General features: G+C 39.3%; 1 long non-coding RNA gene across 3 annotated transcripts; it reads left to right on the forward strand.

Moving 5' to 3' along the window:
- The first annotated feature begins 52257 nt into the window (after positions 1 to 52257).
- On the forward strand, positions 52258 to 218453 carry LOC129561191 (uncharacterized). 3 transcript variants are annotated; one of them, XR_008686939.2, is made up of 3 exons: positions 52258 to 52356; positions 124910 to 124988; positions 218027 to 218453. It is a non-coding gene; the product is annotated as an uncharacterized LOC129561191 (long non-coding RNA). The 3 variants fall into 3 exon arrangements; XR_016038493.1 differs by lacking the exon at positions 52258 to 52356 and adding an exon at positions 67139 to 67312; XR_016038494.1 differs by lacking the exons at positions 52258 to 52356; positions 218027 to 218453 and adding exons at positions 67139 to 67312; positions 172414 to 172485.
- The last annotated feature ends 69905 nt before the right edge of the window (positions 218454 to 288358 follow it).

Below are 288358 nucleotides of genomic sequence, written 5' to 3' on the forward strand. Positions count from 1 at the left end.
TAAGATATCTCACAAATGCTGCAATCACTGCTGACTGGGATTGGGGGTTTTATCTGAGGCTTGATTGAGGAAGGAGCCAGTGCTATGCTCAGGGGATTACTGGCAGCATTTCAATCCTTGTGGGCTGTCAGATGGAAGGCCTTCATTCTTTGTTGGCAGTAATGCCCAGCTGTTTGTCTTGTGGACTTTCCAAACATGGCTGCTTGCTTCCTCAAGCCAGGAATGGAGGGAGAGTCTCCTAGTAGGAAGGACATTACAACTTTATGTGATGTAATCATGTACATGTAAACCTGTATAGGCTCCCTGGTGGCTCCGCGATAAAGAATCTGTCTGGCAATGCAGAAGACATGGGTTTGATTCCTAAGTCAGGAAGATCCCCTGGAGATGGAAATGACAACCTGATCCAGTTTGCTTGCCTGGGAAATCCCATGGACAGAGGAGCCAGGTGGGCTACAGTCCATGGGGTTGCAAAAGAGTTGGACATGACCTAGTGGCTAAGACAAAAAACAGCAACAGTCCTGTACACCATGTCACCTTTGCTATATTCAGTTCGTAAGGCACAAATTACAGATCCCATCTACACTCAAGGGGAAAGATTACACATGGGTGTAAATACAGGTGTAAATTACACAGGGCAATAATCCAGAGAGTCACTTGAAGGTCTTTTCACCACAAGGAACAAAGCAGAAAAGAAATCAGAAAATAAAAAAGGGTCCTTGTTTAATAAAGATATGAATAAATGTAAGTGATTATCTTCATTGTGAGTAAAAAAAAAAAATCTAATTTCTTATGTCTTACTGATTGAATTTCCAACTTTAACTTTCTATTGTGATATACAGGTTATTGACAATACCCTAAATTTAGGAATAGATTCTGTCCAACTCTGTGTAGGCTATTTGATAAGCAGTGTTGATAAATATTTTCCCCTCCCTGGTAGATTGTATGTGGTGCAGCCATGAGATGTTCAGCTTAATGAAGAGGAAATGTGGTGAGGTTTTTGGAGAGGATCTGGTTACTAGAGGGGAGAAGATCCATTTGGGGAAGAATTTACCACACTTGCATCTGAGCAGTTTGATAGAGAAAAGGCCATATTTGGGCAGAGAATAATGAACAAATTACAGAAATTAGAGCAGGGGAGTGGCAGAGCCAAGAGGTCAAATCAAACAGCTTGACCCCAGAGTCTGCAGACCCCATCTCCACCCTGGGTCTCTGTAGTGTCTGAATTCTTGGTGAAAGGGAAGTCTCAGAGGTCATTCGGTTCCAGCTCCTCAGCTTCAGATAAGGAAGTTGAGGGGTCCATGAAGATTAAGTATTAGCCTTAAGTCATGAAATGGTCCTCTGGCATAGCCAGCCCCAAAAGTTAAAGCAAAAATCAAAGTACTGCTTTGAAACTTTCTTGGATTTTAATTCTTATTTTATAGGAGGAGGGCCCTCAGAATAACACTGATTATCTCTTACGGTTTTTAAAGAAGAGTTTGAAAAGAACTGAATATCTGAAGAATTCCTTCAGTCCTCTTCTGCTTGGGGTCTTAGGATATAAAGTAATTCCATTAAATCAATGTTTTAATAGCAGGAGCAGCATGTCCCTGGAAAGAAGGGATACATATCAAGCATATCATTTCTCAGCCTTTTTTTTCCTTCTTCATTCCTCTACCTCTTCAGGACAAATCTAACGTGAGGCTTTTGAAAGTGACATGGGATGAGGGCTGGGGAGAAGCTTAACTAAATCTAATCAAACTTTATTGTCTGATAACTTCAAAGGGAAGCCAAATATGAAGGACATGTGTGAAGATTCAGCAGGGAAGAGGCTGTAAGATATCTTATGACAGTTTGCTTGAGTATGTTGCACTTTTAAGTGTTAGGAGCATTTAATCAAGCCAGAAGAAGCCTTGAGGGAAAAATAGGTACTACTACTAGAATCTAAAGAGGTTCAGGTATGTTAGTCGTAATCAAAGCAGGTTGATTGGTTATCTGAAAACTCTGTGCAGTGTTTGATATTCAAAACAACAATCTGTTTATGTCTTTCTTGGTTGGAACCAATCGATTACTGTCTCATTACTGTTCATGTCCAATCAATCAACAGGGTGACAGGTTTGGGAACAAAGACAAGATACAGAACAGAAGATGCAAAGCTAATGTGGAGGACATGGATTTGAATTTTCGTGCAGCTGTTTGCTATGTAATCTTCCTTTCATTCACAATTAGTTCACATCTGTGTCCCTAAAGATACTGTAACCATTAACCCCAGTGGTCTCAAGTTCTTTAAATGTACACACTGAAACCCAGGAAGGTGGCTGCACTTGGCCCCAGGTCTCAGTTCAGTTCAGTTCAGTCGCTCAGTCGTGTCCGACTCTCCGCAACGCCATGAATCACAGCACGCCAGGCCTCCCTGTCCATCACCAACTCCCGGAGTTCACTCAAACTCATGTCCACAGAGTCGGTGATGCCATTTCTCTGTCGTCCCCTTCTCCTCCCGCCCCCAACGTTTCCCAGCATCAGAGTCTTTTCCAGTGAGTCAACTCGTCGCATGAGGTGGCCAAAGTATTGCAGTTTCAGCTTTAGCATCAGTCCTTCCAATGAACACCCAGGATTGATCTCCTTTAGAATGGACTGGTTGGATCTCCTTGCAGTCCAAGGGACTCTCAAGAGTCTTCTCCAACACCACAGTTCAAAAGCATCAATTCTTCGGCGATCAGCTTTCTTCATAGTCCAACTCTCACATCCATACATGACCACTGGAAAAACCATAGCTAAAGCTGAAACTGCAATACTTTGTCCACCTCATGCGACGAGTTGACTCACTGGAAAAGACTCTGATGCTGCGAAAAGTTGGGGGCGGGAGGAGAAGGGGACGACAGAGAATGAGATGGCTGGATGGCATCACCGACTCTGTGGACATGAGTTTGAGTGAACTCTGGGAGTTGGTGATGGACAGGGAGGCCTGGCATGCTGTGATTCATGGGGTCGCGGAGAGTCGGACACGACTGAGCGACTGAACTGAACTGACTAGACGGACCTTAGTTGGCAAAGTAATATCTCTGCTTTTTAATATGCTACCTAGGTTGGTCATAACTTTCCTTCCAAGGAGTAAGTGTCTTTTAATTTCATGGCTGCAATCAGCATCTGCAGTGATTTTGGAGCCCAAAAACATAAAGTCTGACACTGTTTCCACTGTTTTTCCATCTATTTCCCATGAAGTGATGGGACCAGATGCCATGATCTTAGTTTTCTGAATGTTGAGCTTCAAGCCAACCTTTTCACTCTCCTCTTTCACTTTCATCAAGAGGCTTTTTAGTTCCTCTTCACTTTTTGCCATAAGGTCTGGGTGGCTACAAAGCCAGAGTGTTAGCCCAGATCTTCAGTACTTTGTACATTTTGTCAAGACTCAGTTTCCAATCTGGTTCATCGCTGTTGATTTAACCAAGAAAAAAAAAGTTAAAATGAGATTATCACATACACCTAAGGAGAGGAGTGAACTTTAGTGATTATTTCATTTCCATTGAGGCATTGATTTTTAGCTTTGAAAGTCTGCAACTTTTCTAAAATTTAGGAGGCTGACTAGATGCTGAAAGACTACTTATTGCCTAAAATCTATTTGGAAATCCCTAGATGAAAGGCGCTACATAAAATTATTCTTATGACAGAGTGACTGTGTGGAGCCGGGTTTGTGTTTGGCTAGGATGCGTCTCACCTGGTTAGCTGGCAGCCAGGTTCTTTGGGGAGATGATGTATGCTTGTTGCAATAACAGGACCAGAGAGAGGGAGGCACTGGCACCAAGGCTTCTTAGAAAAAGCCCCAGGGTAAGCCCAACCCAGCCTCTCCTCCCACTAATTGTAAGTTTTATTATTATTATTTTACCTTTTATGTTTTAAGGTCAACATCTTCATATTTAAAGGTTATAACAACTTATGGGGTCACAGCACTTTATAGTTAATGAAACGTTCATATAGGTTATTCCTTTGGAGAGTCTTAAAGTCTGTAAGATATGTAGGTATATATCACCATCCTGTTTGGATGTATAAGCACAGACAATTATTAGAATCACACTGCCAGAAAATGACATTCTGTACCATAAGAAGGCTGCTTCCCTAGCTGAGCTTCAACCTTAGTAGAGGTAACATTGATGTCATCTCTCCCAGGCGTGCTGGGGCATCACTGCTGAGTGGGAGGTTGGCAGCTCTGGCAGGATTACTGAGAGGGATTCAGGTTATCCTAGTCAGAAGTGCCAGGAAGGTAGAACTCTGCCTTTGGTTTTATCACTGTGTGTTAGGAGGTTTTGTGGAAGAATTGCCTCATTCCTCTGGGCTTCAGGTCCATGCCTTACCTCATCTAGGTGACTATGCACTGGAGTAGAGGGAGACAGACATCCAGGCTGCTTCCCAAGGCTGCTGTGGACAGTTGAGCAGGCTGTGTACTACACAACCTTAAGGGCACCATTCAAATCAAAGATGTTATAGATGTTCACACTGACTATGATACTGTTCCAACAGAGAGAAGGAAAGTGTTGCGGAAAAGGTGTTTTTCTAATTTATACAAAAGTTGAAGGCAACTAGGGCTCTGAATCAGGGCAAATTTATGGAAAAAGATGAGAATTAAGCAAAAAAAAAAACAAAACAGTTATTAGAATTCTTTATTCACAGGCAATTAATCTACAAGGCAATTTATGAGAATACAACCCAATTTATATTTAAGAGCAAAAAGAAAATCAGTAAATTCTACATATTATAGGTGTCTCATCAGATAACACTGTGAGTATAGAAACTTCAGACAGCAGGCCTAATTTTCAAAAAATTAGATTTAATTGGAAAATAAATCTACAAAGCTTCAAGTATCAAGCAATTTAGGAAAAGAGGAATTTTTTTCCACCTTATTTCACAGATGACTGAGAGATCTAAAGATTCTAGGTCATTTGAAGAACTTGCCCAAAGGATTATTCTCATTTTCCCTAGCTCTGTTTGAGACTACTCTCATACTCAGTACTTCCTCAATTTATGTCACAGTGAAAGATGAATCAGTTATAAGGAGTAAAGGTTTAAAATATTTTAGTTAGCTTGGATGGGATTTGATTGAACTGAAGCTCGACTAACAGGAGTTTGAAATTAAAAACTGAGTGCAGTTGTACGTCTTTAAACCAAGGAGAGCCCAAAGGAACCAGAAGTGAGAGATCAAAGAAATAAAATAATGAGTTCTGCATGTTGAAAGCAACAATAAATAAACGCAACAAAATAGCAGTCATTATACATTTCCCCAAAATTCTATAAAATTCCTATTTTCTAATTTTATTTCCCATCAGTTCCTTATATTGCATGGAAAGAATTGCAGATATTTCTCAAAGAACTTGTCATAGCTCTCTCTCTCTCTTTTTATAACCACATTAACAAAAATTAATCTCTGGCTTCAATTGATCAACAAAACCTCTTGGTGAGGTCCCTCAAGCAAAATCTATTATCTTTCTTTTCAGTCTTCATGTTGTTCTAACACTACTGGCCACCTCCTCTTGATTTCGAAGCTTATATGCACCTTTCACCATCCTCTCACTTATTTCTCCTTTTGTTCACACTTTTCTGGACTCTGCTATTTCCCCATCTTATATTCTGCAAAAATATGTGTACATCCACCATCCGGTCTTCTTTTTTTTTTTTTATTAGGGTTAGGGTGCTTTCTGAGCATCTTTATATTAACACTTCTCCAGGTTTCTTTTTTGAACTCTTTCCCATCCCTGAATTGTTGGTCATATCACTGTATTGTTTTGCTTGACTGGCCTACATCAGTTTACCATCCATCTTGTGTTTCTTTCCCTTAAATATTTCCAAAGTCCTCTCTTGACCCCTTTTCATTCTATAGTCACAGAGCCTCCAGCTTGCTGCCTTTAGCAACCTGTTTGCTAATTTCCTTGTCCTAAGTCTATCTTCATCTGAACAGCTTCATTCACACAAAGAATATAATTTTCTTTTCTTATAGTAACTTCCAGTAAACTGTCACATCAAATTTATGTATCCTCTCAAGCAATTCTGGTCTTTCCATGGCCCTCTCCTCTCCAATCTCACTGCCCTCTGCTCTCTGTGAGGAATTGTATATCATGGTTCACCCAAATAGTCTTCCTTTATTCCTGTTACTCTAGAGCAATTATTAATTGTGTCTTCTTACTCTCTGGTGATTGCAGCCATGAAATTAAAAGACTCTTACTCCTTGGAGGGAAAGTTATGACCAACCTAGACAGCATATTGAAAAGCAGAGACATTACTTTGCCAACAAAGGTCTGTCTAGTCAAGGCTATGGTTTTTCCAGTGGTCATGTATGGATGTGAGAGTTGGACTGTGAAGAAAGCTGAACGCTGAAGAATTGATGCTTTTGAACTGTGATTTGGAGAAGACTCTTGAGAGTCCCTTGGACTGCAAGGAGATCCAACCAGTCCATCCTAAAGGAGATCAGTCCTAGGTATTCATTGGAAGGACTGATGCTGAAGCTGAAACTCCAATACTTTGGCCACCTGATGCGAATAGCTGACTCATTGGAAAAGACCCTGATGCTGGGAAAGATTGAGGGCAGGAGGAGAAGGGGATGACAGAGGATGAGATGGTTGGATGGCATCACCGACTCAATGGACATGGGTTTGGGTGGACTCTGGGAGTTGGTGATGGACAGGGTGGACTGACATGCCGCAGTCCATGGGGTCACAAAGAGTCGGACATGACTGAGCGACTGAACTGAACTCTCAAAATTGTCCTATTTAGATATTAAATTATAAGGTCATCCTATCTTAACGGGACCTTGGTCATGACTGTATCTACAACACAAATATACTTTGCAATCTCTGTATTTGAGTTGTCCTTGTGCTTGTCAGTAATGATATATATGTCTTTGTGAAGTTTTTTTTCCCTCATGTTCTTATCATGACTCACGTTTATCAAATTGTGCTCAAGATTGCATGTGGTAAAGACTTTTCATTCTCTCTTTTAGATTCTCCCCAGAAACCCTAATATATTTCATCTCCTATTTGTTGTTATTGTTCAGTTGCTCAGTCATGTCTGGCTCTGCAATCCCATGGACTACAGCACACCAGGCTTCACTGTCCTTCACTATCTCCCAGAGTTTGCTCAAACTCATGTCCATTGAGTCAGTGGTGCCATCCAAACATCTCATCCTCTGTCATCCCCTTCTCCTGCTCTCAATCTTTCCCAGTATCAGGGGCTTTTCCAATGAGTTGGCTCTTTGGCCAAAGTATTGGAGCTTCAAGTCAGCATCAGTCCTATAGCCCAATTCATTAAGGCTTCATCCCTCACATTCACAGAGAATGCCTGGAAGTTCTACTTTCTCTGATTAATGTGGCTATGTACAACCAGGGTCCATTTGTTTGGTATCACCTTGGTGATGGACAGGGAGGCCTGGCGTGCTGTGATTCATGGGGTTGCAAAGAGTCGGACACGACTGAGCGACTGAACTGAACTGAACTGAATGGTACAAATATTTAGGGGTCATTTTTGATCCATGTGTTAATTTGTAATGTTACCTGGCATATTTCTATATGAAATAATACAGATTATATTTCTATAATTATTGTATTATAGATCTGAGCTCTCTTATTTCATTTCCTCTGGAAAAGAATTCTGTATCTTTTACCATTCAATAATATCCCAGCTGCTGCTGCTGCTGCTAAGTCACTTCAGTCATGTCCGACTCTGTGTGACCCCATAGACGGAAGCCCACCAGGCTCCCCTGTCCCTGGGATTCTCCAGGCAAGAACACTGGAGTGGGTTGCCATTTCCTTCTCCTAGAAAGATTTAAAAAAGAAAACTGCATTTTTTCCATTTCTAATAAATAATGTTAAAGTTTTTTCCTTATACAAGTGGTCCCTGACTTACTGTGGTCTGACTTTACAATGGTGTAAACGTGATTTGCATTCAGTAGAAATTATACTTCAAATTTTGAAATTTTGATCTTTTCCTGGTTTAGTGATATGCAGTAGATATTCTTACAATATTGGGCAATAACAGTGAGCTGTTGCTGCTGGTCCGCCACATAATCAAGAGGGTGAGCAAGCCACACACTTACAACCATTCTGAACCCACATAGTCTTTTTTTTTTTTTTTACTTTTAGTACAGTATTAAACAAATTACATGAGATATTTAACACTTTATTATAAAATAGGCTTTGTGTTAGATGATTTTTGCCCAGCTATAGGCTAATTAATGTAAGTGTTCTGAGCATGTTTAAGGTAGGCTAGGCTAAGCAATGATGTTGGGCTAATTAGATGGATTAAATGTATTTTTGATTTATGATATTTTCAACTTGTGATAAGTTTATCAGAACCTAACCTCTTTGTAAGTGGAGGAAGACCTGTACAAAATTTAGGCATTTTAGCACGTTTAATTTTTGCACATTGATCTAAAGTCAAAGATTATCTGGAAGTGTTCTTGCTTCCCACTTGGGTTCTTGTCTGTAAAAAACAGCATGTTGGCAAGTATTCAGGTAGGATCATACAGATTTATCATTATCTACAAAGTGTTTCAGTGGAATTCAGGACAAATCTTAGTCAGTATTAGGGAGAGACAGATGACTGAAATCAACAGTTTCTGTCTCTTTTCTTGTTCCTAAAGGAATTCTGTTGGGCTTTATCAGAGTTGCTGAAAGAAAACAGCTGAAAATTGAGCACAGTGAACGAGTTTCCCCACATCCTTCAATAAACAGTAGTTGGTGAAAAGGAATGTAAACATTCTTACAGTAAAAGGAGTTCAAAAAGAAGCCCTAAATCCTTAAAATTAATAAACCAGTAAACCAAAACATAAAATTGTGCAACTATTTGCATCGCAATAAGAAGAAAAGAATTTCAGGTATCTTTCTGAAGAACAATAAAACAGTGAATTAAAAACTAAAACAATATTAAGTACTATACAATAGAAAAAATATTGAAGGCACCAAATAAAAGAAAGTAAATATAAACTTCTATTGACAGAGAGTGATTTTAACAGTGATGATTCAAGTTGTTGACTTCCTTTCTTTCCTGATCCCTTATCCAGAACTTACGCATTTTTTCCTTAAGCTTATCTTATGCCTTTCACCTTTCCCTGTTCATCAGGGCATTTCAGAGAGCTTCCTTTACTGCTACTTATTCTTTACATGCTGCAGCTGTGGTCACATGTTTTTCAGTTGTTAGCACCTTGCACTGAACTCTTAGCATCCCACTTCTGGTTTTTGTTTATTTTTAAAATAAAGTTACCCTTCACTTTACTAAGATGATACTACTGATTAGCCAGCAATATTAGATAGGTTGTTTTCTGGAAGTGATGATGGATTTATATTGCCCACTCGTATTTTTCCAACGTGGTTCCCTGGCAACTGTGGGCATTCATGTAAGTGAGAGTTTTTCATGGTGGAGGTTGCAGTTTAGGGTCATGAATAGGACTGTGCCTCTTATATTTTGCTGTGTATCAAAATTATGTAGGGAACTTAAAATCTTGAATCTCGGTCATATCATATACCAATTAAATTCAAATTTTTGGGTGAAGGAACTTGAGATCTGGTTCTTGTTTAATCTATGTCCATGAGGGACTTGGGTGTGTAATTTTGTTTTCTTATCTTTTTTTTAAAAACAGCCCTTTTGGTTATCTTTAACAAACAAAGAGTTTTACCATATATGTTCACCTGTGAAAGCATCACTACAGTCAAGATAATGAATATAATCCTATGATTCCTCGTGCACCAGTGTAAACTCTTCCTTCTCCTGCCCCTTCCCTGCCATTCCCAGGCAACTGCCAGTCTGCTTTCTGTCACTATAGTCTGTATTTTCTGTAATTCTGTAGAAATAGAATCATACAGTACATACTCTGTAAGGTCTGGCTTTTTTATTTTTTACCAGAGAGAAATCGTATGTATCAATGGCTTATTTTCTTTTTTTAAATTGCTAATTAGTATTCCATCATGTGGAAAAACCATAATTTGCTTGTCAATTCATTTATTGATGGGCATCTGAGTTGTAGCTATTACAACAAAGCTCCTATGAGCACTCATGTACAAGTCCTTGTGTAGGAGTAGGCTTTCATTTTTCTTGTATAAATGTCTAAGAGTAAATTAATTGGGTCATATGATAGCAGATGTTTTTTAAGAATCTGACAAATTATTTTTCAAAATGGCTGTATCATTTTGCATTTTTACTAGCAGTATAAGATTTCTAGTTCCTTCACATCCTTGCTAACAATTGATATGGTCACTCTTTTTAAATTTTTAGTCATTTCTAATTGATCAATAGTGATGTCCCATTGTGGTTTTAATTTGTGCTTCCCTAGTGATGGTCCCTGGTGGCTCAGACAGTAAAGAATCTGCCTGCAATGCAGGAGACCAGGTTTGAGTCCTGGGTCAGAAAGATCCCTGGAGAAAGAAATGGCAATCCACTCCGTATTCTTGCCTGGAGAATCCCATGGACAGTGGAGCCTGGTCGACTATAGTTTGTGGTGTCACAAAGAGTCGGACACAACTGAGCGACTAAAAACACAGTGACTAATGATGTTGAGCATATTTTCATATGATTATTTGCTAATTATACATATATACTATTTCAACTTTTAAAAAATTAGGTAATTTTTCCTTTTATTATTGAGTAGTAAGGATTTTTAAATGTTTTATAGATAAAAGTCTACTCTGCGGACTTGCCTTTTCAATTTTTTAACAGTATATTTTGAAGAACAAAGTTTTTAATTTTTATGAAGTCCATTTTATTGACTTTTCCTTTTGTGGTTTGTGCTTTTGCCATATTCAAGGTCATTAAGATTTTCCTTGATATTCTAGTAGTTGCATAGCTTTAGCTCTTATATTTAGGTCTATAATTCATTTTTAATTAATTGTGAGAAAAGGGTCAAGTTTTATTTATTTTTCCATATGGACATCTAATTGTGCCAAAGCCATTTGCTGAGAAAATTACCCTTTCCCCAGTTGCATTATCTTGGCATCTTTATTGAAAACAAACTGACTATATATGTGTGCATCTATTTTTGGACTCTATTCTGTTACACTAATCTATTTGCCTATTTTTATGTCAATTCCACACTGTTTTGATTACTATACTGACTAAATCTGGTAGTATAATTCTTCTATATTTATTCTTTTTTCAAAGATTTTTGACTATTCTGGGTCTTTTGAATTTTCATTTAAATTTGAGACTCAGATTGTCAAATTTACCGGGGAGGGAGGGAGCCTATTTTGATAGCATTATGTTGAACATATAGATCAAATTAGGATTTATGTTAGCTCTATTTGTTTCTTGGTAGATTCCACAGGATTTTTTATACAGAAGTTGTGTTCTCTCTGAATAAAGATAGTTTTACTTATTTCCATATTCTCCCAATATTGTTGCCTTTGTCTCTTTTTTCTTATCTTGTTACACTAGCAAGAATCTTCAGGACAAGGTTAAGTGGAAATAATGGGAGTAGACATTCTGTCTTAGTCCTCATCTCAGAGGAAAAGCTTTCTGTCTTTTCCCATTTAAGCATGATATTAACTGTAATTCTTTTTGTAGATGAATTATCTACAGAAAAGGGAAGGTTTTCATTTCAAAATACTTTCCCTTTTGATATTTCCTTTGTATCATTGGTTATTTAGATGTATATTTGATTTCCAAATATTTGGGGATTTTCCAGATATTTTTGTTCTTAGTGGTTTCTCAGTTAATTACACTGTGGGCATAGAACAGATTTTATAGAGACTTAACTTTATATAATCTGTGTTAGTAAGTGGTCCATGGACACTTAACAAAAAGAGAAGAGAACATATTCAAGAATCTATGAGTGAGGGAACTAGGCATCAGTGTTTTTTCTTTAATGCTTTCCAGATGATTTTAATGTATAGCCAACTTTGAGAGCAGATTAGACCAGTGGCTCTCAAATTTAGTATGTGTCAAAAATCACTAAAATGACTGGATAAAACACAGATGCTGAGTAATACAGAATTTCTGATCCAGTAGTTCTGAAATAGCGTCCAAGAATTTGCATATCTAAAAATTTCCCAGGTGATACTGTTAATACTATTCTACAACAACATTTTAGGATTGACTGGATTAGATTCTTGATATTCAAAGTATAGACCAGAGACCAGCAGAATAAGCATCATCAGTGTGCTTATTAGCAATGTTGAATCTCTGGTCCACTCTGTATCTACTAATCGAAATCTGCATTTTGGTGAAATCCTCTGGTTATTCTTTTGCACAGTAAATTTATGACTCAGTGGACTAAAACACTGCTTCTTATTCTGATTCAGTAAGTTTCATCATGGGGCCTAAGATTCTATATTGCTAATAAGCACCCAGGAGATGTCAATTTTGTTGGTCTGTAAGTCACACTTTGTGTGTGTGTGTGTGTGTGTTAGTTGCTTAGTCATGTCTGACTCTTTGCAACCCCATAGACTGAGGCCACCAGGCCCCTCTGTCCATGGGATTCTCCAGGCAAGAACACTAGAGTGTGTTGCCATTTCCTTCTCCAAAAGGAACTATAGAAAGAAAGAAAGTGAAGTCACTTAGTCGTGTCTGACTCTTTGTGACCCCATGGACTGTAGCCTACCAGACTCCTCCATCCATGGAATTTTCCAGGCAAGAGTACTGGAGTGGGTTGCTATTTCCTTCTCCAAGTCATACTTTCAGTTCATACTTTCAGTTCAGTTCAGTCGCTCAGTCGTGTCCGACTCTCTGCGACCCCATGAATCACAGCACGCCAGGCTTCACTGTCCATCACCAACTCCCGGAGTTCACTCCAACTCATGTCCACAGAGTCGGTGATGCCATCCAGCCATCTCATTCTCTGTCATCCCCTTCTCCTCCCGCCCCCAACCTTTCCCAGAAACAGTCTTTTCCAGTGAGTCAACTCGTCGCATGAGGTGGCCAAAGTATTGCAGTTTCAGCTTCAGCATCAGTCCTTCCAATGAACACCCAGGATTGATCTCCTTTAGAATGGACTGGTTGGATCTCCTTGCAGTCCAAGGGACTCTCAAGAGTCTTCTTCAACACCACAGTTCAAAAGCATCAATTCTTTGGCGATCAGCTTTCTTCACAGTCCAACTCTCACTTTGAGTAGTGTTAAATAAAAATCCAACTGAGTGAATTTTAAAGATCTAATTGGCTTTGTTGAACAAGGTATGGATTGGTCGGCATCCCATCTAGTGAGTAGAAAAGAGTTCTGCCACACTGCAGAAAAGAAAAGTTTCTTAAAGGTGGAAAAAGGGGTGGCAAAAGGACATTATTAGCAAAGAACACATTGTTTCAGTGGCATTCTGGCAAAAATGAAAAACCTTAATCTAATAATCATAAAACAAAATGCTCCCAGATTGAGGAACATGCTACAAATCAACTGGTCAGTACTCTCTAGAAGTGTTAAGGTCATGAAAGACAAGGAAAGAATGGGAACTGCCACAGATCAGAGGAGGCTGAGGAGACACGACTGCTAAATGCAATGTGGGATCCTAGACTGGATCCTGGAACAAACAAAAATGGACATACTGTAAAATTACTGGTTAATCTGATTCATATCCGTAGTTGGGTTGAATGTTTTATACCAATATTCATTTCTTAGTTTTGAAAATTATACTACAGTCTTGTAAGATGCTAACATTAGGGAAGGCTGTCCTACTTTTGCAACTTTTATGTAAGTAATTTATAAGTTTAAAAAGTGTTTTAGGGACTTCCCTGTTGGTCCATATACAGGCCAAATGGGACAGGAAATGGGGTACGCTATTTTTCTGGGTGGAAAGTGAGTTTTTGAAATGCCTAGACTCTTAGATGAATTCATGATCTTTCCAGTGGAACTTCTAATCTAAGAGTTAGTCAAGTTCTTCTGGTCTCCCTGGGAAAAAGATAATGGAAGTCAAGATAACTTCAGAGCAATGGAAAAACAATAATGATTTATGTATTGCAAAAGAGATAGAAAAGCATTTAATTGACCTCTGCATTGTCAGGAGCCTGATGATTTATTATCTTATAGTTAACAGAATGGAACTCTTTTTGGAAAATTTCTTTGAATGAATGTGTCAAAATACTAATCAAGCCATACCTTAGAACCAAATTCATTAGTTGAATTATTCGTAGAGACATCTCAGTCTCAGTGAAATGGCATCAAAAAGATTTTAAAATCTTTAAATTTCATCTATGCCATTCAGGTGAAAATAGTCAAATTCTCTGTGGACAGCACCCCTCCCCTGCCCCCCACCAAACAAAACCTAAACCAAAAATGTTGGCTTTATACTAAATAACTAAATCTTGTATTTTCAAATGCTTTACAGGTTAGTCAAAAATTTTAAAGGGGAATGGAATTTCAGAAGTTTTCTTTTGCATGGTAGGCAGTTAGTATACAAAGAGGTAGATAGATTATTTCATTGTAATAGATGAACTGACTGTGGAAGTTTTAGACATGTCCTCAAATTTTTTGACATTCCTCCCATGGAGATGTAGGATCCATGTCCTCTGCTGTGGAATCTGGGTTATCCATAGTAACTAGCTTGTCAGCAACAGATTAGGGCTTCCCAGTGGTAAAGAACGCGCCTGCCAATGTAGGATATCCGTATTCTATTTCTGGGTTGTGAAGATCCTCTGGAGAAGGAAATGGCTACCCACTCTAGTATTCTTGCCTGGGAAATCACATGGACAGAGGAGCCTGGAGGGCCATAGTCCATGGAGATGCTAAGAGTTGGATACGACTGAGCATGCATGCAAACAGTTGATTGTGGTGGAGTTAACACTGGGGAACTTCTGAAGTTTGTTCAGGAAAAAGTCATGCAACTTCTTCCAGTTTTTCTTGGGAAACTCACTCCAGGGGAAGTAGCTGCCATATAATCCAACCCTGAGACTGTCATGTAGGAGAGGCTATGTTCTGGCACTCTGGTTGGTCCCAACTCAATGCCCAGCAGCAGCCAGCTTCAGTTGCCAGCCCTGTGAGGAAGACATGTTGGATGGCCAGCCCTGTAGAGACTTTCGTTGACCCCGTCCCAGCTCACACCTCACGGTCACCTCCTGAGAGACCTCAACATTCCAGACACACCCTTCCTACATCACTGATCCACAAAATACTACCCTCAATAGAGCAGTTATTTTAGGGTGCTAAGTTTTGTAATGATTTCTGACACAGCATATGTAACTAGAAAAGTACTATCAAATTTATATGAAATCACTAGTTTATTTATTCATTTATGTATTTCTGGAACAAATTTGTAAATTTGAAGGTCTTTACCAATTAGAATCACACACAGTCCAAAAAAATGATTTACAGTACTGTCCAGTTTTTGTCCAATTTTAATTGTGTATTCTAGATTTTTCCGTACATTTATCTGAAAACAGTCACTGATTAATTGTATTATTAGTGGGGAGGATTCATGGTTTATGCTCAGAAGGGCAGCTGTTGCCAGGAAGGAAACAGGTTTCAACAGGCTGGAGACATAGGCCCCACTTTTTCTGGCTCTAGCCACCTGTTTCAACTGAGCTAAAATAGCCTGTATGCAGAGATTTTGGAAGTAGTCATTAGGAAAGAAAATAAACTATACTCATTTTGAAAACTCAATTTTATGGAGAGGAAAAAAATTGAAGGCCCAATTTAGGGTATAGTTATGAAAGCAGTTTACAAATGATTTAAGATTTCTTAGTGGAGAATTTCTTATCCAAATGGCAAAATATTTGGCACTGCTGATTGCAGCAAGAATATGAAGCTGCTTTGAGCAAGGAGCTTGGTGAGGGCTTATGATGTTGCATTGTTGAAAGTGATGTAGTCTGAGTAAGTCAGTATGCATATACGGCTTATAAACCTTCTGTTCTCAGAGAGTCAGTCCTCTAAGCAAGGCACAGGATATATTGCTTCATACAAAATCAAATGAATTCACTGTTGTATGAAAATGTGTCCATAACTAAGTTATTATAACTGCTATATCCTATGAATTTAGGAACTGTACAAATTTCCTGAAATTTTCAAACTCCTGCCTTTGTTATTTGTCCTGTTTTTCCTTTAGTTAAACTATTAGAAGCAGTAAATTAAAAAGGAGAGAATCTGGGAAAGGAGAAAGAAGAGAGAAACTCAGTCATTTACCTAAGAAAGAGAAAAAAATAAGGTGTGAGATAATATCAGTTTAATTTTTAGTTAACACATAAGTGTTCTGAGGAGAATGTTAGTACTTTATATTACTAGTAGATTTCCTATCTTTTTTGTAATGTTTCAAGTGTTGTGTCTTTCGAATCAGCATTCTTAAAGTTATGTAAGTGATTTATTAAATGGGTGGGACCTGACAGGGTATAAATGAGGAAAACTTTTTCTCCTATCTTTGAGAGTTCCCTTCCCAGGAACCAGAGACCCCATTGCTTTTGTAGTTGCTTTTAGGTATTAAACTGTCTTTTTTTTTTTTTTTTTTCCCAGCTACAAACAAGACTAATTTAAAAAATTAAGCTGGCACTCAATTCAGAGGGATATCACTCACTTCTCCTGACTAAGGCCTAACTCAGGCGTGGCCTCTGCTTTCCCAGGCATCAGAGGAAAAAGAAGTGACGCGCTCCCCCGCCCAGTGATTCTTGTGCACTGGTCCAGTTGTCAGTCGTCTTTATGGCAGATGCCCAGTGCTTACGTTTCTGCTGATGCATTGGTGAATTCTTTGGGGAGGCCCCTCTGTGGATGTCCACTCAGCAATTCTCTCACAGGTGAGGCTTCTTCTGGTTCAGTTCTCTGAAGCTTCCTCCTCTCCTGTTTCAGAGGTACACTCTGTGGTGTCCTCCACCCTATGGCCTGCCCTCTCTACTGGGATCCTTTGGAGATGCCTGGAGCCTGGCTACCTTCTGCAACTTTCTCTTGGCCTAGAGGAAAACTCAGGGCAACCCCCACAGTTGCCCTCTCTCCTTGCCCTCTGTTCTGGTTTCCTCCAGACAGTCTCCCATCCTCAGTCTTCTCTAAGGGGAGGCAACCATTGGTATCTCTCTTCATGTTTAGCCCCAAAGTTCTGGAGACACTTGCCAACATGTCAGGTTTTCTCCAATCCTCTCTCAAGGATAAGCAGCCAAGATTCTGCAGCTGAGCACATACCTAGTTGGAGGCTGAGGTACCCAGTGCTTCTTAGAGAAGATAATTTCAATCTCTAAGAGAGTTTCCCTCAGGGCCTTTTTATTTGTGTGTGTGTGCGTGTGTGTACTTGATAGTGAAAGAAACCAGTTTGACCACCTCTTAGTTAAGTTGTGTGGGGATGTTTCTAGAACATCTTTTGTAAATGCAGAAGGGGATAGTAGTCAACTTTGGTCATTAGCTTTGAAGCCGACCTTCTGAAACAATAGGAAAAGCTTTATTTCATATCTTGTTACATTTGAATTCGGATGCACTCTCATAGATCATGAACAACACAGCTGGAGGGCATTACTCAGATTTTTGCAATGATATTATTTCTACATAGTTCAAGTCCATAGTAATCTGTGCTTCCTTTTCTACAACCCTTTCACTGTTGAACTCGATGAGTCTTCGGTTTACCACTATAAGAACAGGCACCTCCGCTTTCCTTGTCTTGCGCCCCCTGTTCCCCGTGAATTCCTCCCTCCCTTTTGTCCCTCTTCATCTTCTCCCTTCTACCCTAATCTGTGTCCCATCTCTTTTTTCTCCAGTCTCTCTTTTCCTGATATTTTCTTCCAACAGCCACTGCAGTATTTCACAGTGAGATATAAATTATAAGTAGTTCAGAAAAGGGAAAGCAAACTAGAGCAAAATATAATACAGAGCTAAGAACAAATCAAGTATAAAAACATGTTCCAAAAAAGCCTACATAGAACCTACAAAAGGACCATGAATCTGATCCTAATTGGCATCCTAGCAGCCAAGAAGAAAACACTGCTTGATCAATTATATAACTTAGAGAGTCCTTGACATAAAAAGAGACTAATTGGACTGAAAAAAACCTTAACTATTGCTGGTAATAAGGACAGACGGGAATTTCTCCTGAGGGTGTAAAGTTATGAACAAAAAAACCCAATAAACCACCTCTTAGTAGACACAAGAATATTTTTTGTGGGGCTATTTCATCCAGCAAATCTCGGTGTGAGCAGATGGCATCTTGCCAAAACTCTGGTTGGTAACAACAATTTGATGAGCGCTAGTCACTGCTTAGCCTCTTATAATGTGCTCCGTAGAAAAGTGTGCCTTACAAAGCTCAGGAGCGGAAGTGAAGGCCAACAATGTAGGCAGCCTAGTTTGAGCAGAGGCCAACACCTAGATCCCCATGTACATCGAATGTAAGCTAACTGAGTCATATTCCTCCCAGAGAGGAAGTGAATACTGCCTAGAAAATTGAGTTCCAGAGAAGATAAATTGTGCTAGCATGTTTTCATATACAATCTTTAATTAGCATTAGCACACTAGGGCAGTAAACAATTCCCGAGTCCAGCTTGTCTTCCTGTAGCGTGGAAAGGCCAGGTCCAGCCTAGAGCATACCACGTCGTAACATTCTAATTCTGGACCTGAAAGTGGTAGGAATAGAAAACTACTGTTGTCCTACATTTGAGTCTAAAGAATATACTTTAAATTTAATAACATCAAGAAGACTTTCCAAGAAGTATTTTTTTCAATGGCAGCTGTTTTACAAGAGTCAGTTTCTAAAATATTTTAGATGTTTTGTAAATCTCTGTAGGATGTCCCAGAGACCAGAATTCCTGAGGGCAGCATCTCCATCTGATATTTCAGATATGGTGGTGGTCTCTCTCTTCTTGATGTTCTTGACCTGTTTCTTAGTCTTGGTTGGAAAAGACATTCTGATACTTGGGCAGGATTTTTCAATACATCTGTGGAAAGGGACCAGGGTACCCCCCCACCCCACCCCAATCTGTCATGGACTCAAAGTTTTATAAAGTTCAATGCAAATGACTAGAAAAATGGTCATGCATTTGGATATTGTTGCCACAAAATGTCAAATTATTAAAAACATTTCTAATGTTTACTTTCATTTTCTGTGTTCAGCTCTTTGAGGGTTGGTCACAGTTTGCAGATGGGCTTACAGTAGCTGGGCTGTACTTGAAGAAGCATGGCTCCAAGGTATTAATAATACCTGATGCCATTCTAAGTTGAATTCTAGCTGGTGTATGATCAAGCTGAGATACTGTTTGGCTTAACATCTTCTGACAGTTTTAACTCACTTTCTGTTCCTTTGAAGGTATTTTGCTGACTTAGCAGATGAGAAGATGCCAAACAGCCACCTGGGCCAGTGCTGGCAATACAGTAGGTGGAGCTCAGTATTAAATGAAAATACAGGGCTCCTTATTCTGGAATTATTAAGAATTCCAAGACAGCAATGGCAGGGAATTAAATCAAGTTGCAGGGTCCTTCTGAGGGTAGCAAGTGCTCTGTGAAATTGCCAAGGTCACACACCTATGATGTTTGACTGGCATACTCAAATTGCTCCTACTGAACTTAATATCTTAGCAAGACACTGTGTGCTTGCACTGCTGGATGCTCTAGGAGAGATCCCTCTGAAGTTCATTCTAGGGTGTCCTCAGGCCCATGTGGCCTCAGTGTTCGAAGATATTGCTGCTGTTAACAGAGTTGTCCCTTGACATGTGTGTGTGACCTAAAAACACCATGAACAGCACTCCTTTTGACATTACATTCTGGTGAAGCCAGATGTGTGTTAGAGACTGTTGCTGCTGCTGCTGCTAAGTTGCTTCAGTCATGTCTGACTCTGTGCGACCCCACAGACAGCAGCCCACCAGGCTCCGCTGTTCCTGGGATTCTCCAGGCAAGAACACTGGAGTGGTTTGCCATTTCCTTCTCCAATGCATGAAAGTGAAGTCGCTCAGTCGTGTCCGACTCTTTGCGACCCCATGGACTGCAGCCCACCAGGCTCCTCCGTCCATGGGATTTTCCAGCCAAGAGTACTGGAGTGGTTTGCCATTGCCTTCTCCCGTGTTAAAAACTACTGTCAGTGTAATTCCAGCTTCTTAGCCCTTTCGAGGGTATTTACTTAAAACTGGCTTTTGGTTTTCTCTGATTTCTGAATGCTAGGGCAACAAAGGTAAATAAAAATAATCACCCTGATGGCAACTGACAGGATTATTCTTAGGGCACAAGCTGTTTGCTTTTTTTCTTTCTTTATAAACAAGGTTAAGTGGCCCAATAGAGTGTGAAAGGCCCTAGGTTCTTTTGGAAGGTTCAGTCTGGAAAGTGAGAACAGAAAAAAAAGGCCTTTTAGGTACACTGGTGTTTACAATTCAATTTTGTTTTAATAGCTGTAAGGCAGACTTGTTCTGTCCACTTCCTTAAACCTTTAATAAAGTCTGCTACATAAAGGCTTTGTGTGATCATTTTTTACTTTTCTTTCTCTGTCTCTCTCTTTTTTATTTTTTTTTTAAATCAAATAAAGAGTACATTCCTACTGTCCCACATCTGAAAGACAGGACAGTATTAGGTCAGCAAAACTTAATGGACGAAAACCTGGGCTTGGGAACCAAACTGCCTGGTGTTGGGTCTTAGCAACAACACTTACCAGCTTAATCTCAGGAAGTTATTATCTTTGTGCTTCAGTTTCCTCTGATAATAGTAATAGTTCCCCTAAGGTTGTTGTGAATATTAAACAAGGTATCTGTAAAGCTCAGAGAACAGAGTTTGGTTTGGTAAGTGTGTTAGCTATTATTATTAATCCATAAGATACATTAATTTGATGAGTACCATAAGAATATAAATCCACTGGAAAGGTGCAGAGATCTTAGGAGCACACTGGGTCACAGGAGTTTATATCAGTCTGATCTGGATCTTAAGAGTCCAGGTTACAGCAGTGGCCATTGTGATTGTTCTAGGTTGGACTCTTTCTTACTCTTTCCTTGTTGAGTTCTTAATGTCTTAGCAACACCATCTTGATGAGGCCATGCACCCTGTATTTGATCCCTGCCATTCATTCTGATATCCCTGGTCCTCCCTCCTTCATTTCAACATTACCCCTCCAGCTGTAGAAAATATCTTGTTTGGGTGTCCACAGTTAGGCTATATGGCTTAATTTTATTTATCTACATAGATTATTTTTTTAATGTGTTTTTTCCCCAGATATAAATTTTGTTCATTTATGTATTTTAATTTATTTTTGATTGAAGGATAATTGCTTTACAATTTTGTGTTGGCTTCTGCCATACATCAACATGAATCAGCTGTAGGTATACACATGTCCCCACCTTCTCAATCCTCTCTCCCACCTCCTACCCCATTATTTTTTAAATGTGTCTTTATCACACTTCCCTTAGCTGTTTGGCATCCATCTCCCCCTTCCCCAGTAATTGAGTGCCTGTTTAAGAGCTCTGACATTATTCACCTGCTCTCAACATCTTGTCCAGGAAGATTGGTTTGTCATCACTCTCATACTCGACCCTAAGGAGAGGACGTTATCAGTGGCCTATGGTGCTAGGCAGTAAGAAACCTGTGTGGAGCCTGCCTCAGGTCCACAGGTGTACTATCAGTGCAAAGTGTACAGACACTTCCTCTCAATAAAGAATTTAAGAGCAGATAACAGAATCAAAGTTCAGTTGTCCCAGCATAGTTTTTGAGTTATTCTCATGAGCTATTTCATGAATAATGCTACCATATAATGGTAGTGATGATGATAATAATCTAATATATGGGAACACATATGTGCCAAGCTTTGTTCTAAGTATTTTATATGTGTTCACTAATTATCATAGGAATCTTGTGAAGTGTTTTCCCATTTTTACAAATGATTAAACTCTTGATCTCTGAAACTGGGTTCTGTGTTTGTGAAAAGAAAATGCTGGATTTCTGTAGTCCTGTTTACTTCAGAAGATAAGAATGATCTGGCCAGGGAATGCAGTAATGTTGAGCTCTAAACCAATGGTCCTCAAACTTTGGCATGCATCAGAATTACCTGGAAGGTTTGTTTAAAAAAAAAAAAAAAAAGATTGCCAGACTCTACCACAAGAGTTTCAGATCTAGTGGGTCTGAGTAGTACCTAAGAATTTGTGTTTCTTTCAAGTTTTCAGGTCATGCTGATGCTATGTTGGGCTGAGCCCAATAATGTGAGGTTGTGGTGTCATTATTCAGGATTGGGGAGAACTAAGGCACAATTCTATGACTATAGGATCACCTCCCTTACAAATAATTAAACTGCTACAAGGCCAATTATATATGTACATTTTTATATACTTATATGTTCATTTCTGTTTATCCCACTGGAATGAGAAAAAATATCTTTTACTTCTCTTGAAATCTATAGAGTACATTTGTGTCATGCCTACTGACTTTAAAAAATATTAATAACTATTTTTAGGGCAATTTTAAGTTCACAGGAAATGGAATGCAAAGTACAGAGTTCTCATAAAATTATTGTCTCCAACATGCACAGCTTCCCCCACCATTAACATTTCCCACCGGAGTGGTATGTTTGTTACTATCAATGAACCTACACTGACACATCATTATCATCCATAGTTTGCATCAGGGTTCACTCTTGGTATTGTACATTCCATAGGTTTTGATAAATGTATAATAACATTATCCAAAATCCCAGTTTAAAAAAATAAGTTATCTTTAGCTATTACTAAGCAAATACATTTTCATATTTTCTTTGCTTTTATGTTGTAGTTTTCCTCAGAGGTAAAATAATATTCATTTTGCTGAGAGGATCCATCTGTTCCTTGTGTCCCACTTCCCCAGCCCTGCCCTCCCAACCACACACACACTCACATACTTTTATTTTTTTTTGAAAGGTAAGGAAGGGGCAATAAAAAGATCTTATGGTTAATTTAAATTTTTTTTCAATGTTAGGAAGTCCCAGTTAAAGAAGCTCTGCTTCAGATTTCAATGGCAAATCAGCCATGGGATTAAGTGGATTAATGTAAAAAGCTTTGACAAAAAGAAAAAGAAAATCCACTCATTTTCTTCTGAGCGAATGTGTCTGTGATTTCAGTGACCCTAACAATGTAGTATGAAACAGCCACCACACAAATGGATGGCAACAGCTGTACTCTAACACCAGGGAAGACAGTAATTGTACGTGCACTGCGCAGTTCTGAGAAGCTGGTCCTTATGTGATTCCCTTTATTGTAGGTGGTTGGGCTGTCCTTTCAACAATGCTTCACTTTATTATGTTAGCAATATTTAAAAGGCACTGTGTTATGGTGGAAAGAGCTGAATAGTTTTTAAATTCAGTCAAGAGTGAGTTTGAATCCTGGCTTGAGCAGGTTCTTCATGTCTCAGAGACCATCAAAATGGTGGCGATGGAGGACAAATTCTATCTTCTCAGGTTACTGGGAAGCTTAGCAAAGGGCTATTAAAAATGCCAGTGAGTACTCATCATTTTTTGCAAAAGCACTATGTTAAGGCAACCATTCAATATTCCACAAAAACAATTATTCATAAAAAAGTTCAGGCAATCATTCATTCATTCATTTTTACTGAGCACTTTTGTAAGTGCTCTGTATGAGGCATAGAGGATCAATAGTTCTTTTCTGTTACTGCTTTTTTCTTTGTAATAATCTCACTAAGCAAGATATCAACATGAACTATTTTAGATGGTTATAAAAATATAACATAGTATATTTTCTTTAAATGTTTAAAAGTTAGAGACAGAAATAAGAACCATCTCCAAATATTAAAAGTGATTTTCAGGGAAGTGAAATTATGTATGTCCTATGTTTTCTTCTTCACGTTTTATTTACATCTTCTAAACACTTTTTACAAATTTAAGTGATTTGGGGATAATAAAAAGGACAACAAATTTTATTAAAATTTTAACAGTGTTTGGCTAATTCTGATAATCATCATTGCAATAATCAGTAATTGGTTCCCACTGTACACTATTAGGGGGCTTCCCAGGTGGCTCAGTGGCAAAGAACATGCCTGCCAATGCAAGAGATGTAGTTTTGATCCCTGGCTTGGGAAGATCCCTTGGAGGAGAAAATGGCAACCCACTCCAGTAATCTTGCCTAGGAAGGGAAATGCCATGGACAGAGGAGCCTGGCAGGCCACAGTCCATGGGATCACAAAAAAGCTGGACACAACTCAGTGACTGAGCATGCACACATGTGCGTTATAAATTGGGGGGCAAAGGAGGAATAAGGGAAAAAAAAAAAACCTGTGCTTGAGTGTCTTTTAACAAGGTTATAAAGGGAGATGCTTCTTTTATATGTCAGTGGTATCCTGCTGTCTTTTTAATTTTCAAAAGGACAAAGGATAAAGCTTAAAGTTTAGAAATAAGGGACTATCGAAATCATGAGAAATAATAACATATATCTTTCTGAAGAAAAAATGAAATTCTCTTAAAAAAAGAAAAATTCTTAGAAATCTTCCTCAGGCTCCAAAGTTAAATATTACATATGTTTTCTCTCTTTGGATAAAGAGTTTTAAAAACTTAGTTTCATTTCAATTCTTTTCAATTCTAGTCTAATTATACTTCACACTGACTCTAATTACCCAGGTTAATGTGAACACTGATAGGCTTGTCCTTTCCAGAAATATTTACCATGTGAGAGTTGAACTGTGAAGAAGGCTGATCGCCGAAGAATGATGCTTTTGAACTGTGGTGCTGGAGAAGACTCTTGAGAGTCCCTTGGACTGCAAGGAGATCCAACCAGTCCATTCTAAAGGAGATCAATCTTGGGTGTTCATTGGAAGGACTGATGATAAGCTGAAACTCCAATACTTTGGCCACCTCATGTGATGATTTGACTCACTGGAAAAGAGTCTGATGCTGGTAAGGATTGGGGGCGGGAGGAGAAGGGGACGACAGAGAATGAGATGGCTGGATGGCATCACCGACTCGATGGATATGAGTTTGGGTGAACTCCGGGAGTTGGTGATGGACAGGGAGGCCTGGAGTGCTGTGATTCATGGGGTCGCAGAGAGTCGGACATGACTGAGTGACTGAACTGAACTGAACTTAACTGAAGGTCATTTCCCAGATCTGTGATTATGGGAATAATATCCAAAGTAGACTAAAGATGAAATTGTGTAGCGATCTCCACTGTTATGGAATCTGTGACAAATGGCAGGTTATCCTTTTATAAAGAGTTGTTGCTGTTTAGCTGTGAGATGTCAGATGTCAATTGCTCTGAATCACAAACATAGAAACATCCTGAACTTAACAGAAACATTTTCTTAAGTATAAACTAATTCAGCCATACTCACAGAATATTTCAGAATGTTGAGGTGTATCCAGGGTTTGAGAAGCTTCAGCAGAGTTGTGGGTTCTGAAGACAAAATATTAGAGTTATGGTATTCAGCCACAGTGGGGGTATTTCTACCTGTTAATGATATTGGACACCTGAATTGCCTTCTTTGTCCGTGTTGCAAAGGCCCCAGAATTTATATTTGTAGTTTGAGAACTGAGAAGGCTTGATGACAACTCGTACTTTTTTTTCCCAGCATGAAACCCAATTAAACTTCAAGGGCTTATACCAGCAAAAATAATTATTTCTTTTCCAAAGTTGATTCAAGTCATTATCATAGCTGTTGGGCCTGAAGTGGGGAGAAAATTACGTAAGGTATTATTGCATTTTTCAAAAAGAAAACAAAATGTAATGAATACTGTATATTCCCCAACTTCCTATCTTTGGAAGACAAATTTTATATAAAAGGTATGTTTCCTATCAAATTAAAGTGGTTTTTATAATGGATTTGATTAGTTAATTTTAAAAAGAGGAAATTATACTTCATGTAATGTGTATATGGTAAGAATGCAGTTTTATGTAAAATGATCAGCAGGCAGTCAGTTAGGTCATTTGTGGTGGTCAAACATGGGTGGTATGGTGGACATCCACACCCTGAGCTCAGGAATGCCATCGCAAGGGAGCAGTGGTGATTCTAACTCTGGATGCTGGAAAAATTTAAGGCCTACCTATTAAGTGGTGCTAGTGGTAAAGAACCCACCTGCCAGTTCAGGAGACGTAAGAGATGCATGTTCAATCCCTGGATCAGGAATATCCCCTGGAGGATGGCATGACAACCCACTCCAGTATTCTTGCCTGGAGAATCCCATGAACAGAGAGGAACCTAGTGGGCTACAGTCCATAATGTCTCAAAAGAGTCGGACACAATTGAATTAGCATGCATACATTGCAGTGCAGTTTATTCCACAAATATTTCTGAGACTATCTGGGCTAGGTGTCACACTTTACTGAGTACATACCACCACAGAGGCAAACTTCTACCATCAAGGGGTTTGCAGCACAGTGGGGACAGTCAGATATCAGCATCCTGATAGAGGCTACTGTAGGAGCCTTTAATAGGGGGTTCCCGATGTCCTTTGGGCAGTGGCAAGAGGTTTTGTTTTTAATAGAGAGGACACTGAGGCTTAGAAGATTCATACAAACAAGAAGAGACAAAGCTGGGACTTGGAGCCCATGTCCTTTGCCATACTATGCCAGCTCCTCTAGGGGTGGGAAGGTCTTGTTGAGGCATGAGATGGAAACAGTAGGACAGAGATAGGTTGAAAAGATTTATAAGAGGTAAGATGAGGTGGTAGTTCTAGAAGGTCTTGTAGGTCTTCATAGAACCATTCAACTTCAGCTTCTTCAGCATTGCTGATTGGGGCATGGACTTGGATTACTATAATATTGAATGGTTTGCCTTGTAAATGAACAGAGATCATTCTGTCATTTTTGAGATTGCACCCAAGTACTGCATTTCGGACTCTTGTTGACTATGAGGGCTACTCCATTTCTTCTAAGGGATTCTTGCCTACAGTAGTAGATATAATGGCCATCTGAGTTAAATTCGTCCATTCCAGTCCATTTTAGATCACTGATCCCTAAAATGTCGATGTTGAGTCTTGCCATCTCCTGTTTGACCACTTCCAATTTGCCTTGATTTATGAACCTAACATTCCAGGTTCCTATGCAATATTGCTCATTACAGCATTGGACTTTACTTCCATCACCAGTCACATCCACAGCTGGGTGTTGTTTTTGCTTTGGCTCCTTCTCTTCATTCTTTCTGGAGTTATTTCTCCGGTGATCTCCCATAGCATGTTGGGTAACTACTGACTTGTGGAGTTCATTTTCTGTGTCCTATCTTTTTGCCTTTTCGTGCTGTTCATGGGGTTCTCAAGGCAAGAATACTGAAGTGGTTTGCCATTCCCTTCTCCAGTGGACCACGTTTTGTCAGAACTCTCCACCATGACCCATCTGTCTTGGGTGGCTTACATGGCATGGCTCATAGTTTCATTGAGTTAGACAGGCTGTGGTCCTTGTGATCAGATTGGTTAGTTTTCTGTGATTTAGTTTTCATTCTGTCTGCCTTCTGATGGATAAGGATAAGAAACTTATGGAAGCTTCCTGATGGGAGACACTGACTAAGGGGGAAACTGGGTCTTGTTCTGATGGGCAGGGTCATGCTCAGTAAATCTTTAATCCAACTTTCTGTTGACGGGTGGGGCTGCATTCCCTCCCAGTTGTTGGATCTGAGGGCAAACTGTGGTGAAGAAAATGGCGACCTTCAAAAGGTCCTGTGCACGCAGTGTCACACTCAGTGCCCTGGACCCTGTTAAACAAGCAGAAGATGTTAAGAAGAGGTGGCAAGAATACACAGAAGAACTGTGCAAAGAGATCTTCATGACCCAGGTAACCACGATGGTGTGAGCAATCACCCAGAGCCAGACATCCTGGAATGGAAAGTCAAGTGGGCCTTAGGAAGTATCACTATGAAAAAAGCTAATGGAGGTGATGGAATTCCAGTTGAGCTATTTCAAATCCTAAAAGATGATGCTGTGAAAGTGCTGCACTCAATATGCCAGCAAATTTGGAAAACTCAGCAGTGGCCACAGGACTGGAAAATGTGTTTTCATTCCAATCCCAAAGAAAGACCCAAAGAATGTTCAAACTACCAGACAATTGTACTCATTGCACACGCTAGCAAAGTAGTGCTCAAAATTCTCCAAGCCAGGCTTCAACAGTACATGAACCGTGAACTTCCAGATGTTCAAGCTGGATTTAGAAAAGGCAGAGGAACTAGAAATCAAATTGCCAACATCTGTTGGATCATGGAAAAAGCAAGAGAGTTCCAGAAAAACATCTATTTCTGCTTTATTGACTACGCCAAAGCCTTTGACTGTGTGGATCACAACAAACTGAGGAAAATTCTTCATGAGATGGGAATACCAGACCACCTTACTTACCTCCTGAGAAATCTATTTGCAGGTCAAGAAGCAACAATTACAACTGGATGTAGAACAACAGATTGGTTCCAAATTGGGGAAGTGGTATGTCAAGTTTGTATATTGTCACTCTGCTTATTTAATGTACATGCAGAATACATCATGTAAAATGCTGGACTGGATGAAGCACAGCTGGAATGAAGATTGCTGGGAGAAATATCAATAACCTCAGATACGCAGATGATACCACCCTTATAGCAGACAGGGAAGAAGAACTAAAGAGCCTCTTGATGAAAGTGAAAGAGGAGAGTGGAAAAGTTGGCTTAAAGCTCAACATTCAGAAAACTAAGATCATAGCAATCGGTTCCATCACTTCATGGGAAATAGATGGGGAAACAGTGAGATACTTTATTTTGGGGGGCTCCAAAATCACTGCAGATGGTGATTGCAGTCATGAAATTAAAAGATGCTTGCTCCTTGGAAGAAAAACTATGACCAACCTAGACAGCATCTTGAAAAGCAGAGACATTGCTTTGCCAACAAAGGTCTGTCTAGTCAAAGCTATGGTTTTTCCAGTAGTCATTTACAGATGTGAGAGTTGTACTATAAAGAAAGCTGGCCACCGAAGAATTGATGTTTCTGAACTGTGGTGTTGGAGAAGACTCTTGAGGGTCCCTTGGACTTTAAGGAGATCCAATCAGTCCATCCTAAAGGAAATCAGTCCTGAATATTCATTGGAAGGGCTGATGCTGAAGCTAAAATTCCAATATTTGGCCGCCTAATGTGAAGAACTGACTCATTGGAAAAAACCTGATGCTGGGAAAGGTTGAAGGTGGGAAGAGAAAGGGGTGACAGAGGATGAGATGGTTGGAGGACATCACCAATGGCATCATCAATGGGCATAAGTTAGAGCAAGCTCTGGGGGTTGGTGATAGACAGGGAAGCCTGGCGTGCTGCAGTCCATGGTGTCGCAAAGGGTTAGACACAACTGACCAACTGAATTGTGAAGATGAGGTGACCAATTGAATGCTGAGTATGACTGAAGGAATAAGTAGGGGTGACTCTTGTGTGGAACTCTGCCTGGGGCAAGTAGGAAGATAGTGACACCCACTACCAAGAAAGGGAGATGAAGGGGTGAGCAGTGGAACAGAAAATGTAGTAATGTCAGCTTTAGATCTATTGTGTTCCAACGGCTTATACATCTAACTGATGTTTAAAGCTGACAGGAGAGGAGCATGAAGAGGCAAATGGATTTTGAAAGCCTTTGGCATGCAGTTGGTGGTTTCAACTGTGTGTGAATATGACATTTCCCAGGGAGAATGTGTAGGAAAAATGTGGTTTGAAGCAAGGAAGCTGACAAACACAGAGAGGGGAAGAGGAATGGCAGTCAAAATTGAGTTAGAGGAGAAAGGATCTGTAAAGAAGACAGAACTCAAAGCACAGTAGTATAGAAGTGAGGGACTTGGGCTTCTAGAATAGTGACGATTGGCAATAAAGGCTCACAGTTGTCTGTTGTGTGTCAAAAACTATTCTGGATACTCCACAATTAATTTGTTTTGCCTTCACAACAACTTCATGAGTTGGGTGCTGTTATTTATCACCATTAGAAAGCTGTGACTGGGCCAGAGTCATGCAGTTAGAAGATGGTAAGGATGGAATTTGAGCCCAGCCTATCCGGCATCTGAGCCCGTATATTCCATTGCATTGTACGGAGAATTTGGCCCTTAAATTTATGGAGAAGCTATAAAATATCATTGTCACTTTACCTTCACCTTTTATACTTACTTTTTCCTTTCCAGGTTAACCTTGAAATTCTTTTCAATCCAATTTCTCCAGTGTAAACTCCTGGGGGAATGACTTGTTAGAGGGCCCATTGCCTTGGGGACTGCTCTGCTGGCAATATTCTCCTGGCGTAAACTCAAGCAAGAGTGCTTAACATGGTATGGGGTCCCAGCAAGGACCTACTATATGGCACAGAGAACTCTGCTCAGTGTTATGTAGCAACCTGGATGGGAGAGGAGTTTGGGGGAGAATGGATACATGTACATGTATGGCTGAGTCCCTTCACTGGTCACCTGAAACTGTCATAACATTGTTAATTGGCTATCAGTTCAGTTCAGTTCAATTGCTCAGTTGTGTCCGACTCTTTGCGACCCCATGGATCACAGCACGCCAGGCCTCCCTGTCCATCACCAACTCCCGGAGTTCACTCAAACTCATGTCCATCGAGTCGGTGATGCCATCCAACCATCTCATTCTCTGTCGTCCCCTTCTCCTCCCACCCCCAATCCCTCCCATCATGAGTCTTTTCCAGTGAGTGAACTCTTCATATGAGGTGGCCAAAGTATTGGAGTTTCAGCTTTAGCATAAGTCCTTCCAATGAACACCCAGGATTGATATCCTTTAGAATGGACTGGTTGGATCTCCTTGCAGTCCAAGGGACTCTCAAGAGTCTTCTCCAGCACCACAGTTCGAAAGCATCAATTCTTTGGCAATCAGCTTTCTTCACAGTCCAACTCTCAAATCCCTACATGACCATGGGAAAAACCATAGCCTTGACTAGACAGACCTTGGTTGGCAAAGTAATGTCTCTGCTTTTTAATATGCTATCTAGGTTGGTCATAACTTTCCTTCCAAGGAGTAAGCGTCTTTTAATTTCATGGCTGAAATCAGCATCTGCAGTGATTTTGGAGCCCCCCAAAATAAAGTCTGACACGGTTTCCACTGTTTCCCCATCTATTTCCCATGAAGTGATGGGACCAGATGCCATGATCTTCGTTTTCTGAATGTTGAGCTTCAAGCCAACCTTTTCACTCTCCTCTTTCACTTTCATCAAAAGGCCTTTGAGTTCCTCTTCACTTTCTGCCATAAGGATGGTGTCATCTGCATATGTGAGGTTATTGATATTTCTCCTGGCAATCTTGATTCCAGCTTGTGCTTCTTCCAGCCCAGCGTTCCTCATGATGGACTCTGCATATAAGTTAAATAAGCAGGGTGACAATATACAACCTTGATGTACTCCTTTTCCTATTTGGAACCAGTCTGTTATTCCATGTCCAGTTCTAACTGTTGCTTCCTGACCTGAATACAGGTTTCTCAAGAGGCAGGTCAGGTGGTCTGGTATTCCCATCTCTTTCAGAATTTACCAGTTTCTTGTGATCCACACAGTCAAAGGCTTTGGCATAGTCAATGAAGCAGAAATAGATGTTTTTCTGGAACTCTCTTGCTTTCTCCATGATCCAGCGGATGTTGGCAATTTGATCTCTGGTTCCTCTACCTTTTCTAAAACCTGCTTGAACATCTGGGAGTTCACGGTTCACATATTGCTGAAGCCTGGTTTGGAGAATTTTGAGCATGACTTTACTAGCGTGTGAGATGAGTGCAATTGTGCAGTAGTTTGAACATTCTTGGCATTGCCTTTCTTTGGGATTGGAATGAAGACTAACCTTTTCCAGTCCTGTGGCCATTGCTGAGTTTTCCAAATTTGCTGGCATATTGAGTGCAGCACTTTCACAGCATCATCTTTAAGGATTTGAAATAGCTCAATTGGAATTCGATCACCTCCACTAGCTTTGTTCATAGTGATGCTCTCTAAGGCCCACTTGACTTCACATTTCAAGATGTCTGGTTCCAGGTGATTGATCATGCCGTCGTGATTATCTTCGTCATGAATCCCAATACAAAATTGAAATTAAAAAAAGTACAGATAGTTCTTTATCCTCATTTTTATCTTTTTAAAAAAATAAACTATAGGGCGTGGTGATCATCCAATAATACTATAGAGAGGACTTATTCATTCTCTTTTTTGTTTGTTTATTGGCAGAATATTCCTTTATATGGAGGTGCATAATAAGGTTATTTTAATTTCTTTGTTATTACAAATAAAACTGTAATAGATGACCTTGTGGATATGTTGTATTTTGTATGTTTTGGGATATATGCTGGACATCATCCTAGAAATAAAATTGCTGGGTTAGAAAAAAAAAGTGATATCTACTCTCTAGTAAATGTTTATTGAATGAATACATGAAAGAATTTTACCTGGACACCTACCTGTGGTGTTTTCAACACATTCCTTTAGTATCCAGATCATCATACCATACTGTTGTAGCCAGTCTCCAAGACAGACCTAATGATCCTTTTCTCCTGGTTTGTATACCCTTCTGCAATGTCCTACCCTTGAATGTGAGTTGAACTTAAATGACTTGCTTCTAATGAAGAGAGGAAGGCAGATGTGAGGTTGTATGATTCAGGGATTAGGCCATAAAAAACAGTATAGAATCCCTCTCTCTGAGGGAAGCCACATCGTGAACTTGTTCGATGGAGAGGTATACACAGCAGTGAGCAGCCAACAGTCACATGCGTGAAGGAAGTGGATCTTCCAGGCACAGTCAAGTCTTTAGAGATTGCAGCCCCAAATGACATGATTTTGTGTGTGTGGGTGGGACAACTGTCTAGGTTTTCCAGGGACTTTCCTGCTTTCGCACTAAAATTCTGTATCCAGGAAAACTCCTGGGTCACAGGCAAGCTGAGATAGTTGGTCATCCTAGCTTGGCTGCAATCTTCTGAGACACCCCACCCCCACCCCCCGATTCAAAACCTGTTAGTTAACCACTCTTAGACCCCTGACTTTCTGGTATTCCTGAGGTACTAAATATTGTTTTTTTTGTGTGTGTGGTAATTTGTGGGTAGTTTGTAACCACTGATGATAAGTAATTCACGTACAATATCAAATACACCAATAAGCCACAGTCCCAACCAAAATGATAGTGAAAAATGCAGAGGATTAGGTTGTAATTTTCTACACCTCTGCTTAGGAGATTTCTCCAGATCCTACTTTCCTGTATGACAGGGGACATTTTATTTTTCCTGGCATGTTAATTTTTACCTCAACTGCTGTAGAGAAATGTTAACAGAATACCTTCTCATTGGAATAATAAGAATGCCCTACATGAAAATTAATGGAATTACTACCTGTGACCAACCCCAAACAAAGAAATGCTGAAGCCAAGTAAAATATAAAGTGTTGATGCCTTTTATTCTTTACTTCTGCTTTGCTATAGTTGAGGGAAAAGTATAGCCTGGAATAAAGTTTCATAACTGAGTTAATTTTAGGCATCAATAAGATGTCTTATTTATAACATTTACAAGCATGTTTATAGTTGAGAAATGAAAAAAAATTACTCAATTTTTACTTAACAAGTAGATGAATTAGGATTCTACAACATAGTAATAAAATTTGACTTCTGAGTACATGTTGTTTTTTACTGCTAGGTCTAAAATACTGGATTATATGCTGTTTCATGTGGCGCTTAGGCTTCTGGTATATAAAAGGATTTGTTAATCCTAAACTTTAAAAATTTGTCCAAATAGTCTGAAGCGATAGCTTTTGTATTAGTGGTAACTATGTATTTGTTGCTATAAAATATTAATCAATACTATATAACTGAACTCAGACCAAACACATCTTTAATATAAAATAATATGTACATGTACTTTTCTATTACTTAATTTTACCAGAGGGACAAAAATAGACTCTCTTGTATGAACTTTATTCCATTTGAAATCCTGAGTCTTCAGAAAATGTTATAGTGTTCATAGTGGCTGAACTATTGGAGAAAGGGCTTGGGAAATATAGAATAAGCTTGAGTCCTTCTGGTAGCTGAAGGAACACAGGAGCCTGGAGAGTTTGGAGGTTGGGTTTCACTAAGGTACTTTGCATTTGATCTTAGGCAAAGATCAGAAAGGATTCTGAGGATACTTTGAATGGGAGAAATAAACTGGATAAGAGAATATGTCTCCGAATGCTAATTTTGTGAATTAGAAAAACCAGGATAAGTGGAACAGTCTAATGAGTTTCATCTTATCTAGAATCAAATATTTAAGGCAACCAAATTCTTTACTTTCAAAACTAAATGAAAATTAGTGATATTTAACATGAGATTTAACAAAGGAACATTATTCAGGTAAAGAATTAAATACTTTCTTATTTATAAAGCTGGGAAACTTTCTGATTTAAAAAAAATGCTCTTCCTCCTTCAAGTGTCCTTGTTCCCCACTGTTTCCCTGCAAAGAAATTTAGATTTGGTCATTTCTCATAGTACAGTGGTAAAGAAAGTGACCATCTGGTGATGTCCATTTGTAGAGTCTTCTCTTGTGTTGTTGGAAGAGGGTATTTATTATGTGTCCTCTTGGCAAAACTCCATTAGCCTTTGACCTGCTTTATTTTGTACTCCAAGGCAAAATTTGCCTGTTACTCCAGGTATCTCTTGACTTCCTACTTTTGCATTCCAGTCCTCTGTAATGAAAAGGACATCTTTTTTGGGTGTTAGTTGTAGAAGGTCTTGTAGGTGTTCATAGAAACGTTCAGCTTCAGCTTCTTCAGGGGCATAGACTTGGATTCCTGTGATATTGAATGGTTTGCCTTGGAAAGGAACAGAGATCATCCTGTCGTTTTTGAGACTTGTATCCATGCACTGCATTTTGGACTCTTTTGTTGACTATGAGGGCTATTCCATTTCTCCTAAGGTATTCATGCGAAGAGTTGACTCACTGGAAAAGACTCTGATGCTGGGAGGGATTGGGAGCAGGAGGAGAAGGGGACGACAGAGAATGAGATGGCTGGATGTCATCACCGACTCAATGGAGGTGAGTTTCAGTGAACTCCGAGAGTTGGTGATGGACAGGGAGGCCTGGTGTGCTGTGATTCATGGAGTCGCAAAGAGTCGGACACGACTGAACAACTGAACTGAACTGAAGGTATTCTAGCTCATGATATAATGGTCATCTAAGTTAAATTCACCCATTCCAGTCAATTTTAGTTCACTGATTCCTAAAATGTCAGTGTTCACTCTTGCCATCTCCTGTTTGACCACTTTCAATTTGTGTTGATTCATGGACCTAACATTCCAGGTTCCTGTGCAATACTGATCATTACAGCATTGGACTTTACTTCCATCACCAGTCACATCCACAACTGGGTGTTGTTTTTGTTTTGGCTCCTTCTCTTCATTCTTTCTGGAATTATTTGTTCACTGATCTCCCATAGCATGTTGGGCACCTTCTGACCTGGGGAGTTCATCTTTCAGTGTCCTATCTTTTTGCCTTTTCATGCTGCTCATGGGGTTCTCAGGGCATGAATACTGAAGCAATTTGCCATTCCCTTCTCCAATGGACCATGTTTTGTCAGAACTCTCCACCATGACCCATACATCTTGGGTGGCCCTACATGGCATGGCTCATAGTTTCATTGAGTTAGAAAAGGCTGTGGTTCATGTGATCAGTTTGGTTAGTTTTCTGTGATTGTGATTTTCATTCTGTCTGCCCTCTGATGGATAAGGATAAGAGGCTTATGGAAGCTTCCTGATGGGAGAGACTGACTGAGGGGGAAACTGGGTCTTGTTCTGATGGGCGGGGCCATGCTCAGGAAATCTTTAATCCAATTTTCTGTAGGTGGGCAGGACTGTGTTCCCTGCCGGTTGTTTTTCTCCGGAGACAAAACTATGATGGAGGCAATGAAGAAAATGGTGACCTCCTTCAAAAGGTCCTGGGCAGACACTGCAGTATTCAGCGCCCTAACTGTGCAACAGGCCACCATTGATGCATGCCTCCACGGGAGACTCCTGTACACTCTACACACGGACATCACCAGATGATCAACACCAAAATCAGATTGATTATATTCTTTGCAGCCAAAGATGGAGAAGTTCTATACAGTTAGCAAAAACAAGGCCAGGAGCTGACTGTGGCTCAGATCATGAGCTCCTTATTGCCAAATTCAGACTTAAATTGAAGAAAGTAGGGAAAACCACTAGACCATTCAGGTATGACCTAAATCAAATCCCTAATGAGTATACAGTGGAAGTGACAAATAGGTTCAAGGGGTTAGATCTGATAGAGTGACTGAAGAACTACGAACATGTAGTTCATGACATTATACAGGAGGCAGTGATCAAGACCATCCGCAAGAAAAAGAAATGCAAAAAGGCAAAATGGTTGTCTGAGGAGGCCTTACAAATAGCTGAGAAAAGAAAAAAAGTGAAAGGAAAAGGAGAAAAGGAAAGATATACCCATTTGAAGTCAGAGTTCCAAAGAATAGCAAGGAGAGATAAGAAGTTTTCCTCAGTGATCAATGCAAAGAAATAGAATAAAATAATAGAATGAGGAAAACTAGAGATCTCTTTAAGAAAATTAGAGATACCAAGGGAACATTTCATGCAAAGATGGGCACAATAAAAGACAGAAATGCTATGGACAGAAGCAAAAGAAATAAGAAGAGGTGGCAAGAATACGCAGAAGAACTATATAAAAAAGATCTTCATGACCCAGATAATCACGATGGTGTAATCACTCACCTAGAGCTAGACATCCTGGAATGCAAAGTCAAATGGGCCTTAGAAAGTATTCCTATGAACAAAACTAGTGGAGGTGATGGAATTCCAGGTGGGCTATTTCAAATCCTAAAAGATGACGCTGTGAAAGTGTTGCACTCAATATGCCAGCAAATTTGGAAAACTCCACAGTGGCCACAGGACTAGAAAACACCAATTTTCATTCCAATCCCAAAGAAAGGCAACGGCAAAGAATGTTTAGACTACCACACAATTGCACTCATTGCACATGCTAGCAAAGTAATGCTCAAAATTCTCCAAGCCAGGCTTCAACAGTACGTGAACCATGAACTTCCAGATGTTCAAGCAGGTTTTAGAAAAGGTAGAGGAACCAGAGATCAAATTGCCAACATCCGCTGGATCATGGAGAAAGCAAGAGAGTTCCAGAAAAACATCTATTTCTGCTTCATTAACTATGCCAAAGCCTTTGACTGTGTGGATCACAAGAAACTGTGGTAAATTCTGAAAGAGATGGGAATACCAGACCACCTGACCTGCCTCTTGAGAAACCTGTATTCAGGTCAGGAAGCAACAGTTAGAACTGGACATGGAATAACAGACTGGTTCCAAATAGGAAAAGGAGTACATCAAGGTTGTATATTGTCACCCTGCTTATTTAACTTATATGCAGAGTCCATCATGAGGAACGCTGGGCTGGAAGAAGCACAAGCTGGAATCAAGATTGCCAGGAGAAATATCAATAACCTCACATATGCAGATGACACCATCCTTATGGCAGAAAGTGAAGAGGAACTCAAAGGCCTTTTGATGAAAGTGAAAGAGGAGAGTGAAAAGGTTGGCTTGAAGCTCAACATTCAGAAAACGAAGATCATGGCATCTGGTCCCATCACTTCATGGGAAATAGATGGGGAAACGGTGGAAACAGGGAGAAACTTTATTTTGGGGGCTCCAAAATCACTGCAGTTGGGGATTGTAGCCATAAAATTAAAAGACACTTTCCCTTGGAAGAAAAGCTATGACTGGTCTAGACATCGCCTTAAAAAGCAGAGACATTACTTTGCCAACAAAGGTCTGTCTAGTCAAAGCTATGGTTTTTCCAGTAGTCATGTATGGATGTGAGAGTTGGACTATGAATAAAGTTGAGTGCTGAAGAATCGATGCTTTTGAACTGTGGTCTTAAAGAAGGCTCTTGAGATTCCCTTGGACTTTAAGAAGGTCCAAGGAGTCTATCCTAAAGGGAATCAGTCCTGAATATTCATTGGAAGGACTGATGCTGAAGCTGAAACTCCAATACTTTGGCCACCTGATATTTAGAACTGACTCACTGGAAAAGACCTGATGCTGGGAAAGACTGAAGTCAGGAGGAGAAGGGGATGAGACGATAGAGGATGGGATGGTTGGATGGCATCACCAACTCAATGGACATGAGTGAAAACAAGCTCTGGGAATTGGTGATAGAGAAGCCTGGTGTGCTGCAGTCCCTGGGGTCGCAAAGAGTTGGACATGACTGAGCGACTGAACTGAACAGAAGTGAAAGAAAGAGAAAGTCACTCAGTCATGTCTGACTCTTTGTGACCCAATAGACTGTATCCTTCCATTTTCCTCTGTCAATGGAATTTCCAGGCAAGAATACTGGAATAGGTTGCCATTTCTTTCTCCAGAGGATCTTCCCAACCCAGAGTTGAACCCAGGTCTCCTGCATTGTAGGTGAATTGTTTACCATCTGAACCACCAGGGAAGTCATGGTGATAAAGAATCCACCTGCAATACAGGAGATGCAGGCTTGACTCCTGGGTCAGGAAGATCCACTGGAGAAAGAAAGGACAACCCCTTCCAGTGTTCTTGCCTGCGAAATCCCATGTCCAGGGGAGCCTGCCAGGCTACAATCCATGGGGTCGCAAAGAGTTGGATATGACAGTGACTAAACAACATCTACAGATGCTGCTGCATTTCTTTTGTCACTTTTTTTTTAGTTAAGACCCCATTTTTTCAACTTTTCCGTTTCTATCATTTATACATTCTATGTAGTAATTATCTTATTTTGTTTGAACCTCTCAAAGCCTCTTTTTTGTATGTTGTTTTGTTTTTATTGCTGTTTTTGTAGGTCTCTCCAGATAGTTCTGTTGTCTGTGCCTCTTTGCTCATCTTAAAAAGCATTCACATCCTATTCCCTGAAATTTGCAGTTTCCGCACACTTAATCACTCCCTGTGAAACCTGCCCATTGTGACCTTCATCTCCTCTGACCGACAGCACCCAGATGCTTCCTGTGAGACAAAGCACAGGCACTGACTTGTGAGCTACAGGAAGCACTGTTCTTTTTTTTTCTAGTTGAAAATGCTAAAATAGTGTAAAAATGCACTGTGTTATCTCTTGATTATTGGAAGGGTGGTTCTCATGCTTTTACATTTTCCTTCTCTTTGGTGACGAACTTCCTAACCATTCACATCAATTGCCAGCCCCGTACCAGGGTCTGGATAGAAACCAGACACACAGGTGAACTTGGTCTTGCTTGTTGGTGTCTCCAATGAAAAATTTGGAATTTAAAGACATAAAAACTATGGACAAACTTTGATTGTGTCCTCTATCAGAGGAAACATTATCTGTTTTCAAACAACGAGACCTATTTTAAAATTATTATTTAGAAATATGATTTGATGGCCACACTTACATCTAAATGTGTCTGATATTCTGCAAGTCTTTAACACTTCCAGCACAATCATGAGGCTGAACAGTTAAGAGGAAATGGTGATAAAATCATTTGTCACACTCCCCTGCTTAGTCTCCTCTGCCCTGGAAAGACGTGACGTCACATCTTGGGCTGATACAATGCTGAAAGCACAGTCAGCAGGAAGCCAACCTGTTCTTTCAAACTCATTCATTCAATAAATATTTGTGAGAGCCAGTTTTTGTCAGGCACTCTGTTAAAGGCTGAGGATGAGTATAGTATGGCGGAGAGCTATGCAAGATATTGTGAGATCTTGGAGGAGAGAGATTCAACTCCACCTGGGCTATGGAGAGGGTTTCTGCTGTCAGAAAAGCTTTGGGAAATTACATTTAGCTCATTGTCAAGGTTGAGTAGAAGCTAGGCAGGGAGGCAGAGGTGAGGGGTTCATAAGAAGAGATAGGAATGAAGAGAGGCTGGGCAAAGTATGAGGACAAAGAATTGAATGCTGTATGGGAAACAACAGTCATTTCAAGCTTTCTGAAATGTGGAGTGTGAGATTGAATGGTGAAAAATTAAAGGTAAGAGATTGCGGGGCAGGAAATGAAGGCATAGAGGTGGGCAAGGGACCATGTTCCATGTCAAGAAAGTTGGACTTCATTCTGAGGAGCTAGGGCTCCATTGAAAAGGCAGATATTTTAGACATAACTCTAGGGCTAGAGAAAACAAAACAAATGTAAATGAGGTGAGAGAGGAGGTTGCCACCGTGTTTAAGCGGCAACAAGAGACCTAGTTTTAAAGTAGTAGTTGAAATAATATGGAGTTGGGTAATGCAAAGTGTTTAAGCAGAGACAAGAGACCTAGGAATAAAATAGTAGTTGCTGCTGCTGCTGCTAAGTCGCTTCAGTCATATCTGACTCTGTGCAGCCCCATAGACGGCAGCCCACCAGGCTCCGCCGTCCCTGGGATTCTCCAGGCAAGAAGACTGGAGTGGGTTGCCATTTCCTTCTCCAGTGCATGAAAGTGAAAAGTGAAAGTGAAGTCGTCAGTCGTGTCCGACTCTTAGCGACCCCATGGACTGCAGCCTACCAGGCTCCTCCGTCCATGGGATTTTCCAGGCAAGAGTGCTGAAGTGGGTTGCCATTGCCTTCTCTGAAAGTAGTAGTTGGGGTAATACAAAAGATTTTAAAAGTATTTTGCAGTAAAATCATCAGAGTTTTGTGATTTCACTGATTACATATGAAAATTAAGGTAGATAGCAACATCAAGAATAATACCTAGGTTTCTAGTTTAAATATTTGTTTGAACAGCAGTATCATACACTAAGTAGAGAATATAGAACAGGCACAAAATTAAGGGAAATCTGATGAATTGTTTTGGGTATGTTGAATTTGAAATTTTGTTGTTTATTCTTTGGACTTATCCAACCTATAGTTCATCATATATCTCCACTGGGAGATCAGAATCAAGAGTTTGAACTTGGAAGCCATTAGTAGACATATGATTGTTAAAGCACAGGTGTGGGTGAAACCACAGTAGGAAGAGAACATTGTAGAAGCAGAAAAGTGCAGTAAAGCTCTGGATCTGAGCAATATTGAATGCTTGTGCAGAGAAAACAGGCAAAAGGAAGACTCACAGAAATAAGGAAGATCAGGAAGATGGCTCAGAGGCCAAGGGGGTAGAGTTTTAAGAAGCAGGAGATGACCAACAGAATTAAAACAAAGTTGCCTTCCACAGGTAAAGACTGAAAAATAGCCCTTGGATGTGGGAACTCAGAAGTTGCTTGGGAACTTAGGGAAGCAATGAGAACAGTTTCAGTCTAGTCATGAAGCAGATTTAGATTTTGCTGAGTTTTCAAGCAAATGGGAGTGTAGGTTGTGCTTTTGAGATATTTGGAGAAGGGGTAAAAAAATTGAAGGGTATACCAGAAGATAGAAATTGGACCAAAGGAGATTAAAAAAAAAAAAGATTATGGAAGAGTCTTATACATGTTTGAAGAATATTGAAAGAGGAAGAAGCCAGAAACTCACCCAAGCCTTCAGTACCTTTGCTGTACCACCTGACCCTACAGTGCTTCACTGTGAACAGAAATTCAGAAACTAGGACCTCAATAGAGCAGAATCTGGTTGATCCAGTTTTGGCAACCAGAGATACTCACTAATGAAATATGTTGTCTTTCTGGTTAGCACATTGCTTGGGGGTGAGTTGGGTAATTAAATGAATTAGTTGAAGAGGTATGATCTAACTTCTTCATGTCTATAGAATGCTGCTGGGTTTTTTGAAAAAAAAAAAAAAAATTAGATGGAGATTGCTTCCTTTGTGGCTCAGCTGGTAAAGAATCCACCTGCAATTTGGGAGACCTGGGTTTGATCCCTGGGTTGGGAAGATCCCCTGGAGAAGGGAAAGGCTCCCTGCTCCAGTATTCTGGCCTGGAGAATTCCATGGACTACAGTCCCTGGGGTCACAAAGAGTTGGATACAGCTGAGTAACTTTCACTTTCACTTAGGAAGGAGAAGGTATTAATGAAAAAAATAAAAGCACTGTTTATCATGAATGAATGAATTCTAAAAACTGAATGTGTTGCCTAAAATGAAGATTTTTGGATTAAGCAATCTAGTTTTGCCCCTTATTAACATAGATGAATGAGGGTGACTTGCTTCTACTCTTTTTTTCCCTCTATTTTTGAAATAAAATCTCAAACTTAGGACTCCCTCTCAGAGTCTACTTTCTTTCATTTCTTTTATCTAAAAGAAAGGGGGTTTATCCTTAAAAAATATATAGTGATTCTAGATACTAGGTGTCAAGTCTAAGCAAAGAACTTTGAGTTATTCCTGCTTGAGCAGAGCCATAGAAGGACTTGGAGATGGTACAGGGAATGAGGACATTTCCTACTTTGTGAACAAGACTAGTAATAGTCACCAATTTTTATTATACTATCTAGGCAGGCCTTTAGGCTTTTAAGGATATTCTTATGCAGAAATATCACATTTTATCTGTGATAGACATATTCTTGAAAATTAGTAGGTAAAATCTTACTCAAATGAAGCGAAAGAGTTATTTAAAGAAATCCTATAACAAATCTTTTCTTAAACCCAAGGGGCATTTTTAAGTGGATCAATTGAGGACTGGACATGGAACAACAGACTGGTTCCAAATAGGAAAAGGAATAGGTCAAGGCTGTATATTGTCACCCTACTTATTTAACTTATATGCAGAGTACATCATGAGGAATGCTGGGCTGGAAGAAGCATAAGCTGGACTCAAGATTGCCGGGAGAAATATCAATAACCTCAGATATGCAGATGACAGCACCCTTATGGCGGAAAGTGAAGAGGAACTGAAAAGCCTCTTGATGAAAGTGAAAGAGGAGAGTGAAAAGGTTGGCTTGAAGCTCAACATTCAGAAAACAAAGATCATGGCATCTGGTCCCATCATTTCATGGGAAATAGATGGAAAAACAGTGGAAACAGTGTCAGACTTTATATTTTGAGCTCCAAAATCACTGCGGATGCTGATTGCAGCCATGAAATTAAAAGACGCTTACTCCTTGGAAGGAAGGTTATGACCAACCTGGATAGTATATTAAAAAGCAGAGACATTACTTTGCCAACAAAGGTCCGTCTAGTCAAGGCTATGGTTTTTCCCGTGGTCATGTATGGTTATGAGATTTGGACTGTGAAGAAAGCTGATTGCCAAAGAATTGATGCTTTGAACTGTGGTGCTGAAGAAGACTCTTGAGAGTCCCTTGGACTGCAAGGAGATCCAACCAGTCCATTCTAAAGGAGATCAGTCCTGGGTGTTCATTGGAAGGACTGATGCTGAAGCTGAAACTCCAATACTTTGGCCACCTCATGCAACGAGTTGACTCACTGGAAAAGACTCTGATGCTGGGAGGGATTGGGGGCGGGAGGAGAAGGGGACAACAGAGAATGAGGTGGCTGGATGGCATCACCAACTCAATGGACATGAGTTTGAGTGAACTCCGGGAGTTGGTGATGGACAAGGAGGTCTGGCATGCTGTGATTCATGGGGTCGCAAAGAGTTGGGCACGACTGAGCGACTGAACTGAACTGATTGAGGAGATAGGCATTTTTGTGAATTGGTCTTTGTCACATGGAGGTTGAAGGACATCTGCAGTAGACAAAGCCCCACCACATACAGAAATCAGAGAATTTTAATCAGAGTCACCTCTAAGTTCACTTCAGTGGGTCAAGCTCTGATTAGCAGTAATAAATTCTGAAGATCGGGGCCGAGGTCTCCTGCATCCAAGGGTAATTCCACTGAGCTACTGGAGGATAAAGAAAGTAGGATGCCCGCCAGAATGTTTGTAAGGGGACTGAACTGGGGCCATTATAGTCTAGAGCACAGATGATGTTCAGCTTGGATGCAGACAATAAACAACCATAGCACAGTACAGTCTGAAGCACAATCACTGAACAGCTCTTGGGTCAAAGCTTCAAGATGATTCCATAGCACAAGTGCTGAGTGTTAAGTAGGGACAGGTTTGCAAACATCAGATATACCTGTGAAGAGAACTGACATAGTTCTTTGATTTTATGATCGCTAAACATTGCTTTAATGTATATTTTAGTAGAATTAGTTATCATATACTCTATCAGCCTTATAGCTAAATTTTATGAATGTAATTACATTTCATTTGTTTGTGTTATCACTTTTGTATCACTCCTTTTTTTTTAGCTTTCCTAGTTGCCCTTCCTTTACTCTTATTCTTAGCATTAGTGTTAATGCCACCCTTTTCTGTCAGACATCGTCTTGGCATACCTTCTGTCAGCACCCTTTCTTTTGGACATTATTTATCTTATGTTTTTCATTGACATGAAATATAAAACACATAGAGAAAAATATCACACATTTTATTTCTACCTTCAAATGCAGACGTTTAGTTGATACTCTGTTCTAGGCATGTATTTTGGTTTTTCTGCTTTTAAAGAATGACAGGCAATATTTTGCTATGCCTTAAAGTTAATACAAGACTTTCATATTCACTAGTTTGCTTTTCACAACTATCCTAAAACAAAGTGTTATGAGTTTTGTTTTTGAGAGTAGGAAACTGATGCTCTTAAAGATCATGCAACTCTGCATGAGTGGACAAAGTACAATATTGTCAAAAGAATACTCTTGGGGAAATCGATAGGCAATTCCCTCAAATAGACTAAATGAATTTCCATTATTTGAAATAACCAGAAGGAGTGTTGGAAAGCAAGTGAGTTAAGGAAAAATAACAAAAAGCAGCAGGAGCAGTTACAGTCACATCTCAGGCCACCAAGAGTTCCCTGGGCAAGTGTCTTCTGACTGCAAGACATTACAGAACCCAGCCCCCCACCAATTCCCAGTTTTTATTGGAAGTTTTTTTTTTTTTCCAGAGTTCAAGATTGCAGAGAAGAGATGAACATTTTGTGTTCATTTAGATTGTGCAAGGACAAAGACGGTAGGGCTTGGCTTGCCACATCTGGCAGGCTGAGGGCTCCTGACTTCATTAACTATGAGGCTTTCACATGTGTACAAGCACACGCATATACAAACACATGTCTACAGATATACAAATCAAGTTAGCGAAAAGAAAAATTAGACGAAGTTGGTTAGTTTTGTGTGTGTTCAGTTGCTTAGTTGAGTCCACCTCTTTGTGACCCCGTAGACTACATGTAGCCCATCAGGCTTCTCTGTCCATGAGGATTCTCCAAGCAAGAATACTGGAGTTGGTTGCTATGACCTCCTCCAGGGGATCTTCCCAACCCAGGGATCGAACCCACATGTCCTGCATTGCAGGTGGATTCTTTACCTGCTGAGCCATCATTTTAATTCATTTTAAACTTAACTAATAATTACCTTACATGTATCTAATCCTCCTGTTCTGAATAATTTATTTAAAAATATATTACTGTTACAATGAAATATACCCAAGGAAATAATCCCTAGAAAATATTGGGCAATCATGCACTTCACATATTAATGAACCTTGAATGCCACCAAGATACAAAAGAGTAAAAGGAAACCTAAGATATACTTCCACAGAAGGCAATGGCACCCCACTCCAGTACTCTTGCCTGGAAAATCCCATGGGCGGAGGAGCCTGGTGGGCTGCAGTCCATGGGGTTGCTATGAGTTGGACACAACTGAGCGACTTCACTTTCACTTTTCACTTTCATGCATTGGAGAAGGAAATGGCAACCCAATCCAGTGTTCTTGCCTGGAAAATCCCAGGGATGGGAGATCCTGGTGGGCTGCTGTCTATGGGGTCGCACAGAGTTGGACACGACTGAAGCGATGCAGCAGCAGCAGTAGGGTGTACTTCCTTGCATATGAAGAATTCCAGTGAAGAAGGTGTGTATGGAGGGCATCTGTTTAGTTAATTATAAAAACAAATTCTCAAGAAATTATCACCTCCTTAAGTTCCTTCACTTTGTAACTGTTGATTTGGGCCCTAGCTGAGCTGGTTATGAAATAACTAGCCCAGAAATAAACAGCACATGGCAGCTGCAGATTCATTGGTAAACATTGCCGCATATTTGAGATGTACTGGGGAACACAGAGCTCAGTGATTGCATCTCCAGGTGGGAAATATCTTTCGCTGTGATTTTCGTGCTGAACTGGAACGTAGTTCAGGCAGAACAGTGAACTTCACATCTAGGCACCTCCTTTGGGAAAACTCATAATCATGGTAGCTATTTTTGCTCAGCACCCATCAACGACTATGGAGTTCCATGCAGGATGATAGCACTTTTATCTCCTTAACTTAGAAAGGGTGCCATGTGAATGCCAATGGATATATGAAATCACAAAATACCCTTCAAGGGTGAGGAATTCTGAAAATGATCAATCAGGAGATACATACATCAAGACAAGATTAATAACTTCTCCTAAAGGCATGCACAGCAGTAGTAACCTATAGAAAGAAATTTTATTTGGATGAAAGATTTAAGGCTTTCATTGTGATGTTTTTTTCCCCTGAATTCAGAAAATTAAAATCTATATCGAGCTTCCAGTGTTTAGAAATCTTTAAGCCTATAGGAATCATCATTGTTTAATTCAAACACAGGAACTGTGTTATGTTTGCCATAGACTAGGTTGGATTTGCTCACAGACTTTCAGGAACAAATAGGAAAGACAATGAAACATCACTACACATCCTTCTGTATATAAGCACCTGGATTTCTCATCATTACTAGTGGGAACATAAAGTGGTCTACCACTTTGTAAAACTGGCACTTTCTAATAAAGAAACACCCTTCTTTCTTTATAAAGTGTGTTTATAAAGGTATATGACTTTGTAAAACTGGCAATTTCTAATAAAGAAAAGTAAAGTAAAGTCGCTCAGTCGTGTCCGACTCTTTGCGACCCCGTGGACAGTAGCCTACCAGGCTTCTCCGTCCATGGGATTCTCCAGGCAAGAATACTGGAGTGGGTTACCATTTCCTTTTCCAGGGGATCTTCCCAACCCAGGGATCGAACCCAGGTCTCCCATATAGAGGCAGACGCTCTAACCTCTGAGCCACCAGAAACACCCTTCTTTTTCTTTATGAAGAAAAAGACCTTCATAAACATATGAATGGTGGCTTTGTTCATAATGGCCCCCCCAGTGGAAACAACCTAAATGACCATTACTATAATAGTGAATAAACCATCTGTAGCATATATATATTTATATATAAAATGTGACTACTACTCAGCAATGAAAAGGAATAAACTACTAATAAATTATTTGGGCATAAGAATCCTGATGTAAAAAGCAAATATAAAATTCAAGAATAGGTCAGACTCATTTACGGTGATAGAAATCTGGATAGTGATTATCTGCAGATGTGGGATGTTATGGATGGTGAAGGGACTGAAGAAATTTTCCAGAGTTGTGAAATACCATTTTAATCAGTTTACATTGCAGTATAATGCACACTGAAGTTCATCAAGCTGTGCAACTAAGGTGTTTCATTGTTCAATATATAAATTATACTTTAAAGTACTATAAATACAAATTTAGAAAAACTCAAGATATTGTAAAGAAAAGAGAGATTATAATGGCAGTTTGTGCTGAATCCTTAGGGAGGAAAACCTGAAGAAGTGGTAGAGGTGTTGAGGAAACAGTTTAATCTCCCTAGTCTTTTGGTTGAGGGGAGAGAACTTGTGCATCACTGCTGGGAAGAGTGGGAGGTTGGAAATAAAGGTAGCCGAGGGTGGCAGATGGATTCAGAGCTCTAGCTTAGAGAGAATGTGAGCATAGCTATGTTTCTATACCTTAAGGGCCATATGATTTCAATACATCAGGAGAAGTACCTTTAGCAAGACAGTGTCCTCTAGAAGTAATAGAAATAGTGGACACGGAGGATGCTTGTCCTATATAAGACTGGGAAAAGTCCAAGTTATGTACAAGTCAGACTTGATTCAGAATGCATCTTTGGGGAAGGGATGTTATTTTAAAAAGGACTAAAAATTCTATATGAAAGAATAATAGATGAGTCAGAGATATTGAGTATTAAAATTACTGTGGCTTCAACTTTCTTTGAAATTGGTGAGTCTAAGGCTTTTGGGTTACATTCCAAAGAAGATGGTATGTGTGTATTTGTTTTCATGTGAGTGCTCTTGGGCCCCAAAATCAGTGCTTAATGAGTTTGATGGGTTTAAGCATCAATTTTATTGCTATAATCTGTTAGAAGTTAGAACCTGACTTTGAATTTCCAGACTTTCAAAACAGTACAGGTGAGCTTGCCAGAAATTTTGTAAAATCCTATAGCCAGCCCAGCAGTACCTGTTGAATGATTGAATCTCCATGACAGCAAATGGCTATGCTTAGTAGGAGCTGATTCTACTGAGTAGAACAGGCCGTTTCTTTTGGAAAGGCTTTCTGATGGTCTCTGAGTCACCTTCAACAGTAGGACTGAGAGATTTCTACCCACAGAGTGGCCTATAGCACCTGGCCAAGTTAAAAGTGGAAACCTTAAAAAATCCTATTTCCTCATCTATAAGAATGGTTTGTTTCCAAATAAGAAGTAACAAGTACCCATTAACTCAATCAATCTTCCCAAAGCAAAGGGGCAGGGATTTTGCCCAAATGTGGGTGTTCTCTCTGGACACTCAGGTAATAAAGCTAACCCAATACATGAATTCTTAGCTCAGCATCAATCTGCAGGCATGAGTAACAATTTCCAGGGTGTTAGATTAAATGTGTAAAATTATTTATTGCATAATAGAAGATACAGAAGTCATGGGAACACAAAGGACTATAGCAATTTTATATTTGAGAAACACCTCTAAACCCTAAGGACTTCCCTGGTGGCTCAGATGGTAAAGAACCTGCCTGCAATACAGGAGACCTGGGTTCTATCCCTGGGTCAGGAAGATCCCCTGGAGAAGAGAATGGCTACCCACTCAAGTAGTCTTTCCTGGAGAATTCCATGGACAGAGGAGCCTGGTGGGCTACAGTCCATGCGGTCACAGAAGAGTCAGACATGAATGAGCAACTTTCACTTTCTGATCCACCACCAAGACTTGTTTTACTATAAAATTTTTCTCAGCATAAAAATAAATTTCATCAAAATAACCAAAAACTTAAGACAGTATGAAGTAGTGAAAAGAACACGGACTTTGGAGTCAACAGATCTGGATCTGAATTTTGTCCTCACCAGTTACTAGTGACTCTCAATTAGCATCAGTGCAGGTTACGGTACTGTGTACTGTGGTCAGATCCCCCAGTAGCTGATGGCAGCAAACATTATTACTCACTTGTGTTGCATGTTTTATTGGGTGGCTGTGCCTCTGCTCTATGGTTTCTTTATTTCAAAACCCAAATGAAGAAGAAGCCCATATCTTGAGAGCATTGTTGGCCTCATGGGAGAGGGGAAAAAAGAGAGCCCATGATAGACAATGTGAGATTTCTACTCACTGGCTTAAACAAGGCACAGGGCCAAGCCTGACTCATTGGGGATAGGATTGTATAATAGACTCATTGGAAGTAGCAGAAAATAGTCTGAGTCTAATCTACTACAGTGATCTTAGTGAAGTTACTTCTCTAAATCTGTCTCCTCAGACTGTCAAACAAGGCTAATGATCCCTGTCTTTGCTGTAGTTCTCAGTAAACAGTTGTAAATTAAATTCTCTGAACAAATATAGCTCTTTTTTTTTCTTCTTTTGTGATGTTTGTGGATGAGCACTGATTTGCATTACTGTGAATTTCAGAGTTTAGAAATTAATTAATCTTCACAAGCTGTGATTTAGCAAGTGTTTTCTTGGCCACATCTTACCATGTGCCCTGAAAATCATTAATTTGAAAGAAATATAGACCTTGCCATTTTTCTTTAAAAGTTTATTAACATAGCATTCGGAGAAGGCAATGGCAAGCCACTCCAGTACTCTTGCCTAGAAAATCCCATGGATGGAGGAGCTTGGTAGGCTACAGTCCATGGGGTCACTAAGGGTCGGACACAACTGAGTGACTTCACTTTCACTTTTCACTTTCACACATTGGAGAAGGAAATGGCAACCCTCACCAGTGTTCTTGCCTGGAGAATCCCAGGGATGGGGGAGCCTGGTGGGCTTTCGTCTATGGGGTCACACAGAGTCGGACACGACTGAAGTGACTTAGCAGCAGCAGCAACATAGCGTTAGTTGCTCAGTCATGTCTGACTCTTTGCGACCCCAAGGACTGTAGCCCACAGGCTCCTCTGTGCATGGGATTCTCCAGGCAAGAATACTGGAGTGGGTTGCCATTTCCTTCTCCAGGGGATCTTCCCGACCCAGGGATCCAACCTGGGTCTCCCATATTGCAGGCAGATACATTACCGTTTGAGCCACCAGGGAAAACCAAAACGAGCCCATGGTATTTCCCAGGCAAGAATATTGGGGTGGGTTACCATCCCCTTCTTCAGGGGATCTTCTTGCTCAGGGATCAAACCTGAGTCTCCTGGATTGCTGGCAGATTCTTTACCATCTGAGGTACCAATATTAATAATTTGAATACAAAGTATGATAGTGTTTCAATTATGCTTTGTTTATGAGAATATGGGAAAGTAAAAGTGTTCCCATTATGCTTCATATATGAGAATATGGAAAGGAGATTAGCATTATTAGTCTCAGTTTATAGTTAAATGAATTAGTACAATAATTTTTAAAAATTCATTAATTCATTAGCAACATTTTAAGTTTTTTCTTCTGATTATTAAACAATAATATGTATACATTATAGAACACTGAAAACACAAAAAAGGATTTAGAAAGAAAGTAATCCTGCATAGTATTCCAAGAATATCCTGACTAACATTTTGTTATACTTCAACTTCAGTTCAGTTACTCAGTCGTGTCCGACTCTTTGCGACCCCATGAATCACAGCACGCCAGGCCTCCCTGTCCATCACCAACTCCCGGAGTTCACTCAAACTCATGTCCATCGAGTCGGTGATGCCATCCAGCCATCTCATTCTCTGTCGTCCCCTTCTCCTCCCGCCCCCAAACCCTCCCAGCATCAGAGTCTTTTCCAGTGAGTCAACTCGTCGCATGAGGTGGCCAAAGTATTGGAGTTTCAGCTTTAGCATAAGTCCTTCCAATGAACACCCAGGATTGATCTCCTTTAGAATGGACTGGTTGGATCTCCTTGCAGTCCAAGGGACTCTCAAGAGCCTTCTCCAGCACCACAGTTCAAAAGCATCAATTCTTCAGTGATCAGCTTTCTTCACAGTCCAACTCTCACATCCATACATGACCACGGGAAAAACCATAGCCTTGACTAGACGGACCTTTGTTGGCAAAGTAATGTCTCTGCTTTTTAATATAATGTCTAGGTTGGTCATATCTTTCCTTCCAAGGAGTAAGCGTCTTTTAATTTCATGGCTGCAATCAGCATCTGCAGTGATTTTGGAGCCCCCCAAAATAAAGTCTGACACTGTTTCCACTGTTTTCCCATCTACTTAGATAATTGTTATCTCGTTATCTCCATGTGTATTATGTCTATACCATTGCACAACCAGAATCGTAAAGCATAGGTTCCTTTTTTTAATACTTGATTTCTTACTGTGTTTTACTTTTCTGTCCATTAAAACATCATTTTCAAGGATGTTTAATATTCTTCTGTTAGATACATAGCATACATATGATGCTTCCACCATTGGATATTTCATAAATTATTCAACTTTCTTCTCGATTATTTATCGTTGTTTTTTGTTCTGTTTTGTTGTGCAGTCTGTGCAGCACTGGATTGAACACCTTTGCATATATGTTTTTGTTTGCATTTGGAATTGTTTATTAAGTCTAAGGTTCTACAAAAATAATTATGTCAGAGAATGTTTGAAGTACTTGATATGTATCACTACTTTGTTTTCCAAAAATTTTTGACAAACGTTGACTTTTTACCACATGCATAATTCTAGTGGGATGAAGTTGGCAGTAGGTAGTGATGAGGAGTTGAATTGGAAGGTGGGATCCAAACATGAACAAGACCTCAAAGCAAATCTGGCCTAGGAAAGAAAATAAGGTTATAAATAAAAATGGGGCATTGTGGAAATAATTGAGTGTGGGTTAAAACTGAGAGCAGCCAAGGTCAAGTTACTAAATGAAAACAGTAGCATTTTAAAATCCTAGCCCAAAGGAATGGTGCAAGGTTTTGTGTCCTAACAGGTTTGGAAGACAGAGAACAGACTAGTCAGTGGGACTGGTCTTGTATGGGTCTTCCCCAAGGTCACAGAGTTTGTGAAGGACCCAGGATCTGGGCCTTCTGATCCTGTGGTCAGTGTACTTTTCACCACATCACGGTGACTCTCACGACAAGGCACACATGCGTGCGTTGAAGAGTCAGATTACCACACCAGACATGGTGAAACTGAGTGATGAAATGCATGACATAGACTCATGCTTCCTGAGTCAGTGGTTCTCGATCCAGGGACCATGAGCTGGGTCAGGTAAATTTCAAAACAGTTACCGAAAATGTGCTTTTGCTTTGTTCCCATGACCTTCTGCAGTTTGGCTCATTGTTTCCTGCTAACCCCACCTCTGACCCAGGTCATCCATGAGAGGATTCTAACAGGCTGTTGCATCCTCAAAACTGCTGTTTCTCTCCATGTTCTCTTCCCCTTGCTCTCCAACAAGTCTTCTCCATGTGCTTCCTCACGTGTTGTGGGAGGCTCAGCATTTATGAGTCAGTTTTAAAAACTGAGCGTTACTCTGCACCAGCTTCTGGAGGCAGAGCTGAGAACAAGAAAGGCATGTCTGCTCCACAGAGGGTGAACTCTAATGAAGGGAGACAGACAAAAACCGAGCAATTTAATAGACACAGTAAGTTCAGATGGTAAAAATATTTTAAAGAAAGTGACAACAAAGGGGATAGAAGGGTGGGGTGAGTTAGGAGATGCATACACACGCTATTGATAATGTGTGTAGAGCAGATAGCTAATGCAAACATCCTGTATAGCACAGGGAATCTTACTTAATGCTTGGTGGAGACCTAAACAGGAAGGAAATCCAAAAAAGAGGGGATAAATGTGTACATAAGGCTGACTCACTTTGCTGTACAGCAAAAAATTAACACAACGTTGTCAAGCAATTATACTTCAATAAAAATTTTAAAATGTAGATTAAAAGAAAGAAAATAAAGTAAACCAGATAATATGATAGAGGTGAAGCTTGAACCTTATCTAGGTCCATGGACAGGAAGGTCTCTTTGAGGAGATGCCTTTTAGGTAAGACCAGGATGGCAAGAAGGAGTTATCTTGTGAAGACTGGGGAAGAGCATTCTGTACAGGAAGGATGCCAGCTGCAAAGGCTCCAAATCAGGAACAGGCTTGGCATGTTCAAGAAATAGCAAAAATGTCTGTGTGCCTATAAGGTAGCGAGTGAGGGGGAGTAAAGGAAAAGACAGTCTTAGACTTGGGCCAAACCTGTGGGGTCTGGAAACCTGCCTGTCACCCAGGATTCCTCTCTCCCTGCAGTCATCCTCCACCTCCGATTGGTTACCTCAAATTAGCCCCCTCTTTATTCCTCAGAGCTCTCCCCTTTTGCTGGCTCATATCAAGTCTCTCTAGGGTAGTCTGAATCCTTCCTGCTAACATCAGATTTCCTCACCTTAGTTCACTCCCAGGTTAACACAGGAGGGATGTTTCTAAATGCAATCCCACTGTACCACTATAGATTTCAAGTAATATGCAAGAAAGCCTCCCCAGAGCAAACAAAACCTCTCCTCTTCTGGTCCAGCCTTGTTTCTTACCATCCTCTTCTCCTGTCTTCACATTCCTTCCCTCTTTATTCCCCCTTCTCATATTCACTTTTTCTCAAGCTGTCCAGAGCTTTTCCCCGCAAACAGATCATGCTTATTTTTGCACTTGTACCAGCATCCCCCTCTGCCATGCACACGTGGTCTTTTTTCCCTCCTCTTCATGTCCCTTAGTGCCCCTGATGCCATGAGGGATGGAGCCAGCTGCCCTCCTGGGTGCCTTAGCAACTCTTGTTGCTTCTTCTACACACATAGGCTTCTTACATCTCCCTCACTAGGGTGAAAGTTCTTGCAAGTAGGGTCTGAGTCTCATTTGCTCTTCTATTCCCACAATTAGAATGAGGGCAGTGCCAGGCACAGAGGAGGTGCTCCATGAACGTAGGTTAAGAGGTCCTCATCTACTGTGGGTCCCAATAAGAGAAGTATTTGGGCAGGAGGGGCTTTGAGGAACCCTTGTGCCTTCCTCTGATGTGGAGAGCTGTGGCAACTTCATGGTCCCAGGAAATCTACTCAAAAAATGATGATAGTGTCAGTCTTGGTTTATGAGGAAGATACTAAAAATCTCCCTTGTGCTCTGTCTAGACATGCGTGCATGCTCAGTCGCTTCCGTCATGTCTGACTCTTTGCGACCGCATGGACTGTAGCCTGCCAGTCTTCTTTGTCCATGGCATTCTCCAGGCAAGAATGCTGGAGTGGGTTGCCATATCCTCCTCCAAGAGATCTTCTCCATAATAGGGGCTAAATAAATATTTCATAAATTAATGAATGAACAAGTTAATGACTTCAAAGAGAAATTCTCCATATCCAAATAACCTTCGCAGAGAATACAACCTTGATCCTCCCATGAAAAGGAGAAGTATATTTCTTCAAGGTTTTTTTCTTATAGCAACATCAGAATTTATTTTGATATTTGGATTTTTCCCATTGAACCTGAGGCATTTGCTTGAACACTTCTCAGGGCACTTCACAAATGGATATTAAGTGTATTGTGTGTGTGTGTGTTTGTGTGCCTGTTTATTTTCTTATGTTTGTGAACAGGAAACATTGTATTTACATGTCACTTAAGCTTTCTCAGAACTCCCTTCCTACAGTCCCAGGAACCTGCCTCATGCTGGAATGAACTATTTCCCTACAAACCCAGAGAACGTACTGTCATGCTGACCCTCTTGTTTGTGTGAACAAGCTATTTAAGGTAAACGTATCAGCACGGAGATGTCATTTCCTCAAGACAGGCTTTTTGTGTGGTTGATGTGCTCATATCTCAGTGGATAGATTTTTAAAAATTAAAATAATGGCTAAACAAACCAAAGAAAAATATTTTGAGAAATATTAAGATTAAAGCTGATTGATTCATAAATGTAAGAGCTCGATCAAATATAATGTATCATTATACATTATGATCTATTAAAAAATTCATCACAAAAGAGCAAATGTAATAGATATGATTGATATTGAGTTACTTACCTTCATCACATTTTTAAAAGTTCTGGAGATGAATTGAAAAAAGTCAGTGACTGAAGAAATGTGAAGGATGCTTTTATTCTTATTGTGACTTGGATGTTATTTGAAAATTGCAAAGTTATGACTAGTTCTCTGAAACTGGCAGAATAAAGAGGATGTGTCTTGTATATATTATGAAAACCACAATTCTTGTCAAATGCATAAAACACTCAAATATGCAAGTGAATGTCATGTTTCTTTTTTCTCCCATATTTTAGTGTCAAACAATATAGACTCTATTTTTTTGGGTACATGTTCCCAAACTAAGATCTCTCTTGGTGTACAAATATACAAAATTATTTTTTTAGCATTAAATAATACTGATCAAACGAAAATTGCCACATCCATGACTGGAAAGTAGGAAGAATTAAAAACAAAAGAAAATCTAAAAATACAATTTAAAGAATCCAATTCAATACCATAGGGGTGTGCCCAGGAATTAACATTTTTGATGAGCTCCCCAGGTAATGCTGGAGCATAGTCAGGTTTGGGAGGCACTGGCAAAACCTACTTCTCTCTTCCTGGAATTAGATTTAACATCTGTCAGACTACCCCTGTACTAGGTAATAGTGCTAAATGGGGTCCTTAGTCCACAGCAAGAGAGAAGGGACCAGGTACTTCTTACTTCCCTCATATAATGATAGGGACGTCTATGGTACATGGACATCGACTGGCTGCAACATCTAGTTTTCCCAGTTGGAACTGTCAGCTGACAGAGCTGTTGAGAAATATGGAGATTATTTTAGTGTAATTTGTCTTTTCACAGTTGAGGATACCTATAGATAGTGAGTTACTTGGCAAGGTCACACAGATAGTCCTGGAAAGATTTGGGAGTAGAACTCAAGTTTCCTGAGACTTCAGTGCTTTTCTCATTAGGGAAAAAAAAAAAGCTCTTTATACTGAGACTTCAACCTAATTTTCCAGCCTCTTTTCCTATCACTTTACTCTCGATGTGCTGTTAGCTTTCTTCGGACCTCAGTATTTCCTAATACAGTAGACACCAGTAGTAATGCCAGCCTAATGCCCCTTCTTCCTTCTTTTCGTAAAAGCCCTTGACTAGTCATTGTGAAAATGCTTTCTTCACTCTCTTCTGGTTTGAGTGGATTCACCCTAGCCCCTGGCCTGAGGGACGGGGTGTGAGAGAGGGCATATCACCCAAATCAGAACACTTGGAGATTGAGTGTTTGGTTCCAGGAGGGTGGGACTTATCCAGGCCAGTGAGCATCAGTCAGGGAACTTGCTGGACCCACTGAGAGAGAGCTACTCTCTCCTCTGTGGTCCTTGTGGGCAAGAGTGGAGCTACTGCTGCTGGTGGCCAGATTGGCAGTGGTTGGGGACACCCTGCCTGAGAATGAAGACAACGTGGAAGGAGAAGTCATGTGGAGAAAGTGAGACTGATCCCTGGTGGCTCAGCCAGAGTACCTGGGTCCTGTCACACCATTTCCACATCTACTCCTGGAGTTTCCACTTAGGTGTCGATAAATCGACTTACAGTGTAAGTGGATTTGATTGGGTTTCTGTTAACCTGCACGTGAGAGAATTCTGCTGATATACTGGGTTCTGTCATTTTGCAGCTACTCTACCATTTCACTGTAATGCTCGTTCTTTATTTTTCCTTTTTAAGAGCTTTTTATTAGAAAAGTCATAAAGGATTAGTTAGCCATGGCTGTCCCGTTTATCATTCACACAGACCAGTCGCCTGGTTATCAGTAGCCCTGCCCCGAGATGCACTACATTAAGCGTGAAGGAAAGCGTTTTTCGTAACTGTTTAAACACCGGTCTAGGCCTGTGAAATGTCCTCAAACAAAGATTCTCGCTTTTGTGGAATTTAACTTTTTGTGCAGGGAGTGATAATTAATGAAGAGAACATAAAAAATTAAACACGTAAATTGTCCTGTGGGTTAGAAGGTGAGAAGAGTTACATTTAAAACACCATCAACAAGAAAAAAACAGAATAGGGGGTACTAGAAATCCTGAGGGTATGAGGATTGCAATTTAAAATAAAACTCATTACAAAAGTTACAACCTAGTAAAGACAGTGGTGAGGGAGTTGGGCAGGTGGCCACCTGGGAAAAAGGGTGTTTCAGGCTTTCAAGATAATCAGGGCCAAGACAAAAGTGGAGTGTAAAACCTGTAGTCTAGGAACAGCAAGGAAGCCAGGGTAGCTGCCAGAGCTAACTATGGAAAAATAAAGTCAGAAAGATAACAGAGGTTAGTTACATTTTACTTGCAGTTTGGTCATGTATGGATGTGAGAGTTGGACTGTGAAGAAAGCTGATCGCCGAAGAATTGATGCTTTTAAACTGTGGTGTTGGAGAAGACTCTTGAGAGTCCCTTGGACTGCAAGGAGATCCAACCAGTCCATTCTAAAGGAGATCAATCCTGGGTGTTCATTGGAAGGACTGATGCTAAAGCTGAAACTCCAATACTTTGGCCACCTCACGCGACGAGTTGACTCCCTGGAAAAGACTCTGATGCTGGGAAGGATTGGGGACGGGAGGAGAAGGGGACGACAGAGAATGAGATGGCTGGATGGCATCACCGACTCGATGGACATGAATTTGAGTGAACTCCGGGAGTTGGCGATGGACAGGGAGGCCTGGTGTGCTGTGATTCATGGGGTCGCAAAGAGTCGGACATGACTGAGCGACTGAACTGAACGGAACTGAACTGATGAACACTTTGTCTTTTACTCTCTGAAATGGAGAGCAAGTGAAGTTTATTTTACTTTATTTTTAAGTTTTTATTATCCTATCCTACCCTATTCTATTTGATTCTTTTGGAGGAGTGACATGGTGTATTTTGCATTAAAAAAAATGCCTGTGGGTGTAGAGTGGAGAATAGGCTGGGGGTAAGTGTGGAAACAGGGAGACTAGCTAGGAGGCTGTGGCAGAAAACATGCACAGATGCTCAGCTCCACACTCAGTCTTCTAAACATTCCTCAGTGCCATGTGTCTGGAAGCTCACAAACTATTTTTCTCGACTCCCGTGCCAGCTGGTTTCCATGTAGGAACTGCCAATGGAAAGCTCGGTGGTAAAATGAATGTAGGAGGAAGAGAGCACCATTTATTTTTCTGCTTCTGGTTGCACCTCCAGTCGAGACGGCAGTAGGAAACGTGGGTAACTGAGCACAGAGAGGAGGGAAAGGCCATCAGCTGATAAGGAGAGGAATGCAAATGGGGATGTTTGGGGCAGTAGTGGTGGGTGAATAGGAGTTCAAGTTTGGGTGTGTGAAGTTTGAGATGCTGTCCTAGTGGAGCTGTCAGTAAGTGACTGGATAGTATGGAATTCAGGGACGAGATCTAAGCTGCAGATGTTAATTTGGAAGTTAGTGATGTTATTTAAATCTGTGAGATGATGACAGAAAAGGAAGATCACCACTGGGATCCTGAGGCTCACTAACATTCAGAGCTCAAAGAGAAAAAGAGAAAGCAGAAAAAGAGATAGGAAAAAGAGTGAGTAATGATGATGAAAGCCTCAGAACTTGTCAAATCAGCTGATGAGTCAAAAAGATGAGGACCAAGAATGGAAGCTGGATTTAGCTATGTGGGGTGATTGGTGACCCTGATAAAAGTAGTTTTTAAAGAGTGTGGGGGTGAAAATCTTGGCACTGGTTTATTCATTCACTAATTCATTCAAAAGTACTTACTGAGCATCTTCTTTGAGCCAGTCACTGAGAATTTGAGGTGGACGTGAAAGACATTGCCCTGACCTCTCCAAGTTAAGAGGATTCTACTGTAATTACAGGCTATGATATCAGGCGAGGATCAATTTCAAAACAGACCTTTACTACATGTGTGCGTGCTCAGAGGCATACACACCCTTGAAGACTGAAGAGAGCAAGAAAGACACAGGTTAAGGGAAGTTTCCTGTAAGCCCATAGGATGTATGAGAACACTCCCTGCCTCTATGGGCTAGGACTTGTTAAATGCTGTTTATCTTGTGAGTGGCTGCATCTGGCATCTTTAAAAGGGGATTATCGACTCTCTTTTTGTTTTTATTTTGGGAAGTATTTGACCGGGTGCCATAATTTGATTTTAATCTGATTTTATCTCTGTAGTGCTTAGATAGTTTAATTGCTGGTTTGATCAGGCACCTAGAATGTGAATTGTTGGAAAAACAACACGCTGCATTCTTGTAGTCAGGACTGTTTCCATGGATTCTCTTTCCTGAATACAAGCAGTTATTCATGACTCTCCAGGAACTAAAACTTGCAAAATAGTGTTTTGTTCATCTAAATATTGTTTAATAGAAATCCTGTAAAGCAATATCTGAAATCCTAATATTTTCTTAGGTAAGTTTTGGCATGAGGTCCTATGCAATAAAATAATTGAAACTGAAACAAAACTTAAATGGTAGACATCCTAATATGTGTTTCATTATAATATGGCTCTTAAATATTAATCTCCTGTAATTTTTAATAACAAAGTAATCACTAGGATATAATAAAAATATGACTATAGCTTGAAAGTTATTTCTTTGTAGATAGGAGACCTCTGTAAAGTACAGAGAAATATTATTCTTGCAAATATAAAGCACATCAGTATTTTGGGTTTTCTGTTTGACTTCTATAAACACTACTAATAACCTATAAACAAATGCTCTTGGGCCATGACAATATCAAACTGTGATAAAATGTGTATATTTTGTTCATTTAGGCAATGAGATTGATCTCTGAAGAACTTGCCTTAACAAGCATGAATATGACCCATTTTAAACTCGTCCCTGGAGTCCTAACAAGCAGCTGAATACAACATACTCTTACATTCGGAAACCTGAAACACAAATGATTTGTATCTTAAACATATTTATTTCAAGAAAGGGATTCTTTCACTGGGAATTTTTATCAGGAAGTGGGTGAATAGATAAGAGATTATGGCACTGTTGTAAAAAAAAATCAGTTGCATATTTTTAAAAAACTGTCTATAATCAAATGATTTATTCTATTTTATAACATATCTAAAGTAAACTATAAGCTCCAAGTGATAAGAACACACACATGAAAAATCAGAAAGTTCATGGCCTGGTTTTGGCTCAAAGAACTTGAAATAGCCAAACACAGCCTTATATGGCCAGAGTGTTTGCTGTGTTTTCTTGGATTTCAGTAATAAAACCCCTGGATTTAGTGGCTAGAATGAAAACTTCTTAGTCCCCCCCCCACCAATTTATCCCTTTGCTCATCCCCCTTTCTCATTTGGTAACCGTAAGTTTTTTCCTATGTCTGTGAGTCTATTTCTGTATTGTAAATAAGTTCACTTTTTGGTATCTTTTTTTTTTTTTTAGACTCCATATATAAGCACTATTATATAATATTTGTCTTTCTTGGTCTGGCTGACTCAGTATGAAAATCTCTAGGTCCATCCTTGTTGCTGAGGTAGAAGAGGGAGAAATCAAACAATTCCTAATAGAAAAGTCAATGGGACTGAAGAAAAAAACTAAGATGTTTTTCTCTAGGTCCTCTATGGTGAGAAAACTTATTTTTTGGTCTTGCTTTCATTGTGTCGACTTTCCTATTGCTTCTTTCTGTCCTCTACTCTTGAAATGAAGATGAAAAATTGTTTCCAGGAGTATTAGGCATCATTTTAGCTTATTTCCACCCTTACATGCAACTCCAATCTGGACAGTTTATTAGTTGATGAGACATAATATTGCCTCATTTGTCAAGATTAGATTTGTGGGGAAGAATTACAGAAATAGCCTCCCCTTTTACTCTTTGCATCAATGTAATTTTTTAATTCATGTTTGGCAGTGTCTTCTGCAAGTTTAGAAGTGCTCTCAGAACACTCTGGGAAATAAATGGCTCAGTGTTCACTTCCATGGGTGTTCACTCAGCTGACAAAATTGATGTAAATCAGAATCAGAAGAGGACTTTTCATTGTTTAAATTGGAGAGAGTGATGTTCATTGGTTGTGCTTACTTCTGAGGAGGCTTGGCCCAGATGGTAAAGAATGTGGGAGATCTGGGTTCGATCCCTGGGTTTGGAAGACCTCCTGGAAGAGGGCATAGCAACCCACTCCAGTATTTGTGCCTGGAGAATCCCTGTGGACAGAGGAGTCTGATGGGTTATACTCCATGGGCTTACAGAAAGTCTGATATGACTGAGTGACTAAGCATACACACACACTGTGAGAGAAGTTTCCAAATTTTATTTCTTAGAATAAAAGGTCTCCCACAGAGTGGAGTAGGAGTCAGAGAAAACCCAGAGGCTCATTCTAGCCCTTTGCTTCCTAATTATAACCAAAGGAGCTCTCCCTTCTGCTCTTTTAATAGCAATGTGTTAAATTTGCAAACAGCACTACAAAATGGATTTGCTGCTTTAAAACTTAGCTTAGCTTTTGAAGAGATAGGTCTTGTTAAATGAGCATCATAGGAGTGGGGATCTGAACCCAGATGTGCTACAATCTGTTGATGATTCCCCCAAATCCATTCTCCTTTTTTTCTTTCCAGTGATAGAACCCTGAACTCCCTCGTCTCCTCCCATTCTAAAAGACTCGTACAAGGCCACCCAACTAGAAAGCTTTATTTTCCAGCCTCCTTTGAACCAGCCCTGTGTCATACGACTAAGTCCAGAGGAGTGAGGTGTGAGCAGAAGTGATGTGTGCACATTCTTTAAAATGTGTCAATTCTTTAAAAAAGGAAGTCCATTGCCAACTATTCTCTTCCCTTTCCAAGGGGACTGTCATAGCCACCTTAGTCTCTAAAATGGAAGCTATAAGTTGATGATGTCTGTGCCACCTCAGCAGATCTTAACTGCTTCTTTTGAACTGTAGCATGAGTGAAAAATAAAATTACATGTTGTCATGTGTGTGTGTGTGTGTGTGGGTGTGCGCTCAGTCGTTCAGTTGTGTCTGACTCTTTGAGACCCCCAGGGACTGTAGCCTGCCAGGCTTCTCTGTCCATGGGGATTTTCCAGGCAAGAATACTGGAGTGGGTTGCCATGCCCTCCTCCAGGGGATCTTCCCAAGGCAGGGATCAAACCAAGGTCTCCCACATTGCAAGTGGATTCCTTACTATCTGAGCCACCAGGGAAGTCCATCTATTTTGAAGACCATCAAGTTCCTCTATTTTGAAGATTTTGCTAAGCTGGTAGTTCAGCCTTTACCCAAAGTAAAGTAACAAAGGCCATGCAAGATTCGTGAGGTCAGTTTCTTTAGAAAGGCTGACTTTAAAGAATTTAATCTTCAATGTAATTGGGTTTTATCTCATGAAATAACATGGTACAGAGGAATATCACAGCAATCAGTGCTGTACAGGCCAAAATGGACAGATTCCGGTCATTACTGTCCTTATTATTTGACACAGCACAAAAATAGGGCAGGATGAAAGGCAGAGACACATCTAAACAAACAAACATGGGCAGGAATTAAGTGGAGGCAGTATTACGACACACATGCCTAGTGGTTAGTGGGAACTGAGAGGAAAGCCTGGAATGAAGAGAAATGTACACAAACGGCATCTGGGGGAATGCTCTCATTATTTATCATTTTGTACTTTTGCTGCATCTTTCCTGTAAGAAATGTCTGAGTCTTTACACAGTAATAACAGTTATCTTACTGACACCCTGGTGCTTCATATGCTCTCCTGCTGCACAGGCATCCTCCTGTGGTCTCTTATCCAAGGGCTCCTTAGGGGTTATATTAAACTCACCCTCAGAAGTCCTGCCATGGCCCTACACTGAACACATTAAAACCAGAATTCCCTTTCTCTTCATAGAGGTTGCTTCCCCTATCTACTCTCTGTTTGTTAATGTTACTTTTTTTTTGCCATTTTTTTCTGAAGTTTTTTTGACTGCACTGGGTCTCCATTGTTTTGCTGGACTGTCTCTTGCTGCAGGGTACACAGGCTTAGTTGCTCTGGGGCATGTGGAATTTTCCAGGACCAGGGATTGAACCCATGTCTCCTGAATTGGCAGGCAGATTCTCATCCACTGCACTACCAGGAAAGTCCTGAGATCTTTTTTTTTTTTTTACTTTTCTTTCTCTTTCATCTCTCCAGCCAATGTTAACACACCCTCCTCTTCTTTCTTTAAACCGGTTTTAGATTTATCCATTGGTTTCTGTTCTCACAGCCACCTACTTGGTCCAAGACCAGAACACATCAAACCCCACAGCCCCACAACCTTCTGCTTGGTCATAACCAGATTTTGTTTGTCCTCACATATTAAGATTGGAGAAATTGCTCTAGAAGCTGCTCTTAGCATTTACTTCCTTCCTCAACAACCCGTTACAGTTGGCTCCCATTTGTCTATTGCCTATAAGCCATATTTGCCTTCTTGCCAGGCCTTCCATAAATGGTGCTAATGAAACGTGTTCTAGGGTAATCAGTAAGCACAGGTTTTGGTGTCCTCCTGACCTAGCTTCAAATTCCAATGTCACCACTTAATTACAGGCTCTGTAGTATGGCCATTTAAGCCTCAATTTATTATCTGAAAAGCTATGATAATGCCCCCTTGATTGGGCCTCTTGAGACGTCTGAAATGGAGTGATATCTGTAAGGCGTGTAGAATAGTACACGGCACACAGCGGGCGCTCAGTTCGTGTACTTACTGTTACCTTCCAGCCAGCACTCCCTCCCCTGTGTCGTCTGCATTCGATTGCTCCTCTCCTAGACCACACCATCTCCATTCCTCCCTTGGCATTTCAGTGCCCTTCACCCTTAAGCCCCAGTTGAAGTCCTACTTTCCTCTCAGATTCTTGTCTGAATTCTCACTGCTTCTGTAATTGACTGACATCTGTCATGTATTTTCTTCAGCTACAGATCAAGTGCACCCCTTGAAAGGCAGGAATCATTCTTATGCTTTGCTACTCTCTCCAGCATCTGGCTAATGTTGATCACCTATTGTTCGCTCAACACTTAGCAATGGAGATATTAAAATAGAGGGATTTACAAATATCACAAAAATAACAAACTCATTTGATGTACTAGTTTATGAAAAATTTTGGAACACATGTGCTCAAGTAGCCTTGATGTTGTTGTGCCCTCACATACCTGTTTCTTTGCACTGTCTCCCACGTGACTTGACTAAACTTGAGAATAACTCATAATATGGTGAAGCGGTAATGGGAAGCCTATTTGGTAATATGGGCCAGAGAGAAAAGATGAAACCGAAGTGTTCATGGAAAAAAGGGGCAAAGGTAAGAAGAAAAGATGTGAAACTGAGAAAGGAATGAAGGTCATGGAAAGGGCAGTAAGGTGAATATATAAGGCTATCTCAGCATCATGCTGAATCCTGGATATCAACAGTTTCATCAAATTCCATTCATAAACCTGAAAAACTGGTGTTATCCTTGTATTAACAGATCTGTTATAGGTGCACTATTACACACATATGAAAGGTGGTACAAAAGTTTGCATTATGGATGAATGTGTATTGAGCCAATACTGACTCAGACACGTGGTACTCCCAGGAGCCTTAGAAGAACTCTCAATCCCAGTCCAAGGCTTGGGATAGCCTGGGATAACCAGAGCACTGCAGATCTGTGGGCAGACTGGGTGACTTCAGAGTTTGGGGAAGTCAGCCTGACGGTATGGAGTTCCAGGTTAAACTGGGAGTGACTTATCTGAGTCTCTAGCTTCAGTACCCTCTGGGCTTTACCTTTTCACTCTGTAATCTTTGAGGCTGTGAAAAGCTCAGCTCAGTTTTGTTGCTATTTTATTTTTTCTAGATCAGCAAATGACTTCAGAGCAACAGTAGCTTTGTGTTTTGGTCTTACCTCTCTGGAATCTTGTCTTTCAGATTTTGGTCTAGTAATTCCTCAGTATCTTGTTATCTTTTTTATTATGATTATAAATATTTTGTCTGACTATTTTGCTTGTTCCTAATAGGAATGTAAGTCTGAATTACTTACACTAATTATTAGAGGAAAACTTGTCATTGAATTTTTTTCGATGTGGAAATTGATATTTAAAGAGAGATATCTATCCAGTAGAAAGAACCAGGACTTGAATCCAGTTTGGTCTCATCCTAAACTTTTTGCTCATTCTGTTCTGTCATTCAGACTAATAGATGAATGTAGTATAATTGGCTGTAATTACTGTGTTGGGTAAAAATTATAAGAATTAATTTCTTATTTGCCTTTTTAGTTGTCTGCCTTTACTTCACCTTTAACCTGGGTTCACAACACTCTCTCCTCTAATAACATTAGTTACTAAAGTGATGAAAGAAAGAAGTTTATTAAAGACTGCTGGAAGTTACTGACTCTATGCATTGTGTATTAAAGAAAACTGGATTTTTTTTTTTTTTGGTTTGTTTTAATCATGTACCCAGGAGATCAAATGATAGACTCAATCTCCATGGGATTTCGAGCACTTAACCAATGTGGTCTTGTTAATCCTCACAACACTACCTTGATGTCTCTGTTTCATAACAAGTGTAATTTTCCAGGAGAAAGTAAATGACTTGAATCTTGATTTTTTTGGATCCCCTGGCTGTTATATACATGTCTGGGCTGCCTCTCTGTATTGACAGTTTTGCCATTTATCTAGTGTGGCTTTCAAAAGTAAGACTTTATAAGGCTCAAGGTAAAAAAAGGTGTGAAGCTAAAGGAATGTATTATAGGGATAGCATTAGGATGGTGGTTATGTGTGAGAGTTGGAATGGAAATTTCTCTTCATCTGATACAACGTGAATGTAGAACTGGAGGCAGCTTACCCTACACCTGTCTTTTGATAAATATAGAAAATTGTGATTATGGATTTTTGGTTTCTATTATGTAGATAATTCCCTTAATTTTAAGCTATCACTTTTCAGTAGTAAACAAATTGCAAGCTGTGTGTGTACTGTGCTTTGAAACTGAAGAATTAGATACTTTAATATTGTTTTTCATAATTAGGCAAGAAGAATAGACACTCCCAAGATTGAAAAAGCTCACCCAATGCCAGAGTTTTTCATAGTTCTAAAAAGGGTCAATAAGAGTATCTTTTTCAAACTTAAAAATCACACAAGCTCTTGTTCAAAGCTTGCCTGCGTGGCTTGTATCTAGATACCAGAACTGGTGCACACTGGAGACAAAAGTTTACCCCTGACCACCCCACCCCCCAACACCCAAAACTTTTGACAGGAAAAGTCCCATATCCAAACCATGAAGAAGCAGGAAGCTCAGATTGCTTTTTTGCCACATCCTGGTAGTTGTAGTGTGAATCTTTTGTTAGGAAAGCTGGAAGATCACAATGGGATAACACGTAATTTCATAATGCTTACACAGCAAGAAAAAAATGGCTGTTGCACTGGTTGAGGGCCTCTCTAACAAAGACAACCTGAATTAAATATAATAAAATGATTAGGACAGCATAAAACATATGAACCAAACATTTTCTACCACCGAGTCCAACAGAGTCTTGCTCCTCCTCAGTATTTGTGAGTGTGATGGACAATATCAGAGCAAGATCTCATGATGAGATGAGGATTGAAATAGCATGTTGTGGGGATTCAAGCTTGCATTGTCTTTTTACCGGGGAATTATTCTTTCTGTTTCTGTTGTCAGGGCTTTGAAACATTTGTATTTCTCAGAGATATCATAGTTGCTATGGGACATTTCAGAGTTTAGATAATGGACACTCAAAGAAGCACACTGAGAGAAAAGATGGCTTCATGTCAAGACAAGCCTTTGGGAATGAGCTGAGACCACTGTGTGTTTGCATATTAATGAGAGGGAGCAGGTGAACACTAACAAATGGAAGCACAGAGGGTGGTTGGTGAGATGGCTAAGGGGCTTTGAAGCCCAGATGACTTGCTATTAAATACAAGCTAATGGAGCGATCCTTTAAGATTCTAGCAGGCACCAGTGATCCACAGGAACCTAGGGGCTAGAAGTATTAATTTCCTTCCTTCTTTATGGTATAATATTTTAGCTGGCATTATAAAGTAATCAATGCTGAATTATTAAATAGAAATGTCATTAATTTCAACATAAAGCACTCTAAGAGTAAGAAGTTGCTAAAGAATATTTAGATTTCAATAAGGTTCAGTGTCAGAATATCATCAAGAGTGCAGCAGTAAAGTCATTGTGAGACAAACAGCATTGGTTCAAGTCAGCCTCTCTGAGCCCTGGAACTGCGGGAAGTGACTCATGCCCTTTCTGAGACTGTTTCCTCCGTTATAAAATGGGGGTAATGTATTTTTCCCCTCATTTTTATAGTATAATCTTATGTAGGTAATTTAGTGTTGTAAGCAAGACATTCTTCAGGCCCCCTGCTTCTCTTTTTTAATGTATTGCTTTTATTTGTTTATGGCTGTGCTGGGTCTTCGTTACTGTGCACAGGCTTTCTCTAGTTGCGATGCACTGGCTTCCTGTTGCGGTGGCTTCTCTCGTTGCAGAGCACAGGCTCCAGGCGCGGGCTTCATTAGTTGTGGCATGTGGGCTCAGCAATTGTGGTGCACGAGTTTAGTTGCTTCCCGGCATGTGGGATCTTTCCAGATCAGGGGTGGAACCTGTGTCCCCTGCATTGGCAGACAGATTCTTAACCACGGGACCATCAGGGAAGTCTAGCCTCTTTCTGTTGGATTGCTGCAACATGGGAAAGGTATGACTCCAAGGATATGTGTGCAGTCAGGAGGAGCAGATGAAGCTCTATGGGGAATTTTAGTAGCACTGTAGAAATTTAACCAATTGCCCATTCTCTGCTATGAAAATGATGTGGATATATTATAGGGCAGGATTCAAAATTCACATAAAGGCTTTAAAGAAAATTGGTATTTGAGGTTGGGATAATGTAAAATTCATAATGCAAAATATCGAAGTATTCTACCTTGACATTAAGAGAGATGAGATTTTTGCTTCCAATTGTGCTTTTTAAGATCTAACATGTCTTGCTGAATTGTCATTGCTATTCTTTATGCTTGCTAATTTAGTGCTTTATAATATTGTTTATTTTTGCTCATCCTCTTCCCCTTCTCCTCCCTTTTTATAACCAAACTGTGAATTAACACTCTCCTGGCACTTATAGGAAATATATAATTAGCCATCTCATGCTATATTAGGCAACCATTGTTTTTATTATGTATTCAAGGATTTTAGATAAGTAGATAAATTAAGGAAGAAAAATTTCCTACTTTTGAAGCTACACAATTTTAATTTGCCCCTACATTCATTTTCTCAAGTTTAAATATTTTTTAGATGGAGGAGGAAAATAAAAACCAACAAATAAGTAAGCCCCTTTGACTTGAGAGGTTTTAGCACATTTGAACCTTTATGTCATTGAGTTATTTTAAAACAACTAGGAATCTTGATTTAAACTTGTATTTAAAAAGAAAGGATTGATTTTAATTGCTGGGTATAAATTATTTAAAACATGGGTTGGCAAACTTCAGCCTGTGAGCTAAAGCTGGTATGTGTCTTGTTTATGTACAGTCCAAGAATTAAAAATGGCTTTTAAATTTTAAAGTGTTGTAAGAACAACCAAAGGACAATATTCTATCGAGACTGTATGTGGTCCACAAAGCCTAAAGTATTTATTATTTGGCTTTTTACAAGGAAAAGTTTGCTAACCACTGGTCTAACAGATTACATAATATATTTTCTTTTAATTCCTTTTAATGCTCTCTGTTCCTATTAATGTCCTCATCCTTTCTGGGACTCACTGCTGCTTGGTTGTCCAAACTTCGTGGAGTATGTTTTGAGTTAATAAACATAATGCATCATTACTCACAGAAAACCTGTGACTTCTGCTCCTTTCATGGCTTCTTACAGTAACATTTCAAACCCAATCTCTAACCTTTATGCTAACTGCAATGAATCTACACTGATCTTGAATACAGTCTTGTCTTCTGGCCATCATTAATCCAGAATGTTATTAAGCAACCATTCTCATTAGTGAGTGGTAAAGAAAAGCAGTAACACTAAAGTTTGGAATACTGGTTAGTCCTTAAAATATATACATTCATGATGAAAAGAAAATCTTTTTCATAGTGAGGAAGCAGGCATGAGAGAAGCTCAGGAATTAACCAGTTAAATAAAAAGAATTTTTGCTTTGAGAAAGGAGGGAAACAAGGGCAATCCAGTGGTTTGGGAAATTGTATTGCTTTCTTTCTTAAGCAGAAATGGACAGGTGAAAAACACAATCCTCTTTCTATGTGAAAACAGAAAACTGATTCTCAATTTCTCTTCCCCTCTCTCTCTTTTTCCTATAACTAGTGACTATTGTACCCCTCAGAGTCCAGAACATGGGCTCCTGTAGACATTCTGGCTCACAGATATCTGACTTTGATTTGTACCATTTCGTGCAGAATTTCTTTGTTAACTGAAGAAAGGCAAACGGTCCAGTGCCAAGGAAAAGCAGTAAACCTCAGAAAATAGATCTAAAGTAAGGTGATACTGAAGCAAATAATAATACTTTAAAAAGCCAGAATAGCATTATAAACTATTATCACATACTTTCCCCACCCATCCCCTGCCCTTGTTTGTTTAAAAAAAAAAACTTAGAATAGTTTTATGCATGTCTACTATTAGGTAATAAATTTTACTCAGGAATTGGTTAAGTTCCAGATCATTCCATTTGCAATTCTCCTGCCTAGTGATGTTCTCATTTTGACATTGATTATATGTGGAAATGAAGAAACAATGGGTCAGACTAATAGTTTTTACATAGATGGGCAAAGTTTGGGCAGGTTCCTTAAAAATTCCCTTCAGACTGTGGGATTAGTACAACCAACCACAAAGCCATTCCTGGAATATTTACTCTTGTCCAGCTCTGGAGAATTCTTGGTTGTTACATGGCCTTGGAGAAATGCTTGGCCTTGTTTCCTTGCTAAGGGGCCCCTTCTCATGGTACCGGCTACAGCTCTATGCTGACCTTTGATAGATGGTGACAGCCACTTCCTGACTGCCAGCTGACAACATCCTTGATTCTTCTTTGAAAGAAGCAAATCTTAGGGAGTAGATAATCAGCCAAAGGAAGTCAAGAGGAAAGGCAGAGATTGTAACAAAAGAAAAAAGTAAACTTGGTTACTTTGGGAAGAATACTGTAAAGCTGCAGATTCTGATGTATTCCATTTACTGCCAGATAAATGTTCAGAGATGGGTAGTGTTAGAGAATGTATGATTAGCAAGATCAGCCACTTATTTTCTTTAACACTCAATGCTACATTGCAACTGGCAATGTACTAGACTTGGAATCAAGAAATCTGGATCTGAGTCTTTGAATAGTTGTTCAAATAATAGTACATATGTCTGAAGATGAGCAGGATATTCTGTCCTCTCTAAGTTTCAAACTCACCTTGAAGGCATTGATAGGAGACTGGAAATCTGGAAATGGGGGAAAGGGAGAAGTTGCTTTGCTTCTATTTGTTCCCCAACCACACAAATGAACGTGTGTGTATTCATGCGTGCATGCAAACGCGCGCACGCACACACACACACACACACACACACACACACTGCTTCTGGCAGCCCCTCCAGCATCATTTGCTTATGAAGGTGTTTAGAATAATGCTTGCAGCACAGAATGTGCTCAATTGTTGTTAGCTATAATTTTTCTTGTTTTATGAACAAAAATGTTCTGGCATTAGATTAATTTGGAAAGGCTGCAACCTCCCTCTGTCTTTCACATGAGATTTATAATAAACGTGCTAAAGAGTTTTTTCATTTAAAAAATCAGTTCAACTTTAGTTATTCCAACATTCTCTAAACCTACTTGAACACCAAACATTCCCACCTCAAATACACCAAATATTATCTTGTAGAAGTGGGGTTCTACAGAAGCTATTTTAGAAAATGACAACCTAGTGAGACATCTGTGGAGAACTGCCTCTTTACTTTCTATACCACCTGAATGGACGTTTAAGCTTCAATGACCCCCTTTTGGGTTTCTTCATGGCACTGTCAGTTCCTGTGGCAGACACAGTTCAGGGCAACCCTCTATCATTCGTGCCCTTGTATGATCCCCTCCTCATGAGTATGACCAATAGAACATGGCAAAGGTGATGGATTGTCACTCCTGGGGTTATGTTTCAATATGAGACTCCATTTTAAGAGATTGGAGACTTCCCACTGACCTTAAAGAAGCAGTTGCTGTGAGCAGCTTAGAGGACCCAAGGGCCTCAATGATAGAGCAGATAGGAATCTAATTCTGCCAACAACTACATGAACTTGGAAGAGGATGTTGAGCTCCAGAAAGGAACATGGCCCATCTGACACCTACATTGTGAGACCCTAAGCAGAGGACCCAGTTATACCATACCCAAACTCCTGACCCATAGAAACTGAATTGTAATAAATGTATGTCACTTTGAGCTGCTAAATTCAGTAATTCTATAATTAGAGTAGCAATAGAAAACTAGTATAGTTGCCTACCAAAACCCATTCCCCCTGTTTTTTCATTAATAACAAAAACTAAATTTCCTTCAAAATGTCAAGCTGTCCAGAAAAATACTTTACACTCCTGAATCTCTTTGCTGAAAAGGGAACAAAGGGAACATATCTAACCTAGGAGTTCCAAGTGGAAGTCTGATAAGGATTCTTGAAGGCTTGCTTTTCTGATGAAAGGGAAAAATACCCTGGTGTCTCCTCAGTTTTCCCCTTTGAATATATATCCTATGTAGGGAGCTGTGGCAGTCATACTGGGGCCAAGAGATACATAGAGGTGACATCCTGGCCCTTGTTGAACCATTAATCAACACTAGCTTCCGCCTACTTCCATACATCTCATTATTTGAGAAAATGAATTTCATTTGTTAGTATGTTTAAGCTACGGTTTGTTGGGATTTCTGTTATGGTCGCATAAACACATTCTTTAATGGTTAATATACTATATGATTTAAAACAAAAACAAAAACCACAGACAAAACGTCTCCCACAGTGCCTGCCGGAGCTGCCCATTCTCCCTCATACATATGCATGCGTGTGCTTGCACTCCTGCTTCTCTGCACTTTTACCCTCTTTCAGTCCTCTCTCTCATCCTTGCTGTATCTCCATTCATTCATGCAGCAAACATTTACCGAGCACATGCTAATTTCTGGTACTATGCTAGGTCCTGAGGTTGCAAACGTAAATAAGACACACAGGTTTCCACGTTAACATTTCAGTCCTTGTCTCATTAGAATGAGAAGAGTTTAATGACTGATTGGCTGATTACATTTTAGTGTGATAGAGTTCCATTTGCAATCTCAATATATTTATGAATGAGTGATTCTTAATCCAAATTTCCATAATGCCTTTACTCTCAGATATAAAAATTCCAGGTATTAGTGAGCAAATGATGAAGTTTTTCTTGGTGTCGGGTTGGAGGAGATATGTGCAAGCAGATGACTGACCTTGGACGACTTGTTATTAGTAATTTCTGGAGCCTTCCATGTGTTTTCTGATAGCTCTTTCTTATTCTCCACTTAACTGGCCACAGGACATTCTCTTTCTTGTATAAAGTACTCAAACCCTGACTCTTTCACCTTTCTTTTGGCTTCAAAATTCTCGGAAATATATCCTGATTTCAAGTAGATTTTATGTTCTTTACTGCATAACAGTGTTGTTGTACTATGAACCTCTTTATCTGGAAACCCCACTATAGAGGTCTCTAACTTATTTCTACTTTTGGTGATAATGACTCAAACCAGTAGTGTAACAATGGAATGCACTCTCTTTGTTAAGATATTTCTTTGCCCTTAACTAATCATTTGCTTCTTGTTTCATTTTTATGTGCTTTATTGCCCTTTATGTATTGATTTGACCTATCTCAGACCACAAACTAATTGAAGAGAGAAAGTCTGATGCAATTCATGTCTTGTTGTATTCTGAAAGTCAATGAATTGTGATAATGGTGGTGATAGACTTTCTCTGAAGCTCTTGGTTCCTAGGCTTACCATCATTTAGGGTCTAACTAAAATATGCCCAATTCTTCTTTCAAGTACCAATTACAGAATGAAGCAGAAGTAAACTCAAAAGGACATAAACTGTGTTGGAGATTATTTTTAGTTTGTGAACTTAAGCTAATTACCATTTGGATGGCCCAACCCTGATCATCTTAAAGACAAATAAGCAGGAGAGACTGAGGCACACCATCTGGCTGCCAGGAGGCCACTGTTATCATGGTCAGAAGAATGCACACATAGGAGTTCTGATGTTCTGTTTGCATGTCAATGGAATCAGCACCAACCAGTCTTTTTCACCTGCATTCAGAATCTATTCAGAAAGACACTCACCCATAGAAATCAGGCAGTTGGAGCTGGAGAGCAAAATGTCACCCTTATCACCAAGGCTGCTGCTGGGGTACCTCATGCTTACTCTGCCAGTGAGGTGGCCTTGCTAATAACCTCAGAGCCTCTGTCACCTCTGCTTGACTGCAGCCCCTCCTTGCTGGGGCCCACCTGAGTAACACTTACACAGCAGAGCAGGGCAGGCTGACAGATTTTGAAGGAAGAGCACACTCAGATCCTTCTCTCAAACCCACCAACAGAACACTCAATCCTCTTCAGGTGGGAAGCTGAATGGGGCCATAGCTAGGGCGAAGGAAGTAAGGGCAGAGTTGTTTTTATGGAAGATTTTTATATTTTGTTCCTCTTGGATTTTTTGCATTTATTTTGATTTTTAAAAATATTACATTAAATGTTATTTTTCTCAATTATTGAGTTTTTGAGTGCATCCTTAAATTTCTTAATTGAGGTGAGTGCCTCAGTAGCCTCGTCTGAGTCCAAGCCTTGCAAGAAGATAAAAGGGTAAATGGATGGAGACCCTTCCAGATAGAAATATCAGGAGTAGGGACTGTATTTCTACCTGGTCGGATGTTTAGGAGCTTGATCAACTCTACAATCAACACTACTGTAATTGTGCAAAGATACTCATGTAGTCAGAGAAACTCTTTTTTCTTTAGTCAATGTGTTGGATCTCTGTTGTTATAAAAGGAGAAGCAAAGTAAGACAGGTGTCAGAGATACTAGAAGATGATTATAATGTTCAGTAAAGCTACCAAATAACACTGGTTCTAATGGGTTTCAGAACCATAGTTGCTCTTTGAAACAAATACTTGATATGCCTTGGTTTTTCTTTAATTAAGATTCAGAAAATATTTGAGTGTGTATCCAAACATTATGAAAAATGTAAACACAGATTTGGACTTGTGGAATTTAATGCGTGAATGTGTCCAACTAAGTCTTCAGGCTCTGACCATCAGAGGAACGGCCTGCTCTGTGACGAGCGTGTGCCTGCCTTTGGAATTCACAACACATTCCAGGAAAATTATATCCCAACTAGTTTGGTTGTTTACGCCAAAGAGGGCATTTTTGCACCTAATTTTTCAACTCTAGCTTGTTTATATTGAGACAAAACATTCTCACACAGAAAGATACTAGACACTCTTTCTCAGTGGACGGAACATTCTCTCTTCGGGGTCAGGAACTTTATGTCTGCAAAGTTAATTATCACGAGACTGTAAAGCAGGCCTTCAGGCTCCATGTCTGTGTCTCTGACCTTTGCCAAGGGCACAGTGCCACCAGACATACCACAAGATATGCAAAGGATGGAGTCTAAATTGAATAGCCTTGTTAGCTTGTTTTCTGGTGCTGATATGAAGAGTCTCATCATAAATCATTTTGATGCATTTGAGAGAGCTCAGTTCAAAAGGTGAAATCATCTAGTATCAAAAATATTACCTAATTAATGGCCACACCTTAAATTCTTTCACTGGGACCTGTAAACATTTAGCCTTTCATGTTTAGACAAGATCTAAGCAAGGCATTGGACCAGGTTCATCAGTTTTGTAGTCTTATAATTAAAAGATGCTTACTCCTTGGAAGGAAAGTTATGACCAACCTAGATAGTATATTAAAAAGCAGAGACATTACTTTGCCAACCAACATCCGTCTAGTCAAGGCTATGGTTTTTCCAGTGGTCATGTATGGATGTGAGAGTTGGACTGTGAAGAAGGCTGATCGCTGAAGAATTGATGCTTTTGAACTGTGGTGTTGGAGAAGACTTTTGAGAGTCCCTTGGACTGCAAGGAGATCCAACAAGTCCATCCCAAAGGAGAACAGTCCTGGGTGTCCATTGGAAGGACTGATGCTAAAGCTGAAACTGCAATACTTTGGCCACCTCATGCGACAAGTTGACTCACTGGAAAAGACTCTGATGCTGGGAAGGATTGGGGATGGGAGGAGAAGGGGACGACAGAGAATGAGATGGCTGGATGGCATCACCGACTTGATGGACATGAGTTTGAGTGAACTCCGGGAGTTGGTGATGGACAGGGAGGCCTGGCGTGCTGTGATTCATGGGGTCACAAAGAGTCGGACACGACTGAGCGACTGAACTGAACTGAACTGAACTGAAGCTTTGACAAATCAAAAATATTATTTCTGATTTATAGCTAACCTTTTGGTAATATCTAATGTCATGGCAATTGGATGGGTTTAATCAATTGCAAAAGTGTGATGATTCAAAAGAATTATTCTGAGTCTATAGCTTGGTTCTTGGTGGCTTTCACTAACTGACCACCTGGATCTTTGTTGTTCAATGTGGCAGCACTAGCCATGTGTGGGCTACAGAGCACTTGAAACATGGCTCATCAGAACTGAGATATAAAGTATAAAATACACAGGAGATTTTATAGACTTAGTTGATATTTTGATTTTGAACAGTTAAATAAAAATCTATCCTAATTTATAATACCTGTTAACTTAATATTCGTGGCCCATAGTCTAGGTCTGTTGGACAGTGCCATTCTTGATGTTTTGGAAGTAAACATCATGCAGAGAGACACTCATGTATTTTGTACAATTATACTTCCTTTGAAGTATTCCAGAAGCAGCACTAACATACAAACCCCCTGTGAAGAGGGGAGGAAGTACCTTTTAATAACGTTTCAAAAAAAAAAAGTTCAAAGAACGTTGTCATCATGACTATGATTCATAAATCAGAAAAAGTTTGAGTTCACGCTTCAGAGAGTAAAACATTCAGGGTCAACTGTTTCGTGTATTACTAACTCTTCTTTGGGTCCAGTTTGAAAACAAAAATCTTGGGGGAAGGGTGAAGAGTGCTGTGGACTTGGGAAGGTATGTATCGGTAATAATTTTTACAAAATACCTAACAGACAGTATTTTACAAAATACTTAACAAATGTTTGCTCAATCAAGAAAAAAGGGCTTGTGAAGTTAGAGTAAAAGCCTCCTGTTTCCAAATTACAATTGGCTGTACTGAGGGCCATGGCGGAATATGACAATTCAATGTCTCCTTGCAGTAACAGCGGTCCCCATTTTACCATGGCATGGCTAGGCTAGGTCCAATGGCAGCCACAGAGTATGGGTTCACTGGGAAAATGTCAAACATGAGGAGTCCAGGAAATAGTACTGGGGTGTAGAGTTCTGAGAGACTAGAAGAGATGAGAGATCAGAGATTGGATGACATCAAGAAAGCATTCAAAATGCATTCTGTGACAAGGATTCAAAAGGGCTGGAAAGAGAGGCTTCAAGCAGATGAGCTGCAGGTTAATGGAAGAGTCACTTGCAGAGGTCAATGTAGGCACAGCATCTTTGTTTTTTTTTTAATTTTTATTGGAGGCTAATTATTTTGGCAAGCCACTCCAGTACTCTTGCCTGGAAAATCCCATGGATGGAGGAGCCTGGTAGCCTGCAGTCCGTGGGGTCGCTAAGGGTCGGACACGACTGAGCGACTTCACTTTCACTTTTCACTTTCACACATTGGAGAAGGAAATGGCAACCCACTCCAGTGTTCTTGCCTAGAGAATCCCAGGGACGGGGGAACCTGGTGGGCTTCCATCTATGGGGTCACACAGAGTCGGACACGCCTGAAGTGACTTAGCAGCAGCAGCAATTATTTTACAATATTATATTGGTTGGTTTTGCCATACATTGACATGAATCCGCCCCGGGTGTACATGAGTTCCCCCTCCTGAACCCCCCTCCCACCTCCCTCCTCCCTTTATCCTCCCTCTGGGTCATCCCCGCATACCAGCCCCGAGCATCCTGTAACATGCATCGACCCTGAACTGGCGATTCGTTTCACATATGATAATATACATGTTTCTATGCCATTCTCCCAAACCATCCCACCCTCACCCTCTCCCACAGAGTCCCAAAGACTGTTTTATAGATCTGTGTCTCTTTTGCTGTCTCATATACAGGGTTATCATTTGCATCTTTCTAAATTCCATATATATGCATTAGTATATTGTATTGGTGTTTTTCTTTCTGGCTTACTTCACTCTGTATAATAGGCTCTAGTTTCAGGCACAGCATCTTGAACCTGATGGAAGAGTAGGTGCCACGAACTGAACTCTGGGAGGCAAAGCCTGGCTCAGCCAGGGTCCTCTGGTCCACTTCTTGCTGAACAGCTACTGGTTCTGGGTCATGTGCAGGTTTGAATGTCCCAGTGCCAATAGCAGCTGACATCACTTGATGGCAGATAGGATGAGAGAGAAGCTGAACTTAGGTTCTGACAAACTCTCTACTGGTTCAGAATTTTACCATCCAAGATGTAAGCCAGGCTGCTTTAGTTGCTCAGCTGTGGTTCTGGATTGGAGGGAAAAGACCAGAAGTGAGGGGCTTTGATACTCTCATGATTCTTTTTACCGCTGATTAAGAGAACAACATCCGCTGTATTATGGAGAAAGCAAGAGAGTTCCAGAAAAACATCTATTTCTGCTTCATTGACTATGCCAGGGACTTTGACTGTGTGGATCACAATAAACTGTGGAAAATTCTGAAAGAGATGGGAATACCAGACCACCTGACCTGCCTCTTGAGAAACCTGTATGCAGGTCAGGAAGCAACAGTTAGAACTCGACATGGAACAATAGACTGTTTCCAAATAGGAAAAGGAGTGCGTCAAGGTTGTATATTGTCACTCTGCTTGTTTAACTTATATGCAGAGTACATCATGAGAAACGCTGGGCTGGAAGAAGCACAAGCTGGAATCAAGACTGCCGGGAGAAATATCAATAACCTCAGATATGCAGATGACACCACCCTTATGGCAGAAAGTGAAGAGGAACTCAAAGGCCTCTTGATGAAAGTGAAGGAGGAGAGTGAAAAGGTTGGCTTGAAGCTCAACATTCAGAAAACGAAGATCATGGCATCTGGTCCCATCACTTCATGGGAAATAGATGGGGAAACAGTGGAAACCGTGTCAGACTTTATTTTTTGGGGCTGCAAAATCACTGCAGTTGCTGATTGCAGCCATGAAATTAAAAGATGCTTACTCCTTGGAAGGAAAGTTATGACCAGCCTAGATAGCATATTAAAAAGCAGAGACATTACTTTGCCAACAAAGGTCCGTCTAGTCAAGGCTATGGTTTTTCCCGTGGTCGTGTATGGATGTGAGAGTTGGACTGTGAAGAAAGCTGATCGCCGAAGAATTGATGCTTTTGAACTGTGGTGCTGGAGAAGACTCTTGAGAGTCCCTTGGACTGCAAGGAGATCCAACCAGTCCATTCTAAAGGAGATCAATCCTGGGTGTTCATTGGAAGGACTGATGCTAAAGCTGAAACTGCAATACTTTGGCCACCTCATGCGACGAGTTGACTCACTGGAAATGACTCTGATGCTGGGAGCGATTGAGGGTAGGAGGAGACGGGGACGATGGAGAATGAGATGGCTGGATGGCATCACTGACTCGATGGACATGAGTTTGAGTGAACTCTGGGAGTTGGTAATGGACAGGGAGGCCTGGCGTACTGTGGTTCATGGGGTCACTAAGAGTCGGACAGGACTGAGCGACTGAACTGAACTGAAGAGAACAAAATTCTCCTTTTTCCGTGTTATTAGATACTCAGCACAGGGTACTAAGTGATCCAGATGTGTAGTTGCATGGCAAGTATTGTCAGTCACTCAAGTCAAGTCTAACTCTTTTGTGACCCCATGGACTGTAGCCTGACAAGCTCCTCTGTCCATCGGATTTCCTAGGCAAGAATACTGGAGTGGGTTGCCATTTCCTCCTCCAGGGGATCTTCCCAACTCAGGGACTGAACTTTTGTCTCCTGCATTGGCAGTTGGTTTCTTTACCACTGATCCATCTGGGAAGCTCTAGATGTGTGGTTAAATGCTCCTTTTTTTCTCTTTGCTCTTGGCTACTTGGAGGAACAGAAACAAAAGAAGATATTTGGCTTGTTTTATCATATGCAAGGACTCTCCTTTTACTATAAACAGTTATCAAATAAGCTTAATTGAAATGATCTTGCCTCAAAATAACTGTAGGATAATAAACTTGAAAGCTATTTTATTTAACTTTGATACTGTAATATCTAGATAATATCCAACAGACCAATGTTTTTATGGATCTCATCCTGTGATCCTAAACTGGATTGAAATAATGACTTTGATGTCTTATTGATTTTTTCTTCCAGTTTTATTGAGATATAGTTGATAAAAAGCACTGTATAAGTTTAAGGTACGCTGTTGTTCAGTCACTCAGTTATGTCCAACACTTTACAATCCCATGGACTGGACTACAACACACCAGGCTTCTCTGTCCTTCACCATCTCCTGGAGCTTGCTCAAACTCATGTACATTGAGTCAGTCATGCTGTGTAACCATCTCGTCCTCTATCATTCTCTTCTCCTACCTTCAATCTTTCCCAGCATCAGGGTCTTATCTAATAAGTAGGCTCTTCACATCAGGTGGTCAGAGTAATGGAACTTCAGCCTCAGCATCAGTCCCTCCAATGAATATTCAGGATTGATTTCCTTTAGGTTGACTGGTTTGAACTCCTTGCAGTCCAAGGGACTCTCAAGAGTCTTCTCCAACAGCACAGTTCAGAAACATCAATTCTTTGGTGCTTAGCATTCTCTGTGGTCCAATTCTCACATCCATACATGGTTTGACTATATGGACCTTTGTCTGCAAAGTAATATCTCTTTTTCAATATACTATCTAGTTTTGTCATAGCTTTTCTTCCAAGAAGCAAACATTTTTTAATTTCATGGCTGCAGTCACTGTCCACAGTGATTTTGGAGCCCAAGAAAATAAAGTCTGTCATTGTTTCCATTGTTTCCCCCTCTATGTACCATGAAGTGATGGAACCAGATGCCATGATCTTAGCTTTTTGAATGTTTAGTTTTAAGCCAGTTTTTGCACTCCCTTCTTTCACTGTCATCAAGAGCTTCTTTAGTTCCTCTTCACTTTCTGCCTTAAGGGTGGTGTCATCCACTTATTTGAGGTTATTGATATGTCTCCCTGCAATCTTAATTCCAACTTGTGCTTCATCCAGCCTGGCATTTTGCATGATGTATTCTTCATAGAAGTTAAATAAGCAGGGTGACAATATACAGCCTTGATGTACTCCTTTCCCAATTTGGAACCAGTCCTTTGTTCCATGTCCAGTTCTAACTGTTGATTCTTGATATGCATACAGGTTTCACAGGAGGGAGGTAAGGTGGTCTGGTATTCCCATCTCTTTAGGAATTTTCCTCAGTTTGTTGTGATCCACACAAAGGCTTCTGGCATAGTCAATGAAGCAGAAGTAGATGTTTATATGGAATTCTCTTACTTTTTCTATGATGCAATGGATGTTGGCGATTTGATCTCTGGTTCCTCTACCTTTTCTAAATACAGCTTGAGCATCTGGAAGTTCTTTGTTCATGTACTTCTAAAGCCTGACTTGGAGAATTTTGAGCACTACATTGCTAGCATGTGAGATGAGTGCAAGTGTTCAATAGTTTGAGCATTCTTTGGCATTGACCTTCTTTGGGATTAGAATGAAAATCAACCTCTTCCTGTCCTGTGGCCACTGTTGAGTTTTCCAAATTTGTTGATATATTGAGTGCAGCACTTCAACAGCATCATCTTTTAGGATTTGAAATAACTCAGCTGGAATTCCATCACCTCCACTAGCTGTGTTCATAGTGATGCCTCCTAAGGCCCACTTGACTTCTCACTCCAAGATGTCTAGTTCTAGGTAAGTAGTCACACCATCATGGTTATCTGGGTCATTAAGATCTTTTTTTATATAGTTCTTCTGTGTATTCTTGCCACTTCTTCTTTATCTCTTCTGCTTCTGTTAGGTTCATACCATTTCTGTCCTTTATTGTGCTCATCTTTGCATGAAATGTTCCCTCGGTATCTCTAATTTTCTGGAAGAGATCTCTAGTCTTTCACATTCTATTTTTTTCCTCTATTTCTTTGCATTGTTCGCTTAGGAAAGCTTTCTTATCTCTCCTTGCTATTCTTTGGAACTCTGCATTCTGATGGGTATATCTTTTGCTTTTTGCTTCTCTTCTTTTCTCAGCTATATGTTAGGCCTCCTCAGACAACCAGTTTGCCTTTTTTTGCATTTCTTTTTTTGGGATCGTTTTGATCACTGCTTCCTGTATAATGTTACGAACCTCTGTCCAAAGTTCTTCAGGCTATCTGAAGAACTCTGTCTATCAGATCTAATCCCTTGAATCTATTTTTCACTTCCACTGTATAATCATAGGGTATTTGATTTAGGTCATACTTGAATGACCTAGTGGTTTTCCCTACTTTAAATATATATATCTTATAATCATGATGATTTACATACATCATGATTAAATCACAATAAGTTTAGTAAGCATACATCATCTCATATAGAAATAAAACTAAATAAGAAAAATATAATGAGAATTCTTAGGATATACTCTTAATAAGTTTTATATATAATGTATGTAATGTTAATTATATTCATCATGTTGTACATTATATCCCTGAACTTTCCCAGTGGCCCAGTGGTAAAGAATCTGCCTGCAATGCAGTGGTCGCAGGAGACGCAGGTTTGATCTGGGTCAGGAAGATTCCCTGGAGGAGGGCATGGTAGCCCATTCCATTATTCTTTCCTTCAGAATCCCATGGACAGAGGAGTCTGACAGGCTACAGTCCATAGGGTCACAAAGAGTCAGACACTATTGAAGCGACGTAGCACATGCATGCATGCATGCACGTTGTATCCCGAATACTTGTTTATCTTATAAATGGAAGTTTATACCCTTTGGTGCCTTACTGACTTTGACTAAATGGCAAAATTAACAGTTTAAGCGTATTTGTTTAAGAGATGTGACCACCTTGTTGCTCTGTGGGAACACATGGGATCTTTATGCCATTCTTATTGATTTGAAATTGAATTTGTGACTCATATTAGTCTAACAACTGCTCTGGGACCATCATTAATGACTTAGTAATGGAGTTCATATCAGAAACACTACTTTTGTTTTCTCCAAGAATCTGAATTATATCTTACTCCTAAATAATTTCCATGCAGACTTGGTCTTTGTTAAAAAGTTGGACTTGTCCTACTTCATTACTAGAAATGTGACAAATTATAAAAATAGATACAGATTTGAGATTCTGCCACAGTTTTCCTCAGTACTGGATTTATATCAAAAATGGGCATCTTCAAATTTTTGGTTATGGAACATCTGAACAAGCACAAATACTTCTACAACCCATAATTGCCAGTTTGGACCATAAAAAATGTATGGCTTTTTGTGGATTAAAGACTTAGATTTCAACACTGACTCTCCCCAACCTCCACTGCAAAATCCAGCAGTCTTATAAATACAACATAAATCCACATTCACTATAATTATTGTGGTCAATTATGCTAAACCAAGCACATAGTTTTTCCTCAAACATTTTCATAAGCAAGGAAAAAATTGCCTTCACAACTCATTTTTAGAGATGGGCTAACAAGTTCGGGTCATTTGAGAACTGACTCACTTTTTTTTTTTTTTGTCTCTACATTTAAGCCATGTTCATGTTTAAAGGAACCTAACTAAACTAGCTTTCTATTACCTTGATTGGGACCAGATGAAAAGAGACCGAAAACCATGTCAGGGTTTTTACATCCTAAGGACATCTTTTTAATAAGTAGACCCCTTGTAGTTTATGATCAGATACCTTCTAATGTAATGTAATTTTTTAAAAAACAGCTTTGAGGGAATATAATTTACATACCATAACACTCACCTATTGTAAGTATACAATCTAAATATTTTTAGTAAATATATACAACAGTATAAACATTACCATATTTCAGTTTTAGAACATTTCATTACTCCTAGAAGTTCCCTGTGTCTATTGACAGCTCACCTGTTTCTACTTCCAATTCCAGACAACCACTGACTTGTGTTCTCTCCATAGATTTGCTTTTTCTAGACATTTCACATAGGTAAATTGTATAGTAATTATGCCTCTTGTGTTTGACTTCTTCTGGGGGGACTTATATATGTTATAGCATGTATCAGTTGTCCATCCTTTGATTGCTGAATAGCATGCCACATTAAAAAAATCCATTTACTAGTTAATGGACACTTACATTTTTGTCTAGTTTTTGGTCATTCTGAATAGTGCTTCTATGAACATTCACTTATATGTATTTGAATGGACATATGTTTTCATTTCTCTTCCATGAATTCCAAAGAACTGACTCACTTTGCTCTATAGTAAGTTTGTATTTAAATTTTTAAGAAACTATCAAACATTTTCCAAGTATGTGACTTGTTACATCTCCACCAACAATACATCCTCACTTTATATTTTCTGTATTTTGATTATAGATTCTAATAGATGTAGAGTGGCATGTCATTGTAGTTTTCATTTGCATTTTCCAACAAACAGTGTTTAACATCTTTCATATGCTTAATCAACCATTTATATATCTTCTTTGGTAACATGACTTAACATTTTTGCCCATTTGTAAATTAGAGTACCTATCATTTTATTATTAAGATGTAAGTGTTCTTTATATATGTTGGATACAGGTCCTTTATTAGACCAGTTTTCTTCTGGTCTGTGGCTTGCCTTTTTATTTTCAAACTCATTCGAGACAGTGAAGACAAGAAAATTATAAATTCTGAACCATCCAGGCATGGAAATGCTGCTTTTATCCTTCATTTTTCCCCCCTGGATGGTAGCTAGCAAATAGGAACAGATAGTCATGTAGATGTGGCTTTGCAGACAGCTTAGAGACCATGACCTGGACGTGGAGTAGTCAACACTTTGGCCATGACATTTGTCAGGTTGTCTAAGCAATGTCTGTGTGTGCTACGGGATACTCAGGAAATAGTTGAGGGGAAGGAAAATTGAGAAGAGGCAAGAAGGGGGTAGGAAAATAGAAACTGCTATGGAGAAGAGACAACAAATATAGTCATTGGCAGAAGCGCAGCATGAGGAGCCTTCCTCTGTATCCTGACACTCATACAGAGTGTCAGCCCATACTGTTCACTGCTATAAGGCTTAGGACCTAACAGAATGCTTGTCATTTAGTTGGTATTCCCTAGTGTGTGTATCAGTCACTTAGTTGTGTCTGACTCTTTCCAACCCTGTGGACTGTAGCCCACCAGTCTCCTCTGTCCATGGAATTCTTTAGGCAAGAATACCGGAGTGGGTTGCCATTTTCTCCTCCAGGGGATGTTCTCAACCCTTTGATCAAACCAGGGTTTCCTGCATTGAAGACAAATTCCTTACTGTCTGAACCACTAGGGAAGCCCTGGCATTCCTTAAATGTTTTAGAAAGATGACTTAATGAAAGATGGCTATCCATTAATTCAAAAAATATCTTTGATTGATGTGTATCCTAGCCATGGTGTGAGGTCTTGACCTCTGCCCTCAAGAGATACATAGAATATTTGGGGAGAGAAACATAATCGAATTATTAAAAGGAAAGCATATTAAGTTTTCTAATAGACAGATGAACAAAATCCTATGAAACAGTAGAAGAAGCTACTTGTGTTGTTTCAGGGCTTGGTGAAGAGTTCATAGAGAGCATGGCACTTGAGTTGGGAAAGCTATTGAAAGCATGGTGTGAAGAGTCATTTGAGAAAGGATGAGAACGACACAGTAGCTGGAGATATGACACATGGACAGGAAACATTGGGCACATGTGTGGGACTTGCAGGTCAGGCTAGAGGTTTATATTATAGCCTGGGGCACATGAAAAGCAATAGGGGTCCTTTAAGTTCACCCTCTACCTTGCTATTAGAGCAATTTTCTTTAAAATGTAAGTTTTATGATGTTAATACCTCTTGTAAGCCATAAAGCCACCCAACCATCACATGGTATTATGAAATATGAACTTCCATAGACAGACACCAGCGTGAAAGTCCTATTGTGGAAGCATCAGTTCACACAGGTCATTGAATTTCTATGGTGGCCTAAGCCCCACCTCCTGATTTCCATGCCCTGATGTAATCCCCTCCTATACCATATTTGTGACCAATAGAACACAGAGAGAGTGATAATATGTCACTTCTAAGGCTATATCATAAAACACTTTGTGGTTCTGTCCTGGATGATTTGCTCTGGGAGAGCCAGTCACCATGTTGTAGGATACTCAAGTGGCCTATGGATTTCCCCAAGTAGTGAGGAATCTTAGTTGCCATCAATCATATGAGTGATTCAGCCTGGAGCCAGACTGTCCAACCCCAGTCACGTCTTCAGATGGTTGTGGCCCCAGCTGGCCTCTTGAGTGCAACCTTACGAGAGATTCTGAGGCAGAGCCACCAACTTCTAGACCCACAGAAATTTTGAGATAGTAAATGTTTAAGTCATTAAATTTTATGATAATTTTTTAGAGCAGTTGATAATAATACAGTCATCAATCATATAAAGTCAGAGTTAGAAGAAATACTAGAGATTAAGTAAGGCAGGTGCTGATAGTTGGGTTCAACATTTCCAATGAAGTTTGAAGAGATTTGTGGAGTCCTCCTCCACCTGCACTGAACACATTGAAACCTCCTTACTATCCCTGACTTTAAGAGATATGGTGCTTGGTCCAACCTTGCCTGTCTAATTAATGATAAGAACTCCATTTCCTGACCACAAGTCAGACTTTTATCAGTGTACTGTGCTAATATCCATGAAAATGAATTAATTTAGTTAGCCATTTAGTTTATAAGGGATACCCACCCATTTGCTGAAGATTAGTCATTGAGTTTGTTAAGAATTATTCATTTAGGAAGAAAATATTATATGGCTAAAGAAAGTGGGAGGCAATTTGAAAGCTGATTGTGGTAGCTGAATAATGGCCCCCAAAGATATGTAGGTTGTATCCCTGGAATCTAGGAAAGTTGCCTTATGTGGCAAAAGAGATTTTGAGATGGAATTAAATTCAGTTCAGTCACTCAGTCATGTCCAACTCTTTGTGACCCCATGGACTGCAGCATGCCAGGCCTCTCTGTCCATCCTGGAGCCTATTAAAACTCATGTCCATTGAGTTGGTGATGCCACCCAACCTTATCATCCTCTGTTGTCCACTTCTCTTCCAGCCTTCAATTTTTCCCAGCATCAGACTCTTTTCCAGTGAGTCAACTCATCGCCTGAGGTGGCCAGAGTATTGGAGTTTCAGCTTTAGCATCAGTCCTTCCAATGAACACCCAGGATTGATCTCCTTTAGAATGGACTGGCTGGATCTCCTTGCAGTCCGAGGGACTCTCAAGAGTCTTCTCCAGCACCACAGTTCAAAAGCATCAATTCTTCAACGATCAATTTCTTCACAGTCCAACTCTCACATCCATACATGACCACGGGAAAAACCATAGCCTTGACTCGATGGACATTTGTTGGCAAAGTAATGTCTCTGCTTTTTAATATGCTATCAAGGTTGGTCATAACTTTCCTTCCAAGGAGTAAGCGTCTTTTAATTTCCTGGCTGCAATCAGCATCCGCAGTGATTTTGGAGCCCAAAAAAATAAAGTCTGACACTGTTTCCACTGTTTCTCCATGTATTTGCCATGAAATGATGGGACCCGATGTCATGATCTTAATTTTCTGAATGTTGAGCTTTAAGCCAACTTTTTCACTCTCCTCTTTCACTTTGATCAAGAGGCTCTTTAGTTCTTCTTCACTTTCTGCCATAAGGGTGGTGTCATCTGTATATCTGAGGTTATTGATATTTCTCCTAGCAATCTTGATTCCAGCTTGTGCTTCCTCCAGCCCAGCATTTCTCATGGTGTACTCTGCCCAGAAGTTAAATAAGCAGGGTGACAATATGTAGCCTTGACGTACTCCTTTTCCTATTTGGAACCAGTCTGTTGTTCCATGTCCAGTTCTAAGTACTGCTTCCTGACCTGCATACAGGTTTCTCAAGAGGCAGGTCAGGTGGTCTGGTATTCCCATCTCTTTCAGAATGTTCCACAATTTGTGGTGATCCATACAGCCAAAGGCTTTGACATAGTCAATAAATCAGAAATAGATATTTTTTTGGAACTCTCTTTCTTTTTTGATGATCCCGCAGATGTTGGCAATTTGATCTCTGGTTCCTCTGCCTTTTCTAAAACCAGCTTGAACATCTGGAAGTTCAGGCTTCATGTTGAAGCCTGGCTTGGAGAATTTTGATCATTACTTTGCTAGCGTGTGAGATGAGAACTATTGTGCGGTAGTCTGAACATTCTTGGGCATTGCCTTTCTTTGGGATTTGAATGAAAACTGACATTTTCCAGTCCTATGGCCACTGCTGAGTTTTCCAAATTTGCTGGCGTATTGAGTGCAGCACTTTCACAGCATCATCTTTTAGGATTTGAAATAGCTTAACTGGAATTCTATCACCTCCATTAGCTTTGTTCGTAATGATGCTTCCTAAGGCCCACTTGACTTCACATTCCAGGATGTCTGGCTCTAGGTGAATGATCACACCATTGTGATTATCTGGGTCATGAAGATCTTTTTTGCATAGTTCTGTGTATTCTTGCCACCTCTGTTTAATATCTTCTGCTTCTGTAAGGTCCTTACCATTTCTGTCCTTTATTGAACCCATCTTTCCATGAAATTAGGAACTAAATTAGGGATGTAAACTGGGAGATTATCCTGGATTATCCAGGTAGGACCTAAATGTGTGCACAGTGTTCTCTTAAGAGGGAGTCAGAAAATGATTTGTTAAAGAAGAGAAGAAGGCAATGAGATGTGAAAGAGGGAGAAAAAAGATAACGTGATTCAGGGCCATGAGCTAACGGAATGAGGACAGCATCAATCCTAAAATAGATGATTTTCCCCCTGAACCTCCAGAAGGAACCAACCTTGCTGACCCTTTGATATTAGCCCACTGAGGCTGATTTTGTGATTCTGACCTCTGGAACTGTGAAAGAATAAATCTGTGTTATTTAACCCACCAGTTTGTTATAGTTTGTTGCAACTGCCATAGGAAACTAATACATTAATCTTAGCTTCATCATGTCCTATTTCTGTTAGTTTATGTAAGACAATCTTTCTAAGACTTTGTCTTCTCATCTGTAAAATGGGAACAATAAAATGTCTATTTCAAAGGTTTGTTGTTAGATTGAATGAGCTCATTCATGCAAAATGCTCAGCATTGGACTTGGTACCTGGAGAGTTTTTTATAAACCTGGCTATTGGTTTAATTTGGTCTAGACAGGAAAACTGCAACATTATAAAAAAAAATTATTGAAGTATAGTTCATTTGCAATTTTATTAATTTCTACTGTACAGCAAAGTAACTCAAGATATACGTATTGTTTTTCATATTCTTTCCTATTATGATTTGTCACAGGATATTGGATATAGTTCCTTGTGCCATACAGTGGGACCTTGTTGTTTATCTATCCTATGTATAACAGTTTGCCTCTGCTAATCCCAAACTTCCAATCCTTCCCTCTCCTCCTTGCCTCACTTGGAAACTACAAGTCTGTTCTCTGTATCTGTGAGTCCATTTCTGTTTCATAGATGAGTTCATTTGTGTCATTTTAGATTCCACATGTAAGTGATATTATATGATATTTATCTTTCTGACTTACTTCACTTAGTATGTTAATCTCTAGGTCCAGCCATATTGCTGCAAGCAGCATTATTTCATTCTTTTTTTATGGTCGAGTAATAGTCCATTGCATGTCACATTTTCTTTTTCCATTCATCTGTTAATGGACATTTAGGTTGCTTTCATGTCTGGGCTATTGTAAATAGTGATGCAGTGAACATTGGAATGCATTATCTTTTTGGTTTTCTCCACATATATTCCAGGAGTGGAACTGCCAAATCATATGGTAGTTCTGCTGCTTTTCAAATTATAAAAGCTGCAACATTTTTTGTCTCCTTTTGAAAACTCAAGAAGCATACTAAATAGTCTTGGAATATAGAAAAGGTTGAATATTTATTAACTATTCTGTTGTTACTGGCTTCCCTGGTGACTCAAATGGTAAAGAATCTGCCTGCAATATAGGAGACCCGGATTCAATCCCTTGGTGGGGAGATACCCTGAAGAAGGAAATGGCAACCCACTCCAGTATTCTTGCCTGGAGAATTTCATGGACAGAGTTACCTGGCAGGCTACAGTCCAAGGGATCACAAAGAGTCAACACAGTTGACAGACTAACTTTCACCTTCATTCTATTGTTACTATTATCTCAGGAACCCTAAAGTCTGTTTACTTCACCCTCTCCAATTGTTCTTTCTCAAGGGTGTTGACTGCAAGATGAGGAAAAAACACATAGATGGAATGAGTGGAAAATAAACCATGAATGAAAGATCTAACAAGGGTTTTGGAAAGGTTTCTCTGTTTATTACCTGTTTTCAGAGAACACACAGAACAGGTGAAAAGTTTTCCTATTTATAAAGATCTCCAGAGAGGGAGAGTCTGCAAGTTTTCTTAGTAATTTCCCTTGGTACATATGAAGACTGCTCTTGATTTTCAGTGACTGCACTGATGGCTGTACTTCTCCACAAAAATAAATTCTCCTCTACAAAAATAAAAAATAAAGAATGATTTTGTTTTTGAAAGCTGCTTTATATATAATGGTCCCTTAAAAAGTCTCCTATCAACGCAGCCATGCATTAGTTACCTCGTCATGTGTCTTATGCAGCTTCAGGACCACTGAAGTGCGGAGCAGCCTAGATGTATGAGCCTTTCCTCTACTTATTCTGGAATAAATTTTAAAATTTCAATGTTAAAAAAATGTGTAGTCATCATATTTGATTATATTATTAATCCCTACAACTCAGTTTTCTGGAGGTGCTTGTGTTTCAGAGTTCTACTGATTTAGTCTTTGTATTCTTTTGTTTCAATGTACCGATCACATTTGCATAGAAATGTGCTTTCTTTCTGTTTCTCTCTGAGCCCTGGCAGACGGGAATAAAATCTACATCATTCTCTTGGTAGAACTTCTTGTGCCTCGTGATAAAGATGACACTATAAAATGAAGCAAGAGGAACATTATCAGAATAGGGTCTGATCCGGTTAGACCTTCATTAGGTATCCCTCCATTTACAGAGTAATTAACTGAGGAATAAATTGTATCATCATGATAAACAACTGACATAGTTGAGGCCAGTGATTTTCTAAAGTTCCACAAAATCCTGGTCCTTTTAGTTGGAGATAACTATAAAAATAAATGAACTGGGCTCACTGACTGGGCTTCTGATGCCTGATTGAGGTTCACCAAAAGGGCTAAAGTTCAACTTCTCTTCTATCTCTGAACATGCCTCAGTACTGGACATTAGTCCTCAGTTACTGAACCCAAGGCTTGCCCACGAGTACTATGGTTAGCAGCACCTTAAAGGAGGGAGTGCCTTTTTCCTAATTTGACCTGGGTTGGTTAATACCTGTTGAGCTAGAAAGATGAACTACCTGGTGCAAGATGAAAGGCAGTCTGAAGTTAGTCAGGTAGTCATTCTCTCTAAATGCAAAACCCCGAATACCTAAATCAGTAATGAAAGCAGACAAGCTCCTAATTGAAGTGACCTTGTTTGGTCAACAGAGGTAGACAGCTGAGGCAGAGTTCATCTCTACTGTATGGGGTTTACTGCCTCCCAGGTGCCATCTAATGGTGGCTGTTTACCAGTAACCTTAGTAGGTCTTTTGTGACAACTTTAAAGTAACAGATTAAAAACCACGCAAAAATTACTTTCCCACCTGCAGATGCTCTCAGTCTAAGGTAGGCAGGGGATGAAAACAGCCACCTCCAAAAGGTGGTGTTTGACCTCCCTGCAAATAAGAGGCTCAGTATTGTATTGGTTTTGCCATACATTGACACGAATCTGCCCCAGGTGTACATGTGTTCCCCATCTTGAATCCCCCCCACCTCCCTCCCCATACCATCCCTCTGGTTCATCCCAGTACACCAGCCCCAAGCATCCTGTATCATGCATGGAACCTGGACTGGCGATTCATTTCACATATGATAATATACATGTTTCAATGCCATTCTCCCAAATCATCCCACCTTCGCCCTCTCCCACAGAGTCCAAAAGACTGTTCTATACATCTGTGTCTCTTTTGCTGTCTCGCATACAGGGTTATCGTTCCCATCTTTCTAAATTACACATATATGTGTTAGTATACTGTATTGGTGTTTTTCTTTCTGGCTTACTTCACTCTGTATAATAGGCTCCAGTTTCATCCACCTCATTAGAACTGATTCAAATGTATTCTTTTTAATGGCTGAGTAATACTCCATTGTGTATAGTACCACAGCTTTCTTATCCATTCGTCTGCAGATGGACATCTAGGTTGCTTCCATGTCCTGGCTATTATAAACAGTGCTGCGATGAACACTGGGGTACACATGTCTCTTTCAATTTTGGTTTCCTTGGTGTGTATGCCCAGAAGTGGGAATGCTGGACCATATGGCAATTCTATTTCCAGATTTTTAAGGAATCTCCACACTGTTCTCCATAGTGGCTATACTATGGTTGCATTCCCACCAACAGTGCAAGAGGGTTCCCTTTTCTCCACACCCTCTCTAGCGTTTATTGCTTGTAGACTTTTGGATAGCAGCCATTCTGACTGTCGTGAAATGGTACCCCATTGTGGTTTTGATTTGCATTTCTCTGATAATGAGTGATGTTGAGCATCTTTTCATGTGTTTGTTAGCCATCTGTATGTCTTCTTTGGAGAAATGTCTGTTCAGTTCTTTGACACATTTTTTGATTGGGTCGTTTATTTTTCTGGAATTGAGCTGCAGGAGTTGCTTGTATATTTTTGAGATTAATCCTTTACCAGTTGTTTCATTTGCTATTATTTTCTTCCATTCTGAAGGCTGTCTTTTCACCTTGCTTATCGTTTTTTTGTTGTGCAGAGGCTTTTAATTTTAATTAGGTCCCATTTGTTTATTTTTGCTTTTATTTCCAATATTCTGGGAGGTGGGTCATGGAGGATCCTGCTGTGATTTATGTCGGAGAGTGTTTTGCCTATGTTCTCCTCTAGGAGTTTTATAGTTTCTGGTCTTATGTTTAGATCTTTAATCCATTTTGAGTTTATTTTTGTGTATGGTATTAGATAGTGTTCTAGTTTCATTCTTTTACAAGTGGTTGACCAGTTTTCCCAGCACCACTTGTTAAAGAGATTGTCTTTTCTCCATTGAATATTCTTGCCTCCTTTGTCGAAGATAAGGTGACCATAGGTGCATGGATTTATCTCTGGGCTTTCTGTTTTGTTCGATTGATCTATATTTCTGTCTTTATGCCAGTACCATACTATCTTGATGACTGTGGCTTTGTAGTAGAGCCTGAAGTCCAGCATGTTGATTCTTCCTGTTCCATTCTTCTTTCTCAAGATTGCTTTGGCTATTCGAGGTTTTTTGTATTTCCATACAAATTGTGAAATTATTTGTTCTAACTGTGAAAAATTTCATTGGTAGCTTGATAGGGATTGCATTGATTTTATAGATTCTTTAGGGTAGTATACTTATTTTCACTATATTGATTCTTTCGATCCATGAACATGGTATATTTCTCTATCTATTAGTGTGCTCTTTGATTTCTTTCACCAGTGTTTTATAGTTTTCTATATATAGGTCTTTTGTTTCTTTAGGTAGATATATTCCTAAGTATTTTATTCTTTTCATTGCAATGGTGAATGAAATTGTTTCCTTAATTTCTCTTTCTATTTTCTCACTATTAGTGTATAGGAATGCAAGGGGTTTCTGTGTGTTGATTTTATATCCTGCAACTTTACTGTATTCATTGATTAGCTCTAGTAATTTTCTGGTGGAGTCTTTAGGGTTTTCTATGTAGAGGATCATGTCATCTGCAAATAATGAGAGTTTTACTTCTTTTCCAATTTGGATTCCTTTGATGTCTTTTTCTGCTCTGAATGCTGTGGCCAAAACTTCTAAAACTATGTTGAATAGTAGTGGTGAGAGTGGGCACCCTTGTCTTGTTCCTGACTTTAGGGGAAACGCTTTCAGTTTTTCACCATTGAATATAATGTTTGCTGTGGGTTTGTCATATATAGCTTTTATCATGTTGAGGTATGTTCCTTCTATTCCTGCTTTCTGGAGGGTTTTGATTATAAATGGATGTTGAATTTTGTCAAAGGCTTTCTCTGCATCTATTGAGATAATCATATGGCTTTATTTTTCAATTTGTTAATGTGGTGTATTACATTGATTGATTTGCAGATATTGAAGAATCCTTGCATCCCTGGGATAAAGCCCACTTGGTGATGATGTGTGATCTTTTTAATGTGTTGTTGGATTCTGATTGCTAGAATTTTGTTAAGGATTTTTGCATCTATGTTCATCAGTGATATTGGCCTGTAGTTTTCTTTTTTTGTGGCATCTTTGTCAGGTTTTGGGATTAGGGTGATGGTGGCCTCATAGAATGAGTTTGGAAGTTTACCTTCCTCTGCATTTTTCTGGAAGAGTTTGAGTAGGATAGGTGTTAGCTCTTCTCTAAATTTTTGGTAGAATTCAGCTGTGAGGCCGTCTGGACCCGGGCTTTTGTTTACTGGAAGATTTCTGATTACAGTTTCAATTTCTGTGCTTGTGATGGGTCTGTTAAGATTTTCTATTTCATCCTGGTTCAGTTTTGGAAAGTTGTACTTTTCTAAGAATTTGTTCATTTCTTGCAAGTTATCCATTTTATTGGTATATAATTGCTGATAGTAGTCTCTTATGATCCTTTGTATTTCTGTGTTGTCTGTTGTGATCTCTCCATTTTCATTTCTAATTTTATTGATTTGATTTTTCTCCCTTTGTTTCTTGATGAGTCTGGCTAGTGGTTTGTCAATTTTATTTATCCTCTCAAAGTCTTTGTTGGTTTTTGCTATGGTCTCTTTTGTTTCTTTTGCATTTATTTCTGCCCTAATTTTTTGGAAAAGGCAATGGCAAGCCACTCCAGTACTCTTGCCTGGAGAATCCCATGTATGGAGGAGCCTGGTGGACTGCAGTCCATGGGGTCGCTAGGGGTGGGACACGACTAAGCGACTTCACTTTCACTTTTCACTTTCACACATTGGAGGAGGAAATGGCAACCCACTCCAGTGTTCTTGCCTGGAGAATCCCAGGGACGGGGGAGCCTGGTGGGCTTCCGTCTATGGGGTCACACAGAGTCAGACACGACTGAAGTGACTTAGCAGCAGCAGCAGCTGCCCTAATTTTTAAGATTTCTTTCCTTCTACTAACCCTGGGGTTCTTCATTTCTTCCTTTTCTAGTTGCTTTAGGTGTACAGTTAGGTTATTTAGTTGACTTTTTCTTGTTTCTTAAGGTATGCCAGTATTGCTATAAGCTTTTGGGTTGTTATGCTTTCATTTTCATTTGTTTCTATGCATATTTTGATTTCTTTTTTAATTTCTTCTATGATTTGTTGGTGATTCAACAGTATGTTGTTCAGCCTCCATATTTTGGAATTTTTAATAGTTTTTCTCCTGTAATTGAGATCTAATCATACTGCATTGTGGTCAGAAAAGATGCTTGGAATGATTTCAATTTTTTTGAATTTACCAAGGCTAGATTTATGACCCCGGATGTGATCTATCCTGGAGAAGGTTCCGTGTGCACTTAAGAAAAAGGTGAAATTCATTGTTTTGGGGTGAAATGTCCTATAGAGATCTATTAGGTCTAACTGGTCTATTGTATCATTTAGAGTTTGTTTTTCCTTGTTAATTTTCTGTTTAGTTGATCTATCCATAGGTGTGAGTGGGGTATTAAAGTCTCCCACTGTTATTGTGTTATTGTTAATTTCCCCTTTCATACTTGTTAGCATTTGTCTTACATATTGCAGTGCTCCTATGTTGGGTGCATATATAGTTATAATTGTTATATCTTCTTCTTGGATTGATCCTTTGATCATTATGTAGTTTCCTTCTTTGTCTCTTTTCACAGCCTTTGTTTTAAAGTCTATTTTATCTGATATGAGTATTGCTACTCCTGCTTTCTTTTGGTCTCTATTTGCATGGAATATCTTTTTCCAGCCCTTCACATTCAGTCTGTATGTGTCCCTTGTTTCGAGGTGGGTCTCTTGTAGACAACAAATATAGGGGTCTTGTTTTTGTATCCATTCAGCCAGTCTTTGTGCTTTGGTTGGGGCATTCAACCCATTTACATTTAAGGTAATTATTGATAAGTATGATCCCGTTCCATTTACTTTATTGTTTTGGGTTCAAGTTTATATACCCTTTCTGTGTTTTCTATCTTGAGAAGGTCCTTTAGCATTTGTTGGAGAGCTGGTTTGGTAATGCTGAATTCACTCAGCCTTTGCTTGTCTGTAAAGCTTTTGATTTCTCCTTCATATTTGAATAAGATCCTTGCTGGGTATAGTAATCTGGGCTGTAGGTTATTTTCTTTCATCACTTTAAGTATGCCCTGCCATTCCCTCCTGACCTGAAGAGTTTCTGCTGAAAGATCAGCTGTTATCCTTATGGGAATCCCCTTGTGTGTTATTTGTTGTTTTTCCTTTGCTGCTTTTAATATTTGTTCTTTGTGTTTTATCTTTGTTAATTTGATTAATATGTGTCTTGGAGTATTTTGCTTTGGGTTTATCCTGTTTGGGACTCTCTGTGTTTCTTGGACTTGGGTGATAATTTCCTTCCCCATTTTAGGGCAGTTTTCAACTATTATCTCCTCAAGTATTTTCTCATTGTCTTTCTTTTTGTCTTCTTATTCTGGGACTCCTATGATTCGAGTGTTGGGACGTTTAACATTGTCCCAGAGTTCTCTGAGATTGTCCTCATTTCTTTTAATTCGTTTTTCTTTTTCCCTCTCTGTTTCATTTATTTCTACCATTCTATCTTCTATCTCACTTATCCTATCTTCTCCCTCTGTTATTCTACTATTGGTTCCTCCAGAGTGTTTTTGATATCATTTATTTCATTATTCATTATATATTGACTCTCTTTTATTTCTTCTTGGTCCTTGTTAAACCTTTCTTACATCTTCTCAATCCTTGTCTCCAGGCTATTTATCTGTAACTCCATTTTGTTTTCAAGATTTTGGATCATATTCACTATCGTTATTTGGAATTCTTTATCAGGTAGGTTCCCTATCTCTTCCTCTTTTGTTTGGGTAGGTGGGCATTTATCCTGTTCCTTTACCTGCTGGGTATTTCTCTGTCTCTTCGTCTTGCTTATATTGCTGTGTTTGGGGTGGCCTTTCCCTCTTCTGGCAGTTTGTGGAGTTCTCTTTATTGTGGAGTTTCCTCACTGTGGATGGGGTTGGACGGGTGGCTTGTCAAGGTTTCCTGGTTAGGGAAGCTTGTGTCAGTGTTCTGGTGGGTGGAGTTGGATTTCTTCTCTCTGGAGTGCAATGAAGTGTCCAGTTATGAGTTATGAGATGCCAGTGGGTTTGGAGTGACTTTGGGCAGCCTGTATATTGAAGCTCAGGGCTATTTTCCTGTGTTGCTGGAGAATTTGCATGGTATGTCTTGCTCTGGAACTTGTTGACTCTTGGGTGGTTCTTGGTTTCAGTGTAGGTATGGAGGTGTTTGATGAGCTCCTATCGATTAATGTTCCCTGGAGTCAGGAGTTCTCTGGTGTTCTCAGGATTTGGACTTAAGCCTCAGCCTCTGGTTTTCAGTCTTCTGACTTCTCCATCTGTCACTTCCAAGGCGGTTCCCTCTGTTTTAGCTTCTGTTTGCTGGTCTCTTCAGTGTCTAATTTCCCCCCTGACAGTAGGGGGCGGTGGTGGTCACTTTTTAAAGGCTCACTTGTTCAGTCGTACTGTGGGGAGGGAGGAATGCTGCAGACAAATGTCTCTGGCGTCTGTGGGGAGTGCTTGCAGTGCCGTGGCCACACTGGGTTTGCCCCCGCTCACGGTGCATGTGCTGTCTCAGTCTACACTGCACAGGCTCTAGGTTGCTCTGCCAGGAACTGACTGAGGCGGGCCCTGGGTTGTATCCACTTCCCAGGTCAAAGTCGCTCAGGTTCTGGTACTCGTGTACTCCACAAAGGCAAAGACTCTGTTGGGCTTGCGTTTTGTGCCCTTCCCCGGTCTGAGCAGCTCAGGTGACCAAGTGTTTGGTGAGCACGGTCGCTGCGACTTATTGCCTGCCCATTCCCTGCCACTCGGTTTTCTGGGTATACAGCTGGTGAACCTTCTCAGGTGGATGTCGACCATCCAGAATCCTGAGAAGTCTTGGTTAGCAATGAAGCCTGCTTGCAGTTTGGTAGATGAAGCCTCTCTGGGGCAGCAATTACCCCCTTCAGGCTCTGGCTCCCCTCCCCTGCCTGTCTCGGCGGGGAATGGGCCGGCCTGCAGCCGGCTAGCTCTGCTCAGTCCTTTGTTCTGTGAGCAGGTCTGGTGGTGTCTTAGGTTAGGGCTTTTCGCCTTTTCCCAGGATAGCTATCCCAAAGTCTGCTTTGTTATCTCAAGTTAGCTCCCTCAGATTGCACTCGGGGCATTCAGGCCTGGTCCTTACTCTGAGCAATGTAGCCCGCCCCTTCCTGCCCAGCCCCAGCTTGCTAATGGCTGATGTGGGCATCTGCGATGCTTCTCTGCTGCAAGTTTCCGTTTGGCGCGTAATCTGTGGGGTTTAATTATTTATTTATTTTCCCCCCCGGTTATGTTGCCCTCTGAGGTTCCAAGGATCAGTGAGAGTGTTTCCTGGTGTTTGGAAACTTCTCTCGTTTTTAAGACTCCCTTCCCTGGACGGATCTCCATCCCTACCTCTTTTGTCTCTCTTTTTATCTTTTATATTTTTTCCTACCTCCTTTCAAAGACAATGGGCTGCTTTTCTGGGTGCCTGACATCCTCTGCCGACATTCAGAAGTTGTTTTGTGGAATTTACTCAGCTTTCAAATGTTCTTTTGATGAATTTGTGGGGGATAAAGTGGTCTCCCCATCCTATTCCTCTGCCATCCTCATTTGTCTTCACTCTACACTTAGATATTGTGTACAACTGCCTCAGCCAAAATCTTGTACATTTTGATGCATTTTATCTGTTTACACAGATCAACAATGCTTGGCTACACTCAATGGTAAACACTAAATCCTGTTTATAGAGGAAGGGCAGTGTCTGCGGGAAGCATGTGCACAGTGCTCCAGGCTCCTCTTCTTTTTCCTTTTTCAGAGACTCCAGGGGAATATGGGCCTTTGCACCATTTTACCAGCAACCATAAATCATGATTAATTTAAAGCCCTTTCTCTCCTTGGTTAGGCCTGACACAAGCAACTGCTTTTCTGTCATATTGATTTTTCTGTCCTTGCAGATTCAAAGTCAGGGTTGAGTCTTCCTAACAGGGTGAATTCTCTAACAAGGAAGTTTTGCAACCTAATTTACCGCTGGAGTCAAGCTTGTCAGTGAGTGCCAGAGGGGAACTGTCGCAATCCACTGGTTAAGTATGCATTTAATAGTGTTTATCCAAGCAAGTTTGTGATTTCTTCACTCTCTCCAACAAATATGTTATTTGTAATACCTATCTTCTGAAATCTAGGTGTTTGAAAAATGTCTCTAACGTGTGTGGGCTAGAATACATTTTGTTTTTCTGTGAGTCTATTCATTGGACAAGGGCAGTCTCTGAGGAACCATCAGAAACTGCTTGCCATTTTTCCAAATTCTCTCTCTCTGCAGTGACCATGACTTAATCCTGAAGGAAAACAAGGTAATCTTTTCAAATAAACATTCTCAAGGATGTTTAGAGGGAACCCAATTGCTAATATGCAGAACCCTCCCAGTGATTGAAAATAGTTACATTGAGGGAGTACAATTACAGTAAGCTGGAGTGTTTGTAAGCATTCGGTATTTTCAGATAATTAACAATAATAAGTTGAATTGCAAGAAAAGATATGTGTGTGTATGTGTGTGAGTTCAAAGAGTCATCCAGGGTTTTTTTACTCAATGCTGTTGGTGGAAAATGAGGCAGAGGGAAATTAAAAGCTTTCACTAGGTAAGGAACATTGACAATGTTTGAACCTAAGCCTGTTAGGTTTCACTGGAGTAATCTGCTTCTTGTGAAAGTAAATAAGAGAAGAAACATTTGATCATTAAGTGGAAAGAGAGCACTGAAACAAATACACTTGGTTGCATGCAGTTTATTAATGCAAATTCCCAGTCTCAATGAGCTTGGCCAGCAACAGTGAAAACTTAGAGGAAGATTGAATAAACTCAAAATTACTTGGATGATAAAATCAACTAAATCAATGCAGACAACATTTGCTGGAGTCTATCATATTACTTAGAACATGATTTTGTATTTTTATAGTATTCAAAACATTTGTCAAATACTTTTCTCCTTCCCTCTTTGGTCTGTAGGCTTTTGAAAGATAGACATCATTTCTCATTTGGGCCTGAAGTCTCAAGATGGAATGCTCATCCTGGCACAAATGAAGGCAGAAATGATTAAAGGGAATGAATCTGGTCTTGATTTGACATTTTGATCCCCCATTGTTTGTGGCCTGATATTCTCTAATTTATTTATCTTTTGTTTAAGCTGTCTGTACAGTCAAAGCATCTTTTTTATGTCCCCACCTATGCATGACATAAATGCATCATTACCTTGTTAAAAATCTTACAGCAGTCTGTTTGTTTCTGTCCAGTAAAGTGCAGTATGGGCCACTTGTATAATGTAAAATTTTCTAATAGCCACATTAAAAAGTAAAAAAGACAATATATCACATTTAACTCAACATGTCTAGAACATTACTTTTTCGATATGTAAATATAAAATTATTAAGATATTTTACATTCCTTTTGCATACCAATTTTTTGGAATTGGGTATATATTTTAACTTATTAGGTATCTCAGTTCAGACCTACTTTCAATCTATAATGCTGATGATCACATTCCTAGTGATCAATGGATACACAAGACCATTGTGGTAAGAAGAGCTCTGTAGCCATATGTAAATGTAGGGTATGTTTCTCGCTGCTTAGCAAGCAACTGTGGTTTGGAAATAACACCATCCTCAGTGGTCTCTCTGAAAACTTGGATTGACCAACCATCCCAATCTGACCAGGGTTTCCTGGTACATAGGGCTTGCAGTGCAATAACCAGGACAGACCTAAGTAAACTAGAAAGGCTGATCATACCATATTTAACCCATGTTTGTCCAATCGACATATGTTATCATCCTGGCTACTGTGCTGCTTAGAATAGTGAGCACCTTTGAGCAAAAAGAGTTGGAGACAGTGAAGTTTCTGCCTCTTGGCAACAACTTATGAATTCATGGGGATTTTTTAAAATAGAAAGCAAAGAAGACCTACTATTTTTTCTTCTTCTCTTACTCTCAGACCTTTGTGCTTTGCTTGTGTTGTGGTTATTGTATTCCATTCTAAATGACTCTCCTGATGGAGTCATTCTAGGTATTGGAAAAATCTGAAGTTCACAAGATTTCCAACCTGTGGATTTAGGGACCCTTGGGAGATTGCAGAATTGCAAAATCAGATGTCTGAAAGTGCATCCATCCATTTATCTCTTCTTAATCAACAGATTCTAAAAGTGAAGTCATGGCATGTGGATTATAACACTTTTTGACAGTTCCAAGAGAAGGAATGAGTAAGCATTCAATACATGATATTGAACTGCTAATATGTAACTTGACAAGGTTAAGTGCCCTATGTGAAGCACTTAACATATTTTATTGTATAATATTTGGACTTCACAGCAATCTTACAAGATTGGCGTTATTATCCTTGTTTTGAAATAGAAAAATAAAAGTATATATATAAGTTTCTTTATTCACTATTCACCTAAAGTTCTTTTAAAAATTATGTTCTCAATGAATTTAGCATTTAGTGGAGAAAACAGGCTTCTGGGCATATGGCTGTTATGAGTATATAAAGAAATAAGAAATACCCCTGGAGAGGAGAGAAGAGCAAGAACACTTCAGAGCAGAGGTTGGGAGTGGGCATGAGGCATAGAGGTGATCAGCAAAACTCCCTGGAAGCATGATGCCTGATGCCTGACACACTAGTTTTTCTGCTGTATCGTAAATTTCTCTCCCTTTCTCGAGAGAGTTCCATTGTTTTACAATGACAAATTTTAGTTTATTTTTCTGCATCATAATGACATAAGTGACATAACTCTGAATTATGAAGCAAAAGAGTTGGGCTCTCCACTAGGTTCTCTGGATTTGCTACTTATGAGATCTTTAGGTGTAGTCTCTTAAATATTTGGGACTAGAGTTTCTTCACGTGAAGTAAGGCAGATCAGCCAGTTTATGCACAACACTCTCCGTTCCAAACTTAAGACACTACGAGGCCTTCAGATAGTGTCTTCCTTTTCCACTTTTACTGTTCTTCTATTAAGAATCATTATCTGGAAACCACAGTTCAGAGGCATCAAATTGCAGCTGAGTGTAAAGGGAACTTAGCTTACAAGGAAAATGTTTCATTTTGTTTTATTTTTGGCAAGGTCAAAAATTCCTTCCATCATACCTGCAGGGTTTCTTCACTTAAGTATGGCCTAGGATTGACTAGTGAAGATTTGGCAAATCAGAGTAATAATGGCAGAGGGACAAAATTTCACCAAATGCCTCAACCTAGCATTACCAGATTCACAGTTGAAGAATAATGAATTTAATCCACCATTTATTAATACCTGAATGTTTCCTATACAGAAGCCAAGACAAACAAACCTCACATTTTCTCATGAATGTGCTTTGGTGGCAGACCAAAATCTTAATCTTAGAATCTGGATTTTCTAAGAAATCAACTTTCTTCTTGTGTTTAGCTTTGTTGTGCCTGGGAATGCATTTAGGTATATAGCTGTGAAATCAGGAAAGAGGGAGAGGGAGGGAGAGAGAAAGAGAAACTGTTGTGTTGTTTTCCCAATTTTAGCATAAGTTTCCAGCTTGAAGATAGAAATCATTTATAAGATTACACTAAGAAATAAGAGGATGGAAATGGAGAAACTATTGAACATAATCCTATTTGTACACTTAGCCTTTCACACTGAATTTTTTTTTTGGAAGGTTTCAAAAAACTTAATATTAGTTTTATGTTTTGATTTAAATGAAAACATCCCATGTTTTATAAACAAACATGGTAATTAACTTCCACTGTGTATTAACATGGAGAAGGAAATGGCAACCCACTCCAGTGTTCTTGCCTGGAGAATCCCAGGGACAGGGGAGCCTGGTGGGCTGCCGTCTATGGGGTCGCACAGAGTCGGACACGACTGAAGTGACTTAGTCACTTAGTGACTTTGTACTTAACATACAAAGTAATATACATTAGTTTTAGAAGACTCTGCTTTCATAAAATGGGTGTTTTTCCTCACTAACTATTGAAGTTGATAGCTTTTTTCTCTGCAGCTAACTATGTGATAGATTTAGCCACATGTAACTCAGCAGAAAGGTCCATTTCCTGACGATATCATGATGCTCTTCCAGATCCAGCTGTTTCTTAAAAGGACACTACTACAGGCTTAAACCCTGATTATTTAATATGGCACACTTGGAAAGTCATCCAACTCCCCATGACAGAGTTACAGATACGGTGCACACTTATCCAGAGTTAGTATATTCAACATCTGTTTTCACCAGTTACTGGAAAACTCTAGCATGAAAGTCTCTGGCATTTTCCACCTGAACTTTGCTACTGTAAATGTGGCCAGCCCACCTTCACATGGCATTGTGATTAGCACATAGGAGCCAGTGGAAGATATCATCAAGCCTTAGCAACAATTGTCACCAACAACTTCCTGTTTAGTACGAGTACCACTCATGACTACCACATTTATAAAGAACTCCACGCTTTCACCATACCGGAAGCAAGTGTATCTCTAAGACTTGACTTCCTCTCTACATCTTGCCTTCCAACTTCTGTCCCTTCTCATCACCCTGCACCCCCACAGCTTAGGCTTGCTTCTCTTTGCTCAGGCTGCAAGCGGGCTCACTTTTATCTGCTTATAAAGCCAAGCATTAATTTTGTAAAACTGTTCTGCCACATATTTTAGCCTCTTCCTGTTTGAAATTAATCTGTATGTTAACAGCTTGCAAAGCCTTTGAAGCCAAGCTTTTGCACAAACTTACATCTGCTGTGTTGCTAAGTCACCATATCAGTGTTATCAGCCTTGTCACCTAACCCACAAAGCAATAAGCAACTTAAACTTAGAAATTTAGGGTTTTTTCTTCCTCTACCTAAAGTACCAGATTTGTATGCTTGGAGGCCTGGTAGTATGAACCATAGGATTATTAACTCTTGAGAGTTGCAAGAGTTATGTGCAGGTTGAGGATTACAATTTGCAATCTCATGCAAACTCCTGTTTGCATTTTATACCTTTTGTCTGTTCCCTCCTGAAACTTTCTGCCCTCCAGCATATCATTTTTACATACAGAAAGGATGGTATTTGACCTGTTGAAAGGCTGGCCATGATGTTTAGTTCACTCATCAGGAGGCTGGTACAAAGGAAAGGTCAAGCTTGCCCTTAGCTCTGCTGGGTCAGTCCCTGTCCCCGCTGCCCACTGTTCAACAACTTACCCTGACCCATTCCTTAAGGAACTTGGCAGAAAAGCCTCCCTTTCTTTGTCTTACGTTCATTCATTGGAGATAAACTGCAGACCTACTAGCTACATAGCACTGAGCTTCACCATGAGAATCATAGATAAGTATGACATCTGGTTCCCGTTCTTAGACGGTCACCTCTGTTCATGCCCTTCCTGCCCTCTGGGTTCACAGTCTAATTGGCAATCTGCAGAAAGAGCTTTCTCTTTCTGGAACCCTATACTGAATTATAAAAGTAGTTGGACTTTACCATCTTTTATAGATTTGCTTTCTTTCATTCCCCTAAGCTCACCTATGTGGCAGCCAGATTGTATTGTTTAGTATCCCCTGAACCCACTCTGCCTACAAAATTCATGGAAGAGCATGTCACTCTGTTGCCCATCACTAGGGATATAACCCTTCTGCTTAAAGGTCTATTTTAAATATATTTTCCTTTTGCCTGGATTAAATTATTTTTTGCCTTTTTTGACTCACAGTAAGTGATAGGAAAAAAAAAACACAATAAACTTTAGAGTCTAAAGGATCTCATTCTGCACTTGGGGTCTACTGCTTACTAACCATGCCCCATTGCAAAAGTTAAGGGGCCTCTCTCAGACTCAGTTTCATCATCTGCAAAATGGAGAGAATAATACTGCAAAAGAATTAAGGATTTTTGATGAGGTAGTTTGCATAAACGGCTTACCACAGTGTCTGGCTCTTCGTGGGTACTTCTTAAATGCTTGTCAGCATCCCTTCTTGGAAACCTCCACTATTAAATTTTGTTTTGGGTCTAAGTTTGCAGGATTATTTCTTGTCTTAGACTCCAAGTTGCTTAATAATCGGCACTACAATTTACTCACATGGGATTCCCTGTAACTTTGCACAGCAGCTTTGTACCCAGCAGATGCTCAGGCACATTAGATACATCACTGTTACTGTAAAAATACAGATAATCCTAGGTCTGTAAAGAGCAAACCTGTGCACAAAGCTCAAGTTCTTTAAAGCCTTTGCTGTGCTCAGCAAGGTTCCTGAGTGTAGGATAGTTACAGGGAGAAAGTGGCAGCTATATGTGCAGGCTCACGTAATTTAGGGCCCTGCGGTGACCTCTCCCTGAGGTCACACACAAAATGAATCAGGAGAAGAGAGAACAGAGGCACAACCAGCTGCTCTCAGATCCCTAGACATTCCAACAAGGGGGAGAGACTCAGTCTTTCCTGATTAATCTTTGATGATTTATTCTTTGGACATCATTTAAAAGGAACATTTTAAAGTAAATTAATTGAACTCCCATGACCTTTTACCCTACTTGTATCATCAAAAGAAACTAGATCTTGAATTTTTAAAAATACCCTGTTTTCTGTGACTTACAAGCTACTGAGGAATCTCAGTTGGGTTTTCTTTTTCTTTCTTTTTTTTTTTAAATTTATAAATACAAATCCAGCTTTCTTGGCTGTAAATTGAAACATCCCAAGTTTGAAAATCCCAATTTTTGTCAATAGGTGTTGAGTGAAGTGTGTCATAGGGATGAATAAATGATAAATATATAATCTAAGGCACACAAAATGGGAAAGTATTCAGTTCAGTTCAGTCACTCAGTCGTGTCCGACTCTTTGCGACCCCATGAATCACAGCACGCCAGGCCTCCCTGTCCATCACCAACTCCCAGAGTTCACTCAAACTCATGCCCATCGAGTCAGTGATGCCATCCAGCCATCTCATTCTCTGTCGTCCCCTTCTCCTCTTGCCCCCAATCCCTCCTAGCATCAGAGTCTTTTCCAGTGAGTCAACTCTTTGCATGAGGTGGCCAAAGTATTGCAGTTTCAGCTTTAGCATCAGTCCTTCCAGTGAACACACCCAGGATTGATCTCCTTTAGAATGGACTGGTTGGATCTTGCAAATGTAATTATGGTTTTGAACTGTGAATTGTAAATCATTATAACTAGGCTCAAACACACATTTTTGCCAATGAGAAAGAAGTTTTTGTTTATTCCGGTAACATAAAAATCCATGCTTTGGGCTTTAACGAACTCTTGGAAAGCATTTTATGCCTCATGCTGATTGTGGGAATGTTTTCTCTGCAAAAAGTTGTCAAGATGCTTGAATAAGTGGTAGTTGGTTGGCGAGAGGTCAGGTGCATATGGTGGATGAGGCAAAATTTCCTAGTCCAGTTTGTTCAACTTTTGAAGTGCTGGTTGTTCAAACTGCAGTCGGGCATTGTCGTGGAGAGTTGGGCCCCTTCTGTTGATCAATGCCAGCTGCAGGCATTGCAGTTTCCAGTGTATCTCATTAATTTACTGAGCATACTCCTCAGATATAATGGTTTCCCTGGGGATTCAGAAGACTGTAGTGGATCAGATGGCAGCAGACCACCAAACAGTGACCATGACCTTTTTTTTTTCGTTCAAGTTTGGCTTTGGAAAGTGCTTTGGAGATTCTTCTTGGCCCAACCACTGAGCTGGTCATCTCTGGTTGTCATATACAGTCCACTTTTCATCGCACATCACAATCCAATCGAGAAATGGTTTGTTGTCGTGCAGAATAAGAGAAGATAACACTTCAAATCCATGATTTTTTGATTTGCAGTCAGCTCATGTGTGCATGCGTGCCAAGTCACTTCAGTCGTGTCCAACTCTGCGACCTCGTGGACTGTAGCCCACCAGGCTCCTCTGTCAATGGGATTCTCCAAGCAAGAATACTGGAGTGGGTTGCCATGCTATCCTCCAGGGGATATTCCTGACCCAGGGGTTGAATCTGCATCTCTTATGTCTCCTGCATTGGCAGGTGTGTTCTTTACTGTTCGCGCCACCTGGGACCCACTTAAGAGCTTTCTCACCTTTCCAATTTTCTTCAAATGCCAAATGACCTCATCGAGTTCTTTGGCAACTTCTCATGTAGTTATAAGATTATCAGTTTCGATGATACACTCAATGGGTCATTGTTAACTTCCAGCCAGCCACTGTGCCCCTCATTCTCAAGGCTGTCATCTCCTTTGCAAAATTTCTTGAACTATCACAGCGCTGTATGTTCCTTAGCAGTTCCTGGGCCAAATGTGTTGTTGATGTTGCAAGTTGTCTTTGCTGCTTTATGACCCATTTTGAGCTCAAATAATAAGATTGCTTGAATTTGCTCTTTGTCTAACATCATTTCCATAGGCTAAAATAAATATAAAATAGCAAGCAATAAGTCATTAGCAAAATAAACATAAAGTGAGAAATGTGCATTAAAATATATAACCATTTATTTAAGAATATATTCCAATGTCAAATGGCAGATTTCAACAATGCAAAACTTTACTTTGGTGGCACCAGTCCAATATTTGTTGCCTTCAATACAGTCATTTCCCCTGTTGACCTGATAAATAGTTCTGAGTTCATCCCATTTCAATATAACTTGGGTAAATTCTTATTAGTATGAGCTGGCATTTTTCAAAGAACAGGAAGCCCTTCTACAAATGAATTATAAAATCAAGATTTCTTTAAATTAGTAGAATAGAGTCATATTGAGAGTAAAATAGAAAATATGTAACTGTATTACACAGTAAGGATCAATTGTGTTTTATGAAACTTTCATTTGCCTGTTATATATGTATTATGAAACATATTTACTCCTGTGCTGAGCTGGGGTGTATAATGTATTTTTCACTGTGATCATATCAAAAACTTTGGAAGCTGTTTGGCGTTGTGGTGCTTTGTTTACAAATTTCCCTGGGATGGTGATATAACTCTGGCCAATGAGATGTCAAGGGAATTCTGATGGGGAAGGTTGGATATGGTTAGGGATACAAGAGGAGATTCTTCTCCCAAAAGCACAATGCAGAGTCAAGCTACTGTCCTTTGTTTCATTGTTATGTCTGTACATGCTTCCTGAAACGGAGGCACCAACTTGCAAACACAAGAGGATCTCACATGAGATCATGTTGAGCATAGTGGAGTAAGAAGAGGAAGGAATCTGGGTCCTCGGTTTGGTCTTCAGCCACGATATTAAACATTTCTAGAACTATTCTGCTTCTGGGTTTGTTATATGAAATAATGTTGGGTTGGCCAAAAAGTTTATTTGAGCTTTCCATAACATCTTACAGACAAACTTGAATGAAATTTTTGGCCAACTCAATACATTCCCTTACATTTTAAGCCACCTTAGTTAGTTTCTTGTTACAGAAAAAATAACCCTGAGAGATAAAGGCAGGTTATTTTAGGAAGTAAAAGTAAATCAAACACTCATGTAAAAGTATGGTGGAAAGAAAGTCTGGAAAGGTACTCTCGGTCAGATCATGATGGATTTTGAATTCCAGGCCCAAACATTGGTACTGACTTGATATAGGCTTGTACCTGTGAGTATAGATTTAGAGTGGTCAGTCTAGGCTCAATCTTTGTTTTCTACTTATTAGCTGAATTACTTTGGGAAAATGATTATTTTAAGCAGTAATGTTAGAAGGTTAATGTGGCTTCATTGTGCAGGGTGGACTGAAAGTTGGAAGAAATTGGTGTCAGGGAGTCTGGTCAGAAGACTGATATGATGATCCAGTAATGAAGAATGAGCTATCTCTGGAGATGGTGAAGGAAATACATAGGAATGGAAGGGTGAAGGAAATACTAAGAAGCTGGACCTGGTGATAGACTGCATATGGGAGATGTGGCTGATGAAGGAGTCAAATCTCACCATATGATTTCAGCGCTGGCAGTCTGGAGTGCGGAAGGGATAGAGGGTCTAGTGCGGTAAGAATAGGGAGTGGGCAGGGGAAATGACTTCCCAAGATCCTCTTTGTGAGTTTGGCACTCTATTTGGTTATAACTCCTCATCTGAAATCTCATTTTATATATGATGTGCCAAAATTCTGAGAAGTTAAGGACCATCTCCTAAGCAACATAGTCAATGACAAAGCCAAAATTTAGTCCCAGGCCATTTTTACTTCAAATATCTTTTTTTATTTTTATTTTATTTTTTTATTGGAGGCTAATTACTTTACAATATTATATTGGTTGGTTTTGCCATACATTGACATGAATCTGCCCTAGGTGTACATGTGTTCCCCTTCTTGAACCTCCCTCCCACCTCCTTCCTCCCCTTATCCTCCCTCTGGGTCATCCCTGCATACCAGCCCCAAGCATCCTGTATCATGCGTCAAACCTGCACTGGTGATTCGTTTCACATATGATAATATACATGTTTCAGTGCCATTCTCCCAAATCATCCCACCCTCACCCTCTCCCACAGAGTCCCAAAGACTGTTCTATACACCTATGTCTCTTTGCTGTCTCGTATGCAGGGTTATCATTACCATCTTTCTAAATTTCATATATATGCGTTAGTATACTGTATTGGTGTTTTTCTTTCTGGCTTACTTCACTCTGTATAATAGGCTCTAGTTTCATCCACCTCATTAGAACTGGTTCAAAGGCATTCTTTTTAATGGCTGAGTAATACTTCATTGTGTATATGTACCAAAGCTTTCTTATCCATTTGTCTGCAGATGGACATCTAGGTTGCTTCCATGTCCTCGCTAATATAAACAGTGCTGCAATGAACATTGGAGTACATGTGTCTCTTTCAATTCTGGCTTCCTCGGTGTGTATGCCCAGGAGTGCGATTGCTGGATCATATGGAAGTTCTATTTCCAGTTTTTTGAGGAATCTCCACATTGTTCTCCATAGTGGCTGTACTAGTTTGCATTCCCACCAACAGTGTAAGAGGGTTCCCTTTTCTCCACACCCTCTCCAGCATTTATTGCATGAAGACTTTTGGATAGCAGCCATTCTGACTGGTGTGAAATGGTATTTCATTGTGGTTTTGATTTGCATTTCTCTGATTATGAGGGATGTTGAGCATTTTCTCATGTGTTTGTTAGCCATCTTTATGTCTTCTTTGGAGAAATGTCTGTTTAGTTCTTTGGCCCATTTTTTGATTGGGTCACTTATTTTCCTGGAATTGAGCTGCAGGAGCTGCTTGTATATTTTGGAGATTAATCCTTTATCAGTTGCTTCATTTGCTATTATTTTCTCCCATTCTGAAGTCTGTCTTTTCACCTTGCTTATAGTTTCCTTTGCTGTGCAGAAGCTTTTGATTTTAAATAGGTCCCATTTGTTTATTTTTGCTTTTATTTCCAATATTCTGGGAGGTGGGTCTTGGAGGATCCTGGGTCAGAAAGTGTTTTGCCTGCATTCTCCTCTAGGAGTTTTATAGTTTCTGGTCTTACATTTAGCTCTCTAATCCATTTTGAATTTTATTTTTGTGTATGGTGTTAGGAAGTGTTCTAGTTTCATTCTTTTACAAGTGGATGACCAGTTTTCCCAGCACCACTTGTTAAAGAGACTGTCTTTTGTCCATTTTATATTCTTGCCTCCTTTGTCGAAGATAAGGTGTCCATAGGTGCGTGGATTTATCTCTGGGCTTTCTATTTTGTTCCATTGATCTATATTTCTGTCTTTATGCCAGTACCATACTGTCTTGATGACTGTGGCTTTGTAGTAGAGCCTGAAGTCCGGCAGGTTAATTCCTCCAGTTCCATTCTTCTTCTTCAAGATTGCTTTGGCTATTCAAGGTTTTTTGTATTTCCATACAAATTGTGAGATTATTTGTTCTAGTTCTGTGAAAAATATCGTTGGTAGCTTGATAGGGATTGCATTGAATGTATAAATTACTTTAGGTAGTATACTCATTTTCACAATATTTATTCTTCCAATCCACGAACACAGTATATTTCTCCATCTGTTAGTGTCCTCTTTGATTACTTTCACTAGTGTTTTATAGTTTTCTATGTAGAAGTCTTTTGTTTCCTTAGGTAGATATATTCCTAAGTATTTAATTCTTTTCGTTGCAACAGTGAATGGAATAGTTTCCTTAATTTCTCTTTCTATTTTCTCATTATTAGTGTATAGGAATGCACGGGATTTCTGTGTGTTGATTTTATATCCTGCAACTCTACTGTATTCATTGATTAGCTCTAGTAGTTTTCTGGTGGAGTCTTTAGGGTTTTCTGTGTAGAGGATCATGTCATCAGCGAATAGTGAAAGTTTTACTTCTTCTTTTCCAATTTGTATTCCTTTTATGTCTTTTTCTGCTCTGATTTTTGTAGCCAAAACTTCCAGAACTATGTTGAAGAGTAGTGGTGAGAGTGGGCACCATTGTCTTATTCCTGACTTTAGGGGAAATGCTTTCAGTTTTTCACCATTGAGGATAATGTTTGCTGTGAGTTTGTCATATATAGCTTTTATTATGTTGAGGTATGTCCCTTCTATTCCCACTTTCTGGAGGGTTTTTATCATAAATGGATGTTGTATTTTGTCGAAGGCTTTCTCTGCATCTATTGAGATAATCATATGATTTTTATTTTTCAGTTTGTTAATGTGGTGTATTACATTGATTGATTTGCAGATATTGAAGAATCCTTGCATTACTGGGATAAAGCCCACTTGGTCATGATGTATGATCTTCTTAATGTATTGTTGGATTCTGATTGCTAGAATTTTGTTAAGGATTTTTGCATCTATGTTCATCAATGATATTGGCCTATAGTTTTCTTTTTTTTGTGGGATCTTTACCAGGTTTTGAATTAGGGTGATGGTGGCCACATAGAATGAGTTTGGAAGTTTCCCTTCATCAGCAATTTTCTGAAAGAGTTTGAGTAGAATAGGTGTTAGCTCTTCTCTAAATTTTTGGTAGAATTCAGCTGTGAAGCCATCTGGAACTGGACTTTTGTTTGCCAGAAGATTTCTGATTACTTCCTCTAGTTCCGTGCTTGTGATGGGTCTATTCAGATTTTCTATTTCTTCCTGGTTCAGTTTTGACAAGGTGTACTTTTCTAGGAATTTGTCCATTTCTTCCAAGTTATTCATTTTATTGCCATATAATTGCTGATAGTATTCTCTAATAATCCTTTGTATTTCTGTGTTGTCGGTTGTGATCTCTCCATTTTCATTTCTAATTTTATTGATTTGGTTCTTCTCCCTTTGTTTCTTGATGAGTCTGGCTAGTGGTTTGTCAATTTTATTTACCTTCTCAAAAAACCAGCTTTTGGCTTTGTTGATTTTTGCTATGGTCTCTTTTGTTTCTTTTGCATTTATCTCTGCCCTAATTTTTACAATTTCTTTCCTTCTACTACCGTTGGGGTTCTTCATTCTTCCTTTTCTAGTTTCTTTAGATGTAGAGTTAGGTTATTTAGTTGATTATTTTCTTGTTTCTTGAGGTGTGCCTGTATTGCTATAAACTCCTCCCCTAGCACTGCTTTTACTGTGTCCCAGAGGTTTTGGGTTGTGTTTTCATTTTCATTCATTTCTATGCATATTTTGATTCCTCCTATGATTTGTTCATTATTCAGCAGCGTGTTCTTTAGCCTCCATATGTTGGCATTTTTAATAGTTTTTCTCCTGTAATTGAGATCTAATCTTACTACATTGTGGTCAGAAAAGATGCTTGGAATGATTTCAATTTTTTTGAATTTACCAAGGCTAGATTTATGGCTCAGGATGTGATCTATCCTGGAAAAGATTCCGTGTGCGCTTGAGAAAAAGGTGAAATTCATTGTTTTGGGGTGAAATGTCCTATAGAGATCTATTAGGTCTCACTGTTCTATTGTCTCATTTAAAGTTTGTGTTTCCTTGTTAATTTTCTGTTTAGTTGATCTATCCATAGATGTAAGTGGGGTATTAAAGTCTCCCACTATTATTGTGTTATTGTTAATTTCCCCTTTCATATTTGTTAGTAATTGTCTTACATATTGCGGTGCTCCTATGTTGGGTGCATAAATATTTATAATTGTTATATCTTCTTCTTGGATTGATCCTTTGATCATTATGTAGTTTCCTTCTTTGTCTCTTTTCACAGCCTTTGTTTTAAAATCTATTTTATCTGATATGAGTATTGCTACTCCTGCTTTCTTTTGGTCTCTATTTGCGTGGAATATCTTTTTCCAGCCCTTCACTTTCAGTCTGTATGTGTCCCTCGTTTTGAGGTGGGTCTCTTGTAGACAACATATATGGGGGTCTTGTTTTTGTATCCATTCAGCCAGCCTTTGTCTTTTGGTTGGGGGCATTCAACCCATTTACGTTTAAGGTGATTATAGATAAGTATGATCCCCTTGCCTTTTTCTTTATTGTTTTGGGTTCGAGTTTATATATCCTTTCTGTGTTTCCTGTCTAGAGGAGATCTTTTAGTATTTGTTGGAAAGCTGGTTTGGTGATGCTGAATTCTCTCAGCTTTTGCTTGTCTGTAAAGCTTTTGATTTCTCCTTCATATTTGAATGAGATCCTTGCTGGGTATAGTAATCTGGGCTGTAGTTTACTTTCTTTCATCACTTTAAGTATGTCTTGCCATTCCCTCCTGGCCTGAAGAGCTCCTGCTGAAAGAGCAGCTGTTATCCTTATGGGGATCCCCTTGTGTGTTATTTGTTGTTTTTCCCTTGCTGCTTTTAATGTTTGTTCTTTGTGTTTGATCTTTGTTAATTTGATTAATATGTGTGTTGGAGTATTTCGCCTTGGGTTTATCCTGTTAGGGACTCTCTGTGTTTCTTGGACTTGGGTGATTATTTCCTTCCCCATTTTAGGGAAATTTTCAACTATTATCTCCTCAAGTATTCTCTCATGGTCTTTCTTTTTGTCTTCTTCTTCTGGGACTCCTATGATTTGAATGTTGGGGCATTTAATATTGTCCCATATGTCTCTAATATTGTCCTCATTTCTTTTAATTCTTTTTTCTTTTTTCATCTCTGTTTCATTTATTTCTACAATTCTATCTTCTAGCTCGCTTATCCTGTCTTCTGCCTCCGTTATTCTACTGTTTGTTCCCTAGAGAGTGTTTCTGATCTCATCTATTGCATTATTCATTGTATATTGACTCTTTTTTATTTCCTCTAACTCCTTATTAAACATTTCTTGCATCTTCTCAATCCTTTTCTCCAGGTTATGTATCTGTAACTCCATTTTGCTTTCCAGATTTTGAATCATTTTCACCATTAAAATTCAAAATTCTTTATCGGGTAGGTTCCCTATCTCTTCCTCTTTTGTTTGTGTTGGTGGTTATTTTTCCTGTTCCTTTACTTGCTGGGTATTTCTCTGCCTCTTCATCTTGCTTATATTGCTGTGTTCGGGGTGGCCTTTCCATCTTCTGGCAGTTTGTGGAGTTCTCTTTATTATGTAGTTACCTCGTTGTGTGTGGGGTTGGATGGGTGACTTGTCAAGGTTCCCTGGTTAGGGAAGCTTGTGTCGATGTTCTGGTGGGTGGAGCTGGATTTCTTCTCTCTGGAGTGCAGTGAAGTGTCCAGTAATGAGTTTGAGATGTCAGTGGGTTTGGAGTGGCTTTGGGCAGCCTGTATATTGAAGCTCAGTGCTATTCTCCTGTGTTGCTGGATAGTTTGCGTAGTATGTCTTTCACTGAAACTTGTTGACCCTTGGGTGGTGCCTGGTTTCAGTGTATGTATGGAGGCATTTGATGAGTACTTATCAATTAATGTTCTCTGGAACAGGAGATCTCTGGTGTTCCCAGTATTTGGCCTTAAGCCTCTGCCTCTGGTTTTCAGTCTTATTCTTGCAGTAGGCTCAAGGCTTCTCCCTCTGTTACTTCCAAGGCAGTTCCTTCTGTTGAAAAAGCTCTTCTGTTTTCTGGTCTCCTCAGTGTCTAATTCCCGTCCTGACACCAGCATGCGGTGGTGGACACTTTATTTTTTCCCGGCTCACCTGTTCAGTCCTGCTGTGGGGAGGGAGGAACGCAGCTAACAAATATCCCTGGCGTCTGTGGGGAGTGCTCGCAGTGTCTCGGCTACACTGGGAATGCTCCCACTCGAGGCGTGTGTGCTTTCCCTGTTTATGCTGCTTAGGCTCTAGGTTGCTCTGCTGGGAGCTGTCCGTGGCTGGCGCTGGGTTGCATGCACTTCCCAGGTCTGAGCGTCTCAGGTTCAGGTCCTCGGGTATTCCACAAAGGCGCAGACTTGGCTGGGCCTGCGTTTTGTGCTTTCCCCAGTCCAGGCAGCTCAGGTGACCAGGCATTTGGTGAGCGTGGTCGCTGTGACTTATCGCCTTCCTGGTCCCTGCCGCTCGGTTTTCTAGGAGTACAACCGGCGCACTTTCTCAGGCGGATATCGACCGGCCTGAACCCAAGAAGTCCTGGCCAGCAAGGAATCCTGCCTGAAGCTTGTCATGGGAAGCCTCTCTGGGGCCACGGCAGGCCCCGCCCCGGCGCTGGCTGCCCTCCCTGCCCCCGTCGGTGGGGGCTGGGGGATGGGCCGCCCTCTGCCTGCTCGCTCTGCTCAGTGCTTTGTTCTGTGGGTGGGGCTGGTGGAGTCCTGGGTTGGGGCTTTTCGCAGACTTTTCCTAGCCTTTTCTCCTTTTAGCTGCAGCTTCTGCTTTGCTATTTTAAATTCGTGCCCTCAGTTTGCCCTGGGACCTTCAAGCCCAGTTCTTCCTCTAAGTGCCACCGCCCGCGCCTCCCTGCCCAGCCCCTGCCTGCTAGCGGGGGGGCGTGGGTGTCTGCGCCGCTTCTCCACTGAGAGTTTCCTCTGGGCACTTAGTCTGTGAGTTTTAATTATTTATGTCTTTTGTCTCCCAGTTATGCAGCTCTCTGAGGTTCCCCTCGCCAGTGTTTCCAGGTGTTTGGAAACTTCTCTATTTTTTTTTTTTTTAAGCCTCCCTTCCCGGGACGGAACTCCATCCCTCCCTCTTTTGTCTCTCTTTTTATCTTTTATACTATTTCCTACCTCCTTTCGACGACTATGGGCTGCTTTTCTGAATGCCTGATGTCCTCTGCCAGTATTCAGAAGTTGTTTTGTGGGATTTACTCAGCGTTCAAATGTTCTTTTGCTGATTTTGTGGGGGAGAAAGTGGTCACCCCGTCCTATTCCTCCGCCATCTTCCTGTGCTCCTCTACTTCAAATATCTTGAGAGCCACTCATGACCAGGAAAAGAAATAGAAAAATCAGGAGGAAATGAAAAGGTTTTAGTGAGAAGACAAAGTTCAAACTATAGATGCTTAATGCTATGCCAAGTCGCTTCAGTCGTGTCTGACTCTGTGCGACCCCATGGACAGCAGCCCACCAGGCTCCTCTGTCCATGGGATTCTCTAGGCAGGAGTACTGGAGTGGGTTGCCATTTCCTTCTCCAGATGGATGCTTAATACAGATAGGGAATACAGGAGAGATTGTGGATAGGGCTTAAATAGAGATATTTTTAGAATGATGGCTTTTTAAATTGAAAATAAAATATGGAGTGATAAAGAATAGGTAAGTACTAAAGACAGAGAAGTATGAAAAATGACTAGGAGGACAATTAGGATGGTCCAGATATAATGAATTCCAAGGGAAAAGTGTATAGCAGAAGATGAGGTTCCATAATGATACTGCCTGAGAGATTAAGAGTGCTAGGGGCTGAGAAAAGAGTACAACAAGAAGTGGCTTGTTTTTGTTTGTTTTTTGGTGGCTTTCAGACAAGAGATCCCAATAAGCTTGGCAAACATATGTGCTAGATTATAAGATATATGAGTTAGTGGAGGAGGAATTGTGGACTATTAACAAAAGGTTTCAATGGTAAGAAAAGATTTCACAAGAAAGGGAAAACCTTTTCTTGCTTACAGTAGAAAGAAAAGAAAAGAATTTGAAGATAGTTTAGAAAATAGCTGAAGGTGTCTAGAGAAAGAGTTAAGGAGAGAGGAAAGAGGAAGGAGGAGGAGGAAGAAAACAAGAAAGAGGGATGAGTGTAAGAGAAGGAAGAAAAATAAGAGTGAGTATGGAGGTAATCTGTATGTAAACTGCTTTGTAGTCCAAAAGATATGAGTTCAAACATGAGTAAGTAGTTATCTACAGGACAAAGGAAATTGCAGACTGTGACTTTTTCCTGTAACACCTAATGCCTTCAGGAGAAAGTGAGGAGAAAACAGGCTTTGTAACTTGGAACCAGTGACTCAGGAAAATGGTGCAAGAGTATTAGTGAAAGCAGCACTGAAGTGATGCTGGAGTTCATGTCCCTACACAAGTCCCAAAGGGCACTCCCCATAGAAAGAGTTCCGAGTTCTAGCTGTGGCTCTGCTCTATTTAGCTGGGAGGTCTTAATATCCTTTTCTTTTTTTTTTTTTTTATCATAAGGACATCAGTTTCTTTTACCTATATAATGGAACACATTGGCTATGGCTCCTTATGGTTTGTTATAATTTCGTGTAGATATAGATAGATAGATGACAAGAAGATGACACTGATGATGATGGTGATAAATAACAATAATAATTATAGCAACAGCATATAAAAATTATTTGTCTCTTTCTATGGTGGGACAGACATATTTATAGTTTCTACATACATTATCTCATTTAACCCTCCCATCAGCCCTACGGAATTTCTATGTTTACACCCAGTTGACAGAAGAAACTCAGATATAGTGATTTAGTTGCCTAAATTTAATAGTCAATAAGTGACAAGGCCAGAATTCAACCTAGGTAACCTGACTTCAGATAAAGAATTTTGAAAATAGCCTTCTATTTTGCCATGTATTATTACAAGATAAGTTAAGTATTACATTCTTAAAAGCTGGTGTAAACAAATTTCAACAGAGGATATGTTTCAAGTTTATTTATTTTTATTACTAAGGCATCTGTTTTGCAGATCCCATTGACTCTTGACTCCATGGTGTTTCCATAGTTTTGTTTGTTTTCCCACTTAGAAAACAGCACCTCCCATCTTCCTGTAGCTTCTTAAGGAAGATAAATGTCTGAAGTTGTTTTATATTTGTTTCTGTGAGCAGCAGCATAGTTGATCTGGGAAGGATGTTTTCCTCTAATGAGCAGCGTTGGCAGCTGATGCCTCAAACTTGTTGACTGACCCTGAGCCGATGAGTATCAGGCAAAGATGATGAAATGGAAAGGAATCCAGATCTTCTTTGACTTACCATGGCATTACATCCCAATAAACCTATTGTAAGTTGAAAAGCATTTAATACAGCTAACTAACTAAAAATCCTTGCCTCACCTACCTTAAATATGCTCAGAACACTTACATTAGCCTATAGTTGGGTAAAATCATCTAACAAAAAAAGCCCATTTTATAATAAAGTATTGAATTTTTCATGTAATTTATTGAATAAGGTTCTGAAAGTGAAAAACAGAGTGTTTGTATGGTTAGGAAAGGATAGGAATATATGGGTTTTATTACACTTCATGACCACTGATTGACTGGGAGACACAGCTCATGGCTATAGATCAGCATCAGGAGACAGTATCTACTGCATATTGCTGGGCCCAAGAAAAGACCAAAATTCACAATTCCAAGTTCAGTTTCTACTGAAGGTATATTGCTTCTGTACCAGTGTGAGGTCAAGGAATTATAAGTTGAACCATCATAAAGTTGGAGACCGTCTGTATAACTCTTTACAGGCTAGAGAAAATTCTTCACTATTTCATAAAAATGAGCAATCAAACTTTGAATGGGTCTCTTCAGAGTGTCATTTTAACGACTCTGCCTGAAGTAGTCTTTGGGCTAAATTGCAAGCAAATTGTGTAGGGTAGGTGATATTTTACACTAAGAACTAGCTGCAGAACACCAACATAGGATTCCACACTGTTAATCAAAGTCTTAAAAGGCTGTTCCAAAGAGCCCGCCATGCTTGGTAGGCTATCAGTGCTTTCATTACTGCTGCAGTTCTAGAAGCTTATTTGTAGTGTCTTCAAACTCAATTGGCTGTGTCTTGGAATTACTGGAGCTACCTGAGAATTTGATCAAAAGAAAGGTTAAAGAAGTTAAGTCAGGTGACATCCTCTGTTAGCATCTTGAAGAAAGCAGCAGGAGCACAGCTTAATTACTGCATTGTATTTACCTCCCTGGAAGACAGTGCTAGCGACTACGAGACAGTGACATAAGACTTATACGGAACTGGCTATCATAGAGTTAACAGGTTATTATCCAGTGCTCTGGATTTGTGGGGTCTGTAACTCATGTAAGGTATTGTCAGAAGATTTTCTTTTCCATTTCCACATAGTCTCTCACACATAGACACAATCCCAGATCAATGTTCTCCAGGATGAACAATGGTGTTTTGAGACTCAGAAAAAATACACATTCTCTAACTTTGTTCATGTGTTTTTAAGAGCAGCTTCAAAAAAACAAAAGAAGCTATTGATTCAGAGCCACAGGTCTAGAGGATAAATAGCAAAAGTCATGTGGAACTCAGGCAGGAAGGCAAGTGACGTGGATATCAGCCCACACAGTGGTCTCAGAGAGGGTTAGGCACCCTCTCTGTGTCTTCAGTGATAGGACTGCTGCTGCTGCTAAGTTGCTTCAGTCGTGTCTGACTCTGTGTGACCCCATAGTAGGCAGCCCACCAGGCTCCCCTGTTCCTGGGATTCTCCAGGCAAGAACACTGGAGTGTGTTGCCATTTCCTTCTCCAATATATAAAAGTGAAGTCGCTCAGTTGTGTCTGACTCTTAGCTACCCCATGGACCGCAGCCTACCAGGCTCCTCCATCCATGGGATTTTCCGGGCAAGAGTACTGGAGTGGGGTGCCATTGCTTTCTCCATAGTGATAGGCCAATTCAGGTCTAACTGAAGGAAAGTCAATGGTAATCTCAAAGTACCTCAGTGATGTGGAAACATAGCCTGGCTTTTCCCATGGCAGTGCTGCTTCTTACTTCAATTTTTGCTTGCTCTTTTTTTTTTTTTTTTTGCTTGCTCTTAAAATATGTTTGTATTTTAACATATTTACATATGTTACACGGGGATCTTCCCACCCCAGGAACTGAACCAGGATCTCCTGCATTGCAGGATACTTTACCAACTGATCTATCAGGGAAACCCAGTTAAAATATGTTTGTTCAAAATCTATTTCCACACTTTTTTTCTAAGGGTCTACTCCCCATTTTTGTCAAAAAAAAAAAAAAAAGTACTCTCTTGTTAAAATCTCAAGAATTCCCTGGACAGCAAGAAGATGAAACCAGTCAGTCTCAAAGGAAATGAACATTCATTGGAAGGGATGATGCTGAGCTGAAGCTGTAATACTTTTGCCACCTGATGCAAAGAGCTGACTCATTGGAAAAGACCCTGATACTGGGAAAGTTTGAGGGTAAGAGAAGAAAGGGGTAACAGAGGATGAGATGATTGGATGGCATCACTGACTCAATGGACATGAGTTTGGGCAAACTCCAAGAGATGGTAAAGGACAGGGAAGCCAGGCGTGCTGTTGTCCATGGGTGGCAAAGTGTCAGACATGACTTAGCGATGAACAACAGCAACATTAGACGGGATGTAAATGTACAAAGGGCTTGATAGTAGCTCTTGAAGATCTCTCTCAGAATGAGTAGGAATGCTGTAGGCTTGCTTTTTTTTTTTTGACATTTCAGGTGTTCTTCTGACTTGTCTTACATATTAGATTTTCTTAGATGCTAGTTACTTTGATACTATATGGAATTTACTTGGGAATATCATGTTTTCATACTCTGAAATTTACGCTAAACTTGCTTTATAATGTATTAAATATTATAAAATCAATATTGTATTTCTTCCCCTACCCTCCTCACCTTCCCTGCCCCCCTCCCTGCCCCTCCCAAGACTCTTCCAATAGATTTGGGCCAAAAAAGTTGAAGTCATGACTGAATGCTCTTTCTCTCACCTTGTCTCCATAAGCGTCACCTCAGACCATAGACCCAAACTAGATAGACTCTAGATTGTTCCAGTCATAAGATGGGCCTTCTAAAATTTTCTAGTCTTATGTTAGCAGAAAGTCTCATATAAACACATATTTGTACAACATGTTTTAACTATTTTTTTCTAAATCTCAATACTTTTGCTTTTCAGTATTATTACTATTATAATTCCCCTGTGAAGACAGAGGCTTACTTTGGTTATGGATGTCTCCTTGATGTATTTTTAAAAATATTGATCACAATGTGATCAATATTTCACATAATATTTCACAATATTTCAAGCACTTCTTTGCTTAAAATTCTGTATCGGTTTCAAAACCCATTACATTGTGTAAAAATCCAAATTATTTCCATGGGTCTAAAGACCTGCCTGATGTGGACTCTGTCTCATTGGAGGCTAACATGATGGTCTCTCGTTCTTCAGTCAAAGAGGCCTCTTTCTGTTTTTGCAAGCTCTATCCCACCTCAGGGTCTTCATACCTATTGGTCCCTCAATCTGGAATGCTCCTTTGCAAAGGTGACTTCCTCGTATGTAAAGGTTACATCTTCAGCTATGTCTTCCCCAACCATGCTATTTAACTAGATTTCTTCCTCTCTTCCAGGAGCTCTATCCCCATTTTCTGTATTTCAGCAACAACTTTGTTTCCTTAAGAATAGTTATAAGAGTTCATTTATCATGTTTATTGTCTGTCTTCTCTGCTTAGCCATGAGATCTATGAGGTCAAGGGCCACATACCTGGGATATTCCTAGGGCTTAGCAAAGTACATGAAACACGGTAGATATTCAACAACTATTTGTTGAATGAATACATGAGGTTGGGTGGGATGTGATGATAAATGTATCACATATTTGTATCCTGAGTGTGGAATAATATAAAGAGACAAAAATTAAACAGTTGAGTTGAGTCTAGATGATAATAACCTTCAGTAGTATTCTTTTTTTATATATATTTATTTATTTGGCTGTGCTGGGTCTTAGTTGCAGCTTGAGGATCATTGATCTTTAGTTCCCTGACCAGGGATTGAACTCAGACTCCCTGCGTTGGGAGCACAGAGTCTTAGCTGCTGGTCCACCAGGGAAGTTCCTTCAGTAGTATTCTGTAGTAGGTCAGGAGGCTAATGTCACCTAGTGTGTATTTTAGAAAGATTGATCTGGCAAAAGTACAGCCAGCTTGATTGTAGTAGAAAAATAGCCCCAGAAAGACCAGTAATAGTAATAGATGGAAGAGACTGAAACTAAGAAAAGTGTTTTAGACAAGGAACAGTGTTGATTAAAAACTTTGATTTATTGAAGCAGGTAGGCAAGAAGAAGGAAAAAAAAACTTCTTTTGATGGGTATTTTATTCAGAATATAAGTTTTGGGAAGGTTGTTAGGGAAAATAGAAGGAAAAAAAAATTCCTTGTCTCAACTCTCCATCTTGAGGAATTACTTTCAAAGATATGATTTAATGTAGTTCAGCATCATTTCAGTACTTTTGTTCCATGGAAGATCTTCTGGTCACACCTGGGATAAAAATCTTGAACAGTTATTTAATTTTTAAAAAGAGATCCTTTAATGTCTCCCAATACAGAGTCATATTAACTGAAATGTACTGATATTTGATTTTGGAACCTTTTTTAATGGAGTGTTGTAGGAAAGGAAGGCTAGGCTGTGTTTCTTTGGGAAAGATGTTCTTGGTGGGATATAGGATTTTGAGTTGTGTCTCCTAGGATTGAGTTGTGGCTCTTTCCTATAATAATTGGGTAAATTTAGGCAAGTCATTTGACCACTCAGAACCCTATTTTCTGATCTATATAATGGAAATGGATCATACCCTAACTTACAGTAAATACTTTTAAGCTCAGAGTTACTTAACAAACTCTCATAACCAGAAATCACAGATACTCTGCAACTCCATCTTTCCACACAAATCTACATATCAGCATTCTAACTTCTGTTTATCCAGAAGTTAGTGGAAAGGGATTTACAGATATGAAGGATGGAGAGGAAGAAAATAAGAAATAGGAGAAAATATCAACTAGGCTAGTGTGACCAGGTAATGGTAGACTAGTAGTACAGAGTTTGTGAGCTGTACACTTACCTTTGTAAAATCATCAGGAAATTGTTAGCACCAAATAGTAAATGATCAAATATTGTAATTTGTAAAAAAAAAAAAAAATATGGTGGAGGCGGGGCAATTTTGTGAGGATATAATAATTAGGGAAGGAAAGAGAATCTTCCTGTCATGTTACTATGATTGACAACAATTCTATGGCTATGAGGCAATGGTTTCTGAAGTTTCCTGGGTCAGGGACTTTTGGAGTCTCTGATAAGAGGAATGGATCCTAGAAAAATTCCATGTATATGTGTGCGTGCTAAGTTGCTTCAGTCATGTCTGACTCTGTGCGACCCTGTAGACTGTAGCCTGCGAGTATCCTCTGTCCATGGGGTTCACCAGGCAATAATACTGGGGTGGGTTGACCTCCTCTAGGTGATCTTCCCAACTTAGGGATCGAACCAGCATTTCTTGCATCTCCTGCATCAGCAGCCAGTTTCTTTACCACTAGCACCACCTGGCAAACCCCTACCATGTATATATTCAACCCCATTTTTGTCTACAGATCATCTGAAATCTTTTTAGAGAGGTGGTGATCCATGGATACCAGGGTAAGAGATCTGGCCATAAGGCAGAAATTAAACTTTCTTTATATATCACTCTGTTTTCTATTTTGTTTTGTTTTCATTTAATTTTCAATGGGATTGTTTCCCTGGGTCATAAGCAATCATGAGGGGTCTGGCATTGTTCTAAGAACTTCCTTAACTGTTAACAGCAATCCTGCAGGCTAGTGGGCTTCCCAGGTGGTGCAGTTGATGAAAAGCCCACCTCCCAATGCAGGAGACAAAAGAGATGCAGGTTTGATCCCTGGGGATCCCCTGTAGTAGGAAATGGCAACCCACTCTAGTGTTCTTGCCCGAAAGATCCCATGGACAGAGAGCCTGGTGGGCTACAGTTATCAAGTTGGACACAACTGAGCATACACACACAGTAGGGTTTGTGGTGGTTTTTTTTATGAAACATTGACTAATAACCAAGTCAAGTGTTTTGAATTGTTCCTAGATGAGTCTGGAGAGCCTGATTATAGGTTCTAAAAGGAGACCATCCGCTACTTGATGCCTTTCACAACTGATTATAGTGTACCCCCTGGTCAAGGCTGCCCTTTTCTCTAACGTACACCCCTTAGTACCTGGGAGGGGACAACTGCACAGCACAGAGGAAGAAAGATCACTCTTAGAGTCCTCTCACATTCAGGGTGCCTTACAATATGTCAGACCACTATTAAGCTCAAGGTGTGTGGGTGTGTGTATATTTTTTTAAAAATACGAAGAGTTTTGCTGTTCAAGTTGAAAGAATGACAAAAAAAAAAAAAGCCAAAGTTTTATTGAGGTCAGAATAATGTCTCAAAGATTTGTTTTTCAAGGTCATTAGAATTTCAATTCCTGATCTGGAAAAGAGATACATAGATCTATATTTATTCTGCTACTTCTTACAATAATAGATATTTAACTTTGATAACACTAGTAATCAATTCCCAGGAAGCAAGCTGTTTCTAGAACATCAAAAATTGCACAAATATTCTTTAAATAGACTTCCCTGGTATCTCAGCTGGTAAAGAATCTACTTGCAATGCAGGAGACCCTGTCTGGAAGTCCTCTAGAGAAGGCATAGGCTACCCACTCCAGTATTCTTGGGCTTCCCTGATGGCTCAGTTGGTAGAGAATCTGCCTGCAATGTGGGAGACCTGGGTCCAATTCCTGGGTAGGGAAGGTCCCCTGGAGAAGGCAACAGCTACCCACTCCAGTATTCTGGCCTGGAGAATTCCATGGACTGTATAGTCCATGGGGTCGCAAAGAGTTGGACATGGCTGAGTGACTTTCACTTTCATTCCTTAAATAAGCTAAGTGTATAAATGGTTGAAATGCTAAAATTGAGGGATTCTGGGTTTATGATTAATGCTAATATTTGAAGCAGTTTTACAGAAGTGCATATAATTGAGAAAGCAGGTTTTTGGGGTAAAATCAAAGTATTTATTAGTAAAGTTCTCTACGATACTTAGATGAAAGACATTGTAGAGGTATAAAATACCATTATTATCATCATCATCATCATTAATAACCAGTCTAATACTCTAATGATTTTCTTGAAGTTGCTTTGTTGGTTTTTCATGCATTAACTTTTTGGACATGATTGCAATTAAGGCATTAGAAACTGATGATTTGGGTTAACTCTGGGAACAAGAAGAAAGCAAATTAAGCAAGCATCACCAAGCCTAAAAACTCTTTAAGATGAGCAAATTTTCCATGTCTTAAGAGTACTTTCATATTTACTTCTAAAGCTACCCTTTCATATAAGTTAACATACCAGAATGGAAGGTTGGTTATATCAGAGAAAAACAGAAATGATGCTAGATCTCATAATACAAGATAACTCCAGTATTTATGGATAATGATGATAGTTCAGCTTGCATTAAATTTGAATTTTAGCAAATCATGTCAAAAGAAATGACATTATCTCATCCAAAGTCAGAAAACCCAGTGACTCTGAAATTGGTTCTTGGGAACAGGTCCATATGGTTAGTTAATGTGTTTTGATGCTATCTGGGTGGTGTTCTGGAAAGCAAACTTGCTTTATTCTGCAAAGAAAAGCCAGATTCCAAATATTTTCATAGTTCTTTTACTGAACATTGATATTTTGCTCTACTTTCAATTTTTTTGTAGACATAGCCATTTTGAATGATGACATGTTCAGATAAAGTAATAGTTTTCCTGGAAGAATGATTATACCTGCAACTAAAAAATCAAACTTGGAAAAAAGAAATAGTCAGCAATATAAAGGCGCCAACATGGCTTTTAAAGGAAAGTTTTGAGTCACTAAAAAAGAACTAGATAATTCCTATTAGTTATAAAGTGATTTTTTAAAACTATGTTAGAAGAAGCATAAAAAAAACGGAAAAAAAACATTGCAAGCCATCTTTCATGAGCTTCCTTGTTATCAGGTCTTGGATGGATGATTTTACTACTCAAAAGCTGCATTATAAGTCTTGACAACTAAACTCCAGTAGAAAAAAGAAAAAGGTAAGTGGAGCATATTGATAAAATAAAATTTCAAATTAAACAATGTTTAAAGGAAAAACTCCATCTTCAGTTTAAAAGATTGTTTTAAAAAGACTTTCAAACATAAGTCAAAGCATTTTCCTACTTTAGAAAATAAAGTCTCTGTAGTCAAGAGTTTCTTTGATCATTGAAATGTCCAAAAGTATCTAAAGATCATTATTTTAAAAATAAATTTAATGTTCAAGATGGTAAATCGATTGCAATTTTTTTCAAATTGGATGTTCTGATGTGTTTTTCAGTGTGTGTAAGTTCTATGAGAACATTTTTTTTATGATTTTCTGTTTTCATTTCACTAAATTAAAAATGTATATGCAGCATATGCAAGACCACCTAAAGATTGCTGTATGAACTCAGGGTTTCTATTTGTGTTACAATTGTTTCAACGTTGAAAGATCACCTAAGTAGTCAGTATCTAACTCTTCATGTCCTGTGACCAGTCTCATGTCAAAACAGGAATTGTCCCCAGATAGCCATTGAGATGCTTTTTGCCAGTTGTAATGACAGAACTTCACTTTTACAATAATGAATTACAATAGAAAAACCTTTTTATTGACTAAGCTTTTTAACAAATCGTGGTTGTTTATTTGATATTATAAAGTTGGAGTCATGAAGAAACTAACAATAGTGAACTTACTACATAAATGAACTTTATGTTTTTTGCTATGTGGAGTGCTATGTCAAAGTTGATTTTACCATAATTGGTTACAGAGAAGTGGTGGCAGTTTGGGACCTTCCCTTTTCACACTGAGGAACAGACACACTCAAATGAATAGAGCCTGAGAGGACGCAGTCAGAATACTCACCGTATTCAGGCCAGGAGTAAATGTCAGGTGTGGATCTGTCTTGTCTTTGTATGTTGAGGTACTGGTTGTTGTTGCTGGGTCGCTAAGTTGTGTCCGACTGTCCCTCACCATCTCCCGGACTTTTCTCAAGTTCATGTCCATTGAATCGGTGATGCCATTCAAACATCTCATCCTCTGTTGCCTTCTTCTCCTTTTGTCTTCAGTCTTTCCCAGCATCAGGGTCTTTTCCAATGAGTCGACTTTTTGCATCAGGTGGCCAAAGTGTTGGAGCTTCAGCTTAAGCATCAGTTCTTCTGATGAGTATTCAAGATTGATTACCTATAAGATTGACTGGTTTGATCTTCTTGAGGCAACTTGTAAATGTTCAATATTAGTAAATGCAGAAGATAATATAAGAAAAATATTTTTAAAATTCAGTGAAAATTTATTTTTTTTTACATTATTATATTTTGGGATTTACGGTTGCATTTTGTCAGTAATGGATTGATGGTAAAGATAAGTTAATGATCAAAAATTTCCCTTTTGATTAGATAATACTGAAGGTTGAGAAAATTGATATAGAGGAATTCAATTTAATTTAGACTCACTGTTGAACAAACTGTCAAAGTTATTTTTGAAATAAACAGCAAAGCTTGATAACAGCATCTTCCCTCCTCCCTCCCTCCCTCTCTCCCTTCCTTCCATCCATCCTTCTTCCCACACTTTCTCCTTCCCTTCCGTCTTCTCTTTTGATCTGTCTCACCCTCTCTTTTCTCTTTCCTTCTCTCCTCCTTACCCCTTTCTCCTGAAAGTTGAGAAAAGCAAGATAACACCCAGCTATTAATTCTGGATAATTGAGATATTATTTATCAAACTAAAAGAATTTCTAAAGCAATGTCATGTACATTTTCTTTTTCCTTGAGTCTTTAAGTATTAAGAATGGTTTGAGTTTCAGGACATTTGGGCCATATTTTTTTCCCCTACTGATTTATTCAGATCATACTCATGTGAAGACTTAGCAAGCTGGTATGAAATTAGACTCTAATGCTGGGAAAGACTGAAGGCAGGAGGAGAAGGGAGCAACAGAGGATGAGATGGTTGGATGGCATCATTGGCTCGATGGACATGATGAATTTGAGCAAACTCTGGGAAATAGTGAAGGACAGGGAAGCCTGTCATGCTGCAGTTCATGGGGTCGCCAAGAGTTAGACATGACTTAGCGACTGAACAACAGAAATGAAATTAGAGTTCATTAGTCTTCAGAGACCCAGGTGTCCCTGGAAACAACTTCCACTGAATTCTTAATTCTTTAAAAAGAAATTTAAAAATCTTAAATCTTTAAAAAACTTAATTCTTTAAAAAGGTTCATTCAGCTCAGTTCAATAAATAATATTTGAGAATGTACTATATCCAAAACACTACACTAAGCCCTGGAGGTAAAAAGATAAGTTGGAAATTATTTCAGCTCTCAGGGAATTTAAAATCTGGTGTGGGATGTTAATATGGAGAATGGAAAGGTAAACATTAATTTTTTTTAAAAATTGTATATTTTATGTTAATCTACTAGTGCTTCTTAATACTTTTTATAAATACTTTCTGGCATTTATTTTTGAATTAGATTTCTGAACTTATGAACGAGTTACTTCTATTTTACTGGTTTCACAATGTGAGAGAAGAGGCATGATTATTACATATGATATTCTTTGCAATATGAAAATGCCCTCAGGCTGGGATTCATGGATAATAGTGAAAGTAAAATAAGTAAACAGTGAAACTGTGTTGAAAGGAGGCTGAGTCCCACATGGACACATTAGCTAGTGTTGAATGACAAATGATAGCAGTGTTTAGTCTTTTTCAGTCCTGGTGGCAGGAATGAGGAGCTCAGGTAGCCATAGGTGGTATGAGCCATTGAGGAGATGTTCCTGGAACAATCTCTGTGTTAAAAATAAAAATATAAGCCCAAACAGTACAAATTTAAGATAAAACTAAAAGTTAAACCTTAAATAACATGGCTTTTGATTATTTTGCTTTCATTTAAAAAAGTGCTCAATATTAATGGAAGGTGGAGTATTTAATCTGCACTTAGAGCAGGACACATAACTTAGTAAAACACTTATTCAGAACCAGAAAGCAAAACAACAGCAAAAACAACAAACAACCATTGTGCTGTCATTACTTACATAATCAGATGGGAATAAGGGCAAGAATATTTGCAGGGCGGGTGTTAGAATAAAAGTGATGAGCCCAGAATATCCTCTTTAGATCTGAGTTCATCAATTATGTCTTAGTGGGTGGTAGTATCATGGAGAAAGTCTGTGGTCAAATAAGTTTGAGGAGCATTGGGATAAATAAAGCTAAACAGACTTCTTTATTGTTGGACATTTTCTAGCCTTGCTCATGTGCCCTGTAACTCTCCAGGAGGGGAAAATTTTAGAGAGAATTCCCTAAATGCATTCAACTATGAATGCATTTAAAAGAACTCACAGGGGAAGTGAGTCCTTGGAACATAGTTTTAGAAATGCCTATACTAGTGTAGAGCATATGGAAAGCACTGTTATTATTATTTTTTATTTTGAAAGAAAAGAAATGAAGCCAGTTTAATTATCTCCTGGGTCCAACATGAAGTTAGGTAGGTGCTTGATATGTGTTATCTCATTTTATCCCAATCCCTGTGATATATTGCTACTTTTCCCCTGCCATGCCCCCTGACCATCCCCCAATTTCCAATTGCAGCTTAGGAAACTGAGGATCTAAGAGGTTTACCTGGTAAACCAGTAAGATTTAGGCTGGGATTAAAATTTACAGTTTTTTAAAAGCTTGAATTTTGAAATTTTGACTTGCAACTGAAATAAGTTGAGTCATGAATTGCATCACATGACTGATTCATTGCTGAGCTCAAGAAACACTATTATGTGAAACTCTGGTGGTACAGTGATGAAGATATAGCTCCTTCCTAAGAACTTAAAGTCTGGTGGGAAAAGCAGACCCATGAATAAATAATATCAATGCAGTATAGTAAGTGATCAAAACAGACTCACACACCTCTTTGCCTTTGTTCATAATATTTTCTCTCCACAAAGTACAGTGAACCTGAGCCCTCAACCCCACCGTTTTATAACCATGAGAAGTTGTAAGATTGAATTGCAATGTGTCTGATTATCTTTCCCTAGATTGGCAGTATTTTGAAGAGTGATATTATCTCAGATATTCCTAGAGCCACCAGTGCCCAAAGTAGTGCTTTTCTTGACTATAGCAGACCCAGAGTAAATAGTTTTGTTTGGTTGCTTGGCTGTTTTTGAAATAAAATAAATCCTTTTTTTTTGTTAAGTTAAATTTTACCATTGTTTAAAAATCATTAGCAATGTAAACTGTAGCATCAAGAAAATTCTTAGAGACAGAAAACTGTAGAATGTTCTTCCTGTTTTATTTTTTACTTCCCATCATTTTGTCATTAACACATAGACTATGAGGAAACATCAGAGGAAATACGGCATGGACTATGTTGCTCATTAGGAAACCCACAAGAGCCTTCTCATGAACTATTAATAACAATCTGGTTCGATTATGAGGCAATTTTAGCAATTATGGAGAGAACATGAAGACTAGAAGGAAGTCCCTCATAGAGCCTTAAGCATCAGTCTTTTTTGAAATCTTGAGTTATAAAGTCCCAGGGGGCATCTAAGGCAAGCCTGGGGAAAATGCAATTATTTTAACTAGTAATAATTAAATTAGCAAGAGTGTAGGCATTTACTTTTGTCAAATCTTGTTCAGACTTTAGAGACTTTGCAAGAGATTTAAATATATGAAAGGATCTTTCCTATCTGTTTGTAATCTGAAATTAATTGGTTATTAAAAAACAGTTGAAGTTGGGAATCATAAATGTAACATATGTGATTCTTGAACAGTCAGCATAATGGAAGCATAGTTATTTGTTTATAAATTATCAAATCTACATGGCAAGTTTAAAACATAAATATATTGCCTCATATGTTTTAGCCTTTAAAAAGAGGAGGTATAAACAACTAAGTGTCTCACAGTTAGTACAGGAATAAATACATAGAAATATAGCAAGGGGAAAGGTTTGTCAAATCTGTAACCATTTTGGTTTTACTTCAGCCATATTTTAACTCTAGATATTCCCTGAGAACATTATTTAAAGCAGGAGTCAGCCTATTTTTTTCTACAAAGAGCCAGATAGTAGATAAATGCTTTGCAGTCTCCTACAGTCTTTCAATAACTATTTAACTCTGCCATTGCAGGGGGGCAAACAGCCACAGATTACACATAAATGAATGGGCCTGCCTGTATCCAGTGAAACAGCATTTACAAAGCAGCCAGTGGCCTTGATTTAAAGCATTGACACTGCTGCACATCAGGGTTATCTGTGGGAAGTGACTGAATCTCTGAGGAGCCATCTCTAGCTTTGCAAGCTCAGAACAGGAACAGCAGTCCCCTTCTTTGGAGAAATGCTCACCCCACATTCCCATGCGATGATGTCAGAGTTTGTGCTTGCACATTCCCCTTTGACTGAGGGTCTTCTTTGGCTGATTCAACTCTTCCTCATTGAATGGCTACAATTGTCATTGGCCCATGCTAACGTGAGTTGTCCTTCTGTGTCTTGGTCCTGGGAGGGTCTTGCCAGTACAAGTGAGTAGGCACTTCGCTTCTGAAGATGAGGCTAGCAGGGAAGAGGGGCAGCTGCCACCTCTTTGGTTTCACCGGTGCCCCAAGCTGAAGACCCCATGCCTTCCTCAGCTGAGGCCTTCCTGAGCTCACACAGCTGGGAGAAGCTGAGATTCTCCCAAATGGACATGATTGTCGATGAGCAGTTATCTTCCCCTCCTTGTAAAATTCCCCCAAAGTGGGATCTCTCCAGCTAATGCCACTCTGGGGGAGATATTTGGCACGCTCGCCCTCGATCCAGCCCACAGGTTGTAAACTTGATCACTTCTCCATGCTGTGCTGGAATTTACTCCCACTTGGCTGTTCTCCAAGTGTTGTAAACATCCTAATCCCTCCAGGAAGCTTTTGTAAAAAATATTTTGTTTCCCAAAGAAGTCATTGGTCCCCTTTCACAATCCTGAGCAGCATGGTCTTTGGGGAAACTTTAGCAGAAATGAACAGAAAACACCCAGATGAGCCTGTTTCTTCTTGTCTCTTGAACCATTGTCCGCCCTTGCCCACTGTGAGAGCCCTCCTCATGCTCTCATGTGGCTGGTGGATTTTCTGGTTAATGTGAAGCTTTGAACAATCCGAATCCCTCCATGATTTCGGGGGATTGTTTGGACTGTGTTATGGCAACAGGGTGGGCCCCCAAAGAGGATGTTCTTGGTCAGCAGTCACCAATTCCTAAAGGAACACAGCTCAGCATGCTACATGTTTACTGAAACAACCCTGTGGTTTGTCAAACTGCAGTTGATGTTGACTATTTTCCTGGGCACTCCCACTAAAAACAAAAACTGGGCTGATGGCTCAGAAACAAGTGACTCATGTGCATCCAACGTGAAGGAAACTAAAGGCAAGTCAAAATGAAAGCTGGAAAGAGCTCTAATTATTTGTAAGTCCTACTGTATGATTATTAAACTTGTTCCCATTAATGAGATCTGTCAGTCCTGATTGAATTTGTGTTTTTATAAAAAGGGGATTATATATCTGCCTCATTGAAGCTGAATATGAATTGTGCCATATAATAACAAATGATGATTTATGAGGGAATTTCCAAGTATGAATACTAAGATAGGTGGTTTTCTTTGATCATTGTAACAAACTCTCAAGCAGGTATTGTCCCCATTTTATGATGAGAAAAACTGAGGCTTAGGTCAGATAACAAGCCCTTGGTCAAACTGGCAACAAATGATGGAGTCAGAACCAAAATCTGTGGAAGTACCACACAAAGCACTAAACATCTGAAAGAAACTGAAGAATCATGAATTTACTGGCTTTTTTAGTGGGGGCCAGGTTTATGTTTTCTTGGACTAATGGAGTTTGCACCCTTGGTGAATACATTTGCAAATATATAATGCACAATTTCTCTGAGAACCCTAAATTAATGTTTTATCTTCCAAAACAGTGGATCTCAGCCAGGGGCAATTATTTCAAATCCCCATCCCTTTACCCACAAATATATGGAAATGCCTGGAAACATTTTTGGTCCTCACAACTGGGTGGGAGCTGCTACTGGCATCAATACAGAGGCTGCAATTGCTGCTAAAATCCCACAGTGTATAAGATAGTCATTCTCTCAACAAAAAATTAACCTTCCAAATTGTCGATAGTGCCAGGTTTACGAAACTCTATTTTAGGGTGCTCTGGAAATTAATAGATTATTGGAAAGATCAAGAACTCGAATAAGCAGAGCTAAACAGCTCATATCCATAGAGAATTCTATCTCTAGCAGTTTTCACATATCAGCCCCTTTAGCACGTCTCCAGCAAGACTGGTCTGTGATGTCATTGAATTTTATAAAAATGCCAAAGTGATATCAAAATGGAGCTCCAGTGTTTCAGAGAAGATAACTTTGGCAGCCATGTTCCTTGTTTCTTGTTCTTTGGCAGCCATGTTTTTAAATCTTTTTTCATTCTTAAGCTGAACAGTTTTTCCAAAAAATGGCAATGTCTGAAACTGTGCCTTTTCTTTTGAAATACAGCATATGCTTGTTTAAACGCTCCATGTAGCCAGAGTTCCAAACATGGGGCTTTTCACATTTGTTTCTCATCATTTTTGACAATTAGCCTCCCTTATTTCAATAAACACCTCACTCTTAAAGAGTAGTTCTTGAGTACCATTTATCTTTTCCTGGGTGGAGTTAAGATTTCCCATGAACAATCATGTCACATTTTTCTTTGCAAAATGTTTTTCCAAGTGTTTAACTCTGTGGGCAAACCTACAGGGTAGACAAAAAGGGATATTTTGAGAATTGAAAGTCTTCTCTAAGCTCCTGATGCTAATCCTTTAGTTTCCACATTAAGGAAACGCGCCCCACCCCACACCGGCTCTGAAAGAAGTCAGGACTTAACATTAGGGATATAGTTTCACTTCAATACAGGTAAATAACATTCCTGTTGGCAACTATCCAGGAAATTTTAACCTAACATATATGTTGCTGAGTTTAATAATCTTTTACTATATCAACTTTGGAATTTGAAGAAAAACTAATAGAAAGTTAAAATAATTAAGTTATAAACTTGTTGCTGCTGCTGCTGCTGCTAAGTCGCTTCAGTTGTGTCTGACTCTGTGCAACCCCATAGACAGCAGCCCACCAGACTCCTCCGTCCATGGGATTTTCCAGGCAAGAGTACTGGAGTGGGGTGCCATTGCCTTCTCCGTAAACCTGTTCAGTTCAGTTCAGTTCAGTTCAGTCGCTCAGTCGTGTCTGACTCTTTGCGACCCCATGAATCACAGCCTGTTAGAAAAACATAAATACTGATTGATACACTGTTACTTTTATGGGACCAATCAGTTTAATTAAATAACATCATTTCTAAGAAAAAGTTTGAAAATGGCTGATTATTTTTTATTGAGTTTTAAAATTGGGTTCTAAAAGTCATATCTAGGATTACTCTTAGGTTATGAAAAAAAAATTTGAGGGGCACTTCTACATTGGTGTTTGAGAGACTGTTTTTAAGGCAGAAGGAGACTGGCTTCCAAGAGACATTTAAAGTGCCAAAGACTTGCATAGAAAAGATGAAACCATAGTCTCCCCACTTCCTCTTAACTTCATCAAAACCATACAAAACCATGAAATTGAGTTTTCCTCCTTCCTAGTTTTTTACTGTCACATATTAGAGTCATCGTTTGTGTCTACATTCCTTTTTAAGAGGAAAAAAAATCCAAAATTAAAAAAAATAATTGGAACTGATCTCATTATGAATGGGCATACAGAGCCATACTAGGGAAGTATTGCCCCCAGAGTTGACCGTGACAGTATCAGATGAAGGAAGGCCCTTTAGTTTATAAACATAGAACACTGGTTTAGACTGAGCAGTAATTGTTTTTTGCCCCACTTCTCTGACAGTTGAGAAACAAGAGTTCCTGAATTTGTTTTGTTTTCCTTGCTAAACCAAAATTGTGTGTGTGGGGGTGTCTATAAAATGCATAATCAATTATGTGGCATATAGACATATAGGCAAACTCAGACAACAGGTATAATATGTACCAGGATTGGACATTACCACTTATTTCCAAGGAATTTCTCAATTGGAAACTTAAGTTTCTCAGTCTGCCTTGTAAAGCTTCTTCCTCCTCTTCTTCCACTTCTTCCCCTCCATTTCCTCCTCCTCCTCCTGTTTGCTCTGCTGCTGCTGCTGCTAAGTCGCTTCAGTCGTGTCCGACTCTGTGCGACCCCATAGACGGCAGCCAACCAGACTCCGCTGTCCCTGGGATTCTCCAGGCAAGAACACTGGAGTGGGTTGCCATTTCCTTCTCCAACGTGTGAAAGTGAAAAGTGAAAGTGAAGTCGCTCAGTCGTGTCTGACTAGTAGCGACCCCATGGACTGCAGCCCACCAGGCTCCTCTGTCCACGCGATTTTCTAGGCAAGAGTACTGGAGTGGCTTGCCATTGCCTTCTCCACCTGTTTGCTCTACTGCAATCAAAATGAGAAGATTTAAGGATAGTCTTTTACCTCCATCAGAGTGTGAATTTTACAAAGAACTATTTTATAGTCTGGATTTCTTGGTTTGTGATTTTATTGGCTTGCCTAGCAGGCTGCTTCTCCCTGGAGAAATTAAGTCTTCAGACTTCTGGTTGGCAAAGTCTTTGAGTCCCTCTGCTGTGCTCCCCTTGGGGGATGGAAGTGTCTCAGGTTGGTCTACAGTGACTTTGCTCACTGAGCAGTGTGCTACTGTTCCATGGGAAAATGCCAATTGGCAGCCAGGCATGAGTGGTCTGGACAATTAGCAGGCTTCTGTTCAGTTGTTGGTCTTATTGACTACAGAGCAAGCATGTCACTTAGATGAGAGAGGAATTTGGGCATGTGAAGGAACTGGCCAGGATCCAGTGGCAGAGGACTGGTCCTACCCTAATCTCCATAAGCCCTCCAAATATACCAAATACATAAGACTCTGAATTAAAACAAACAGAGAGCTTGCTGTGCATGCAAATTCAAGACAAGAACAGCAATACTTCTATTCCAAATAGATTTTTGTCTGTAAGCCCCTTTTGATGTAGGAATGCTATAACTGTCCATGTCAATAAGTTAGGAGGGACTATTCCTAGATTTTAAAAAGTGAGTTATGGTTGGTGTTAAGCTCACTTGCTGATATTTCTTTAGCAATGTTGAGCCTCCTTGGATTATATAGCTCTTGAGCAAAAAAGTTTACAAAAGTTTCTGGGATTATAAGGAGTTGAGCAAACACTAACTAGAGGCATCTTGGATAACCAGAAGAGAGATTTAGGATTAAACTAGATTATTAACAGATGGTTGGGAAACATCTAGAAAAAGAAGCCGTGATAGCTCAGAAATTCCACAGATTAACCAAAAACAAATCATTCCAAAGAAACACCATTTCCTATTTAAATCAGCTTTGTTGAGTGGTAGATAAGAAAAATATTATAGGTACAGTGTTTCATTTTAGTAGGACATTTTATAGAGTCTCAGATGAGATTGTTTTGTCATGAAACAATCATTGGATTTGGAGTCAGAAAACTGACCTGACTCCCACTTATCAGTTCCATGAACAAGTATGTGGCTGTTCTGAAGCTAGATTTCTTCATCTCTTAAATTGGCGTATTTACTTATGTATTTTCAATCTCATTCCAAAATTACTGAATGCTTGAGAGCCAGGTTAATAACTGTGGCTTGGATGAAGCTCTACTTAGACGATGAGCTCACAGTGAGATAAAGAACTAGACTCATCAATTATACCTCAATTAAAAAAATTTTTTTTAAATCATTAAGAAAGAGAACTAGGTTTAAAGGCTATTGGTCTGTGGATCAATATTGGCTTTATATAAGGATCTTATTGAGGGTCCCACACAACTTTAACTTTTGTCTTGTTCAATGTATTACTGAAACATTTTGTAGAAATATAGAATTGATTATTAAAGTGTACATCAATATGGGAGGATAGCTTCCAATTATAGAAACAAATTATCAAAATATTTTATACCTGCCAAGCTGAACTAAAACACAATGCCAGGTTTATTGCACATAGACACGCTATGCATAGATATATTTTTAAATTATAAAATGTCAGTAACATAACTATAAGATGGGAACTGACTACAATAGGAAATCAAGAAAAAAAGCACTAAGGAATTAAAGTGAAAATAAGACAAACAGTAGAAAAATTCAGATGATTTCCTCCACTTGTGCAAAAATTTCACCTTATATCAATTAAACAAACATTCACTGAATTTTCCCAGTCCCTGCCTTTGTGGAACTCATACTAAGATAGGATTTGATACTGATTTGATCCATGTTGTGATAAAGGTATGTAAAAGGGACTGTTGGAGCTGAGAAGGTGACATAGGTGAGACATTTTACATGTGGTGTGCATATATACGTATAGGTGTGAGTGTACCTGTATGGGTCAGGGGAAGCTCAGCAGGTTGTGCTGAGTTGGGTTCTGAGGAATTGGAGTTACCTAGTTGGACAACATGGGGAAGAGCATCCTGTATTAAGGAGATCATGGCATGGAAATGCATGGTATGGTTTAGGAGTATTAACAGTTTTATATGGCCAAAGCTTGGATTTGTGTATGAGCCAAGTTATGAATGGCTTTTTTTCAGTCATATTTATATTCTTTCTCATATTCCTTTCTGGTATGATTTATTATAGGATATTGAGTATAATTCCCTATTTTAGACAATAGGACTTGTTGTTTATTTTATATAGAGAAGTTGTATCTGTTAATCCCAAGCTCCTAATTTATCCCTTTTCCATCCTCTCTTCCCTTTGTTAGCTATAAATTTATTTTCTGTGCCTGTGAGTCTATTTCTGTTTGTAAATAAGTTCATCTGAATCATATTTTAGATTCCATATATATATGCTATTCTGTGGCATTTGTCTTTTTCTGTGTGACTTCACTTAGTATGATAATCTCTAGGTTCATCCGTGTTGCTATAAACGGCATTATTTTATTCTTTTTTATGGCTGAGTAGTATTCCATAGTATACATATACCACATCTTCTTTTTCCATTCATTCATCATGGACATTTAGGTTGTTTTCATGGTTTGGCTATTGTAAATAGTGTTGTAATGAGCATTGGCATGCATGTGTATTTTCAAATTATGATTTTCTCTAGATATATGCCCAGGAGTGGGATTGTTAGATCATATGGCAACTCTATTTTGAGTTTTTTAAGGAACCTCCACACTGTTTTTCATAGTAGGTGCACCAATTTACATTTTAATATACTAAATTATTTGAACTTAATCTTACAGGTGATGGGGAAAGCCTCACTGATTGGTGATCACTTGGTGGCATCAGTGGATTTGTGTTTAAGAAAACAACTTTAAGGACTCAGTGCTGCATGGACAAGTCAGAAGAAGATGGAAGCAGGGAAATATTTTAAGCAATAGGTTAGTTAGGAGCTTTTGGTTGCAAAGGATAGAAATCTAAATTGACCTAGTTTGAGCAAAATAGAAAGTTGATTGGATCCTATAACCAAGTGTAGATGTAAAATAGGCTTTAAAAATGACTCTGTAAGAATCAGTGACCTGAGCCCCATTTGGATTTTCTTTTTCTATGTCTTGTCTTTAGTTCTTCCTATGTCAGCTTCCTTCTCTCATGTGAAATTCTTTATTAGGCTTGATTTGTGACTACAAGCAGCTCTCTTCAGGGAGTTTCAATAATCTTGTATAAAGGCAAAATTGGCTAGTTGGGTCATGTGCTCATCTATGGACAAATCACTAAGGCATGTGATGGGATATTTTGACAGGCTTGGAGCTTCCCTGCCTATCTAATGCCTACTTCTTATTGAAAACAGAACCCTGAGTTTGTTTTGGGGTATAGTGTGTCCAGCACCATGCAATTTATCATGATTAGTTTAAGCCAAGCATTACAATTTTATTCTATATTTTCTTCAATTTTTATGTTTGCATGTGTGTATTTTGCGACTGAAGATATCCTTGAAACCTACTTCATTCCAGTGAGATTTCAAGGAAAGTATGCTGCATAAGTTTCTGAAAATCCATTTACATTCTTGATAAAAATGATTGGAATTAATTGGGGCCCTCTTTCCTCCTCCTGCTTTTTTTTTCTTGACCTTAGAACACATATATAATTTGAGTTGCAGGAGCCAACTGGTGACCATGAGCTAACATGAGTGTGGGGAATGCCAAGAAAATTACAAAGGCATAGACCCAAGTTTTTTGAGCCATTAAAACTAATGTGAGCAACTTCCTACCTCCAGCATTATTATTAAGTCAGAAAAACAAATCCTTGTTTGCTTAAGCTACTGTTAAACAGTTTTAATTACTTGCAACCAATTACCTTTTAAGTGTTATAGTATTTTGAGTGAAATACTTTGGGCATGGAGTAAGGTCAAGCAAGAAATTGACAGCTACTATTCAGAACACACATCTAATAGGACGAGGGAGGAGAACCAGTTCTCCCCGAAGACAAGAGTGTGTGAAGGATAGAAATTGTCTCTGTAGGAATCATTTTTTAAGTGTGGCAGAAAGAATGAATGACAGGGTGAGCATGTCTCAAATATTCAAAGACATATGTATGGAAGAGGCATTCAGTTCAGTTCAGTTCAGTCGCTCAGTCGTGTCCGACTCTCCGCGACCCCATGAATCACAGCACGCCAGGCCTCCCTGTCCATCACCAACTCCCGGAGTTCACTCAAACTCATGTCCACAGAATCGGTGATGCCATCCAGCCATCTCATTCTCCGTCGTCCCCTTCTCCTCCCGCCCCCAACCTTTCCCAGCATCAGAGTCTTTTCCAGTGAGTCAACTCGTCTCATGAGGTGGCCAAAGTATTGGAGTTTCAGCTTTAGCATCAGTCCCTCCAATGAACATCCAGGATTGATCTCCTTTAGAATGGACTGGTTGGATCTCCTTGCAGTATAAGGGACTCTCAAGAGTCTTCTCCAACACCACAGTTCAAACGCATCGATTCTTCGGCGATCAGCTTTCTTCACAGTCCAACTCTCACATCCATACATGACCACGGGAAAAACCATTGCCTTGACTAGACGGACCTTGGTCGGCAAAGTAATGTCTCTGCTTTTTAATATACTATCAAGGTTGGTCATAACTTTCCTTCCAAGGAGCAAGCGTCTTTTAATTTCATGGCTGCAATCAGCATCTGCAGTGATTTTGGAGCCCAAAAAAACAAAGTCTGACACTGTTTCCACTGTTTTTCCATCTATTTCCCATGAAGTGATGGGACCAGATGCCATGATCGTGAAGTCAAGTGGGCCTTAGAAAGCATCACTACGAACAAAGCTAGTGGAGGTGATGGAATTCCAGTTGAGCTATTTCAAGTCTTGAAAGATGATGCTGTGAAAGTGCTGCACTCAATATGCCAGCAGATTTGGAAAACTCAGCAGTGGCCACAGGACTGGAAGAGGTCAGTCTTCATTCCAATCCCAAAGAAAGGGAATGCCAAAGAATGCTCAAACTACCGCACAATTGCACTCATCTCACACGCTAGTAAAGTCATGCTCAAAATTCTCCAAGCCAGGCTTCAGCAGTATGTAAACCGTGAACTCCCAGATGTTCAAGCAGGTTTTAGAAAAGGCAGAGGCACCAGAGATCAAATTGCCAACATCCGCTGGATCATGGAGAAAGCAAGAGAGTTTCAGAAAAACATCTATTTCTGCTTCATTGACTATGCCAAAGCCTTTGACTGTGTGTGTGGAAGAGGCATTAGACTGATCTATAATCTTGGTGTCATTTTTATCTCAGAGTAAGGCAGAAACATAAGGAGACCCTAAAATTTTGAGGTAGAATGTTTATAACTGAATAACCGCCAAGGAGAAACGTTTAGAGGTGAGTTTATCCTTAATTTTGTGGGATGTGGAGCTATGTTCTCTCGGGTATAGTGAAGAGAGCTTATAGCCTATATTTTATCACTGCCTTTTTGTTGTTTAGTGGCTCAGTCATGTCTGACTCTTTTGTGACCCCATGGACTGTAACACCAGTCTCCTTGGTCCATGGGATTTCCCAGGCAAGAATATTGGAGTGGGTTGCCAGTTCCTTCTCTAGGAGATCTTCCCAACACAGGGACCAAACCCGTGTTTCTGCGTCTCCTGCATTGCAGGCAGATTCTTTATCACTGAGCCACCAATGCCTCCATTTAATGCTATCTGCTTGTGTGCAAGGATTATTGTTTTTCAGTTGCTAAGTTGTGTACAACTTTTTGTGACCCCATGGATTGCAGCGTGTACACAGATGGAGGGTGCTTGTTTGGTGGCCATGCTAAAGAGGAAGAAACTCATTCAAATTCTTTGCCACCTTTGACTATCTGATCTTCCAGATAAAAAATTTTTAGAAAACATAGAGATAAAACCCAACATTTTCCAGGTCTTTCAACTTGTTTTCCATCTTTGGAAACAGCATATATTTGTGGTTGAGTCTAGGCACAGGAGCTAGATGATCTGAGTTCAAATTTGACTTCACTTACTTATTTTGTGACCCTGGGCCAATTAATTAACATTGTGTATCTCAGTTTTCTCATAAGTAAAGGGGAAATAATAATAACAACAACAACAAGAATACTATTTATATAAAAGGGCTTTGTGAGGATTAAATAAGTTAATTCAGGCAAAGTACTAAAAATAACATTAACTCACTGATGCTTTTCTTTCATTGACTTTTGCTATGTTTTATATAAAATAATTCATAGTTTAAAATAAAATTGGAAAATATTATTCATATCTAGTATGTTTCAGACATTATTAGACCATATACAGAATATTAACCTTGCCCACCAAAAGCTCATAGTCTACTTGTGGAGACGAAGTACAAAACTCACAAGAAAAAAGAACACATACAATTAGAAAGAGGAACATGTACAACAGTGCAAGCAATGTCACATGGTGGTAACATTGTAAGGCAAATTATTGGTGTGTGGGCTTTTTATGTTTGCTGAATGGATTCATGAAAAAACATTGGTAAAATTTAAGTGCTCATTTGATATCTCATTATAATCGATGCTGGGAGATGGCTTAAAAGAAAAACCAAATGTGAAAGGTAAAAGAGACAGATTAAGTTAGACCTAGCATCTCCTAAAGTATGAAAAATTACAGATTATGTGGGTCATTAATAAATAAGTAAAACATCAAGCAGCCTTCCAGCATTTGTGAAGAATTACTCTTGGAAACAGATAGGCTGGAAATATGGTCTGAGTTTATGAGAAGTTTATGTATATATCTGATCCCAGGCCAGGAACAGATTCCAAGCATGTCCACAGAGTTGGTCGCACATGTGAGTGTCCTGGGAAGCCCAGCCATAATTCTATTTCCCTGAGTTGTTCAGTCTCTGACTGAAATGTTCTTGGAAACGTAAATATGCCGAACACTGTAGAAATCAGAATGATTTATATGATTATTTTTCTGTAGAGCCATGTTTTAATCTTCGTAGCAAATTAGGCTTAGTATTCCTCAAGATTTATTCACTCAACTGATTAAAGTTCTAATAGTGTTAAGAATCATTTACCTTTCTTCTAAGGCATTTTAATATCTTTCACACTACTCAAAATCACAGTTTACTGTGCTTTTGCAAAAGGAAACAAAAAAATAAATGGAAAGAGCCAGGCATGAAGTGAGTTAAACTGGAGAGTCCAGCCCCTAAATTCCAAGTATTTTAATGGATATTCTTGTTTTTCTCTGTGTTTTTAGGAAAAACTTGCTATCTCAAAATCTGAAATCACATTAGTTTGTAAAGGCTATTCTGTTAGAACTGGAGGTTCAAAAAGTCTTGGGTGAGAGGAAGCTTTTGAAATTCCACCTGCACAGAAATCTTTTCCACAGGCTGGCTGACAGTTGCTCGTCTAATCTCTGGCTGAGTCTTTGCCATAACAAGTACCTTATTTCTATACAAGTCCATTCTACTGTTGAATATCTGGTATCAAATCTTCTACATACAATCCAAATGTCATTTGCCTCTTCAGTCTCTGAATATTTGTAAGGTTATGTTTCTATTAAAACCCAAATTATGATGACTTTGAGTATCTACGGGACTTTGTAAGAGTCCGAGTCTTTTTAGAAAACTTGGGTTTATTTTTCATTGCCCCCACCCAAAATGGTGTTGTTTCACATATGCTCTCATACAGATCCAGTCCAGTTCTTGACTCTGCCCCTTTAATCAATGGGCCATGTTACTGGCTCAAACCCAGATGGTCCTTATAAAGTATCCACTCGTTCAGGCCCAGCTGTCTATTACTAATAATCACTGCTTTGGAACTCCCATTTTTCCTTTGGCCATCCAACCTGAGTACAGGACAAATCTTCAGGTAGTTCTCTATAGCACAGGCTGTCATTTTCATGAAGATTTATCAACGATTTGGAATTATTTGCCATTAGATACAGTTACCCTTGTACCTGTAGGCCATGAAAGTCTCACACAACACACCCTGTGTAGTCCCTGGCTTTCTTCCTCCTGGCAAGATCAATTCATCTCCACCAGATAGAGCTTCCTCGGGTCCCCCAGTCACTAGGCCAAGAGAGAAAAAATTCACCTTTCACACCACTTTCAGTTCTGTTCAGTTCAGTTTAGTTCAGTCACTCAGTTGTGTCCGACTCCTTGCGACCCCATGAAGCACAGCACGCCAGGCCTCCCTGTCCATCACCAACTCCCGGAGTTTACTCAAACTCATGTCCATCGAGTCGGTGATGCCATCCAGCCATCTCATTCTCTGTCGTCCCCGTCTCCTCCCACCCCCAGTCCTTCCCAGCATCAGACTCTTTTCCAGTGAGTCAACTCGTCGCATGAGGTGGCCACTCTCAGATCTACATTATTCTGTCCTCACACCCGCTTTTTTCCCTAGGTAATTATCCTGTGAGATTCAAGGACGATTATGTTAATATGGAACAATCCAACATCAGTCATTTCCCAAAGTGTGAGTTTTTCAGTGTTATGAAAATGCTAAGTAAAGGACCTTCTATCAGGAAAGGTTCTTGTTGGAATTAACAGAATACAACTGTGGGTGACTTAAACAGGAAGGAAATTTGTCAGAGAGAAATCAGGTGACTCTCAGAATCAGGCTTAGATAACAGTGACCTGTGAGGTTAGACTGGAGGAAGCAGTTTGGGCCCAGGTACAGTTGGGGTCTGCTTAGAAAGTTTCCCCCAGCACAGCCATCTCTGGATACTTGTTTTAGCCATCAGCCTCAGACTCAGTCTTCTCCTACTTTTAGATGCTAAGCTAGTGCTATCGAATAGAAGTCCCCATCAGCGTGACAGTATGTCTTCACTGTTCAACAAGTAGACACTAGTCAGGTGTAGTTATTGAGCACTTGAGATGTGGCTAGTGTGTCTGGAGATCTAAACTTTTATTTGACTTTAACTAAAATGAATTTAAATAACCACATGTGGCTATTAGTTTACTATATTAGCTCAGTCCTAAAGTATCAGGGATTTGATTTAGGTCATATCTGAATGGTCTAGTGGTTTTCCCTACTTTCTTCAATTTAACTCTGAATTTGGCAATAAGGAGTTCATGATCTGAGCCACAGTCAGCTCCTGGTCTTGTTTTTGCTAACTGTATACAGCTTCTCCATCTTTGGCTGCAAAGAATATAATCAATCTGATTTCAGTGTTGACCATCTGGTGATGTCCATGTGTAGAGTCTTCTCTTGTGTTGTTGGAAGAGGGTGTTTGCTATGACCAGTGCGTTCTCTTGACAAAACTCTATTAGCCTTTGCCCTGCTTCATTCTGTGCTCCAAGGCCAAATTTGCCTGTTACTCCAGGTGTTTCTTGACTTCCTACTTTTGCATTCCAGTCCCCTATAATGAAAAGGACATCTCTTTTGGGTGTTAGTTCTAAAAGGTCTTGTAGGTCTTCATAGAACCATTCAACTTCGGCTTCTTCAGCATTACTGGTTGGGGCATAGGCCTGGGTTACTGTAATATTGAATGGTTTGCCTTGGAAACGAACAGAAATCATTCTGTCGTTTTTAAGATTGCATCCAAGTACTGCATTTCGGACTCGTTTGTTGACCATGATGGCTACTCCATTTCTTCTAAGGGATTCCTGCCCACAGTAGTAGATATAATGGTCATCTGAGTTAAATTCACCCATTCCAGTCCATTTAATTCACTGATTCCTAGAATGTCTATGTTCACTCTTGCCATCTCCTGTTTGACCACTTCCACTTTGCCTTGATTCATGGACCTAACATTCCAGGTTCCTATGCAATATTGCTCTTTACAGCAGCGGACCTTGCTTCTATCATCGGTCACATCCACAACTGGGTATTGGTTTTGCTTTTGCTCCATCCCTTCATTCCTTCTAGAGTTACTTCTCCACTGATCTCCAGTAGCATACTGGGCACCTACCGACCTGGGGAATTCCTCATTCAATATCCTATCATTTTGCCCTTTGATACTGTTCATGGGGTTCTCAAGGCAAGTATACTGAAGTGGTGTGCCATTCCCTTCTCTAGTGGACCACATTCGGCTGTGGTCCATGTGATCAGATCGACTAGTTTCCTGTGATTATGATTTCAGTGTGTCTGCCCTCTGATGCCCCCTCACAATACCTACCGTCTTATTTGGGTTTCTCTTACCTTGGGCATGGGATATCTCTTCACAGCTGCTCCAAGAGGGCGCAGCCACTGCACCTTACCTTGGATACAGTCGAAGTGAGAAATAGATTCAAAGGACTAGATCTGATAGATAGAGTACCTGATGAACTCTGGACGGAGGTTCATGACATTGTGCAGGAGACAGGGACCAAGACCATCCCCATGGAAAAGAAATGCAAAAAAGCAAAATGGCTATCTGAGGAGGCCTTACAAATAGCTGTGAAAAGAAGAGAAGTGAAAAGCAAAGGAGAAAAGGAAAGATATAAGCATCTGAATGCAGAGTTCCAAAGAATAGCAAGGAGAGATAAGAAAGCCTTCCTCAGTGATTAATGCAAAGAAATAGAGGAAAACACAGAATAGGAAAAATAAGAGATCTCTTCAAGAAAATTAGAGATTCCAAGGGAACATTTCATGCAAAGATGGGCTCGATAAGGGACAGAAATGGCATGGACCTCACAGAAGCAGAAGATATTAAAAAGAGGTGGCAAGAATACACAGAAGAACTGTACAAAAAAGATCTTCACGACCAGGATAGTCACGATAACGTGATCACTGACCTAGAGCCAGACATCTTGAAATGTGAAGTCAAGTGGGCCTTGGAAAGCATCACTACGAACAAAGCTAGTGGAGGTGATGGAATTCCAGTTGAGCTATTTCAAGTCTTGAAAGATGATGCTGTGAAAGTGCTGCACTCAATATGCCAGCAGATTTGGAACACTCAGCAGTGGCCACAGGACTGGAAAAGGTCAGTCTTCATTCCAATCCCAAAGAAAGGCAATGCCAAAGAATGCTCAAACTACCGCACAATTGCACTCATCTCACACACTAGTAAAGTCATGCTCAAAATTCTCCAAGCCAGGCTTCAGCAATATGTGAACTGTGAACTCCCAGATGTTCAAGCAGGTTTTAGAAAAGGCAGAGCCACCAGAGATCAGATTGCCAACATCCGCTGGATCATGGAGAAAACAAGAGAGTTCCAGAAAAATATCTATTTCTGCTTCATTGACTATGCCAAAACCTTTGACTGTGTGGATCACAATAAACTGTGGAAAATTCTGAAAGAGATGGGAATACTAGACCACCTGACCTGCCTCTTGAGAAACCTGTATGCAGATCAGGAAGCAACAGTCAGAACTGTACATGGAACAACAGACTGGTTCCAAATAGGAAAAGGAGTACATCAAGGCTGTATATTGTCACCCTGCTTATTTAACTTATATGCAGAGTACATCATGAGGAATGCTGGGCTGGAAGAAGCACAAGCTGGAATCAAGATTGCTGGGAGAAATATCAATAACCTCAGATATGCAGATGACACCACCCTTATGGCAGAAAGTGAAGAGGAACTCAAAAGCCTCTTGATGAAAGTGAAAGAGGAGAGTGAAAAGGTTGGCTTGAAGCTCAACATTCAGAAAACTAAGATCACGGCATCTGGTCCCATCACTTCATGCGAAATAGATGGAAAAACAGTGGAAACCATGTCAGACTTTATTTTTTTGGGCTCCAAAATCACTGCATATGGTGATTTACAGCCATGAAATTAAAAGACGCTTACTCCTTGGATGGAAAGTTATGACCAACCTTGATAGGATAGTAAAAAGCAGAGACATTACTTTGCCAACCAAGGTCCGTCTAGTCAAGGCAATGGTTTTTCCCGTGGTCATGTGTGGATGTGAGAGTTGGACTGTGAAGAAAGCTGATTGCCGAAGAATTGATGCTTTTGAACTGTGACATTGGAGAAGACTCTTGAGAGTCCCTTGTACTGCAAGGAGATCCAACCAGTCCATTCTAAAGGAGATCAATCCTGGGTGTTCATTGGAAGGACTGATGCTAAAGCTGAAACTGTAATACTTTGGCCACCTCATGCGACGAGTTGACTCCCTGGAAAGGACTCTGATGCTGGGAAGGATTGGGGGCGGGAGGAGAAGGGGACGACGGAGAATGAGATGGCTGGATGGCATCACCGACTCTGTGGACATGAGTCTGAGTGTACTCCGGGAGTTGGTGATGGACAGGGAGGCCTGGAGTGCTGTGATTCATGGGGTCCGGGAGAGTTGGACACGACTGAGCAACTGAACTGAACTGAACTGAACTAATCTATTAGAGCCTGTTATCTTGGGATTATCAGTCGATTTTTTCCCTGAAGCCACATTTCCAGGTGTAAAAGGAGCCACCCATATTTCTAATCCTTGACCCTTAGATCTCTATATTTGACCATCTCTGTTTTTGACCTATGTGAAAAATAAATAGCATCCTCCCATAAGCATTGTGCATCAGCCACTGCACAGGGATGGCGTTAATGGGCTCTTCCAGCATTTAACAAGGCCAGGTGCACCTAGTGATCAGATAATGAGAAGATCAGTAGATCTGTCCATGTTCATAGGTCTTAGTTAAACATTATAGCTCTGCAGTTAGACTTTCTAGATTAGAATTCTGGCTCAGCCACTTTCCCACTTGGTGACTTACGTGACTTCACTAAGGCGTTTGTGCCTCAGTTTCTTCATGTATATGATGAGAGTATCCAACTCAAAAAACACATAAATAAATTCATATAAAATACAGAAAAACATCTGATACACTATAAGCTGTCAGTGAATGTTGGCTATTATTGCTATTAATGCTATAGATACCAAAATGATTTGCAACACAAGTGGACACTAATCCACTGGAAACATGAATGGATATGTCTGTGCAACTACTGTGAATCAAAACAGACTGGCAAGTTAAAGGCAAAAGACATGGTTAACTCAATGGCCTGACCTCTAGAAGGTCAGTCTTTACCTTCTTAGTTGAGACACTATCTTGTATTATAAAATTATGCCTTCTAAAAACAAGTAGTAAATTGTTTGATGATGAAACTTCTATTCCGTATGTTGAGAGATTTAAAAAAAAAATTGACTGCTGATTTAGAGTACAGTGTGGAAACACACATCATGAAGGAAACAGTGTCAATAAGACTAATCTGTGCTGACTCTGAAATACACATTAATGGCTTTAGGAATTATTTCTGTTGTTACAGTGAAGGTTTTTATTTTTATAAAAACAGAAACCAAAAATGTAGAAAAGAACTCCAACATTCAGATTACTACACGGAGCTTTGCAGTGGTGAATGAAATTGTGCTTGTCCTATGTTTAAACATTTATTTCAGTCTTGAACTCTGCTTAAACCTCACCATGGGCCTTCAGCAGCCAGCGTTTAGAACCATGCAGTCCTGTCTTAGGCAAGCTTTTATCTTTTCCTTTGCAAAAAGAAAAGAAACACAATAATTCTAATCACTCAAAAATGGTTTCCTTTGTTTTTCTAAAAAATTTAAAAAAAATTGAAGGAAGTATCTTGCTGTATTTTTTTGTGTGTATCCCTAGAAGACATTGTCTTATCTAGCCAGCACAATTTTCCATCTGGTTTTAAAAACTAACAGAACTTACTTTAGAGAACTACAATATTAGAGGCAGCAAATGAAAGACTTATAATATGACTTATTCCACAGGAAAAAAAAACATGACCTGGAGATTCTACTTCCTCATATGAGATCAATAAAAGTGCCCCCACGTGCATGTGTATATAAATTTTGCAAGTCTTCCACACATGTGTTTTTCAAATGCCACTAGCTTGTAGAAAATAGCAAATCCCCTAGTTTTCTAGGAACCAAATCAATAAGATGTGGAATCTTCATCAGTCAAAAGCCAAGTACTTTGAAGTATTCATGCATACCAGCTGGAAGAAACATACCATTGCTATACTTAAACCTAAACACATGCACTGCATGATATTATTACTAAATTGGGTATATTAAGGTTCACAAATTCCTGGGTGCAACTATGTGTGTTTAGGCAATTTCTATGCTGACAGAAAGTAAAAAAAAAAAAGAGACAAGTGATATCTAAATTTATGCTTTAATTTTTTTTGTAGTGGATCTTCTAAATTAATATGATTTATCCTGAATACTTTAAAAATTGCTTTGAGTTGATTTCCTGATAATGAAGGTGAGTTTTTCTCAATCCATGTGCCTCATGGTTCCATGAATGATGGCACTCATTTGTGAGACAGGTGGCCAAGGTGAGAGGAACTTTCATTTATACAAAATTTTAGTTCTATCACACTAATATGTTCATATAACAATGAACCTTAAAAACGTTCACACTAATGCCATGTTTTACCCAACTGTATGCATAAACCTGAAGCTGGAATATTTATATTTACTCACATTTTTCACAACTGTCTTTTGAAAGAAAAATTAACCTTTACACACAGAATATTCTGTTTTGAAATAGTAACTGCTAGAGTCAACAAAGTGTGTTCTATTAGGAGATCAACTTGTCCTTGTCCAGGAGGATAAAGGGTCAAGGGAGCTAGTGGAGAAGAAACTAAGGAGACTTGATTTGTCTCTTCTCTTCCACTGAGTGGTAATGAGGTCCCTTTCCATCTCACTTTGTGGTAGAGACACAAGACTGTTGATCTCACTAGGGAATCTTCAAAAGACAAGGGGCTATTCTGGGAGAGCAGAGCAACTGATGGTCCTTTTTCCCTTAGATTTCTCTGGACATAAACTCCAAACATGAAACTTTCAAAAAAAAAAAAATCCTCTGAAACTGCCTCTTACTTACTTACAAATCTCTTCTTCCCTCCTCTATCCCATCACTCATGGCTAGAACAGCCTCTTAGTACTGAAGGAAGGGACTGGAATGTAATTCAAATGAGTTAATTCTCTGATGAATGAGAAACAGAGTCTCAGAGGTTAATGAAGGCTTCTGGGGTTATTTCTTCTTGTTTTGGAAATAAAATAATAAGGACACATCATCAAAGAGATTTATATAAACATATATTCTATTAAAACACAAGGGACCTGATAGAAATCCAACTGACCAAGAATCTTCCAAATAAATAGTAACCCTGGGAGCTGGGAGGAACCAAGTCTAAATAGCTTTTGTGAGTACACACTGAGACTCTCTTTATAAGACAGCTTTATACAGTTTTAGCTGTTAGGTGGCTCTTTTCTTTATAAAAATCACAAATCAAGTGTTTTGCTTGAATGTCTAATTGATTTATGCCTCTCCTTTCATAACCCATGTTTTTAAACACACATGCAAACACAGATACATGCCACACATAAGATTTGGTATGATGCTGGTGTCATGTTTGAATGTGAATAGCTAATTTTGGGAATCATTTAGCAAATCCATCATGAATAATGTCTTAATCCAGAGAGTTTGTTTTCTTTTTTAAATTTTATCTTTTCCTTTTTTTTTTTAAACACAAGCATTTAATTTCTGGTTTAAACATTACATATTCTTGAGTAGGAATGAAGTGCCATGTAGTCTTTCAACACAGTTCTGTGTTTGACTTACCTTAGGAATATCTCCCTACTCCAAAGGAAAGGGTGGTCAAGATATTAAATTTATTCTTTAGAAGGTTACTTGAGGTTTATTCTCTATCTTTTCCTCCCATGAAAATCTCTGGTGTCTGCTACCCCATGCTGGGGACCAGTAGACAAAAGCCTGGTGGTGAATCAAAAGTTGCAATTCAAGCCCTGAGAGAGAATTTCTATTAAAATGGACAACAGATGTGAACAAAGGAAAGAAACAGATCAAAGATGTGAACTCCATCCATGAGATTATTTGCAAACACAAAGAAAATAGGTTTTTTGTTATTTTTAACTTTTATCAATGTAAACTTCTGGGTGCAGGAGGAAATAACACCCCCCCCCAAAAAAAAAATAGTGAAGGGAATAAGCAACCATAGAATAGAAAGAATCATGTCTGTGGAAAAGAATGGAATTTAAAAGAAAGTATTTTTTGAGCACCTTGTTTATGGAGGCACTGGCAGGGATGCTGAGAGTAGAGACGCATGTAACTTGACATGATCTCTGCTTTGGAAAATCCAGAGTCCAGTGGAGAAGTCAAAGTTACAAAATAGCTGTAATGGAAGCGAAATGCAAGAATCCCAGAGGATGCAAAGTCAAATTATTCATTATATATGTTGATATAAAACTTTGGTATCCTTTTAAGAATTCTGAATGGTTTTTGTAATTAAAAACCTGAACCATGGTTAGCCCTTGCATTAAGAATTGAAACAATTTGGAAACAACTCAAGTAATTGTTGGCTTTTATGACTTACTCCTGTCCTGGAGAGTCTGAAGCAGTTCTGTAGAAGAAAACAGTGTAGGCAAAGGATATAAATTCAAAGCCAGTGACTTTCAGCACCTTACCAGATTGCTACTTACACTTAGTCATTTCCTATAACTTCAAACTTCACCTCATCTCTCATTACTTCCTGACCAATTAACATTCACACCACAAGTGACAATGCGTTTTATTTTGCTATTTGGCATTCCCAACCCCAAGTAAATAATCACAAATTAGTACCACTTAGTCCAGACTTCACAAGTCTTTGGATGAAATTTAGAAGTTTCTTTTGAAAAGTTATTGGGTACTTGTTGATGTAACTTTCATTTTTATAATGTTAAGGCTGGTGACAACTCTAATTATCTTAAAATAGCCCTATAGCAGTGATGAATGAAAAGGATGATGGTGCTTACTTCAAATGGCCATTATGAAGATATCAAAAATCTTGAGGGGAGAAACTACCTGAGTTAGTAGAAAATGGGAGAAAGTATTGGGCTTGTCCTTTCTTCAAAAATTTGTTTTCATTTTAAGAAGCATCAAATTTAAATACACTAACTGCTTATTTTAGGACCTTGAAAATGCTCTAAAATCTATGGAATAATTTTGGAAGTCTCTTTTTTTGGTAAGGATATTCACATAAGTGTTGACTAAAAACGATGCCCAACTTGAGAGTTGTTCATTAAGTTTTATTTGGGACAAAATGAGGACTGCAGCCCAGGAGACAGACCTCAGATACCTCTGAGAAACGGCTCCAAAGAGGCAGTCAGAGTAGGTCAATACATAAGATTTTGGCCAGGGGGGAGTTCAATGCAAGCGCTTACTATACAAAAGGTTTTCTGCTAGTCAGGAGAAGCTGATGTCACCGTGAGGGGACTTAGTGATTTTCTAGATATGAAGGGATGGAAGGATTGGAATCATGAAATCAGTTCCTGAAGATATCTAACTATCTAAAGATCTGTTTGACCAGAGTCCCTGGAGCACAGAATGCCTCACGCCACCCTGAACTCCTTCAAGGGGTGTTGAAGGTCAACTGCAGCAGCACAGAGTTCAGTCTCCACAGAGGCAGATGGCGAACACCATTGTTGTTCAGTCGCTGGCAAATGCTCTTGGCAAGTGCCAATTTGTAGTTGATAGGCAAGTGCCAATTTGTCATTGACATAAGGAAAAAGAAGTCTGTAGTTAAAACTTTCCTGAACAATGATCTCAAATGGCAGGGATCCCAAACCGAGTCAAAAAACTGTTTCAAATTCTAAATTAGAAAACAAATTAATTATTCTTCAATTTGTAACAAATTACAGTGAATCTATTGTAGCATTCAATTGTATTTTTATGTGCTCATTTCTTTTTTATGGTAGGCATTCACACCAATATTATTCATTAAAGAGCATTGCCCTAGGAGGTTAAATGATTGTAAAGGCTGCTTCTAAAATTTTATACATCCAAAGTTAATTCATAAAGTGGAAGATAAATTAATTTTTGATTTCTCTTATTCTGAGTAGCTAGGGTTAGTAAAAACAGAGATATTTAAACAAATGGAAGAAATAAATAAAAAGTATGATTTAAATTTATTTCTGTGTAAAAGTAGATTTTATTTAGAAATCATCTATTTTGTGACACAGTTTCCAAAAATATATTGTGGTAAAAGTACCTTTAAGTAATGTAACTTCATGGATAAACACCTTAATTAATTGGAAAGGGTAACATCCAGTTTCCCTACCCAGATAGAATGAAATAGAACATAAAGTAAAAAATCAATAGCACTTCAGAGTGAGCAAATTATTTTCACAGTGAGTGGCTGGATTCATGGGCAAAGTCAATTTTAAAAGAGATAGTCGCTACTTAAGGGGCACATGAAAGGAAGTTAGAATGGGAATCCAACCTAACGACACAGTGATTTTCATTATTTGTAATAATGAGGGATGGAGTGAGGAAGAGCCTGGGTAAAAGAAAATTATAGAAAAGAACTGCCCCCCCCCCAACCAACATTTCTTTTTCTAGTCACTTTCAACATACATCTTCCCACCATATTTTTTCAAAATTCCTATCTGCCTATAGGCAATGAAATTGTCCAAAGTCAGTGTAGCCTGTTCTTTTAATCCTCTTGATCTGATGAATATAGCAGTATAGCAAAGAGAAAGACCTGGTTTGTGGGAGAGAAGCAATGTTCTGAAATAACATCTAATATGGATGATCAGTCCTTGAGAAACTAAAGACTAATTATGCATAGTTATAAAGGGAAATGTGGAATGACAGGAATATCAGAAGAGTTTAAAGACCATTAAGAAAAGGCTGATGCACAATAGCTGAGTGTTCCGTAATAGACTGCACATCAGTGAAATGGGACGGTTTTATGCCTGACTCCCGTATGTTCATAAATGAAGTAAGTCACACAAAAGAAACAAATTGCTTTCCCTCCTAGTGGATATCATGGGTCCAAAGCCTGAGTTCCATAAACTGTATTTTCTTTTTCTCCAGTTCCACCTTCTCTCATGTCCTGCCTTGCACTTCACCCTTCAGAAGCACTGAAGTGTTCATTGTGTCCTTACTCTCTTCTCCCGTTTCCTCCAGTACACATTTATGCCATGCTGATCCTTAGGGAATTCTCACTCTATGAAAATCTTGCCTGTGTTTTATTGCCACCATTCATTTTTAATGTATGCAGTTCAGTCATTATATTGTATAGCAAAATTTTCCTGATCTCCTATTTGAACTTAGTTGCATCTTTGGGAACTCTTAAGTAAATCCTGTGCAATCGCATATATGAAAATATCATCCATTTCCTTGTCTGTCTTCTTAAGTAAACTTTTAGCATTTCTCATATAGGTATAACACATAGTACAAAATTGTGCTCAGCATATACATGGTGAAATAAACCAAATAGAATTGAAAGTTACACTGTATTAGAGTTTGTTAAAATGTTGTTCACTACCTGGTGGGTGTGTGCGTGCTGAGTCGCTTCAGTTGTGTCCAACTCTTTGCAACACTATGGACTGTATGTAGCCCACCAGGGTCCTCTGTCCATGGGATTCTCTATGCAAGAATATTGGAGTGGGTTGCCATGCCCTCTTCCAGGGGATCTTCCCAACCCAGGGATTGAACCCACGTCTCTTACGTCTCCTGCCTTGGCAAGTGGATTCTTTACTCCTAGCACCACCTGGGAAACTCCTACCACCTCAGTGTAAGTAAGTGTTAATTGATCCATCGAGTCAGACACTTTTTGGCTTCCCTGGTGGCTCAGGTGGTAAAAAAAAAAAAAAAATCTGCCTGCAATGCAGGAGACCTAGATTTGAACCCTGGGTTGGGAAGATCTCCTGGAGAAGGGAATGGCAACCCACTCCAGTATTCTTTGCAACCCCATGGACTTTATCTCTCCAGACTCCACTGTCCATGGGATTTCCCAGGCAAGAATACTGGAATGGGTTGCCAGTCCCTTCTCCTGTAAATAGTATCTGATACCCTACAGTGAAATATGTACAGAAATTGAGTAGGCATTTAGAAGCTTCAGCTATGATTTAATATTGTTGCAATATTTGAAGTCATGACTTGTTTCACTGAACAGGGTACAGTCCAGTTTGACTACTCTCAAACTTCTATGGTGTGTCATATATGGCATGATGTTCATAATAATCATGAGCTATAAGAATGTATGACAACATTCACATTAATCAACTGTAACCCCAAAAGTTAGAGAAATATGAGAGAACATAAACATGTATTTATTCTTATAACTTGTCATTTTCAACCATTATATTTTATTCAAGTTAAATTTCTAATATAATAACAGACAAAATATATTATTTATATGCATTTCTAGTTGATATATGGTAAAAATAACCTTCACTGGATAATTTTTGGTTAAAAAAGAAGCCTTTCTCTAAACATGGCTATAGAAATACATGAAATGATGATGCTGATGATGGCAGGGTTTCCACAGAAATAAAGATTGAAAGAGTTTCTGCTGCTTTTATTTGGAATTATGATTTGTCATATGCTGAGTCCCATTTTATAGCCATAAATGATTGTGGAATGCTGAAATCACAGTTGTTTATTAGCTAATATGTTTGGCTAAGGTAAAGAAATCATTCAAAGTCAAGTCAATAACATATGAATCATAAACTATAGGTTTAAAACCAAAAGGATTCTAGAAACAGACTATTAAATTCAAAAGCTTAGAGAAGCAGATGTTTAATATTTCACATCTGTGTATTACTGATTTTCAGTCTTTTTGTAAAGTAGCACTTTGATAAAAATAAGAAATCATATACAACTGCTCAAGTAGTAGTGAAGGCTGACTCAAAAATGCTTTCTTAGAAACACTGGGAAAAATCTGCAAAGTAAGATTATGCACATGTTTTTACTGACCTCTAAGTTTGATGTTTTCAGGAATTGTTTAATTCTATGGAAGGTCTAAGCATAGAATAAACAAAACTCTCAGGGTATTTTTTTTTTTATTTGCCCTGGACGAATGGACATATTATTAAAACAGCAATTCCTTTAGTATCTGTGCAATCTGAAAATGTTGGTAATGTGAAGGAAGAGTTTTTTACCTTCATTAATGACAGTTAAATGCTAGCTCTAGACTATATAACAATAAAACTACAATAGATTAAATTTTAAACAAATCTGGTTTGGGCTTCATTTGCATAGGAGCATTGATATGATGATGTGTCAGTTGTGACAGAAAAATCTTCCCGGGTCATTATGTAGATTAGGAGCTTCGGTTAGGATGTAGGTGATACACACAGAAGTCTTGCCATTAAAATAAAAAGACATCTAGTGTAGACTCTTAGTGTAACAGTACCCTAGCAATGGAGTAAGAATTGCCAGTTAAGTAAGTTTATTGTATTAAAGTAGAGACTATTCTCTTTATTATGATTATATGGAAACTGATTGTAAAGTCCTGTTAGTGTACCCCGAGGTGAGAGGATAAAAGGGAGGAAATTCTGCCGAGAGAGCTTAAACTATGAAATACATTCTTTGTGCATCTGCAAGATAAGAAACAATTTGGTCCCAAGTGTTTAAAGATGGGAATTGGACCACTGGAATTTCTTGTCTCTCTGTTTTTGTTTTTTCAAATGATCTTAATACTTGCATGCATGTGAGGAATGTATGCAACCTGCTTTTCAGTGGCTGATAAAATTGAAAAGCAAAAATAAAAAGAAGCTTGAAAAGAATAGAACTTCTATAATTATAATAGATTTTATGAAACAACAATTATTAATAAAGTGAACCATGATCTTGATATTGCACATCTGTGAAAAGTTATCACCAAACACCTTACAAATTTAATAGAATGGTGCATTGTCTGTGATTCTGATAATCAGTTCAGTTCATTTGCTCAGTCATGTCTGACTATGCAACTCCATGGACTGCAGCACGCCAGGCTTTCCTATCACCAACTCCCAGAGCTTGCTCAAACCATGTCCATCAAGTCAGTGACATCATCCAACCATCTCATCCTCTGTTGTCGCCTTCTCCTCCTGCCTTCAATTTTTCCCACATCAGAGTCTTTTCCAATGAGTCAGTTCCTTGCATCAGGTGGACAAAGTATTGAAATTTCAGCTTCGGCATCAGTCCTTCCAATGAATATTCGGACTGATTTCCTTTAGGATATACTGGTTGGATCTCCTTGCAGTCCAAGGGACTCTCAAAAGTCTTCAACACCACAGTTCAAAAGCATCAATTCTTTGACTGTCAGCTTTCTTTATGGTCCAACTCTCCCATCCATACATGACTCCTGGAAAAACCGAAGGTTTGACTAGACAGACCTTTGTTGGCAAAGTAATGTCTCTGCTTTTTAATATGTTGTCTATGTTGGTCATAGTTTTCTTCCAAAGAGCAAATGTCTTTTAATCTCATGGCTGCAGTCACCATCTGCAGTGATTTTGGAGCCCAAGAGAATAAAGTCTGTCACTGTTTCCATTGTTTTCCCATCTATTTGCCATGAAGTGATGGGACCAGATTCCATAATCTTAGTTTTCTGAACTTTGAGTTTTAAGCCAGCTTTCTCGCTCTTCTCTTTCACTCTCAACAAGAGGCTCTTTAGTTCTTCATTTTCTGCCGTAAGTGTTGTGTTATCTGCATGTCTGAGGTTATTAATATTTCTCCTGGCAATCTTGATTTCTGCTTGTGCTTCATCCAGCCTGGCATTTCACATGATGTACTCTGTATATAAGTTAAATAATCTAGGTGACAATATACAGCCTTGAGATACTCCTTTCCCAATTTGGAACCAGTCTGTTGTTCCATATCTGGTTCTAACTGTTCCATGTTGGTTCTAACTGATTCTAATAACAGAAAAGCCAAAATTATAGTTTATCTGTCTGTATTTCTTTCATTATCCTGGCAATTTATTTTTATTATATTGTTCGAGTATAGTTATAAATAAATCACTAATAGAAGCAGTTCATTCACCATGAATCCTATGAGAACTTCTCTAGATCTGTGATCCTGAAAGTTGAATGTGCATTTGAATCACCTCAGGACCTCCTAAAATCCAGTTTCTGATTCACAGATCTCAGGTAGGGCCAGGGAATCTGCGTTTCCAATAGCTCGCAGTGATACTGATGCCCTTCCTTGGTCTGGGGACTGCATTTCAAACTGCAACTTTCCAGATAATAGGTCTTGTCATTCTTCAGAGAACATTTTTAGCTATTAAAAGTCACTGCACACTCTTGTTTTATGGGAAAATGATATTCACTTTTTGATTAAGCATTTCAAGTATAACAGGAGTACATAGGGAGCTCCTAGGGACCAGGCAGTTTCTCTGCAGTTACCACAACACCTGGTGGGCAGTGTCTCTGGTCTGATGGTGAGTAAGCTCAAAGCTTGCTCAAGAGAAAAAGGAGACCAGGGGAACTTTGCAATTTATCAATAGCAGTTCCCTGGGAACTTAGCCACACTGTTTTTAAGTGAAGATATATCAAGCTCTTTAATAGCGTATTTTCCCTATTTTTTTGATCTGCCTCAAGTCATGCATGGGATAGGACTCCTTCCACCCTGAAATTTCACTGAAGGCAAACTGGGCATGGGTTTTTTTCCTATCGATTTATCAGTAAAAGTATCGGTGCAAAATGTAGAAATTTAAGGCTCTCATGTGTTACTCACTTTTAGAGATTAATATATGATAAAAGCCAGAAATATAATGATTTCTTCATGAATAGTTGCATCTTCTAATGAGAAGGAATGAGACTATGGTGTTCGACCAACGTAAATGTCCCTTTAGTTCTAGGTAGTTCGCAGGTTAATGATATCAGTATTAAATATGTTAAATATAAAAATACAACCAAGAACCTTTGACATGAAAAGAATTGAAAGTGTAAATCTACATAATCTGCAAATTGATAATTCAAAAAATAGTCTTTGTTGATTTGTAAACACAGCACAATGCACTTATGTGGAAAACTATGTGAAGAGCTCATGACTTTGAATATAAATAAAGAAATAAATGCAGACAGAAAAAAGTATCCTAGCATAGTATCATTATGATTCTTCCAAAGAAGTACAATTTCTCAGTGTTATGTCAATTTATGTAAGTTACCTTGTTCTGGAAAACACATTCTTATCATTCCACTCTTATACTGATATTTGGTACTGTTTATTATAGAAAAGGGGCTTCCCTGGTGGCTCACCTGGTAAAGAATCCACCTGCAATGCAGGAGACCAGGGTTCGATCCCTGGGTTGGGAAGATCCCCTGGAGAAGGGAATGACTGCCCACACCAGTATTCTGGCCTGGAGAATTCCATGGACTGTATAGTCCATGGGGTCGCAAAGAGTCGGACACGACTGAGCAACTTTCACACTAAAAGACACGCTGATGGCAGACCCCAGACAAATATTATACATGCAGAAAAAAGATCATTAAAATTTTAAAAATCTTGTTTAGAATATTTGAAGAACGTTTGATACTATGAATTTAAAAAGCTTTTCTTTTTACTTATCATTCCTAAAGAACTTTCTTTGTATACAAATGTGGTATACATCACAGAGTTAAACTTAAATAGTTATAAAAATGAATTGTGCCACCTTATAATACTTATCAACTCTGAAAGCAAATTTAAAATTAAATTATAACATGAAAATTCATAAAAGTATGCATGAATGTTAACAAATGTAGTTGATTTATAGAAATTATATGGTTTCATTTGAAGAGAAATTCTAAAATAATAATGATAATAATAAAGAACTTTTAGACCTTTCTTTGTTGGCTAGGACACCAAGAAATCCCCATTCAACAATGCAACACTTAATAAAATGTCCAAGATGGACACATGGCTTTATTTTTCCAGGTCTCTCAAAATGGCATTTGAAGTTTGCTATTTTTTTCCCAAAATGTTTAAGATGAAATCCCTTTTTAGTCCACATCATTTCCTATTTTTTCCAGGGACAGTAAAATCTGATTATTAGCAAAACGATAGAGTGCTTTCTGGCAACCAGCTGTCACAGAGTCATGCTGGGCACTAGAGTAAAGGAACAGTTACAAGAAAACAAAACAACCAATCTGTAACTCATTTCAGATATACTCATAGAAAGTTTTGAAATAGCAGAGGCTACACAAAATTGGATTGTAACAGGTGAAGAGAATATCTTTAAAAACTTTTACTTTCATAATGACCTTAAATGATATACAAAGCTAAATTTAGAAATATTACATGAACATTGATCTAGGATTGAAAAATCTCTGAAGAAAGGAATCATTTGTTGGACTGAGTCAATAATCATAAAATGTTACTTTCAAATAACTATCCACTTCCTTTGCATGTGTATATTTTTTCATATTGTTAAATAATCCACTGCTTGTTTTTAAATATCCTATAGTTATTATCATAATTTAATATTAAAATATGGCTTCCAGAGATCTCTGTTTTGTCAAAATTGATCCTTAACTTCTGAAAAGAATTGCTTTTTTTTTTTTGCAGTTATCCAATACAGGTTGTTGTACCTATGTGAATTTCTCTTGGGTTGACCAAAAAGTTCATTCAGAATAATTTTTTGGTCAACCCAATATCTGTTGGGATTCTCTCTTGGATTCTTATGTTGTTGCAAATGCAATCATTCTTAAAGGAAATGTTGGGATATCTTTGTAAGAATGATTCTCTATGGTGACAAAACTTGTTGATGTTTCCCTTTATTTCCAATCTGACCTTAAAGTCTCCAGCCTTATTAACCTAATGCTTTGGATGTTGTAATTGTTGTGAAAAAGACAGTAGAGGAAAAGACCACCATGCATAATTAAGGTAGATAATAATGGAGAAATAAGTGTCTGCTATGAACTTTGAATGTTCTAGCAGACATTTCATTCACCATTTAACTGATCCCTTGCAGAATAAGATTCTAAAAGTGGAACTGATGTTAACTGAAAATGGGTGTTTAGATACAGATTTTGTGAAAATGAGTCTTAAGCTCCAATTCTCTGCTAATTTCATGTTAATTCTGAGTAGTATTTGTGCCAAACTGGGGACAATTTAAGTCTACCATTTATGAGTGTATGCCATAAAGCAAATACTAAGTCAGTTGTTCCAAACATTATGTATTGTGATTTTTTTTCATGATTCATTTTTTAAAGCTACTGTGCTATGTACACATATTTTGAATGAAATAATAAACATGGATAGGCATTTCATTTACACAGGCTGCCTTAATTCAAGATGTGATATCCATCCATGGTAAACATTTACATTGTTAAACAGGACTCTTCCAACATTTGAGGGGCAAGGACAAGAATAAAATTGTATACTAGACATGTACCATGTGTCTAAATATTTAAAAGGTATAAACTGAGGTACCAACTTTTTAATTTGTTCAAACTTCATACTCTGTCAAATATACTTTCATATTAAAAGAATTTCTGCAAAGATATAATTTTTTTATATGCTGAAAGTTGAGATGATATCAAAGAAAATTGAATTAAATTATTACTGTACATATTTGAATATTATGTTTATGAACCAAGTATGTTTGATGGCTAATAATATAAATACATGTTATTTATTTTAGCACATTTGTGCTCTAATTATGTTGCTATTATCAACATTTTTACATTATTTTTGTGTATTTGCAGTCACGATCTAAAGCATTAAAAGTATACTCATTGAAAACAGTTTTATCAAGATGCAAATTAAATGTAAAATATTAAAAGTAGTTTTTATGTTTTCAAGAAAGTATATTTTTCCAAAGTATTAAATTTATCTACTAACATAAAGGCAAGTGCAAATTTTCATTTTCATATAGCAAATGTAATAATTATTAAAATATTTAAAAGTATTTAAAAATATTTTATTTTTTAAAATATATTTTTAAAAACTCATCTTTAAAAATTGAAATTTGTTAAATATTTTTGTTAAAATACTCTAACATTCAGTATTCATCTAGTTGTCCTTAAATAGTCCTGTAAATAGTCAGGATCATGCCTTAGGTACGTTAGTTGACCACAGATATATACATTCAAGGATGATAGGAATTGTTTAATACTGCAAAAAGTTCATTAGTCACCATATGCAACTTTTGTGTATCCAAGGTAATCTCTGAGTGCCTTCAGAGCCACAAATTGAGACACAAAGAGAATCCTAAAAATGGATGCTTTCAGTGCTACTGGAAAATCATTATGCAAGACTTATTGCATTCATACTATGTGAGAAGAAGGATTTGGTTAATTCATTTTTATTCTTTCTTCATGTGTTGGCCTCCCAAATCACTTTGAAGGAGCGTCCATCTCCAGTGTTGGCATTGACACATCTCATAGATATTTAAGCACTGTGGACTTCCATTTTGAGGGTATAGGGCAAACAGTGGGTTAAAGTGTTTCCCTGGAGCTTAAATGGTGCTGGTTGGGAAGACAGTTGTTCAGGGTTCCAGGTATAGCTCAGCGGCTGGAACTGAGCTCTGCCTTCTGAGTGACATAGTCTCTTATGTTCCCTTTAATCTAAGTTTTTTCTGTCTGTGATATGCAGAATTTTTTAAAGTATAGCTCCCAAGGCAGGGCCCTTCCTGCCTAGGTTCCCAGAGCAGAATTTCATTTTTTCCCAAGTATGATGCAGAGGGCCTAAGAAATCAGCTTGGGAACTCAGCATACAGTCATACCCAATCAAGACATTTTAATGATGGAGAAGTTCAAACTCACTTCAACTTGGATTTATTAACATTTAAAGGATGAAAAGATACTTTGTAGGGTACATATTCTATGATTTGCATTTGTGTAAAGTATAATTTGCATGTTTGGGAGTTAAATGGGCTGTGTGTAGAACATGGCCATTTACAGCTAATATTTGTAGTTCCATACCAGTCACCTTCCTGTTACAGATGACCTGACATGACCTTGAAAAAATTCTCCTGCAAGAATTCCATGTGCTTTGAAACTATTTTGTAGACTCATGTTTTAAACTAATTATTTATACTTAACATGATATTCATGGAGTTGCAAAGAGTCGGACACGACTGAGCGACTGAACTGAACTGAACTGAACATGATATTAATACCTCTATGAATTATAATTCTGTCAAGGGAAAACATATTTTTACATTTAAAACAAGTAGAAAGAGACAGAGATGTTATCCATCCAAATGGCAAAAGTCTGGCAACTGGTAACTTATAATATGAACCTGCCAAATATGTCCTGCTGCTTTACCATGTGGCCACCTGCCAAATAGCTCTGCATTGCATCCTCAATAGGTTTAACAAGAGGAAGTGGAAAGGGACTCAACTATAATGCTATGGTTCAATTAATAAGCACTTGTTCAGAAAATCTTAATGGCTTAAATTGAATATCCTGTCCAGCAGAATGTGCAGGCTTACAGCTTGACAAGAACGCAGCTAATTCTGTTTAGATATTTTAAAATACCTATTTTAAGGACGTCACTTATTTATTAATTACATGCTTAGGATTCATATTTTAGATAAAGGGCAGATAAAGTACACGTATTTGAGGGTTGAGTTAATAGTAAGTGGAGCATCAGCATAAATTCCTCCTGTGTTCCATTATTTATGATTTGGAGTTTAAACAAAGTGAATTTCTCAGAAGTAATGCTTCCATCAGAGTCTAGTGCTCCCATTCTTAAATCACTTACATGTAGGTATGTTTAAATGTCTGTAGTAAAACACATCACTCTTTTGTTTTTCCTATCCATAGGTTAAGAGAGTCCCTAAGTGAGGGGAATGAAAGCCTTTTAGAATTGGGCATTTGGAGGAAAGAAACAAGAGAAATCATATAAAATATCCAAGAGAAATACATAGGATGGGAGTGGGAGGGAGGCTTAAGAGGGGTGTGATATATGTATACTTGATTCATGTTGTTATGCAGCAGAAGCTAACACAGCATTGTAAAGTAATTATCCTCCAATTAAAAATTAAAGAAAAAGACATAGGACAATAGAAAAGTTTAACTTAGAATTATGGCATATTCATGGTGAAAGTTACCTGGTTGTTGTTCAGTCGCTAAGTTGTGTCCGACTCTTTGAGATCCCATGGACTGCAATATGCCAGGTGTCCCTGTCCTTCACTATCTCCCAAAGTTTGTTAAAACTCATGTTCACTGAGATGGTGATGCTATCCAACCATTTCATCCTCTGTTTCCCCCTTCTCCTTTTGCCTTCAAACTTTCCCAGCATCAGGATCTTTTCCAATGAGCTGGCTCTTCAAGTCAGGTGACCAAAGTATTAGAGCTTCAGCATAAGTGGCCAAGTATTTGAGCTTCAGGTTCAGCATCAGTCCTTTCAATAAAATATTCAGGACTGATTTCCTTTCAGATGATTGGTTTGATCTCCTTGTTGTCTAAGGGACTCTTAAGAGTCTCCTCCAACACCACAGTTCAAAAGCATCAAAGGAGAAAAGGAAAGATATACCTGTTTGAAAGCAGAGTTCCAAAGAATAGCAAAGAGAAATAAGAAAGCCTTCCTCAGTGATCAATGCAAAGAAATAGAGGAAAACAATAGAATAGGAAAGACTAGAGATCCCTTCAAGAAAAGTAGAGATACCAAGGGAACATATAATGCAAAGATGGGCATAATAAAGGACAGAATTGGTATGGTCCTAACAGAAGCAGAAGATATTAAGACGCAGTGGCAAGAATACACAGAAGAACCATACAAAAAAGATCTTCATGACCCAGATAACCATGATGGTGTGATCACTGGACTAGAGCCAGATATCCTGGAACACGAAGTCAAGTGGGCCTTAGGAAGCATCCCTACGAACAAAGCTAGTGGAGGTGATTGAATTCAATCACCAACTCCTGGAGCTTGCTCAAATTCATGTTCATTGAGTCAGTGATGCCATCCAACCATCTCATCCTCTGTCATCCCCTTCTCCTCCTCAATCTTTCCCAGAGCCAGGGTCTTTTCCAATGAGTCAGTTCTTTGCAGCAGGTGGCCGAAGAATTGGAGTTTCAGCTTTAGCATTAGTCCTTCCAATGAATATTCAGGACTGATTTCTTTCAGGATTGACTGGTTGGATCTCCTTGCAGTCCAAGGGACTCTCAAGAGTCTTCTCCAACACCACAGTTCAAAAACATCAATTCTTCTGTGCTCAGTTTTCTTTATGGTCCAAGTCTCCCATCCATACGTGACTACTGGAAAAAACTGTAGCTTTGACTAGAGAGATTTTTTTCAGTAATGTCTCTGCTTTTTAATATGTTGTCTATGTTGATAATAGCTTTTCTTCCAAGGAGCAAGCATCTTTTAATTTAATGGCTGCACTCAGCATCCGCAGTGATTTTGGATCCCAAGAAAATAAAGTCCATCACTGTTTCCATTGTTTCCCTATCTATTTGTCATAAAGTGATGGGACCAGATGCCATGATCTTAATTTTCTGAATGTTGACTTTTAAGCCAGCTTTTCCACTCTCCTCATTCAATTTCATCAAGAGGCTGTTCAGTTCCTTTTCACTTTCTGCCATAAAGGTGGTGTCATCTACATATCTGAAGCTACTGATATTTCTCTCAGCAATCCTGATTCCAACTTGTGTTCCATCCAGCCTGGAATTTCACATGATGTAGTCTGAATATAAGTTAAATAAGCTATACAGCCTTGAGGTACTCCTTTCCCAATTTGGAACCAGTCTGTTGCTCCATGTCTGGTTCTAACTGTTGCTTCCTGACCTGCATACAGATTTCTCAGGAGGTGGTCTGGTAGTCCCATCTCTTTCAGAATTTTCCACAGTTTGTGGTAATCCACACAGTCAAAGGCTTTGGCATAGTCAATAAAGCAAAAGTAGATGTTTTTCTGGAACTATCTTGCTTTTTTGATGATCCAGTGGATGTTGGCATTTGATATCTTGTTCCTCTGCCTTTTCTAAATTCAGCTCCAACATCTGGAAGTTCTCGGTTCATGTATTGTTGAGGCCTTGCTTGGAGAATTTTGAGCATTACTTTGCTAGCGTGTGAGATTAGTGCAATTGTGTGGTATTTTGAACAATTTTTGGCATTGCCTTTCTTTGAGATTGGAATGAAAACTATCCTTTTTCAGTCTTATGGCTACTGCTAAGTTTTCCAAATTTGATGGCATATTGAATACAGCACTTTCAAGCATCATCTTTTAGGATTTGAAATAGCTCAGTTGGAATTCCATCACATCCACTAGCTTTATTTGTATTGATGCTTCCTAAGGCCCACTTGACTTTGCATTCCAGGATGTCTGGCTCTTGGTGAGTGATCCCACTATCATGGTTTTCTGGGCCATGAAGATCTTTTTTGTATAGTTCTGAAGTATATTCTTGTCACCTCTTTCATATCTTCTGCTTCTGTTAGATCCATACCATTTATGTCCTTTATTGGGTCCATCTTTGTATGAAATGTTCCCTTAGTATCTCTGATTTTCTTGAAGAGATACTAGCTTTTCCCATTCTAATGTTTCCTCTGTTCCTTTGCAATAATCACTTAGGAGGTTTTCTTATCTCTCCTTGCTATTCTTTGGAACTCTGCATTCAGGTGGGGGTATCTTTCCTTTTCTCCTTTGCCTTTTACTTTTCTTCTTTCTCAGCTATTTGTAAGGCCTCCTCAGACAACTGTTTTGCCTTTTTGCATTTCTTTTTCTTGGGGATGACCTTGATCACTGCCTCCTATACAGTGTCATGAATCTCTGTCCGTAGTTCATCAGGCACTCTATCAGATCTAATCCCTTTAATCTATTTGTCACTTCTACTGTATACTCATTAGGGATTTGATTTAGGTCATATCTGAATGGTCTAGTGGTTTTCCCCACTTTCTTCAATTTCAGTCTGAATTTAGCAATAAGGAGTTCATGATCTGAGCCATAGTCAGCTCCTGGTCTTGTTTTCGCTGACTGTATAGAGCTTCTCCATCTTTGGCTGCAAAGAATATAATTGATCTGATTTCAGTGTTGACCATCTGGTGATGTCCATGAGTAGAGTTGTCTCTTGTGTTCCCAGAAGAGGGTGTTTGCTATGACCAGTGTGTTCTCTTGGCAAGACTCTGTTAGCCTTTGCTCTGCTTCATTTTGTACTCCAAGGCCAAACTTGCCTGTTAACTCCAGGTATCTCTTGACTTCCTACTTTTGCATTCCAGTCCCCTATGATGAAAAGGACGTTTTTTCTTGGTGTTAGTTCGATAAGGTCTTGTAGGTCCTCATAGAACTGTTCAACTTCAATATCTTCAGCATTATTGGTTGGGACATAGACTTGGGTTACTGTGATATTGAATAATTTGCTTTGGAAATAAACAGAGATCATTCTGTCATTTTTGAGAGTGCACCCAAGTACTGCATTTCAGACTCTTTTGGACTGTGAGAGTTACTCTATTTCTTCTAAGGGATTCTTGCCCACAGTTGTAGATATAATGGTCATGTTCATTGATTTCTAAAATGTTGATTTTCATCCTTGCCATCTCTTGTTTGACCACTTCCAATTTACCTTGATTCATGGACCTAATATTCCATGTTTCTATGCAACATTATTCTTTACAGCATTGAATTTTACTTCCATCACCAGTCACATATACAACTGGGCATTGTTTTCACTTTGGCTCAGCCTCTTCATTCTTTCTGGAACTATTTCTCCACTTTTCTCCAGTAGCATATTGGGCACCGATCTGGGGAGTTCCCCTTTCAGTGGCATATGTTTTTGCCTTTTCATACTATTTATGGCGTTCTCAAGCCAAGAATACTGAAGTGGTTTGCCATTCCCTTCTCCAGTGGACTACATTTGTCAGAACTCTCCACCATGACCTGTCCATCTTGGGTAGCCCTGAATGGCCTGGCTCATAGCTTCATTGAGTTAAAGCTGTGATCCAAGTGATCATTTTGGTTAGTTTTTCTGTGATTGTGGTTTCCATTCTGTCTGTCCTCTGAGGAAGCCTCTTGATGGCAGGGACTGGCTGTGGGCGAATCTGGGTCTTGCTCTGCTGGGCAGGGCCATGCTCAGTAAATCTTTAATCCAACTTTCTAGTGGTGGGTGGGGCTGTGTTCCCTGCCTATATTTTGGCCTCAGGTAGGCGTAATGGCAATCCTTCAAAAGGACTTATGTCAGGACTGTTGTATTCAGTACCCCTGACCCCAAGGCAGGCCACTGTTGAGCCACGCCTCTGCTGGAGACTCCTGGACCCTCACAGACACGTCTGGCTCAGCTCTTGTCATGTCACTGCTCCTTTTTCCTGAATTCTGGTGAACACAAGGTTTTGTTTGTGCCCTCCAAGAGTCTGTTTACCAAGTAGTTTGGAAGTTCTGTAATCATATCCCACTGGCCTTTAAAGTCAAATTCACTGGGCATTCTCAGTCCCTTTGTGGGATCCCCAGGTTGGGAAATCTGTTCTGGGCCCTAGAATTTGTGCAGCAGTGTAAGAACTTCTTAGTACAATTGCTCTTCAGTTTGTAGGTTGTCTGTTCAGTGACTCTAGACTAGGGCTTACACGCTGTGGCTCCCAGTTTGGCTGCAGTCAGAATCCCTGCTCCTGTGGCATGCCACTGTTGACCTGTGCCTCTGCAGGAGACACTCAGCTGCTCAAAGGCAGGTCTGGCTCAGTCTCTTATGGAGTCCCTGGTTACTGGTGTGCACATGGTTTTGTTTGAGGCCTCTGAGCATCTCTGGTGGGTATAGGGTTTTATTCTAAATGTGATTTTGCCCCTCCAACCATCTTGTTGGGGCATCTCCTTTTCCCTTGGATGTGGGGTATCTTTTTTTGGTGGGATCCACCATTCTCCTGTCGATGGTTGTTTAGTGGTTAGTTGCAATTTTGGAGTTCTCACAGGAGAAGATGAGTGCATTCCCTTCTACTCTGCCATCTTGGGAAGCCATGAATAAATGTTTTCTGAGGGTGATTGAATTTACCCAGTGTATAGAAGTTGGTATTAAATTCAACAGACTGGTAAATTCTTTTGATCCCATGCCAATAGCCTTAGGGAGTAAATGTCTCAAGATGGGAGAGAAGAGTAGGGCTTAGGTAGCATAGAGGAGTGGGTGTGCTGCCCCAGCACTTTTTTCTGCATGCATTTACCCAGTTAAGGATATAGATAAAGGGATGAAGTCAATTTGGGCTCATCTTATGTATATTATCTGTAGCAGAATGTCACACACACAGCAGGCACCTGCATGGTGCTTCCATGGCTTTTAGTAGGAGCCTTAGGTGAATGTAGTTAATGGGGAGGTTTGGTATTAATGAAAACAACTTTTAGATTCATTTAAATATTTTCTGCTATAATTTGTTTATAACAACACATCTCTAGATTAGCAGCTAGAGATTGGTATTAAGTTACTAGTATTTTTTTGTAGGGTAACAGAGAGGGGCAACAAGAGCAGCTATGTTTACATTTTCCTTTTTTTAAAAGTACTTCAATGATGAAATGACCAGATCTCAGTAAGTGATCTTTCTATACTGTTACCAACAAAAATTAATTCTTTGCATGTGAAATATGAGCAATGATGTAGCCTCATAGGGTCTTGAGGGAATTAAACTAGACAGTATCTAATATTAGCATAGTTCCTGGCTCAAAGTTGCAGAATAATTAATGATTCATTATGGTGGCAATATATATGTCTTGTTAAGAATAAACAATAGCAAGAGCAATAGTGGGTGCCCACATTCCCGTGATGCTTTATTGAGCTCTTTAGACAGTGAAGGAAACATGCTTAGGATTCTCTATATGATCAGAATCCTTAGGATTTTCAAATATGTGGGTAATTGAAATGTTTGAGTTTGAACCAAACAAAGAATAGAACAAACAAGGATTGTGTATTTTAATAAAGTGTTATCTAATTGATTCCATACCAAGAAAGTTGAAGACCAGACAATGAATTCAAATAGCCTAATCATATGATCATCTTGATAAATGCAGAAAGAGAAGTTGATAAAATTCAATGTCCATTTATGATAACAAAGTGGTTATGGGGCAACATGTGTCTGTGTGCTCAGTTGCTCAATCATGTCCGACCCTTTGCAACCCCATGGACTGTAGCTTGCCAGGATCCTCTGTCCATGGAATTTTTTTCAGGCAAGAATACTAGAGTGGCTTGCCGATTCCTCCTCCAGGGGACCTTTCTGACCCAGGGATCAAACCCGTATCTCCTGCATTGACAAGTGGATTATTTACCACTGTGCCACCTGGAGAGTCCACGGCAATGGGGGGAGTATACCTCTTTATAATAAAGGCCATGTTTGACAGACTCACACTAACACATTCAGCCATGAAAAGCTGAAAGCTTTTCCTCTAAGATCAGGAACAAGGCAAGTACACCCATCCTTGCTGTTTTCATTCAACATATAATGTGGAGTCCTAGCCACAGAAATCAGAAAAGAAAAAGTGATAACAGACATCCAAATAGGAAAAGAAGTAAAACCGTTGTCGTTTATCGATGACATTATTATACTATATATATTAAACCTTAAAGACTCCACAAAAGAACTATTAGAACTAATAAATGAGTTCAATAAGTTATAGGATATAAAATCATTAAATAGAAATCTGTTGCATTTATGTCCATGAAAAAATACATATGTATATCAGTTCAGTTCAGTTCAGTCACTCAGTCGTGTCCGACTCTTTGCGACCCCATGAATCACAGCACGCCAGGCCTCCCTGTCCATCACCAACTCCCGGAATTCACTCAAACTCATGTCCACAGAGTCAGTGATGCCATCCAGCCATCTCATTCTCTGTCGTCCCCTTCTCCTCCCGCCCCCAATCCCTCCCAGCATTAGAGTCTTTCCCAGTGAGTCAGCTCATCACATGAGGTGGCCAAAGTATTGGAGTTTCAGCTTTAGCATCAGTCCTTCCAATGAACACCCAGGATTGATCTCCTCTAGAATGGACTGGTTGGATCTCCTTGCAGTACAAGGGACTCTCAAGAGTCTTCTCCAACACCACAGTTCCAAAGCATCAATTCTTCGGCGATCAGCTTTCTTCACAGTCCAACTCTCACATCCATACATGACCACGGGAAAAACCATAGCCTTGACTAGACGGACCTTGGTTGGCAAAGTAATGTCTCTGCTTTTTAATATGCTATCTTGGTTGGTCATAACTTTCTTTCCAAGGAGTAAGCGTCTTTTAATTTCATGGCTGCAATCAGCATCCACAGTGATTTATATATACATATATAGTGGGGTATTTCTCGCAATGAAAAAGAAGGAAATCTTGTCATTTGTGACAGTGGGTAGTCCTAGAGGGTATTATGGTAAGTGAACTAAGAAAGTCAAATACAGTATGATTTCAGTTATATGTAGAATCTAAAAAACAAAGTAATGAACAAATAAAACAGACCAAGACTCAAGTACAGAAAACAAACTAGTGGTCACCAGATGGGTGATAGTTGGTGGGTCTGGCAAATTGGTGAATGGGATTCAGAGGTACTCCAGTTACAAATAATAGGAATGTAATGTGCAGCATAGGAAATATAAACAATAATATTGTAACAAACTTGCATGGTTACTGGACTTACAGCAATCAATTCTTAATCTACATAAGCATTAAACCACTATGTTGTACACTTGAAACTAACAATATTGTATGTCAACTATACCCCAATAAACTTTTTAAAGACTTTTTTAAAATGACTTTAAGGTGGAATTACATCTTTTTTTTTTTTACACTTTGGAATTTAAAAAAAATTATTGAAATATAGTTGATTTGCAATGTTGTGTTAGTTTCAGGTATACAGTAAAGTGATTGTTTTATATAAATATATGGATCTTCTGTTTTTACATTCTCTTCCATTATAAGTTATTAGAAGATACTGAATATAGTTCCCTGTTCTATACAGTGCATACTTGTTGGTTATCTATTTCATTTTTAGTAGTCTGTATGCTTTAATCTCAAATTCTTAGTCTATCCCTCCTCCCATCTTTGGTAACCATGTTTGTTTTCTGTGTCTGTGGATCAATTTCTGTTTTGCAAATAAGCTTATTTATATCATTTTTCTTAGATTCCACTTATATTCAATATCATGTTTGTCTTTGTCTGGTTTCACTTAGTGTGATAATCTCTAAGGTCCATCCATGTTGCTGAAAATGGCATTATTTCATTCTTTTCTATGGCTGAGTAGTATTATATATATGTACAATATATTTTTTCAGATTATTTTCCCTTATAGGGTATCACAAAATATTGACTATAGTTCCCTGTCCTTGTTTAAACTGGTTAAACCCATGTTTTTCAATTTACCTTTTGCTCATCTCCTATCTTCTAATTGCCCCAATATTCCCTTGCTTCTCTGTCTCCTATCAAAAGTTGTATACTGGATGAGATTTCAAATCCTGTAACATATCCTCACCAATAAAGAAATGCTATAGTGAGAAGGGCTCTGAGGTCAGCATCACAAGGCCTGTATTGTCATAATCATTCTACATCTAATACTCTTACCAAACCTGGTTCATTTGCTCCAAGCACAGCAAGGCAAACGTGGAGGTTTATAGCAGATAAAGCTGTCATTCACAAGGCAGCTAAGCTAGGAGACCAAAAAACATCTCACATCTACCTCTCCAAAGGCCAGGGACTCAGGATGCTTATGGGATAAAGCTGAGGTGTGGGGAGCAAGACTGGTGAAAGGTAACTGGAGACAAGAAAAAAGGTGGGCAAGGAGACTTCTGTGTAGACCCGCAACTGAGCTCTGGCTCCTTCAAGGTACACTTGCTTGGAAAATGGCAGCCTCTGAGGATGGGGTTTTGGCCCTCTGAGATCAAAAGTTCACCAAGTGGACAATTGCACATGGACGGTACCCAGTCTTAAACAGCTGGTGCTGCCGGCTCCAAGTTCCTAAAAAACAAGTTGGGCAAATGGCTTGGAGCTTGGATAGTATGCTTGGAGAGCAAGTTTTTTATAAAAACAACCGAAGTGTGAGTGAGTGAAGGCAAGTTATAGGTTTAATGGATTTAAATGATGATTAACCTGAGCTTCAATACCAGGTAAGTTTCTTACTCTTAGACTCAGTTTTTTTATGTTTAAAATGAAATCTGTGATTCCTTTGTACTTTACAGAATTAAATAAGATCATAGATGTGGAATGCTCCAAAAAAGGTGTCAAATGTGGTGAAAAGGGAAGTTTACATGAGTGTTGCTAAGCTCTTGTTCAGCTCCTGTTATGCCAACTACTGTTGCAATGAAACCTAACTAGGAAGCGTCATGGTTACCTAATTTTCAGGAACTGACTTCCGCAAACCTAACAAACATGACATGAAACACAATGCATATTGTGGCCCTCTTCTTTGCACCTCACTGAGAAGAGCATGATTTGGTCCACACACTAATTATTATCTTCCTCTTTACATATCACAATCTGGCCCAGCCTATGAAGCCTGAGTGTTCCAATGGAAATTACCTCATTTTTCTCTGTTCTTTTCACAGGTGTTAATGCAACTTGAGGACTAAATTGTTTATCCTTTGCTTTGTATCCAAGCAAACTTTGGATCCTTAAGGGTAAAGTGTGTATTCGATGTATAATTTTACACCTAACAGAGTCTAGCAGAGTGCTTGGCCCCAAGTAGGCAGTGATGAGCAGGCATTTCTTTATTGGTGAGGATATGTTACAGGATTTGAAATCTCATCCAGTATACAACTTTTGATAGGAGACAGAGAAGCAAGGGAATATTGGGGCAATTAGAAGATAGGAGATGAGCAAAAGGTAAATTGAAAAAAATGGGTTTAACCAGTTTAAACAAGGACAGGGAACTATAGTCAATATTTTGTAATACCCTGTAAGGGAAAATAATCTGAAAAAATATAGGCATGTGTAATTGAATCACTTTCCTGCATACCAGAAACTAACACAGGATTGTAAATGAGGTATATGTCAATATAAAAAAAAGATAAAGAAAAACTAGGTTTAGACATGACGAGTATGAAGAACTGAAATGAAGGATTAATTCAAACCCGCAGGTCAAATTCAAAGATCTGTAACAGGAGATTTTTTTAAAACCAGGAAAGAAACTGCTACAATTTAAATCAGTTGTCCAACAATCAAGTATCAAAGATGCAGTAAGATATGTGGAAAGAATGAAGAGACGGGAACTATTATTTCATGTGCATATTATGTGTCAGCATCTGGAAAAATGTTTTATATAAACAGTTTAAGGGAAAGGATGTGGTTTTCTGTTAAGCTACAGACAATGCAAGGGTGAAAGCAACTCTAGGGATGATATGTGGATTAAGGAAGATGGTGCATTTCTGTGATTTAAGTTCTGTGGTGTTTTTCCGCCCTCAATATTAGGAATTATAATGCAGGACAAAATATCTGCCAAAGCTTATTAAAAGAAAGCCTAAGAGTGCTGAAAAGAATAGCTAGTGACAGATAGCAGGAAATATTTTCTATATTATTGTAAGATTTGCAAGGCATGTGCATGATCTCTGCAATTCATAAGCAAACAGAGAAATCATGCTGGGTTCTTTGACTTCTATCAAGCTCATCAAAAAAAGTAGAACAAAATGAATTGCAAAGACATGTTTTTGAGGAGAGATGTTTGAACAATATATGAGACAACAAAATGAAAGATAAGTTAATAGCCATGATTTTTTTTTCCCTAGGAGGGGGCAGTCAAATAAATAGTCTTTTGTTTTTTTCCTAAGAGAAATGTGAATTCTAATGAATCTTAAACTATGTATCACCTTTGGGGAGCTATTAGTTTTTGTATGGAGTGGTTGATAGAATGGCATTTTCCTATTGAATCTAGATAAGAATAGGCCAACACTGTAATTGTTTTCAGAAGTTTGAAGTCACCAAAAACATATTTCAGTAGAGAATGTAAAAGAAAAATTGTGTTTAAACCGTGGGAAAAAATACAGAAGTGACATTTTGAAAGGGAATGGGGTGTCATTTAAAGTTATTTCAATGATAGAGGAAAATTCCACTGGCTTTGATTCTCACAGCAGATTCTCTTTCCTCCCCTAGTCTGTGTTATCATTGGGTTGGATAGTATGCAGGTAAATTCTTGCTGTTTTCATCCTTGACTTCCAATCAGTCTCAGGATTTGTTTTCACATGTACTATCAATCAATAGAGTAAAAGGCACACATTTATAAATAACTTGAACTTTCTTCTCCTCCTGGAGATTTAAGAAGCGAACTAGCTTAAAAAAATGCATAAGCCAGTCCAAACTTGGTCGATATCTGTTTTATTTCCTTAAGTCAATTTTGTCAACTGCCAAACAAAAAGAAATTGCGAATTTATTAACACTTGAATGCATAATTTACTCTCAGGCATGGAATGATCCAAAACAAACAAGCCAGTTTGTGTTTTTTAGTTATATGAATTTTTGAATATACTACCTCATAAATCTAATACTTTGCTGAACTTAAGGAAAAAAAGTGTTGACACTTAAGGGGTCCACCATTAATTATCTCCCACTGCAGACATCGTGACCTCCCTTTATTCTATAGTAGTTTTTCCCTCCTTATGGTGCTGTAAATATTTCATGTATTTCTTTCCCCTATTAGGTCTGCGGTGCTCCTCAGTGGGTATGGTCTCAGTAAATTTTCTAGGATACTCTGTCATTTCTATAAAGATGTTTGCTGTTACTTATTTTCTAATATAAATCTGTAGTTGGTATTAGTATATTCAACTCTGCTAATGAGGAAATAGAGCTTCAGGCAGGTTGATTTGTGGACATGGTCATCTCAGTTCCCAGTGACGTGCTTCTTTCGGGGGATTGGCTGTAAACCATGTTCTTTGCCTCTGCTTGTTCCTTTGTTGCAGGCTCATCTAGTAGGAATGATGCCATTTTCTGTGACTTCTGCCCTCATGATGCCTTGCCTGACTCTCCAGTCTGAATTGGGACCTCTAACCTCTCTTCTTCACCTTATACGTTCTCCTCAGCATTTGTAATAGTTTGGGGTTTTACCTTTGTGTGACTACTGATGTATGTGTCACAAACTCTCCTATAATCTCCATGAGGGAGGGAATTATGTTTCTAGCACCCACCACAGAAACAGATGCAGAGAGGGCACTCAGTAAATATTCTTGAAAGTATGAGTTAAGGTGAGATTCAAACCCAAGTCTGTACTACTCTAGAGTCATGGATTTACCCATTAAGGAGTGGTTGCAGGGCTCCCATGGTCAATCCTTGTATGTGGATTTTTGAGGGCTGCTGGCTACACATGCACTACCCTGCAGGCTGTATCCTGAATTGTTGTATTGAGACTAGATTCGAAGCTCTTTGAGCGCGTGTCCCATAGTTTACATTTATTGTAAGTAAAGCATACGGTTGGTTGGTCTTCAGTAAACACTGAATATCAAGAGCTGATCTTAAAGTGTACTCTATCACATAGCATTCTCTCTTTCATTAACAGCGTATTCCTACCACTGTTCCTTGGCATTCTCTGTTCTATTTTAATAGCTGATGATCATAATCATGATTGTGTCACCAGGCTGTGCATAGTGTAAATGTTTCCTTCTTTCTCCTTTATTTTAAGACATTTGAAGTGATTAAGCTTTCAAATCCTTGAAAAGGTGAACATCACTGTCTATGGCAAGCTGCATATTTTTATAATGTACCACACAACTCTGAAAGCAACACAGAAATTCAGAGTACTCAGACTGAAAAATGAACACTTTCTACATTTAAAAGTGAATGAGTTTTACATATTTTTGAAGTTACATACATTTTTCTTCCCATTTATAAGAACCAGAACCCAGAGCTGGGCACAAAGCAGGAGATTTAATACTATTCTGCTTTGGGTCTTTGTTGATTTTTCTTCCCACCCCCATCCCATCCCATCCCATCCACTCTATTCCTTTTGTTCTTCATAGTTTCGTGCTAACTTTGGAGCTGCAGACATGTCATAGATCACAGGTTTTTATATATGAGCTAAGAGCAAGAATGCTAAAATAATTTCTTTCTCAGGTCTTAAAGATAGATGGCAGGTCAAGACACTTGAGTTCATAGCCAAACATACTGAGGCACAGAGCAACATGGCAGTAATTTGAGTTGCAAGTGCCAAAAGTGCTTGTTCAGCACTAACAAGAAATAGGAGAACAGGATCAGTATAATCTCGTGGTCTTATTAAATTAAAAAAAAAAGCAGAATAATGCCAAGGTTATGACATGAACTGACAAGACCAAAAAAAAAAAAAAACAAAACAAAACTCAAAAAACAAAACACACACAACTCAGAGTTTTTCAGATGCTTCATCTTCTATTTGCAGGCATGCGAAAGAATAAAAATAAGCCCCATGGCATGAGTTATAGATGAAGTATCTGCCTTTAGCTTGGAATTTCCTGGCATTTTTCAGCTTGTGACACAGACTTGATGTGATTAAGCAAGGGCTTTTCTCCAAATGTAAAGTGTTTTTTTTTTGTTGTTGTTTCAAAGCTGAATCTAATATGCTCTAACTTTTTTTAAATGGGAGCAGATGCCTCTGTCTGTGAGCTGGCTACCAGACTCTCAGAAATAATTGGCGAGTGGAGGCCCGTTCTGGTAGAGGTTAGGGAAACAGTCCTCCATATTTGTCTTTTAGAACTACACGTTACCTCTGTGCTCCCAAGCAAAAGGGCCCATGTCCCTCCACAGGATGAGGCTGGGTAGGGGGTGGCTTCCCTTGGACTGGATTTTCTCTGGACTCCCTTGGAGAAGTCTCTGAAGAAGCACAGTCTTGGGGCCAAGCTCACCAGTGAGCAACAGCATCGCTGTCCCCAAGAGATGATAGAAAGAGGGTCAGGGGGCACCTCTAGCAGGGGAGTACAAGATTGTCAAAATTACTATTGTCATTTTCTTTTTCCTCAGCTGAAGGCATATTAAAAAGCAGAGACATTACTTTACCAACAAAGCTCCATCTAGCCAAAGCTCTGACTTTTCCAATAGTCATGTGTGGGTGTGAGAGTTGGACTATAAAGAAAGCTGAGCACCGAAGAATTGATGATTTTGACCTGTGGTGTTGAAGAAGACTCTTGAGAGTCCCTTGGACTGCAAGGAGATCCAACTAGTCCATCCTAAAGAAAATCAGTTTTGAATATTCATTGGAAGGACTGATGCTGAAGCTGAAACTCCAACACTTTGGCCACCTGATGCGAAGAACTGACTCATTGGAAAAGATCCTGATGCTGGGAAAGATTGAAGGTGGGAGGAGAAGCAGATGATGGAGGATGAGATGGTTGGATGGTATCACCGACGTGATGGACATGAGGTTGAGTAGGCTCGGGGAGTTGGTGATGGACAGGGAAGCCTGGTGTGCTGCAGTCCGTGGGGTCACAAAGAGTTGGACACGACTGAGCAACTGAACTGAACTGAACTGAAAGCTGAAGGCGTGCTAGAGAAATGGGGAGAGGTAGGCTGAGTGAAGTGGTGAACAGTCTGTCAATCTCCTGGATATGCCTGGGTCTGGTCCTGGGGCAGGGGCCGCCAGGATTCTCTGCATCCTTGGTATTTTGTGGGATGAGTCATGTAGGGATGGGAAATAGGGTTAGCTCCTGGTAAGTTCAGCCCCACCCCTGAGGTAGTGGCTGTCATCATCACTAAGGAGCACAGACTGGACTAGGAAACTCCATCCTGAGCAGCCAACAACAGATCATGGGGGGATGCAGAATAGGACCAGAGAGAAACCTTACGCTAGTCCTTCCTTCTGCAGGGAGAGTGGAGGGAGCTAAGGAATACGCCTTGCTTTCCTTTCAACTGCTGTGATCTTGAACATACTCAGTGAAGGTAAATATGTGCTTGAAACCATCTGGAAAAGGTCCCCTGCCCCTAAACTGTTCCAATGTCAAATGTCACCACTTAGTGATATATTTGCAATCATAAATAATGCTTTCATAATATTAATAATAATGATTATGCTTGAGTTTTCTTGGTTTTGGTTTTTGTGACTCTATTTTGTCACAAATCAAAAGATTTGTGGTTTCCCTGATTTTTGAGTATGTTAACCCATGATTATATCTACTTGCTTTTGGCTGGGAGTCATACAGACTCAAATACCATCCTTTTTACCATCTAGATCTCTCTCTCCAATAATAATCAAGCAATAATTCCATAAATCCAGTGAGGGTTGTAGGGAAGGAATCTATATCTCAGGTTAGATATAGATTGTGGTTTAATAAAATTATTTTTTCTACTTGTAGATCAGCTCTACAAAGGAAAGTAAGCTATTGACTGATGGAAGGGTTGCAAATTTATTTCAGTGGTCCATGACTAGGATCTCAAAGAATTCTTGTCCCGCTGATGTGACCATGCACACATCACCAAGCTTCTTGGGGCTGATTTGTTGTCCGTGTAAAAGAAGTGTGGACATGGTGGCCAACTGGGATAATTTCTAAGGTTCTTTCTGGGTCTGGGTCTGACACTCTATGGGGAAGTGATTCTTGAGGAGGAGGCAGGGGGCTTGAGAAGCACAGGATGTGGGGGCTGGCAAGGAGATTCGAAGTGGTGCAGAGTGTTTCAGATAAGTGGTTTTCTATTGATAAAGATCACATTTCTTTAAAAAGATTTGACTGGAATCTGTAATTCTTTGTTTTTGAGCCACGTTCTTTTGGGCTGACTATTTACAAAGAAACACCATCCATGGTCCTGGATAGTGTGTGTGTGTGTGTGTGTGTGTTATTTGGTCATTATCTTGTTTTGGCTCCTCTGAAGTCTAGCCACTCAAAATGTACATCTTTGCTAGTTTCTTGACTTTAGAGGTTATAATGGCTATGGTTAAATACATATTTAGGCACATTAAAACTTTACATTAAGGAAAGCAAAAGGACTTGAAAATTTGGGGGGCTAAAATAAAACTTATTTGGTAACTGGTTTTACCACCCACTCACTTTTCTGAATACTTATAAACCATCCATTCAATAAAGAATTTATACATGAAAATGTTACGTCAGAAGCTACAGGGTGCTTTGAGACTTTAAGCACCAACAATCACATGGTCCTTGACACTTACAGTTCAGACAGAATAGTATAAATGTCATGCAGAAATGTGCTAAAATTGATTTAAGGCCATGCTCTAGTATATGACCTGTAAAAACATTTGAAACCCCTAAAATATGAAACCTGAAAGTCCACAGAAGCAGCTCAATCTAACAACACCTTCACAGACAATATTTAACTTGGTAAAATGTTGATAACATTAAGGAATTAGTCATGGAAAAATCATTGCACTTTCCCTTAGAAACTTTAAAAAAATGATGGACCTAAAAGAGTTATAGACTCTGACACACAGGGACTGAGTGGGAAGGTAGGGAAATTTTCTGGAAGAGCAGAATCACTTAGCAGTGGGCTATCAAAGGTGACATACGGCAGAATTCCGTCCGTCCGTCCGTCCGGTCGCTCAGTCGTGTCCGACTCTTTGCGACCCCGTGTACTGTAGCCTATCAGGCTTCTCCGTCCATGGGATTCTCCAGGCAAGAATACTGGAGTGGGTTACCATTTCCTTCTCCAGGGGATCTTCCCGACCCAGGGATCGAACCCAGGTCTCCCGCATTGGAGGCAGATGCTTTAACCTCTGAGCCACCAGGGAAGCCTAGTCACTCCCTTTTAACGCTCCTAAAGTGTTTTCTTGGGGCCCGTTACAGCCGTAACCAAAGATCTCACCTGTAATACATTCAGCTGTGAACATGACTGTCTCTCCTATCCTCTGATGACTCCTCAAGGAAGGGAATAGGGTCATCTCCCCTCCAGAACTACTGTTCCAAAGACTAAAAGTCAGACCACTGAAACCACTCATTCCTGTTAGTCTCTGAACTAGCTTGCCCAACTACCTGAAATTTTCACTCAGAAGTATAATTATCATCTCTACTTGATGTCATAAACAGAGCTCTTGCTTTCCACCTCAACTTCCGAATTGGCTGTGTCTCCATTTCAGTAGTTGGCACAATTCTCCACCTAGTCGTTCAATCCAAACCCCCAAAACTATCCTTGATTCTTTTTGCTTTTTGCAGCCCATCCTCTGATTCTTCAGCACCATCAGCAAAACTTATCCTGAAACCACCCACTCTTCTTTCCTTCTTATGGCCACTTTGCTGCTGCTGCTGCTTAGTTGCTTCAGTCGTGTCTGACTCTGTGCGACCCCATAGATGGCAGCCGAACAGGCTCTGCCATCCCTGGGATTCTCCAGGCAAGAACACTGGAGTGGGTTGCCATTTCCTTCTCCAATGCATGAAAGTGAAAAGTGAAAGTGAAGTCACTCAGTCGTGTCCGACTCTTCGCGACCCCATGGACTGCAGCCTACCAGGCTCCTCCGTCTATGTCTATGGGATTTTCCAGGCAAGAGTACTAGAGTGGGGTGCCATTGCCTTCTCTGCATGCTATCATAGTAGTCTTCAATTTGGCTTGAATTAAAGTGGCCATACGGAGAAGGCAATGGCATATCACTCCAGTACTCTTGCCTAGAAAATCGCATGGACAGAGGAGCCTGGTGGGCTGCAGTCCATGGGGTCTCGAAGAGTCGGACACGACTGAGCGACTTCACTTTCACTTTTCACTTTCATGCATTGGAGAAGGAAATGGCAACCCACTCATGTTCTTGCCTGGAGAATCCCAGGGACGGCGGAGCCTGGTGGGCTGCCGTTTATGGGGTCGCAAATAGTCGGACACAACTGAAGTGACTTAGCAGCAGCAGCAGCAGCATGATAGCATGTTTCAGTTTCTATGCTCAAACCATTCTCCATGCAGTAGCCAGAGTGATCTTTTGAAAAGTTAGACCTGAGTAGGGCACTTTGGTAGTATACCCTTCACTGGATTCCTGTTGCATTTAGAATAAAATACGAAACTTATTCCAGAGGTGTGCTCTGGCATGTCTTGCTGTGTGCCCTGGCATGTCTTAGTTCTTTGACTTCCTCTTGAACTAGACCACCCATCACTCACTGTCCTTTAGTCACACAGGCCATCTCTGGTTGTGAACATAGGACTCCATCATTCACTTGTTTTCTTTAGCAGCAGATTCTCGGCTTCATGAACCTCAGGGGGCTGGCTCCTTCATATCAGTCTGCTGTCAGCCCAAATGTCTATTTTTTAGTGAGTTCTTAACTGACCGTCCAGCCTAAATTAGCATCCACCCCCATACCCTTTATCTCTATTACATCCACCTGTTTTGTTTTACTTGGAGCATTTATCACTAGTAAACATTATTATTTGTTCATTTTTTCTGTGGTTAATTATTATTTTCAGCTGTGTCCCTCACATGGAAGGCCTATATGAGCAGGAAAACTTGCCTGTTTTGTTCTTCACTGAAGTCAGTCCTAGAAGAGCACCCAGGTCATAGTTGTTCAGTTGCCAAGTCGTGTCCAACTCTTTGTGACTCCAAAGACTGTCACCCGCCAGGCTTCCCTATCCTTCACTGTCTCCCAGGATTTGGTTAAATTCATGTCCATCGAGTCAATGATGCTACCCACTGACATGGGGTGCCATGCCCTCCTCGAGAGGAACTTTCTAACCCAAGGATCAAATCAGCATCTCTTATGTTTCCTTCATTGGCAGGCAGATTCTTAATCACAAGAGCCACCTATGAAGATCTTAGGACATAGTTCAGTTCAGTTCAGTTCAGTTCAGTCACTCAGTCGTGTCCGACTCTTTGTGACCCCGTGAATCACAGCACGCCAGGCCTCCATGTCCATCACCAACTCCTGGAGCTCACTCAAATTCATATCCATCGAGTCGGTGATGCCATCCAGCCATCTCATTCTCTGTCATCCCCTTCTCCTCCCGCCCCCAATACTTCCCAGCATCAGAGTCTTTTCCAGTGAGTCAACTCTTTGCATGAGGTGGCCAAAGTATTGGAGTTTCAGCTTTAGTATCAGTCCTTCCAATGAACACCCAGGATTGATCTCCTTTAGAATGGACTGGTTGGATCTCCTTGCAGTCCAAGGGACTCTCAAAAGTCTTCTTCAGCACCACAGTTCAAAAGCATCAATTCTTCGGCAATCAGCTTTCTTCACAGTCCAACTCTCACATCCATACATGACCACGGGAAAAACCATTGCCTTGACTAGACGGACCTTGGTTGGCAAAGTAATGTCTCTGCTTTTTAATACACTATCTAGGTTGGTCATAACTTTCCTTCCAAGGAGTAAGCGTCTTTTAATTTCATGGCTGCAGTCAGCATCTGCAGTGATTTTGGAGTCCAAAAAAATAAAAGTCTGACACTGTTTCCACTGTTTCCCCATCTATTTCCCATGAAGTGATGGGACCAGATGCCATGATCTTTGTTTTCTGAATGTTGAGCTTCAAGCCAACCTTTTCACTCTCCTCTTTCACTTTCATCAAGAGGCTTTTTAGTTCCTCTTCACTTTCTACCATAAGGGTGGTATCATCTGCATATCTGAGGTTATTGATATTTCTCCCAGCAATCTTGATTCCAGCTTGTGCTTCTTCCAGCCCAGCATTCCTCATGATGTACTCTGCATATAAGTTAAATAAGAAGCAGGGTGACAATATACAGCCTTGACGTACTCCTTTTCCTCAGTTCAGTTCAGTTGCTCAGTCGTGTCTGACTCTCCACGACCCCATGAATCACAGCACGCCAGGCCTCCCTGTGCATTACCAACTCCCGGAGTTCACTCAAACTCATGTCCATCGAGTCGGTGATGCCATCCAGCCATCTCATTCTCTGTCGTCCCCTTCTCCTCCTGCCCCCAACCTTTCCCAGCATCAGAGTCTTTTCCAGTGAGTCAACTCGTCACATGAGGTGGCCAAAGTATTGCAGTTTCAGCTTTAGCATCAGTCCTTCCAATGAACACCCAGGATTGATCTCCTTTAGAATGGACTGCTTGGATCTCCTTGCAGTCCAAGGGACTCTCAAGCATCTTCTCTAACACCACAGTTCAAAAGCATCAGTTCTTTGGCGATCAGCTTTCTTCACAGTCCAACTCTCACATCCATACATGACCACGGGAAAAACCATATCGTGCTCCATAAATAAAGGATGCCTGAATAAATGAATCCATCCATATTTCCAGCTCCATTCCTGAACTCTGCCTTCAGTGAGAAGTGTATGATGACCCTTTGGGTATGGAAATTAGTGAGGGTGGTGAGAGAAGACAAGAAAGGTATAAAGTGTGGCCTTGTTTCCTTTACCTGTCTCACCCCTCCTCAAGACATCAGAGTGTGTGGGAGGTGAGCTACATGATATTGTTGGGAGGTCCGAGCAGCCCCTTCTCATCTCACTTTGGTTAGTATCATAGTTTGACCAATGAGATCAAAAGTGACAAATTAGGAGTAGAAAAGGAAGTTTAAAGTTCATATCCCGAACTTCTCAGGAGTTATTTTACTGGGCTCACCATTCTTATTGGTTTAGATGAAATTGAGGGTGTCTTGGAAGGCTGATCTTGTTCCTGGGCCTCTGGATACAGGGAAATTGCTTTGGTGCATTTAGATGAGTTTCTCTGATCTACACACATGCACATGCATATGCGTGTGCGTACACACACACACACACACACACACACACACACACACACAGTGGAAGGCCTTGACTTTCAGAGGGCACTTACATTTATATAATTTGGGACATACCAGGACTCTATCTCTGATATCTAAAAGCTTGAAATATATTTGGGAAGGTGACATATGCACAAGGAATATGAGATACTTATTTAAGGAAAAGACTTAAATACTACAAATTGTTACAATGTATGTGAACAGTGATGACTCAAAAAGCAAAGAGAAATAACTATGACTGGATGGCATCACTGACTCTGTGGACATGAGTTTGGGTGTACTCCGGGAGTTGGTGATGGATAGGGAGGCCTGGCGTGCTGTGATTCATGGGGTCGCGGAGAGTCGGACACGACTGAGCGACTGAACTGAACTGAAAAATTATTAGGTCTTCATCCACATTTTCCCAAGCTATGTAAAACCATAAGGGATTCAGTGAGGCTGCAGGAAATAGTTTTCTCAATACACTAGAATTAAATATTCACCAGTGTTTTTTTTGCTACTTGTTGCAAGATCTGAAGTTGAATCACATTCAATTAGTAACAGTTAACATAACTCATGTCCATCGAGTCAGTGATGCCCCAGCCATCTCATTCTCTGTCATCACCTTCTCCTCTTGCCCCCAATCCCTCCTAGCATCAGAGTCTTTTCCAGTGAGTCAACTCGTCGCGTGAGGTGGCCAAAGTATTGGAGTTTCAGCTTTAGCATCAGTCCTTCCAATGAACACCCAGGATTTGGATCTCCCTGCAGTCCAAGGAACTCTCAAGAGTCTTCTCCAGCACCGCAGTTCAAAAGCATCAATTCTTCGGCGAACAGCTTTCTTCACAGTCCAACTCTCACATCTATACATGACCACTGGAAAAACCATAGCCTTGACTAGACGAACCTTTGTTGGCAAAGTAATGTCTCTGCTTTTTAATACGCTATCTAGGTTGGTCATAACCTTCCTTCCAAGGAATATGCGTCTTTTAATTTCATGGCTGCAATCAGCATCCGCAGTGATTTTGGAGCCCCAAAAAATAAAGTCTGACACTGTTTCCACTGTTTTCCCATCTATTTCCCATGAAGTGATGGGACCAGATGCCATGATCTTTGTTTTCTGAATGTTGAGCTTCAAGCCAACCTTTTCACTCTCCTCTTTCACTTTCATCAAGAGGCTTTTTAGTTCCTCTTCACTTTCTGCCATAAGGGTGGAGTTTGAGTGAACTCCAGGAGTTGGTGATAGACAGGGAGGCCTGGTGTGCTGTGATTCATGGGGTCACAAAGAGTCGGACACGACTGAGCGACTGAACTGAACTGAACTGCATATAACCAATATGTCAATTAAATTTTAAAATAATGAACTAATGGATAGAGTGTTTTAATATTAAGATTTTTAGAAGAAAAAGTATTTGTCTTTCTGCAGACATATTTATCTCTTCACTTTTTAGAACCTATTTTCCAAATAGAGATCATATAATTCCTTTATTATTTTTCTCACATAACTTGCCCTTCTTTACCTATTAGAAAGAAAGAGAAATCAACATAAATTTATTTTCTTTTAGGTTCAGAGGCTCTAATGAAAATCTTGGAAAGAGAGAAATTTGAAACCAATTGTTTCATGGTAATTGTGGGTTTATCTGGTAACTTTCAGGGCTCTGTAGGTGGCTCAGTGGTAAAGAATCCACCTGCCAATGCAGGAGACACATGAGACACAGTTTTGATCCCTGGGTCAGGAAGATCTCCTTGAGGAGGAAATGTCAACCCACTCTGGTATTCATGCCAGGAAAATTCCTTGGAGAGAGGAGCCTGATGAGCTACGGTCCATGGGGTTGCAAAGAGTCAGACCAGGCACACACGCTGGTAACTCTGAGCTCTTGGTATCACCCAAGATCACTTTGCACATAAATGTACACTACTGTGGGTACATAATTGTGGATGAGATCCTGACTTGCTCTGGTTTATCAAACAAGCTTTTGCAATGTGCTATGCACTGTTCTCCACAGCTCTTCTGTAAGCTGGCTGGCCCTCCTTAAGAGCTTCCTTTCCAAGTTGCACAGGCTCTTTCAAATCATTACACAACATTGTTAGTCTTGTACAGACTTTGCCTTCATGCTCTTTAGGACTTTATTGCTCTAAAATGATCTAATTTTTAAAAGGAAAATCCCTGTGACTTGAGGAAAATGCAGGACAAAGTAACTTGGTTAATATAAACTCTTCTCCGAAAAAGATAAAGAAGACCTGCCATTTGATTATTTAGGCAAATTTGACATATTTCAGCCTTCATTCACTTACACTTCTTCAATAGGTAATTTTTTATCAAAGACTACTAGGTCAAGAATTTCTAGGGTCATCCCTGCATAAGATATTTGTGGGCTGAGTAGCTTTTATAATTGACTTCTTTATCAGAAAGACTTCATAGGCAGCTGCATATTTTATTGCCTTTCCCCATTCTAGTTAACAAGGGAGAATAATCCATTGAGAAATGCATAAATACATATTCAGCTTATACTGTGGCAATTTAAAAAGTGTTTCTGGAAATGCCATGAACATTTTATGGATTGTGAACTCTTTCAATTTTCAAATTTATAACATAACCGTAAAAGTTTTGAAGACCTTTAGGGAAAAAGAAAAAGCTCACTTCTTCCTTAAAACTTATGTCTGAAACTGATTAGTCTCATGAAATGTCCCTTTATGTAGGAGAAAACTTTAGAAAACCTAGGACTTAGGATTGAGTCAAGACCATTTATATCGTAAGTCATGTTTGTTTATACCTGGCATAGTCACCCTGGCTTAGACATCTTTTATGATCCCTGTTTTTAAGTGGTTAGTGTACAGAGCTGTGTGTATAGGAGAGCATTCAGTGTTTATGTTTGTCCTGGCAAGTCACTTCAGTGGATTCTCCCAGGGTAAGAGGGGAGAAGTACCTGAAGCCTTTACTGGATGTGTATCTAACCTGTTCCCAGAACAGACAGGGTGCCTTTTAAGGCAACTGCTGAGATGTATCCTGTCAACTCTTAGCATAGCTCAGTACTGTTTGCTAGTTTTCAGTATTATTCATTAGATATAATTAATTTTATTTATATATAATGCAATGATATTCCTATTTTTACTGCTTCCTGGAGCTATTCCCAGCAAAAGCTTAATTTGCATAACAAGTACACTGTTTCATCTTTATGTGACTTTCTTTCCCTTTGTGAGGTCCTTCATATACATAGTGTGCTTGCAGATTAAAAAACTCTTGGCATAGCAAAGCCATTGCTATTTATTTACTTTAAACAGAAACTCAAGAAAAATACTGATTAACTACAGTGGGACTTTCTTCCTATTTTAGCATGACTATGCTTTTGAACTGTGGTGCTGGAGAAGACTCTTGAGGGTCCCTTGGACTGCAAGGAGATCCAACCAGTCCATTCTAAAGGAGATCAATCCTGGGTGTTCATTGGAAGGACTGATGCTAAAGCTGAAACTCCAATACTTTGGCCACCTCACGCGACGAGCTGACTCACTGGAAAAGAGTCTGATGCTGGGAAGGATTGAGGCCAGGAGTAGAAGGGGACGACAGAGAATGAGATGGCTGGATGGCATCACCAACTCGATGGACATGAGTTTGAGTGAACTCTGGGATTTGGTGATGGACAGGGAGGCCTGGCATGCTGTGATTCATAGGGTCGCAAAGAGTTGGACATGACTGAGCGACTGAACTGAACTGAACTGATGACTATTAATGTAAATAGAGAGTTCCAGAAAAGCATCTACTTATGTTTAACTGACTATGCCAAAGCCTTTGACTGTGGATTGCAACAAACTGGGAAATTCTTAATGAGATGGGAACACCAGACCACCTTATCTACCTCCTGAGAAATCTGTATGCAGGTAAAGAAGCAACAGTTAGAACTGGACATGGAACAACAAACTGGTTCCAAATCAGGAAAGGAGTACGTTAAGGCTGTATATTGTCACCCTCCTTATTTAACTTATATTCAGAGTACATCATGTAAAATACCAGGCTGGATGAAGCACAAGCTGGAATCAAGATTGTCAGAAGAAAGATCAATAACCTCAGATATGCAGATGACACCACCCTTATGGCAGAAAGGGAAGAAGAACTAAAGAGCCTCTTGATGAAAGTGAAAGAGGAGAGTGAAGAAGTTGGCTTAAAACTCAACATTCAGATAACTAAGATCATGGCATCTGGTCCCATCACTTCATGGGAAATAAATGGAGAAACAATGGAAATAGTGACAGATTTTATTTTTTTGGGCTCCAAAAATCACTGCAGATGGTGACTGCAGCCATGAAATTAAAAGATGCTTGGTCCTTGGAAGAAAAGTTATGACCATCCTAGACAGCATGTTACAAAGCAGAGACATTACTTTCCCAGCAAAGGTCCGTCTAGTCAAAGCTATGGTTTTTCCAGTAGTCATGTATGGATGGGAGAGTTGGACCATAAGGAAAGCTGAGCTCCAAAGAACTGATTGTTTTGAACTGTGGTGTTGGAGAAGACTTTTGAGAGTCCCTTGGACTGCAAAGAGATCAAACCAGTCAATTCTAAAGGAGATCATCCTAAATATTCATTGGAAGGACTGATACTGAAGCTCCAGTACTTTGGCCACCTGATGTGAAGAACTGACTCATTTGAAAAGGCCCTGATGCTGGGAAAGATTGAGGGCAGGAGAAGAAGGGGACGACAGGATGAGACGGTTGGATGGCATGACTGACTTGATGGACATGAGTCTGAGCAGGCTCCGGGAGTTGGTGATGGACAGGGGAGCCTGACATGCTGCAGTCCATGGGGTCACAAAGAGTCAGACACGACTGAGTGACTGAACTGAGTGTGACTACAGATGTGTGTGTATAAGTTTTTTCTTTCTTTCTCTATCCTATAGTAGTAAAAATAATGTAGACTTCAGAATACAGAAAGAAATTCTTGGTAATTTAAATCTTTACTTGCTCATCTTAAATTGACTTTGCTTGCTAGTTTTAAATTGGTATATATAATTGTTAAAGTGCAGGATCATTATATAACTCCAATCCATGAACATGAGTTCACATCAGAAACAACTGAAAGGTAAAGAGAAGGAACGGTATGATAGAGCACAGCTGATGTGACCAGTCTTAATATTTCTATATTTCAAAATCCTAAGAGATCTTTGGTTCAAGGGTTCCTGCATGGTGGCGGGCTTATGTTTGAGGGAGGGTGGCACTCTTTCTATTATTTCTATAATGAAAAGTGTTTTAGTTCCCAGATTTCCCTATTCTTTGTGAGTGAAAAGAAACGGGACTTCTATTTTACACATTTATTCATTCCCATTGTGTTTCTGATGTTTTTGTTAACTGTGAGACAATGTAGATAGTCTATAAGGTACACGTAATTTCTATCTCTGAGGTGCAGAAACCGGGGTTCAAAGAAGATTAGCAAATGATCATGGCCACAGTTATTAAGAAAAAACTGGAACTTACATGTAGGTCTCTGATTATAAAATCCAGATTCTTTCTTTTGTGGGATGCTGTCAGTGAACCCAGGGCCTTTCGCCTTCTTTCATTATTCTTCGGGCTTTAAATACTTGATCATCCTTTAACATTTTTCTGAATGCACCCCCAAGTTTTCTAAGTTCCATTAAGGGTGAGACCGAGGTCTGTCAGAGCCCTCTAATAAAGGAAAAATTCATCTCTGAAAGAAGGTCCTACCTGGGGCATAGAACACCGTATAACATAGTTCTTCAAACATTTTCAGTGAAGCAGAGTTAATATAAATGCCAAGATCAGGCTTTTAAAGTGGAGCAGCGAGGGAATGAATGCCCCCATTGGCCATCTGAGGCCCAAGGACAGTGGTCAATTTGGCTTTAACCATTCAGTTTGTAGCTTTATATGGAGTCAGGGGCCTGGCCTGAGGAAACTCAAGGAAACTGAGACTTAACTGGATTTAAACTGAATTTATCTGATGAGTTTGGGGAATCAAAATGCCCAATTTGATTTGCCTGTGGGTTTATTTGGCTTTGGGGGTGGGTGAAGGTGTTAGTGCTAGAGCCTTTGTGTGATGGCAATTTCCCTGAACTTACCTGTTGTCCAGGGTGCGCAGACTGAGGGGCTGTGGTAAAACGGAAGAAGCTGGAAGGTCTCTATGAGCTCGTGAGAGGGAGGGGTGACAGGGTTTGCAGTGACTCCGTGCGGCATGGTGTGGGGGTAGAATGGTCTCCCATGTCTGTGGGGAGTGTAGCACACTCTGGCATAAGCAGCTGGCCGTGTCAGGGGCATCAGGGCCTCTTTCCAGGAGCATTGAAGGTACTGTCAGCGATGGTGGAGGCCTGGCATGTTGGTGAGGGATAGAGGAGCATTAGGAAGGAATGGCCTGAGGCCTATAGTCCATTTCAGTGGCATATCTGAGATGGCTTCCTGGACTCCCAGAAATATTCGGAGGAGACGTTGCAGGGACATCATCACCCTGTGTGTGGAAGTGGGTCAGGTTTGGCTTATTACTTTTATCTCCTAACCTGACCACAGCTGCATCCATGACACAGTAGGCCAGAGGGACATTTGGGTCATGATTAATGGAGAGTGTTAAGAATTCAAGGAAACCGGAGGGTAATAGGTCTCCACATTGCAAGGGAAGGACCCACTGTTTTCTGACCATGGCTTGTTGCTGGTGATACAGTACAATGACCTGTCACGTGGCTTCTGGGACTCTACCCTGAAAGCCTTAGTCAGCTCCAGGTTTCCTTCAGAAGGGAAAGAGTTTGTATTGTTTCTTTTGTACTTTTAAGACACTCAAACCAAAGTCTTTTCTGTTTTCTGTCTTGTGCTTTATGTAACCAGAAGTTACTACTGTGTCAGAATACATTAATGAAGAGAATACCTTCAAGACTGCAGTTTTTGCTATTGGTTGATTTTGTATGTGTGTGTCTCAATTCAAAATTCCTCCTGTGCAGTTTCTGTGTAGAAGAGTTGTGTGTGTGTGTTTTCTTTTTTTAAAGGTACAAAATGTTTTTGAGGTACAAAATGTTTTCAATTCAGTTCACTCGCTCAGTCGTGTCCGACTCTTTGCGACCCCATGAATCACAGCACGCCAGGCCTCCCTGACCATCACTAACTCCCAGAGTTCACTCAAACTCATGTCCATCAAGTCGGTGATGCTATCCAGCCATCTCATTCTCTGTCATCCCCATCTCCTCCTACCCCCAATCCCTCCTAGCATCAGAGTCTTTTCCAGTGAGTCAACTAGTTGCATGAGGTGGCCAAAGTATTGGAGTTTCAGCTTTAGCATCAGTCCTTCCAATGAACACCCAGGATTGATCTCCTTTAGAATGGACTGGTTGGATCTCCTTGCAGTCCAAGGGACTCTCAAGAGTCTTCTCCAGCACCACAGTTCAAAAGCATCAATTCTTCGGTGATAAGGTACCTTAAATGTTGAATATGGTGTAACTTCAATCATCTCATCAGAAATTCTGTTGATTGTTGGGGAAGAGTTAGTCCAGCTTATATCTTGTTGACCTATGATCAGGACATCAACTACCTCTGCAAAAGGTCCAGTATAATTACAGATTCAATAGAAAACCTAAAATAAAGAGGAAGAGGAAAAGCTGGAACAGGGCAAAATGTGTGTATGTGGAGACCCAAGTTGTATATCTCCCTTCTCAGCTCCAGGTGGTGCCTAGAATCCTCAGTCAGTTTTTTTTAACATGCATCCCTCCAAAATGGATTAAAAGAAATGATGTATAGTGAGAGTATCTAAGACCAGAGCTTTAGAAATATGAGTGAGAAACCTGTGGTTAGACAATGGCAGATGACTCTAGGATGAAAATATGACTGTTTATTTCAGTTATACTTCATGTAGGAAATAAAAAACTTTCTCTCTTATTTTGGTAAGGCAAGATATTTAACCCAGCACTTTCCAGAATGTGTTCTGAGAAGTATCAGTCTGGCCAGATGCCAACCAGAAACCAGTTTTTCAGAGTTTCATAAGTTTGGGAGGTACTGTTACAAAAAGCAAATCACATTTAGGCACCCCTAGAATTTGCAATGGAAAAGGCAATGGCACCCCACTCCAGTACTCTTGCCTGGAAAATCCCATGGATGGAGGAGCCTGGTTGGCTACAGTCCATGGGGTCGCTAACAGTCAGACACAACTGAGCGACTTCACTTTCACTTTTCACTTTCATGCATTGGAGAAGGAAATGGCAACCCGCTCCAGTGTTCTTGCCTGGAAAATCCCAGGGATGGGGAGCCTGGTGGGCTGCTGTCTATGGGGTCGCACAGAGTTGGACACGACTGAAGCGACTTAGCAGCAACAGCAGCAGAATTTGGAAGACTTTAATAAACCAATATATTCTATAACCCCCAATCAGGGGAAATAGCTCACACACACTCTGCTTTTCTCTGAGGTCATTTTTAGGGGCGCGAAACCACTCTGAGAAATGTGGGTTTGCTCAGCAAGAAGGAGTAACTCAACCAGGCAAATTAAGGATCAAGACAACTAACAGAAAAACTAACTTTCCTATTGAAATCATTAGCAAATGAAACAGTGATAGGATTCTTCATGGCTACATATTTTCATCTGAGTTAGTTTCCAAAAAGTTACCTAGAACAAGCTCCTCTTAAATGTAAGATACTGGTTTTGGTGCTCATAAAAACTTCCTAGAAAATCAAGCTTTTACACTAAAACTATAAAATTGACCTGAAGAAGTTACTGTTCCTCCTTCAAATGAAAGTTTTCACTTAGTCGTGTCCCGCTCTTTGTGATCTCATGGACTGTTGCCTGCCCAGCTCCTCTGTCCGTGAAATTTTCCAGGCAAGAGTACAGGAGTCAGTTGCCATTTCCTTCTCCAGGGAATCTTCCCAATCGAGGCATAGAACCCTGGTCTCCTGTATTGCAGGGAGATTCTTTACCAACTGAGCCTCCTTAGGAGATCTAAGAAACATAGAAGATGGCTGAGGATGTTTCTAGATGATAAGAGAAGAATTAGCAGGTGTCATGTGAGTGCTGACATTATCTCTTGATTGCTGAGACATCTATTTCAGAGACATCCATCTCAAATAAACATATTGCCAGCTATATGACACAGTGACCCATAAAACAACTAGGAAGAAACCAGGTTGCCCCACTCATTAAGTTCCCCTTTTAGAAAGCCCTGTATAACTTAGCTAGCTATCTGCTTGAGTGATCCTGCTTATCCCTTCTTGCATTCTAAATCCCCTTATTTTTACTTTTTTTTAATCTGCCAATAAAGAATGAACCTGTGAAACCGTGAAAGAAAATGAAAGTTGTTCATTTGTGTCCAACTTTTGTGACCCCCATTGACTATACAGTCCATGAAATTCTTTAGGTCAGAATACCAGGGTGGGTAGCTGTTCCCATCTCCAGGGGATCTTCCCACCCAGGGATCGAACCCAGGTCTCCCATATTTCAGGTGGATTCTTTACCAGCTGAGTCACCAGGGAAGCCCAAGAATACTGGAGTGGGTAGCCTATCCCTCCCTCAGGGGATCTTCCAGACCCAGGAATCGAACCAGGGTCACCTGCATTGCAGGCAGATTCTTTACCAGCTGAGCTCCCTGGGAAGCCCTTGTGAAACCCTAGGTGCCCCACTCTCCAACCCCAGTAAAGGCAGAGACTTAAGTCTCCACTGCCTCAGTTTCTCTCTGTGACCTCACTGTGTGCCTCATGGATGTTCTGGGTACTCCTCTGAATGAATCTTGTTCTTCAGTTTCCTAATGATTTTTTTGTGTGGGTGTGTCTTGTAGTCATAATGATCTCAGGGACTGGCCCAGCCACAACACTGGGAAAAACTGGGGGAAATGTCTGTTGGAGGCTCACCCCAACACGTATGGTCCAGGGGTTTACCCCAGCATTTTTAGTTGATAGCATTACTATCTATAGGCTGAAACTTCCCCCAGTAGCTCAGCAGTAAAGAATCCACCTGCAATGCAGGAGACGTGGGTTCAGTCCCTGCATTGGGAAGATCACCTGAAGGAGGAAACCCACTCCAGAATTCTTGCCTGGAGAATCTCATGGACAGAGGAACTTGGCAGTTTACGGTCCATGGTGTTGCAAGATTTGGACACAAACTGAAGCGATTGAGCATGCACAATGGTGGTAAGTAATGTGACTTAGGAATTCTCTCTCTACATAGAAGTCAGTCCCTCCCAACATTTTCAATCCCCAATATTGGGGCATATCCTTCAGGGCTGAGAACATGGAATTTCCAGGTTCTGCTTGGTGCTTGTCTAGATAGATTGCTACAGGTGTTGAATGCCAGGCTGGTTTCAAGATTTGTCTTCTGGGGAATCTGTAAATTGCTTTATGTACCAAAGGAACAGAACTTGATAATGTCCGAAGACAGCTGAAGTAGAAGTTTATTTTAAAAATCCATTATGCGAGAAATTCTAACTCAAAAGCAATAATTAAGACACATTTAGAAAATCAGGCAAATGTGCTCTATAAGACAATGCAGAAGGGAGACTACTAGAGGCATCTTCACCCCCTGGTTATGGGGATGGGACTTTGAGAGGTGTGAACATTGTCTAATTTTGAGAAAGTGTGGCAGTCCAAGCTAGGAGCACAAATACAGGCTATGGAGCCCTCCCCTGGGCCTTTAAGCAGGAAGCAGCAGAGACAGACCATGTTCTCCATCATTTTAAAGACCCTGAGTTCACCATCAGAAACTCACTGGAGGAAAAGCCAGGAAAATGCCTACATCTTCACCCTCTCTAATTTCTCATTATAGTTTTCTATTTTTTCCTCTCTCAGGTCATAAAATATAATGTAAAACCAAGATGGATTGTAACAAAGGATGATCCAGATATGTAACTAATTCCTGCAAGTTAAGATCTTTAGACTTCCTAGAAATAAGTTTTTCACTTTATTATGTGAAAATGAAGGTAATGTAAAATTTAGACTTTACAGACAATTCATAGTTAGCTGAAACTGTGACCTTTTCCAATACATCTGAATGACATCATTCTTAAAACTACTTAGGGTTTGTCTTAATGTTTTTCCAGAGGTTAGTGCTATAAAGCTTTGTAGGTCATGTGAAATTTTAATTTTGAATCATGAGAAAAAATATTTTGCCTATAATAGGATCATTACTTTTTTTCTTTTCTTTGAATATGAGGTACAAGGAGAATAAGAGAAGAAAAACATGTTCAATCTTTTGTTAGTGAAAATAATTTTGATAAATGTTATAGCTAAATATTAGAATTCTGTTTAATACCTTTAATACAAGTTGAGGGTGCTTTAATACTTTTGCATATCATTATTCATTGATATTTCTAAATGTAATGACGTGAAAGCCTATTGCCATCTAAGAATAAATAATGCAAGTATGTTTAAATTTCTGTACATTTCATACTTTACCAAGTAAGTATATTTCATATGATAACAACTCTGTCCTGGAATAAGGAATACTCAAATGGATGGAAATTTGATTTTAAATGTAAGCATAACATCAAGGAATATGGACACATTTTATAATTGCTTTATATCACTCAAGAAGTCCTGAATGAGTCTCTGGGAAAGTGTGCAAGAGACAAAGGAAGATAAGATTAATAGTGTTTTTCAAGAATCTTATGGCTCAGTTGAAAGAAGAAAATAAGTCTGTGGAAAGCTAAATGATTAACAAGAGTAAAGTAAAAGGTAAGATGAATAATTAAGACATGACATTAATGGAGTTCAGAGGAGAGAGAAAGAGGACCACACAGCAGTGGTAGTGTTTGAACCTGACATACAAGGATAGGGAAGATTGTATTAGAGAGGACACTTCCGCTCTTTGCATGTGTGAGTGAGAATATGGAAAGACTGCAGCAGCAACAGGACCCTGTGGTTCTAATGCAGGGGCTAGTGAATAACACAGTTTATCAGGAGTCAAGAATGTTTAGAGGTGGAGGGCTATATTTCTGAAAAGGAAAATGAGATTGGATTATGGAGAATCTTGAGTGCCAGACCAAATTTAAACTTTGTAATATAATGTGGGAGAAATATCAATAACCTCAGATATGCAGATGACACCACCCTTATGGCAGAAAGTGAAGAGGAACTCAAAAGCCTCTTGATGAACGTGAAAGAGGAGAGTGAAAAGGTTGGATTGAAGCTCAACATTCAGAAAACAAAGATCATGGCATCTGGTCCCATCACTTCATGGGAAACAGATGGGGAAACAGTGCAAACAGTGTCAGACTTTATTTTTTTGGGCTCTAAAATCACTGCGGATGCTGATTGCAGCCATGAAATTAAAAGACGCTTACTCCTTGGAAGGAAAGTTATGACCAACCTAGATAGTATATTAAAAAGCAGAGACGTGACTTTGCCAACCAAGGTCTGTCTAGTCAAGGCTATGGTTTTTCCCGTGGTCATGTATGGATGTGAGAGTTGGACTGTGAAGAAAGCTGATTGCCGAAGAATTGATGCTTTTGAACTGTGGTGTTGGAGAAGACTCTTGCGAGTCCCTTGGACTGCAAGGAGATCCAACCAGTCCATTCTAGAGGAGATCAATCCTGGATGCTCATTGGAAGGACTGATACTAAAGTTGAAACTCCAATACTTTGGCCACCTCATGAGACAAGTTGACTTACTGGAAAAGATTCTGATGCTGGGAAGGATAGGGGGTGGGAGGAGAAGGGGACGACGGAGAATGAGATGGCTGGATGGCATCACCGACTCTGTGGACATGAGTTTGAGTGAACTCCAGGAGTTGGTGATGGACAGGGAGGCCTGGCGTGCTGTGATTCATGGGGTCACAGAGTCGGACACGACTGAGCGACTGAATTGAACTGAATATAATGTGAGAACACGGGAATACAATGACATCAGTTGATTTTAGGAAGAGTGACTAATGTGTGGGAGAAGAAGAGAAACCTGCAGGCAAGGGATATAGCTATTTGTCTGCTGGTGTTGGCCGACCAACCTCTGGACCACTGAGTTAGATGTGGTCATGGAATAATGGGAGAGAAGCCGAGACTGCATGATTGTGATTGAAAGTGGGAAAGAGGGGCATCAGTGATTGTTTCTGAGGACACCATGAACTGGCTCTCTTTAAGTATCGTAGAAATGAAAATTGCAGTACATTTTAACCGTGAGTTGACACATTCACTGGCTCTTAGGGGTAAAAGTGAGATCAAGTAACTTTGGTCAAGTCTTCTGTTTTTAGTGAAGTTTGCGTATCCCTATTTTATAGACATGGTCATTCAAAATCAAGGAGACCGAGGAGTCACATTGGCAGCAACTAGTTGTCTGGGCTCTGAAAGCATGGCCCTGGGCCCTGCCATACTGCCTTTCCCCAGAAGAGGTGTTATTATAGGTGGGAGCAAAAATCTTAGGATGATAAATTAAATGTGTGACTATCAGTATCTGGAATTTTATTGCAATAACTTAAAATATAAAATGAAAATTGCAGCATTCTCAGCTGCATATTGCCAGTTGAATGCAATGCTTTTGCATACCCAAAGGATTCGAGGACAGTTTTCTATTTCAAAAAAATATTTTCTTAGCAATTTCATGAAAACTTAGTGTAGCGATATCTGTCTCTCTCTCTTTCCCTAAAAAATATCCTGATCATTTCTGAGTGAATTGTTTCTGAGAAGTGTAAAGCAGCTCAATCTTGTTTATGAAAAGAATGTGAGAGAAGTTCTGAATTTCTCCAAGGGTTCTGCATAACACTGTCGTATTATTACAACCTCAATATCCTGTGTTAGCAACACTTATTGAACTCGTCACATTTTAGTTTTATGGGAGAGCAATTAATGTAAAAGGCACATAAAACCCACAGCCAAATGGTTGACATCTGACCCTTAATCATCTCCTAGACTCTCCCTTAGTAACACACCGCCTCCTCTTCTCTCCATACACAGCAGGTATATGAACTGCTTCTTAACTTACTAAGCATCATGGTGTTGTTTTAAAAAAGAAATCACTGACTTTCTTGATCCTGGGGGCCTTCTGCATCCTCACCCCTCTTTTTTTGTTTTTTACCACTTATTTTCTGATGTTTGGCTCTTCAAATTGCCACTTCCTTTGTGATTAAAATTAAGATTTGGAACCTCAAGAAAAGGTATTAAAAATAACATATTGAACACTCACAAGATCAAGAAGAAATTAAGTAGTTTGTTTTGAATTTTGAAACTCTATCACCAATTATATAGTTCTTAATTTTTACTAATATATGGATAATTATATAACTTGAAATTTAAAAGTATATATATATATGTGTGTGTGTGTGTGTGTGTGTGTGTGGCAGAAAATTAAAGAATTCAAGATGGAATTTGCAGGAAGGGACCTCAGAAGAGGCCTGTACATCCATCACTTGACAGGGATGTAGGTTGAGAAGTTTGGAGGTTGTCACTAATGTCTCATGGCTACTTATGGTTGAACTGGGACCAGAACCCTCTTGAGCCCAAAACTGCTCCCATACAACTTTGCCCTCAGATATGACATCTCTGTCAGATAGACAATGCTCTGCCTTAAATATACAAAGACTGAACAGGAATGCCACACTCTTCAGAGTAAACCTGGAACTAGATCCCATCTATGAAGCAAATCTCTTGTTTGCTGTCTCAGTTTCATGAACTTTCATGAAGTATGGCTTGCAGACACTCCCACCTGCCTTAGTTTTGCCTTCATGGGATGAGAAGGGGTATAAAAAGTCTGGAAACCTGACCCACCTCAGTCCATAAAAAGACTTTTGTCTGGGAACCTAACCACAAGTGATTCATTAATAGGCTATTGAAAGATTTTTTTTTTTGTCAGGAACTCTCCTTTTCCCAACTTTTATAGAAATGAACAATTTGAAACACAACTAAAGTATAAGATGGTATCAAGCCCCACTTCAAAATAGTTCTATCTGCTATACATAAAGATATTTATTTCTTATGATAAAATATTTGTTAGCTCTTCCATAAGTATCTCCTTAATTAAATATACCATTTGTTTTGTCAAAAGTGCAGTACAAAAAGTTCTTTTTGTGCATCCAAAAATAGTAGTTCAGTTAGTTAAAAATATTTTTTTAAACTCCAATTTTGTGTTTCTAGTAGATGAATAATTATATGCTTCAGGTCAGACAGTGTTGTGATTTTATTTATTGATGTTCATAAGAAATTAGTAACTCAACTTGGGATTTTTATCATTTATTCTTTAATGCTTACTAAAGATAAGTACTAGCATTTCTTAAAAAGTGCTTACTTAAGTGTGGATTACATTTCACTTCTATAGTATTCTTCCCAAGGATCATATGTTATGTTTGACCTTTTAATAACTGACTTCAGTTCAAATAAGAAAAAGTAATGGCATTAAATTGCATTCAACATTTATTAATATAGCATTTAAACTCAAGGAAAATGCCAGACTCCAACATTCTGACAATGAAAATTCATCCTAATCAGCCTTTGTCTCTACCCTTTGTAAGAAAAGCAAGAAACTGGGACACCTTCTATGTTTATCTGAATCACAGCAAGTACCACCCACTTGTGAATTTAAGTCTTTTCATCACGTTTACTTTGTATTTAAAACAATAGGTACAGGTTCTCTCCAATTGCCTCTCCAAGTTGCGGTGTGAAGAATCAATAGACGAAAACACGAATCATCACAAAGGGCTTGAAATCCTAGGGACGGTCCCACTCAGAGGGAAACATAAGACAGATTATATTTAGTGGTGGTGGTGAGATTTATAACTGCTTCAAAACCACTCAGGTAGAATCCCCACAAACATTTTAATATTAATTTTCAACTCTCTTTATAATTGCTTCTATGCCTTTAAGACTCTACGTCACTTGGTAAAAACAAGACTTAAGCACTCAACCTTCTAAAAGTAGCCTGGGCAAGCGATTCAGATGAAGGTCTTGATTAACACTCTCTCCAGGTCTGCTCTAACAAATCAAGCATTTCCTGGAAACCCGCCCACAGATTGTGGGACTATTTTTAGTAGCTCACCTCCGGGTAAAGGCAGCTATTAGATATCCTGCCCCTTTCAGGTGCAGTAAAATAGAACATAAAAGAGTGTAATTGAATGATTACAGCTAAGGGCTGTAACCAGGAGCCTAGGGTCTCTCTCCTGCTGGGCACACTGGGACATGCCTCAGAGAGCCTTCCTCTGCCCCGCTGCCAGGTGAAACCTACCCAAGGCACCGCCTGTGCCCTGCAGAAGTGATGCCACCTCAAAAAAGGCACTGCTGGGCTTGTTCTCTGTTCACACACATAGCGTGGAGAAGAAGGGGAATTCGTTTCTTTAGAGAGATCCTGTGCATTCCTGTAGTTATCTTAACAGTCTCAGGAGGTAGATGGGTAGCATCATTCTCTCTGTACCGTTAGCAGAGCTTATCCATCAGTGGAGTTTGTGTACCGCTGAAGGACACATGGCTAACACCCAGCAAAGCTGGGTTTAAGCCCAATCCATGCTATTCCTCTCTACTTTTGCAGAGGAAACTGACAAACAAGCCCTAGAATAAGGTGGTTGAATCGTTTATTGTCCAAAGCAGAACAGGAGACGACATATGAAACATTTTCCCATGAAAAGCCGCATCGTTTAGGAGGAAAAGGAAGGTGGGACTTCCAGGGAAATATGTAGCTGAGTAGGAGGTAGAGAGTGTCCAAACATTCATGCAGAGCTGAATGTTCCGTCTCCCCCGACTGTGGACAGGTTGGACTTTAGTCACTGGAGTAGAGAGCTGTGATGGAAAATGAATTTTCAAGGGCTGTTTATCTCATTAAGCAATGTTTCTTCTGCCTCCTTGTACTCTAAATGTTTTGTTTATTTTAGGGGAGAATTTTTTTTAATTCAAGCTGAAAAAATTTGGCTTGCAAACCTTTGCATGTTTATGAGGGGCAAAGATTATATACATTTTGAACCCTGTAGCCTCTATGACATAAAAATAGTTAACCAAGTATGAGATGATCTCCCCAGTCACAGTGCAGGGAAAGCATTGTGGAGACCCGATAACTAGCCAACATTAGCAGTTAGTCGGAGAAGGCAATGGCAACCCACTCCAGTACTCTTGCTTGGAAAATCCCATGGATGGAGGAGCCTGGTGGGCTGCAGCCCATGGGGTCGCTGAGAGTCGGACATGACTGAGCGACTTCACTTTCACTTTTCACTTTCAGGCATGGGAAAAGGAAATGGCAACCCACTCCAGTGTTCTTGCCTGGAGAATCCCAGGAACAGGGGAGCCTGGTGGACTGCCGTTTATGGGGTTGCACAGAGTCGGACATGACTGAAGCAACTTAGCAGCAGCAGCAGCAGTTAGTAGCAATTAGGCGTGGTGGTGTGAAGTAAGTTTTAAGCATTTGGAATCAGTCTGGTGGTGGTACTCATAGGCCCTCAGATCTCTGAAGAGAAGGGACATCTACTTTGTGGTTACTTCCTGGAAAGGAATCATTGTAGAACCAAAGATATGTTGAACATTTTGCACATAGTTTTTTGTTTGCTTGTTTTTATACCAGTTTGTGTGTTGTTGCAATTGCTTCACCCATGCAGAAGACACCCTTTTATTTAAACCATGAAATCTGACTGTAGTTATGAAAGTGAGTGAAAATAATCTGCTAGCAGAAAAGAATTCTCAACAAAATCAAAGCTTATTTTTGTTTTGACCAGAGCCCTTTTCAGGATGCACTGTGTATGATAAGGCAGCAGTTAATGAAAGCCTGTGCTTTAAAAGGAGACATTTAGAGATGACAGAACTGGAAGGAATCAAGAAAATGTACCAGTCTAGTACCAAAGAAAAATGGATATCTACTTGTTAATGACTGTTGAGGGCATCAGTGTTGTTGGAGTCTAGATCAGTCAACATGGGCTACTTAATGCCACGGTGCCCAAATATTCGAGAATCTCATTGCCTTGAACAGGAAAACTTGACTGATAGTCACATTGCCTGTTATGATTGACTGGGCTTTACTCTGCAGAATCCTAGTCATTCCCGGCAGAGCAGCCTCTACCTGGAAACACTCTAGTGACCACAGCAGAGGGGAAAAGTGTGGCTCTGCGTGGGAGTGACCATGTTGCTTCTGGTTGCTATTGACTTTTGTAAATCATACGTCAAGCCTCATTTCCAAGAAGCAGGGAAGCATAACCCTTTCCCAGCGAGGGAATGCAGGCCTCAGTAACTGGTGATACAGTCTGTCACAGAGTCCAGTAAATAATTGACGCTTACAGAGTTAAGCAGTCTGAGTAATGAAGAAGTTAAATGAGTCTCTATACGCTTCATTCAACAAATATTTATTAGATTCTTTAAATATTAGGCAGTGTACTGAGTACTATTTTATAAGGCAAGTAGATGATAATATGTGTTCATCAAGCATTTGCACTTAAAGGAATACATTTTATCTATCTGCGAAGAAAGTTTGTGTGGGTTAGCTCATTTCCCTGAGACAAAGCAAAGGCAAAATATGAACTGTTTTGGTTCTGTAGTGAGGCATTGCAGATTACTATAGGTTATAAAAACTCAAGTTGCTTATAAAAACTCAAGGTTATTATGTCACAGTTTCTGTAGGTCAGTGTCTTAACACCGTGTGACTGGCTTCTCCACTCAGGGTCCCATCAGGCTGAAACAAGGTGTCAGCTGAGGTTCTCATGTAGCGCCTGGGGTCCTCACTGTGGTTAGCAGAAGCCATTTCCTGTGGTTGTAGAATTCAGGTTCTGGTTTTCTTGGTGGTCATTGGCTATGAGCCCCTTTCAGTCCTAGAGGCCACCCTGGGCCCCCTGCCCTGTGGCCTCCATAGGCCATTCACACTTGTTTACTTTCTGCCAGGCCAGCCGAAGTGTGTATCCCTGACTTCTGGTTTGACCAACTGGAGAAAAGGTTCTGCTTTTAAATGCTTGTGTGACTCATTCAGATCCATCTAGGTAACCTCTCTATTTTAAGGAGAGCTGATTTGGGATCTCAGTTGCATCTGCAGAAACCCTTCATGGATTAACCCTTCACTAGATGAGTATCTGATTGAATGACTGGGATCTGTGCCATGTGAACACTAGAATCTGGGCAGTAGGGCGCCTCCCAGAGTTCTGCCTAATACCTGGTCCCAGCGTGGGGATGCGGGGCTTGGTGTGACTTGCATGGGGCAGGACCAATGAGAGGCCTCTTCCAGTGTCATGTGGTTCTCCTGAGTAAGAACTAGACTTATTGAGGTGGGTATCTAATTGAGGGCATTTTGTGATTAGTAAAAGCCTGGCTCTGCGCTTCTGATGTGGTTTCTCTGAGTTGCCCTGAACATAATCCCTTAAATGCTAAGAGGGTTAGCATCTAAAGAAGTTAGCAACTGAAGTAGTCAAGAGTTCTGGCAGGAAATAGACAGTGTTCTCAAACTTGGTGATTGGGGAAAGTTTAATGAAAAAGGCTTCCCCCGCCCTTCTTCTTCCTTCCTTCCCTCTCTCTGAGCTGTAGGCAGAGTTTAGGAATCAACAAGCTATAGTGCAGTTCCTCCTCTGGGGCCAGGAATCTGGAGCGGTTGAGACAGGTGGAGAGGGACACATGACTGGAGCTGTGGCCTTTCGTGGAAAGATCCAATCTATCTGTGGAAATCGGGCAGGGTCTTGGTGGGGAGGAAGCAGCTTGACTGCATTCTCCTCCCACCCTCTTATATTTAGTCAACAGGGCCAAAGAGGCTGTCGGTTCAGTCCTCAGAGGCCAGCCGCCTGGGGCAAGAACATTGTGGAGAAAGGAGCAGATCTAGAAGGACGGACAAGAAATATGCAGCCCAGTTACTAAAGACATGCGTCTTGGCTGTGGTCAGGGTCATGGGCTCTGTTGTGACTTGCAGCTGTACTGCTTCTTTTTCATCTGTGCTTCCTAGAATGTTTTGGTGAGCTTGGTTATAACTCACATCCCATTAAACTCACTCATTCGTATGTATGGCTGTCTTTCTGCTATCTTGAACTTACTGAGTGCAAGGGTCATATCATATTCATCTTTATACCTACAGTACCTGTGTGCTTGCCCCAGAGCAGGTGATTAACAAATGCTTGTGGAATTATAATTATATGAAACCAGTGGTAAATTATTATCAAAGACCTATAAATCGATTTGGTATTAGAGGTCTAAACAAGTATACCCTGTTCCAATTGCTCTCTAAGATGTTCTAGTCCATGTGAGCTGAGAGAGAAGGTACACTTGTTGTAACAAGTCTTACCCTATGACAAGTTGATGTTCCACTTCATTCTCTATTAAAAGTTAGCAATCCCAGGCTGTCCTACATACTCCATTCAGTTCACTTCAGTTCAGTTGCTCAGTCGTGTCCAACTCTGCAACCCCGTGAATCGCAGCACGCCAGACTTCCCTGTCCATCACCAACTCCCGGAGTTCACCCAAACTCATGTGCATCGAGTTGGTGACGCCATCCAGCCATCTCATCCTCTGTCGTCCCCTTCTCCTCTTGCCCCCAATCCCTCCCAGCATCAGGGTCTTCTCCGTTCAGTAAGTATTAAAATCAAACAACACAGAAGGACAAGAAAAGGTAGGGTAAATGAGATGCTTGGAGCTACTTGTAATCAAACTGCAGTTGGCTGTCTATCTCTTGATGGCCTTAGAATGAGAGGGTTGGATGTCCTGTCTTCGTGCTGTTGTCACGTGTGATTCTGGCTGCCAGCAGCGAGGGACGTATGCTTAGTCTATGGAAAAACTGTTTTCCCCTGCTTTACTTTTTAACATTTTTTCAAAGTTAGGTAAAGATAAATGTGGTCAGCTTGATTTATGATCATTGTTTTGATTCCTGTAGAATCACATGCTGAAGAATCTCAGGGACTGACAGTCTGGAGAAAAATGTAAATGTCATAATTTTGTTAATTGTTTTAGCATGTGTTTCTTCCACATGTCTAAAAGCAACTGTAATTGAGGATTGCGGTTTCTGGGGCACAGCCAAAATTACAATGTGACTAACAACTGAGGAAAATATCGTGGGATGTCATGTGCTGTTGGATCTTTTATCTTTTTTTCTTTAAATTAACCTCTGCCAAAGTGAGTATTTTCCAGTATTTAAGTATGTTTCTGGAGTATGAAAAGAAGAATTGTATGAAATTCTTCTTTTGTATGAAAATACAAATTGAATTCTTGGATTGGTGTTTTTCATCAGATAAAAAATAACATATAAAACTCACTTTTAAATTCTGTGACTATCTATTCCATCCTGGAGTTTCCTATTTCAAAAATTGGATTTGTGGAAAAAAACCCAGCTCTCTCAATTCTTTAAACATTTCAATGATAAGAGTCTTTCTCAAGGAAACAAATATCAGGAAATTCAAATACAGGTAAGAAACCATGATCTGCCCTCACCTTCTTGCTCCAAAGCATAATAACTCTATTGAGAATGCCTGAAACCAGTGGGTGATCTGACCCTGAGGCTTCATATACAATTTCTTATTTTTATGACAGGAATTTCACAACTTCAAGGCAAAGTTGAAAAACAGTCTATTTCCCCACTTAAGCAAGTGATCAGGTTGCTGCAGGAACAAAGCAAAGGGCTGAGCTCACATGCTCAGCCAGGAGCTCTCTTGCAAGCTTCCTGGTTTGGGATAGACTGCAAATGCTATTAGTATATTTCCTGGTATTTCAGCCTTCTGCGAATTGCACAGTAACTAGATCTTTGAACAACCAGCATCTGGTAGCCAGAATCCCACAAAAAGTTTCCCATATTTTTCAGAACTGTCTGCTTGTTTGGGGGCTGTTCTCTCATTGTTTTATACTGTTCCTTCTGTTTCTCTCCCCACATGTCTGTAATTCACAAATATTTTTTGTCACATTTAAAACTGACTCTACATAAGTGACTAAGCTGATTGTTGGTGCGTCCAGCAGGCCATAGGAAGCTGTTGCTGACAGAGTCTCTTCATTTTCCTGACACACTCACACCCCTCCTTTATCCAGGCTGGCTTGCCCCACAGCTGCTGTGAGCTGCAGAAGCAAATGGAAAGTCTATCCTGCCAGTGCCTGGAGAAAAGGTTCCAAAGTATCATTTGGAGTAAAATCAGATAGAAAAAATGCAGAGAGCAGAGGAAGAAAGGACAGCTAAGATAAGCATTCTAGTTTCTTCGTGGAACTGTGTAAGGGCTTTGAAAAGCCTGAATTGTCATGCAAAAATCTGCCAAATGATCATGTACAATGTTTTTTTTTTTTTTCTAAAAAGAGCTCAGGTTAATATTAAATTTTATAATCAAGAGAGAAGGAAGATTAAAGGGCAGTAAGAAATAATAAAAGTAGGATACATAGAAGGAAATAAGGACAATAGAATAGCCCTTTACTCTTCTCATCAGTTACTTTAGACTTGACCTTGTGAGCTGGCATGTAAGGATACCATTTATACAGCAAACACACATCTAATTTAGAGATGAGAAAATGAAGATATAGAGAGGTTAGCCATGTGTGTGCAAGCTCAGTCACTTAGCTAATAAGTATCAACCATGGGCTCTGGGGGCTGCTCTTAATCACTAGTTTAAACCTAGAGGTTTTCTCTTTTTTCTTTTGATATGTGTTATAGCATTTTTTTTGAATAATCTGGAGGATAAAGTTATATACCACCAAACTGTTATTCTGGGTGTCGCAATTATGGGTGATTTAAAATTTTATCCTTACCTGCATTTTATATAAAATTATTTTCTTATTTCTAAGAAATTAAAGTTCGAGATTGTTAATCCCTTATCAACAAAGGGCACCAAGGCTATGAACAAGAAAGGAGAGCTTGGTATTAAGCTATGACGACTGCTATCATTACAGTGAACTGTGACTTGTTCACAGTAATTAGTAAGATGCTAATGAAATCAGTGAATTAAAAACAGCCCCACAAAGAGTAATTTTAATGTAAATTTACGATACTGGACTAAATAAATACCTTTTATTTCTGTAACATGTACACTGATGCCCCGTGACCGTGTGTCTTGGTTGTGTCTTCACAGGCACCAAGAAATGGGGACCTGGGCTAGTTATGTGGTAATTTCTGCTTTGAAAAATTCCAAGTAAAACCCATCTTGGTGGAGATCTTAAGGAGCTGATTCATCCATTACTTATTTGCTACAACAGACTAAACACAGGGACTTCTCCGATGGTCCAGTGGCTACAACTTCATCTCTAATTCAGGGGGTGTGGGTCTGATTCCTGGTTGGAGAGGTGAGATCCCACATGCCTCATGGCCAAAAATTCAAAACATAAGACAGAAGCAGTGTTGTAACAAATTCAATAAAGACTTTAAAAATGGTCCACATCAAAAAATATTAAAAAAAAAAAAAGACTTAGGACAGTTGCTTGAGGAAAATCCATACTTTTCTATCAATTATCTTTTTAGTGGAGGCAGTTGAACAGTTCTTCTTTGAGGCAGTAGTCCTGGTTAGGCTTATTTTCACAAAAGGATCTAAAACTAGATAGTTGCCTCTTCCCAGATCCAGACATGTAGGCTGCTCCTTCAACCAATCCACTCAGGATGTGGACCTTCTACTCTCCACTCAGACTTTGACTCTCCACAGAGGATGAAATTGGTTGCCTCCATCCCCTTTCTCCAAAGCCCTGCTGAGAAAGTGACGCTTCGGAGGGTGGTTTGAAGGTGATTCCCTGGGCCCTCAAATTTCTCTGCATTCATCAGGCCAGACCACTGAAAAGCAGTACCATTCAGACCACATTATTTTGAGCCCATTCAGAATTATTATCCCCTAAGCTTTCGTGGCACGTCCTCAGTTCTTATCAGTGTATACTATGAAACTGTCAGCCACCTGACTATGTTTCCAGATGTCATCTACTACTTAGGCAAGAGTACACGTCCAAAGTATTACCTGAAAAATTGTTCAGATTCGCACTAGGGATTTTTTTTTTTCTTTGGTGAAGTGAATATTTGTGGAAAGGGAGGATGAGGTTGAGTGTCTCCAGGAGAAGTCAAGATGACTTTCTACTGAAATTCTCACTGAGTTGTCAGTGTTCCAGGTGTGATCAGACTCAGTGAAGCCAATTCACTCTGCTCAGACTTCTAAAAGTCAGAATCCTAATGTGGAATGCCATTGTCCTTCAACTGAGGTCCGCTTTTCCTGCCATCTTTAAGTTCATTGAAAAAAACACAAGAAGCAGAACCAAGAGAGATGGACAATTTTAAGAGAAATTCTTTCAGGGCTTAGGGTCTAGTGCATTGTCCTGGTCAATAAAACACTCATTTCTCTGTAATTCAAAGCCAAATTTTTTCTCCTTCCAGAGTGATGCTGCATAATCCTGTACCATCTTCCATATCTTTAGCTTTCTCTTGAGTTGGTACAGGAGGAACATCCCCTTTCTAGTCATATAGTGGTTTTCCCAGGTGAACAAAATACATTGTTAGGATTCCTCTTAATATACCCTATAATATCATAGATTTGCCTTGTTATGTTACATTTCAGTTCAACCTTAGTTTGGATATTTCCAACTCTTGTGTGTGTGTATTTATATCTACGTAAATGTAAAATTTATATACATGTATCTCTCACAGCTGACAGATCACACTGATTGTTGTGAATTTTACTGAGCCCACTCAGAGGGCAAACTTCTTTAAAAATCGGGTGTTGGGGAGTGCGCATCAGTATTTTCTTCATTACTACCAAAAAGATTATGTAACTCATTTTATCTCCTATTGTTTCTACTCAAGAAAAGAAAAAAAAAAAACTTACAAGGAATTAATGTTAGAGCATGTAGAAATGTAAAAGGCCTTAGAACCCTTGTGATATTTATTGAAGTTTTGCCTTAAATAATCTATTCTCAGTTATATTTACTTTCATCTTTTTAATGTTTTTATTTTTGTACGTCTATTCACAGTCTTCTGTAAATAGAAGTGAGGCAAAGAACATAACAGACAAACAAATGAACAAATCACTTGTTTACCCAGCCCTTCTATTTAGGATGTGGCAGTTTTCTATGTTCTCTTGGGTAAAATCAGAAATCCTCACTAATATACAAATTTTCCATTGATAAAATGAGAAATACTATAAACTTTTATAGTAAAATATAATTTAAATATGAATAAAATATTAGAAGTCAAATTCTTCTCTTTAAAATGGTCAGTTTATGGAGTATTCTAGTAATTAAATGCATTATCTGTGAGTTATCTTTAATTTTAGGCATAAATCATACGTATATACCTATATATATATAGGGAGAGAGAGGGAGGGTATATATAGTGTCAGTAGTATGGGTATGTATTCATATATAATAGAAGTAGATTTTATACTAAGATCTGTTCAGACTTTTTACAGTCACTCTAAGCAATCAAGTATCATTGGTGAGAACTGGGTGGGAACTAATCCTCTGAACTTTTGTATTCTTGTTTCAATTCTAGATAATGAGAGGTTGAAAACTTTAAGAACAGATGCGTACCATGTGCTACGTTTTGTGCAAAAGTAGGCAAAAAAAAGTGTTACTGTGTGTGTCTACAGAGATAGAAATCGTACACAACATTTTGTTGCTAGTTAGACCTGAAAGAAGACGGCTTTCATATAAACATCAAGTTCTTCTTGTTGCATCTGTCTCCCTCAGTGTCAAGTTTCTGATTATTTCTAAGAGCTTCTTGAAGAAGGCATTAGGAATAGACAATTCATCACATTCCCAGTATTAATCTGTGAAACAGTGATGGGACTGATGATCTAATACAGTTAAGAAAAACACCACCATGCATTTTTATCTTTTTTATTTTTTTCCCCATCACAGGAAACGGGAAAGGGACTCTTTTTCCAGTAGTAAAGAACAAAGGCAGTTTGAGGGGTGGGTTGGATTTCATATATTACCCTCCACAAAGTTGTTTTTTTTTCCCTAGAAGACTGTAATCAACACACAAAAATGCACAGTGGGTATAATATTTGAGCAAATTTATGTCTTTAATTATATATTTCAATACAGTTTACTTTTAGGAATAGTTTTGTGAATGTTATAAATAAATTATAAATGGAAGAATTATACTGAGAATGAAAAGAACTTTGAAAATAAATATTGTCATGATCCAGCTATTATGAAAAAGGAATGGATCCAATTAAAAAATGATGTCAGGTCTCATCTTGATATCCTATTCTTTTTTTTTAATTATAGTTAATTCATAACGAGTTAGTTTCAAATATACAGCAAAATAATTTTTATGCATATGTTTTTCAGATTCTTCTACATTATAGATTATTACAAGATATTGAGTATAGTTCCCTGTGCTATAGAGTAGGTCCTTGTAGTTTATCTATTTTATATATGTGTGTGTGTGAGTTGCTCAGTTGTGTCTGACTCTTTGTGACCCCATGAACTGTAGCCTGCCAGGCCTCTCTGTCCATGGAATTCTCCAGACAAGAATACTGGAGTGGGTTGCCATTCGCTTCTCCAGGGGATCTTCCCAACCCAGAGACTGACCCTGGGTCTCTTGCATTGCAGGCAGATTCTTTACCATCTGAGCCACCAGGGTGTTACCCTTATATAGAGTAGTACATATGTGTTAATCTCAAATTCCTTATTTATCTCTCCTCACACCAATTCCCTTTGGTAACTGAAAGTTTGTTTCTATCTGTGAGTCTATTTCTGTTTTTAAAATAAGTTCATTTGTATCATTTTTTAATATTCCACATATAAATGATAGATATGATATTTATCTTTTTCTGTCTGACTTCACTTATTGTAATTCACTTAACATGATAATCTCTGGGTCCATCCATATTGCTGCAAATGGCATTATTTCATTCTTATGACTATTATTTTATATATATATCTACACACACACACACACACACACACACGTATATGTATTTATATACCACATCTTCCATTCATCTGTTGATTGACATTTAGGTCCATTTATATCAGTGAGTACCAGAGAACATTGATCCAGTGTCTAGAGATGATGCCTGACCCATTTTCCTGAAAAATTCATCCCATAATTTGACAATTAATAGACCAATAATATCAATGAAGAACATTGCATTTCTTCCTTTCCTCATATCTAAGACTAGTGGTTATAGCCATGTAGAGGATTTTCAGGGCTGATGACTATCTTTAGAAATTTGGGGCCCATTCATGTCCTTTGTGCTTTCCCCACTGACAAAGTATATACTTTTACGTCTGACCAACAAGGGAAGCCTTTTGGAGGAAAAGAATGACAGAGTGTGAGGACACTGGGAAAAGAGTGTTATGTGTGGACAGCGTGACCAAAGTTAACCATCTCTAAAATCAGATAGGTATTCCAGCTCTGCCAGTCCTAAACTGTGTGATTTCAAAAAGACTTTTTAAAGTGATGTTTTTTCCCCTAACTTAGCTTCAGACATTTTGAAAATCAGAAAGAAGTATTTCTTTCTTCTGAGTCATTGACCAACTACTCCAAACTGATTCAGCATGCAGAATGTGCTTGCTGTTTACTTGATCTGCTGCAGAAAAGCTTCCCTGGAAGGCTAGCCCCTTAACTGAAACTGGTTAGAAAAACTATCACTAATCAAAAGAACTCAAGAAGTTATTACCATACTGTCATCATCCATGCATTAAGGAGTCTATTAGTAATTGCTAAGGCATCTGTCTTTCCAGATTCAACACAAGCCACTCTGGCACTGGAAGAAATAGAAAACACCTGGATAACCAAGAGGGCATGGACCAGTGCAAGTACCTATCTTCCTGAGACACAGCCATTTCTATATTACTTTAGATAACTTTAGATAACCATAATAACATAACCAATAGTTTGTGATCATCACCACTTAGGAGAAAGCAACAGTTCATTAAGGACTCAAGCAAACTGCCATATTGACCCAGGGATCAAGATGTGACAAAAAGTATACTTTCCTTCCTAAAAAAACAGTGAAGGGTAATTTCTTTCAGTTGAAAAAACTGAGTATGTTCAAAATACTATGTTAGATCATCGGGGCTTACAGAATTCTGCAAAACAATTCTTTTTTTTCACAACTTAACTGGTAGTTGTGACTGCCCTAAATAATTTTAATTCCAAGTAAAGTGAAAGTAAGCATTACTGACTGATTAGATGTTCAAAGGGAAGGCTGACCTCTTAGATTACTCTCATGACTGTGGGGAAACTTGAAGAAGTGATGTTTGAACCAGGCCTTGAAAGATAAAATTTGGGAGGAGAAATGGAAGAGAGAATAAAAGAGTGAACTTGTTCTCAGATGGAGGGACCAACGTAAACAAAGGCAAGGAAATGTAAGAAATGATGAGGTTAGTTTTCTGAAACAAGAGGGTTATAAGATGGGACCCAAAAAGAACGCTAAAGGAGTGAATTGTTTTGAGAGCACAGGGAGCCTTGGATATTAGACTAATGAGTTTGTTATTTAATAAGGAATTGTCTGTAATAGGGAAACTTTGAGGGGTTTTAAACTGTGGAAAGATGTGATAGCAACCCTTATTGTAGTATTTGTAATTCGAGAGAGGCATATGTCAGTGTTCATCAGCTTTTCCTTCATTATCGCCCTTATAAGGCGCATTTGTAGACATAAGCCTGATATTTCACAGGTTTCCCATACAATCATGTTCATTGAGAGCTGATCTATTGCATCTTGTTTCCATCAATGGCCAGGATATTCTTTTTTTCTTATCTTTTTAAATTTCCTTTAGTGTGTTTGAGCCTTGACTAGCTGTTGAGATAGAGCAATCTAACATCATTAGGTTCTTGGTGAGTGTCATAGGAGTAAAATTGCAAAAATGAGACTTCCCTAGTTTTGAACACAATGAAGAGCTGTGTAATGTTTGAATCAGATTTTTTTAAAAAGAAGTTACCATTGTTATAAAAACATCATAACAAACAGCAGGTTGCAAGCATATTTAGATCATTCTTACTGAAGAAAATAAACATTTATTGCCAACTGTGTAAGGGCAGATTTGATGACTGATGGAAAAATCACACTGCTTTGTCAGTTCACATAAATAATAATTCATCAAAGGAACATGTGCTGATGAGTGTAGTCTGGTTTGGATTGAAACCACAGTGCATTCTTGGGCAACAGCTAAAGTACCTGAGCCTCATTAAAAAATCTGCAGCACATTATCCAAGCATATAAACAATCCTTCCTAAGCTATGTAATGAATCTCATCAGAAATGCTCAGGGATGACTAAGGTGGCCTCTATTTACCTTGAGAAAAACATATCTGGGTGCCCAAGAAAGTCTGATGAGTACTTAAGAAATATGATCTGAGTTCGCTTTTGCAATAGATGCTCAACAAATTGATCTGGGACCATATGAGTGTTTACCAGACACTAAGGAAAATAACAAGCATTGGCTGCTCAGCTATCTCTGATAATCATTGTTCAGCGAAAAAGGATAGAATGTGATATTTTCTCTGGTGAGCATTCCACTCTTGGGCCACCCCAATCCAAAGGCCCTCTGTGCTGTTGATGAACTGATGAGATTTGGCAAGCTGGTGTGTGAATCTGGCGGCCAGGTGTCTTGGTGTGGTTGAGACAGGAGCTAACAGATTCGACATGTAGGAATATTGCTCCCAGATGCTCCCCCAAGGGAAAGAACAACTTTCTTTCAGTGACCTGTCCTTTCAAGATGAGTCCTATGGTGCAGGCACTGCAATTAATTAACTCTGTGAGAGGAAGCAATGCATCATGGGTGCTTTCTGCTAGAAAAAATAAGCAGTTCCAGAGGGTGCTGCTGATTTCTTAGTAAAATCCAGTGGTCTGTGTCTGGAGGTTGTCCAAGGCAAATCAAATAAAGAAATCTTCAGATATTGAGGCGATAAGGAAGAAAGAACACAATGAGAATGAGTGGTGCTGATTTTGAACTGAAGAGAAACCTAACAGGCAAAGCCATGTCACAGATAGTCATGGCCCTTGCTGCCCAAGTCTGCGGAAAAATACAACCAGAATTTGATGCCCCTGATGTCAGTGCTCTGATGTCTAGAGCCCCATAGCCTGTCAGTTCTCAAATACTATTGTATCACTTAGAAACAAATGTCTGTCTGACAGTATTTTGACATTTATATGTTTAAGAGACTTTGTTACTCAATATGAACGGCATTAGCGAAGCTTTTTCAGCTTATCATTTCAGCAGAGTTCTCAGCGTTCTTCCTATCTTCCAAACTCTAGAATGAAATGCTTGCCTTGTCAACCACTTTCATGATTCCAGATTACACATCCTGAAAAATGAAACCATCTCTATGCATAACTGGATTGACAACATTTGAATCCATGTTGGTAATGAAACAATTTAGGTAAAGTAACACAGATACTGGGCAGGCATGGGCTATGTTTCCCAGATTTAAGGGAAATGAGCCCAAGTCATGGCTCTCTCATCCTCTAAGGGTCTCTGTCCTATACCCAGTGTCTAAGAGGAAAGTTTGACTGGTCCCTTCTTCGAATATAAATGTATTTTATTCATTCATTCTATTACATGAAATTATTATTGTTTACTTCCCCCAAATTAAATAGATTTCTGTGTTTCTATTTCTCATTGTTCATTTTTAGCCTGGAGAAGACCCTTGAGAATCCCTTGTACCACAAGGAGATCCAACCAGTCCATTCTAAGGGAGATCGATCCTGGGTGTTCATTGGAAGGACTGATGCTAAAGCTGAAACTGCAATACTTTGGCCACCTCATGCGACGAGCTGACTCACTGGAAAAGACTCTGATGCTGGGAAAGGTTGGGGGCGGGAGAAGAAGGGGACGACGGAGAATGAGATGGCTGGATGGCATCACCGACTCTGTGGACATGAGTTTGAGTGAATTCCGGGAGTTGGTGATGGACAGGGAGGCCTGGCGTGCTGTGATTCATGGGGTCGCGGAGAGTCGAACACGACTGAGCGACTGAACTGAACTGAACTGATAGCATCTCTTGGGGCTTCCCAGGTGGCTCAGTGGTAAAGAATCACCTGCCAAAGCAGGTGGACAGGGGTTCAATCCTTGGGTTGGGAACATGCCCTGGAGGAGAAAATGACAACCCAGTGTTCTTGCCTGGAGAATTCCATGGACAGAGGAACCTGGTGGGCTACAGTCCATGGGGTTGCAAGAGAGTTGGAAATGACTGAGAGACTGAGCCTGCACACATGCATCATCTCTTTATTACTCTGAAGAGCAGTAAAGAAGTAACTCTGTTTTGTGAAAAATATGTCCCATTGCAGGTTATGGTTAAGGTCATCTGGGACAATTCTGATAATATTTCATATATTCCATACTCCTCATTTCAGGTTACATAAACCTTCCTTTTTATTAGATTTCAAAGAGAATAAAGAAAAAGTAATGTGTTTAACTCCTGGGATTTAAAAACCTGTAATTAATTTGAACCAAGCTATATTACTTTTTGCAAGGCTCTCTTTTAAAATTTTTGTTGGTTTATTAAAAAAAAAATAAAAAAGACTTTTACAGTTTTCTTTTAGAAATAGGATGGATTAACTGGCCTTAGTACTTCTGTGGGGCTTTCCTGGTGGCTCAGACGGTAAAGAATTTGCCTGCAGTGTGGGAGACCTGGGTTCAGTGCCTGGGTTGGGAAGATCCCCTGGAGAAGAGAATGGCAGTCGGTTTCAGTATTCTTGCCTGGAGAATCCCCATGGAGATAGGAGCCTGGTGGGCTACAGTCCATAGGGTCGCAAAGAATCAGACATGACTGAGTGACTAAGCACAGTACTTCTGTATTATATTAATTTTATACTATTCTGTATATATTTGGAGAAGGAAATGGCAACCCACTCCAGTGTTCTTGCCTGGAGAATCCCAGGGACGGGGGAGCCGGGTGGGCTGCCGTCTATGAGGTCGCACAGAGTCGGACACGACTGAAGCGACTTAGCAGCAGCAGCAGCATACTGTATATGAATTTCCATTCTTTAATTTTGCTTTGAAGCTTGTGTCAGTGATCATTTTATTGTCTTTCAGCTCTGAATCCACCCTTCTCTGCCCTACTTTGGGAAAATGAACTGGACCCTGTAAATTTTTCCTTTGCTCTGGTGTGATGCTCAGCTTTGCCAATAGAGGGCACTAGAGGGATACTACAAGTTGATAGTGCCAGGTTGCTACTTCCCTCCTGGTTCCAGGCCTTCATTTGTTATTCAGCCTGGAAGTTTGGAAGTTTCAGCTACATTCTCAGGGTACACTTTCATCAACCAGGGGCTGCTTCTAAGCACCTCTTATGGACCATTTCTGTGGTAGCTTTGGTTGAACTCAGACCACACCCTCTTTGAAGAAATCTGAATCTCAGTTTGGGGTCCCTTTCCCTCAGCCAAGAAGTAGTAGCTGCCTTTTTGCACATCGAAACTCCAGACTCTTGGAGTTCTTTTTTAGTCCTTTTAGTAGTTCACCTCCTTTTATGAATTAATAATTACTTATATTACTTTATTTTCTACTCAAACTATTGATCTGATTTCTGTCTCCTGACAGGACCCTTACTGATGCAAGTTGTTTACAGGTATTCTTAATGTATACATATCCAATCCATCTAAATATTTTTTAAATTTTCCAAGAGAGGGGGAGACCCTTGCTTCTGTGTTTGTAATTTCTTTATCCCCTTCAAAACTTTGTATAATATTCCATATTAATTGGGCTTCCCTGGTAGCTCGGTTCGTAAAGAATCCACCTGCAATGCAGGAGAGCCCAGTTCGATTCCTGGATCAGGAAGATCTGCTGGAGAAGAGATAGAGTACCCACTCCAGTATTCTGATCTGGAGAATCCCCAAGGACAGAGGAGCCTGGTGGGCTACAGTCCACAGGGTCGCAAAGAGTCGGACATGACTGAGCATCTTTCATTTTACACACTAGCTTACACTTTCACCTCATTAATTAAACACTTCTGACAAACAATGATGAATAAGACATGGATGTCAGGAATCTCATTGTCCAGTAGGAGAGAGACACAAACAAGTAACTTTAGAATGAGATAGATACGCCATAGAAGAATGTGCGTGGGGTAGTGGTGCCACCCTGTGTTGGGTGGAGCTGGGGCTGGGGATGGGATGGACCTCACTGAGCAGTTGTCACTGAACTGAGTTTCTGAGATTGAAAAGACCGATGGTCCCATAGATTAGGGAGGAAAGGGCAATGCAGGCAGAGGGAAGATGTGAAGTTTCAGGAATCCATGAAGCAAGACAAGGCCAGCTTGAGCAATGTCAAGTAGTACAGTATTGTAACCTCAGGGAAGCGTGTGAGTGTGTGTTTGTGGGGCTATAATGTGAGTAGGGAAGGAGGCAGCGTCGAGAGTGGTGGGAAAATGAGGCTGAGAGAGAGGAGTGGGTTAGCTCCAGACCAGACTGGACTTTGCATGTCCTGCTAAGAAGTTTGGATTTTATCATGGACAACTACAAGCTCAAAGAACTCAAGGAATATAAAGAATATAGAGAAAAGTTAATTATTAGGTTTTTTTGTACCTAGTATATTTAATCCTTTACAATGTGGAATACATTTTTGAAGGATTCAAAGAAATTCGAATCCTTAGCCTCGCCTTGGAGTTAAAAGAGGGAGATTTAAGTGTTAGGAAGGAACAAGAAGCACTAAATTGACAGCTAAAGAGCAAAGTGTGCCCTGGGGTTTGAGGCAGGAGAAACTGGGTAATTAAGAAGAAGTAGAACTGTCTGGTAAGGCCCTTGGGCACCTTTCTTCCTCTGTCTGCATTGTCTTTTCCTCTACATCTGTAGGGACTGTTCCTCTCCTCTTTGAAAACTCAACTCACTGACAACTGTTCTGTGAAGTGTATTCAATCCCCATCCCAGCCCCACCCGACATGGGGCCCCAACACAAACATATCAAGTACATTCTTCTGCGGTGGTATCTTCATACTCGAATAGTAAAAGGTCACTTGTTGGTATGCAGAGTTACTTGTCTGTAGGTATGTAGAGGGACTGCACTGTAGAGAAAGAACAACCTTTTAGTAAAGGGAAGCATGATGTCGGAGTGATTTTGGTAGCAGGAGAGAAGCTTCTGAAGCTGAAGCTCCAATCCTTTGGCCACCTGATGCCGACTTATTGGAAATGATCCTGATGCAGGGAAAGAGTGAGGACTGGAGGAGAAGGTGGCAGCAGAGGATGAGACGGTTAGATAGCATCACTGACTCAGTGGACATGAATTTGAGCAGACTCCGGGAGATAGTGAAGGACAGGGAAGCTTGGTGTGCTGCAGTCCATGGGGATGCACAACTTAGCAACTGAATAAAAACAAGGTGGATTTTTATTGATAGATTGCTGATTATAAAAATTTTTCTATGTTGTTAGCAAATGAATGGAAGGGAAGAAACCACAGATGAAAACCAGATGCTGTTGAAATGTTCTTTTATATCGATTTGTAAAGTATATTTCAAGTGTTGAGATGCTGCACGTTTTGGCTGTTGGTTGGAAAGATTTAAATAGCGTTTGTATTTAATTTACATGGATGCTCTCTCCTTGGTAGCTCAGCTGGTAAAGAATCTGCCTGTAAGGCGGGAGGCCTGGGTTCGATTCCTGGGTCGAGAAGATCCCCTAAAGAAGGGATAGGCTACCCACGCCAGTATTCTTGGGCTTCCCTGGTGGCTCAGCTGGTAAAGAATCTGCCTGCAATGCGGGAGACCTGGGTTCGATCCCTGGATTGGGAAGATCCCCTGGAGAAGGGAACAGCTACCCACTCCAGTATTCTGGCCTAGAGAATTCCATGGACCGTATAGTCCATGGGGTTGCAAAGAGTTGGACATGACTGAGCAACTTTCACTTCACTATCTCCAAAAGAAACAAAGCCCCAACACACCAAATGTCATAAATCAGAAATGTCATGCTATAAAGTGTTTCACATTTCCATTTCTCCCTTAGGAAACGACTGACCTCAGAATAGGAATTCAGAAATCTCCCCGCCTGCTTCTTTGCCACTAAGAAAACCGACACTGGTTCCCCAAACGCCTGATTAAGAAAGAAGCTGGAAGAACAAGCAGAAGTGTTTTGAGACTGCGAGTACCCCTGCCAAAACCCAGTGGGAGTGTCTCTGGAGAAATGAAGGTCATAGAAGTTTAAAAGTTTGATTATTTTTCAAAGTTTTTGCTACCTTCCCAGTAAATAGTACCTTCCATTCTTCATTCTTACTAGCAAATTGTCATTTATCGCCCAATAATTCTCTTATTAAGGCCTAGAGGATTATTATTTTCAGGGATGGGTGAATTTAATGGCCTTGTCTCCCACAACTTTGCCAAAGTATCTCAGGGGTCAAAGTTCTTCTCATCTCCCACCTCCCAGAATATATTCTCTTTTATTATGAAGCATGAAACCTGGACTACCTTGAATCAAATGTATGAGAGGAGAAAAATTCGTCAGGGCAAAGTGATCACTCAGTTCTAGGCTTGTTTCTGTGAAGGCCTCACTAGTTCTGACCATTGGATACTTATTTAATCTCTGTCTTGTCTTTTTAATTAGCAAATGTGTATATTAACATTTTTCTCTGACTCCTTATAAGATTTTTGTCCAGATGAAATAATAGACATTGACAGTCATTTTGAAAAACTACGGTGTTACCAAAATGTAAGAAATCCTTCTGTTATCCTGATTACAGTAACCCTCATGATTAAGAAGTGTAGTGGTGGTGTTTGGAAAGATTTGCTGGGTATAATGAGATGGGGCTTCACAACATACACAGTGGCCTGTGTTCTCTTTGTGTGTGTACAGTGACCTACCAGCTAGTGTACCAATGATCTCCTGCATGGCTGCATCTTCATCTTTCCTAATTCATTAACAATTACTTATTAAATGCCTATTGTGTACAAGAAGGACTTCCCTGGGGGCTCAGGTGGTAAAGAATCCACCTGCAATGCCGGAGACCTGGGTTCGATCCCTGGGTTGAGAAGATCCCCTGAAGGAGGACATGGCAGTCCATTTTAGTATTCTTGCCTGAGAATTCCATGAACGGAGGAGACTGGTGGACTACAGTCCATGGGGTCACAACGAGTCAGACACGACTGAGCAACTAAGCACAGCTCAGCACAACACGTGACAAAAACGGTTTCTAGATACTGGACATACTGCTTAAAAGAAAGAGAGAATGTAGCTTATACCCGAATTAGAGGAGACATAAAATAAACAAGTAAATACACAGTATGGCAGATGGCATTAAGTGCTATGGAGGTAAATAAAGCAGGAAAGCAGAATGTTAGAAAATGGCAACCCACTCCGGTGTTCTTGCCTGGAGAATCCCAGGGACGGGGGAGCCAGGTTATCTGCCATCTATGGGGTCACACAGAGTCGGACACGACTGAAGTGACTTAGCAGCAGCAGCAGGGCATTATGGCCGACTAGCCAATCTCACCCATGGCTTGGTTTTGCAAATACTAACCATGACCATTCATTTGTATCTTGTCTACTGCTGCCTTGAGTAAGTAGTTGAGATAGAGAACAGTTTTGTTTTTTTTTTTTACCATGAAGCAAACAATATTTACTCTTTGACTTTGTGCAGAAACTGTTTGAAGCTCCTGATACAGGCCTTTGTAGGCCATCTCAAGGACTTGGATTTTTACCCTGAGTGAAATGGGATACCCATGGAAGGTTTGTGGAGTAACATAATCCAGATTATGTTTTAGAAAAGTTTGTCCTGGTGCCTCTTATGAGACTAGAGAGGGCAGTTGCAGGGATGCAGGGAGAGTGACTCACTTCAGGGTGGAAAGGATAGGAAGGGGGATGAGTATAAAGTTGGTTTCCAGATAAAATTTTAAGGTAATACAGTGAAGGATTTTGGCCCAAACAACTGGACGGGTGGGATTGCCATCAGCAGAAATGCAGATGCTGCAGGGGAGCAGGTCTGGGGACAGAGGTAAGGGGTTTGGTTTGTACATACTGAGTTTGCAGTATTGCATAGCCCTTGAAATAGTTGTGCCAGTGAGGCAGGTGACTGCATATTGCTGGGATTCTGAGGAGAGGGCAGTGTTGGAGATAAAAAATCTCACAGTTATCAATGTATAGTGGTTGATCAGTGCCATGGGACAAAACAAAATCACTTCCTTGGCTTTACTGCTCTGTTTTGTTCTGTCCATTAGTGCCCAGACAGACACTGTATTTGCTGGAAAGATAAGGGAAAACTTTGTTTGAGTACGGAGCGTGATGCCTGTGTATTTTTTGATAGCTCTACAAGTCATTGTAGGAAAGGGAAGTAGGAAAGGGAAACATTCAAAATTTAAAAATGATACATTGAGCTTAGTTTTGAAAAGCAAAAATCCTGCAAGGTGTATGTCTGCTTCAAGCGTGCATGCTGCTCAGTTTCTCAGTTGTGTCCAACTCTTTGTGACTCCATGGACTATAGCCCACCAGTCTCCTCTGTCCTTGGGATTTTCTGGGCAAGAATACTGGAGAGGGTTGCCCTTCCCTTCTCCAAAAGGGTAGGATAAAAGGTGCACCTTTTCTCAGAATAGGTAAACAAGAGTAGGAGAAGTTCCATTTAGTTAAAACCTACTGGATTCCAGGAGTTTTACAAACCATAGTTCATTCCACAGCTCTACTCTTCAATTTTGCAAAATTGGACTGGAATTATTCCAATATATCTATCATTTTATTCCTCCAGATGAATATTCAGTGAAGATAATTTCTGGCTGTTACCATTTCGTTCTCTCTTCTAACAGAGAGAAATTGAAAATAAAGTCCCAAATTAGTGCAAACACATTCCTGACTTTCAAAAAGGTTCACTTTTAGGTCACTTCTAAATTAACTTTCTATTTAATTAGAACAGGTTAGCCCAGCCCACTAACTGCTGTTCTAGTTCCAAGGCTAAATATAGTTCTGTAAAGCATCAACTTAAAAAGTATCCGTAGTGTAAATTCCCTGATACGGTAATGATTATTTTTATTTAAAATAGGCACATTTGTAACCATGGTCTGTGTAAGAGGAGGGGACAGAGTGTACATTCTTCAGCTCTCTAGATTAAAGTGCATAGCATAGATGCTACACAGAGCAGAGGACAGAAAGAGAGGTGATCCGCTGACTGAGTCACTGATCTGGAATTGCTCCCTATTACCTAGATCCGGCTTTCTCCACCATGGCACTATTGACACTTTGGGCTAGGTAGTTCTTTGCTTGGATGGTGGGCTGTGCTCTACAGGATACTGAGCAATATCTCTGGCCTCTACCCTCTTGTTACTGATTGCAGCCATTCATTTTCTAGTTGTGACAACCAAGTGTCTCTAGAGATTGCCAAATACTTCTGGGGGAGAGGGGCAGTGGGTGTTGAGAACCACTTACATAGAGGGTAAGTTCTGTGTCCTTAGTTTGGCAATGGAAACTTTCTGCGGTTTACCTTCAAGTGTTTTCAAACTTTCCTTCCATAAATCTACCTTAAAATGCCTGGTCTACTTATCATCCTCCTTAAAAGTTTTTTTTTCCTTTTGGAGTTGGTGCCTCTATAAATGCTCACCCACGTCCCACTGTGGAATTCTATCCCTTTCTTCTAGCCAAATACTATCAATGTGTATAAACATGATGTAGTCCTTTGTGTTTCATGAAACGATAACATCAAGTCATAGAAATTGAAGGAGACCAGCCTAGTTATTTTGCAGGTGAGGACAATGAGATCAGGGGAGCCACTGTAGACCGAGGTCGTGGGGGCTACACGGGGAGCAGGCAGTAGGTGCAGAGCCCTTCCTCTAAATCTACCATGCCTGCCATCCCATCTGCTTCCTGGATGTCTCTGGTCCCATTTTACTTTCACCCTGAAACTCTTAGGTTTTGTTCTTATGATTAATTTAAATAAACAGGGTGACAATATACAACCTTGATGTACTCCTTTTCCTATTTGGAATCAGTCTGTTGTTCCACGTCCCGTTCTAATTGTTGCTTCCTGACCTGCATGCAGGTTTCTCAAGAGGCAGGTCAGGTGGTCTGGGATTCCCATCTCTTTCAGAATGTTCCACAATTTATTGTGATCCACACAGTCAAAGGCTTTGGCATAGTCAATGAAGCAGAAATAGATGTTTTTTCTGGAACTCTCTTGCTTTCTCCATGATCCAGCAGATGTTGGCTATTTGATCTCTGGTGGCTCTGCCTTTTCTAAAACCTGCTTGAACATCTGGGAGTTCACGGTTTACATATTGCTGAAGCCTGGCTTGGAGAATTTTGAGCATGACTTTACTAGCGTGTGAGATGAGTGCAATTGTGTGGTAGTTTGAGCATTCTTTGGCATTGCCTTTCTTTGGGATTGGAATGAAGACTGACCTTTTCCAGTCATGAGGAACGCTGGGCTGGAAGAAGCACAAGCTGGAATCAAGATTGCCGGGAAAATATCAGTAACCTCAGATATGCAGATGACACCACCCTTATGGCAGAAAGTGAAGAGGAACTCAAAGGCCTCTTGATGAAAGTGAAAGAGGAGAGTGAAAAGTTTGGCTTGAAGCTCAACATTCAGGAAATGAAGATCATGGAATCTGGTCCCATCACTTCATGGGAAATAGATGGGGAAACAGTGGAAACAATGGCTGACTATATTTTTTTGGGCTCCAAAATCACTGCAGATGCTGATTGCAGCCAGGAAATTAAAAGACGCTACTCCTTGGAAGGAAAGTTATGAACAACCTAGATAGTATATTACAAAGCAGAGACATTACTTTGCCAAGGTCCGTCTAGTCAAGGCAATGGTTTTTCCCGTGGTCATGTATGGATGTGAGAGTTGGACTGTGAAGAAAGCTGATCGCCGAAGAATTGATGCTTTTGAACTGTGGTGCTGGAGAAGACTCTTGAGAGTCCCTTGGACTGCAAGGAGATCCAACCAGTCCATTCTAAAGGAAATCAATCCTGGGTGTTCATTGGAAGGACTGATGCTAAAGCTGAAACTCCAATACTTTGGCCACCTCATGCAATGAGTTGACTCATTGGAAAGAGTATGATGCTGGGAGGAATTGAGGGTGGGAGGAGAAGGGGACGACAGAGAATGAGGTGGCTGGATGGCATCACTCACTCTATTGACATGAGTTTGAGTGAGCTCCGGGAGTTGGTGATAAACAGGGAGGCCTGGCGTGCCGTGATTCATGGGGTGGCAAAGATTCGGACACGACTGAGCGACTGAACTGAACTGAACTGATGATTCATTTTCGTAATTAGAGTCCTTCCACACTGAAACATAAACATGCCATTTAATACATGAATGAGATACAAGTTACTTACATAGACATGATAGAAAGAAACAATTTCATCGTTTTATCATAATTCAGTAATAGAAATTATATTTATGGAGGAGAATTTTTTAAATAAATTTATTATTGCTCTTTTATTGTCCCACAGGACTCTGAGGCTCTATTCATTTCTTTCTTTTTTTTGTAACTTAAACTTTTTATTTTGTATTGGAGTATAGCCAATTCACAATGTTGTGGTAGTTTCAGGTGAACAGTGAAAGGACTCAACCATGCATATCCGTTTATCCATTCTTCCCCCAAACCTCCTGGAGGGGAATTTTTTTAAACTCAATATTTTATTAAAAGTTCCTCACATTAACACTGTCCAATAAAAATATGAGACAGATATGTAAAGGTAATAGTTTCTTGTAGTCACATTAAGCAAAAGTAAAAGGAAACAGGAATTTAATTTCATTAAAATATTTTAATTAACCCCATTATGTCCAAAATGGCAACTAGATGGGGAAACAGTGGAAACAGTGGCTGACTTTATTTTTCTGGGCTCCAAAATCACTGCAGATGGTGATTGCAGCCATGCAATTAAAAGACGTTTACTCCTTAGAAGGAAAGTGATGACCAACCTAGACAGCATATTGAAAAGCAGAGACATTACTTTGTCAACAAAGGTCCGTCTAGTCAAGGCTATGGTTTTTCCAGTGGTCATATATGGATGTGAGAGTTGGACTGTGAAGAAAGCTGATTGCCGAAGAATTGATGCTTTTGAACTGTGGTGTTGGAGAAGACTCTTGAGAGTCCCTTGGACTGCAAGGAGATCCAACCAGTCCATTCTAAAGGAGATCAGTCCTGAGTGTTCATTGGTGGGACTGATGTTGAAGCTGAAACTCCAATACTTTGGCCACCTGATGTGAAGAGCTGACTGATTTGAGAAGACCCTGATGCTGGGAAGGATTGAGGGCAGGAGGAGAAGGGGATGACAGAGAATGAGATGGTTGGATGGCATCACTGACTCAGTGGACATGGGTTTGTGTGGACTCTGGGAGTTGGTGATGACAAGAAGGCCTGGCATGCTGCGGTTCATGGGGTCGCAAAGGGTCGGACACGACTGAGCGACTGAACTGAACTGAATGTCCAAAATATTATTTCAACATGTAATCATCATCAAAATTTTTAATGAACTAATTTACATTCTTTTCTCTGTATAAAGTCTTTGAAATCTGGTGTGTATTTTATAGTTGCTGCTGCTGCTGCTGCTGCTGCTAAGTCACTTCAGTTGTGTCCGACTCTGTGTGACCCCATAGACGGAAGCCCACCAGGCTCCCCCGTCCCTGGGATTCTCCAGGCAAGAACACCATGGCACCCTACTCCAGTACTCTTGCTTGGAAAATCCCATGGAGGGAGGAGCCTGGTGGGCTACAGTCCATGGGGTCGCAAAGAATCAGACACAACTGAGCGACTTCACTTTCACTTTTCACTTTCATGCATTGGAGAAGGAAATGACAACCCACTCCAGTGTTCTTGCCTGGAGAATCCCAGGGATAGAGCAGTCTGGTGGGCTGCCGTCTATGGGGTCGCAGAGTCAAACACGACTGACTCGACTTGCAGCAGCAGCAGCATGCGTCAGTGCAGGGGAGATACATTTACGAGCTCAGTGCGCTGGTGGCCTGCAGCATGTCACAGTGTGCATGATACTCACACAGATCTCCTCACCTCGTGGATACTCTTGTGTATGAACCACTTGATCATCAAACCAAATGCAGTCTTTCCTCCGTATGCCCGCTCCTCAGAACTCTATCTGGACTAGTATCAGCCACCTCCATCTGAGCCAGACACCTCTATACCATCGTGGCTCACGGTCCCCATCTTGAGCCTTTTTTTTTTTTTAACACTCTCATCTGCTAGATCTCCAACTGCTGTCAGTGTTGACACAAAAGCTTCTCAACTCACTCTGTCTCTCTGGTTTCCACCCTGCCTGAGGTTATAAATGGCTTCCTAGTCCATTTCCCTTTGTGTAGCCTATCACCCTTTCCACCCGTCTCTACACTTATGTGATGTGTAATCATTGATCTGACCATCTCCTACCCCACGTTTCTCACAGATTTAAGGATTCAGTCCCAGGATTCAGTGAAGCAGTCAAGCACCATGCAGTCAGCCTTCTCATCCCCGGCTGCCCGTGTGGACCCTGTTCCAGCACCGCAGGTCCCGCTCTGTTCCCTGACAGCGCTGTGCTCTTGACTCACTTTTGCTCGTGACTTTGTTGCCCTGTCCTAGACACCCTTACCGTCTTCACGTTGACTTTGATGGTGGAGACCTTAACTTGTGTAACTAAAGTCAAATGTACCTTAAATATAAAAAGCTTCCAAACTGCCTGAGAACATGCCATCACAGATAAAAGCATGTCCATTTCTTTTCTTATCATTACATGTATATATGTCTGCTTTTGCCAGTACGTTATAAACACCAGAAGGCTGATTTTGTTTTATTCGCCTATATTACATAAGATGTAGAATCTGAAAGTGGGCTTGTCTCACAGTAGGAAGTCCCCCAGTTTCTTTTTAGTTGAGATGGCTATTTCTGTCTCGTGAGATTCAAAACGAGTCATGGGTCATGGTCCAAGGGGCTCCTCTTCATCCTTGAGTCCGTAGCATGTTGCCCATCCTACACACCCACTCGCACCTGCAGAGGGACAGACACCAGGACAAGATCCAGGCTCTTTCTCATGTGCGTGGACACAGATGACAGCACCTTGTTAAAACTAAACCTACCTTAACCAACCCTGTGGAACTCTGGCTAGGAAGAAACTACTCAGCTGCTCAATGCTTGGTTTTAGCTAGTGTTGTAAAATCAAATCTTTTGAACAAAGTTATTGATAATTTGAAATATTGACTCCTTAGGGTCTTACCATTTCTAAATTGCCAGGCCTAAATTTTGGTTCTAGCCCATGGACAGCAAAAAACAAAAAGTTCATAGAAAAATAGGGAGAGGGAAGTTGTTGAAAAATATCACACAGAATCATAAATACCTATTTAATATTAAATTGTAGTAACTATATCTATATTCCAGTAAAAATGATGATATTTTATTATTTAATTAAATGTAACGCTATTTTTAGGTATTGGTTTGAGGGTTGGCAGGGTCAGGTGGCATATATTTAAGGAGAAATAGGGTTAAGAGGGTTGTGACTTGCTTCCAGGTAATTTGGTGATGGGAGGAGGTATGGATGACATTTAGTTGTTTATGTCAACCAGAGTGAAAACCAAACCTAAAGGTAAATTGTTAACTGTAAAAGATATTTTCATTCTTTAGACATGTTCCTGTGGCTAAGGCTAAAATGAACCCATTTGAGATCTTCTTTAAATAGAAATTTTTAGTAATTTTAAGTAGCAGGGACAATAGATATTAAAGGATGTCATGACTTCATATTATCTTTAATGGCTGTAAGAAAAGGGTCTAATATTGAATTAATAGCATTCTATACTTTGACTTTTCTTTATTTAGAAATATTCTATATGCTAAATATCAACCTGTTGTGTTATACTTGAAATTAGTAGAAGTCAGAAATGGATTCATAAAAGATGTTCCAGTTTGAATTCTGGATTCTCTTTTGACATGTTAGCATTTTCAAGATTATTTTTTTCTAGTACACACCTATAACCCACATACAACCTTCTACTTGACCCAGATTCAAAACCCAGTCCTTTCAAAAGATTCAGGGAAATTTGATTTTTATCTGCACTTGATGTAAGGACTGCTTCGCTTGAAAAGTAATTGCTCCTGTGAAGCAACCAGCTCGAGGTAATTCTAGTTACTGCTCTTGTATGGAGAACAAAGACACAAAAATACACAAAGACACAATCTGGATGAAGTTACCTGGCTCAAGGGCTTTTCTGTATCACAACCAAAGGGGTTTTATTGCCTGTTCCCTTGGTTATTTTATTTTTCCTCTAAACATTGTAAAGACTAAAAAGGTTTAGGGAGAGAAGGAGGAAGATGGTACTAGTATTACAGAATTCATGTGTTGTGTTAGGCAGTGTTTCAGTTCTTTACATGAATTACTTCCATCTATAAAAATTTTGAGTTAGATATCATTTTTTTCCCCCAACCCTTAATTTAAAGATGAAGAAAATGATGTTTGGAAAAGTTAAGCCATTTGTCTAAAGTCTCAGAGCTAACATGCCACAGAGCTGGGATTCAGCCCATTTTCCCTACTGTAGCAGGTGACCTCCTGCCATGACAAGACTGTCTCCCAGAATGCAGCATGCTACTGATGTTTACTGAGGGTGAATTTTAGCAGACTTAAGTAGACATACCCAATATATGCTGCAGCTAGCTTGTGTCAGCTTACGAGAGCTGGTTGCTGAAGTTTCAAGCCCGGGTTGTTACACACAGACATGTTGTTGTTGTCACTAAGTGGTGTCCAGCTCTTTTGTGACCCCATGACTATATAGCCCACAAGCCTCTTCTGTCTGTTAATAAGCATTAAAATCCATAAACTCAAATTCTAATAAATTTTTAAAAAGATAGTAAAAACTAAAAACATCACTTCTAAGTTATTTTTCCACAGTTTGCCATTACCTCTGTTTGAGATTACTTGTATCTGTTGCATGTACATGGAGGAAATATAATACTATGTGATGACGTGCTGCTGCACTGTTGTCTCAACTCCACATCCAAGGACCTCATGTTGATTACTTGACATTAGCCATGGTAGGAGCAATTGGACCATGGAGTTAAGTCAACACTGCAGATCTGCACCTTCCACCCTGGGAAAGCCGTTTGTTACTATTCACCAGAATACTGCTGTGCACAGCACTGAGAGCTGATATGCACCCCTCAGTTCTTTGATGCTGTTTCTGTGAACTCGTGAGCATTCAGTGCATATTTACCTAGCATTCACTGTGTGTGTGTCGGGTGTTTACACACTTCTGCCACCCTTATTCCATGTATACCTCTTAAAGAAGCTATAAGGTAGATGTCATCACTCCCATTTTGTAGGTAAGAAACTGAGATTTAAAGTAAAATAACATTCCCAAGTTCATACAGTTAGTAAGTAGTGGAGCACAAGCTTGATTCTGTGATTTGTAAATCCACAAATTTCACAATTCCTCAGCTATTGTGGGGACAGTCCAGGAGGCAGTTGTAGTCAAGGAAAAGCATTTTATTAAAGCCATACATTTTCTTTCTATTTTACTACTACTGTATTCATTTGAAAGAGTAATCAGCACATCCGCTGGAATGCAACATGACAGTCTGTAATGTTGAATACAAAAGTGAAGGCTAGAATAGAGGATAAGAGGAACTTTAGAGGAAAAAGCACAAAGCACATGGCAATTCACACTAGCTGTCTCATACCAAAAAAAAAAAAATGTTTGTAATGTTCCGGCCCTACAAACTGGGCTACACAACACATCACCCCATTCTGAGGATAGTGTTCCAACAGCAACTTAATTAAGGACAGAAAGAGCTGAAGGCATCTATTCTTGAGTCGATTTTGCTATGAGATGCCCACCTGATACTTTGTAATACAGAGCCATGGCCTCTTTCCAAGAGGACATTTTAGAGGGACTTAGTGGGCAACCTTAGCTTTTATAATTTCAACAGGTAATTTTATAGATCAGTAGCACAAGCCCTAAAGTTTCAATAGTTTAATACAAGACTCCTGAGTGAACACAGTTTGCTTCTTGCTCCCATCATAATCTGATACACATCAGGTGTATTAGTGTCCCTCAGCAGCAGCAGCAGTTATGTCTCAGGGAGTCAGCTGCTTCCATTTGCAATGCCTCTATTTCAGAGTTCTTCACTTCCAGCCGAGGCGTCTATGGAGAATTCACATTTTTCTTAGCTTCATGAAGCTGAGCTTTCACTCACATTCTTCTCAGTGTGCCCTCATTCACATGGCCACAACCTATTTATAAGTGAAAGTCACTCAGTCGTGTCTGACCTTTAGCGACCCCATGGACTGTGTCCATGGAATTCTCCAGGCCAGAATACTGGAGTGGGTAGCCTTTCCCTTCTCCAGGGGATCTTTCCAACCCAGGGGTCAAATCCAGGTCTCCTGCATTGCAGGAGGATTCTTTAGCAGCTGAGCCACAAGATACAGTTAATTTCAGAGAGCACATGGATGGTTGGTACTAGGGACCATCTTCTCCATGTTCCCTAGAGTCTACAAAAGCTTTCTTTTATTCCATCCACTCTTACTTTGCTCTCCAGTCAAAGTAGATTTCTGTCTGCCAAACACACCAGAAGAAATAAAGCATGACATGAAGACTACTGTATTTCTGTTCCTCTTCATAATGGCAAGATTTTGACAATGTAGTCTGAAGTCAGTGTAGCTATTAAGCAGCTTCACTTGCAGAGCCTTCTCTAACACAAAGGCTAATCAGAGTTCTCTTTATATTTGTTCTTTGGCATTTAAGTTCAGGAGTTAAAGAAAAACATTGGAGAAATCTATCATACTGTTTTTATAGTTTAGCCACTGAACCACTCAGTTGCTCACACTTAACTTTGTTCTTTATGTGGTTTATGTAAATTCTCGTTTCTTTTAATTAGGAATGCTAAATATTTTATTGACATGTTTAACTTTTGCCCATTTTGGTGGGTTCTTGTACATTATCTTTTGGAACTCCTGAGGCCCAGGATAAAATTGGCCCTTGTAGATTAATGTACAATCATCAATGGTTACTGCTTCAGAGTAGCCAAATAATTGTTAAATATTAAGTATTAATGTGAGGTTTATGAAAAACTGTTTCTAATCTGTGCCTCAAATTTCACACAAAATACAAGGAAAAGATAGAGAATGGTTTGCTGAGAACTAAGGAAATTCCTGGGACACAGGGCTCTTTAAGCTAAAACTAGGAAAGTTCCAGGCAAACCACAACCAGTCAGTCACCTTATGAGGGTTCCTCCTTGAAACACAGATTTGGTTTCTTCTAACTGACTTTGTGTTTTTATCTTGGGCCCCAGCCCCTGTCCTACAAGTGGCAAAGAGACTTTATAAGATAGTATCCTAGGCATATAGAGGAGAAGAAAATCAAGCATTTCATCCAAGTAGATTCATGATGGATTTGTTTGGGTCACTGGAAATTTCATCTTGGCAGAGAAGATTCACCATAAATGTTTCAGGGTAGGAAGTTTCCAGTTTTCACAATTGGGTCTTTGTATCTAAAAAGTTTCTGTCTTGATTTTAAGATAATGTATGAAATTATTCTCCACTAGTTACTCCAACTTGGCTTTCAAACTAGTAATTTTTTTTTTTCACAGAAAAGAAGGAAAATAAATAACAACACAGAGAGAGGAACTTTTGACCTGACAATCAAAGCTTATGCCATTCAAACCTCTCTTCTCCATCCCTTTTGATGGTAGCTGGCATATTTCAATTTTCTTTTCCAGTGGCCTCAACAAATGAGAAGAAAGGTTGAAAGTGCTCATATGGCATTTAAAAACTATGACTTCAGCAAATTTGCTTAAGAAAAATGGACTTTGCTTTTAAAATGACCTCTTTCCCCCTGTTTTAGTAAAATTTTGTATTACCCTAAAATATTCTGTCCCTTATATGAAATGTAAGGCCTTGTTTTCATTTCATCAGCCCTCTCTGGCCCTGCTCTGCAGAAATTCACTGACAGGTTATTTTCTCTCCGCAAACATGTGGCTCCAAGTTATAAAGATAAAATTAAATGTCACGTAAAGTCATAGGAAAGTCTAATTCACCTTCAAACAGTGAACAGAGGAAAGAAAAGTTAGATTTTATAGAGTGCTTTGTGGTCCCTTAGGTATAGTTAAGTCAGATTGAGAATAAAGTGAACCTGGAAGAAAGCAGAGTTGAGACAGATGGAAACAGAGGGTGGATGAAAATAAAGTGGCTGGGAGAGCCAGAGAGCCTGTTGTGATGACATCATTTGTAAGCATGGATCTCACCATGTCTAATCCACCCCTTGAACTTTTCAGATAATGTCAACTCATATTTCCTTTTGTTCTTAGCCAGTTTGCTTCCAAACAAAAGATTTCTGACTGACAGGCGATCTCAGGAAAGGCTGCATTCTAATTGTTGACTTTTGTGCAGCTCTCCAGGACTGGAAGCATGATTGAGTGACACCCTCTCAATTTAGTGTCCTTGCAGTTCTACTTCTTATTTATTCATTTACTCAAACAGCAAATACACATGTTTTCTGAACCCATAGAAGAGGCAAGGATAAGGGGTAATGGGGGGGATGAAGGACACAAGCTCTTGGGTGGACTGATTGCCCAAATCTGCACAGTTTTTCCACTTATGTGACTGTGTGACTGGCTCGCCCCTCAGCCAATTGACTCATGACAAGATTGTTTTAAGAATTAAAAAGAATACTTGTAAGATATAAGATATTGAAAATAGCAAGTACCTTATAACTGACCTATCATTGTAATTGGTATTAATAATATTGATATTGTCATTTTGGATATGTACAAAGTATTCAGCTAGAGTCTCCATGATATAAGTAGAAAAGGAAAGGGCACAGGTTCACAACAAGAAGTTGTAAGTGCAGGCTGTAAAATAAACTCACTTAGTGGTTCAGTTCAGTTCAGTTGCTCAGTCGTGTCCGACTCTGTGACCCCATGAACCGCAGCACTCCAGGCCTCCCTGTCCATCACCAACTCCCGGAGTCCACCCAAACCCGTGTCCGTTGAATTGGTGATGCCATCCAACCATCTCATCCTCTGTCGTCCCCTTTTCCTCCTGCCCTCAATCATGATGCAATCATTTGCACATCTGAGGTTATTGATATTTCTCCCAGCAATCTTGATTCCAGCTTGTGCTTCCTCCAGCCCAGCTGGATCTCCTTGCAGTCCAAGGGACTTTCAAGAGTCTTCTCCAACACCACAATTCGAAAGCATAAATTCTTTGGTGCTCAGCCTTCTTTATGGTCCAACTCTAACATCCATACATGACTACTGTATGTGAGTTGTATAACTGAAAAAGGAAAACAACACATAATGTTTGCCATGTAAAAATAATCATATGCCCTTATTTCCCTCCTTATTTTATATAAAAGGTAGCAAGTTTTATCCATTGTTCTGTAGCTTTCATTTTTCACTTAATATCCACGATATGGCAAAAGACATGCATGTCAATTTGTATTTTACAGTGAATTGTATTTGATAAGTTACTTAGCTACTTAATTATAACTTGTGTGGTTTAGCTAGCCATTGGGATTGTAACTGAACTTAGGCTCTTACACACTCAGCAATAAGTCACTTTTGAAGCACAACATTTTCACTTAAATATAGCTCTTAAAGGTGATATTGCTATCTCTGCAAGCACACACATTTGTAATATGGATAATGATTGCCCACTTGTCCTTGTAGGGCATGCAGACAGTAATGTATGAGGTTGGTTGTTCGCTGATAGCATCTGCAAAAGTGCTAATCAAAATTTCAAATACTTCCCATTTTGATGGGTAAGAAAAAAGAGTAATACAATGTAGATTTGATCTTCAATTTTCTTTATGCAAGTGAAGTTGAGCAACTTTGATGTTTAAGGGCCATTGTCTTTCCTTTACTGTGAATTGTATTCTGACCATTTTCCTATTTGGTTATTGATCTTTTCCTTTATAAATTTTGGAGAATTAACATTTTGTCTATGATAGAATGGCATACTTTCTGTTCATTTGTCTTTTGAATCACTGTTCTCTTTTTTGCAAAGTAGTCATTTAAAACATTTTGTATCAAATTTATAAAGTGTTCCTTCTGTGGCTTAGGTATAATTTCAAGTAAATTAGAAGGTCCTTTTTATCATTTTTATGAAGGCATTTCCCCACGTTTTCTTCTAGTATTCTTGTGCTTTGATGTTTTTTATGTTCCAATCCTAATGAATTAGGAATTGAACCTAATATGCAGTGGGAAGGACAGATCCATTCCAATATCATGTACTGATTTGCTACATGTAGATGATAATGAATTATCATTTGTATTGAGTCTATTTCAGGACTCTATCTCAGTCTTTTTCCACATGTCAGTATGAAGCTGTTTTAAATATTAAATCTTTATAATCTACTTAAATAGTTGGTTTAATCTCTGCTGGTTGTTCTCTTTCAGAGCTTTGCTGGAAACTCTTGTTTGTTTAATCTTCTATGCAAAATTTTAAATCATCTTGTCTATTTATACCCTCCCCATAAAGCTGATATTTTTATTGTGCTTCTAAGTCACTTCAGTCCTGTACAACTCCTTGCGACCCTATGAACTGTAGCCCACCAGGCTCCTCTGTCCATGGACTTTCCCAGGCAAGAATACTGGTGTTGTTTGCCATTTCCTTCTCAGGGTATCCCCCTTTGGGGGATCTTCCTGACCCAGTGATCAAACCCAGGTCTCTCATGTCTCCTCAACTAGCAGGCAGGTTCTTTAACACTAGCCCCACTGACTGTATTAAATTTATAAATTAAGTTTGATAGAATTAATATCTTTATTATTGAAAAGGTGGTCTTTCAAGAGCACACAATGTGTCTTTCTGTTTGCTTAAGTCTACTTTGAAGTCTTCCAGTGTTTTAAAATTTTGCTTCATATACGTGTTAAGCATTTCTTAAGTTTATTCCTAGGTTTTTTTTCCTTCTGTGTTGCTTTTGTAAGATAAAGTAATGTCTTCAGTGTTCTAAGCATATAGCCGTATATCTACAAATAGTTGAAAAATGAACTCTTTTAAAATATGTATACTTCTAAATTCTGTTTCTGTTTGTATTGGTCAGTGCCTCTATCACAGTGCTAAGTGACAGAAGGGTATGAGAATCTTGGTCTTGTTTCTAATCATTAAAACTGTGTATAAATGAGCTGGTTGAACAGTCTCTGTAAGACTAATGCTAGAGTTTGAAATCCACAAATCAGACAGTCAGGTAGGGGAGATGGATGTAAAGAAGGAAGAATGAAGACAAGCTGGAACTCATAGGCACAGTCGGGGACCTATGAAGATGGACGGAAATACATGTCAATTCCAGGAATTGTTGGTATCCTTCACTTCAGAGCTGAACAGATGACTGGCCCTCGGTCCACACTTAAAGAAAAACCAGTAGGGAAGCTTACTATATTATATTACCTTATTATTCAGTTCAGTTCTGTTCAGTTCAGTCGCTCAGTCGTGTCTGACTCTTTGCGACCCCATGAATCACAGCACGCCAGGCCTCCCTGTCTATCACCAGCTCCCGGAGTTCACTCAAACTCATGTCCACAGAGTCGGTGATGCCATCCAGCCATCTCATTCTCTGTCGTCCCCTTCTCCTCCCACTCCCAATCCCTCCCAGCATCAGAGTCTTTTCCAGTGAGTCAACTCATTGCATAAGGTGGCCAAAGTATTGGAGTTTCAGCTTTAGCATCAGTCCTTCCAACTAGTGACCTTATTTAGTGCTGTTTACCTACTTTGCACAACTGGAATGAGAAGGGAGCATGTTTATGTATCTTACTCTTACTTGTCATTCAGGATAGATTTGCTATTTTTTTCCTTGCCATTGTATTCACCATTTCCCTTTGTTAATCTTCCTCTCTGCTTCCATCACTCAGGGAAATCTGTTTTTTGTTATGTTGTTTAGCACTTTTTCTCCCTTCTGCTGATAAGTATACCCTGAATTTCATCTGGGTGCCACCTCTTCTCCCTTCCTTGGTTCCTGGACTTTAGGTCAAGTTGATTCAGGCTCCCCTGATTCAGGGTGAGAACATATCTGGTCAATCACATTCCCATGTCTATGGCAATTTACTCAAAGATGAACAACTAACCTAATCAGAACCAATACAATAGAGCAACATTTGATTGGAATTCTTGAAGGATATACTTACATTGGAAATAAAATTAAGAGAAAATGGAAGCTAACTTGTCTCTTGTTAGCCTAGAAGCGAAGCCATCAGTTGGAAGACAGCAGAGATGAAAAGATCGGGATCTTTTGATTTTATTTGAGCCCTAAATGCAGCTATGTGTGAAGTAAGCTCCACCCATGAGCTTTTCAGTTCTAGAAGCCAATAAATTTTCACTTTCCTGAATCTATTTTAAGTTTTCTATCATTTATGACCCAAACAATCCTAAGGCATATAATCAACAGATGCTCAAGTACGTCCATTGATTATAACTGTGATTCCCTCTTCCATGTTCATAGCTCCTCCATATATCCTGCCCTCTAGCCTTATTCTTCTATGAGCACCTTTTGAGCAAAGAGTGATTTTTAAATTTCTTATCCCCAGGGATGATTATTAATATATTTTGAAAATATCAGGGACACAAATAATGTTTGTTGAGTGAAAGAAAAAATAAGTTAAATGTTCTTTTTGCCCAGTGAATTTTTTTGAGCCTGGTAAGTAGCTAAGTTAGACACCTGCCATTTTCATGTCTTGCCAGTGTTCTCATCCTTTCTTCTTTGGGGTGTGTGCTTTTTAGTGTTTGTTTTCATTCACATTGGTGAGAAATTGCCTGATTCTTTATCTTTCTATTTTTTATCTTCAGAAGCTTGCCCTTTTCTTTTTGATTTGTGTCACACAGCCACCTGCGTTATTACTTATTCAGTTTGTTAATCTTTGATTACATTATGTATTTTGTTTTCTTTTTTGATAGTAATTCAGTCATTCAAGCTGTTTTCTATGAGCATTTCCACCCATTTACAGTATCTCTTACTGAATTTACTTCCTGACACCTGGGAGTATTATTTACCATCTTCTTTTAATATGCATTGAAGGCTATTTTCTATCAAGCCCAGATGACAACTGAGTAAAACTACACCCTATGAATTTTTCTAAAGATGAGGAAAATAAGACAACCCTCTCTTTCTGCAACTAATCACTGAAAATATGTCAGATGGGCATTGTGTGTCTGATTGTGAGCTAGTTGTACTGAGAGATATAAAGGTGGAAAGCACGGGCCCTGCCCTTTTAGAGCAAAGTAAATATCATATGAGGCAAAGGGAAAAAATGCTGCACAAATGTATGATAATTCAGTGAAGAAGTGAGAGAGAAATGAATACATTTGACTTGGAACTCAAAGATGATCCAATCCAGGCCACAAATTGTGAGTGAGAATTTTAACTGTGGGGCCTGACACCCAGTGGAGGAAACGGTAAGAATAAAGGTATGGAAGTCTCTGTTCTCAACCCAGTGCTTCATTTTTGGCATGGTAGATGCTGGGAAGAAAGTAGTTGATAAAATGGCAGAAATTCCTGCCATCATAGCATTTATATTTCAATGGGGATGATGGACAACAATTAAGATAACTAAGAGGGCTAGGTAGCATTTTAGACAGTGGTTAAGTATTTAGCAACAAATAAAGCAGGAAACAGTGTCAGACTTTATTTTTTTGGGCTCCAAAATCACTGCAGATGCTGATTGCAGCCAGGAAATTAAAAGACACTTACTCCTTGGAAGGAAAGTTATGACCAACCTAGATAGCATATTAAAAAGCAGAGATATTACTTTGCCAACCAAGGTCCGTCTAGTCAAGGCTATGGTTTTTCCCGTGGTCATGTATGGATGTGAGAGTTGGACTGTGAAGAAAGCTGATCACCAAAGAATTGATGCTTTGCTGGAGAAGACTTTTGAGAGTCCCTTGGACTGCAAGGAGATCTAACCAGTCCATTCTAAAGGAGATCAATCCTGGCTTTGGATTGGAAGGACTGATGCTAAAGCTGAAACTCCAATACTTTGGCCACCTCATGTGATGAGTTGACTCACTGGAAAAGAGTCTGATGCTAGGAGGGATTGGGGGTGGGAGGAGAAGGGGACGATAGAGAATGAGATGGCTGGATGGTATCACCGGCTCAATGGACATGAGTTTGAGTGAACTCTGGGAGTTGGTGATGGACAGGGAGGCCTGGCGTGCTGTGATTCATGGGGTCGCAAAGAGGCGGACACGACTGAGCGACTGAACTGAACTGAACTGAAAGCAGGAAGGGTAATAGAAGATGTTAGGATTTGAAATTTCTGATAAGATAGTCATTGAGAAGGTAACTCTACAATAACAACCTATAGGAAGTGAGATAGATCTAAGTACTCTCAGTTTTTGCAGTTGGAATCTGAGGCTTAGCCGGCTAACATTGACTGGTACCAGTTTCGGCTGCTTGGCACTTCCTCTTCCTGAATATGAGCTGCCAGCAAGTCAGGAAGAGCTGAGGTGGGAGGCGAACATGGATATGATGCTCCTCTACCCTCCAGGACCTTACAGGGAGGGAAGACAGAGCTCAGACTATTGTCACCTATAATATAAAGTGATTATGAAAGTGCCAGGAAGGATGGGGAAACTGAGAAGTGCTTAAGTAGGAATTCCATTTATCACCAAAAGTGGCAAAGAACCAGAAAAGTATTCATTCCTATAGAATTCTAAAAACATTTCACCAGAGGAAGAATAGCTGGTCATGGTGGCTTTTTGAATTTTCTTTCATTCTTTTATTATGAACATGAAACAATAACCAAAAACAATTGAGAAAAAAGACAGACTTGCAGATAGCATCTTGGAATACATGTTACTTGAAACGTGTGAGTGAAGTGAGGTACAGTCTTTGACTCCCGTGGGTAGTAGGATAGTGGTCCCCCAACACGTGGCAGGCTTCATGTTGGCTCTGGCAGCCAGAAACTGCCCTTCAGAAACACAGGGCCCTTGTCTGGCGTCTTATTCCTGATGTCCTTGCCTGTCAGTCAGCCTCCAGCCACCTGGGTTCTTTCCGTTATGTTTTTGTTCCTTGTAATAAAGTGGATTTTCTTTCTCAGAGAACGAGCATAAAGATACCCAGAAAATAAAACCAGGTGCCCGTTCGCAAGGCTGTAGCAAGCCAGCGTGCAGATGAGGCTTCTTGGCCTGTCCTATAATTTCCCCCAGAGGAAAATGCCACTGCTGACATGAATAGCAGAGGCCAGACAATGATTCTTAGGGAAGATAAACAGGCCTGTGATTCCCTCCTGACGGCTCCCACTCCTTTCCTCAATGAGCGATCATGGAGCAAAAGGTCAGGGGGATAATTCTGCACCTGCAGCCTGGGACGGCCAGGCTCAGTCCTCGCACAGAACTCTCCCATAATTGATGCTAATTATTATTGAACCAAATGCACCCTTTCATAGAGGGGCATGTGGGAGGCTCTGTCACTGTTGGGGTGATTTTACCAAGAGCAAGTTTAGAATTCTTTGCACAGATGGACACACACCCAAGGAGACCCAAGTATCACATAAAGGTTCTTCATAGAGAATATTATCATTAGAAATTCCTGCAGCTTTATAACGAGATGTTTGGGACTCAGGTGAATGACAAGTCCTACCCAGTACCAGGGCCAGAATACCGAGTGGAGGAGCATGATTTATTCATAGGGGCTTGAACTCCACTGCTGGGCCTCTGGGCCATCTGGACTCTGAGACAGGTTAACAACAACTTTGGGGACCTTGGGATCCACTGGGGATTTGCTTTCATGGACATCCATCTGCTTCCTGGTGGCTTTAATGAGAGTAGGGGCCCAGGGAAGAGGTTGAAGAATGGAAAAGGAATGGAAGAGAATTCACCCAGCTGTACATAAAGCAGGACTGACTTTAGCAGAACACCAGTGTGAAAGTGGGAACTTGCCCTTCGCATTAACCACTCCCGGTTTTGGAGAAGAGTTTTAAACAATGTTGCATTTTCTTTTTTCAATGCATCAGTTCTATTTTTCCTCTCTTTTGATGATAAATCAATAGTTTTTAAAGGTTGTCCTTACATATAAAATTAGTATTGCTTGTGAGAGTTTGCACCCTGTCATCTGGACCCTAAGACAGCTTAACAACAACTTTGGAGACTTGGAACCAACTTGGCTAATTCTTCAAATATACTTTCACCCCTACCCAGGAATTCTAATTATACATAAATGTGCATACAAAGGGATAGATTGTGCTCAAATTTAAGGGTTTATTATAACCATATCCCTTAAGCCAACTATTGATTGGAGGGAAAAGAGTCACATAGTCACTCATTCATCAGAAAATTATTGCACCCAGACTATTCTGGGCCTTTATTCTGGATTCTGACTGAAAGATGAGGAAAACCTTATCCTTCTCATTATTTTTCTTTCAGTACTTGAAAGCTGTTCCTCCACTATCATCTAGCTTGCATTGTTTCCAGTGAAAAGCCTACTGTCAGGCTTAGTGTTGTTCCTTTGTAGGTAGTCAGTGTGTCTTTTTTATTTTTTACCTGGCTGCTTTTAAGATTTCTTCTTCGTTCCATATTTTTACCCAGGAGTCTGCCTTGTTATTAAAAAGATTTTGGATGTTAAAAAAAAAAAAAAGTTTTCTTCTTTATTCATTATAAGCAATTTAACTATGTTAGGTCTTGGTGTAATTTTTTTGGGTTTCTTATGCTTGGGTGCATTGAACATTTCGGATCTATGGTTTTATTGTTTTTTATCAAATTTGATACATTTTTGTTCATTAATTCTTCAGATATACTTTCACCCCCTACCCAGGAACTCTAATTATACATAAATGCTCAAAGTTGGTCCACAGTTTGCTAATGTGTTGTGCTTAGTCGTTCAATCCTGTCCATGGACTACAGCCCACCAGGCTCTTCTGTCTTTGATTGATTGTCTTAGAGGATTCTCTAGGCAAGAATACTGGAGTGGGTTGCCATGCCCTCCTGCAGAGGATCTTCCCATCCCAGGGATCAAACCGAGGTCTCTAGCATTGCAGGCAGATTCTTTACCATCTGAGCCACCAGTTTCCTCATACTGTATTCATTTTTTCAGTCTTCTTTTGCTCCATTTTTAATTTTTTGATATTTTATATTGCTATATCTTTAAGTTCACTAATTTTTTTCTACACTATTTAATCCATTGTTAATCCTTTCCTTCAGATGTATTTTTCATCTCCAGAAGTTCTATTTGTACTTTTTTTGTGTCTCCCACGTCTCTTTTAACATGCTTATGCTTCCCTCTACCTTTTTGAATATAAAGAATATAGTTATAATAATATAATAATCCTTATAGCCTTTCTGCTCATTTTGTCATCTGAGTAATTTGAGTCTGTTTCCATTAATTAATTTTTCTGCTCTTATAAGGCCTGATTCTGGTGATTTTTATTTAATGAGTTTACTTTTTTGAGTAAGGAATATTTCTTTAAATGTTCTTGAGTTTTTTTGAGGGGATTCAGCCAAGTTTTTACTTGACTCTTTCAAACCTTTCTTTTTTGTTTTGTTAGATGGAACAAGAATGCCATTTGAACTAGGAAAAATTTTGTTCCACTGTTCAGGCAAAAGCCTTCTGAGTTCTCTGTTTAATGTCCTATGTATCATGGGAATTCTCCACTTGTCGCTTGTGGGAACATGAACTATTCTTGGACTTATGGAATCTCTAAAAATTGTTCCCCCTGCTTTGGTGAATCTTTCTCCAGCCAGGATCAATTTCCTCAGGCATTTGCTGATTAGTTCTTAGTTAAAGCCTTAAGGGCCTTCTGTATATCTCCAGAGCTGTTTTTCTCCATTCTGGGCCTCAGCCCTGGGAATTTTACCTACATTGATCTCTTGCCTACATTGATCTATATCCTCAACTCTGTCCTCTCAATCTTTGAACCTGCTTCCAAATCACATGGGGTGCCTGTTAAAAAATGGAGATTATGAGGTTACCCACATGAATTGAATTATAATTTCTGGAGATGAGCCCAGAATATTGTAGGTTGATCACACAATGCTATTGATTTCTGAGAACCACAACCCTGATGAAATCTTTCTCAGGGTTTATCAGTTGCCACCTCCAAACATCTTCTCTAGATCTTAAGTCTCGTTGACTTTGTCTGATATACAGCCATACTCATTCTCTCCTCTTGGAGGTCCTCAGGATTGTAATATATTAAAACAGCTATTTGAGACTTATCCCAGCTCAACAGTCAACCAATTTGGGGCCTAGGAGAGGAAAAACTTGGCCTATAACTTAAGAGACTCAAGTTTTGGACTGAGGGGGTGCCACTGACTTGCCTCAGTTACACTGGGTCTTGATTTCCGATTCCCCATCTGAAAAATGAAAAATAATAATTACATCTACTATACCAAGTGGCTATAATAATAGAATTAAAATGGAAAGAATGCTAGACATACTGTAAATATCTCTCAACTTTTTCTATATATGTGTTTCAGCTCTTGTCCTTTGTACCTACATTCTGAGTATCCCTTAGGGAGATATTCCAGCTTATGTGTTCTGTCTTCTTCTCCATCCAGTATACCACTCAGCACATTAATTGTTTTTATTTTTTAAACTTTGTGATCATGATTTTCTAAGATCTCTAGTTTTTTTTTTTTTTTTTCATAGAATGAGTTAAATATCAACTAAAGTCTCTCTGAGGATATAAATTATACCTATATATTACATATAAGCTATCTTCTGTTTATTTTAATGCAATTTCCATGAGTGTTCTTTTATTTGGTGAATATGGCACCTTTTGTGTGTGTGTGTGTGTGTGTGTGTGGCTGGTTTTCCTTGAATCTTAGTGAATCTTGATTGTTATATTTGCACATGATAATCAATGTTTAATTGTGAACATATATTCTGATTAGAGTAGCTTTCTCTGAAAATTGTGTGGAAGGATAAGGAAGTTTTCTGCCACAGTGTGCGTGTGCTAAGTCGTTTCAGTTCTGACTGACTCTTTGCAACCCCGTGGACTATAGCCCGCCAGACTCCTCTGTCTATGGGCTTCCCAGGCAAGAATACTGGAGTGGGCTGCCATGTCCTTCTCCAGGGGATCTTCCCGACCCAGGGATCGAGCCTGTCTCTTATGTCTCCTACACTGGCAGGCGAGTTCTTTACCACTAGCACCACTTACGTCATTACTAGGGAGTTGCTATGGTGTGGAGGCTCCCTATTCATTCCAGTCTTAAATTAGTCAGGTTACTGCTTTATTTCACTAGGTATAATATTTATTCTGGGAATCTTTTATGCCAAAAACAAACAGTTTCAGAAAATCTTGTATTTATGCTTTAGCACAGGAAACTAAAGTCTACTATCCTCCTTGTTTATTTCTTTCTCTGGTTTCCTTATGGAAGGTGACATTTCATTAGGCTTTACTCTGTTTTTCTCTACACTTTGATAAGAGTGCTAAAATTGCTAACCTGGAAGATCATTCACATTTTCAAAAGCTAGATTTTCTTTGGAGGGAGTGAAAGAAAGGGTATTTGGAGGAATCATATCTACTACCTGTTGTTTAGCATAAGTGGGCATAAAAAGGGTCAGAGGATCCTAGTTATTCAGAATCTGTTGCTTCAGTTTCTCTGTTTATTTTCTAAAGTCCTGTTGTCTGTTGACTCTGAGCTTTGTTTATATGTGAAATTGCTTAACAGTAATTTTCTCATCTGTGTGTTTGGACTGTTGTTTTCTCCAGTTTTGTTTCTCTGACATTCTGACTCCATCTGCTTCCTATCTTTCAGGAATTCCTCAAAATTTCCCAGGAGCTGGTGGCGTTTTTTCTGTTAGTGACAGTTTTGTTAATTTGTTTCTTTCAGAACATTTAAAGATGTATGTGCTTGGCCCCCATCCTGAAGTAATCTTTACCATAGTACCTCTAGTTTTAATAATCTAGGAGAAAAAGTTCAGTAACTTAAATATGTTTCTGGAGATTTTTTTTTCCCACATATGTCCCCAGATTTTGAATACACAGCTTATTTCGAACTTGTAATCATCTTTACTTGATTGCCTTGAAAAAGATCTTTTATCCGATCTCATAATTGGTTGATGAATTAAAAAGTTGGTTGAAACAGATAACCGTAAAAATGATACCTGGATTGATACATTTTGTTTCACTGTGGATATACATATGTACATTCTTGTGTCAGTCTTTTGATTACTGTCCATGTTCTTTTTGAGTATAGACAACCTGTTTATGGGCTTCCCAGGTGGCTCAGTGGTAAAAGAATCCTCCTGCCAATGCAGGAGATGTGGGTTCAATCCCTGGATTGGTAAGATCCCTTGGAGGAGGAAATGGCAAGCCACTCCAGTATTCTTGCCTGGAAAATCCCATGGACAGAGGAACTTGATGGGCTGTAGTCCTGGGGGTTGCAAAGAGTCAGACACAACGGGGCGACTGAGCCTGCATGCACACAATCTGTTTATAATTCCAGTTCATCTTTCTTTCATAAATATGCCCAGAAGGTATCATCTGTTTTCCAGATTCAATTTCTCCACAATGTATAGGGAGTTAAAGCCTTGTGAGTGGAGGATTCCTCTGCATCTATCCATCCCTTCTCCCAATCAGTCACAGTTGCTTAGCCCACACCTATTTTGCAATAATTATTTTAACAATTCTCCTTATTGCAGCCCTTCAAAATAATCCTTACTGAAACAACTCTTTGTACTGTTATTTATTTATAAGAAGAAAAGAAAAGAAAGAAAGATGTGTACTTATATATTTATTTATATATTTGCCATAATAAGTATAGTAGGCATAAATAGTTCTGAAACTAAAATAACTAATTCTTATGAATGTATACTTTAATTGGTAGGTAAAAAAATGCAAGGGACCTTTTAATAATGAAAAATCTCAGCTATGAGTGTTCAGAGATTGTGAGCATGCTGCTATGTTTAAAATGGGAAGAGAACGCTGGTTGATCTGAAAATTAGGTAAAATGGACACTGGTTAAAAAGGCTTTGTTGTGAATGTGCTATCATTTATTTCACCAAAAGTTTTAGGCATTCTGCTAGGTTTTGGGGATATAGAGATCAATATGATGAATAAGAATAGATAAAAAAGAAAAGAAATATAGCAACAGCCTCAGACAGGTTAGTGTATGCATATGTGATAAAGACGGCCTCATAATTAACAGGAAAGGAACCAATTGCTTAGTCGATGATGCTGAGAAAAGTGTTTCCTGTATAGAGAAAAATGAAACAGGATCCCTATATATTGCCACATACAATAGTAGACTACAGATGGACTAAAAGATTTAGCTGTAAAAGACAAAACTGGAAAGGATAAAAGAAAATATAGGATACTATTTTTGTGATTAAGAGATGGAGTAGGGAAAAACTTCTTAAATAAACCTTAAAGTACAAACCATTAAATGAAATGTTATTTTATATCAAAATTAAGCATTTCTGTACTGTGAGGAATTTAATGGGCTATGTAATAAACAGATAGCAAAAATGGAACAATGTATTTCAAATGCCTAAATCTGGGAATGGATTAATATGTAGAATACACAAAAACCTTCTGAAAATGATCAACAACAACAAAAAGACAAAAATCCCAATAGAAATATGGACAATGATGTAGATAAGAGAAACCGCCAAAAGACTAAGTGTATAAAATGATTCTGAAACACAGTACTAATCCAAGAAATGCAAATTAAAAGCAGAAATATAGTTTTGCATTGCTGGAAAGGCAAGATTTGGGAAGTAAGCAATGCCAAGTGTTGGAGAGGATGTAAATGTATTGATAGTATCATGTGCTGTGGGTAGGAGGGTTGGCATTTGGAAAGAATATTTTCATACTTCTTAGTTAAATAAGAATGTGAAATTCCTGTGACCCAGAAATTCATTTCTTGAAATATGTATATATTTAACATATGTATATGTACACACATACATTATACACATGTGTGTACATACATATAAAATGTGGTAGTGATATTGTTAAGTCATGTCTGACTTTTGCAACTCCATAGTCTGTAGCCCGCTAGGCTCCTCTGTCAATGGGATTTCCCAGGCAAGAATACTGCAGTGGGTTGCTATTTCCTACCCCAGGGGATCTTCCTGACCCTGGGATAAAACCCAGGTCTCCTGCATTGCAGGTGAATCTATATGTGTGTAGATATATGTTTGGGCTCCCTGGTGGCTCAGCAGTAAAGAATCTGCTTGGAATTCAGGACACCTGGATTCAATCCCTGGGTGGGAAGATCCCTTGGAGACAGGAATAGCTACTTACTCTAGTATTCTTGCCTGGAGAATTCCATGGACAGAGGAGTCTGGCAGGCTATAGTCCATGGAGTTCATTGTATGTATACACATATTATATACACACTAAAGAAATTCTTATGAGGTCTAAAGGAGTTTGTAAATGAATATTGTTGCTACATTACTGTGGTGGTGAAAATTTGGAACTAACCAGTAAATGTCTTGGGAGAACAAATAGGTAACTTGTGGCAACTGTTTACCAGAAAACATCGTGCATCAATTAGAAGCAATTGATATTGAATGTACATGTGGAACCATCAGTTCAGTTCAGCCACTCAGTCATATCCGACTCTTTATGACCCTATGAACTGCAGCACGTCAGGCCTCCCTGTCCATCAACAACTCCCGGAGTCCACACAAACCCGTGTCCATTGAGTTGGTGATGCCATCCAACCATCTCATCCTCCATCATCCCCTTCTCTTCCTGCCCTTAATCTTTCCCAGCATCAGAGTCTTTTCAAATGAGGCAGCTCTTTGTATCAGGTGGCCCAAGTATTGGAGTTTCAGCTTCAACATCAGTCCTTCCAAGGCACACCCAGGGCTGATCTCCTTTAGGATGGACTGATTGGATCTCCTTGCAGTTCAAGGGACTCTCAAGAGTCTTCTCCAACACCACAGTTCAAAAGCATCAATTCTTCTGTGCTCAGCTTTCTTTATAGTTCAACTCTCACATCTATACATGACTACTGGAAAAACCATAGCCTTGACTAGACGGACCTTTGTTGACAAAGTCTCTGCTTTTAATATGTCTAGATTGGTCATCACTTTCCTTCCAAGGAGTAAGTGTCTTTTAATTTCATGGCTGCAGTCACCATCTGCAGTGATTTTGGAGCCCCAAAAAATATAGTCAGCCATTGTTTCCACTATTTCCCCATCTATTTGCCATGAAGTGATGGGACCGGATGCCATGATCTTAGTTTTCTGAATGTTGAGCTTCAAGCCAACTTTTTCACTCTCCTCTTTCACGTTCATCAAGAGGCTCTTTAGTTCCTTTTCACTTTCTGCCATAAGGGTGGTGTCATCTGCATATCTGAGGTTATTGTTGTTTCTCCCAGCAATCTTGATTCCAGCTTGTGCTTCTTCCAGCCCAGCGTTCCTCATGATGTCCTCTGCACATAAGTTAAATAAGCAGGGTGACAATACACAGCCTTGACATATTCCTTTGCCTATTTGGAACCAGTCTGTTGTTCCATGTACAGTTCTGACTGTTGCTTCCTGACCTGCATACAGGTTTCTCAAGAGGCAGGTCAGGTGGTCTGGGATTCCCATCTCTTTCAGAATGTTCCACAGTTTATTGTGACCCACACAGTCAAAGGCTTTGGCATAGTCAATAAAGCAGAAATAGATGTTTTTCTGGAACTCTCTTGCTTTTTCGATGATCCAGCAGATGTTGGCAATTTGATCTCTGGTTCCTCTGCCTTTTCTAAAACCTGCTTGAATATCTGGAAGTTCACAGTTCACGTATTGTTGAAGCCTAGCTTGGAGAATTTTGAGCATGACTTTACTAGCATGTGAGGTGAGTGCAATTGTGTGGTAGTTTGAGCATTCTTTGGCGTTGCTTTTCTTTGGGATTGGAATGAAAACTGACCTTTTCCAGTCCTGTGGCCACTGCTGAGTTTTCCAAATTTGCTGGCATATTGAGTGCAGCACTTTCACAGCATCATCTTTCCATGGATGAATCTTAAAAATATATTGAGTAAACAAATCAAAACACAGAATAAGTTTAGTTAACAAAACTAAACTTATTTAACTTTAATTTAAACTTAATTAACTTTAGTTAATTAAAACCTAGAATGTAACACAATATCACTTATAAAAATTTTAAAATGCACATAAAACAGGGAACAACAGGAACACAAATTCAAGAGTGTGCATTTTAACATTACTCAGTTGCCTATGGATGGCAGAGAAGTTGCAGTTCTATTCTGAGACTACGTAAATGAGTAAATAGGTAAAATTTGACAGTGGGTGATCTTAAGATGACCATGGGTGACAATGGGCAATGTATTCAGAAGCAGGATTAACTCAGCCTTCCTCACTTGAGAGCCAAATTACTGAAAAGAAAAGAAACCCCTATAAAACATAAATCTATTCTTCAGAGGACTCATGGATTGTCAAAGTCATCAGAATAATAGATTATAGCAAGGATCATGACAGAGACAAGAGTAGCATTTGGCCAAACATCACTAATGTAGTTAATTTTGTGTCAAATGGGCTGGGCCATGGGTACCTAGGTATTTAATCAAACATCTTTAGAGTGTGTGTGTGAGTGATTCTGGATGAGGCTAACATTTGAATCAGTGGACTGAATGGAGCAGATTGTCCTCCCAGTTATGAGTGGACCAAATCCAATCAGTTGAAGGGCTGAATAGAACCAGAAAGCTGAGTAACAGGGAGCCTCTTTTGCCTGAATGCCTTCAAACTGAGATTTTTTTTCCCCAGTCTTTAGACTCAAATTGAAACATCCACTTTCCCGAGTTTCCAGTTTGTGGACTACAGTCCCTGGGATTTCATAATCACATGAGCTGATTCCTTTTATTAAATCTCTTTATGTGTGATATGTTTACATCCTATTGGTTCTGTTTCTCTAGAGTACCCTCACTAATGTAGTCACCATTGTCCCAAAGTCCTTCTCTTGTATAGCGCTGACCTTATGAATGCTCACTTCTATCCTGGAGATCCAGCCCTCACATTTGTGTTCCAGGCAACAAGCCAAAGAAGAATTGGAGAGCCAACTTCCAGCCAAGTTGACTCACCCTAGAACTTGTGCCAATTGCTACTGGCCAGTTCTGTGGCTGTTTTATCTGCAAAGGAAGGTGGGAAATGTGATCTTTCAGTGTGGTACAGTGCCATGCCCAGGAGAAAGTAGGTTCTACTCTTTAGGAAGAAGTGGTGTTTGAACAGTGGATTGGTCCTTAATGGTCTGTCTCAGCAACCAGTGCCTTTTACACACAGTTGGCATTCCAGAAATACTAATTGAATCAAAATTTTAAATTTTCATAAAATTATCCTGTATCATAGAATTGTATAGAAATAAAATACTGAGCCTTATTACTCTGCTTCTGTTTTGATTAATTCTTTCATGAATTAGTTTAAAACATACATTCTAAAAAATGCGGTTGAATGACTTTTGTGTTGTTGTTGTTAGCAGTCACTCAGTCGTGTCCAACTCTTTGAGACCCCATGGTCTGCAGCACCATAGTTTTCCCTGTCCATTGTCTCCCGGAGTTTGCTCTAACTCATGTCTAATGACTTGGTGGTGTCATCCAACCATCTCATCTTGTGTCATCCCCTTCTCCTCCTGCCTTCAATCTTTCCCAGCATCAGTCTTTTCCCATGAGTCAGATCTTCACATCAAGTAGCCAAAGTATCGGAGTTTCAGCTTCAGCATCAGTCCTTCCGGTGAATATTCAGGGTTGATTTCCTTTAGGATGGACTAGTTTGATCTCCTTGTTGACCAAGGTACTCTCAAGAGTCTTCATCAGCACCACAGTTCGAAAGCATCAATTCTTCAGCCTTCAACCTTCTTTATAGTCCAACTCTGACATCTGTACATTACTACTGGAAAACCATAGGTTTGATCAGATGGACCTCTGTAAGCAAACTGATGTCTCTGCTTTTTAATATGCTATCTAGGTTTTCTTCCAAGGAGCAAACGTCTTTTAATTTCATGGCTGAAGTCACCATCCACAGTGATTTTGGAGCCCAAGAAAATGAAGTCTGTCACTGTTTCCATTTTTTTCCCCATCTATTTGCCATGAAGTGATAGGATTGAAAGTCATGACCTTAGTTTTTTAAATGTTGAGTTTCAAACCAGCTTTTTCACTCTCCTCTTTCACCTTCATCAAGAGGCTCTTTAGTTCCTCTTTGCTTTCTGCCATTAGGGTGGTGTCTTCTGCATATCTGAAGTTATTAATATTTCTCCCAGCAATCTTGATCCAAGCTTGTACTTCATCCAGCTCAGCATTTCACATGATGTATTCTGCATATTAGTTAAATAAACAGGGTGACAATATACAGCCTTGTCTTATTCCTTTCCAAATTTTGAACTAGTCTGTTGTTCCATGTCCAGTTCTAACTGTTGCTTCTTGACCTACATACAGATTCTCAGGAGGCAAGCAAGGTGGTCTGGTATTCCCATCTCTTTCAGAATTTTCCAGTTTGTTGTGATCCACACAGTCAAGGGCTTTAACATAGTCAATGAAGCAGAAGTATATATTTTTCTGGAATCTCTTACTGTGTCAATGATCCAATGAATGTTGGCAATTTGATCTCTGGTTCCTCTGCCTTTTCTAAGTCCAGGTTGTGCATCTGGAATTTCTCGGTTCGTGTAGTGTTGAAGCCTGGCTTGAAGGATTTTGAGCATTACCTTGCTAGCATGTGAAATGAATGCAATTGTGTGGTAGTTTGAACATTCTTTGGCATTGCCTTTCCTTGGTATTGGATTGAGAAGTGATCTTTCCCAGTCCTGTGGCCACTGTTGAGTTTTCCAAACTGGCTGGCGTATTGAATGCAGCACTTTAACAACATCATCTTTTAGAGTTTGTAACAGATCAACTGGAATCCCATCACCTCCACTATTTTTTTCATAGTGATGCTTCCTAAGGATCACTGGACTTCACACTCTAGGATGTGTGGTTCTATATGAGTGGTCACACCATCGAAGTTATTTAGATCATTAAGACATTTTTTGTACCGTTCTTCTGTGTATTCTTGCCACCTCTTCTTAATCTTCTGCTTCTGTTAGGTCCATACCACTTCTGTCCTTTATTGTACCCATCTTTGCATAAAATATTCCCTTGGCATCTATAATTTTCTTGAAGAGATCTCTAGTCTTTCCCATTCTACCGTTTTCTCTATTTCTTTGTACTGTTCACTTAAGAAGGCTTTCTTATCTCTCCTTGCTATTCTTTGGGACTCTGCATTCAGATAGATTTATCTTTCCTTTTTGCCTTTGTCTTTTGCTTCTCTTTTGTGTATTGTGAGTTTTTCAGTTAAGTTAATGAATTATTGTAGAAGAATCTTTAGCAGACAAAAGGTAAAATTTTATCAGGCAGATAGAAATGATATATACATATAAATTATGTAAGTATAAGTCAATACTTCTAAGTTGTTCTAGCATGTTTGAAAATACATACATTTTTAAGAAGTTTAAACCTTACCTCATTGATCTTATCATATTAACTGGCTAAGAAAATTTTTTTTTGTTGTTGAAAGTAAAAGCTAAATTTAATCCTCAGCTCTAAGTTATCATGAAATATAACCAAATGGACACTATGTGATGAAAGCTTTACCTGTACAAATATATTTACTCCCATATATAATATAAATGCATATATTTTATGCATTTTAAAAATAGCTTTTTTCAGTGTTAATTTTTGATACATTTGTTGAATATTTTATACATTTTTGTATAAAATATACAAAATTCAGAGCAGAGAGAATGGCAGAGCCCTTGACTTAATCTTGTAAATCAACACTGTATGCTTAGAAAAGAGATGGGTCAATACAATAATTCATTTGTCATATTGATGCACTAGAAGTCAGTTATATTTAACACACACACACACACACACACACACACACACACACAGAGAACACTTAATGGCATAAGGTTAAAAGCTCAAATGACCAAACTAGCTTACTCATGGAAAAGAGAAAACTCACTTGACCACTGCAGAAATGACACTTCCTGATTTTGCAAAAGGTCACGAGTGGGCCACCTCAGCTCCTGCCCTGGGATAATTCCCAGTGTGAGTGATGATACTGCCGGAGATGCAGACTCTGGTAGAAAGGTTTCCAGGGCTATAGGATCCCATGGCAACTAGGCTGATAGAAGCAACTCAGCCCTCTGCCACCAAAGCTCTTTGCCAGGCTGTGAAGAGTGTGGAGGCTGTATAAACTATGATTAGTTCTTGGTATTAATAGCTGGCAAACGGGTTACTCATCTGTAAATGCCACGTGTCCACTCTGCATATTCACTGGTCTACATTTTCGTCAGTATTAGTCAACCATTGTCACCCTCTTCTTACTATCTCACAGAGAGAATGAGAATCTGTTATGTAAGAAATGGTCACTGCAATTAGATTATTTCTAAAAACAAATAACACAGAATGTTGTATGCAGAAAGAATTGATATAGGTATCTAAAATGTTTGCAATTTCTCAGTTGAGAGAATTAGTTTTCTGACTTTAATATTAAATAATAGAAAGTAAATTTTAGCTTTTGATGACAATTTATTTTTCTACTCTGTAATGTATTTAACACTGAGAATATATTTGACTCTAGGTAAAATTCTAGTGTTTTGGCCAAATTAGTTTGGACTAAGCTAGAAAAAAATTCTTAGAATTTATTTATAAAGCAGCACATATTAATAATAGTCCCTTTGTCTCTATAAAGAACAAAATATATGAAGAATGATAAAAACTACGTTTAAATGGCAACAATGGAAAAAACTCCCAGTTCCTTAACTATTCTGTAATTCAGTCAATATGATTACACTCTTTTTGAGTTTAGCTCTTTGCCAAATTTCTCATAGAAACTATTACTTGAGATATGAATATTGTAAGGTAACTACTATCAAAAATGAAAGAGAGTTCCAGAAAAACATCTACTTCTGCTTTATTGACTATGCCAAGGCATTTGACTGTGTAGATCACAACAAACTGTGGAAAAATTTTTAAGAGATGCAAATACTAGACCGCCTTACCTGCCTCTTGAGAAATCTGTATGCAGGTCAAGAAGCAACAGTTAGAACTGAACATGGAACAACAGACTGGTTCCAAATCGGGAAAGGAGAACATCAAGGCTGTATATTGTCACCCTGCTTATTTAACTTATATGCAGAGTACATCATGCGAAATGCCAGGCTGGATGAAGCATGAGCTGGAATCAAGATTGCCAGGAGAAATATCAATAGCCTTAGATATGCAGATGACAGCACTCTTATGGCAGAAAGTAAAGAAGAACTAAAGAGCCTCTTGATGAAGGTGAAAGAGGACAGTGAAAAAGTTGGCTTAAAACTCAACATTCAGAAAACTATGAACATGGCATCTGGTCCCATCACTTCTTGGCAAATAGATGGGGAAATATTGGAAACAGTGAGAGACTTTCAATTTTTGGGGGGGTCTCCAAAATCACTGCAGATAGTGACTGAAGCAATGAAATTAAAAGAAGCTTTCTCCTTGGAAGAAAAACTATGAACAATATTGACAGCATATTAAAAAGCTGAGACATTAATCTGCCAACAAAGGTCCATCTAGTCAAAGTTATGATATTTCCAGTAGTCATATATGGATGTGAGAGTTGGACTATAAAGAAAGGTGAGCACCGAAGAATTGATGCTTTTGAACTGTGATATTAGAGAAGACTCTTGAGAGTCCCTTAGACTGCAGGGAGATCCAACCAGTCCATCCTAAAGGAAATCAGTCCTGAATGTTCATTGGAAGGACTGATGCTGAAGCTGAAACTCCAATATTTTGACCACCTGATATGAAGAACTGAATCATTTGAAAAGACCCTGATCCTTGGAAAGATTGAAGGTGGGAGGAGAAGGGGATGAGAGAGGATGAGATGATTGGATGTCATCACTGACTCTATGGACATGAGTTTGAGTAAGTTCCAGGAGTTGGCGATGGACAGAGAAGCCTGGTGTGCTGCAGTCCATGGGTTTTCAGGGAGTTGGACACAATTGAGAGACTGAACTGGACTGAACTACTATCTGGTATTTGGTCCATAATTCTGGAATTAAAAGAACTGAATTCCAGCTTTGTGAATGAGTTTGACTAAAATTTCCAGCAAAGATTCAAGCAATAATTTGCTATTACTTTTCATGAGAAAGTGATATATTTCAAAACACAACTCTCTTAGCATTACCTTAGCAAAGCAGGGTGATATTTAGTGCTATCTTCCCCACAGTTAATTTCCAGAAGAATGAATCCAAATGGATAGTGAAGAGACCACATAGGGAAGCTAAAACACTTTTTTTTTTTTTCAGAATAATATCCCTGGTATCTGGGCTTTTAAGCTATAAGATTTTTAATGTCCCTTTTGGGGTCTTCAATAACCTGTATGTGACATGGCCATCTGAGCATTTCATACCTAAGGCCTGACCTTGCAACCAATTGCTCAAAACATCTATGTTAAAGAATCACTGCTTATCTTCACTTGAAAAGTGAATTATTTTGGATACTTGTCATTGAATTAAGTCAAGCCCAATTAGGACAGCAGCTCTGTCCAAACTGAGGTGACTAGGAAAGTTATGACCAGCCTAGATAGCATATTAAAAAGCAGAGACATTACTTTGCCAACCAAGGTCCGTCTAGTCAAGGCTACGGTTTTTCCCGTGGTCATGTATGGATGTGAGAGTTGGACTGTGAAGAAAGCTGATCGCCGAAGAATTGATGCTTTTGAACTGTGGTGCTGGAGAAGACTCTTGAGAGTCCCTTATACTTCAAGGAGATCCAACCAGTCCATTCTAGAGGAGATCAATCCTGGGTGTTCATTGGAAGGACTGATGCTAAAGCTGAAACTCCAATACTTTGGCCACCTCATGTGATGAGCTGACTCACTGGGAAAGACTCTGATGCTGGGAAGGATTGAGGGCAGGAGGAGATGGGGACGACAGAGAATGAGATGGCTGGATGGCATCACCGACTCGATGGAGGTGAGTTTGAGTGAACTCCGGGAGTTGGTGATGGACAGGGAGGCCTGGCGTGCTGTGATTCATGGGGTCGCAAAGAGTCGGACACAACTGAGGGACTGAGCTGAACTGAACTGAACGGAACTGAAGGATCTCTAGCACTGCCCTCTGGTGGCAAGCTTTGCTCACCCAGTCTCACAGGCATGAGATTGGTGGCTCCTTTGTCAAGTTAGCTGAGCTAAGCTTTTAGAATGTCTTCAAATTGGTGTCCTCATCCAACAGCTCTTCCTCTTGGGCATTGCATTTCAAAACATCATCTCCAGACTAGAAACATCAACATCACTTGGAATTTGTTAAAATTGTAACATTTTGGTGGGGCCACCCCATACTGTCTGAATCAGAAATTCTAGAGGCAGAGAGCAGTGCTCTGGATTTTGTTTTAACAGGCAGTTCAAGTGATTCTGATGTCCACAAAAGTTTGAGATCCACTATCTTCCTGTTTTGTCCAGTGATTTGAACTCTTCAGAAACACCCAAACCAAAATGTTTTGCCAGAGCCCCAACTTCTTTCCCTTAATCTCTTAGCCTTCACAAAGACCAGAATCATATGTTTCAGTTCAGTTCAGTCTCTCAGCCGTGTCCAACTCTTTGCGACTCCATGGACTGTAGCCCGTCAGGCCTCCCTGTCCATCACCAACTCCTGGAGTTCACGCAAACCCATGTCCATTGAGTTGGCTTGCTTAATAGTAAATTTAAGCAATTGTAATAGTGCTGTTTCGAGCATTTGTTTATACGCGTCTCCTCTTGTGTGTATATTTCTACAATATAAATTTCTATATGGTAAATTGCTGAGTCAAAGAGTATACATGTAAGTATTAATATAGTTACTCATTGTGACCCCATGGACTGTAACCTGCCAGGCTTCTCTGTCCATGGGATTTTCCAGGTAAAAATACTGGAGTGGGTTTCCATTCTCTTCTCAAGGGGTTCTTTCTGAGCCAGGGATTGAACCCAGGTCTTCTGCATTGCAGGTAGATTCTTACCAATGAGTCACCAGGGAAGCCCAAAAAATAACAAATGAAAAAGTAATATATTTCCTTATTTCCTGTATTCCTGATGCTCTGGCATCTGGAGCCTTTCTGAACCTGGAGAGACTATTTCTCTGAGGGTCATCTAATTTCAAGAGAGAGCAACAATTTGCCTGCAGACTCACCTTTAATATATAAATCAATCAATCTAAAGCCCATACTCTGAACTCTGTCTTGTTCTTACACTCCAGCAGGAAACATTCCTCTGACCTGCTTATCCTATAGCACAGAACCCACAGAAAATTTTCAAACTATCCTGTCCTAAGTCAGCTCAGCTAGCATATTCTGCCTTGCCTATTTCTGCCATGAACTCTGATACCAGAATACTTGGGTTTAAATTCCAGCATCTCTGCTTCCTGTGTATGTGGACTTTTTCCTTGGTAAGTTATTTGATTGCTCCATTGACTCAATTTTTTCATCAGAATATGGTTGATATTAGCAAAATCTACTTCACAGAGTCTTAAATATTAATAAACATAGAATACTTGTAACAATACATAGCATGTAGTAACTACTTGCTATCATTTTTGGTCAACTTATTTAATCAACCTCAAAAAAGTTGAAATAGTTTAATCTTCATAAAGAATGTTTGTAAAAGCCTATCTATTATATTCCCAGCAAAATGAAATCATTGAATAATTTGTATTAAAATTGTATTGACCTTAAACTGTATTGAAATTCAATAATATTTTGAATATTTTCCCACATAATTGTTCAGTCTCTCAGTCATGTCCAACTCTTTGTGACCCTATGGACTGCAGCATACCAGGCTTCCCTGTCCTTTGCCAACTCCTGGAGTTTGCTCAAACTCATGTCCATTGAGTCATGATGCCATACAACCATCTCTGATGCCATACAACCATCTCATCCTCTGTTGTGCCCTGCTCTTCCTGCCTTCAATCTAATAGATTTTTAAAATAATCTCTATTAGCTTTTTTTTTTTTTTAGTTATAAGGATGATTGAAAAATTTTAGGGTATTTTGAGGCTTTGATTACCTTTTTCTGTGAAATATTTATTTTTTTCTCTTTTTGTTGTTTATTGTTTGACTAATGAATATTAGTCCAGTATTTAAAATTGAAGATCTTTTTGTGATTATATCTTAACATTTTTATACCAGTATTAGCCAAACATTTAAAATTTTATAGGGCCAACTGATAATGCTTTTCATTTATCATTCCTGGCTTTATTTGCTTAAAAGTTTCCTGTATTTTCTTCAAGTACTATAAATGAAGAATTCTTTCATTTGCAATTCAGTCCTTCTAAGGTGGGTTTTGACCACCTTAAAATTTTTTTTGTTTTCAATATTCCGACAAGCCAGTGTCTGTATGGTCATAAAAATTCCCTGAAACTTTCTTTGTTTACTTGTTCCTAGTCTCACCTCCAATCCTTTTTAGCATTTTCCCATATGTGAAATATAGGATAGAATCTCTTACCTTGGGAATATCTCAAAAGAAATTTCTTATTTAAGGAGTCTATCCATCTCAACCATTAACATAGAAATTTGTTTGCAAATTAAATTTTCTGTGATGACAATGGTCAAATCTGGACTTTACCCACCTGACCAAATAGATAAATTGATTTCTAATGTTCTTTTCCAAGAGTCCCAATCATGCTAATCATTTCTGCAAATCCAAAGACAACTTGTTCACCACTGGGGTCTTCCTGCTTGGCTCTGCCTCATCCTTCCATTTTTTTCTTTCACTGATGCTAATACTGTTGTATTGAAAAGTGATTTCTACTCAGTGGGGATTTTTTCTGATCTGTATCCAAATCCTCTTCTCTGCCTCGTATTTCTACTGATTTATTCATTAATTTAAATATTACATTACTGATTATATATAAAGGGCTTATCAATGGCAGGCACTTGCGACACCTCAATGATGCAAATCCCAATGGCAGAGATTCCTGTTCTTATGAAGATTTCGTCTCAGAATTATTATGGTGTCTGGAACACAGCATGTACATGTATGTGCATAAATAATGAAATGGGCTTGTAGATAATTGGTTGGAAATGTTGATTAATTTGGATGCAGCTATGTTCTCTCTCTGTGTGTATGCTTTTTGATTAAATTAATAGGCTTAATGTTCTGGATTTAGGTTGCAACTTAATTGAGCTAATAGTACAGTGTTCACATATACCTCTTCTCCTGCACCCCTCATCAATTTTTCCTATTATTAACAGCTTGCATTAGTGTGGTATATTTTGCTGTAACTGATTAACCCATATTGATATACTACCATTAAAGTCCATGGTTTATATCGGGGTTTACTCTTTGTGTTGTGCAATTCTATATATCTTGACAAATATATATTGTGATGAAATCTATGATTGCAGTATCATACAGAATAATTTTGCTACTCTGAAAATCCCTTTTGGAAACCTATTCTTTTTTTCTCTTCCTGCCCATCCTCAAACCCTTAACCCCTGGGAACTACTGATCTTTTTACTCGATGATTTTGCCTTTTCCAGAATATTATAGACTTGGACTCAGACAGAATGTAAGCTTTTCAGGTTGATTTCTTTCATTTATCAATATGCATTTATATGTGCGTGTGCTTAGTCACTCAGTCATGTCTGACTCTTTGTGACCCCATGGACTGTAGCCTGCCAGGCTTCTCTGACCATGGGAATTCTACAGGCAAGAATACTGGAGTGGGTTGCCATGGCCTCCTTTAGGGGATCTTCCCAACCCAAGGATCGTAAACACAAGCAGTAGTACTGAGTCCTCCCCAACTCTGTGAAGTGAAAGTTGCTCAGTCCTGTCCGACTCTTTGGGACCCCATGGACTGTACAGTCCAGGCCACAATACTGGAGTGGATAGCCTTTCCTTTCTCCAGGGATCTTCCCAACCCAGGGATCAAACCCAGGTCTCCCGCATTCAGTTCAGTTCAGTCTCTCAGTTGTGCCTGACTCTTTGCAACCGCATGAGCCGCAAAACGTGAGGCCTCCCTGTCCATCACCAACTCCCAGAGTCCACACAAACCCATGTCCATTGAGTTGGTTCTGTGCTCAGCTTTCTTTATAGTCCAACTCTCACATCCATACACGATTACTGGAAAAACCATAAACTTGACTAGATGGAACTTTGTTGACAAAGTAATGTCTCTGCTTTTAATATACTACCTAGGTTGGTCATCACTTTCCTTCCAAGGAGTAAGCGTCTTTTAATTTCATGGCTGCAGTCACCATCTGCAGTGATTTTGGAGCCCAGAAAAATAAAGTCTGACACTGTTTGCACTATTTCCCCATCTATTTGCCATGCAGCGATGGAACCAGATGCTGTGATCTTAGTTTTCTGAATGTTGAACTTTAAGTCAACTTTTTCACTCTCCTCTTTCACGTTCATCAAGAGGCTCTTTAGTTCTTCCTCACTTTCTGCCATAGGGTGGTGTCATCTGCATATCTGAGGTTATTGATATTTCTCCCAGCAATCTTGATTCCAGCTTGTGCTTCCTCCAGCCCAGCGTTCCTTATGATGTACTCTGCATATAAGTTAAATAAGCAGGGTGACAATATACAGCCTTGATGTACACCTTTTCCTATTGGAACCAGTCTGTTGTTCCATGTCCCGTTCTAACTGTTGCTTCCTGACCTGCATGCAGGTTTCTCAAGAGGCAGGTCAGGTGGTCTGGGATTCCCATCTCCTTCAGAATTTTCCACAGTTTATTGTGATCCACACAGTCAAAGGCTTTGACTTAGTCAATAAAGCAGAAATAGATGTTTTTCTGGAACTCTCTTGCTTTCTCCACGATCCAGCGGATGTTGGCAATTTGATCTCTGGTTCCTCTGCCTTTTCTAAAACCAGCTTGAATATCTGGAAGTTCACGGTTCACATATTGGTAAAGTGTGGCTTGGAGAATTTTGAGCATGACTTTACTAGCGAGTGAAATGAGTGCAATTGTGCGGTAGTTTGAGCATTCTTTGGCATTGCCTTTCTTTGGGATTGGAATGAAGACTGACCTTTTCCAGTCCTGTGGCCACTGCTGAATTTTCCAAATTTGCTGGCATATTGAGTGCCGCACTTTCACAGCATCATCTTTTAGGATTTGAAATAGCTCAACCGAAATTCCATGACCTCCACTAGCTTAGTTCGTAGTGATCCTTCCTAAGGCCCACTTGACTTCACATTCCAGGATGTCTGGCTCTGGGTGAGCGATCATATCATCGTGATTATCTGGGTCATGAAGATCTTTTTGTACAGTTCTTCTGTGTATTCTTGCCACCTCTTCTTAATACCTTCTGCTTCTGTTAGGTCCATACCATTTCCGTCCTTTATTGAGCCCATCTTTGCATGAAATATTCCCTTGTTATCTCTAATTTTCTTGAAGAGATCTCTAGCCTTTCCCATTCTATTGTTTTCCTCTATTTCTTTGCATTGATTACTGAGGAAGACTTTCTTATCACTCCTTGATTTTCTTTGGAACTCTGCATTCAAATGGGTATATCTTTTTCTTTTCTCCTTTGCTTTTAGCTTCTCTTGTTTTCACAGCTATTTGTAAGGTCTCCTCAGACAGCCATTTTACTTTTCTGCATTTCTTTTCCATGGGGATGGTCTTGATCCCTGTCTCCTATACAATGTCACAAAACTCCATCCATAGTTCATCAGGCACTCTATCAGATCTCATCCCTTAAATCTATTTCTCACTTCCACTCTATAATCATTAGGGATTTGATGTAGGTCATACGTGAATGGTCTAGTGGTTTTCCCCACTTTCTTCAATTTAAGTCTGAATTTGGTAATAAGGAGTTCATGATCTGAGCCACAGTCAGCTCCCGGTGTTGTTTTTGCTGACTGTATAGAGCTTCTCCATCTTTGGCTGCAAAGTATAAAATGAATCTGATTTCAGTGTTGACTATCTGGTGATGTCCGTGTGTAGAGTCTTCTCTTGTGTTTGTAATGACCAGTGCATTGTCTTGGCAAAACTCTATTAGCCTTTGCCCTGCTTCATTCTGTACTGCAAGGCCAAACTTGCCTGTTACTCCAGGTGTTTCTTGACCCCCTACTTTGCATTCCAGTCCCCTATAATGAAAAGGACATCTTTTTTTGGCATGCATTTAAGGTTCCTTCATGTATCGTGACTTGATAGCTTATTTCCTTTTATCATTGAGTAATATTCCATTTTATGGATGTACCACAGTTTGTATCCATCCACCTATGGAGGACATATTGTCTGCTTCCAGTTTTTGATTATTACAAGTAAACATGCTATAAACATTCATGTGTTTTGTGTATATATTAGCTTTTATATCATTTGGTAAAATACCTAGGAATGTGATTGATGTACCATATAAAAAGGAAGAAAGATAGCGCTAAATCATGTTTGACTCTTGTGACCCCATAAACTGTGGCCTGCCAGGCTCCTTTGTCCAGGCAAGAATACTGGAGTGGGTTGCCATTTCCTTCTCCAGGGTACCACATAAGACTGTGTTTAAATTTGTAAGAAACTAACAAATTGTCTTCCAAAGAGGCTGTACCGTTTTTTATTCTAATGAATGAGAGTTCCTGTTGCTTTACATCCTCACCAGCATTTTGTATCGTCATTTTTAAGATGTCAGTCATTGTAATAGTTGTATAGTGATATGTCTTTGTGTTAATTTCCCTAATGATGTAACATCTTTTTAAAAGGCAAAAATTTAGGAAGAATATTGTATTAAGCTGACGTGAATAATTAACATCACATTTTCAATTAAGAAGGAGACAAACATTATGTCACTTCCTCTTTTTTTCACTCGAATATTTTCAGTGGGTCTAATCACCTATAAGGTGACATATATAATTTAATATTAATTAAAAGGCCCATAACTGTCTAACTGTAGTTTTGTTTAGCCCAAGTTCCTATCCCTTCCTTTTTGTTTTTGCTGAGAGGCATACATTCCTCTTTCAAATTTTGAAAATATGGGCTGAAAGTAAAGTGAAATGTTAGTTTCTCAGCTGTGTCTGACTCTTTGTGACCCCATGGACTGTAGCCTGCCAGGCTTCTCAGTCCATGGAATTCTCCAAGGCAAGAATACTGAAGTGGGTAGCCATTCCCTTCTCCCAAGGATTTTCCCAACCCAGGGATCAAACCCAGGTCTCCTGCATTGCAGATGGATTCTTTACTGTCTGAACTACCAAGGAAGCCCTGTGCAAATATGGGCTATATTCTATGAAGACCCTGTCCCTTTGGACAGGTAAATCCTTTTGTTAGAATTGTCCTCTTGCCCTCTGTTTCCTTAGCCTGGCAAAGACAAAGTGCCTACCTATTCTTCTGTATTTGTCTTCCCTCTTTCTTTGATCCTTCTCTCTCTTCCTGATCCTACCTTGACTCACATAAATGGGTCAGTGCCCTTCAGAATTTTATGTGGTCTTTCAGGTTAGTACCTATTGATTGTATTGTAAATGTCCTCCTGGTTGGGAAAAACGATTATGAGAGTGAAATTATTTCTTACTGAGAATTCTTAAAAAGGATTCTTTGCTGACTGAATGAGGTGATCAGAGAAAGAAAGCAAATGAGAGAAGTTAGTGTTACATTCTTTGTTTTAGAAAAGGTTTTAAGAAGGCAAAGATTAAATGTGTGAAAGAATAGGGCTGGAGCCAAATAGGCCAAATTACTAAAATATGAATATGCACATACAGGGCTGAGAAAGAGCATAAAGTAAGGTGCCAAGCAATAAATACCCAGTCCCTAGCAACTAAGTAGAACCATTACAGAAAGAACAACCTATTTAAAGGTGGTTTTAGTATGTGGGTAGTTAATTTAAGATTTAAGTATTTAGTTCCACTCAGATAGATAGACCCTTTGATTGTTTTTAAAGAGCTAATCTGAAGTGGAGTTATCGGTAAGAATTCCCACCTTGCTTCTCCGTGTGGAACTATGGCAGCAGTTTGAGAGGGAGAAAGATCTCAGGAGATGGCTGAATGTGGGGTTGATGGAGGCTGGATGTGGGCTCCCAGGACTATCAAAGATTTCTGTACCTTGAGCATGGTACCAGCCCTGACTCTGCTCTGTGGTTTGAGATGTGGAGAATCTTGTGTCAGTGGTAGTTCGTGAGGACCTTAAGTGTTGACTAACAGAGGCTCCATGATCTTTGGTTACATATAAGATCCTGGGCAATGGAATAATTTTGGGTGTGTGAGTATGAGAGGGTAATGATTTGTAACAACTGAGGCAGAATGTCCCACCAGTTTAGTAGGACAGAATCTCAGTCAAAATTAGTTTAGTGTAAAGAAAATGCTGCTGCTGCTAAGTCACTTCAGTCGTGTCCGACTCTGTGTGACCCCATAGACGGAAGCCCACCAGGCTCCCCCATCCCTGGGATTCTCCAGGCAAGAACACCAGAGTGGGTTGCCACCTCCTTCTCCAATGTGTGAAAGTGAAAAGTGAAAGTGAAGTCGCTCAGTCGTGTCCGACTCTCAGCGACCCCATGGACTGCAGCCCACCAGACTCCTCCATCCATGGGATTTTCTAGGCAAGAGTACTGGAGTGGCTTGCCATTGCCTTCTCCAGTAAAGAAAATAAATAAAAATAAAATAAAATTGTCATATCTTCTTGTAGTATATTTGTCTACAAAGAAAATACTAGATAATGGAGAGAATTTTTTTAGAATTGGTGAGTATTCAATAAGATTTGTGATTAATATTTAGAATTCAGTTGTTTTTTTGTATACTAGCAATTATTATTTTGAATAGTGTTTACAATAGCAATAAAAACAAATATGGTACCTAATGAATAAATGTAACAAAAGATATGCAAATCTTCATGGAGAAATAGATAACATTTTATGAAAGTGTATTAAAATGTAGTATAGAAATATAAGGAGTCACCATGTCATATATAGGAAGACTGTTGCCAACATGTGCACTTCTGGTAATTGTATACATACACAGACACACACACACATGATGCTGTATCATTTAAAATCTGAAATGTTTTTAGAAAAATTTAAAGTTGGCTTTGCAGTAAATATCAGTTTATAAAAGAACAAGAGTTATCTTCCAAATACTGAGGTTTTAGTAATTAGGTCAAGCTTCAAAATACAGCTGTACTAATTACTAGGCATACTACTTGTGCAGGAATAGATAAAGAATAATGTTACTAGACAAGCAAAAAATGGAAGAGACCAATATTTATGGAAAACTGAGCTATAATAAAGGAAACATTTTTTTAAAATGGTGGGATACAGGTATCAGAAGAATGAATGAACAAGCCTTCAAGATGACCCCTGACTATAATCTGACTATGACAGAACCATCCTACTGAGCAGCTTCCAAAATCTGAGTCCACATAAATAAGGAGAATTAATAAATAAATACTGTGCTTCAAGCCACCATGTTTTAGAATGAATTGTGAGGCATTACTAGATAAACAGAACAACTCCTTTGTTTCTCATCCAAGATGTAACTGCAATTACTAGTTCTGTGTGTATCTTTAAAGACATTTTGTTAAATTTTCAACAACTTAAAATACTAATGGGCTTATTTTAAAAATGATGGGATAATATACTACTTATATAAAAATTGCTGTGGGGACAATTGATTATCTGGGAAAAGATAAAATGTTTCTTTATCATATCATGCACAAAGAAAATTCAAGAGAGATAAAATTCATAAGTGTAAAAAAGGAAAAAACTTAAAACCTTTTGGAAAAAAATATGGAGGCTATCGTTATGACAGTGAACTAGAGAAAAATCAAATAAGACACAAAAAGAGTAAATCATAAATTAAAAAGTGATAAAACATACAACACTGAACCTTCAAAATTTTGTACTACAAATTTGATAAACTAAAAAGATAAGCCATAGGGATAGATATTTGCCATATTTATAATATAACCATTAAATAACTACTTCCAAATTCATAGATAATTTCTGTAAAGAAAGAAAGAAATCATGCAACAGGAATGTGCAAGAGACACAGATAAGCAATTAATATGAAATAAAATCTCAAACTATATAGAAAGATATTCAGCCTTATTAATCAGTAAGGGAATGAAAGTTAATATATCGTGACATACAATCTCATAACATTAGATTTCCAAAAATTAGCAAGTCTGGCAGTATCAATGGTTGGTGAAGCTCAGAGTGTTGAGAACTCTTAGATAATGTTGGTTGGATTATGAAATGGTACAGCTAATTTGAAGAACAGTTCACAATTTTAGAACATAATTCCTTTGATTCAGGAATTTCACTTATATGTGGGCAAAATATGCATTATATTCTTCATAAGCATTGCTTGCAATTGCAAAAAATTGGGAAAAAAAGGTCAGTCAATAAGAGAGTGTATATATTTGGAGGTCCCATGACCACCTTCAGGTTTAGTAATTTGCTAGAACTGAACAGAATTCAGCAAAGCTGTTATGTTCATGGTTATGATTTATTACAGGGCTTCCCTGATGGCTCAGGAAATAAAGAATCCACCTGCAGTGCAGGAAAGACAGGAGACACAGGTTTGATCCATGGGCTGGGAAGATCTGCTGGCAGAGGAAATGGCTACCCACTCCAGTTTTCTAGCCTGAAAAGTCCCATGGACAAAGGAGCCTGGTGGACTATAGCCCAAAGAATTGCAGAGTTGGACACAACTGAACAACTAAACACACACACATGGTTTATTATGGTGAAAGGATAGAGATGAAAATTAGCAACAGAAAAAGGCACATCAGGCCTGAGTTCCGGAGACAACAGACATGAGTTTCTAGTTGTTCTCTTCCAGTGTAGTAGTATAGACAGCGCTGTTTCTTTTAGCAACGATGGTGACAATATATTCAACTCGGGAAGCTCACCTAAGTCTTAGTGTCCAGTGGACACTATTGGATTGTCACCTAAGCTTGGTGGGTGGCTTGTGTAACTGATCTTAGGCTGACCTTACTCTCTACCCCCTCTATAGGTCAGACATTGCATGGTTCAGGTCCTCCACCATAAATCACTTTGTTAGCATAGACTGCCTGGCATCACCCACGGGCCCTCAGTAAACGAGGACACTCTTATCATGCAGGACACTCCAAGGGGTTAGAGGATACCTCCCAAGAGCTGGACAAAGGTCAAATCCTTCCTTTGAATGTGCAGATGTGAACAACTCACACTAGCTGAGTTGTCCTTTACTATACAGTGTATAGGCTTCCCACATAGCTTAGTTCATAAAGAATTCACCTGCAGTGCAGAAGTCTCCCTGCAATTCATGAGCCCCCAGTTTGATCCCTGGATTGGGAAGATCCCCTGGAGAAGGAAATGGCAACCCACTCCAATATTCTTGCCAGGGAAATCTCATGGAAAGAGGAGCCTGGCAGGCTACAGTCCATGGGGTGGCAAGAGTCAGACACAACTTAGTGTTTAAACCACCATACAGTATATAACTAAATTGTGTTATATATCTACAAATAACAGTATGGATAAATTTTATAAAACTACTGTTGAAAGAGAAAGCAAACTGGAGGAAAATGGGTACAGTGCAAGCTCATTTATATAAAATTAAAAATTATGTAAAATATTGTTTGATATGGTACATGAATACATAAAAATTTAGAAAGAGTATTGTGGAGAAAGAAATAGCAACCCACTCCAGTATTCTTGCCTAGGAAATCCCATGGACTGAGGAACTTGGCAGGCTACAATCCATGGTGTTGCAAGAGTTGAACATGACTTAGCAATTAAACCATCACCACCAGAAAGAATATTAAAATATTAATGAGAATAATAAATTCTAAATACAGGCTAGTTTTTAACTCTGGGGACAGAAACTGGAATGATCTTCTAGGAAGTACATGGTAGGGCATTAATTAAATCGGAAATGTTTTATTTCTCAGGCTGGGTGGTGGGTACATGGGTGTTTATAAATTATTGTTCAATGACTGGATATATGTAGACTATTTCAAATTTTTTAAAAAGTAAATTTTTCATATAATTGAGTTTGTTTAGCAAGCATAAGCATATTAGGTTGGTACAAAAGTAATTGTGGTTTCGGACCATGAGTTTTAAATTTTTATAACTAGTCTCAGACACATCTTTATCAATCAAAATAGGAACCATTACAAGCAACACATTTTTGCAAGTGAGAAATAAGTATGTTTATTCCTGTAGCATGAAAATCTGTGCTCCAGGATTGGACAAACTCTTGGAAGGCATTTTCTGCCTCTTGCTGGTTGTGGAAGTGTTTTCCCTGCAAAAAGTTGTTGGGATGCTTGAAGAAATGGTAGTTGGTTGGTGAAAGGTCAAATGAATATGGGGGGTGAAGCAAAACTTTGCAGCCCAATTTGTTCAACATTTGAAGTGTTGGTTGTGTGGTATGAGGTTGTGTGTTGTCCTGGAGAATAATTGGGCCATTTCTGCTGACCAGTGTTGACTGCAGGCATTGCAGTTTTTGGTGCAGCTCATCGATTTGCTGAGTGTACTTCTCAGATGTAATGAATCCTTTCGCCAGGATTCAGAAAGCTGTAGTGTGTCAGACCAGCCGCAGAGTACCAAACAGTGACCATGAGCTTTTTTTGGTGCAAGTTTGGCTTTGGGAGGTGCCTTAAAGCTTCTCAGTCCAACCACTGAGCTGGTCTTCACCAGTTGTTGTATAAAATCCAATTTTCGTCACATGACACAATCCAACTGAGAAATGGTTCATTGTTGTTGCATAGAATAAAAGAACATGACACTTCAAAATGATTTTTTTGATTTGTGATCAGCTCATAAGGTGCCCACTTATTGAGTTTTTCTCCTTTCCAGTTTGCTTCAAATGCTGAATAACTGTAGAATGATTGTTGTTGAGTTTTTCAGCAACTTTTCCTGTAGTTTTAAGAGGATCAGTTTTGATGACCCTCTCAGTTGGTTGTTGTCAATATCTGATGGGTAGCCACTGTGCTCCTCATCTTCAAGGCTATCGTCTTCTTCGCAAAACTTATTGAACTTCCATTGCACTGTACATTTGCTAGCAGTTCCTGGGTCAAATATGTTGTTGATGTTGAGAATTGTCTCCGCTGCTTTATGACACATTTGAACTTGAATAAAAAAATTGCTCAAATTTTCTTTTTGTCTAACATCATTTCTATAGTCGAAAATAAATATAAAATAAATAGCAAGTAATAAGTAATTAGTTAAAGTACATAAAGTGATAAATGTGCATTGAAATGATGTATAACACAGCCACATTTAAGAATGTATTCCAATGGCAAAGTTCAACAATGCAAAACCACAATTACTATTGCACCAACCTAATACTATAGTTATTTGCTACAGATTGATTTGATTTGTGATGATATTCTAAGGAGTCAGGTCTATTTTGAGGATTTATCATAGCACTGAATCCAGCTTCAAGATGGGCAGAAATAAAGCAAGACAGAAATTGCCGAGTTAATCCACCACCTCCTTTCACGTATTTTTTTCATCTTAACTTCCCAAGCACAGAGCCGATGCCTCAGTCTTTTCTCCTGGCACCCAATGCGGGAGTATTGAATGGATTGATACATTAATTAAAAATTTATACATGAATTTTTCTAAGGATAACTACTCAAAGTAGGGTCCTAAGATAAGGACCATTATGAGACAGATTGGAAATGGGTTGATTTGGAGAGTATATTCTCTGAATCTGAATGTTGCAGGTATCAAGGACTTTGAAGAATCTGGAACAGGGCCTGTTCGTGACTCTCGGCATATGTTCTGGAATAGAGTTGAAGAGAGAAGCTCTTAGATAGATCTCATCAACTTCTCATGTAATTTGAAGTTAACCCTGGCTTATGCTGAAAATAAAAGGGCTAATAAATAAGACCCATTTTCACTGATGTTGCCAAATCACAGAAACTAAAGGAGTATTATATGGTGATAATTGCCCTAGGATTAAATTTAAAATCCACTTAGAACCCTTTAGACTGAAACCCCCAGTGAATTATAATTGGCTGAGAGCCTAATTGACAGATATACATGGAGAGGGAAACTTCCAGTCTGCACTGGTGCCTTGGGGAATGTCTAGTTTGAAGTCCCAGAAAAGAGATTACTTAAGTTCTGCTAACACTTGAGTTGCTGACAATCAGGTGTGATTTGAGGGTTACCAGAAAAGCATAGTATCCACCAACCACAGGAAAAATCAGACATTGCCCTAAAAGCCGAAGCCAGAGAGAACCCATTCCTGCCCATCACACAGGATTTAGTGTAGATAAATCAGGGCTGTTCTGCCAGTCAAGAGGGATACCCTTTCCCCTGTTGAGGAATGACATGTTATAATTTTAACTAACTTGGCACTAGTAAAACATGTTGGGTTATAAAGTCATATGTATAGTGGCATCTAGGATATTGAAGTTCCATTCCTTAAGCTGCAATTGTGTGTGCGTGTGTGTACGTGTGTGTGGAGGTGGAGGTAGGGGGTGGTAGTATGTGATCTCAATTTTAAGGTCCTGTTATATGGCTGAAAGACTAGTCAGATTCTGTAATGGCTGTTGTTTTAGCATCATGACTGAGGAGAATTTAGGATGCTGCCTGGTAGTAACATGTAAACCCATGGCTGATTCATGTCAATGCATGGCAAAAACCACTACAATATTGTAAAGTAATTAGCCTCCAATTAAAATAAATAAATTAATAAAAAAAGAAAGATTTAAAAAAAAGAAAAAAACTAAGAGATACTGAATACTGTCTATGTGCCAGCACCCCGATAACCACTTTAGCTGTATTTTGTGGTTTGCTACTCGGAATAGTCTTATGAGGAAATTCAGAGAATTTGAATAACATACCCAAGGTAGCATAGGTTATGAATCTTTGAACCCATATCTGTCTGACTATAAAACTCAGGTTGATCTTGATCTTAATGCCTTGATGACAGTTTTTTCCTTTTAGTCACTGTTGCTATTGGCATACAAGCAGGGCAATTTAGCTTGCTAAACGTGCCTATTAGGAAATAGGACATTCACATTGGCCTGTTTACTTCAAAAAATCTTGTGAGAATGAATTAGGTTGAGTCATATTTTAAATTTTCCAATAAGAGCAAAAAAATAGGAGAAATATGACTTATCTTTAATCTCCTGATTGAGCCTTCCCCCCAGTGCCCTGTTGGATACTGAGCTGAACTCATGAATGCTGGAACAATAACCATTTCTTGCAGTATTCACTTTCAAAGTCCACAATATAAATGACTAAGCGTATAAAATTTCCAGAATTTTGCATTAGGAGGAGAGGAAAATTGCATTAAGAGAAGAAAGAATATTGATGGTACTTTGTCGTTTACAAGGGCCTAGCAGGCTAAGTGTTATCCATGGACTCTCACATTTAATCCTTGCTCTTACACTGTATGTGGCTTCCCTGGTGGCTCAGATGATAAAGAATCTGTCTGCCATTTGGGAGACCTGGGTTCAATCCCTTGGTTGGGAAAATCCCCTGGAGAAGGGAATGGCAACCGACTCTAGTATTCTGCCTAGAGAATTCCACAGACAGAGGAGCCTGGCGGGCTATAGTCCATAGGGTTGCAAAGAATTGGACAGGACTGAGTGACAAACACATTCACTTTCATTATACTGTAAAGAGTAGTATTATTGTTTTAACATCAGGCACAGAGAGGAGAAATGACATTGCCAGTGTCATGTCCCAGCAGTTCCACTCAAGAAGGCAGGCTCCTACCCATGTGCAGCACAGTCTCCACTTGAGCATGCTGGTCAAAATGATATGAATGGAACATGGGTTTTAAGGGCAAAGATGAGAGCTGGAGAAAACTCCTAATTCAAGATATAAATGTAATCCTTCAAAAAGTCCTGTGTTAGAAAGGCAAAAAAAAAAAACACCCACAAAAAACATGAATGACTTCATTGGTAATATATTGAATTAATTTTTTCATCATCTAATAAAAAACATGGTTATTTCAGAAGCTGGGGAGGCAGGCAAAGGACTATCCACACTGAAGTCCAGTGAAGCAGTTGCTAGTTGAAAAAGAACAACTCTTGGGGTACTGGGTGAGTAACCATGATTAGACCCTGGGCTTAATTAACCAAGAAAGAAACAAATATCATGAAAAGGACCCTGCCTACCCTCCCTAATTGACCATTTAGTAGACTCTCAATGTTTTTCTCTTCTTTCTTTTTTCAATAGACCCTCAATCTTTTAATTTCTTTCATTTCTAAAGCTGCCTTGCCATTATGACCTATTCATCATGATATAGATTTAACAAAATGATATATTTTCAAAAAAAGCAAAACTTTTCTTTGGCCATTATTATGGTTTCTATATTTATTGATATATGTAACAACTATTTATTAAGCCCCTACTTTTATGCCAGCCTGTCCTTTGAGAACTAGGAGTATGGAGGTGAACAAGGCAAAGTTCCCACCCATGTGGGGCCTGTGTGTAATGGGGAAGATAGGAAATTAAATGCAAATTAGATACAGCGCCAGACAGGGTCCGGCATATGAAGGAAATAAAACCATCTCTGTGGAGGAGATATCTGAGCAGACTACATGTTGCATGGAATGGGATCATGTAGAAAGCCGGGGAAATGTGTTCAAAGCAGAAGGCACATTGCGGGTATAACTCAGGGCACAAAAGAACTTGATGAGTTCTCTGTTGAACAAGATCATGGTATTTGTCACATCATATCATGATTATTTGCTTACTTACTGTCTGCCTAAGTAGGATGTTAGGACATACTTCTTATTCATTTTTATTGTCAGTAGCTAGCAAGAGTTTGGAATCTAGTTGGCACCCAACACCCAACATCTACTAACGAATGAATGAGTCACCACAAAGTTTTTTCGCTATAAAAAGGTGAATAATCTTACCTAGCCCCGTGTGTTTACTGATATACACTACATGTCCAGCATTTGTTTTTTTTAGTACTTTATGTTGAACATGGTTAAAGTGACGATGAATGTGTCCAAGTTCATCAGCATTCTGATGATGATTTTGTTATATATTTTCATTTATTGGAGAAACTTGATATTAAATTCACTTTAATTAGAGGCATTATTAAGAACCATATTAGGATCATTTAGGTTTTCTAATTAAAAATTGTCCAGAGTTTACATTCTAGGAGTACTTTGATATTCAAATGATCGTGTGAAAATGAATCTTAATGTTTGATCAATTTTTTATTGTGGTATTCAAAACTGAAATATTAAAATATTTTGGTCTTAAGTATCATAAAATGAACCATAACATTAAATATGGATATTCTGAAAGTGTGTATTTTAAAATTTTAGTACTCAATTTTGACTTCATTAGTGTATTTGTAAGTGCCAGTATGTTCTAGAACAATGATAAAAGAAATTTAGAGAATCTGAAAACTTACAATGTTTTACTGTACTGTTTGGGATTTTGGAATTAATTGGGTTTGGCCTGACTATTTTCTGTGCTGATAGCTTCCACATGGAAACACAAATATCAATATTTCCAGAGCATCATCACTAAAAAGCAAAAATAAAAATCTATCAGAAATGGACAGATCTCCATGAGATAAAATTTATTGATTAGTAACAGACTTAAATCTTTGTTTCATTCTGCTTTTGTCTTTGTGATACTAAGACAGGCAACCTTGTCAAACAGCTAACGACACACAAGTCTATGATTTTGGTTTTAAGTCAATTTAATTATTTTCCTTCTGTTTTCTAAGCTGTTTTGGTGAATGCACACTGAAGTTGTTGCTGTACAAGCCTCCCATATTTTCACAAAGCCTGACAGCATAGACATCTGTAACTATCCTTCCTATGGGAAGGTTTTTCTTGTAGAACAAGGACCCCCCAAAAAAGAGTCTGCTTCAAATTCCCATCCTCATCTCTTTTTACTCCCTTAGCTGAGACTGACAATAAGGAGAGGGCAAACTGCAAGGATGACATTTCTGCTCTAAACAGATTTACATCTTAAAGGAGAGAGCCCCATTTAAAATAGTAATTCTATTTGTCTATTTTTCCCTTAAGCTTTCTCTTTCCTATCTTAAAAAAAATATGAATAGCTATCAATAAGACTGAGTTTTAGGGAAACACTGTTACTATAGAAGGCCAGCCAGATGACCAGGACTCAAATGGTTTTTAGAAACCCTTTATATAGATCTTATGGTAACAGGCTCCTTAGGGAGCATCTCAATTAGAGATAAGTTCTGTTACTGTACTTAAGTCCAGCATTGTTTCCACGCATCTACATGAAGAACTTTATGCTCCCAAATTCCTTTGGGCCTTGGACTTTATTTTTATCTACATGGAAGACATTTATTAATATTTTTTTTACAAGCTTCCACTGCTAGTAATTATTTTAGTGGTTCTATAGATAAAGATGCAGGAACACAATTCTCTTTATAGATTAAAAATTACCTTTTCATATTCCAAAATCACTGGAGAGATTGATTTGTATACCTTGGTTTTTTGGTATTTAATTGTGGTCTAGCTCCTCAGGATTCATGAAAACAAAACAAAATGTTGTCATCATTGATAGTAATTTGAAAGGAAAATTTCACATTCATGTTACATTCTTACAGAACCAAATAAGCTAGTAAGCAAAAAGTCATAAAATAAGCTTTATAAACCTGCATACTGAGGCAAAGTTAACATTTGTCACTTGGCAACTGGATAAAAATTCAACTCACAAGACAGAATTTGGGCTGCAATCAATGCTTATGAAAACCACGTGCAGTTTGTGCAAGCCCTGCTGGATTTGGCAGCGTTGGGAGTCAGCTGTGATTCCTGAGCATAATAAATGCATTGGTTTGAATTCTCCTGTCTGTTGTATGTGAGGTTTGTCTGGAGCTCATTCAGATTCAAGATGCACTTTAAGATAGAATTACGAGGGGGAACTGAAGGAATGAAAAAAAAAAAAACCCATTTGAAATGCTTTTATTGGAGAATGGCCCTACTAGGTGATTGTTCCTCTGGACATATGTCATTTTCAGAAATGAAAATAACATTGCCTACGTCGGTTAAGATTCCACCCACAGAAACTGCTCCATCCTTATCAGACTCAGCTTCAGCAGCGGATGAAATCTTAGTCCTTTATGGAAGGGGAATCATCTGGTATCCTATTGCTAAAATAGTCTAGAGATTACTCACTTACTTCTCTGCAATTATAGCCATCTGCAATTATATAGATCCTTTGATATGGTGGAAGGGTGAGATAATGACATGACTGTAACACAAATCCATATCGAAGAGCCCAGTATTTAAAATTTCCTATGTTCACACACCGAAGGTTTACTTGTGAGCTGATGATACTTGTGAGCTGGTGGTACATCACAGATAATCATCAAATATGGTTATCAACTTAGTATCTGGACAAAGAATGAAAACAGAAAATAACATTCTATTATTAACTCCTGGTTGTTGAATATAGGAAACACTTAAAACATATCAAGCACCCTTAGTAATCTTTTCAGTGAAATATATACAACTCAGTGGAGCACCCTCTACAGAGTCCTATCTAGTCAGATGAAAAGGTCATTTATTTTTTTTTAACAAATAAGACTTTGGAAAATTCAAGGCAAGTAGACCAGATTATAACATGATGCTCTGAAAACAAGGAATGGTGCTGCTCCTCCTCTGTTTTTTCCGCTGTCAGACCACCTTCTCATCTCTTTTGCTTTTCAACAACAAAGCACCAGCATGGTGAGTTGGAGGTTGATGAAAATATGTCCAGGAACCATAACTGCCACTGTTAAATATGAATACTTCCTTTATAAAATATATCTAAGGTGTCATTCCAGACCCATCATTTATTTTTTTTTTAATTTAATGTACTGAAGAATAAAGAACACTAGATTAGGACATAGGAGACAGGTTCAATGTAGTTTCTGCTGTATACTCATCACTGAACGTTCTATATAGTCTGAGCATTAGTTTCTGAGTTGAAATTGAAGATACCTGCTAGACTCATGTCAAGAAGTTACTAGATGCATCACAGTGAGGTAGGTATTTTGTGAGTTGCAAAGTGCATATATTTGTTGTTTAGTTGCAAAGTCATGTCTGACTCTTGAGATCCCATGGACTATAGTCTGCTAGGCTCCTCTGTCCATGGGATTTTCCAGGCAAGAATACTGGAGTGGGTTGCCATTTCCTACTCCAGGGGATATTCCTGACACAGGGAAAGAACCTGGGTCTCCAGGATTGGTGGGTAGATTCTTTACCACTGAGTCACCAGGGAAGCCCAAAGTACTATAGAAATACATTTTATTATTATTGCTTGTATCTAATAAATAAACCAGTGAACAGGTATCACATGATTCAGGAATATTAAGCTTCCTTTGTGCTTTTATTTTATGTATACTAAATCTTCCCCTTTTCATTTCAGTTTTATCCATGTATGGTGTTTTTCTCAAATGCTTTACCCCATAAAGATCATGTAAACTTTAAAAATTATTTGATTTCTTTTTTACTTTATTATTTGTCATTTGACTCAATGTTGCTGTGCATTATTCAAAAGGTTCTTTGGTTGTAAATGCAGTTGCCTTCAATAATTTTGTAAATTTGCAACAACTTCATTTCTATTCTGCTGATATGATACATATGAATGTAAAATATAGTACTGGGAAAATTTGACTTTGTTAGCATGGTTTGCCACAAATATGGCTACTGTGAGCTAGAATCCTATGTGTTGACCCCCATACTATGCTTCATATGCTTCTTGGGTCACTTTGGCCCAAATATCTTTCCTCCTTGGTTAATCATATCCTTAGTTGTTTCTACCCCTAGAACTTTGATTTTTTTAACTTAGTTGACTATAGTGGACTAGAACAAGTCTTTCTTGGTATGTAAGCACAACATGCTGAAATAACAGGGAAAATACTTATGAGTGAGGAGTAGCTTATATATAAAGACAAGTGTGTCTGCCCCTATTTTTATTCAGATTTGTGCAGTAAAACTGGTTTGGAAGGGGGAGATTGTCTTCACTTGCAAACAATGATATATGTTGCCAAATCAAAAATAGATAAACAAATAGAGCCCCAAGTCCATTAAGCAGCACAGTGCTGCATGTGGAGCTAAATTAGAGGAAAGAATGCTCTGACTGAATTTTGCTGCATTTGTCAGTGCCACAATCATGTTTCTTTCCAATGCGTGTGGTTGTGGTTGCCCAGAGGTCTATATTCAGATGGTTCCCTGGAAATTAAAAAATATTGAATTGAAATTACCATTTTTCAGTGGGATCCCCAGGCACAAACTCTGTTATTGCCATTTAGCAGCCAGCATCTCTGTTCAAGCTTCTGTCTAAATTTGCAAACATCATACAGTTGCCTCCTTTGGTAATTATAGAGCCTCAAAGTACTGAAAAGAGGTGGCACTTAATAATATACATTACAAAAGCATGGTAACTTAGGCAATAAAAACACTGCTTAACGAACACCATTGTAATGGGAGCTGCATGGTGGAGTGTCTATAATAATCAGAATAGATTTAATGTACATATTTATGCCAACTGTAAAAAGGTTGCAAGCAACAGCAGGAGAGGCAATATGTTACAAGGGTGAAACACTGAAATAGGCAACAAAACATATTCTTAACATATTCAGCCACAAGTTTGTTTCCTAAAGGATGATATAGCAGTGTGAGTCTATCAACAGAATCAGCTATTTGTTTTCAGTTCTAGTGTGTTTGGGTTATGAATTATGAAAGGATTATCCTGATTCAAACTAAATTTTAATTAAATTTCAAAACATCAGTATGGTCAAGTGTGTCAAACCCTGCTGCAACTGTTTAACTTTGTTGACCAAATAGATTCAATTTATATATGTTTTCTTTTTAATCTTATCCCCAAAATTGTTCAAGACACCTAAGTACAATCCAACAAATCTTTGGACATTATACTGTATAGGATGTGAATTTTGATGGTAGGGAATTTCCTGGTGCACCATAGTACTACCAACATTGCAGTTTTGCAGTGCTGAACAGTAGCATATTCAGCTGCCTTTAAAAAGCCACAGGCTGACTTCTTAGGCATTCTGAGAGCTAGTTTAGTAATTTCTTTCTGTTATATGAAACAGGAATCTTTAACAATCTCAGATGTGTACACCAAGAAAAGATTTTTGTTAATAGAGACTTGATATCCATTTAATAAAATTAGAATCTTTAAAAGGTCTCCAAAAGGAGCTAAATTATAGTCTCTGTGTGTTTTTTAAAAAATGAAACAAATTTCTCTTACAAGAGGTATCTTTTGCTGTAGGTGGCTCTTAAGTCTTTACATCTTTTAAACCTTTTGTGGGCTTCCCTGGTGGCTCAGCTGGTAAAGAATCCGCCTGCAATGTGGGAGACCTGAATTTGATCCCTGGGTTGGGAAGAGCCCCTGGAGAAGGGAAAGGCTACCCACTCCAGTATTCTGGCCTGGACAATTCCAGGGACTCTATAGTCCATGGGGTTGCAAAGAGTCAGACACGGCTGAGCAACTTTTACTTTCACCTTAAATCTTTATAATGCTCACGTCTCTGTGCACCCCATTTACAAGCAGCAGGAATTCCATTTAATACCCAGATAACACTAATCCATGTTCTCTCCCTTCAAATCACACACAAAAAAATGTCGAGACAACTACAATGTAATATACGGTAATCCTCAGCAATGCTCGCATTCTTTACAAATCAGTGCTGGTGCCATTGTCATTCCATCAGCTATGTCTGTCATACTACATCTGCTCCAAGCATTGAGGTCATATTTTGTTGTCTTCCAAGATAGTTGCCTGTTCATCCCATAGTGCTTTGTCCCAAATGTAGGTATAAATTTTTCCTCAATTTTCTAAAATATGGTTAACTGTGGGGTATAATAATTTTAATAGAATTTCAATTATTCAGTTCAGTTCAGTCGCTCAGTCGTGTCCAACTCTCTGCGACCCCATGAATCACAGCATGCCAGGCCTCCCTGTCCATCACCAACTCCCAGTGTTCACTCAAACTCATGTCCACAGAGTCGGTGATGCCATCCAGCCATCTCATTCTCTGTCGTCCCCTTCTCCTCCCGCCCCCCTTTATTGAGATGTAATTTATATATCATAAAGTTCATCCATTGTATTAATATTACTATTATTTTTTGGGGGGATATACCACATAGCTTCAGTTCAGTTCAGTTCAGTCGCTCAGTCGTGTCCGACTCTTCGCGACCCCATGAATCACAGCATGCCAGGCCTCCCTGTCCATCACCAACTCCCGGAATTCACTCAAACTCATGTCCATCGAGTCGGTGATGCCATCCAGCCATCTCATTCTCTGTCGGCCCCATCTCCTCCACCCCCAATCCCTCCTAGCATCAGACTCTTTTCCAGTGAGTCAACTCGTCGCATGAGGTGGCCAAAGTATTGGAGCTTCAGCTTGAGCATCAGTCCTCCCAATGAACACCCAGGATTGATCTCCTTTAGAATGGACTGGTTGGATCTCCTTGCAGTCCAAGGGACTCTCAAGAGTCTTCTTCAGCACCACAGTTCAAAAGCATCAATTCTTTGGCATTCAGCTTTCTTCACAGTCCAACTCTCACCTCCATACATGACCACGGGAAAAACTATAGCCTTGACTAGACGGACCTTGGTTGGCAAAGTAATGTCTCTGCTTTTGAATATGCTATCTAGGTTGGTCATAACTTTCCTTCCAAGGAGTAAGCGTCTTTTAATTTCATGGCTGCAATCAGCTTCTGCAGTGATTTTGGAGCCCAAAAAAATAAAGTCTGACACTGTTTCCACTGTTTCCCCATCTATTTCCCATGAAGTGATGGGACCAGATGCCATGATCTTCGTTTTCTGAATGTTGAGCTTCAAGCTAACCTTTTCACTCTCCTCTTTTACTTTCATCAAGAGGCTTTTGAGTTCCTCTTCACTTTCTGCCATAAGGGTGGTGTCATCTGCATATCTGAGGTTATTGACATTTCTCCTAGCGATCTTGATTCCAGCTTGTGCTTCTTCCAGCCCAGCGTTCCTCATGATGTACTCTGCATATAAGTTAAATAAGCAGGATGACAATATACAACCTTGATGTACTCCTTTTCCTATTTGGAACCAGTCTGTTGTTCCATGTCCAGTTCTGACTGTTGCTTCCTGACCTGCATACAGGTTTCTCAAGAGGCAAGTCAGGTGGTCTGGTATTCCCATCTCTTTCAGAATTTTCCACAGTTTATTGTGATCCACACAGTCAAAGGCTTTGGCATAGTCAATGAAGCAGAAATATATGTTTTTCTGGAACTCTCTAGCTTGCAGGATCTTAATTTCTAAACTAGAGATTAAACCTAGGCCATGGTAGTGAAGGCGTTGAATCATAACCACTGGATTGCTAGGAAGTTCCCAAAATTCATCCATTTTATTAGTACAATTCAACAAGTTTTAGTATGTTTATAGAGTTGTAGAGTCATTGCCACAGTTTAATTTTAGAACAATTTCATCATCCTGAAAAAAACTTCTGCCCATTTATAGATATTTCTCATTTACACATCAGCCGTAAACAGCTGCTAATCTGCTTTAGGTCTCTATATTTCTGGACATTTTATATAAATGCAATTATGCAGTATATATTATTTTGAGTCTTATTTCTTTTATTTAATGTATTTTCAACATGTATGCAGATTGTAGCATCTATCAGTACTTCATTCCTTTTATTGCTGAATATTTTTCCATTGTAGTGTACATTATGTTTTGTTATTTGCTCACAGGATGTAACATTTTAAATCTTCACTGAAGGGGTTCTTGTGCCATGTCAGAATAATAATACTAAATTTACCTCACAGTAGGAAAACATGACAAAATGTAAGCCACTACTACTATTGTTTTCAGATCTTGGTCAGTAGGCTCACAGGACTGTAATACCTGTTAGACAAGAAACTAATGAGGTAAGGTCTGTGATGGCCCTGCTTTTCTATCTAGAAGCACTTTACAAACTGTGGACAAATTAGGGGAATTTCAACTCAGGACAACAGTCTTGCTGAGTTGAACAGATCAGAGTTCATAGGAGAGGAAGCTTGGGTGCTAGGAAAGAGTACTAGAAAGAAAACTGCAGAGAAAGGACTACAGTGATATTGCTAAAGTTTATTTTGAATATTTTGGTAAGAGTAAGCATTGAAACCCTGTGAGGAGAGGCAAAAAAGTACCTGAGAGCTGTAAATCGGACATTTCTCAGTGTTCATACAGATTTGGGAAGTGTTTAAATTTGACCAATCAAACTTGAGAGAACTCACTAAACACTTTATATATGCAGTAAAGATTAAAGAAAGGTCATGCTTGAGGAATAGGGTTAAACTAGTCCTTATACAAAGGCAGTTCTGCATATTCCCTAAAATAGCTTATGAACAAGTCTTGAAAGAATCAGTATGACCTGAAAGTATGTCAACTGCTACCTCAACAAGATTCAGCAGTCTTTACGGGAATATAACTGAATCTAAACACTCAGCAATGATAAACATCCATTTAATAACAAAGGATTGATGCTTATGAACTGAATTACTAGGTACATAAAGAAGAATTGTTGCTTTTGAACTGTGGTGTTGGAGAAGACTTCTTTGAGAGTCCCTTGGACTGCAAGGAGATCAAACCAGTTAATCCTAAAGGTAATCAACCCTAGATATTCATTGGAAGGACTGGTGCTGAAACTGAAGTTCTAATACTTTGGCTACCTGATGTGAGAGATGTAAAGAGCTGACCCGTTAGAAAAGACCCTGATGGTGGGAAATATTGAAGGCAGAAGGACAAGGAGAAGACAGGATGAGATGGTTGGATAGCATCACTGACATGAGTTTGAGCAAATGCTGGGAGATAGTGAAGGACAGGGAGGCCAGGCATGCTGCAGTCCATGGGGTGGCAAAGAGTCAAACATGACTGAGTGACTGAACAACGCTGAATATCTGTACTCCAAGAAAAATTCTTCAGATGGAAGAAGTGATTTCAGATGGAAACTTGCACCTACAAAGAAAATGGGAAATGTCCTTAAGCGGTAAGTAAACGGGGCTTCCTTGATAGTTCAGTTGGTAAAGAATCCTCCTGAAATGCGGGAGATCCTGGTTTGATTCCTGGGTTGGGAAGATCCCCTGGAGAAGGGAAAGTCTACCCACTCCAGTATTCTGGCCTGGAGAATAAATGAATGTATGTAAAAGTTTTCTCATTTTAAAGTATCTTTAAAAGACAGCTGTTAAACACAGATTAGTAGCTATGGATTTGGGGTTTTTCAGCATAATTAAAAGTATAATGTATGACAACACTATCAAAAAGGATTGGGGAGAATATAAAGTTCTGATATGTACAGTAATAAAATATAATGTGAAAGTTGACTGTTAAAGGCTTCCCTGGTGGCTCAATGGTAAAGAATCTTCCTGCTAATACAGTAGATGTGAGTTCAATGCCTGGGTCAGGAAGATCCCCTGAAGAAGGAAATGGCAACCTACTTCAGTATTCTTGCCCAGGAAATGCCATGACAGAGGAGCCTGGTGAGCTACAGTCCATGGGCCCACAAAAGAGTTGGACATGACTTAGTGACTAAACAAAACAATACTGAAAAGTTAAAGATAAATCAATCATAAGTCAACGGATCAATCAAAGTTATATGCTGCTGCTGCTGCTGCTGCTGCTGCTGCTAAGTCACTTCAGTCGTGTCCGACTCTGTGCGACCCATAGACGGCAGCCCACCATGCTCCCCCGTCCCTGGGATTCTCCAGGCAAGAACACTGGAGTGGATATAATGGAATACTGAAAATTACTCAATTAACCAAAAAATGGCCGGGAAAGAAGAAAGTGGGGACAAACAGTAGATGAAACAAATAATAAACATCTTGCAAGATGCCGGATTTAAATGCTAACTGTATTGATAATTACATGAAGTGGAAATGGTCTAACCATTTAAATTAAAAGGTGTAGTTTATAAAAATGCATAAAAAGCAAGATTCAATTTTATGCTATCTATAAGAAACCCCCTTTCGATATAAAGACACAGATAAGTTAAAGGTAAAATAATGAAATAGGTATACCATAAAACTGAAAAGTAGAATAACTATATTGTTATTAGACAAAGACTTCAGAGCAAGGAATATTTATTTCCAATAATAAAGAAAAATTCAGTGATAAAACGGAATTCATCAAAAGGCATAACTATCTTAAATATATATATATATGTACCTAATAATAAAACTTTAAAATTCAGGTAGCAAAACTTACATAGTTTAAAGGAAAAATAGGCAAATCCAGTATTATCATTGATTCTTAAGCAATATTATCAACCAGTTTGACTTAATTGACCTTTCTAGAATACCAAGCAGCATGGTTCACATTCTTTTCCAGTATTAAAGTAAATTTTACTGGGATAGAACATATTCTGAAATTTTGCTAAGACTGTATCCTGGAACATAAAATGAGTCAATAAATTCAAAATAAGCCAGAAAGAAAAACACCAATATGGTATATTAACGCACACATATGGAATTTAGAAAGATGATAACGATAACCCTGTATGCTGCTGCTGCTGCTGCTAAGTCACTTCAGTCGAGTGCAACTCTGTGTGACCCCATAGACGGAAGCCCACCAGGCTCCCCCATCCCTGGGATTCTCCAGGCAAGAACACTGGAGTGGGTTGCCATTTCCTTCTCCAATGTGTGAAAATGAAAAGTGAAAGTGAAGTCGCTCAGATAGGAGACAGCAAAAGAGACACAGATGTATAGAATAGTCTTTTGGACTCTGTGGGAGAGGGTGAGAGTGGGATGATTTGGGAGAATGGCACTGAAACATGTATATTATCATATGTGAAATGAATCGCCAGTCCAAGTTTGATGCATGATACAAGATGCTCGGGGCTGGTGTACTGGGATGAACCAGAGGGATGGGATGGGGAGGGAGAAGGGAGGGGGGCTCAAGATGGGGAACACATGTACACCCGGGGCAGATTCATGTCAATGTATGGCAAAACCAATACAATAACGTAAAGTAATTAGCCTCCAATTAAAATAAATAAATTTTAAAAAATAAATTCAAAATACTTGAAAACATAGAAAGTATGTTCTCTAGTAATATTTTCGTTAAATAGAAATTAAATCAACATTCTTTTAAATAATCTATAAATGAAAGAAAAGATAACAAAGGACTTTAAAAGATTTTTAAATTAATGATAAAGAAAATACAAGATATCAAAATATTTGGGACAAAGCTAAAACAATACTTAAAAGGAAATTTATAGATGTAGATGTTTGTCATGCTCATGTTAGAGAAAGATGATAGATCTGGAAATCAGTAATGGGTTTCTACCTCAATAAAGTAGAAAAAGAAGAGCAAATTAAAAGCATATTTCATTCAAATTTAAAAAACTAAATGAAATAAAAGCAATCAAATTCAAGGAAATACTGGTAAATAATAATACCAATTAAATTCAAAACTTGTTATTTGAAAAGATCAATAAAAATAGACATGTAGTTAGACTCCAAAAAGAGAAGAAAGATAAGTTGCAACATATATTGTAAGGATAATGAAGAAATATTATGAATAACAGCATGCCAATACATTTGATAGCTTATAAGAAATTAACAGATGCCTTTAAATATACAAATTAGAAAAATAAACTCAAGAAGAAATTGAAAATGTCAATAGATTTTACCAGTTTAAAAATTTTAATGTTTTAAAAAATATTTCCATATAGAGTATTTGAGGAACCTGTAATTTCACTGAATTCTCTCAACTCTTAAAGGAAAAATTAATATCAATTGTATACAAACTTTTTTTTTAGAAAGTAGAAGAGGAATAATACTCATTAAGTCTGTAATTGAAGCTAACATTTCTCTGGTGCCAAGATCAGACCTACACATTATGGGAAAGCAAACTATAAACTAATATTTCTCAGGAGCATACAAGAAAAAATCCTTGCTAGTAATAATTTAGTGGCATATAAAAATAATAGTAAATGATGACAAGGTATTGTTTGTCTCTATGTTATAAGGTTGATTTAACATTTGAAAAACACTGGTTTTATTTACATATTAACAGAATGAAGACGAAACACCATATGAGCATCTCAATAGATGAAAATGGACATCTGACAAAGTCCATTTCCCATTCATGATAAAATTTCTATGCAAGCTAGGGATAGAATGAAATTTCCTTATTCTAAAAAAGAACACTTAAAAAATGTCAGCAAACAACATACTTAATGATGAAAATTTGACTGCTTTCTCCTAGAATTGGGACCAAGGCAAGGATATTCACTCTCAACTTCTTTTCAACATTATATTACTGGTCAGTACAATAAGGTAAGAAAAATAAAAGACCTCCAGTTTGGAAAAGAAAAAAGTTATGCTGTCTTTATTCCCAAACAAAATGATTATGTAATACAGAGACTCCTAAGGAATATACAGAAAATCTGTTAAAATTAATAAGGAAATTTGACAAGGTCTCAACACCAAAGGTCAATACAGCAAATAAAAACAGTATTACATTGTCAATGAACAATCAGAAAATATAATTTAAAATATTTAATTTATAATAGTATTAAATACATGAGATATTTAAAGATAAGGTTAATAAAGCAAGACATAAACCTGTGCACTAAAAGCTACACAACATTTTGAGAGAAGTTAATAAGGATGGAGAGATGTATATATATATCATGCGCGTGGTTTGACCAACTCAATATTTTTAAGATATCGATTTTCCTTAAGCTCATCTATGGATTTAACACAATTGCAGTCAAACTTCCAGCAATCTCTCTCTCTCTTTTTTTTTTAGAACGTGCCAAACTGATTCTAAAATTTATTTGAAATTGCATTACAAACCACTTTGGTATATGAACTCCGGTCTTTCTGTAAACTTGCACCATGCCAAAGAGCTACTTCAGTCAAAGGAAATCTCCCTGCCCTAAGCACAGCTACCCTCAATTAGATATAACCAAGCAGCAATCCTCTGATGGAATTAATTCCATAAACAGTGAAAGACAGAGGTTCACAAGGGTACCAGCTATATTTCTTAATAAGATGAATTGGTCAAATTTTGAGCATGCAGCAGATTAAGTTAAAATTCTGGTGGTGTGTATATGATACACTTGTCCAGGTATATGTCACCATCTATTCAGGGCATTGCAGGTTGAGAATATGCCACAAAGGCCACCTCTTCCTACATTTCACAGCAACTTTGGTTTCTCCTGAGACCACAAATGCCTCAAAAGCTTGAAAAAAAATTTTTTCACAATGCTTTCCTTGGCCCTAGTGGCTATTTCTGAAGATTGTGAGAGGGATATTTGTAAGAGGAAGAACTGCTTACATTACAGAATTTTCTGCAGCATTTCACCATTAATAGTGGTGGTTTCTTTCTACAGCAACAACTGCTTACAGAAAGGCAGACTTCATTAACATTCTTCAGTCCTGCTGAGTCTCCCCTGCAGCTCTCAGCAGTCATGCACATTTCCAAAAAGCTTGAAGGTCAAAATTCTGCCTCTCCATGTGTCAGAATCACTTCATGACTTCAACTTATATTCAGACCGCATCAATCTCCATTTTTGCTTCTGAAACCGAAACCCAAAAAAGACTCACTTTGCTTAGACCCGCCAGATTGCAAGAGCCAATGGATAGTACAAGTCTTTAGTCATTCAGGCAAATTAAAAAGGTTTCTTCTTTGAAGAACTAACCAGATGATGCACCAAGATATGATTATGGGCATGACTTAATTATTTAATTTGTAAATTATGATTTATAATCAACCTAATTCCAAAAGACATTCTACATAAAACATGTTAGGAAACTTCTTAAGCATATGAAAATGAATATATTAAATTAGAGGTCAACACTCAAAATGGCCCAATTATTTTAATTTTACGTTATGATTATTTATTAATTTATTTATTTTGACTACTGCCCTACATATGGGATTTTTGGTCCCTGACCAGGGATTGAACTGCATCCTCAGCATTGGAAGTATAGAGTCTTAACCACTGGACTGCCAGAGAAGTCCCAATTAAAATTTAAATTTTAGAACATTTTTATATTCCTTTAGGGTTTGTGTGTGTGTTATTTGATGTTTTTTTAAAGCATTATTCTTGTGTTCTTTTCTCTCTAGTTTTTGTGTATTTTATTTGTTGTAGGTTTTGATTTGTAGTTACCACGGGGTTCAAATGTGTTGCTCTGTAACTATATCTACTTGTTTTAAACTGATAGTCATTTAAGTTCAAATACATGCTGAAAGAGCTGAATATTTTGTACCCCACTCCCACATTTTGTGTTTTTGATATATTTTATATCTTCGTGTTTATCCCTTTACTCTATTGTGATTATACTTAATTTTACTTTTTTTCCCTTTTAATCACTGTAGTAGCTTACTTAAGGTTGATCTACAGTCTTTATCGGAGAAGGCAATGGCAAGCCACTCCAGTACTCAATTCTAAATGATAATCTCGCTGGGTAGAGTATTCTAGGTTGCAGGGTTTCCCTTTTCAGCACTTTGAATATATCATCCCACTCCCTTCGGTCCTACAAAGTTTCTGCAGAGAAGTCAGCTGATAGTCTTATGCATCCATGCATGCTCAGTTGCTTCAGTCATGTTTGACTTTTTACAACCCCACAGACTGTGGCCTACCAGGCTCCTCTGTCCATAGGATTTTCCAGGCAAGAATACTGGAGTGGGTTGCCGTTCCCTTCTCCAGGGAATTTTAGGGAATCTTAGGTGGTTCCCTTATATATGACTTTGTTGTTCTCTTGCTGTCCTGGGAATTTTCTCCTTATCTTTCACTTTTACCTTGTTTAGGAACCTCTGTGTTTCCTTGTTCTCTTTCCTGTTTCAGATTTGGAAAGTTTACAGATATAAATTTATCTAATACATTTTCAATTATTTTCTCTCTTCTTCTGGGAACACTCTAATACAAATGTTTATATACTTGATAGTGTCAAGTATAAACAGTTGTCATTTTATCATTATTATTATTTTTCTTTTCTTTTTGCTGTTCTGATTGGGTGATTTCCATTATTTTATGTTCCAGATCACTTAGGCATTTCTGGATCATCTAGTCTGCTATTCTATCATTCTAGTGTGTTTTCCATTTGCTGTTGTATCCTTCAGTTCTGACTAGTTCTTTTTATATTTTCTTGTTCCTTGTTAAAATTCTCACTGTGTTTGTCTATTATTTTCCCTAACTTGGTTAGCCTTTTTAATTAATAACACTTTGAGTTCATTTTTTAATGAATTATTTGTTCCATTAGTTGTTTTTTCATGAGTTTTCTCTTGTTCTTTTAATTAAAACACATTCCTCTAGCTTCTCATTTTGCTTAACTTCTTGATGAAACTGGGTGAAACAGTTATCTTTCACTGTGTTGAAGGAATGTCCTTGTGTAGAAACATTCCTATACAGTCTGTGTGTGCCCCTTGGCTATGGAAGAAGAGCTGGATGTGATATAAGTCACCTTTCTTCCCAGGGAATGCTGGTAGCTGTCTCCTTAGTAGGCGGTGGAGTGGAAATGGAGGGGCTGGAGGCACAGCCAGTCATGAGCCAGGACTTTTCCTGACTCAGGACACAACACCACCTTGTTGAAGGTCAGGTCATGTCTCAAGCTGCTGGAGCGGAAGCCCTGAGGGTCAGGTCTGGATTGGATCCTTTTCTTCTAAGTGGCACTTTATTACCCGAGTGGGCACTTGGTGAGGGTATGGACTCCAGCTGTGGCGGTCCTGGTCCCAGTCCAGGGCATTCAACATGCTGTCTCCATGAGAGCCAATAATGGCTGTCCATTCCCTGTTCTGAAACTGTTCTGTGTCCAACCCCATTTCGCACAACTGAGCACTCTTCCTGCAGCCGTGCTCCTGACCTAGTGTGGATCTGCCTCACAAAGCAAGCAGGGCCACTTTGGGAGTTTGGCTCAGGCTGATACAAATGCTGGAGTGATCACAGTAAACTGGGCAGACTCTCATGCAGTTCCAGTCTGCTTTCTCTGCCTTCATTCTGGAGTAGGCAAGCATGTCTGTGCTCTTCAGGAGTGGAGTCTGGGTTTCTTACAACCCTCCTGGTATCCCTCTGGTTTTCTAATCAGCTAAGTGGACTGATCTTCCCAGTGCTGGACTACAGGGCTGGGGAGCTGAATACATGGCTCTAACTGCTCACTCCTCAGGGAGGATCCCTCAACCCATGGAATACCCCTCCTTTTCTGTGTCCTCTCCCAGGGTCACAAGTCTCAAACTGATAGCTTCTCTTCCCTTCCTACCCAACTCCATGTATATATTTCTTACAGCCTTAGTTGTATAAGAATCTTTTTGCCAATGTCCAGGTCATTTTTAGCGAGAAATGCTCCATATATGGTTATATTTTCAGTATGTTTCTGCGGGGAGGTGAGCTCAGTGTCTTCCTGCTTAGCCATCTTTATCTGTCCCCCTGAATAGTTTTAGATTTATAGAAAAGTTATGAAGGTGGTACAGAGTATCCATACACTGTAATAGAGAACTATACAGTGTACTTACACAGTAATAGTGTCCTTTATTATTAGAATCTAACATTATTAGCATCTAATATGGTACATATTTTACAATTAATGAGCCTTATTATTAACTAAAGTCTATCAAGGCTGTATCTTGTCATCTGCTTGTTTAACTTATATGCAGAGTACATCATGAGAAATGCTGGACTGGATGAAGCACAAGCTGGAATCAAGATTGCTGGGAGAAATATCAATAACCTCAGATATGCAGATGACACCACCCTTATGGCAGAAAGTGAAGAAGAACTAAAGAGCCTCTTGATAAAAGTGAGAGATGAGAGTGAAAAAGTTGGCTTAAAGCTCAACATTCAGAAAACTAAGATCATGGTATCTGGTCCCATCACTTCATGGCAAATAGATGGGGAAACAGTGTCAGACTTTATTTTTTGGGGCTCAAAAATCTCTGCAGGTGGTGACTGCTGCCATGAAATTAAAGATCCAACCAGGCCATCTTAAAGGAAATCAGTCCTGAATATTCATTGGAAGGACTGATGCCGAAGTTGAAACTCCAATCCTTTGGCTATATGATGCGAAGAACTGACTCTTTTGAAAAGACTCTGATGCTGGGAAGGGTTGAAGGTGGAAGGAGAAGGGGACGACAGAGAATGAGATGGCTGGATGGCATCACCAACTTGATGGACATGAGTTTGAGTAAACTCTGGGAGTTGGTGATGGACAGGGAGGCCTGGCATGCTGCAGTCCATGGGGTCTCAAAGAGTCGGACACAACCGAGTAACTGAACTGAAGTAATACTTTATTCATGGGCTTCGCTGGTGGCTCAGACTTGAAAGAATCTGCCTGCAATACAGGAGACCTGGCTTTGATCCCTGGGTTGGGAAGATCCCCTGGAGAAGGGCGTGGCAACCCACTCTAGTATTCTTGCCTGGAATTCCATGGACTCAGGAGCCTGGATGGCTGCAGTCCATGGGGTTGCAAAAATCAAGCATGACTGAGCAACTTTCAGTTCAGTTCAGTTCAGTTCAGTTACTCAGTCGTGTCCGACTCTTTGTGACCCCATGAATCACAGCACGCCAGGCCTCCCTGTCCATCACCAACTCCTGGAGTTCACTCAAACTCACCTCCATCGAGTCGGTAATGCCATCTAGCCATCTCATTCTCTGTTGTCCCCTTCTCCTCCTGCCCCCAATCCCTCCCAGCAT

Source organism: Moschus berezovskii, chromosome 10 (genome assembly GCF_049115385.1).
Source record: "Moschus berezovskii isolate FMDL1 chromosome 10, NW_MosBer_1.0, whole genome shotgun sequence".
In the NCBI taxonomy this organism is placed as follows: domain Eukaryota; kingdom Metazoa; phylum Chordata; class Mammalia; order Artiodactyla; family Moschidae; genus Moschus; species Moschus berezovskii.